The 288358-nt window shown below is 36.9% G+C and overlaps 1 protein-coding gene and 1 pseudogene across 2 annotated transcripts; both read right to left on the reverse strand.

The window, feature by feature from the left end:
• Nucleotides 1-34638: 34638 nt before the first annotated feature.
• SPTLC3 (serine palmitoyltransferase long chain base subunit 3) lies at nucleotides 34639-227317 on the reverse strand. Of its 2 annotated transcripts, XM_027840439.1 has the most exons (12): nucleotides 226931-227317; nucleotides 166995-167180; nucleotides 152976-153130; nucleotides 152103-152251; nucleotides 143411-143535; nucleotides 140836-140929; nucleotides 107176-107281; nucleotides 97912-98131; nucleotides 86798-86924; nucleotides 56427-56562; nucleotides 39060-39189; nucleotides 34639-35473 (listed from the first exon to the last, which is right to left on the reverse strand). In XM_027840439.1, the coding sequence occupies exons 1-12, from the start codon at nucleotides 227045-227047 to the stop codon at nucleotides 35360-35362; spliced, it is 1659 nt and encodes a 552-aa protein (XP_027696240.1). In that variant the 5' UTR covers nucleotides 227048-227317; the 3' UTR covers nucleotides 34639-35359. The 2 variants fall into 2 exon arrangements, with proteins under 2 accessions (XP_027696240.1, XP_027696241.1); XM_027840440.1 differs by lacking the exon at nucleotides 39060-39189 and having other exon boundaries at nucleotides 35390-35473.
• LOC114026717 lies at nucleotides 95704-96446 on the reverse strand (annotated as a pseudogene).
• Nucleotides 227318-288358: the final 61041 nt, after the last annotated feature.

Below are 288358 nucleotides of genomic sequence, written 5' to 3' on the forward strand. Positions count from 1 at the left end.
GTACATCCTCTATTCAGATGCTAGTGATTTTTCTACGGTGTAAGTCTGACCGTGTCACCCCACTATTCAGTAAATTCCAATAGCTGTCTATTATCTCTGGGATCAAATATAAAGTTCTCTGTTTGGCATTTATGTTTTCATTTCTGCCATTCCAATATTGTTATACTTTACTTCCCTACACACATTCTACTTTCCAGCTCCACTGACCTCCCTGCTGGTCCTCTCCTCCGACCTTCTATCTTCTGTCTTCTTGCCTTCATATTGATTGTTCCTCTTCACCCTAACCTCTGTCTCTTAGCTTTCCTGGTCTCCTTAAAGGCCCAAATCAAATCCTAGCTGTGGGAGGCCTTCCTCCTGACAGTGCCTTCCCTCTGAGATTATAGGACTTTCCCCTAGTGCAAACATATTTATATATGTCATTCCCCCCTTAAAATATGAGTTCTACAAGGGTTGGACCAATGGTTTTCACTTTCTTTGTATCCCAAGAACTTAGGACAGTCCCTGGCATATAACAAGTTCTGGGTGAGACCTATACACAAATAATTATAATAAGAATTAGGAATTAAGTACATGGGAGATATTCATAGAAGAAGGAAAGGGAAATAAGAGACTTAGCAACTTCAGTGATAATTTCATCCTTCAAAAGGTAAAAGCACAAACGAGAGGAAAGTCTATTTTGGATGTGATTATCACTAGCAGGGAGAAAATGGTTGCTGGCATAGAAAGGATGAGAACTTTGTGAGGAGCAATATCCATTCCTTTCTAGAGTTTGTCATAGAGAAAGAGAAAATCTAACATGCACCCAAGTTTTGTGTTCACGCCAGATTTCGAAGGATTCAGAGAAAAGATAAGTAGCATACATACCATAGCCTAAAATGTCTTAGGGGTATAGAAATCTATCCTGCCCTACAGGAAAATAGAAAAGGAAGGGGATAAGAGAAGGGGGGTGGGGGAGGAGAGATAGAAGGGAGAGCAGATTAGGGCAAAGCGTATTCAGAATGCAGGCTGCCCTGGGGTTAACAGAGGGACGAGATGGGGAGTAAATTTGGAACTCAAAATTTTGTGGATGTGAATGTTGAAAACTAAAAATAAATAAATTAGTGAATCTTAAAAAAAGAAAAAAAAGAAAAAGAAAAAAATGTCTTAGGGGAAGACAGCTCAGGAGGGATAAGAATTCTCAAGAATGAAATTCTGAAGACACAAAAGGAAATAATGCCAGTGAGAAGGAAAAATAGGATTTGTTTGAGGAGCCTGATGTAGATGCATAAGAAACACACACTAACTTAGATTTTAAAAAAGAAATGTACAGAGGATGGAAGGAAGGACAAGTGAAAGAGGATAAATATAAAGCATGACCGTGCTGAAGAAACAGTATCAAGAATGTTAAAGATAAGAATGATGAGGAAGGTAAGGACAATATAAAGATTTTTTTTTGTATTGGTATAAAAAGGATGATCAAAAAGTGCTAAAGTTGCATAGGATGATGGTAATTTACAGAGAAGAAAGAATTGCTGGGGTCTCTTTTGCTTCTGTTTTCTCTGACAAGGAGAATGAGACATTATGGAATTGATATAAATAGGATGACTAACAGAGAGTTGATACCCAAGATAAGTAAGGAGATAATAGGAGAAAGTGCCTCATTGCTTTTGATGACTTCAAGTCTCCTGGCCCAGATGAACTACATCCTTGAGTCCTGAAAAAAACTTACAGATGTGATTACTGAGCTGCTGTCAGTGATAAAAGATCATGGAAAATGGGAGAGATAGCACAAGATTGGAGAAGGGCAAATGTTATCCTGATTTTCCCAAAAGGGAAGAGTATGGAATCTATAAACGTTTTTTTTCATTTTAAAAGTCTTTACTTCATGTTGTATCATCTTTTAAAAATTTCTAATTTTTTGCATTTTATAATGTGCATAATGTATACATGTATATAACTCCTTCCTTCAACTCAACAAAAAAGAAAAGAGCAAAAAATAAACCCTCTTATATCTTATACTTCTTCCTTCTCACTCATTTCCTGACACACTTCCCTTTGATGGTGGGTTTACTGCTTAGGGCCTCAAAGCTATTTCAGCCTCCTCCCATGTTGGGAAATTTACTGTTTACCCACTTCAGTCTCTGCTTCAGTTAATTTTTGGTAGGACAGGACTATCCTAGATAGATGCCAGGCCTCTAACCTTTAGTGCAGTATAGCTCTTCAGACAGGCACTCTGCCTCAGTTTCCTCTATTCTTTAATTTTCTGTCTGAGTATGGCAGCTCCAGGCAGAGTACAAGCTTGCTTTCTTGTTCCTCTTTCTCTTCCATAAATGGCTGGGCAAAGTTGAGGTCCTCTATTTTTTTTTGCCTTAGTGTGTGAGGGCAGGAACAGAGTATACTGTCAGGGACTGAAATAGCAGCAGAGAAATTGCTGAGTGTTGTTGAGGGTTCTAAAGCACAGGGGGTAGATTGGGTGGTGTACCCTTTTGGGTCATAGAGGCTGGTGGGTGAGAAGGGTGCTGAGTGAAATTTGTGAATGGTAGAGATTAGTGTTCTCCATTGTTAATTCAAAAGTCTATTACCTCTTTAAGCATCTTAGTTCTTGGCCTGTGGAGACAGCTGTAATTGTTCTACCTCTGGCCCATAATTCCTAATTTTTTTTGAAAGAGAGTTAATGGGTATTAGAGAAAATATTTAGTTCTTCATTTTCTTGGTCACATCACCTGGAAGTTGTTAAGAGTTGTCCCAAAAAAGATCTTGGGGTTTTAGTGGACTTCAAGCTCAATATGAATCAGCTGTGTTGTGTGGCAGCCAAAAAAAGCTAATGTAATCTTGGAGACATAGTTTCTAGGAATAGAGAAGGGATAGTCCCACTGTAAACCTCATCAGACCTCATCTGGAATATTCTATTCAGTTGTGGGTGTCACAGTTAAAATAAGAATGGTGATTATCCGTAAAGTGTCCAGATGAGTGCAACCAGGTTGTGAAAGGCCTTTAGTCCCTGTCATATGAGGATAGGTTGAAGGAGCTAGGCAGGTTTAGATGAGAGAAGGTTCAGGTAAAACTTGATAGCTACTTTCAAGCATTTGAAGGATGAGCCTGTAGAATTACACTTAGCTTGGTTCCAAATTGTAGAACCAGGAGTAATGGATATAAGTCTCAAAGATGCAAATTGAGGCTTGATTTCAGAGAAGAATTCCCAATAATTGGAACTCTCTAGAAAACTTTCTAACAATTAGAACTATTCCAAAGTGTAATGAGTTACCTGAAGATGTGTTGGGTCACTGGCCTTGGAGATCTTCAAGCAGACACCAGATGACCACTTATCAGGTATATAGGTAGATAGGAGGGAATCCTTTCACATTTATTTGGCCTGGATGATATCTGAGATCCCTTTCAACTCAGAATCTATAATTCCATGAATCACTATTAGCTGGGGAAGGCTTAGTGCCAAAGCTTCATAGGGAAGATAGGACAGTTATGGATTTAAAGAATAGTTAGGATTTGCAAAGGCAGATGGAGAAGAGGAGAGAACTTCAGGTGAAAACAGCTCCCCTGGTAAAGCTTGATGGAATTTGACAGAGGAGGAGGATGTCAGTAAGTGGAGAATGGATTGAACAATTAACATTTGATGCTACACAGTCATTTTAATGACCAAAATGACTGAAGTCATCATATAATCATGTTCCTAGTATTTTTTTCCTTGTCAACCTGGAAATAATCAGTCTGGTTGCTTTTTCTGTATCAGATTGGTAGATATCATTCATAGCAACTTTATCAAATAGTCCTCCCAATTCTGGTGTGAAATCATGAAAATGTACAAAATATTACAGAATCCAAATCATAGAGACAAGTGACTTGCCCAGGGTCACACAGCTAATAAGTGTCAAGTATTTGGTCTGAGGTTGGATTTGAACTCAGGTCTTCCTGACTTCAGGGTCAGTGCTCTATCCACTGCACCATCTAGCTGCCCCTCTACCACAGAGTTTAAACATGGTTCACTTTTGTTTTTGACAGACTTGACTTCCCTGAAGTTTTTTTTTTAAAGACTTGATAATTTAATAGGGAGAGGGTGAGGGGCTGGATTTGTGATTTCACTTATATAGGGAACTGCCAGATGAGGAAACTCCCTCTACCAGTGCTGGTCTTACTAGATCCAAGACCAAATCTTTCTCCATTATGTAATACTTTAATCAGATTTGTACTCAGCACTAAATTACACAAACAAAAATGGCTTTGAATCCAATTTATAACACCTTTATACAGCTTGGAAAAATAAGTCAGTGACATGTCACCCATAGCCTGTTTTGGGAGACCCCAGAGCTCCTCTTCATAGAAGAGCATCCTCCTTCACATAAATTTTAGGGAACAGAATCTGTAGTGGTGTAATGGAAAGCACACTGCATTTGGATGCAGAGTATCTGGATTCAAATCCTGGTTCTGCTACTTATCACCTATGTGATGTTGCTTAAGTTGTTTCATCTCTTTGGGTCTCACTTTCATCATCTGTAAAACTGAGGAATTTTTACTAGATGATTGTTGTTGTTCAGTCATGTCCAGTTTTGAGATTTTCTTGGCAAAGGTACTGGAGTGGTTTACCATTTCTTTCTTTAGCTCATTTTACAGATGAGGAAACTGAGGCAAACAGGGTTAAGTGACTTGCCCAGGGTCACACAGCTAGTAAATGTTTGAAGCCCAGATTTGAACTCAGGAAGATGAGTCTTCCTGACTTTAGGCCCAAGTGCTCTATCCACTTAGCCACCTATGATTCTATGAAATACTATGAAACTCAAAGCTCCCAGGTCAATGTCCCTCATCAACAATTTATATACAAGTGTTCTAAGGCATTTCTAACTTTCCTAAATACTTGATCTCCTTCCTACCCCACTAGTAAGAAATCTGCAACAAGCACACATCTGCCTCTCTTCTGGAATGGGTTTGACTCAGGCCAGGCCTCTCATAATTTATATTAGCTCTGGAATGGAAGCCTTTAATTCCCTGAACCAATCATGGAAAAATGATTTTTTAAAGGAAAAACTAACTTAACTTGCATGGGGGGCAGAGGTTAGGTAGGATATTGCTCCTACCATGGTCTCCCTTTACTTTCTTTTAGCCCCACAGTGTCCCAAGCACCTAATAGTCTGAGACAATGACCAGGTTGAAATATAATAGGTTAATGGTTTTTGTTTTAAAGATAATAAATGAAATATATGTGTATATGTATATGTATATGTATATATTCACATGCCTATGTTTTTATATATATATATATGTGTGTGTGTATATATATATATGTATATGCATGAAGGGTGTCTAGGTGGTGCAGTAGATTGATCACTGGGCCTGCAATTAGGAAGACTCATCTTTCTGAGTTCAAATCTGGCCTCAGATACTTACTAATTTTGTGACCCTGGGCAAGTCATTCAACCCTGTTGGCCTCTGTTTTCTCATCTGTAAAATGTGCTGGAGAAGGAAATGACAGAACTCTCCAGTATCTTTGCCAAGAAAACCTCAAATGGGGTCATGAAGAGTTAGAAACAACCAAAATGACTGAACAACAACAACAAAAGCATATACTTGTGTATATACATATGTATATATATACAAAATATTCCTAATATACAATATATTTGTCACTGGCAACTTAAGCTTGGAATGAAGTGGAATTTTAATTAATTTTAAAAGTGGTTAAGTGGAAATGTGTCCTGAATGTTATTTTTTGTGGCCCACCAATCCAAGTTTTGATAAATAGACTTTGGTGAAAATTATATCTAATAAGTAAGAAAATTATATCTACTATATATCTAATATATTCATATAAAAATGATAACATTATCTGTCTTCCAGAGAGGATACTAAGGGAGTTATCTGATCACTATGTTCTGTTTATATTTCTCTTAAGAGAGTAACATTTGACTTTTCAGTAAAGTCAGCAATTTAATTACTGTACTGGGGACAAAGATATTCTCTGCACAGAAAATGAAAGTTAGAAAGACATACATTTTATTCATGTAAATGAGACTTTTTGAATCTCTGTTTCAAGAAAAACAAAAACTAACTTCCTTCCTTCCTTCTTTCTTTCCTTCCTCCCCCCTCTCTCTTTCTTTTCTTTCCAATAGAGCCACGTCATAAAAATGGACATGCTTTAGCTAGAGATAGATGATTGGAGTTCAGGAGAGAGATTAGGGTTGGTTGTGCATAGATTGTTGTTGTTGTTGTTGTTGTATGTTGATCCTTCCTTCTCCAAGAGAACCAATGACATCAGAAGAGTGAGGTCCTGACTTGCAAGTGAATTGAATTTAAGTGAGACAGAGCTGTGCAAAGTCATCAGCCTCACTCTCTCCTCCTCATTTGAATCCAATGGCAAGACATAGGTCAGGATGACTGGCGATAGCCTACGCATAGATTATAACACTAGACGATGAAAAAACTTTTTTTGGTCAAGCTTATTAAATAGATGAACATATAATATTTTTGAGCTGATTTCAAGTATGGCTTCAGATTTTCTCTGTTACCCTATTATTTTCAGAAGAATCACAGTTTTATATGTAAAATAATTTTTTTCTAAAGCAATTTATTTTAGTTAAACTCATCTAAAATGTACTAATGATTTCCTATTGGATTTTTTTCAGTGGAACATCTTTCCACAGCATAGAATAGCAGTCATCAGCTGTGCCTAGATCCTACTGCCCTGGCATTGCTTTTTCATTGCTGAGATTGCTTGATGGAAGCATTCCTTGCTCTTATTCAGGAGAAAACCTAGTTTTTCCAGGAAGAAGACAAAATGTGAGCCCAAGAAATGGATTTTGAATGACATTACATTGTTTAACTTTATAAGCTTTGAGATAGACAATTTCTTATAGTTTCTCAAGAAGTTTTTGTTTTTAAAGATGATTTAAATGCAGTTCCTTTAGCTTTATTCAGCTATTTTTCAAAGTGTTCATCTTTCCTCACCTCCCCTATTTGAGGAACTACAAATACCTCCTCTTTTATTTTAGCCTCACTGATTCCTGGAAATTTATGTCAGATAAAGAAAATGTATACCATTTTGATTCATCATCTTAACAAATTTTTTCACTAAACCAACTTTAACATGAAATGGTGGTAAAAAATATTTTCAGGAATAACCAGCATGTGGCTTACCACATTTTTCTTTCCTGGAATCAGGCCTTTTCTTTGAGGCAAGGGTTTTTTAATGCAGTTTTTTCCCCCTGCCTCTGCCGTCCCGTTTGCAAACAAAACAGTAGTGTTTGGTACAGTTAAATTGTAATCCTTATAAAATAATAATTACTTTCAGCTTTCCACAAGATATATCAAGAATGCTTTTTGTGCTTAATTCTTCTAAAGAGAAGTATCATGTTTTGAACACTTTGGTGCCCTCTTTCAGGAGAATCCATCTTTTTAGTCTAAAGCTAAATGTTTAGCTTGATTTTTGCATGTTGAGATTACTAGCAGGGTCCTTTAGGTTATTAAGTAAGGATATGAAAAAGAAAAGTTTACTTCGAATGCAGGATAACAATAATAGCTTGCATTTATGTAGTGCCTCAAGGTTTGTAAAGCACTTTGTATATGTTATCTCTTTTGGAAGAAAGGAAGGAAACAAGCATTTATTACATGCTTACTATGTACACAGTGGTACATAAACACTTAATAAAGGCTTATTTCTTTTCTGGGAATGAGGTAGATACTGATATTATCTAGGAGATAGGTGCTATTATTCCCCCCTGAATTACTGCCTAGTCATGGTGGAGGGGTTTGAATAAAACAAAGCTCATAAGCTATGCTGTACTTGATTACCCAAAATGGACAGGTCATAGTGGAGAGTTCTGAGAAGAGGAGAGGCACTGGAGAAGGAAATGGCAAGCTACTCCAGTATGTTTTCCAAGAAAACCCCATGGACAATGCTAAAACGATAAGAGATGACACTATAAAATGAGTCCCTCAGGTCAGAAAGTATATTACTGTGGAAGAATATAGGATAATTATAGGTAGCGGCAGTACTAATGAAGTGGCTGGATCAAAGCCAAAAGGAGGCTCAGCTTCAGTTGTGTCTGGTGACCAAAGGAAAGTACAATGCTATAAAGATCAATATTGCATAGGGACCTGGAATGTAATATCTATGAACCAAAGTAAGCTGGATGTGGTCAAATAGGAGATGGAAAGATTGAACATTGATATTTTGGGTATCGGTGAACTAAGATGGATGGGAATGAGTGAATTTAATTCAGGTGATTACTTTATATACTATTGTGGGCAAGAATCCCTTAGAAGAAATGGAGGAGACCTCATAGTCAATAACAGGGTGAGAAAAGCAGTATTGGGGTATATCTCAAATATGACTGAATATCTGCTCAAATCCAAGGCAAACCATTCAGTATCATACTAGTACAAGTCTGTGCTCCAATCACTGATGCTGAAGAGGCCAAAATTGATCAGATCTATGAGGAACTACAACATCTTCTAGAAAATAGCATTAAAAAGATTAACATTCACACATTAATCATGGGGAATTGGAATACTAAAGTAGGAAATCAAAAGATAACTGGAATAAAAGGCAAGTTTGGCCTTGGAGTGCAAAATGAAGCAGGGCAGAGACTAACAAAATTTTGTCAAGATAAACATAGTGAACACTCTTTTTCAACGACCCAAAAGAGAATTCTGCACATGGATGTCACCAGATGGTCAATATCAAAATCTGATTGATTATATACTTTGCAGCCAAAGGTGGAGAAGCTCTTTCCAGCACTTCTTAAACTGTGGGTTGTGATTTCATGTAGGGTCACGAAAACTTTGCAACAGTAAAAGTTTCTGAACATGCAATGACCAAAAATTAATTAAAAATCAAACGTATAATGAATCTGAGGTGTTTCTGGAAGCACTTGCCCATATTGCATCAGGCAACTTCACTGCAGCCTTGGTTCTGAACATAAAGCATGTGCACTTTGCACTGTGCATGCCCTCAGGCCACGCAATGCCAACAGTCACTGTTGGAAAGGCAGAAAAGAGGTCAAGAGTGGAAAAAGTTTAAGAAGCCCTGCTCTATACAGTCAGTTAAAACAGAATCTGGAGCTGACTGTGGTTCAGATCATGAGCTTCTTATTGCAAAATTCAGACTTAAATTGAAGAAAGTAGGGAAAACATTCAGATCATATAGGTATGACCTAAATAACATCCCTTATGAACATGAAGTGGAGGTGATGAGTAGATTTAAGGGATTAGAGTGCCTGTAGAACTACGGACAGATGTTCTCAATATTGTTTGGGAAGGAGCAAAAAAAAAAAAATTTCAAAGAAAAAGAAGAGCAAGAAAGCAAAATGGTTGTCTAATGAGACTTTACAAATAGTTGAAGAAAGAAGGAAAGTAAAAGGTAAAGAAGAAAGAGAATGATATACCCAATTGAATGCAGAATTCCAGAGAATAGTAAGGAGCAAAGGTTTTCTTAAGTGAGTAATACAAAGAAATAGAAGAAAACAATAGAATGGGAAAGAGAAGAGATCTCAAGGAAATGTTTCATGCAAAAATGGGTCTGCTAAAAAACAAAAATGGTAGGGTCTTAACGGAAGTAGGGTAGATTAAGAAGAAGTGGCCAGAATACACAAAAGGAACTATAAAGTATAAAGTATAAAGTTCTTAACGTCACTGATAACTACAATGGTATGGTTACCAATCTAGAGCCATACATCCTGGAGAATGAAGTCAAATAGGGCATAGGAAGCTTTGCTGAAGAATAAAGCTAGTGGAAGTCATGGAATTCCAACTGAGCTACTTAAAAATCCTAAAAGATGATGCTGTTAAAGTGCTTCACTCAGTATGCTAGCCAATTTGGAAAACTCAATTGCGGCCACTGGATTGCAAAAGATCTCTTAAGAAGGGCAATGCCAAAGAATGTTCAAATTACTCAACAACTGTTCTCATTTCACACACCAGCAAGGTTACACTTCAGATTCTGTAAACCCATAAGTACCTGAAGAGCAGGTTGGTTTTCCAAGAGGCAGAGACAATAGAGACCAAATTGCCAACATTCACTGGATTATGGAGAAAGTAAGAGAGTCTCCTGAGGAATCTGTACATGGGTCAAGAAGCAACAGTTAGAACTGAACAGGGAACAACAGATGGGTTTAAGATAGGAAAAGGAGTATGACAAGGCTGCATATTGTTACCTTCTAACTTATACAGCTTGTTTTGTTTAACTCTTCCTTCAAGTCTCCTCTAAAATAGCACCTTTTACAGGAAGCCTTTCCCTAGCGTCCTTGAGGTTAGTGCCTCTCCTCAGCTGGTTATCTCCAAGTCATCCTGTATATTTCCTGTTTGTATGTAGCTGTTTGCATGTTGTCTCCCTCATTAGTGAGATCCACTAGGGCAGGGGCTTGTTTTGGACCGTCTTTGGTGTCTGGCACATAAATGCCTGTTGACTTGAATTTTGATTTTGATGACAGGGAAGATCCTCTGACTCAAAAATCAGTCGTCTTTCAAAGGAACCAAAGCTGCAGGGAACACTTCTTCGCTTTTCTATCTATCTGTCTCCTCATGGAAACTGTTACACAACGCGGGGGGAGGTGGGGGGGGAGAGAGAGGGGGAGCTGCATATGCCCAGTCGATGGGAGGGGGAGGGCAAAACCTCACAAGTCTGGACTGCGCATGCCCTGGGTGGGCGATGAGCCTTGGAGCTTGCGCAGTTCGGGGAGAAGGCCTTGATTCTCTGCTTCCCCATACCCCACGCCCTAGGGGTTTTCTGACTAGGTTAGGCCGCTGAAATTCGATGGTGACTCGTTCGGGATCTGGAACTTGGCCCTGCCAAGATCTTCATAGCTAACATAAATTTTTTAAAACTCATTTTGCAGAAGGTACTGGGGGGCTGAGTTGGAGGAGTGTGCATCGATGGCCCCGTTACCACCAGCCTGCCCGGGGCCTGCTGCGTTTTGGCCCGTGGGGACCCGGAGGTGAAACGGCGGCCCCGGCGCTCACTTTGACGCCTGCCTCCTGGGCCGGAGGTAAGGCGGGCTCTAGGTGTTCTCATCGCACTTGATTGATGTCGTTGCTGCCTTTGCATGCCCAGCACCTGGACCTAGATGAGGCTTACTGAGGGCTTGTGGATGGACGGATTTGGGGCTCCCGCCTGCCGGAGCCTCTCTCCCCTGCCCCGAGGGTCCACTTTACCCAAGGAGTGCCCTGTGGTTGTAGCCTTAGTTTTTCCTCACAGGGCCCCCTCCATCATCTAGTCTCATGCCTTCCTAGATTAAAAACTCCTTTCCTCCTCTCCCCACCTATCTCTCCTAGGTGTTAAGAAAACGGATCAACTAATTTGCACCCAGGTGTAAATAAATATGCCTAACATCTCCTAGGAATACTAGGATTTTAAAGAAGTATAGTGGTATCTTTGCATGGACTGGAAGGCACCTCAAAGATAATATAGTATAGCCCCTCCATTTTGCTTGTAGGGTGACAGGATTTGTTTGTTTTTTCTTGGTCAAAATATAGTTTCAAAGCAGCCAGGCATTGCTGCTGAGAGATTTGCATAATAACAACAATGTCCCTGGAGGCAGATGGAGAACGCTGACTTGGCTCAGATTTCTAGGATCATCAGTTTCGAGGTGGAAGAGACCTTAAAAGCCATTGTAGAGTCATAGATAATACATCGTAGACCTGGAGTGGATTTTAGTAGTCTTCAAATACAATCCCCCAATTTTACAGGGGGGGAAGCTGAAACTGTAATCTGGAGAGGTTAAGTGAATTGCTGTGGTCTTCAAGCCAGTAAGTGGCTAAGTCAGAACTTGAACATGAGTCTTTATAACTCCAAATCCACTACACTATTGGTGTCAAACTCCCACTATATGTACAAATTGTGGACTTCATATTGATTTAGAAAACCATACATGTTATATATTTATTTTAAAAAAATTAATACAGTAATACATCAAAATCAAGTGGGAACTGTACTTTAATCTGGTTTGGGCAGCACTGAAGAATATTGTGGGCCACTCTTGGTGTATCTGACACTTTTGAGCTATACCAGATATGGTCTACAAATTCATTTGCTGTAGAGCCAGAGAGACAAGTGGTGCAGTGGGTGGAGTGCTAGGCCTGAAGTCAAGAAGACCCGGATTCATATCCCACTTCAGACACTTACTAGCTCTCTGTGACCTTGAGTAAGTCACTTTAACCTCTCTTTGCCTCAGTTTACCCAGCTGTAAAATGGGGATAATAGTAGCACTATCTCCTAGGATTGTTGTGAAGATCAAATAAGATAATATTTGTAAAGCAGGCATTATATGAATGCAGCTAATAATGTTATTTAGAGCAGCTAACCCCGTATTATCTAATATCTAATTATCTATCTATTAGTTATTTGTAATAGAAGACATGGAACTCTGACCCAGACATAGGGATCAAAAAGGAAGACAAATAGCCTGGGGACACTCTGCCTGATTAAAGAAAGAGTTGGCAGCCTGCCCTTACCAGCCCAAGGTCTAAGCCCAGGACTAATATTAGATTGAAGGCCCAACAAAGGACAGGCATCAGGCCCTTCAGAGTTACAGGCCTAGTAAGTACAGTGTGATCATTCTAAAACAGTAGAAATGTGAGTTGCCTCTCCTCACATATTCTTCATGTGTGTTTCCCACATGCATGATCCTTATATGTGCTCAATCTCACTGATGGGATGTTTGTATGTATAAGTGTGCTAAATATTTATGGGAGGAAATGTTCTATTGTAAATCTTATATGCATTTTTACTAAATGTCTTTGGTTTGAACTAATTGAACTCTCTGGTCGAGTAGAGAAAAAGGATGGATGTTAGACCATAGAATATCCTGAACCTACAGTAGCTATTTTAGAGACCCAGAGTGTGAGAGGGGGATACCATGGGTGCTACATATAAATGAGGAAGCCAAAGCCCAGAGAAATTAAGTGATACAGGTAATAATAGTAATAACAGTAACAACAATAATAATTGCTAGCATTTCAGATTTGCAAAGTGCTTTACGCATATTATTTTATTTGATCCTTACAACAAATGATAGGTAAGAGCTATTATTAGAGTAGGTGGAAGTTAAGTGACGCAGGTATAAGTGGCAAAACTAATTTGAAACCTAGGTCCTCTGACTCCAAATTCATTACTCTTTCCGTTTCATCTTGTTTGTTGCTTCCTTAGTTCCTAATTTGTGAAACTATGGGCATTGGAACAAAGTGAACTGAAATTTCTAGAAATATGGACATTTTTTTTTTAGGTCTTTTTGGTTTTTAAGGAAAATCACTATTTGTAGGCATGTTAAGACCTCTCCTACGTTTTCTACTCAGGAGAATCATGGACAGTGATTTCCAAGATCTTTTTCAGCTCCACATCTATGATACTGCAGTAGATAGAATGCTGGCCTTGGAGTCAGAAAGACCTGAATTCGTATTACTTCCTAGATTTGTGACCATGAACAAATCACTTAACCTCTTTCAGCTTCAGCTTCCTGATCTCTAAAATGTGGAAAATGTTACTTAGTTATAGGGTTGCTCTGAGGATTAAATGTTATTTACTATAAATGCTAGTTATTATTATCCTGTGACCATCCTCTTCTTTCCTTTTCCAAGACAATCCTATCAAGAGAACTTATTAATCTTTATTCTAGAGAAATTTTGAAAAGTGTCCTCTATTATTATATTGAATGTAAGCCTATGTATAAGTTAATATTGTTTGGAAAATTTTGCTGGTGTTAAAAGGATCTTTTAAATCTTCACTTACCCATATGATGTATGTGTACTATTTCTTGTAATACATAATACCCTTGCTTTGTAGAAAGTGTAATTCTTCCTTTTGGAAAGGTATGCATGCCAACAATGTGTTACCCAAACTCATGGCAGAAAAAAAAATTCCCGCTTTAAACCCCTGTTAGAGAGCATTGGAGAGTGCATGGACGGGAGGCAAGCACCACCTGAAGATTCCATGTGATGAACTCATTTTTCAGCCCTTTTTAATACAAATGTAAAGGGGCTTTTTCTCCTTTCAGAGCTACATCTATGGACTGTTGTCATATATAACACTGCCACATCATTCCTTACCAGTGCCCCATGCTTTGTGAATATTGTTACATATGATAATCAAAATATTACCTTGTATTTGTGGAATGTTAGGGTAGTAGAGCCCTAGAGAGTAACATCCACAGATAATCTCTGTTTAATTGCTTAAGTCTTTGAGATCCAGTTAGCATGTATTATTTTCTTTTGATATCAGTGCCCCACTCTGGATATTTTGGGACCTCTTGCCTCAGCCCTGTCACTGCCTGTGTTACTCTCTTCCCTTCCATTGTTTTCTGCCTTTTGCCTCTGGGAACAGTAGTAAGATCAATACTACCTTTGCTTTGGGGAATGATGGAGCAATTGGTTATCCTGTGTCTCCACTCACCATTCCTGTGACTCTGAAGACCAAAACTCTCTTTCCTGGCCACCATTCACCTATATTTATCGTCTCCTCCTCTTTGAGGACATGGACTGTCTCACTTTGGTGTTTATATGTTCACTATTTAGTACAGTGCCTCTCATATAGTAGGTATGTAACAGACACTTTGCATACATTTATACTAATGTCTGGGGAAGATGCAAAGATAAACAATACCTAGTCACTGATCTCAAGGAGAGCACTTAATATTTCTTTGCCGAGTCCATAAAATTTCTTATTTCAAAGAGTAAGAAATTTTAATGAATAAAAGGTGCTATGTTGTATAACTAATTCATGATTAATTAAACAATTTGATTAATATTTAGGGTTGTTACTACATCCCTTCTTGCGAGCAGCTGTTCTTGTTTCTTGAGAAGTGAATCCTCACAAAGAATCTTCTTCTCTTGATTGGGGCCCCTTTTTGGACTCATTCTTTGTTAGAAGCTGCCTACATTTTCTTTTACTTCCCCTGGCCTTCCCTTCTCCCACAGCCATTATAGAGGAAAAAACAGAAAGCTAGAAGTATCTTCCTTTCCTGTTTTCTCCTTATCTCCATCCTTAGTTCTAACTTTATGTCCTCCAATGTGGGTCAGGTTTTCATTGCCTTGTTTCTTTTATGTCAAAATCCCTATTTGCTGCTTACCACTGAAATCATGCCAGCTAAGCTTGTGGTGAAATGTCCAGGTCTGTACATGTGCGTACTCTCATAGATAGATCTTGCTTGAATGAGGTGATAATATCACTGTACTCTGCCATGGTTAGACCACATCTGCAGTATTGTATTCAGTTCTGGACACTACATTTCAGGAAGGACATTGATAAACTGGAGTGTAAGCAGAGAAGGGCAGTCATATGAGCATTGGTAGATGGAACTAGTAATGTTTCATGGGAGAAGAGGAGACTTAGGAGAAACATGAGAGCTATTTTCAGGTATTTCAAGGATTACCTGGTTTAGATTGTTCTGTTTGACTCCAGAGGCAAAAGTAGAAATAATAGGTGGTGGTAGCAAAAAGGCAAAATTAGACTTGAAGGAAAACATTTCCTAATGATTGAAGCTGTCTAAAGGTAGAATAGGGAGTTTGGGGGTTCCCAGTCAAGATCTTTAAAAGAAAGGCTGACTGATGACCACCTTCAGAGATATTGTAGAGGGGATGAGGTTTCAACTAGCTTTGAGATTCTGTGGTTCTTCCATGAGCTTGCACTTCCCTATTCCTATCAAAGATACCACTATCCTTGGAATTACCCAGTTTTGTAATCTCAGTCATCCTGGTCATCTCATTCTTTTTCAGCTCTCATGTTCAATCAGTTGCTGTTGTCTTTTTTTTTTTTTTTTTGGTAGTTGAGGTTAAGTGACTTGCCCAGGGTCACACAGCTGGTAAGTGTCAAGTGTTTGGTATGAGGCCGAATTTGAACTCAGGTCCTCCTGACTTCAGGGCTGGTTCTCTATCCACTGCGCCACCTAGCTGCCCCTCTGCTGTTGTCTTGTTAAATCTACCATAGTAACATCTCTTGCATCCAGTGGTGTACTTGACCTAACTTGTACTGGCTCAAGAGGACTTATCGTTAAGTTTTCAGGAATTCCATTTTTAAACATAGCCAGTGTGCAGTTTAACCAGCTCCTGCACTAGTAATTTTTTTTGTTGCTTTAAAAGAATTAATGTCAACCACAGCAGAGTATAGTTTCAGTACATTGTTGTTAACTCCACATGATTGTGGCTTTAATAATGAGTATTTGAAAGCAAAAAGCATTTTGTTCAGATGGTACAAATATAATCCTGGGAAGAAAGGCTGGAGTAGCAATCAAGTTTTTAAAAAAATTCTAAAATTAGCAGCATTTGACAGTGTTTTAAATTATTGATTGCAATTATTACTTTTAAGTTTTTGAAATAAAAGAAGTTAATCATTTAAAATATTTCTGGATAAAATTTATCATCAATCTAATAAAAATCAAACTGAGGTAGAAACTATACCTAAAGAACTTGATATTGAAATGATTAAAAGTGGTAGAGTACTGGGATCAAAATGAGTAGCATGTAGTTTATGAGCTGCTAGCTGCTATATGGTGTATGTATCCTGTGTTATATATGTATTTTCTTATTCTTCTTTTTCTGATTTGGCAAAGAAATCAGCTAGCATTGATTTCTTGCAAGACTGCTTTAATAATTGAAATTCCTGAAGAATTTTCATTATTTTCAGTTACATTGCAACTAAGATCAACTAACATTCAAAAAGTCTGAAAATTAACCAAATGCACTAGAAGAGCTTTGGAAAATTTAAAGATTGGTATAGGAAAGCGTGAATCTCAAGTTGAAGATTGGTTAAGTCAGATAAGTTTAAATAAATTTCATTTAATAAAAATGATGAGTTTAATACTCTTCCTAGGAATATGTTACTAGAAGACATAATTCAGCACATACTTAACGTTCTTTATGAGACAGAAACAATGATGAAAGCATTTTTAATTATTTTGATTTATGAGAATCAATTACCTGGCATTTTGATGACTAACTTCATGTATAACTGGTGAAAAAAATGGTATCATTTAAATATAATTTTAAAACATGAAATTGATCTGAATGATTTTGGGGATTTTGTAGGTAATAATGTAGAATCAAACAATCTTCCAGTCTGTGCAACTATACAAAAAGCTAAGACAAAAGCACTGTTGCATTCAATAGTGCTGAAACTGCAAGAGGTTTCAGTTTAATGAATATGATTTGTACAAGGGTGAGAAACAGTGTAACAGTAGATCATTTATTAAATTTAATGACAAAAAGTATATTGGGAAAAGAGCAAATCATGGATGTCAGTCATGGATGAATTATGACTACAGGTTGGAATATGAGCATACGAGTTTGGCAAAAATCAATGAAAGCATTCTGTGATAATCAGTTGGCTGTATGGAATTTACAGTAAAGAGTATTGTATATGTTATTATTGGGCAGTTAGGTGGCACATTGGGTAAAAGGCTGGGCCTAGAGTTAGGAAGACTCATCTTCTTGAGTTCAAATCAGGCCTCAGACACTTACTAGCTGTGTGACCCTGGGCATGTCACTTAATTTTGTTTGCTTCTGTTTCCTCAACTGTAAAATGAGCTGGATAAAGAAATGGCAAACCACTTTAGTATCTTTGCCAAGAATGAAGTCACGAAGAATTGGACACAACTGAAAATGACTCAAAAATAACATTATTATTTGTAAACTGTGAATTACACATCCTTTGTATGATTAATATTTATATAAATTCGTTCATACATATACGTATATATGTGCTTGCTCCCCACCGCCCCAGCTAGTTGTTAAACATTTATCAATACAATTATGGCCACTATTGTAGTTTAGGTTCCCATCACCTCTTAACTATTTCAGTTATCTTTTAATTGGTTTCCATGCCTCATATCTCTGGCTCAAGTCCCTCGCTTCTTCAAACTATCCTTCTTACATCATTAAAAATATTTTGCAATAAAATATAATTTTATAATACATTTTACTATATGTTATATATACTATATATAGTTTTATAAATTATATCCTTTAAAAATCTTTATTTTATGAACTTGACAAGTATCAGTAAACATGAAAATTTCCTTATAGCAAGAACAGAAAAATAGGATTCCATATGAACTCCCAAGTTTTCATTATAAATAGCTTGTTTTTTTAAAAAGTATGTAACAAATTCAACACATTAGTTCCAAAGCTTTTCTACTTGTGTTTTCCTTCAATTCTCTTCTATCATTGATATTCTTTTTTTTTTTTTGGCATCACTATCACTAGTCCAATTCTTCTCCTTAACTCTCACAGTCCTCCTTCAACTCCTTACAACAATTAACCACAATTCAACTCTGTATGACAATTAAACACAATGAGGCAAAACATATCCACATATTGGCCGTGTCTGAAAAACATATTTTATTCTTACTATGTGAGACCTGGGTAAGTCACCTCACCCCTCTTTGCTTCAGTTTCCTTATTTGTAAAATGGGGATAATAATAGCACTTACGTTACAAGGTTGTTGTGAGGATCAAATGAGATAATATTCTTAAAAGTGCTTAGCACAGTGCCTGGCACATGGTAGGCACTATATAAATATTAGCTGTTATCATCGTGATCATTATGATGTACCTTTAGTCTTTCATTTTTCTGACGAGGTGGGAAGCTTGCATTATCATCAGTAAATGGAGTTGTGGTTGTTCATTACAGTGATCAGAATTCTTACGTCTTTTGAAAATTGTTTTTCTTATGGTATTGTAATCATATACATTGTTCTCTTGATTCTGTTTACTTCAGTCTTCATAATTTCACATAAGTTTTTATAGGTTTTCCTAAATTCATCCGTTTTATAATTTCTTATGGCACAATAATAGTATATTACATTTATAAACTGTACTTTGGGTTGTACTTCCAAATTGCTTTCCAGCATGTCAAGGCAATTCACTGTTTTCATTAATTTTCAGAATTCATTATCTTTCACCTTAAACCCTCCCCCCTCCTACCTTCCCTTTTACTGTAGAGGGCAAAGCTGTCCTCCCAGTCTGTCAGGCTCATAGCCTGGAATCATCCTGGATTCCTCACTACCTCTCACCTCCATGTCCAGGCTGTTGCCAAGGCCTATTGATTTCACCTTTGCAACATCTATCAAATTTCTCCTGTCTAAAACTGTCACCACTCCAGTGCAGGCTCTCATTACTTCATGCCTTGATTATTGCCATAGTCTGCTGGTGAGTTGGCCTGTTTCCAGTCTTTCCTCACTCCAGTCCATCCTTTAGTCAGCCACTGAAGGGACTTTCCTAAAATGCAGGTCTGATCAAGTCACCCCTCTACTCAGTAAACTCCAGTGGCTTCTTGTTGTTTCTAGGATCAAATACAAAACGCTCTGTTTGGCTTTCAAAGCCCTTCATAATGTAGTCCCCTCTTACCTTTCCAGTCTTCTTATACCCTGCTCCCCAGTAAATACTCGTCAGTCCAGTGACACTGGCATCCTGCCTGTTCCACGAACGTAACACTTCATCTCTGGTATCTGGGTGTTCTCTCTGGCTTTTCCCCATTCCTGGAACACTCTTCTTCGAACTCAGCTCTGACTGCTGACCTTGCTGGCTTCCGTTAAGTCCTAACTGAAATCCTACCTTCTATAGGAAGCCTTCTCCAACTCTTCATAATTCTAGTGCCTTCCCTCTGTTAATTACTATCTATTTAGCCTATATCTAGCTTGTTTGTGCATATCTGTTTGCATGTTGTCTCCCCAGTTAGACTGTAAACTCTTTGAGGGTAGGGATTGTCTTTTTCTTCTTTTAGTATCCTCAGTGTTTAGCATAAAACAAATGTTTATTGATTGATTGAGGAATTGAGTTCCCCCAGTAGCATTTTAGTATCTCTGTCCTCATATAATCTTTCCAACAATTGTCATTTTTCTTTTTTTTGGTCATCTTTGTCAATCAGATACATTCAAAGTGGAAGTGAAGAGTTTTTAAGTTTGCATTTCTGTTATTATGAATAATTTGTAGAACTTTCACATAGTTTTTTTTTATGCTTGCTTTTCTTTTGAGAACTGCCTGTTCACATCTTTGACTATTCATTTATTGGTAAATGCCTCTTGTTCTCATTTATAAGAAATAGTTTGCTGTAAATAAATTTTTTTTTACAAGTTAACTGTTTTTCTTCTAATTTTAACTGCATTGATTTTATTCAAAGCCTTTTCAATTTTATGCAATCAAAATTAACCATTTTATCCCTTGTAATTCTCTCTATCCTGTATTTGATCAAGAACTCTTTCCTTATCCATAATTGTAAAAGGTATACTGCTCCCCTAATTTCTTTGTGACATGATCTTTATATTTAGGTCATATATGCGTTTGGAGCTTATCTGGATACATACACACTCTCACACACACACACACACACACGTACACACACACACGGAAGGAGAGAGGGCGGAAGGGGGAGAGAGAGAGAGAGAGAGAGAGAGAGAGAGAGAGAGAGAACAAGCAGATAGAGGTTAGATGACTTGTCCGGAATTATTGGCTATAATTGGACAAAATAGTTCATAATAATTGCTTTACTTAACTCTTCCTTGATAGTTAATATGCCATTTTCATTTTTGATACTGGTAATTTGGTTTTCTCCTTTCCTTTTTAAAAAATCAAATTAACCAATGGTTTATCTAGTTTATCGGTTTTGTTGCTTACTAATTTTATTAATCTCTCCTTTGATTTTCAGGATTTCCAGTTTGGTGTTTAATTGGGGATTTTAAATTTGTTCTTTTTCTGGTTTTTTTTAAAATTGTATGCCCAATTCATTGATCTATTCTTTCTTTCCTTCTTTTTTTTTGATGTAAGTATTTAGAGGTATAAGTACTACTTTGGCTGCATCCCTTACGTTTGGGTATGTTGTCTCATTTGCTGTCATTCTCTTTAATGAAATTATTGATTATTTCTGTTATTTATTCTTTGAGCCACTTATTCTTTAGGATTAGATTATTTGGTTTTCAATTAATTTTTAATCTTTCTGTGGCCTTTTATTAAATGTAATTTTATTGCATTATAATCTGAAAAGGATGCACTTAGTAGTTCTGCTTTTCTGCATTTGGTTGTGAGGTTTTTATGCCCTAATACATGGTCAATTTTTGTCATGTACCTCAGAGAAAAAGTTACATTACTTTCCATTCCCGTTTAGTTTTATCTAGAGACCTGTCATATCAGTATTTTCTAAAATTCTATTCACGTTCTTAACTTCTTTCTTATTTATTTTGTGGTTCCATTTATCTAGTTTTGACAGGGGAAATAAATTTGAGGTCTCCCACTAAGTATAGGTTTACTGTCTGTTTATTCCCATAACTCATTTAACTTCTCTAAAAATTTAGATGCTATTTCATTTCGTGTATATATGTTTAGTATTGATATTACTTCGCCTATGGTACCCTTTTAGCAAGATATAGTTCCTTTCCTTATCTCTTTTAATTAAATTGATTTTTGCTTTTGCTTTGTCTGAGATTATGATTGCTACCTCTGCTTTGTTCTACTTCAGCTGAAGTATAATAGATTCTGCTTCAGGCTCTTATCTTTACTCTGTTTGTGTCTCTGCTTCAAATGTGTTTCCTGTAAATAGCATATGATTCTGGTATTTAATCCTTTCTGTTATCTGCTTTTGTTTTATGGGTGAGTTCGTCCTGTTTACATTTATAGTTAGGATAACTAACTGTATATTCCTTCCATTCTATTTTTCCTATTTATTCTTCTCTCTCTCATCTTTCACCCTGTTCCTCCTGACAAATGTTTTATTTCTGACCACTGCCCCCTCTAAACACCCTCCCTTCTTCCTGCTTCCCTTGTCTCTTTTTTCATCCCTTTTTATTTCCCTATAGAGTAAGATAGATTTCTATGTCCGAGTATATGTATTACTCTCTCTTTGAGCCAATTCTGATGAGAGTAAAGTTCAAGTGCTGTCCGCCACCTTCCCTCCATCTTTACCTCCACTATAATAGATCTTTCACACCTCTTTTATGTGAAATAATTTACCACCTTCTTTCTCTCCCTTCCCTTCTTTCCCAGTGCAACATTCTTTCTCACCCATTAATTTTTTTGGGGGGGAGATATCATCCCATCATAGTCAACTCACACCTGTACTTTCTATGTATACTTCTTCTAATTGCAATAATAGTGATAAAGTTCTTGAGAGTTACAAATATCATCTTCCCATGTAGGAATATAAATAATTTAATTTATTGAATTTCTTATATTTTCTCTTTCCTGTTTAATTTTTGATGCTTCTCTTGAGTCTTGTATTTGATGATAAAATTTTTGTTAAGCTCTGGTCTTTTAGTTAGAAATGCTTGAAAATCCTCTATTTTGTTAAATGTCTGTTTTTTTCCTTTACACTCAGTTTTGCTGGGTAGGTGATTCTTGGTTGTAATTCTAGCTCCTTTGCTTTCTAGAATATCATGTTCCAAGCCTTCTAGTCTTTTAATGTAGAAGCTGCTAAATCTTGTATAATCATGATTGTGTCTCCATGATATTTGAATTTTTTCTTTCTAGTTGATTGCAGTATTTCCTCCTGGGCCTAGGAGCTCTGGAATTTGGCTATAATATTCCTGGGAGTTTTCATTTTGGGATCCTATCAAGCGGTGATCGGTGGATTCTTTCAATTTCTATTTTATGCTCTGAGTCTAGAATATCAGGGCAGTTTTTCTTGATAATTTCTTGAAATATGATAGTCAGGCTTATTTTTAATCATGGCTTTCAAATAGTCCAATAATTCTTAAAGTATCTTTCCCAGATCTATTTTCCAGGTCAGTTGTTTTTCTAGTAAGAAATTTCACATTTTCTTCAATTTTTAAATTTTTTTAAAATTTTGTTTTGTACTTTCTTCATATGTCATGGAGTTGTTAGCTTCTGCTTACCCAATTCTAATTTTTAAGGAATTATTTTCTTTAGTGAGCTTTGATGGCTCCTTTTCAATTTGGCCAGTTCTACTTTTCAAGTAGTTTTCTTTAGTGAATTTTTGTACCTTCTTTTCCATTTGGCCAATTCTGCTTTTTAAGGAGTTGTTTTCTTCCCTGAATTTTCATATTTTTTTTCCATTTTTTGTGTTTCTTTTATGAAACTGTTGACAGTTTTTCATTATTTTCTTGAATTCTCTTATTTCTTTTCTTCTACTTACTAGATTTTTAAAATCTTTTTTGAGCTCTTTCAGGAGTTCTTTTTGGGCCTGAAACCAGTTCACATTTTTATTTGAGGCTTTACATGTATCTGTTTTAACATTGTCTTGTCTCTGTGCCTTGCTCCTCCCTCTCACCATAGTAATTTTCTATTGTCAGATTCTTTTTGCTTGTTTGGTTTTTTTGCTCATTTTTTTTCTGCCCATTTTGTGACTTTTTCACTTTATGTAAAAGTTGGGCTCTGCTCCTGGAGTGGAGAGGAAACTGTCCCAAATTTCTTGTGTTGGGGAATTGGAGCCTTACTATTGGCTTGCACTGGAGGACGGGCCTTGTTGCCGGCTTGCACTGGGCCTTGGGGCTGTGATGCTGGGCCACCCTGGGGGGTGGGTCCTTTCTACTGGCCCCCCTCAGGGGTGGTACCTCACTGCTAGCCCACCTTAGGGTGTAGGGTCACACTACCGGCCTGCCCTGGGGGTGGGACCTCGTTGTTGGCTTGAGCTGGGGCTTGGGCCTTCCTGCTGGGTTTCCTCAGGGCTTGGACCCTTGCTGCTGACCAGCATTGGGGGTGGGGACTTGCCGCATGTCTGTACAGGTTGCTGACTTGCCTCTGGGCTGGGGTCCTCACTCCTGGTTTGCAGTGGAAGGCCTTGGTAGTGGCTTGCCCAGGGCCCAGTGCTGGTCCCCTGGAGTCTGGCCTACACCTGGCTTGCTCATTAAACCATGCTCCCCTTACTCCGTGAGACACACCTTGCTGGCTGCCCCTCTAAGCTTTCCCTGGGCAGGAAAACTGTTTTACTGCTTCAAAATTGGTTCTGAGGTGTTATTAAAAGATTGTTTGGAGGGAATTTGGGAGAGCTCAGGCAAGTTCCTGCCTCACTGCCATCTTGGCACCGAAAGTGACACTAAAATAATTTGGAGGGCCCCAGCATGGGTGCACTTGAATTTTACTTTTAGATAGTGCAGTACTCATAGTAGTGACTCAGTAAATATTTGTTGAATTGAATCAAACCACAGGAAATCCAGTGACTGGTGCAGTATGTGAGAATGCCAGGGTTTGGACACTTTTTCACTGGGGTTGATTCTATTTTCTTTTTATTTTGTACTATGTAATATTTATTGTAATAGTGCACTGTGATTGATGAGGCAGAGAGCTAACAGTTCAGGGTATGATTAACTGTTCATATCTTTTCTTTTTGTCTTAGATTCTTTTATTATGAGTGCATGTGTATCTGAGTCACAAGTGATCTCAAGAAAGCAGGATGTAGGATGGGGTGGAGAAAACTAAATGTTAAGGTTGATGACAAATGGTTGATGACAACAAGTAAGGGAGGGGTAAAGTACCACACCCTTACCATGGGAGCAATAGCCAGCTCTTAAATGTGGTGTCCCCTTGAAACAGAAAGGAGAAAAAGGGATGAGCCTTGGGAGCATGGGCTTAGGGGAGGGAGAGAGGCAATGTACGTGATTAACAAGCACATGGTCACTGTTACTAGTGTTACAATTTGTCTTGTAATACAAGATGCAATCTAACTCCCTGTGGTGAAGGCCATTAGTATAGATTCCTGGGTGTACCGCTGGTCCATTGATCCTCTTTGTTCATTTCTGTAGCTAGGTACGAGACATTGGCTTGCCATTTCTGAAAGTTCTAACTTGTTAGGTAATGGAGCATGGTAAGAGACTTAGGACTTCGGTGACTTCTAATTCCTCTAGAAGCTCAGATAATAACCCTAGTTAAAGAGAATATTAATTTTTTGATACATAGAATTTGTAATTTGTGAACCCATTCCTTCAAATCCTAAATCTCCTCCTTTCCTCAGCCAATTTCCTAGGAAAAACTGTCTACATGGTTTGCCTCTCCTTCCTGTCCTCTTACTCATTCTTCAACCTTTTGCAGTTCGATTTCTCACTTCTTGACTCAACTGAAATGGCTCTCCTAAAAGTAGCCAATGATCTCTTACTTGCCAGATCTGATGGTCTTTTCTAAATCCTCATTCTTCTTGACCTCTTTGTTGTATTGGCTACATTGGCTACTGTTTACCACTCTTTCCTCAAATATTCTCTCCTCTGTGGGTTTTTATGACATTTCTCTCTTCTGGTTCTCTTTCTACACATTTTACCACTTCTCCTAAGTCTCAGTTGTTGGCTTATCATCCATATCATGCCCTTTAACTATGAGTGTTCCTCAAGATTCTGTTTTGGGCTGTCTTCTCTATCTAACCTCTCTTCTGGTAACATCATCAGCTCCCATGGGTTAAGCTATCATCCCTATGAGGATCTTCTTTTAACTTCATTCCCATAACACCAAATGTCTGTAAGCTTTTTTACACAGTATGTACCTGAAGACATATCAAACTGATTGAGTCCAAAACAAAGTGAATTGTTTTTTTCTTCAAACCCTCTTTTCTTCTAAATTTCCATCATCGTTGAGTGTACCGCTACTCTTCTAATCTCCTGTGTTTGTAAGCTCAGCATTATCTTAGACTTTTCATTCTTACTCCACATATCTAATCAACTGCCACATCTTTCCTTTTCTATTTGTACGTTTTTTGCATTTGACCCTTCTCTCTGCTCACATAAGTTACTGCTTTAGTTTAAGCCCTAATCGCCTCTCAACTAGATATTTGCAAAGAACTCTAAATGGTATGCCTGAATTTTCTGTCTCCACTTCAGTCCATCCTCAAGGTAGCTGCCAGAGTAACTTTCCTGAAGCATTGATCTGAAAATGTCATGCTCCTTCTTGGTAAATTCTACTATCTTTGCTTCTGGAATACTCAATAATAAACTCTTCAGACTATCTTGTAAAGTCTGTGCTACCTGGCTGCAACCTAGTTTTCCAACCTCGTTATACTTTACTGTCCCTCTCTTACTCTGATCCAGTCAAACTCATCTCCTCTATGGTCTTCATACATGTCACTGTGACATTGTACTAGTCATCCCCCATGTTTGGAATATACTCCTTTCTCACCTCTGCCTCATAGAATCTCATTTTTTCTTTAAGATGCAACTCAGAAATTACCTCTTATATGAAACTTCCTGATTTTCTCAATTCCTTGTTCCCTCGCTCCTTAATTACCTTATATTCTACCATTTATATGATTCTGTATGTACTTTATATATGTACTTCTTGTTTCCTTCATTAGAATGTAAGCATCCTGTGAGTAGATATTTATTTAGTTTTTGCATTTGTATCCTCATCCTCTAATATTGTACCTGGCACATAGTTGGTATTTAATAAATGCTTTTTGATTGTTTGATTGACCTCAGCCACACATAGCACAGTCATTCCTATGATCTTTCTTTCTTTTCTTTTTTTTTCTTTTTTCTTTTTTTGGTGAGGCAATTGGGGTTAAGTGACTTGCCCAGGGTCACACAACTAGTAAGTGTCAAGTGTCTGAGGCTGGATTTGAACTTAGGTCCTCCTGACTCCACGGCCAGAGCTTTATCCACTGTGCCACCTAGCTTCTCCTTCCTGTGATCTTTCTGTCACTCACAAATGCTCCATTTCCATGATCATGAATCATGGTAATGTGGTAAAGGAGGATGATGGAGGGTCTCAAGATACCATGTAATCTGATTGATATTTATTGTGCTTCTGGCAGAAGGTAGGTTCTGATAACTGGCTCAGAGTTATACCTGGTGAATTCTAAATACTGGAGAGTTTGAAGAAATTTGGGTGTGTTCTCTGCAGAGTTATTACCTGGGACTTTTTGGAACTGTGGCTTTGTTAGCCCTACCTCTCCTCCAAGAAATGACAGTATAAATGATATCTTTCTAGTGAGTTTAACTCCCTATTATAAGCTCATCCCAATAACCTAGCATTATGTGGGTTGGCCTGTCATGTTAAGTGAGTGTCATTCAATTGTGGCTGATTGTGTGAATCCTTATTTGGGTTAATATGGACCCAGTGCTGGCCTGTGTGTAGTAATGTCTAAAATTTTGTAGCTTTATAGTCAGGGTAGCTAGGTTGCGAATGTGATTAGGGTATCAGGACTTGGAGTTAGGAAAACCTGAATTCAAATGTGGCCTCAGGCACTTAACTGTGTGACCCTGGGCAAGTCACTTAACTTTGTTTACCTCAGCGTTCTTGTATGTAAAATGAGCTGGAGAAGGAAATGACAAATCACTCCAGTATCTTTGCCAAGAAAACCCCAAATGGGGTTACAAAGAGTGGGGCATGACAGGCTGAAACGAGCAACAACAGTAACAAAAGTCAAAGTTGGTTTTTGTGCCTTTTTTTTTTTTTTAGCATATTATCTGCCCTTGCAGGCTGTCTATGGCATTTGAGCCACATGAATTGCTCAAGCAGTTCATGCTAAATTCTAGTTTCCTTTTTTGAAATACAGAGTCAGAGGAAAAGCAGGAATGCAATTGCAGAATCCTTTCTGTTGTTGTAGTGCTTGTCTTTTTTCCACCCTTTTAATTGTCAATAAAGAGTAGCTTTGACCAGCTTGCAAAATACTGAAAGGCATGAGTCCAGCACATAGTAATGTGTATGGGAGAGAACATGAATAGGTCAATAAAATCTCAGTGTTTTCTCTGCTGTAACATTTCACTAAAGAACTGACCTCAGGTTGTTATGCAGTGGAAGTAAAAAGGAGGATTAAAAAAGCAATTCCTGATTGGCCCACTTATTCCATTTCCATTGAAACCCAGGAGGGTACTGAAAGGAGGTGTGACAATTTGAAAGGCAGTAAGGAGATCACAGAAGTGTGAAACTTGCCACCTTTCCTTTCATATCCCTCTGTGGCATATGGACAGGAAACAAGTGCCAAGGGCTCTCAAGAGAGAGGGAAAGTTGCCACTGTGCTGTTAGCTCACACATACCCAGAGTTTGCCTGGCCTGATTGGTAACCCACTAGAACATATGTAATCTGTTTTCTTGCAATTGGCCTAACCAGTATTTGGACACTTAAAGCATTAAATGGCAATGAGTCCATCAACATGGTTTTATGTCAACTGGCACACTTTGTGATCTATTGTAGCATTTAGAATGAGAAAGGATTTTAGAGATTATCTAATCCAATCCAATACTTTAATTTTTATAGATGTGGAAATATTCTCAGAAATAGGCATGTCCAGGTAATGTAAGTTTATTACAAGATGGTATATAATTTCTTGCATGTTGCTTATGGTATTCAGGGAACAGTCATGAAGAACAGTGCTTGAACTGCCTAAGTAAGTTAGTGCTAGAGCTCATATTGAATCCAGGCTCTTTGGCATCTAATTCAGTTACTATTTCCACTATAACATGTTACTCTTTAAAGTTATCTGTATTCAGCAAACATTCCTTAAGCACCTTTGTGTTAGATAGGAAATTAGAGAAAAAGTCTAAGTCTATCTTCTGTTATTTATTCTTAAGTTTAGAAGGTAGGGCATGATGGAACGACTAGTCACCTAGGGCACAACTGTTTTGCTTTTGGCTATTAAAAGCACTTGGGCTACATTTAAAATTTGAAGATGTAAATGAATAGAAAGCAATTTCTCTGAAGTGTGAGTGAAAGATGAAGTCAGTTGTGTGAGTTGTCTGAAATTTCCATATTGAAAATTGATTTTTTTATCATTTACTTGTCATTCCCATTAATCTTTCCACAGTATTGCTTTGTAACTCCCACTAATGAGGATTTTATGAAATTGAAATTGAGTAATATGGTTTGGACTGTAGTAGAAAAGCAAATAGTTGCTACAGGAGCCAAGTTAACTTTTGTTAAGATAGCTAAAATGATCTATATACATGTGCTCACTGTGAGCTTTTTAACAGTATCAGTAGTCAGCATTTATATGGTAAAGTTTGCACAGTGCTTTACATATTTTATCTCATTTGATTCTCACAACAACCCTATAAGGTTGGTACTGTTATCCCCATTTTGCAGATGAGAAAACTGGGACTGAGAGGTTAAATGACTTGTCCAGGTTCACACAGCTAAGTAAGCATCTGAGGCAGTAATTGAACTTAGGTCTTCCTGACTCTTGAGTCTAGCATTCTATTTGCTGTGCTACCTACCTGTTTTTACTTATTGATGTTGATGTCCCTGACTGGTTGCCTATTTCTCCCTTACTCTCTCATCCTAATCCTGCTTCTCTAGACACCTGCAGGTTTTAGCTTCCTAACTTTGATCTCATCTCTTTTAAATGAGATTAAGAAGATTTGAGAACAAGTTGACTGGAGTATGTGGCTAAGCATCTGAGGACAAAATCGAGGTGCTATTACTAGAAATTAGATTATTAGACATCATAGTTACTGAGATGAGAACAAAAGGGCATGTGTTCATGAATTATCTTGATTTAGGGGGAGTTAGGGCATAGTGTTTGGTTTGTTTATATTTGATAGATTCATATTCATTTGTTGTGTCCATTAAATCATGAACTCCCTGAGAGGGTTTTTTTTTCTTTCTTTGTATACCCAGCACTTAGCACAGTGTCTGGCACATTGGCTGCTGTCTGGGTCTGCGTGCGAGAAATGTTTTGGTTTCCCCAAATAGTTTACTTGAATATGCTTGATGCTGACATATCATGACACTGGACATTATGAGGAGGCTAGTAAAATTTAAGCCAGTTGACATTCTTTTTTGTGTTTGAACATTTTAAAATCTACCAACAAGGCTATTAAAAAATAAACAAGATTAATTTCACTTCTAAAAAAGCTATTTTCCACATTAATGGAATTTAATTTTTAACAATAATTTAGTGTTTCTGTGTACTGTGTCTTGCACACTTATTCTACATTAACATTTAATGTCTTAATATAGTGAAACTCCAAAACATGCCACATAAATTTTTCCCTTATGGTCAATTCACAATTTTTATTTTTTTTTGTTTAGTTTATAAATTTCTATTTTCTTCTAAGAAGTCTATCCTGTTAAAGCTTTCTTAGTAGCTGGTTGTTTGAAAAGGTCTTAAAAAGCTTTTTTTGGTGTTCTTTGTTCCAAAAACATTATTTTATGAACAAAGTAAAGTAACAGTATTAAATATATTCAAGTCTGTGACTATAATTTAATGTTACCCATGAGCAGTTGTTAGAAATAACAATTTGAAAGGAGGCAATTTATATATCTTAATTGTATTTGCAGCCCCCAAAATAGATATATTTGAAAAACATGTAGTTTAGGAGCCAAATTTATTTTCCTTACTTTTGAAAAGTTTATGATAATCTGTAGTAGCCCATTTGCAAATCCTCATTTAAAGCCTCACAAGTTCACTTTTTTTGATCTTATGACATCAACCATTTGTTTATCAATTCTTCTTATGCTCTCTAGGTTCTGGTGTCATAGTCAAGATTCTCACTAGCTTGTTCTCTGAAAGAAACCTATCACTAAACAATTGACTTATTTCAAATATTTCCCACAAATTTTCTTTAGTGTGTGTTTTAGATCTGAACAGACATAGTAAGAAGTGAAAAGAAAGAATGAAGCAATGTGATTGACTTGTTTTTTCTTGGTCGACGGTGAATTTTGGGACGTGTTGAAGTAGGGTTTTTAATACTGTGTCTTGAGTCAGGCCTGTTTCAGCCATGGGTCGCTCAGAGTTTTTAAGAACCATTTCCTTCCCTGACAACTCTGCTCTTAGTAGTGAATCCAGTCATTGTAGTCTATATAAACTTAATTAAGAAAACTCCTGAACAAACCTGAGTATGAACAATCACTATTCTTTTTAATCAGTATTTTAGAAGCAAAAATTAGTTTCTGTCCTGGATTAAAAGGAGATACTGGTGTTTTCATGCTTTAGAGCAATGAAAATCTTAGCTCACACCTAATTTGACCTACTGTTGGTCATTTTATTAATTCAGACTTTTAATACCAAGGGATAATTTCCAAGAGAAGCTGACATGCAGATGTCAAAATTAAGCCTTTCATTTAGGTCAGTGGATGTCTTCATTTAAGAATAACAGAATTCTACTCAGCATGCGCATGAGTCCTGCCAAAAGGAATAATGTGGTTTGCAATATTCCTTTATTGTGACCCATTTTTGTCAGACCCCATGATGGTACCAAGTAAGAAAAGCAATTAATAGGGCTTAGTAGAAGGGCTATTAATGAGATTTGCATTTATAGGAAAGAAAATATTATGGGATAGAAAAATCTTCATATATGACAAACTTCTTGAAAACTCTTTCATGGCCTCAGTGGTACTTTTTTAGTAATCAATATCAGTTTCTCCCACATTAAGTGGGATGGGAAGGCATGCTTTCACTTATGATGGGAAAGAATACTACACTGGGAATTTAGAAGCCCTGACTAGACCAGGCTTTGTTGCTAACTCACTGTGTGATATGACATTGGGATAATCACACTTCATTTATAAAATTGTTACTGTCAGTTTTGATTGTTTAGTCATCAAGTTAATTATCGGCATGAAGGAGTGATATCTTTCAATTCTTCTGGTTCTTTCAGGGCAAAAGACCATGTAGCACTTGTCTGAAAAATTTTACCTGTACTTACTCCTTTATTCTTTGCAAAACTAGGCCCTCAAAAATTTTGCTGGGGCAGCTAGGTGGCGCAGTAAGTAGAGCACAGGCCCTGGAGTCAGGAGTACCTGACTTCAGATGTCCTCAGACACAGATGTGTGACTCTGGGCAAGTCACTTAATCCCAATTGCCTTGCCAAAAAAAAAAAAAAAAATTTCTTTCTCTGTTTTGACAAAAAGGATCATTGCTAATAAATCACCATTTAGGTTCAAAATAAAATCATTGTTATAAATCAAGTAAACATGTATAATATAGCCAATATTTTAGACTGATTTTGACTTGAGTTCTATGGAATATTTGATATTTGGTAACTGTAGCAAGACCCGTAGAAGATAATGACTTTGTTTTTAAAATGTTTTTTGAACAAGTGTTAAGAATTTTGTATCACTGGAGTGCTGCTGGTGATAAAAAATTATCAGGATTTAAGTTTTTTTTTTTCCCAAAAGGGTAAAATGAAGGGGAAAGAAAGACAAAATAGTCAGAGTGGATGCACAAGGAAAAAGAAGGAGGACATCTAAGAACCATACAAAGGGAAAAGAAGAAAATGAGTAGACTCTGGTACTGATTGTGAGTCTATGTGGATAAAAAGAGTGAAAGTAATAGCTAACATTTTTATAGGTTTTAAAGTTTGCAAAGCACTGTACTAACACATACGTATTACCTCACCTTATCATCACCACAACCTCATGAAGTAGGTGCTGTTTTCCCTATTTTACAGAAAAGTAAACTGAGGCCAAAAGAGGTTAAGTGAATTAGGGTCATAGCTGATGTGTCTGAGACAGGTTTCAGACTCCAGTTTTCTTAACTTTTCTAATGCTCTACAATGTTACAGTGTGCTATCCTTTATGCCACGTAGCATCCAAAAGACAGCATAATAATTCAGGCAAAATATCTTGCAGTTGAGGATAAGAGGCTTTGCATGTATAGTAGTGGACCAATGTGCTTCATTTAACCCATGTAAGTATTTTCAATTTCAATATGTGAAATGGACCTACATCCCAGGAGTTCCATTATATAAAATTAGTCTATAAGACTAAGCCTTCTCTTAAAAAGGGAAATGAAATAGGTGATAACTGAAATGTTAACCAAAAGTAGACAACGCTGCAAGATATTTGGAAACTGTGACTGTAAGATAAAAGGTTATTTGTTAAGATAAATAGGAATTAATATGTAGTGGGGCATGGTGGCAAACACCTGAAATCCCAGCTACTAGGAAGACTGAGGCTGGCAGATCTTTTGAACTTAGGAGTTCTGAGCTGTAGTGGGCTGAGACAGTTGGGAATTCATACCAAATTTAGCATCAGAGGAAAGATGCAAGAATATAATAGGAAGGCCAGAAGAGATATTGTGGGAATACACTTACCTTGTAGACTCAGCCAAAGAAACACCTATTTTTCTATTATGAGACATTTATTAAGTCCTTGAAAATTTTGGAATTAACAGCAAGGCCCTAGATGCCAAACACTGATTTTTTATTTTTATCAAAACTAAAAATTCAGTTCTATATTCAAATCACCTTTATCATTATATTACTAGTCCTTTAAAAAACATGCTGTCTGTCACATTTCCTTTTGAAGTGTTCAAAGGGTACTCCATTTTACTTAGATGTTTTCTCATTAAGCATATGTAGGACAGAGAGCCTCCTAAAAAGACAAGTCTTTTGTCTTGAGTACGGAAGTATAATAAATTGTCCCCCCAATCCCTTGGACTCTGAGGAAGAGAAAGCACCCTCCCCCACAAGGGGAAAAGTCATCACTTTCCAGCAAAAAATACAGCTTTGGCCCCTTAGTGAAAATAAGTCACTTGGGTGAATATGCACATGACTGTGTCCAAAAGCATTCATTAGGAATTAAAAACCATTGCATAGGTTTGGAGTGCAGGCACAGATCCAGAATTAAAGATGAAAACCTATCTACCCCCCCCACCCCCAATTTCCCTTGTAGAATCAAAGACCCATGCATTTTGGACTCTTTACTAGGAATAATTCTATTGAAATGGATCTGTCCAGTAAACAAAAGAATTTTCATTTTTACATTTATACAGTAAACTTGCTTTCATGCGCAAAAGTTAGTGCTTTCAGTACCTTAACTATCGTCTGAATTAATTATAAAAAACAAAGCCCAAACCAGAAACAACAGCGGTATGGTGATGTTACCAAATTTTCAGCACTGCCTTCTTCCCCACAATAAAACACAACCTTTACATATCCACAAGTACTATATAGTAATCCACTTTTAAACCAATATAATTAAAGATTTTATTTATTTCCCAATAACACAAACTTCCTTTAATAAGTAATGAACATTAATGACTGAATTGTCTAGCCCCTCAGCTCCCACATTTACTAGTCACCTAGCTGTCTGGGTCTCTAATCTCCCTACCTTTTTCTGGGACTTGGGTATCTAGTCCTTCAGTTCCCATCTTTCATTAAATCTGTCATTGTAGACATGGGTTGTGTTACAACCGTAGAATAAAGAACATGAAAATTTGGGTACATCTGTACAACAGAAAGCCAAACATCTCTTAATCTGATTTGTTTATAATGTCATTTGATAGAATGAAATGTTATGTAGCTCATTCCTACAGTTAGGGAAGCTTTACTAAAAGATCACTGTTTGTCCTTTCCAACTCTGCTTGAATGCCAGCTGGATGTTTATCTTACAGCTAAGGTTTTCCCAGCAGATCTCTGCATGTCAGTCAGACACAAATAACATTGGTCATTGACAAGCCTCTCTTCATAATTATTGGGCCACAAGCTCAAATGTTTCAGCTACAGTCAGTTGTGTTTCACATATTAAAAAAAAGCTCACTGAGTTCAAAACTCAGCTTTTATCTCAATCAAGATGCTAGGTGACAAGACTCCTTGATAAACTTAGTTCTGGGTGTCACAGGTTTGGTAAAGTGCATTATAAATTTATTTTAAATATTTTGAGTTGATAAAATTTTTTAAAGAGTAATCTTGTGATAGTGGCCAAAGAACATGAATTGACTCAGCATTTTCTCCAAAGTGAAAAATAAATAATTAGAATGTCTATTCATTCACAGGATTTATATTGTACATGCTGAACAGAAACTTTGAGTGGCACTACCAGTATTTAGGTTACTATAAATTATAGAGTCAGCCATCTTAGGAGAAAAAGTCTTTATTTTTAACCACACTCACGTCCAGACCTAAATTTGGCTCATGCTCTGGAAAGGAAAACTTAGAAAATTGGAATAAACCATGTAGGGTCAATATGAGGAAAAGACTATTTTTCTTCAAAGACTTTCTCCAGTACTTGTTCACCAGCTCTACTTACTCCCTCAAAGCATTAATTTTCTTTCAGCACCTGACTTTTGAGAAATAGAAAATATGGCAAATAGAAATTCATGTCTCTTTTTTTCTGAAACGTTCTAAAATGATGATAGATGCTTTTAGAGTTGGTACAAATAAAAACATCCCACAAGTCTGCAGATGAAATATGCTTTAACTAAATAAAGCACAATAAAACCTGCTAAATTAAAATTTTAAACCTCTTTTCCCCATTTCCCTGAAAGGCACTGATCCAATGAGGCTGCACGGTAGCAAATGAGATCCAGGCTCTTTGCCATCAAAAATACTCTAAGAAGTGTGTTTTTCTTTGGGAAGCCTTAGGAGAGGAGAAACTTAAATCTGGAACTGTATTTCAGCCTCTATAGGAACAAGTTGGAGACAGTAAAACTTCAACAGCAGTGCTTTCCTCAATTGAGTTGGTTACTCAAGAAACGAAAACTGTTCTAAGAAAGAGAAGAAATACATTTATATTCCTTTTGAGGCAAGGAGGGAGGTCTTTTTTGGCAAAGTCTCTGTTCTCTTCCAGCTTGGAAACTTAATCTTCAAGTTCAAAGCTTGTTTCATCCAGTAGTTCAGGACGAGCTGACTTTTTGTGCCGTGAGTATTTCAGTCTCAGAAGATTACCTATTTCATCAATCTCTTTCAAGACCTGCAATGACAATAATTAGAATACGTTCTTTCAGTACACCACATTAGTTACACCTGTAGTATTGTTTTTATGGTAATCCATTTTAAACAAAAAAGAGTAAGATTTTGTAATTATTTTTCTGAACCCTAACCCTTATTAACTTTTAAGTTGTTGATTTAATCCCTTCACATCCTCAAAATCCAACTTATCCTTCAAAACTCATCTCATGTCTTTTTTCATGAATCCTTTCTTTGACACTCCTCCCCTTTTTCTTCACCCACCAACTAGAATTGATTAATTAATTTGTCCTGCTTCTGAATCTGGGTGTTGAGCTGCAGTGGGGAGTGATGGAATTGAAGTCAAACTCACTTGCTCTAATTTACATACTCCATTTTCTTCTCTTTGAAAAAAAATTGGACAGTATTTGCCCTCCTTCAATTGCATAGTGTCTGTCCCATTCTCTACACAAACAAGTAAGGTATCCTGCTTTAATGATGAGGAAGTTTATGATCATAAATAATAAATGATTTTTGGAAATGTTAAAGTTTTTCCACATGAGATATAATTTTCAGTTACTAGCCTCTTAATTGGCTGTCAGTGCATCAGGTTGTCTCTTGGATTTCTCTTTAGGATTCCATAGTTCTGCAAAGACTGTTGTCTTTGTGAAGTGATAACTCCTACTCTGATAAATTATCATTATTACTAGAGACAAATTTATGTGGCATTTGTTTGGCATTTTGTATATTTCAAAATATTTTCATCTGAAAAATCTGTTTTTCTCTGAGACCTGGTTTCCTCATCTGTCAAATAAGGCCTATCTTAGCCACTTCAAAGGACTACCCTTATCATCTAATGAGGTGAAAGTTGGGAAAGTGCTTTGAAAAGTCCAAAGGGTGATACAACTATAGAGGTGACATTAACACTGATCTGTTGTTATTGCCTTCCCTCCTCAAATTATCTTGTGTTTAGGTTCTCTTTACATGTTATATTTTCCCATTAAAGGGTAAGCTTCTTAAGGGTAGATTCTGTATTTTTTTGGGGGGGGAGCAGTATCTCTACTGTTTGGTACAGTTGCTTTGTATGCACAAGATGCTTAATAAGTGCTTGTTGAATTTAAATCTGGAAAGTAGGGATAGCAATATTTGCATTACTACCTATCTCAGGGTTTTTGTGAGAAAAGTGTGTAAGCAGAAAGGGGTCTAAGCTATTTCAGGAAGGATTTAGTCTGGGCTAAATATAGAATTATGAATAATATGAGTTACTAAATATTAGAATGGATCAGGGGAGGCCAGAGCTGGGTGGATTTTGTTCACAGAATCTCCTTCTTGGAGACCTTTATAAATGAAAAGAGTTTTACATGTGGTCTTAGCCAGAGAAAAAGGGATAGACTAGATGCCTCAGATGTCCTTGTTTCTCTTTAAAGTAATCCAAATTATCTGTGTGATAATCACAAGGTTTGACAGCCAGTCAGTCAACACACATTTTTTAAGAACCTTCTATGTGTCAGGCATTGTGCTAATCATTAATCTTATAATACATAAAATGAAGACTTTAATCAGAACTGGCATTTCAGTTAAGGTGTGTGTGTGTATGTGTGTGTGTGTTTGTGTGTGTGTAAGTTACATAGATCTTAAATTCCAATATAATTCAATTCAATAAGAATTTATTAAGTTGCTGCTATATGCAAGGCACTGTACTAGTTATTGGGAATATAAGGACAAATATACATGTACATAGTTAAGTAAATACTAAATACATACAAACTAAATATGATATAATTTCATTTTTTCTATTTGTGTGAGTATATTGAGGAGCACTAACAATTGTGATAATTGAAAAGACCTACTATAGGAGGGGGTATTTGAAGTGACCCTTAAAAAGTACAAGGGATTCAAAGAGGCAGAAGTGAGGACATGACTTGAGAGAGAGAATTTTGTGTACTGGAGAGTAGCAAGGCAGGCCGGTTTGGCTGAAGCATGGAGGGAATGAAGGAGAATAATGTGAAATAAATCTGGAAAGATAGGTTAGAGCTAGATTATGAAGGTATTTAAATGGCATTATCCTTTTCAAGTGGGAGATTGAAATGGTCAGACCTGTGCTTTAGGAATATTAGTTTGGTAATAATGTGGAGGATGGATGAGAAGCAGATGAATTAAGGTGAGCTGTTGTATTGGTCTGGGTAAGAGGGGATGAGGACCTTATTGGGGGGGGGGCGTCTGTGAGTGAAAAGAAGGAATGGATGCAACATAGAATGTGGAGGTAGATTCTACGAATCTTGGTAATTGATTGGATATGGGCCATAAGAGGTTTGAATAGGCTGATTTTGAGATTGTGAAGATGGGTAACTGGAAGGGGGAAAATAATGAAATCTATTTTGCACATGTTGAGGTTGAGATACTTAGGCAACATCCAGATGGAGATGGGGCAGGCAGTTTGGTGATATGGAACTCAGGAAAGGAATAAGGGCCAAATTTATAGATTTTGGAGTTGCACGCATAGAGATGAGAATGGAACCTGTAGGGAGCTGATGAGATCACTGAGAGAGAGAGAGAGAGAGAGACAGAGACAGAGAGACAGAGAGAAAGAGGGTATAGAGAGAAGAGAGCCCAGGACAGAGAACCTGTGCATTGGTTACACGGTGTAAATTCCTGTTTTATTTCTTCATATTGTGTGAGGTACCATATTCTTCTGCTCTGACATAGGAAAGACTGAAATAAATGTCAGAGAAAGAAAGCCTATTTGTAATTACTTTCACATCACTTTGTCCCAGTGGGTTCTTGGTCTATTGGATTTATTATGATACGTTTATTTGTTATTTAACAATTGTAAGACACACCTGTTAGGTCAATGTTATTTGTTAAAAATACAAAGTCATAAACCTCAGAATTTAAAGGTACCTTGAAGACCATCTCTAGCAACTTGTATCTGGCCAAGAATCTGATTTTCAGCATTTCTAAAGTGAAGGCTGGAGGTCATCCAGCCTTTAGTTGAAGATGCCCTAGGGGGTTGATGGCATAGGATGAGGACCTCTTAAGTCATCTCATTGTACTTTTGTATAGAACTAATTTTTAGGAGGTTTTCCTTACATTGAACATAAATCTGCCCTTCTTAAATTTTCTCCCATTACCTGCAGTTCTATTCTTTGGGACCAAGTAGAACAAGTCTGATCTGTTTTTGATGTACTTAAAGATTATCATCATGGTCCTGCCCACTCCCCAAGGTCTTCTCACCTCTGGATTAAACAATTCTAGTTTCTTCAATGGATCCTTAATTCAGTAGTGGAAAAATGTAAATCATCTAGTTTTATATGATGCCAAAATACTGGCTTAACCTAATTGACTGAATTTTTTCATTGAATTGGCTGATCATCACTCCTTCCCGCCCCCCAACCCCACAATTTACTGAATTTCTTATATGGTTAGGCATCTTGTTGTCATAGGCTTAGTTTTTGTTTACTATTTTGATTTGTATTTTTTTCAAGTCACCCAGCGGAGACCTAGGAACCTCCGAATGTTAAACAATTGACTATCTTTGAAAACTAAAGTAACAGAACTTTCTGGCCCACAGGACCACGAAGAATCCAGTAAAAAACTTCTTGAGAACTTACCGTGTCTAGCATTTCCTGAGTATGTGAAGATGACATACAAAACCGAGCCCGAGCTTCTATTATTGGAGTGGCTGGAAAGCCTACTACTACAACACCAATTTTTCTTTGTAATAGGATTCTTGCAAATGCCCTATGCGGGTGAGGAGGGGTTGGAGTGGTGAACAAAACAAAGAGAATTAGCAATAATCCAACACTATCCACAAAAGAAAATGAATGTGAGGAGTTACAATTATTTGTGGCCAATGCTTGAAAACAGAAATTGAGGAAAATTACAATTTCTTTAAAATATTTCTTGAGACTTCATGGATCTGTTTTTCCTAAGTATAGGCCTTCCACCAGTATACATTGTAGCCCTCTTTAAAAGTTAGTAGATGATCTTTGGGAGTTTCTGGGAAAAATTAATTGACCTCTGGCAAGCCTGGTGATTAATATTTTTAGATAAAGCTAAGCTAATACTTGGATAACAGACAAACCTGGACAAAACCCATGGTAGAACTCTGTTTAATGTGGTGGGATCTTTTAGAGTTTGTGCTATGTTAGAATACTCTTCAACAACCCAGGGTTGCCTTCACATCTTGAGTGAGGGGTTTTACCATCTCAGTTAGTGGAGATGATAGTTTTGTAACCTTTCAAATATAACTTGAAACTGTTTAGTCAATATTGAGACCATGCTAAATACAGAGTTTTGTTATAGGGGCTATGAAAGTTGATTAGCCCTTTATAAATGGCAATAAAATCTCCTGACATTGAAAAGATGATTTTACTACCTGTTGAATGTGTTTTGAAAAGTGTGTGCATATATGGTGCTTTAAAATTTGCCAAGCTGCTCTCTAAATACAAAAGATTGATCTTTGGAACATGATGGTCTGTGAAAATCAAAATTGCAGGTGCCCCAAAGTTTGGTGGAGAGATGTGTGGTGGCAGCAGCTTATTTCCAACTATGACTTAATGCACATGAAAGTGGAATAAAGATAAATAAATATATAAATAAATAAAAATAAATATATTTTAATACTTAAAGGGAACCATCATCTCAGACTTTGAGTACAGTGTATAACAGTGAAGCTCTCAACCTACCCCTTCCTTCTTATCCCATGCAGCTCTTTCCCATGTCCTGTACATACTGCAGGCCTTTCTGTAGGTCTTTTAGCATTGTTTGGCTACCCGTGTACTACTTGGGTTGTACCCGTTCTCTTATTTAAAAAAATTTTTTTTATTATTGCCTTTTGTTTTTAAACTGGAGTCATTTCCCTTTAAACTGCCATGTCCCATTGAATTCTTCATTGTAATAAACAAATTTGGTTTTATGCAAAGCCAAATAATATCCAAATTGTATCTGATAGCATAAACTACATTCCACAATCATATTCCTTATCTCTCTACTGAGATGAGGAAGGAATATTTGCTTATCAGAAATTTCTAGGACCAAGATTTTTCATTCATTCATGTCATTCAGTTCAGCTGCTCTAGTGTTAATATATATGTTTGTATATATATGTATACACACTACTGTTGGTTTGGATTTTTTTACTTTGAATCACTTCAAAGAAATAATAACATGTTTCTTTGAATGCTGCATATTTGTAATTTCTTAGGGTATACTAACATTCTGTTCTACTTGTATATCACAGTTTATTTAGTCATTTCCTAGTCATTGGAAACCTGTTTTGTTTCGTATTCTTTTGCTACCACAAAAAAGTACTATTATGATGTTATTAGGACCTTGTTTGTCATGAATTTCCTTGGGGTATATGCTGAGATGTGCTGGTAAATGCTTAACAATCAGCTCTCTGAAAATGCAGGACAGACTTTTAAGGTTAATCTGCATTACTTATATTTTCTCCATTACTTGAAGTCTGTATAAAGAATAACATAATAAATTAAACCTTGATTGACAGTGTTTGAAGATTTGTGAGATATAAATGCTTACCCTGAAATTTTAACAACTGACTCAGAGCTGTTATGAACTAGCTTCAGCATGCCCCTGGTATGCCTGGTAGTGAGATCACAGGGTCAAAGGGTATGAACAGTTGAGTAACTTTGCCCACATAATTCAAAATTGATTTGCAGAGAGATTAGATTGACTCAAAATAGTGTATCAGCATTGATTCCCCCAATAGTGTATCAGAATTTTCATCTTCTCATAACCCTGACAACATTGACTCTTTCTGTTCAGAATTGTTTAAATATACATTTTCTATCATAATTAGGGATTTGGATAATATTTTCATATGTTGATAATTTATATTTCTTTGGAAAATTATTCATATCTTTTCACTACCATTCTGTTGGGGAATGCCTCTTTGTCTTATGGTTTGGAACAATTCCTTATATGTTTATAATATCATACCCTTAGCAGAAAATTTAATACAAAGATTTTTTCCCATCTTGATAAATTCTCTTATGCTAATCTTTAATTTTGGTCATGTAAATGCTTTCATGTTTTATATAATTTAAATTGTCTATTTTTGATTAAGAATTCTCCCAGTAATGATAGTTGTGAAATGTGAAAGGTGCTTCCTTCTATTCTGTACTAAAAAAATGAACTTTTCACATTTAGATTACATATTCACCTGAAACTTGACTTTAGGTGCAGCCTTTTGACTGAGTCCAAGTTTCACAGAACAGATCCTTTTATTGAGGGGAATTTGTTCTATGAAGTTTGGATTTTGTCAAAGGGCAGCACTTGAGGAACTAGAAGGCCACATGTGGCCTCGAGGCTGCAGGTTCTCCACTCCTGGACTAGACTGTTCTTCCTTTAATAGTTTGTGTTAATTGGTTTTAATGAACATTATACTCAAGTTCATTTGCTTCTGAATGTTGCTTATTTAGTCTGTTCTGCTGTTATACATTTTTTTCTTTAACCAATACCAAATAGTTTCAAGGATTGATGTTTTGTAGTATGGATTGAAATATGGTAATGTTATGTTTCCTTCATTCCTTTTTTCTTTCTTTCTCTTGAGGTTCTAGACTATTTGTTTCTCTAAATAAATTTTTTTTTGTTCTAGTTCTATAAAGTAATCGCCTGCCTGTTTGTTGTAGTGCTAATCTGTAAATTAATTTTGGTAGTTATCATTTATGTTTTGCTATAACCTAACCATTAACAATGAACTCCTCTTCATTTACATCTTCCTTTAAGAGTGCTTTCAAGTTTTCTTTATAATAACCTCCAAGTAATATCCCTGTGGGTTAACTCGGTGATGTTTTATGGATTTTGTAATTACTCCTGTTATTTCATTTTTTTTAATTTTTGGGTACTGTATATTAAAGGCTAGTGGGTTGTTTTTTTTTTTTTGGATTTATGTTCTTTTCCGCTACTTTGCTGAAGCTATTAACTTTTTTTTTTTTCAGTGCCCATTCCCTGGGGTTTTCTAAACCAATTAACATGCCAATTTTGTATTCTCTTTCCCTGTGTTTATACCTTTGATTTTGTTCTCTTGCCTTGTTGCCATACTTAAGATTTTTAGAGTGATGTCGAATAATAGCATGAATTAGCGATACTTTTGCTTTTCCTGTGAACTTATTAGAAAAATTTCTAATATTTCATTATTTCAGATAATACTGACTTTTGGTTGAGTTTTATACTCTAGATTACATTAAAAAAAATCCTTTCCATGCCTGTGATTTTGAGTGTTTTTTCTTAAAATATAAATAAGTACTTGTTGTAGCTGGTTCACCTCTTTGGTCATATTATCACCTGGTTGTCTTTTAAAGTATTTTGTGTACCAGATTATTGTAAGTAATACGCTGCAGGCTGTTTACATCCACCCTTTCTATTACTTTTTGGGTCACCTACAGTTTTGATTCTTATGTTACCTTCCAAAAAATGTATGATCAGAAAAGGAAGTGGACTGTTTCATTAAGTTAAACTTCAGTAAATTCTGTTCAGCAAACATTTATTAAGTACTTTCTCTTGCTAGGTACCGTGCTTAGTACTTGGAATGACAAGACAGAAATGAAACAACCTTGCCTTCAAGGTGTGTATCGTCTCTTGGAATTATAACATGTAAATACAGTATGATTGAGGACAGAGAGAGCATTAACAATTGGGGAGATCAGGAGGTGGCATCTGAGCTGTTTCCTGAAGTAAACTAGGGGTTCTAACAGATAAGGTTGAGGTGGCAGTGCATTTTAGGACGGGGGGACAGTTCGTAAGGTAGCTTTGTCAGTCATTCAAAGATCATTTATTCAGTGATTACTGCATCCTAGGTACTATGTGGAACACTGGGGAGAAAAAAAAAGATAAAAAAACCCAGTCTTCATTAATAGTGAAAAATAATAGATGGAGAGCCTTGAATGTTGTATGACATCTCTATAATATTAGAATAGCTAAAGGAAAACCTCTAGTAGAGAGATTTTTTTACAGGGGATATACTGAGGGCATGGAAAATATTGAAGGGTGAGATGTGGTTAGGTTGTGACCTGTATGCAGAAGTAAGAAATGCCTATATTGATGAATTAATGGATCCATTGAATTATAAAAATTACTAATAACTAGAAATAATAACAAAATCAAAGTATTTAATAATGATAGTAACATTTATATAGTGCCTGCTGTGTGCCAAGCATTGTGCTAAGTACTTTACCAGTATCTCATTTGATCCTAATAACAATCCTGGGAAGTATGTGCAGTTATTATCTACACTTTATAGACAAAGAAACTGAAGATTGACAGAAGTCAAGTGACTTGTCCAGGGTCACAGAGCTCATAAGTGTGTGACATTAAATTTGAACTCAAGTCATTCTGATTGTAGGCCCAGTCCTCTATGGGCTCTACCACTCAACAGTCCAAGCATTAATGCCACTTCATTATCCTGTATTGTTTTTGCTTCTCCATATCTCTAATACTCAGCAAATGCTACAATAGGTTGAAGCATGTAGATTATGCAGCTTAAGGTGCTACTCTCACCTCGTGATTCAATTTCATTTCCAGACCAGGGATCTTGTTTCCTTCCCTAAGAGTGGAACAAGCAAAGAATCTATATGTATATGTGTGCATATGTACGTATATGTATACATATATACACACGTATAAATACACACACACACACATATATATATATATATGTTTATATAGCATGGGTGGATTGTGATGTGAGAGAGAGTTCTTGAAGCATGCTTAGGTAATCCCTGCTTGGTTTCAGTCAGAGACACCATGTACAGGGGTTTGTACTTTGTGATGATAAAAATCTTGTAATTAGCAATCTCATGATTCAGGTTACTGAGCTAGAACTGAGTGTACATTTAAAGAGATGGCCCGCTCATTGCTCTCAATCTTCTGTCGTTTGACCTTCCTAAACACTTTGTATGATTCTAATTCCTTCCTTCACATTCTGCATTGTCTGTCATACTTATTTGTATATATGCGCTACCCCTGGTAATAGATTGTAAGCTATTTAACGGTTGGGACTGTGTTTTTAATCATTCTATCCTCAGTATGTAGCATAGTGCTTTACACATAGGAGACTTATAATCTGTAGAATTGAATTGAAATTAACACTGCCTTTGTTTTGGAAACTGTAGTCTAGTAATGCAGACTAAGATTACTTTTACTTTTTTTTGGCAGTCACATCATATTATTGGTTCTCATTGAGCTTGCAGTCAAAACCTTCATGTATCTTTTTCACGTGAGTTGCTTTAAAACCAGGTTTCCTTGTACATAATGCCATTGACTTAATAAAACCAAAGTCCAGGGCTGTATTTTCCCCTATGAAATTTTATCTTGTAAGTTAAGGCCCATTGTTCTAGTCAGCCAATATACTTTTGATTCCTGATTTTATCATCTAATCTTCTCCTCCTTCCTGTTTTGTGCTATTCTCTAATTCGATAAACATTTCTCTTTTTTAGTCTTCATATCCACATCTTACTTGTATCCCAAATGCGTGCATTGTGCATGGTAAATATTTAGTAAATATTTGTTGAATTGAACTTTTTGATTAAAGTATCAGGCTAAAGACAGAGACCTACAGCATAGCAATTAGAGGCCTATCTCCAATTTGACGATCTATTAATCAACACTCTTTGGCTACAAAATGCTTAATCAGCTGTGAATCTATATAATTATACTATCACCCAGTCCCATACTTACTTTATATTTATGACAATTCTCAATTAGCTGAAACATTCTTGATCAAAATATTCAGTTTCCTAGTCATTCTGGTTATATGGGAGATTGTCCTCTAGTGCCAGATTGATAGAGATTTCAGGAGAGGTATGGGTGAGGATTAATTTTATTTTGGATCAACTAACTCATTCTTTTCCTTCAGTATGGATAATCACTTGTATGTATGTCATTTTGTTTGAACCTTTCATTCTTATCAGAGTAAATAAATATGTAAAGGAATGACCAGTGGAGAAAGTATAACTGGCAAAAATGATTTTGAAAGGTTGGTTTGTTATTAAAATAATTGTGTATTAGTGAAGTTCACATATAATACAGCACATCACCCCTTCCCCCAACAAACACAACAAGCATCTTGGCCTTTGGCCAAATCATAATGATAATCTGAAATACCATGTAATTTAACTGTGTAGGGCCAGTTAATTCTTCCATGTATATTTTTTCAACACTAGTCTGTCAAATTACTCATATTGAGTGAATGCTTAAAGTAGAAGGAAATTCAGAGATTAGTTAGGCCAAATTGATATTTCAACAGATAAGGAAACACAGCAGTGACAATTTTAAATAGAGCTGGTAACCCAAGAAATAACTGAGGAGAATCAGGACCTTTAGAATTAGATGCTGGGGGAATTACTTTACAAGTTATGGAATTAGGAAGTAATTGATCGCCACTTTATATTTTGAAAAATTTAATTTAATTAGTTAAGGTTAATTGGTTACAATTCACATAATCTTTCAATTGGAAGGGATTTCTGAGACCATCTAGTCAAACCTGCACCTAATTAAGAATCACTTCTACAGCATACCTGATGACAAGTGATTTTCCAGCCTTTCCTTGAAGCTCTTTAGTTAGAATCAATCCATTATCTTCCACGGTAACCCCACTTTTGACTAACTCTAAATGTTAGAAGGTACTTTTTTCCTTTTCTTCCACCAAGTGTAAATTTACAATTCCTACCCATTTGTTTCTAGAACTGTCCTTTGGGATCAAACAGAATAAGTTTAATCCCTTTTCCATATGATATCCCTTTACATAGTTGAAGGTTGCTGTCATGGTACTGCCCTCTCTTCCAAAGTCTTCTCTTCTTCAGTCTAAACAATCAGTTTTTTTTTTTCAGTTTTCAACATTTACTTCCACAAGATTTTGAGTTCCAAATTTTCACCCCATCTCGTCCCTCCCCCCAGCCCAAGATGGCATGCATTCTGAATACCCCTTCCCCTAGTCTGCCTTCCCTTCTGTCTGTCCCCTCCTTCTCTTATCCCTTTCCCCTCCTATTTTCCTGTAGGGCAGGATAGATTTCTGTACCCCATTTCCTGTATTTCTTATTTCCCAGTTGCATGTGAAAACATTTTTTTAAAACATGTGTTTTTAAAACTTTGGGTTCCAAATTTTCTACCTTCCTCCCTCCCCCCCACCCTCATTGAAAAGGCAAGTATCTCAATATATGTTATACATGTGTAGTTATGCAAAACACTTCCGTAGTAGACATGCTGTGAAAAACTAATTCTATTTCCCTTAATCCTATCCTGCCCCCGTATTTATTCTATTCTTTCTTTTGACCCTGTCCCTCCTCAGAAGTGTTTGCTTCTGATTACCCCCTTTCCCAATCTGCCCTCCTCTCTGTCATCCCCCTACTCTCTTGTCCCTTTCCCCCTCTGTTTTCCTGTAGGGTAAGACAGATATCCATACCCAATTCAGTTTGTATGTTATTTCCTCCTTAAGTCAAATCCTATGAGAATAAGATTCACTCATTCCCTCTCACTTTCCCCTGTTTCCCCTTCACCATAAGAGCCTTTTCTTTTCTGTTTTTTTTTGTGAGACAATTTACCCTGTTCTACCTCTCCCTTTCTCCTTTTCCTAGTCTAATCTTCTCTCACCCCTTAATTTTCTTTTCCAGATATGACCCCTTCATCTTCAACTCATCCTGTGCCCTCTATTTATCTATCTACATATATATGTGTGTGTGTATATATATATATATATAAAAATATATACATACATATATTTTTCCGTCTAGCTATCCTAATACTGACAAAGGTCTTATGAGTTACAAATATCATCTTTCCATGCAGGAATGTAAACAGTTCAACCTTAATAAGTGTCTTATGATTTCTCTTTCCTGTTTAGCTCTTCATGTTCCACTTGAGTCTTGTATTGGAAAGTCAAATTTTTGATTCAGCTCTGGTGTTTTCATCAAGTCCTCTATTTGAAAGTCCTCTATTTCACTGAATTACCATTTTTTCCCCTGAAGAATTATACTCAGTTTTGCTGGGTAGGTGATTCTTGGTTGTAATCCTATCTCCTTTGCCCTCTGGAACATTATATTCCATGCCCTGTGGTCCCTTAATGTAGAAGCTGCTAAATCTTGTGTTATCCTGATTGTGTTTCCACAATACTTGAATGGTTTCTTTCTGGCTGCTTGTAATATTTTCTCCTTGACCTGGAAACTCTGGAATTTGGCTGCAATATTCCTAGGAGTTTTCCTTTAGGGATCTCTTTCAGGAGGAGATGGGTAGATTCTTTCAATTTCTATTTTGCCCTTTGTTTCTAAAATATCAGGACAGTTTTCCTTGATCATTTCTTGAAAGATGATGTCTAGGCTCTTTTTTTGATCATGGCTTTCAGATAGTCCAATAATTTTTAAATTCTCTCTCTTGGATCTATTTTCCAGGTAAGTTGTTTTTCCAATGAGATATTTCACATTGTTTTCTAATTTTTCATTCTTTTGGATTTGTTTTGCAGTGTCTTGATTTCTCATAAAGTCACTAGCTTCCAGTTGCTCTATTCTAATTTTTTAAGGAAGTATTTTCTTCAGTATCTTTTGGACTTCCTTTTCCATTTGGCCAATTTTGCTTTTTACGGAATTCTTCTCTTTATTAGCTTTTTGGACCTCTTTTGCCATTTGGGTTAGGTTAATTTTTAAGGTGTTATTTTCTTCAGTATTTTTTTGGGTCTCCTTTAGCAAGTTGTTGATTTGTTTTTCATGGTTTTCTTGCATCACTCTCGTTTCTCTTCCCAGTTTTTCCTCTGCTTCTCTTACTTGCTTCTCAGAATCCCTTTTGAGCTCTTCCAAGGCCTGGGATTGATTCATATTTTTCTTGGAGGCTTTGGATGTAGGAGCTTTGGCTTTGTTGTCTTCTTCTGGTTGTATGTTTTGATCTTCTTTGTCACCAAAGTAAGATAATACAGTCTGACTCTTTTTGTGCTGCTTACTCATGATCCCGGCCAATTACTTGAGTTTTAAACTCTTTGTTAAGGTAAGAGTCTGCTTCCAATGTGGAGAATGTACTGTCTCAAGCTTCAGGGGTTTGTACAGCTGTTTTCAGAGATATTTCTAGGGACCTGAAAAGTGTCAGCTCTTCCAAGGTGCTATGATAAGGGGTGAGGTGTTTCCTCTCTACCACCACAACAAGTTCCACCACACCAGTGTTCCTCCTCGCCCCAGGACCGCCCCTCAGAACTGTGACCCAGATCCAAGCATGGGCAAAGCAAGAGTCAGCACTGGCAAAGAGATCACTGCAGTCCCCCTCTGATCAGCCACTTGATTCCCCTCAGTCTGTGGGCCAGAAGCTCAGTAGGCAGTCGCGGCCCGCACTCGGGACTTGTGGCTGAGACCTAGCTTCTAACTCTCACCACAGTGACAGAGTTTTCCCACTGACCTTCTAAGTTGTCTTTGGTGTTCCTGGGTTGAGAAGTCTGGAAACCGCAGCAGCTGTCCGCGAGTTAGTCCTCTGAGGCCTGTTCCAGGTGTGCTGCGGCCTGCATGCCCACGCCGAACTGCGCTCCTCTCCCCACCTGGCGTGGTATACCTTTCTGATCAACCATCCAGGTTGTCTTGGGCTGGAAATTTGTTTCCCTCTGTCTTTTTGTGGGTTCTGCTGCTTTAGAATTTGTTTAGAGCCATTTTTTTTTTACAGGTATTTGGATGGGTTAGGGGGATAGCTCAAGCAAGTCACTGCTTTTACGCCATCTTGGCTTTGCCCCCAACAATCACAGTTCTTTCAGTTCATCCTCTTATGGTATGACCATGGGTGTTTTCACCATTCTGTTTCATAGAATCACAGAATTTGAAAGTTGTAAGGGACCTCAGTGGCCATCTAAATTCATTCAACTCATACATGAAAAGAATCCCTATGACAACACTTGATGAGTAGTCATCTAGCTTTTCTTGAACCCCCTCCAAAGAGAGGTTCTTGTCTTTTGGACAATTTCCAACCATTTGATGCACTTTATAAACTGTGGCACCCCAAATAATGTTCCATGTGTATTCTGACATAGATTGTGTCATGAAGTCATTGGCTTCGATCAAGTCCATTTTAATTTTCAAAGACTTTGTTGTTTGGGCAAGGTTTTGTACCTCTTATGTGAAGTTATTAATTCCCTTTCAAATTCTTTCTTCCATAGCTATCATTTCTTTTCCATTTTTTTCCTTGAGAACTGTCATTTCATTTATAAAAAGCATTTTAAACTCTTTTGAAACTCTTGCTTTATCTCTTTTAGGAATTGTAATCTAAGCTTTGTTTTTCTCTGAGGCTTTCTTTATAAATGTTTTAGGATCATTCTCTTCTGTTGTTTGTGTCTTGAACTTTCCTGATACCATAATAGTTCTTTATGGTGATATTCTTTATTTTGTTTGCTCATTCTTCCAGTGTACTCAGCAGCACTTCTGGAGGGAAAGTCTAGGCTGGTCCTCTTGTTGCTTTCTTGGGAGTATTTGAATATTATGTTATTCTAGAATCTTCAGGGGCAGGCATTCTGTAAGCTTTCAGTGCTTCCAAAGTAGTCTGGTCGAAGTGAGAATTTTTTCATCCGCCTGACTTTGTTTTATTGTTTCTTGATGTCTCATGGAGTCATTAGATTCTATTTGCCCAATTCTAATTTTTGATGAGTTTTTTTTTTCCAGTGAGATTTGGTATCTCTTTTTCCATTTGGCCAATTCTGCTTTTTTAAGTTCTTTTTCTTCTGTTTGATATTATACCTCTTTTTCCAAGTTGTTAATTCTCTTTTCCTAATTTTCTTGCATTTCTCTCATTTCTTTTCCTAATTTTCCCCCTACTATTCTTATTTGATTTTTAAAATCTTTTTCTTTAGCTCTTCTAGGAATTCTTATTTGGCTTATGGCTAATTAGAATTTTTTTCTTAGAGACTTTTCTCATAAAACCAGCTTCTAGTTTTATTTATTAGCTCCATGGTTTTCTTACTTTCAATTTTATTACTCTCTCCTTTCATTTTCAGAATTTCCAATTTGTTGTTTCATTGGGGATTAATTAATTCTTTTTCTAGTTTTTTTAGGTGCATGCCCAATTCATTGATCTGCTTTTTCTGTATTTTATTGACGTAAGCAATTAGAGATATAAAATTTCCTCTAATTACTGCTTTGGCTGCATCCCATAAATTTTGGATGTTGTCTTATTGTCATTTTCTTTAATGAAATTATCAGTTATTGCTATGATTTTTTTCTTTGATGCACTTTTTAGGATTAGATTGTTAAATTTAATCTCTTTTTCCATTGACCATTATTGAACGTAATTTTTATTTTATTATGATCTGAAAAGGATATGTTTACTATTTCTGCTTTTCTATGTTTGGTTGTTAGGTTTTTATGTCCTAATACATGGTCAGTTTCTGTATAGGTGCCATGGTCTGCTGAGAAAAAGGTATATTCCTTTCTGTTCCCATTCAGTTTTTTCCAGAGATCTATCATAACTAATCTTTCCAAAATTTTATTCACCTCCTCAACTTCTTTCTTGTTTACTTTTTGGTTAGGTTTATCTAGTTCTGAGAGGGGAAAGTTGGAGTCCCCTACTAGTATAGTTTTATTGTCTGTTTTCTCCTGTAATTCATTCAACTTCTTCAAAAATTTAGATGCTATACCATTTGGAGCATATGTGTTTAGTATTGATAAGACTTCATTGTCACATCATGTCGCCTTTCAGCAAGATACAGTTTCCTTCTTTATCTTTTAATCAGATCAAGTTTTGCTTTTGCTTTGTCTGAAGCATAATAGATTCTGCTCCAGCCCGTTACTTTTACCCTGTGTGTATCTCTCTGCTTCAAATGTGTTTCTTGTAAATAACATATTGTAGGACACTGATTTTTAATCCATTCTACTATGTTTCCGTTTTATGAATGAGTCCATCCCATTCACATTTATAGTTATAACTGTGTATTTTCCTCCATGCCATTTTTTACTTGTTTATTCCCTCCCCTTGTCCCCCACCTTTTCCCTCTTTGCAATTGTTTTACTTCTGATCACCACCCTCCTTAATATATATCCTCCCTTTTGTCTTTCCGCTCCTATTATCCTCATCCCTCTTCACTTCCTTATAGGGTAAGGTAGATTTCTGTATCCAGCTGAGTGTATATGTTATTCCCTTTCTAAGCCAATTTTGATGAAAGTAAAGTTTAAGCTTTGCCTACCATCCCCCCCCCCGATCTTCCCCTCTATTATAATAGCTCTTTCATGACTCTTTTATCTGGGATAATTTACCCCATTCAATCTCCCCCATCCTTCCAGTGTATTTTGTTTCTCACCCTGTATTTATTTATTTTTTGGGGGGGTATCATCCCATCAAAGTCACCTCATATCCACATCTCTATATATATTCCTTCTAACTGCTCTGATAGTAGTAAGGTTGTTAAGAGTTACAAAAATTATCTTGCCATATGGAAATATAAACAGTTTAATCTTTTTTGAATTTCTTACATTTTCTTTTTATTATTTCTTTTTTACCTTTTAATTTTTCCCTTGAGTCTTAAGTTTGGAGGTCAGATTTTTTTATTCAGCTGTGATCTTTCGATTAGAAATGCTTGAAAGTCCTCTATTTTGCTAAATGTCCATTTTTCCCCTGATAAATTATATTCAGTTTTGTTGGGTTGGTGATTCTTGGTTGTAATCCTAATTTCTTTGCTTTCTAAGATCTCTAGTTCTTTAATGTGGAAGCTGCCAAATCCTGTGTAATCCTGACTATAGCTCCACAGTATTTGAATTGTTTCCTTTTGGCTGTTTGTATAATATTTTCTCCTTGATCTGTGAACTCTGGAATTTGTCTGTGTTGTTCCTGGGAGTTTTCATTTTGGGATCTCTTTTAAGTGATGATCAGTGGATTCTCTGAATTTCTGTTTTGCCCTCTGGTTTGAATATATCAGGGCAGTTTTCTTTGATGATTTCTTGAAAGATATTGTCAGTTTTTTTTTTATCATGGCTTTCACATAGTCCAATAATTCTTATGTTTATCTCTCCTGGATCTATTTTCTAGGTCAGTTGTTTTTCCAATGAGAAATTTCACATTTTCTATTTTTTTTAACTTTTTTGATTTTGTTTTATTGTACCTTGATATTTCATAGGGTCATTAGTTTCCACATGTTCAATTCTAATTTTTAAGCAGTTATTTTCTTTTTTTTTTTTAATTAATTTTTTAGTGAGCTTTTGTACTTCCTTTTCCGTTTGGCCAATTGTATTTTTTAGGGAGTTATTTTCCTTGGTAAAATTTTTGTATATCTTTTCCCATGCTTTTGACTCTTTTTTTTCATGATTCTCTTGCATTGCTCTCATTTCTTTTCTGAATTTTTCTTCTACTTCTCTAATTTGCTTTTTAAAAATCCTTTTTAAGCTCTTGTAGGAATTCATTTTGGGCCTAAGACTAAATTACATTTTTTTTTGTGGCTTCACATGTATTTTGACATTATTGTCCTCTTCTTGGTCCTCTCTATCACTGTATTAACTTTCTATAGTCAAGCTTTTTTTTTTTTTGCTAATTTTTTTACTCTCTTTTTTGGTGATTTGGTGTTTTTATGTGAGTTGGGCTCTGGTCCTGCCCTGTCCCAAGTGTTCCGTGCTGGGGCTCTTGGCCTTACTGCTGACTTTAACTGGGCTTTAGAGCTTAGCTGCTTCCTTTCTCTGGAGGGTAGCTTCTCCTGTGGGTGTGGGGTTCAGCTGTTGGTCTGCCCCAGGTGTAGGATCCTGCAGCTAAGTTGCTATGGAAACAAGGTCTATCTGGTGGTAGGCGCCAGATCAGCCCCAGGGGGAGGGCTTCACTACTGGTCAGCAGTGGGGGCAAGGCCTTGCTAGTAGTTTGTGCTGGGGGTAAGGTTGCTGGTGTGGGGCCTTGGTGTGCTACACAGACTGCTCACTTGGGTAGGGGGCTTCTGGTTTGCAGGAGGGCAGGGCCTTACTGGTGGGTTGCCTCAGACTGGGAGCCTTGCTGCAGGCCCCCTGTTGTGAGACTGGCTACTGCTGATTCTTGAACTTTGTTCCAATCCCACTCCAGTCAGACAGACCTTTGCTGCTGGGCTAGTAAGCTGCTTCCATACTCACAGACTAATTCTGAGGAAGTTTTCTAGTTTTTTGGAGGGGAATGTGGAAGGGCTTCAGATGGTTCCTTCCTCACTCCCCTGTCTTGATGCTAGAAGTTTGATGTGTTATTATTTTAAAGTTGTGTGGAGGTGAATATGGGGAGTTCATCTGGAATATTCCCTCTACAACATCATGTTGTCTCTGTCCTTTTAAAACTGATTCCTTTTAAAAATATTCACTAACTGTCCTTTTAATAACACATTCTATAATTTTAGTAGGAAGTGAAATCAAACTCACTGGCATATATATATATATAGACTTGCAGATTCTGTTATTTTCCCTTTTTTAAAAATACTTGAATATCATCTTCCCTTCTTCAATTCAATTTCTTCCATTCTCCAAGATCTTTTTTTTTTTTTTAAGGCAATTGGGGTTAAGTGACTTGCCCAGGGTCACACAGCTAGTAAGTGTCAAGTGTTTGGTCTGAGGGCAGATTTGAACTCAGGTCCTCCTGACTTCAGGGCTGGTGCTCTGTCCACTGCGCCACCTAGCTGTCCCTCCAAGATCTTAAAAAGATAATTGACAATGACTTAACAGTCTCATCTGACAGTTCTTGTTGTAATTCATGTTGGTCTAATGAAGTGTGAAATCAAGGGCAGGCAAAAGTTATCTCATATTTCTTATGAAATATATTTACCTTATGTTTAAATCTTGTATTAACTTTTATTTTCTGCCTTTTTTCCTCTAAAGATCATTGTCATTCAAAACTAATTAGAGAATGTATACAGTATGTGGGAATCTGTCTACCAAGACACATCCAAGAGCTATATGAATACAAATGCAAAGACCTTTTACAGAAATATAAGCCTAAATAATTTAAGAAATAGCAATTGCTTATGAGTAGTGATGTCAGTATAATAAAAATGAAAATATTATATGAATTATCATATTCAGTGCCATAGTAATCAAACCATACCAAGGATTATTTTATAAAGATAGAAAAAATAACAAAATAATCTGGAGGAAAAAAGGTAAAAAATCTCAAGGGAAATTAAAAAAAGGAATGAAGCAGTATCAGATCTTAAACTGTTACAAAGCAGTAATCATCAAAACTAATTGGTCCTATTTAAAAGAGTGGATGATCTGTGGAACAATTTAGGTGTGCAACGTACAGAAGCAAATGAATACAGCATAGTAGTGTTTGATAAAAACAAAACAAAACAAAACCCATTACTGGGGTAAGAACTTGTTATTTGATAAAAATTTCTAGGTTAAGTCTGTTAGAATTTGGGCTTAGAATGTCTCAAATCATTTACCATATACAGACCATAATATCTCAAACCATAAAATAAGCTTCAAATTGATACATGATGTAGATATAAAGAGTAATATCACAAAGTAAATTAGAGAAGAAAAAAGATAATATCTTTCTGATCTGTGGATAGGGGGAGAGTTCATGATGAATCACATAGATAAAATAAACAATTTTGATTGTATAAAATTAGAAAAAAAAAGCTTTTGTATAAACAAAACCAGCCCAGTTAAAATTAGAAGAGAAACAGTGAAATGGGGAAAAATTTTTCATAAAAATCCAAATATATCCAAAATATGTAAAAAAGAACTGTTGCAAATTTATGAGTATTAGATCCTTTCCTAAATAGATAAAGGTCAAATGTTATTTGTTAAGTGTTAAATGATATCAACAGGCAGTTTGAAAGAAATCCAAGCTATCAAAAATCATATAAAAAAACCATTCAAATCACTGATAATTAGAGAAATGAAAATTAAAGCAGCTCTAAACTTTCACCTCACAGTCATCAGATTAACAAAGATGACAAGTGGAAATTGATAAATTTTGGTGGATCATTGGGAAAATAAATACACTATCATGCTGTTGGTGGAGCTGTGAATTGGTTCTGCCATTCTGCAAAGCAGTTTGAAACCATACTGAAAAAATCACTAAACTGTGACTTTTGACCCAAAGATAACAAGAGAAGAGGAAGAGGGACCTATATCTATGACAATATTTATAGTAACTCCTTTTGTAGTAGTCAAACCCTGAACACTAAGGGGGTACCACTGCTGTAGTATAGAGTATATGAATTTAATGGAATATTATTGTGCCATAATAAATTATTACATGGAGAGTTTTAGAGGAAACTGGGAAGACCTGTAAGAACTGATATAGGATGAAGTGAGCAGTGTCATGAGGATAATTTATACAGACAAAAACATTGTAAAGAAAAACAACTTTAAAAAAACCATAGAATTCTAAAAATTCTTTAGAACAGGCCTTTGGGCCAGGCTTGTGATTTGATTTCCTGAACTTCTCTCCTTTTTCTTCTTTTTGTCCAGGTGATCTATAGTATACTTTCATCATGATATTGCTTCTATTTCTATCTGTAGATATTCACCTCAGTGCTCTTTAATCATACTTCATAGAATAGTTCACAAGAATACCTTCTTAACATATGGATGTTTTAAAGTGACTTGCTCAAGGTTACATAGGTTGTTAAGTTGCGAATAGTTGGATATTTGAATTTTGGGCACCATCCTCCAGTATAATGCTACTTCTACTTTTGAAATAACTGCTGTTGAGGGGCAGCTAGGTGGCCCAGTGGATAGAGTACCAACCCCGGAGTCATGAGGACCTGAGTTTAAATTTGGCTTCAGACACTTGACACTTACTAGCTGTGTGACTCTGGGTAAGTCACTTAACCCCATTTCCTAACCCCCCCCCCAAAAAAGAAATAACTGCTACTGAACAGATAATCAAGAAATAATCATTGACTCTTGGTAGTTTGTACATAAAGCAACTTATGAATTTATATTTTTTCATTTGAAGCATATAGTCCTATACTGAATAATATGATTGGAGTCAGAGGCTTAGCATTATTTTACTATATCTCAGCATTTACATGTTACTTTGAAAGATATTTTAATACTTACGCTACTTTACTAGGTAAATAAAGGAGAAGGGGAATAACAGGTGACTCTTGATTGCCATAAATAATGAAACCCATTTCATTCAATCTTTTTCTGAAGTATCTTGTGTTTTGTGCAAGTTGCTGGATTCTCTGTATTCCTGGAAAGAGACAGGCATGCAATCAGTTAATTGAATTACTATGATAAGGTTTGTTGTCAGGAAAAGGAAGCAAAAGTCACATTGGTTGGAACATATCAGGTGTTTATGTTGGCTCAGCCTATTGTTAGGGGCTAGGCAGAATTTGAAATAATAAAACCCTAGGACTAGAGCAAAATTCTGGCTACTTTGGCTCCCATCCTATCATGGTGGTACTGTGGAAGGGAAATATCCTTGCTACTACAGGTACTGCTTCTGTTTCAGCATGGTGAAGATGCAGTAGGAAACAGATGGTTGCTCCCCTCAGCAGATGTAGGAGGTGCTAGAGAAAAAAAAAGGGAGTGTAATGCTATGGGTATGTTGTATATAGTTCATTAGGGTGTGAGACAGTTGCAAGAGAATGGCTTTTTGTTGGGACTAGGGCTAATGTACTGAACATCCCTAGATTAATTATTCTTCACCTCTCTTTCTGATTCTAACCAGGTCCCAAGAGAAGTTCCTCATTCATTAATACTTAAAAGGGTAATATATGGCAGGAAGAGTTTTGGGTCATGTTGAGATTTGTGTGTGTTCTGAAGGGGAATGCTGGTTTTTCTTAGCCAGAAACGTGACATCAGAGTTTAAAGTATGAAGTAGTCAATTGTGCCTTGGTAAGGGCTTTGTTTGGTGTTCCAAGGCATCAGTCTATACCTTATTCTGGGAATGTTAACCAGTGATATCTCCATTGATTACACATGAGAGTAGACATTGGCAATCACAGTAAGTTACAAGTCATCTGCCTAGTCAGGATCTTTCCTTAGAGTAGATGAACTCTACACTTTTAGAGCTGGAAGATATTTTAGAACTTATCTGGTCTCATTTCACAGATGAAGCACAGAAGGAATAAACCCCAAAGCTAGATCTTAATCTATTTTAAATAGATTATTTTTAAAGCATATCAGCTAAGAAATGGAAATTTGGTATCTTCTTTGAGTGTCTGGTGATAGTGTTATTTTCTTAATTATGAAATTAACTTTGTAAAATACTAAATTACTGAATTCAGTGACACAAACATAACACCCTTCAGAATTTCCTGCACTTCTGTGTCTATAGTTGGCAAGGGCAAATGATAACAGTGCTTCTCTTTGCCTCATGGTGAGGTCACTCCAAGAAAATATTTAATAAAAGTACTTGTGAATTAAGTTTTACTTTTCCCAACTTCTGATAAATGATTTGGATTGTTGGAGTTTGGACTTATTTGGGCCTGATCGATTGGGGGGGGCAGGGAACAACTTATTTAGCTTTTTGACTAGGATGAATCATAGTTTGATTAATTAGGTAAATGTATGGAGGAGGAGCTCACAGTCACATTACTACATTGTTGGTGGAGCTATACATTAGTGCAACCATTGTGGAAAGGTATTTGGAATTAAATAAGTGGCTAAGCTATCCATACCCTTTGATCCAGATATTCCACTGCTAGGCAGATATTCCAAAGAGGGCATTGACAATAAGAAAGATTCCATATACACCAAACTATTTGTAGCAGCACTCTTTTTGGTAGTAAAGAACTGGAAAGAAAGTAGGTGTCTATCATTTGAGGAATGGCTACATAAACTGTGGGACAGGAATGTAATGGAACATTATGGTGCTGTAAGAAATGATAAATACGATGAATAAAGAGAAACACAACTGCACTGATACAAAGTAAAGTAAGCAGAGCCAGGAAAACACAAGTGACTATAACATGTAAATGGACAGAACAAGAACTACAAAACAAAAAGAAATGTTACAAAACTATAAAGAATAAGTTTAGTACAAAAGGAGAGAAGATATCTTTTACCTTTTAAACCCTAACCTTTTGTGAAAATGGAGAAGTGTTGAATATTGTATATATTGTTAGATATTTTACAGTGTATTGGCAAATTTTTGCTGAATTTTCTGCTTTCTTTTTTAAAAAAAATATCATTTTTATTTTTAAATAAAGGATGGCTGTCTGAGTGGGAGGAAGGAAGGAAAGAACTCTGGTAGTATAAAAACAAAAAAATAGAAATTTTTTTTTTTTGGTGAGGTAATTGGGGTTAAGTGACTTGCCCAAGGTCACAAAGCTAGTACGTGTCAAGTGTTTGGTCTGAGGCTGGATTTGAACTCAGGTCCTCCTGACTTCAGGGCCGGTGCTCTATCCACTGCGCCACCTAGCTGCCCCTAGAAAAAATTTTTTTTTAATAAAAGGGGGAACTTAACTATGCCCTTAAGTATTTTCTCCAGAGTAGGAGAATGTAAACAGAACCTTTGCAAACAGAATCACATAGTTGACATGTACCTAACTAAATATTAATTCTGAGAGAAGCTGGTTATGGATACCATCCTCTGGAAGATGGACAGGAGCTTATGCTGATGACAGTGATTATTTTTCCCCTCCTACTCTTATACTTGTGAGTATTTGTAAATATTAAATACTATCTAATGCTTCAATTCAGCAGCTAGGTGATACAGGGAAAAGAATACTAGGCCTGGAGTTAGGAAGACCTGAATTCAAATGTGGCCTCACTAACTGTGTGTCCCTGGGTAAATCACTTAACTTCTGTCTTCTTCGATTTCCTTAACTGTAAAATGGGAACAGAACCTGCCTCCCAAGGTGGTTATGAGGATCAAATGTGCTAATATTTGTTAAGCCCTTAACATAGTGCCTGGTACTTGCTTGTTTAATTCCTTTTTATTTTTTTCTCCTGGGCCTAAACATTTCCTACTCTTAATAATGTCTTTCCTTAAATATGTTTAATAAGAATACACACACACACACACACACACACATACATATAGCGCCTATATCAGATTGTGTGCCGTCTTGGGGAGGTTGGTGAGGAGGAAGAGGGAGAAAAAATTTTAAACTCAAAAGCATATGGGAGTGATTGTTGATAAATCAAAATAAATTAATAAAAAAAGAAAGAAAATAATGTCTTTCCTTTTATTTGGCTGTTCTTAAGGTACTAATATTTTGTGTTTATCAGTGGGCGTGAGGTAATAAAGGTCTTCACAAGCTGCACCTTCAGGGTGATGAATGTGGAGTGGTCATTGCTTCGGTGATTAAATGGATCGAATGAGTTGCCTCTCAAGCATGTGATGGAATCACACTGCAGGCCCACTTTCTGGCTACCTAAACTCCAAAGCATGCTCATACCTGGAATTCCCTCCCCAGTTCCAGCTCTTTAGCTTTCAGCTTTCTAACTTTCTCCTTATACTGAGGGATTTTACTCCTTCAAACACCCTAACCCACTAGTTTCTCACTTCACTGATTTCCAGTGCCACTCTATCTCAGATCCAACACAGAGATGGTCACACTCTTTATCTTGTTATTACTCCCAAATGCTCCACTTCTCCATCTGATTTTCCTTTATGTGATCACATTTTTTTGACAATCTACCTTTACCTCTGCCTTGCATTCCCAAAACTTGTTCTTTATTCTCACTGTGACCTCCACCTGTCAGTTCCTTCCCAGGATATGATTCCTACACTAGCTACATTTTCCTCTCTTCCTCATCTTTATCCATTAGTGAATCTGCACTGCAGATTCTAGCTCTGCACTGTCTTCTTCTCGAGTTCCTTTTCCCCTTATCCTATCAAATAAACTGTATTGTCAAGCTTCAGCCCTAGGATCACTCCCACCATCTGTTGCCTTCGCTCTTACTTGAATGCTGAAAAAAGATGGAGAAAATTATAAAACCATGCTGACTAGACCCCCAACAACTCTATGTTATATAACCTCAGCTGCATCCTCACTATGACAAGGCAGTCCTTTTATATCTTCCTAATAGACTTGCTATCCCGCTTACTACATCTGCTTTTCTAAATTATTTTCATTCCTCAGGAAACCTTCCATTGCTCCCTCACTCCTTATCTTCTCAGCTATGATGCTTTCTTCATATTTCACTGAAAAAGTTGAGGCCATTTGCTAAGAGCTTCCTCTTCTCTCTATTTCATATCACTAAGATTCCTTACCCTATTATCTTTCACCCCTGTCTCACAAGAAGAGGTGACCCTACTCTTTGCTAAGGAAGACTTTTCTATATGCATAAGTAATCCTGTCTCATCTTTTCTAGCAGATTATCTCCATTACTCTTTTGCTTATTTGCAGTCTTTCCTTGTCTACAGGCTGCTTTCCTATTGCTTGCAAACATGCTCATGTCACGCTCATTCTCCAAAAGCCCTCACTTGATCCATCTATCCCTGCTACCTATCATCCTGCAGCTTTTCTTTTTCTGGCTAAATTACTTGAGAAGACTGTTTACTTCATGTCTCCACTTCTTATCCTCTCAAATTCTTATCTCTCCATTCTGGTTCTCAGCGTCATCTTTCTTTTAAAAAATTTTGAAAAACATTTTTATTTAAAGTTTTGAGTTCCAAATTCTATCCCTCCCTCCGTGAGATGGTAATAATCAGATATAGATTATCCATGTGCAATTATGTAAAACATTCCATATTAGTCATTTTGTACAAGAAGACTCGAGTAAAAGGAAAAAAATGAAAGAAAGAAAGTGAAAAATAGCATGCTTCAGTGTGTATTCAATCAATATCAGTTCTTTCTCTGGAGGCTGATAGTATGCTTCATCATTAGTCCTTTGGGATTGTCTGGGATCATTGTATTGCTGAGAATAGCTAAGTCATTCACAATTCTTCTTTGAACAATATTGCTGTTACTGTATACAATGTTGTCCTAGTTCTGTTCAGTTTGCTATACATCAGTTCTATATATCTTTCCAGATTTTTCTGAACTCATCCTGCTTATCATTTTTTATAGCACACTAATATACCATTACACTCATATACTACAGCTTGTTTAGCCATTTCCCAGCTGATGGGCATCCCTTTGATTTCTAATTCTTAGCCATCACAAAAAGAGCTGCTATAAATATTTTTGTACAAATATGTTCTTTTCCCATTTTTTGAATATTTTTGGAACATAGACCTAGCAGTGCCAACTTCATCTTTCAACTGAAACTACTTTCACCAAAATTACCAGTGTTCTCTTAATCACCAAATCTAATGGCTTTCTTACTCCTCAGTCTTCTTGACCTCTCTGCAATCCTTGACACTGTTGATCATCCTTTTCTGCTTGATACAGACCTCTCTCTAGGTTTTCATGTTACTGCTGTCTGCTGGTTCTATTCCAAAGTTTTTTTACTGCTCCTCAGTGTCTTTTTTTGGATTTTTGGGTGATGCCAGTTAACTGTGAGTCTCTTTTCTTTTCCCTCTATATTTTTTCACTTGGTGATCTAATCAACTCCAGTGAATTCAACTATTATCTCTATGCCTATTCCTGGAATTTTTTTCCCTTCTTATTTCTGCCTCTTGGTTTCTCTGGTCTCCTGGTTTCCCTGGCTTCTTTCAAGTCCCAGCTAAAATTCTACTTTCTACAAGAAGCCTTTCCCAATACCTCTTAATTATATATTTTCCCTCTGTTGATTAACTCTCATTTCTTCTGTGTATAGTTTGTTTAAACCTATCTGTTTGCATGTTCTTTCCTGTATTATACTATGAGCTCCCTGAGAGCAAGGATAGTCTTTTGTCTTTATTTCCCCAGAATTTAGCACAGTTTCAGGCACATAGTATGTATTTAATAAATGTTTACTGACTGACTGACTGCCTCTGTGCAGATGATCCTCAGATTTATTTGTCTAGTCTTTACTTTCCTGATCTCCAGTCTCTCAACTCCAATTGCTTTTTGGACATTTCTAACTGAATGTCTCATAGATATTTTAAATACAGAATGTCAGAAACTGAACTCATTATTTTTCCACCCAAACCTTTCCCCCTTCCTAGTTTCCCTATTAGTGTGGAGGGTATTACCATCCTCCTAGTCACCCAGGCTTACAACATAGGTGACAATCTCAAATTCTTACTCTGTTACCCACTGCCTCTATATCCAATCACTGCCAAGACCTGTAATTTCAATTTTCATAACATCTCTTGTATATGCCCCTTCTTTTCTCTGTCACTGTCCCCAGATGTAGTTCCTCATCACCTCACACCTAGACTATTGCAGTAGCCTGCTGATCAGTCTCCCTGCCTTGCATCTCTCTGTATTGTAGTCCACTCAGCTGCCAAATTGATCTTTCTAATCCCCAGGTTTGACAATGTCACTTGTCTATTCATAAACTCCAATAGCTCCTTCTTGGTTTTAGAGCCTAATACAACATACTCTGGCCTTTAAAACCCTCCATAACCTGAGCTCTTCCTGTCTTTCCAGTCTTATTCTACCTCATGCTCCCTGACTTGCTCCATACCTTGTATTCTTTGATGCAAAGACATTGGCCTCCTTGTTATTCCTAGCATAATACACTCCATCTCCTGACTGGGAATTTTCACTGACTGTCCCTCATGTCTGAAACTTTCTCACTGCCTCTCTCTACTTTCTGTCTTTCTTCAGGTCCCAGCTAAGATCTCCCTTTTTGCAAGGAGCCTTTCCAGACCCCTCTTAAAGCCTATCTCTTTCTTTCCATTTTATCCTGTACGTGTTTAGTTTGAAGACCAACTCTGGTCTCCAGGAGCTTGTAGTTTAATGAGAGAAACAATATGAAAATAACTAGTTTGTGCATGGTTGTTTTCATGTTGTCTCTCCCATTAGATATAAGTTCCTTGAGAGTTGTCGTTTGCCTTTCCTTGCATGCCCAGCACTTAGGACTACATCTGGCAAATAGTGGGCACTTAATAAATGTTAGTTGACTGACTGACCATATACTAAAAGAGGCTGAGTCTGATTGATCTGTAGAGGAGTTTGAATAGAGATTTCAGGCCTTTGTTTTGTCTTCAAGTGAATTAATGGCTACACTTTCTGAAGAGAGGGCCCTGAATCTGTCTTTAAGTAGATATGAGTCTGAGAATATATGACAATCTAATATCATTTAGACACAGAAATTGACAGTTATAAAAATCAACACTTATTGCCTGTGTAACATCTTTTTTTTGGGTGGAAATGTATGGACATATTCCTTCTCTTATTTATGTTACAAGAATTGGAATGGATCATAAGAGGAGTAAACCAGGTCTTAGAATTGATACAATGTAGTTTTAAGCATTTGAGACAACTAGATCTTTACCCAGGTAAAATTAGTGAATTTGCCCCTTGGACCAGGCCAAATGAAGAAGAATCAATTTAATTCAGAGTTAAGTATTCAAATGGGCCCTTGACTTGCTTGTATGTAGCACTGAGATTTTCAATGAAATATTTCAAACTGACTTTCAAAATCTTAGTCCCATAAACATTCTATTTGCCCTTCATCTAATTTGCACTACTAATAATATACGTATTTGTCAGTGTTAATGCCTACCGTATTACTCCCCCAGGCTTTCTTCATTTTCGCATAATACAAGTCCAGAACATGTTTTCTTAGCAAACATTGAGCATCTCCCTATTAGCCCAGGTAACCTTAAGAATCATGTCCACACAAACACCATATCATTTTACTTTATTTGATTCTCATCAAAATCTGCCTGACTTCTTTTAAAGCGAGGGCTCTTTTTCATAGATGAAACAGTTAAGTGGATCTATACTTGATCCTGTATTGTGTAATATTTTTTATAAATGACTAGAACAAATGCAATATGGCATACATGCTTATTTGATTTGAAGGTACTGCAAAGCTGGGAGTAATGGTTAACATATTCAATGACAGTGTCTAAAAAGATCTTGAGAGACTAGGTTATGGAGATAAATATAGCAACATTCAATTTAATATTATATAAATGCCAGATAGTAAAAATAATAATTTCCTACCTTTGGCTTTAGAAGTCACCTTCATAAGTACAAGGTGGAAAAGTGTGGTTAGATAACAGTTTATTTGAAAAAATTTGGGTGATTCAATGGACTGAAAATTCAGTGTGAGTCACCAGTGTGACCTGACAATCACAAAATGTAATGTGATCTTAGCTTGCATTAAGAGAAACATAACGTACTGAGGAAGGTAATAGTTCTATTGTACCTGCTCTGGTCAGACAACATTTGGAGTTTTGTGTCTAATTCTGGTTTCTACACAGCAATCACTCAAAATGTGTTTATTAACCACCTGCCAAGTGCCAATATATCAGAAATATAAATGCAAAGAATGAAGTAATCCTTATCCTTGAGGAACTTTTCTACTGGGGATACAATCTTCATGTGTGTGTATATATATATATGTATATGTATATGTATATATATGTACATACAGAATAAATACAAAGTAACTGCAAGGTAGTTAAATATGTGGTAGGGTGGGAGGGCAGGAAAAGCTTTGTGTAAAAGATGGCACTTGAGCAGTATATTGAAGGAAGAGATTTGTTCAATGAGGCAGAAATGAAGAGGGTGAATTTTAGGTGAATTTTATGCATTGGAAACCATTGCAAAGCTATGGAGATGGAAGCTGGAGTGCCACGTGTTAGGAACAGGGAAAAGACTAGTTTAGTTGACCTGAGAGTGCTGGAAATGAGTATTGTTTAGTAATGTTCAGAAGATAGATTGGGGCTTGGTAGTGAAGGAAGAATACTGTCAAGCTGGGGAAATCCAGAAAAGAGTGACTAGGATGAGGGACCTCAAGGCCATTGTCACTAGAATATACTGATTGAAAGAACTAGAACTTAGAGAAGATAAGGCTTTATAGAAGTGGATTAACTTGTGTTGCTTAACTTCACTAGACAGAACAAAGTATATTGAGAAGCTGGATGAGATAGACTTAGGCTTGAAGTAATGAAAATTTTCTTTTCCACTGGAGATAAGAGTTCTTCAGTTAAAGTCTTAAGGTAAAGGTTAGTTGACCGTTTGTTGGCTATGCGGATAATATTCCTATATGAGTACAATTTGGCCTCTGATGTCTTTTCTAATTCTGAGATTTTATGACATAATTGATAAGAGTGCTGGACTTGAGAGTCAGGAAGACCGAGTTTAAACCCTACCTGTGATAATCACTTAGCCTCTCTAAACCATAGTGCTTATTGATAAAATGGGCAATAGTGAGTCCTGTAGGATCTTCATCATAGGATTATTGTGTGGTTCAAGCATATGCATATGTATATATGTTATATATCTTTGTAACTTTTGAAGTGCCATATCAGTGCTACCCTCTAGAACTGTACAAAATAAACTTAATATCTTTTCCATTTGAGTAGCCTTTAAGTATTTAAAGACAGTTATCATGGCCCTTGTATGTCCTCTCTTTTTGATGTTAAACATCCCAGTTTCCTTCATCTATTTCTCATGTGACATGGTTAAAAAATTCCCTTACCATCCTTCTCATGCTTCTCTGGGTGTGCTAAAATTGAGTGGTATCTCTTGTAGAATGAGATGTTGAGATTGTAGAATAGATTATAAACCATGCACACTACAGTGAGGCTATTTCCCTTGCTATGAATACATACTCTGCTGGGATACCACCACGTGGTCTTCTGATTCATTGAGGATAGTGCTTTACACTAGTAGATAATTACTATCTTCTTATTTTTGAAGGAATGAAAAAAAATTGTGTTCAGGAGTTTGAACTACCAGCATTATACTATCTAGATAACTGGAAAATGATTTGTTATGGAATCTTAAAAATTCATACACACTTGTAGGTTTAGTTACAGAGTGAGATGGATATATCATTCAAAGACAAAATGAAGGAAATTGGCATTGGCCAAGGAAATAGGAAAAAAAATGTCCAGGAATGCCTATTCTCATAATCAATACACTTATTTCTTCAGTGTCCATCTCCTATGCAGGAGAACATGATTTGAGTGATTTCTGAAGTGTAAGATATGGAATTTAATTACTTTCACCCAGAGAATAAAAATGTTTTGATCCAGAGCCATCTTAATGGTATACTTCTACATTCACAGCATTTTCCTTTTTCAGTGGACTTGCATTTAGCTTGGAGAAAAAAGAAAGTCTAGGTCATTGTGGAAACCAGTTTGTATTTGTCATTGGACTTACTCTTGGCCCACCAGGCAAGACTTTCCTTTGAACCAAAGAGATTGATTCAGATGTAGGACTCCTTAAAATATACATTTCTTTTTTCTACACTCTCTCACTTCCCCATGGGAAGAAAAAAACTTAGGCAAATGAAAAAACAAGCCAGATGTGCAGGGTGGACAGGAGTAAAAAATCTGGAGAGCTGCAGAAACATCTGGATGAATTTTGTTGCGTAGATATAACCTCAGTGGTTCTTGATGAAGAACTCATTTGCAACATGTTGTGAGCCTAGTAACTTGTGCATATTATGAAGGGAAACACATTTAAAAAACAGAAAGACCAAAAAGTGGCAATACTGTTTCTTTCTGCTTTTTTAGTAAAACATTTTATGATAAATGTTCTGTACATACATAGGATGATGAGGGACTAAGGAGATAAGGAGACAGTAGACAATGAAAAGGACAAGAATTGAATGAAGAGGAGTGGGAGAGAAGTATTTTGAATATAATAGTTGAAACTAATGCACTGATATATTTACAACATTAACATTGAAATGTTTAGCATATGGTTAGTCGCCTTCACTATTTATGCTTTTTGTTGATTACCCCTGCACAATGAGAAGATGACTTCATCAAGCTATTCCAAATAATTTCTCAATGTTTCCCCTGAGAGGCTACAATGAATTCATAGGTTGAAAGTATTACAAATGATCTAAATTGCTTTTCTCAGTGGTATTATTTTTGCACTTGTCTATGATGACTCATCTTTCATTGTGTTGCCCTACTACTTAACTAAGTCCTTCTGTCCCTTGCATTAATTAAACTAAATATAACTGTGTCATCAGCTAATTTCACCTTTTTACTTCCTATCATTCAGTAACTGCCCAAACAGATCATAATTACCAACCCCTAACATATTTTTCTTTTAAGAATTGCATGTTTTATTATTGCCCTTTGTTTTGTATTCTTGAATCAGTCAGCCTAGTACAGCAGACAGGGTTTTATAACACTTTGTGGTTATAATGTTTTCTTATGGAGGTTACTATGAATGACTCCTATGAAAGATTTTTCAGGAAGTTGGATAAGTTACAGTTCTTTTCAGTCACTATATTGCTCACTCTTTAAAATTGAAAACATATTTCCAGACTTGGAGGGCCAGGGGAGTCATCTATTCCTATTAAAATTTCCTCATCAATATTGAATGGGGATCACCATACTTATATAGTGCTCTGAGGTCCATGATTGAATAGTACTATCATTATGAGGTCCATGATTAAATGTTGTATCATTAGCACTGATCATTCTTGATGCTTGGGTAAGCAGTTCATAGCATTTAGTCCAAAGAAGGCACTCAGATAAATCCCATTTTAGTGGCATGAGGACTACTTGATGTTGCCATGCCCCACTCCCCACCACTTCTGAGAACTTCCATTTTAGTAGATTCTGTTACCTTTTTTTCATGGTATCACCATTAAGACCACATTGCATAGGAGATGTGGTTCCATGGCTGAATAAACTATAGGCAAAGGAAGGCAAGTGTGTACTTGGCCATACGGCTAGGTTCTTAGGAGAGGGCTAAGTATTTCTGGCTTAAGTAAGATTTAGGTGGTGGTTTAGGCTAGGGAGCAGTTGGGGATGAAAAGGCATTTGTGGAATATATTTCTATCATAGGCTTTCAGAAACTTATCATCATCATTATGCTCACTGCCACCACCATCACCACCATCACTAAGCGTATAATTACCATTTTAAAGAGCACTAGTTTTTGAATAAGGGGATGTGGGTTATAATCCCAACTCAATTATGTAGTACTTGAGCAGATCACTTCACTGAGCAACTGAGAGGAGCCTTAGTTTCCTTATCGGTAAAGTGAGGGTTTTGGATTAGATGATCTCTAAAGTCACTTTCAGCTCAAAATCCTATGATCTTAAGGGTTGAATTATATCTTGTACTCTGGTAGACACTGTAGCCAGAGATTAAATGTCTTGTAATCTGTTTATTCCAAAGGGATCAGTTATTTGAATAAACCTCACCTTCTACCTCTGCCCTGTTACAGAAAGCAGGAAACGTCCTTTGCTAACCAGTCTGTGAAGACACTCTGTATATTGCTATTATATCAGTTCATTTTCCAAACTTTTCCTTCTTAAGAAATCTACTGGGTTAGAAAAAAGGCCACAAGCACTTTAACCATCTCTCCAGTGCTATTAAAACAAAACCAGCTGGTCTAGGAGAAGGAAAACAAAACACAAGGCGTCCTACTACAAAGCTTTTTGGTTGCTAATAAAAACAGTGGTTTGTGGTATTTCCAAAAATGTTTAGTACAAGTCAATCTCTGAAGGTCTAGGAGGAAATACAAACAGTGGAAGCTCCCAGATCTGTCAAAAGTTAAAGAACATTTCCTCTCAATCCAGCATTCAATGATAATGAAAGGCATTTTGGTAAAAAATTAAATGAAAAGAAAGGCTTTGGTGATCATGTAGGCCAATTCTGGTGTTACATTCATTTTTCTGTAGCTTTCAAAAAAATGGTTGTCTATTAAAGGAAACACGGATATACCCAGATGCCTTGAGTTGACTTATTTTGTTGTTTTCTTAAAATATATACAGAACTGTACCACATTGCTTACTCTCTACTTAAATTATGTAGCATAGTACTGAATACAGACTTGGCTGTTTAAAACACATGGTGAGACAGTATTACTTGGAAAATAAGAGTTCTTTCTCTGATACTAGAAGGATATTTCCACAAATTATATCTTCAATTAAAAAAATCCATTACTCTAAAAAAGTAAACGTTCAGAATACAAATCAAATGGGTGCCCAAAATGTCTGGCTGTGAAATACTCAGTAATCTTTCTTCCTCTTCTTTTTCTGCCTATCTCCTGTTTCCATGGGGATTCCTCAGAAAAAGATTCTTCCCCAGATCATCACAAAGCTTTAAGGCAGGAGAAAGAAAGAGGGTTGTGAAGAAAAGTTTGAACATGGAGACAGAAACTTGATGTGTGTTATTTTAAACAGACATCAGACGGAACACTTTGTTTTCTAACACTTTCAGCAGCAAAGGAATCCCCCAAAAGATAGAGTCTGGTGATCTGCCAGAATAATAAGGATTACTTAAGAGGTGACAAACTCACTTAGCAGGATGGGGAAAAAAACAACAACAAAAAACAACAAAATCCCCCAAAATACTTTTAAGAGTGATTTTCTTGGATAGACTTAGAGATTTATCAATTTATTTTTGATGTTAAATATCCAGGGTTAAGAGATAATTTTATGATCAAATTCATACTTTTATAGACCCTAGTCAGAACTCAATGATACCCCTATTAAATGTGTGCTCCATTACTGTGCAAGAATAGGGCTTACGTTGCCAGTAGATGGCTGCCTCATTGAATGAAAGAAAAAAGCATTTATTAAGCACTTACCCTATGCAAAGAACTATGCTCAGCACTAGGGGTATAAATAGAAAAGCAGAAATGGTTCTCGCTTTTGAGCTCATATTGTAATGGGGCACTGAAAACAGAAATGGTGAAGGGTCAGTGCTTATCTCAAGGCCTTGGGTTCAGAATTCTGGGCTGTGTCCATCCAGATCTCAGAAAAAGTAATGGTTGAGGTAGTAGTAGTGGTTTGGCTTGCCTCCCACAAGCTACCTCCTGTTTTTCCTTAAGCATACCTTCAGGTTTTGAGGAATGCTTCTAAATATCTACTCCCTAACCTTTCTCTGCTTTTTAAATTATTCCCACATCCTTCAGGGAGAAAGGGCAGCATGATATAGTGGCTAGAGAGACAAGAAAACTATATTGAAGTGCTGCCTCTGACACATGCTGGCTGTGTGACTCTGATAAGTCACATAACCTCTTAGTCTCCCAAGTCTTTCTAATATAAAATGCAGAGCAGTTGCTGAACTGAGTTGGTAGAGGGAGTTTCCTTATGGGAAGTTCAGTGAACCCGTGAAATTATAGGTTTGAACCAAAAAACAAAAGCCAACTAGAATAAAAAATATCTTGGGGTCCCTGAAATTCTGTTATTAGAGAGCAATTTCATTTTGGTTGATATGTCTGTTACGAAAATACTGATGGAAGATTTAAACCTTAACTTGTTATCAGTTGACCCCTCAAAGGAGGGGAGCAGTTTTTCAGTTTCCTTTTCAAATCTAACTGCCAGCCAAGAGGAAGGTTTTGTGGGGATGGGATATGGAAATATGTGCCTGTGATAGGTTGGAGGTCCAGAGAGTTAATTAAGTAGAAGTTGTTAAATGTTTACTGTATGCCAGACATTTTGCTAAGTGCTGGCACATAAAGAAAGAGAAAAACCAGTTCCTGCCCTCAAAGAGCTTACAGTTTAATGGGGGAGACAACATGCAAACAACTATGTACAAACAAGATATATACAGGATAAATTGTGCGAAGTCTCAGAGGGAAGGCACCAAGGTTAAAGAGAACTAAGAAAGGCTTCTTCTTGCAGAAGATGGAACTTTAACTCTTGAAGGAAGCCAGAGAAGCTATGACGTATGGATAAAGAGGGAGAGACTTATGTCTGTAGGACAGTAAGCTCAGAGTCAGGGGATAGAGTGATGTGTGCAAGGAACAGCCCGTGTCATTGGATCAGAGGCTATGTGGAGGAGAGTAAGTAAGGTATAAGAAGATTGGAAAGGGCTAGATTATGAAGGGTTTTGAAAGCCAAAGAGAGGATTTTATATTTGACCATGGAGGTAATAAGGAGCCGCTGGAATTTATTGAATAGGGAGATGATATAGTCAGCTCTGTATTTTAGGAAGATCAGTTTACAACTCTTTAGAGGATGAATTGTTGTGGCGAGAGACTTGAAGCAGGGAGAACAACTAGAAGTTCTATTGTAATAGTCCATAGAGAGGAGAGAGGGTTGCTGAAGACAAAGTTACAATTTGATGCAGAGCTAATGTTAGATAATCAATGGGTTGTTTTTAGAGAAAAGGAACAGTTGTGATATAAAGGCAAGGGCACAATATTTGGATTTAGTTTGAATTCCAGCTGAACCCCTTAACCACTTGCATGACCTTGGACAAGTTACAGTTATTCCTTCCACATCACAACATTATAGTTTTGATATTTCAAGGATTGGCATAAGAAATTAAATGGGAATTTTGGGGGAGTTTGTAGAAGCAACAGATGACATGTGAAGGCCAAGAGATGACACAGAACCTATGACCAAATACTTAACCCAAATTTTACAATAAGGTACTGTAAATACTCCATAAAAGAAAAAAGAAAAAAATTCAGACTTTTCTTTTTCTTTTCTTCTTTTTGGTATGAAAGGAGGGCCAAAAATTTTTATGTGGATTTTCCAGCTTTCAGGAATGTTATACCCTGCAATATGGAAGGAATAACTGTACCTCTTTGGGTTTCAGTTTCCTTATATAATCGCTAATATTCCTTTTAGCTCAGTATTTGATGCATGATGTTTTCCACTGAAGCATTCTGCTTTATTTTCTTCTGTACTATTTTGAAGGCCAAGTGGATTAAGTAGAGGGAAGAGAAATGGAAGGGCTACATCCTGATTTTACCACTTACCAGTCTTATTTTGGCAAGGAATAAGTCTCTGCCCAGCTTTTACATTCAGGAAATGGGTAGAATTTGAGTTTTGTTGATAGGGACAGACCTCATTAAAATTGTGAAGTAGAGAAACACTAGCTTGATCAAAATATACCTAGTATCTAGAAATCTCTCTATACCATAAACTCTTCTACTTTGCAAATGACATAGAATTCCAGAAAGTTAGCTGGTAGCATTAGTTATAAACTATCTTGTTCCTGAGGTTCTAGGAAATTGTTGATAATACTTCACATTTTTCCCTAGCACTATCCAGAAAGCTGAAACCAGGGGACCAATGGTATTTTAGTCTTTGATGGGTACACCACTCAGATGTATTTACACGCTAGAACTAGGCTTCATTGAATTCAGAGCACATGTTGAATTCTTTAATACACAAATCCACCTGCCTTAATATTCACCAGCTGCGTCTTCTTAGGGCCTGCTGAGATAGCAAGTTACCCAATCAGACTTCTCCAAACCAGGGCCAGATTTTATTTTTACTCAGTGGTGCCAGGGTGTGGAGCACCACTGCACTTTTGTCCTTTACTGCTTAGCTGAAAATGAGCTAATGATGAGGAAAATATTCTTATTGTCTACAAAAACCACTTTGGAATGGTGACTTTCCCTTCAATCTCTAGGAAGTTATGGATGGAATAATTTTCATCTATTCTCTGAACATAGTTAATGTGTAATTCCATGTGTGTTATATTCCAGCTCATGATGCAGGAGAAAGAATGCTTTACTTGAAGATCTGAATTTATAGTTGTGGGACCAAAGTCTCATGCTACTTATTATGATTTTGGGCAAAGTAACTTAACGTTTCTTGACCTCAGTTTCCTAATCTATAAAGTGAGGAAATTAGATGGTTCCCTCTAGTTCTAGAAAAGATTCTGTGAATTATTCCTTTTGGTAACCTATATGCCTAGAGGAAATAAGCTTGATGAAGAAAAAAAAATTCTTTGTCACTCATGCTGTGAAATGGCATATTGTCTTTAGGAAGAGTGGAAGGAGGCAGCAAAGGCTCTCATTTTACTCCATAAAGCCATCTATAAATCCAGTGATATGTTTTTCTTTGAGCTCGTCAAGGCAAAATCAAGTGCAGTTTTTATTGAACTCTTGTAAAACTATATCCTGAGTTGGTATGAAGCAATGGTGATTTTAAGTAGAGGGGCAGAAGAGGGAAAGTAGAAGTGGTTGCTGTCATTTTGAGTGTCGTGTAAAGCCAAGTATCTATGCCCTTGTCACTACAATTTAGCTCATTAGCTAACTGTGTTAGCCTAGTAATCAGAATCAGTGCTGTATGGAAATGGGCATAAGGTAGTGAGGCCATGCCTTCACTGCTGGCCCCCCAATCAAAGCACAGTGCTGTGGAGGACATATTTACTATGCACAACAGGTTATTAATCACAAGACATGTCAGTCTCTCAGCTGAAAGCCAGCAGTTCATATCTCACTCCATGTGTTAAATATTAGGTATTGCTGAAATGCCAATGATCTGAAATCATTTAGGAGAGGGCAATGTATACCCTCCCTTCCTATCTTTCTCTCTTTCTTCCCTCCCCTCCTTCTTCCCTTCCCTCCTTCTTTTTCCTTTACTTAGTTGTCTGCCTCTGTTTGTAGTTGGTGATTGATTGTTTAGGAAACATCAGGCAGGTTCTTCCCTATTTTGCTAGAGGGTTAGAATACATACTGAGGTGTGCAGACAGCGAGTGAAGAGTACAATATATGTTTTATGGGCTAATGGACCCATTCACTAAATGGTTTCAAAGTAACGAACCTAAAAACTAAAACTCACGTTTGTATAGCACTTTATAATTTATAGAATACTTCAATATTTAAAAAAAAATGTAGCAGACCTGCAATTTCATTGGGAAAGAAATTCTGGTGTGGAAACTCCTTTCATTGATGCAGATCAGCACCTGTGCCACAATTTATATAGTCTTAGAGCAGGGGTTTTTAACTTTCTTTTTTTTGGTCATAGACCCCTTTACTCAGTCTGTTGGAGCCTGTGGACCCCTCTTGAGAATCCTATTTTAAAATGCATAAAATAAAATCATATAAAATTATAAAGGAAACCAGTTATATTGAAATACAGCTATCTAAATATTTTTTAAGAAGTTCACAAACCCTCAGTGAAGGTTAAATGCCTTGTCCAGGGACATGTAGCCAGTGTGTATCAATGACCACATTTCCTTTTAAAGCTGCTAAATGAGATTTCTGGTTCTTTCAGACCTACATCTTAGAAAATGTCTCATTCGAGACCTACTATGTCAAGGCAGATATTTGTTTTACAGACAAGGAAACTGAAGGTCAGAGAAGCGAAGGGTTTGTATGATGTCCTGGAATGAAGTGACAGGGGCAGGTAGGAACCCAGCATTCTGTGCCTAAGGCCTTTTCTTGGGGTCTTGGCCTTTCCTGGGGCCCCACTGCTAATCTCTGTGTAGGGAAAATGTAGTCAGCTAAGTTGTTTGTATCCTGACTGCAGTGGAAAGAGTTTCAGATTCTGCTCCTTCCTACCTGGAACAAATCCCTTGACTTCTTTGTGCTTTAGTTTCTCTTCATCAACACCATAAGACAGTTGGACTCAATGACCTCTCAGGTCCCCTCCATCACTAAATCTAAGATTATGGATATAGGTACCACCTGAAAATGGACATACATGTTTTGTGTGTGAATGTCTGTGAACATACATGGTGATCTCCTTTAAAGCAGTGAAGTAGACATATAATGTATAATTAGCACCTAACCTTCTTTTGTCTTTGGTTTTTACTTTTTTTTTCTATGAGTAGGGATAAAAGTTCCCAGGTAGATTATAACTCTTAAAGAGATTAAATGGAGTAATTTAAAAATTATATTTATCATTAACATGAATAGAGATGTTTTCCAAAAGCTCAAATTCAAAATTAATGCTGCATTAGAAGAAAACAGTGTTTCATTGGAGAAATTTGTGATTTTTATCCCATATAAAGAAGAGTGAAAAAAATTCTGTTTTGAGATCTAATCGCTGTTGCCCAGAATACTCTTTTTTGTTTTTCTGGAGCCCTAAATTTTCTTACTTAGTTGCTCCAGTTTTTAAACCTATCAGACCCAAGCATAAAAATATGTTTGCCCTATTTTAACTAATAGAAAAGAGGTTCAAGGTCACACCTGCAAAGTGCTAGTGCCACTTTCTTCAAATCAGTCTTGGACTAGAAGCCATTTCGATATCTCACCTGCTAATTTCTGGAGAAAACTGTATAAACTCATTCATTCAGTAAACATTTATTGAGTGCTTACTATTCATTAGGCCCTGTGGTCAGAGCTGAGAAGACTATTAATATTCCTTGCCCTGAAGAGTTCCTATATCACTGAAATTACAAATTCGGTGTCTATTTTTTATTCCTATATAAAAATGCATTCAAACACATATAAATAACTCTGATTAAAGTGGAATGGAATAAATATGAACAAGATAATTAGTACAAATGGGTATAACTGATTTAAAGTTATAGTTCATATATATTTTAACTTTTGTAATTTTCTTTATCTTAAGCCATTTTGACAGCTGATAAAGAAAAGGTACTAGGTCATAAATTAATCAAGAGATTTGGTGAAGACCCTTCGGAGTTTTCTAAACTCCTCCTAACAAATGATTTTTCTTTTGAAGGGGAGAGTATCTGGACCTGTGTTTTCATCATTGAACTTCTGGTATGGAAACCACTGCTGCCAATGAGAAGGTAAATCAGAAACTGTTGGTAATTTTTAATTTGAGGGAGTTGCCTGGGGCAATGGGAGATTATGTGATTTGCCTTGATGATACAGCTAGTATATGTTAGAAGGAAGGCTTGAATCCAGGGTGTTTAACTCTGACAGCCCTTTAACCATTATGCTATGCTGGCAGTTCAATAGAGAATTAAATTAAGTTAAAAACCCACAGGTAAGTCTAAGGTGTAAAACTCCATCAAGGCTTTTGGGACACTATTTTGATAGCCAAAAATATGTCTTAAAATGAATGATAGCTCAAGCAAACAACCTAGAGATTTAAAAATTAGATGAGCTAGTTGAAGTAATACTAAGGCAGAAACATGTAGTGACCTAAAAATGTAGTTTCTAATTTTACTTCTATAATCCAGGATCCTGGGCTCAGAATTAAATCCTCAGTGTTCATTTGTGACTGATTAGCCTCAGAGCACGTGCTGAGAGCAAATTCAGTTTTGCTTTCTATGTGGGCCTATTTAGGTCCTTGGCTAGGAATTGCACTCTTAATCCTAACTAACCACTTGGTAAATGAGCATAAATGAGTGAGAGAGTATGGATGGCATAAGTCAAAAAACTCCGTATGCATATACATATGGTGCATAATGTAAACCTGTGAATTCTCTGCTACTGAGAAAGCAGTTCAGAGTACATGTCCTGCTAATAGCCGTTGAAGTAAAATCATCTTTTTACTCCAAAGACATCTTCCTTCTGTTTCTTCTAGAATTACACTTAGATTGAGCATCATCTTTTTGTAACATGAAGGTGAGAGGCCATAAGGCAACTGTTAAGAGCAGGAGTGTCAGTCCCTAAGAGACCTTAGAACAGGAGGCAGCAAATCTGCCTTAAGCCAGAATGAATTTATCATCTTATATTCTTAACTTCTCTTTTATCCCTTTTCAGGTTAAGTATTTACTAAGTTAATAGGGAACAGGTGAAAACTAGGCTGCCTGAGTTCTGGCCCAAACAGATTATTTTTGCTTGCTGGTGTTTGTTGCTTGTTTCCAACAGTCTGCCTCCTTGACAGAGATTTGGTAGCATACAGAAAGGTAGTGAAAACAAGGAGTCAGAGATACTGAATTTTAATTTACTTCTACTTTTCACTCCTTGTATGGTGTGAAGGAAATCTCTTCTTTCTAAAGTTTGAATATATCAATCTTTTGGAAACAAACATTGTTGTAGATGTGAATTTCTCAAGGGGAAAGGACTGTCTTTTGCCATTCTTTGTATCCCCAGCACTTAAGTAGGCCCTTAATAAATACTTATTGACTAATTGACATTGCTTGTTGCTAAGTAATGTCTAGAATAAATGTGGGGTTTCTTGATTGAAGACCATAAATGCAGTGTCATCAAATGAAATAAAAATCTAAAATGCCATTTGAGTACTTAAATACTTCACCATTCTTTATTTAGAAATACAGAGTAGTATGAGCTGTTAAGATTAGCTGGTATCCAGATCGTATTGATTAACATTGAGAAAACAGTTTAGATACATTGCATGGCGTCTAGTCTAGACAAATAGACAACTGAAGCAATTAAATTGGCTGTTAATTTAAGTAAATAATTTCTTTTGCTCAATTAACTAGACATTGCCAAGTAAAGGTGTTGTCTTGCGTTACCTGAGTTACTTTATTTAGTTGATTGGATATGGATCTAGCTTGAGATACAGTGATCTTGTGTTGTCAGTCTTTAGTCAAAGAACAATGAAAGTAATTATAAATGTTAGTGACATTTAACACCCTTCAGGTGTATTTTTGTTCCCAGATTGATTATGTAAGAAATGTATTATCAGTTCCTCTTTACTCATTCATTCATGCATGCATGCATTCATTTATCTACCGAGTGCTTTCCTGGATTCTGTTTAAAATTTTTCAGTCAATATTCCTTAATGATACTCACCTATAATTTTTTCTGGTAAAGTACTTTATTTCTAAGTTTTTGAGAACAATTTGCGAAGTATAGGTACTAATTGTTCTTCAGAAGTTTAATAGAATTTTGCTATGAATCCATCAGGACCAGGAGTTTTTTCCTTTGGTATTTCCTTTACAGTTAGATCTGTTTCATTTTCAGATATCAGGTTATTTATGATCTCTATCTGGTCTTCTGATAGTTTGATATTTTCTATTATTAAAAGTATTCTGCTGTTTCTTTTGAGTTTTCAGTTTTGTTAACATGTAAGTGCATAATATGCTCTGATTTAATTTCTTCTGTTTTTGTTGTGATTTCACCTTCCTCATTTGCTATTTATTTGATTTTCCCCCTTTTTAAAAATCAGGTTAGCTAAAAGTTTTATCAACTTTATTAGTCTTTTCAAAGAACCAGCTTTTAGTTTTATTTATCATTTTAATTTTTTGTTTCTAATGCATTTGTTTTGCCTTCAATTTTTAATCACTTCTTTTGTGCTTATTTTATGTTTATTTGTTGTCTTTCTAATTTTCAAAAAATACACATTCAGTTCATTAATCCTTTCTTTTTCAATTTTATTAATGTATGTTTGCAAGGATGTAATTTTCTACCTGAGGACTGCTTTAGGTGCATCTTGGAAATTTTGGTATGTTGTTTCATCATTAGTTTCACATTTTTGTTTCTGTAAATTGTTTTTTAACCCACTTATTAGGATTTCATTGTAATTTCTCCATTTGGGCCTGTGCCTTTTGTTTGTGGTCCCTGAAACAGTTATTATCTTTATTGCAGTATGGGTTATATTATTGAATATATATCTTTTTTCACTTATGGTTAAGTTCAGATTTGTGGGGTAGATCAACTTGGGAAACATCCTGAGCTCCATTATTCAGAACACATTATTCTATTTTCTTGTGGATCTAGAAAGTGTGTTACTCAAATTTCCTTTCCTTTGTAAAACTTTAAGGTCTTTCCTGGTTGCTTGCAGAATTTTTTTTCTCAGAATTAAATTTTTAAATTTAATCACTGTATGTCTTGGAATTTATAGCCATGAGTTTTTTCCTGGATCTATAAATTCTTTCAATTGATTCAATTGATTTTTCATTTTCTATGTTCAGAAATTCTGGGAACGTTTCTTGTGTTATTTCTTGTATTGTGGTGTTCAGATTTTTTGACTTGTATTCTTCTGGGAGAGCTGTAATTCTTAGATTGTCTTTGAGTGTTCTTTCTTTGATATCAACATGTTTTGCTTGAAGAGAGCATGTTTTCTTTTGTTATTGCTTTTTGCTTCTCTTTTAGGTTGACCTTCATTTCTGTGTATTTGCATTTTGAATCAGTTGCTTTAAAACACTCTTTTGTTTCTTTGGTGAGGCATATCATCACAGATCCCAGTTTTTCTATTCTGTCAGTTATTTCTGCTGTCAGGCCATAAATTCTGTTCTCACAATTTTCATTTCTCCTTAAATCCACTCAGTGTGTTAAGGTTCCATGTTCTCCTCAAAATCTACCGGTTCCTCTGTCTCATCAAGTGTTGAATTGTTTTCTTTTGTTTTGCAGTATTTATTCATAAATGCCTGTACTTGTTTACTAGATATGGATGCCCTATTTCCTTCTACTGTTAGGGTTTTTCTAATTGATTTTTCTGCTTATGTTCAAGGTTTTTGAGTTTTCTTCCTCTTGAGATCCTTGGTAATTTCAGTTTTTCCCACTCTTATTTTCTACTTTTGCTCATTTTCTGACTCCCTCTTTTCCCCCGTAGTGGTTTCGTTGGGTGTTGGGTCTCAAAGTGTCTCAGCCTTCTCTCATACCGTACACATTCATTGTTCACTAGCCTAGGTCTCTGTCCCCTGGAGATTTAAGGTGGGGGGTGGTGGTGATATATAGTTGGCCATAGTTGGATGCTGGGTTCTTTCCCTCAGGCTTAGTGGAGTGCTGCATAACACCTCCATATATTCTATCCTGTTCTCTCTGTTCCTCAGTTGTCCGACCCAGCAGTTCAGTGTGTTGCCACTCTGATGTCACCACATCCAGCAGTGATTTCTGCCATTTGGAGTTTGGATCTTCAAGGCTTTAGGAGGAGGGGAGTGTCAAAGTGTGGGGTTGAGCTATATTTCAAACCCAGACTTGTATCCTACTCCTTTCTCTTTGTTTCTCAGCTCCTTAGCTGAAATCTTTGGCAGCACAAAATGCTGACTGCTGCCATGGTGCTGACCAAGACCCCAGCAAACTTCTATAGCCTAGAGCCCAGATATTAAAGGGGGGGGGGAGACTGAGATATGGGGTTAGTTATTATTGTAATCCCATTTGGGATTGACTAGTACAGCTTTGCTACTGGTAGTGTGATGGGAAGAGAGGGTACTGAATGAGCTCATTAGGCAACAGTTAATTTTTTTAAACCTTCTTTACCTCTAGGTGTCTTAGACCAGTGGTGTCAAGTTCTTATAGAAATAGAGGCCACTAAAACTATACCTAAAGATTCCTGTAGGTCACATATTGACTTAGAAAACCAGATATTAACATTATCTATGTTTTATTATATTTTTATTTATTTTGTTAAGTATTTCCCAATTACATTTTAATCTGGTTCTGCATAGGCTATGTATTTGACTCTGCTTTCCCAGGTCTTGGAGACAGGAGAAATAGCTTTATCTTTGATGTATAATTTGTATTTTGGAGACGTTTGAGAAGTCATGATGATAGGAGAAAATATCTAGTCCATCATCTTGTTGATCATGTGACCCCCCACCCACGAAACATTTTTGTCATAGGGGAAGATACAAAGCTTAGATAAGACATTGTCACTTCCCTTGTGGATATTACAATTAATTAGGAAGATAAGAGGCAAGCACAGATAATCGTTTTTCAGGAGATAGGCTCCTTTAACAGTGTTGTTCACACCTCATTTTTGCCTGTTTTTCCTGTGTGATTCTCATTTGTGTTTTTCCTTAAATCCTCTTTGCATTGTTTACCTATAGTGTAGAAGATATATCTTTAGGATTTTTAAAGTTCCATGGATATCAATGTAGCACTTAAGTTGTCTGTCCATCTTTTTACTCCTTGTACTTGCTACCTGTTTAGTAGAAGTTACAGGAAGGTAGATTTAGACTTCCTGGCAAAGTACTTCCTAAGGAGAGCGGTCCAAAAGTGAAATGAGCTGCCTTACAAGATGTCGCATCACAGAAAGTCTTCAAGCAGAGTTTGAATGCTCGCTTAGCAGGTGAACTGTAGATTAGAATCATGCTTAGGGATTTTGCCACTAATATCTTTTCCAACTCTGAAATTCTATGATTCTATGTTAGGATTGTGGAAAATTTAAACTGGATAGTGTTTTATCTGTTTTGTATTATCTTTATGTTTAAAAAATGATTTGAAATTATTTCCTAACAGACGGGAAAATGTTTTTCTCATTCAATTCCAGATGAATACTGAAAAAGTAATTATAGAAAACAAATTCCCTTTGAGTAGAAACAGGGAAAAAAGTTAATGCTCTCCTAGAATGTGTTTGCTGAGGGGAAATATATCAAGGAAGATCTACATATTAATTTTGCACAGATATTGTATTTTATGTAAAGCAGTTTTATTATTAGTGGTAGCTCCATAATTAAACAAAGGTGGGCAGAAAAATCAGTATGACCACACGTCTTTATTGAGCTATGTGATGTTGCCAAGAGGATCAGTGATCAAAAAGGGAAATAGTGAGGTGGATTAAGAGGTGTCACTGATAAATTTAAGGGTATGCTCTCAAATAGGGCCTTTCCTGTCAATCAGCTAAGGCATCATGTGGGTCTTAAGCAATATTGAAAGACAGAATTTAACAGGTCCACCACAGATGGAATAGTTTGCATCCTAAAGTCATTCAGTAAATAAAAATCAGAAAGGATAAGTCTAAGGAGGCCCTCTGTTGGTGAACATTTTAATTATACATCTCTGTGCACAGAGCAGCATCATTTCAGTCTGTCTGAAGAAAAAAAAGAGAGCCTGCTCCACAAAGAGTTCTTTTTGTTTGATGAATGATTGACAGTATTTAACTTCACCTTTCAAATTAAATTCCCCCATCCTTTTCCTCTAAGTCTTCTGGCTAAATTCTCCAAAGCATTTTATACCTCCTCACATTTATAGACTACTTGCTTCATCTGCATAAGTAATTTAATTCAGTGCACAGAATCACAGAATGCCAGAGGAAGGTACAACAGTGGCCACTTAGTCCAACTTGTATTTGAGAAAGAATTCCCTTTACTGCATCCAGTAGTCATCCAGCCTCTGCTTGAAGATTCCCAGTGAAGGGAGATCCAACACCTTACAAGGAATCACATTCTCCTTATGGGTTGATCTAATATTACAAAATTTTTCCTTATGGTAAGCTTAAACTTACCACTTTGAACTATTACCTCTTGTTCTGTCTTCCAGCACCAAGTAGAACAAATCTAATCCCTCTTACATTTGACAGCCCTTCAAGTACTTAGAGATTTTGACATTCCTTTGAGTCTTCTTTTCTCCATTTTCTTCAACCAGTCCTCATATGACATGAACTTTGAGGCCTTTCACCTTGCTAGCTCCTCTGTGAATACTTCCTGACCAGTATCTTCCTAGAATGTGTGCCCCAAACAGAATATAGTACTCTAGAGGTGCCATTTACTGCCTGGGTGACCCTGGACAGGTCCCTTAGCTTCTCAGAACCTGAGTTTCTACATTTATAAAGTGAAGATGTGAATCATCTCTAGGTCCCTTGTACCTTTAATCTAGGTTTAATCTACCTTAATCTACCTTTAATTTAGGATCTTATGGTCTGTCTAGAGCAGGGGACAGTGGGACTGTCACCACATATTATAGATACATGCTGTGTCCATTGTAATACATGGAATGTTGAGGAAAAAAGAGAATATCAACAGTTGAGTAGATTAAAGAAGACTTCGTGAAGGAAATGGCATAAGGAAGCCTGTAAGGAAGATAATAATATGAGAGATGGTGATGAGATGGGAGTGCATTTGAGGCATAGGGTCAGCTTGTGGGAATGAATCAAGTTTGGAGTCATCCAATTCTAGGAACAGCAGGTAGTCCAGATTGATTATAGTATAGAGTTCATGAAAGAGAGTAGTAGCAAACAAGACTGGAAAAAGAGGTAAGAGCCAGAGCATGGAAGACTTAGAAATTAGTATTTGTTGTATAGACAAAGGGGTAGCTACTGAATAGTTTTGAATATAGGAGTGATATAATCAGACTTGTGCTTTAGGAGAATTATTTTGGCAGTTGTATGGAAGGTGGTTTGGGGAGAGGAAAGATCATAAGCAAGAAAACCAATTAAGAGGCTATCAGAATAATTCAGGGAAGAAAGAGGGGATATGAACTAACACTAGGATGGTGGCTACTTGAAGACAAGTGGTCAGTTGTCTGAGATTTTGAATTAGCATTGACAAAATTTGACAACTTACTGGACATGAGAAATGAAGGAGAAGAAAGATTAAAGATTTACTCTGAAGTTGGTGGTAACCTGTGTTGACTGATAGGATAATGAACCCTCAAGAGGGATAGGAGGAGTTTGGACCGACAGTTTTAAGGAGGGTGAGGGGAAGAAAATGAATTCTTTCCAGTGCTTTATCTCAATGCTGTCCTATAGTAAGTACTTCATAAATTACTTGAGTTGTTTGAGGCATGTTCAGTTTGAAACAAATATGCTGTGTTCTGGTGGAGACATCCATCAGGCTATTGATGGTGTACAGTTCAGGAGAGAAATTGGGGTTGGATATATAGATTTGGGAGTTATCTGTATAGAGATAATGATTAAATCCAGAAGTGGTGATTAGAGCTTTAGCAAAGAGTGTATAGAGACAGAAGTGAAGAGAGTCCAACAAAGAGCCCGAAGTATCACCTTTGTTGTAGAGTCAGGAAATGGAAGATGAGGCAGCAGGGGAGACTGACAAGTAGTCAGACAGATAGGAGATGGATAGACAAAGGATTTTTTGTGGAAAGATTATCTAGAAAGATGGGTGGTCAACAGTATCAAAAGCTATGGAAAGGTCAGTGGAGTTGATGGAGGATACATTCCCAAAGACCATCAGATTTAGCAATTAAGAGATAACCTTGGAGGGAAAGTTTCTTAAAAAAGAGAAGGTAATAGAGGTTGACTTTGGGAAGAAAGTTCATCTCTTCTTCAGAGACAGGAGTCAAGGCATAGAGGATAGATGATAGTATAGACAAATTTAAGTTGTAGAGTAGGGCCGATGAGGGGTGTTACGGTGCATGATATATATTTTCTCAGTAAATTAGGAATTGAAGACATCTGATGACAGAGGGGGTGGTGGAAATTTGGAGAGATTTAAGAGAGAAGGCTTAGAACACCTACTGATGGGAATGGGAGAGATGGTCATGTAGAAGATGAGCAATTAGAAAAGTTTTACTTGAATGTACATAATTGAAGCAAAATTACATTTTTTCCTTGTCTTTGCCTTAATTCTCAATGTTGCTTTATGGATTTCATATACAACTTAATTACAGCTTTTTATTTTTAGAGGTAGGTTGCATTTTGAATAAGCTTTAACTTCATACCTCGGCCTTGGTGATAAATGAGGCAGCTGCTGAATGGTTAGTACAGAGGTGGGGAACCTGCAGCCTCGAGGCCACATGTGGCCTTATAGGTCCTCGGGTGCAGCCTTTTGACTGAGTCCAAGTTTTACAGAACAAATCTTTTTATTAAGGAGATTTGTTCTGTGAAGTTTGAATTCAGTCAAAGGGCCTCACTTGAGGACCTAGAGGGCCACATGTGGCATTGAGGCCCCACACCTGGCTTAGTACTTACATGCTTAATCCAGGCTTTCAGTACTTCAGGACCAAGGAGAAGGTATATGGTTTTTGGCCTCATCAGAAAACACAGTAGCAATAGTATAGGACAGAATGGGGGATAGAAAGTAGGGTTATCTGATAGTGAAAGGGACAAGTTCAAACAACAAGTATTTATTAAGTGCCTGTTATATCCTAGGCACTGATGACACAAATACAAAGAATAAAACAATCCCTACTCAAAAAGAGCTTATATTTTAATGGGGCAAAGACATGGGGATGGGAGGTGAGCAATAATAATAGTACTGTTTATGAGTGATAGAGAGAAGGTCAGTTGTCTGAATGGGAAAGTGGGAATGAAGAGGTGGAGTACAGTAAATGTGCAAAAATTGATTGGATCCAGGTTGTGAATTGCTTTAAAAACTAAACAGAGGAGTTAATTTTTTTCCCTAGAGACAACAGGGAGTCCCTGCAGTTTATTGATGAGGGGAGTGATATGGTTAGATCTACATTTAAGGAAAATCATTTTGGGAGCTTGTGTGAAGGGTGAAGTACAGTTTGGAGATACTTGAGGCAGGGAGACCAATTAGGAAGCCATAATAATATTCTAGAGATGGTGAGGACCTGGTCTAAAGTTGTGGTCATACGAGATAGGTCAAATGTGAGAGATGTTGAAGAATTAGAAATGGCAAGATTTGGTAACTGACTGAATAAGGAAGATGAGGAAGAGTAAAGAGTTTATGAATCAAGGAGACATGGAGAATGGTGGTAGCCTTAGACAAAAACAGGGAAGTTTGGAAGAAGCATGGGTTTTGAGAGATAGCTCGTTCTACTTTGGACATTTTGAGTTTGATATGTCTCTGGGAAATCCAATTTGAGTTGGTATGAAGAACTGATTAACTGAATCATGGGGACTATGCTCATATTTGATAGAAAGGCTTGATCTTTGTTCCATTTCTCTGTCATTTCATTTAGTCCTAGCTGGCATGTGAATTTGCTTCTTATGAGATTTCATTGGAGGAAAAAATAATTTTTTGGCTTTTGTCTAATGAACATGTATTTATTAAGTTCTCAGCAGGATGCTTGATCTGAGGGGGTGGGGAGGGAGGTGAGGAAGATACAAAATAGATATGAGACAGGGACCCTGTCCTCAAGGAATTATTGAGTTGCATGCTCTTAGAGGCCACCCAACATTTGTTAGGATGAAAAATCAAGTCTTCTCTCTGGGTTCATTTAACTGTGTAAAGTATTATACACAGGAGATGAAAAAGGGGCTACAGCGCATATGTTCTACATTGTTTGTCTGCAGTCCCTCAGTCTATGCATTAACTCCTCACCAGCCTAGCTTTGGAGTGAAGGGTGGCTGTTTTTGCATAAACACTGTCATTTTAGTGGCACTGCTATTTCATCTTTGAACCATGGCATCAAAGAAACATTGACCTTATTCTTGTTGCTTGCCTGTCTTTGAAGCGGATGACTTTGCATTGCAGATTAAAGTGAAGACATTCATCAAGAAACAGATCTGGCAAATCACTCCCCAAACCCTGGATGAAACAAAGCTTTTCAGGCTTCGAATACAGTTGCACAGCAGAGTGAGCCAAAGATGAAGGCTTTAATGCTAGTCTCCTCAGATCCCTTAAGTAGCAATAGCAGGGCAATAGTGTGGACCTTTTAGTTTGGGGTAACTTTACCGTGTAAGGTAATTACTAAGTTAGTTTTCTAGGCAGAAAAAAGAAAGTAATGGCAGGATTCCCAACCTGTGCTCTTCATTCCTCACTTCAATTTAAATAAAGCAAACATTTGGAAAAATTAGGTCCTCACAATAATGTTCTCTGCACATTTGTTTACTTCAAGTGAAAGTCTTAGTAGAGTAGTAGCTGTAAAAGGCCGAATAAATTGTAAGCTTTACATTTACTATATCATTGCATTTTTCTTCTGTGACTACTGATGACTCTTTTAAAAGGGAGTAGGAACTCTTCCTGTGTACTTTCTTTCTCCCTAGGGCTTAATAAAGTGCAGGCAACATGAAGTTGCATTTTAAGAGAGAAGAGTACCCAACAGGTATGCCATATTTAAAAAACAAGTAATATATAAACTAGCATAAAAACAAAAATAAAACCCACTAAATTGGTATAGTAAATTCAAATGGGATTATTTGCCCTAGATTTGTTAAATTGGTATCTTGTACAGTTCATTTATAACAATCTGATTTACAGAAACTCATTTTATGTGAGATATATCATAACAAAGTACAAATAAAATGCTGGTACATGGTTGAATTTTGTCCAGGCACAAGAAAGACAGAAACAGCCCTGTGAGGCAAAGTAAATATGATCTGTTATACATTTGTTGTCTTACCATTTGTTGTTCCGTCTAGTCCCATGATAGATTTCATAGACCTGATTATTTGCTCTGCTATAGGTGCAGACATAGATGTAGCATAAACAGCACTATGTGAATAAACTCTTAAATAATCCACCAGGTCCTGAAATAAAGTAAAAAAAGAAAACCAAAATATAAATAAAATAAACTTTAGACTTGTGTGTGTGTGTGTGTGTGTGTGTGTGTGTGTGTGTGTTTTGCAAGAAGTGGTAATCTTCCCCATGGCCCACTTTACATCTATTCAAAGGGGAAAGAAGAGTAGACTAGTTTGACAGGAATGTAGACTGCGTAGAGGGAATAATGTAAAACACGCTAGAAAAACAGTAGGTAGTAGTATTAGTTTTTGTGTGTGTGAACACACAACAATTCATTTGTTTTCCCTGACGTCATTAAATACTGTGTTATCAAAACATTGCTATCATTGCTATTCCCAGCACTGTGTGGGTACACGTGCACCTCCCACCCCCATACCCCCACTGATTGAATTGAGGAGACAGTACAGCTTTAATGAAACATCTAGGCCAGTGTTGATGTTGTTGTTGTTGAGTTGTGTCCAACTCTTCATGATCCTGTGGACCAAGCTGTCCATGGAGTTTCCTTGGTAAAGATGCTGCAGTGGTTTGCTATTTCTTTCTTCAGTGGATTAAGGCAAACAGAGATTAAGTGACTTGTCCAGGATCACACAGCTACTAAGTGTCCAAGGCTGGATTTGAACTTCGATCTTCCTGATTCCAGGCCCTTGGCTCTATCCATTGAGTCAGCTAACTGCCTCCTCGTCCAGTAATGGGACACAAAGTTGGAAAAGTAAATAGAGGTCAGATTGTAAAAGGTTTTTAATCCCAGCTTGATTTAGCCATTTGAATTTTATACAGAAGCAGTGGAGAATATTAAAAATTCTTGAGTAGTATTACTTGGGGACACAATTGTTAATAAAATGGTGATCTTCATTAGTAGGAAAAATCATTAGCCTTTGTTTCTTCCTTCTGATACCAAAATAAAACCTATAGGCAAAATTAATTAATTATTACTCCACTCACAACTTGCAATAATTTGACCAAAGGTCAAAGAGTGAGAAAATATTATTCTTTATTCTGTAGTTGGAATCCACATTTATGTGAGGCCCACCTCCTTCTCTATCAAAGTTATTTTGGCATTTTTACCTTTGTTCATGCCTCTTCTTTCCCTTGATACCTGGAGTAACTTGCCTAGCTCAGTCTTAGTGACAAGAGTAGTTTCTTCATAAATACTTGTTGATTGATTTTCTTTTCAGTTTTTCTCTTTCCCATTGGTTGTAATTAATTCATTCAAATATTTATTGATATATTCATGGCAATGTGCTGAGTTCCAAAAGGAATGAAGAAGAAGCCTAAGTTATAGATCCTGCCTTCTAGGATTTTACAATCTAATTGAGAAGAAAAGGCATATCCAGATGAAAGTTATGATATAGATACATTATATTTGCACAATGTTAGAAAAACAATACAAAGCAGAATACAATTAAGAGTCAGAATGAGCAGTAGAGAGAATAAGTGATGTTATGGTCCAAAGAATGGGGAGACTAATATGAATTAGTGATCAGGGATAACCTCATGGTGGTTCTGAGACCTGAGCTGGGTCTTGTAGGATAGGTAACACTTGGGAAGGTAGAGAAGAGAGAGAGGACATTCGAGGACAATAACTCAGGAAAAGGTATAGAGACTAGGGGATGATTTTGACATATACGTGAGTTATGATAAGCATCTGTCAGTGGAAGACTTTGTGTTGGGGAGCAGTGAGAGATGAGAGTGGATAGATAGAGATGGGGCAACATTTTGTGTCAGTTTTTAATACCTGACTGAGAAGTTTGCCTATTTTATAGGCAGTGTGGAACCATTGGAGGCCTGTGAACAAGAGAGTGACATGATGAAATTGGAATCTTTGGGAAGATTAGCTGTCAGTAATATAGGAAAGTTGGTGGGGGGGGGAGGGTTTGGAGGATGATAGTATTTGGAAACCAGAGACAGAGATTTGTTAAGAGACTGTTGCAGTAGATCTGGAGAGGATGAGAGGAATGATAAGATAAAGGCAATGGAAATGGGAAGATGAATTAGACTAGATAAGGGATGCAGAAGAAGGAGCAAAAATGACTCAGACTTCAAGCTTGAATTATTGGGAAAACACTAGTGTCATTATTTGGAAAGGAAACTGGTTTAAGAGCAGAGTGATAAATCTGAGCCTCAGCTCTTGTCCTCTTCTATGATGCCTTCCCAGATTATTAATCCGCATTGATCTCTCTCTTTTTTGAATTTCTGTAACACTTAAGTCTGTAGTATTTAATTTAACTTTTGAGAGGTAGTGAATATGTTTAGTGAGAAAGTGGTTATATAATTTCAGAGTTAATCTATGATGACATTATGTTTAGGGGTTGTGTATGTGGGAAAATGAGACAATCAGTGATTTGGCATTTGACAAGTCAAGTGCAGATCTGAGAAGCCCTGGTCAGATATAGCTGAAGGGGGTAGGATGATAAAATGGGTCACAGTGACATCTCCTTCCCCCAGTTTCCCCCCATGTATAAGAAATATTAGTAGAACAATCCATAAGATCATGTAGCAAATGTGAGTCATGAGTTTCTGAACCCTCCTACTTTTGTTTTGGGAAGACATTGCTCAAGGCCTAGAAGGGAGGGAGAAAGGGATAGGATGGATGATCATGTATTGGGTTTGTATGATAGTGCCATATCTAGTGTGAGTGTAGTGTGAGCATGTAAGTATTTCATCAGTGCTTTTTGACTGCTTGATTAGAATTGAGATCGATGGGCAGTGGTATGGGTGGCAGAGAGCCCTTGATGGTGTTGGGGAAATAAACCAAATTTACTCAATCATGTGTACAGTAAACTCTGTGCTGGAAGCAAGGAATGAAAGTTAAAGTCTTTGAGAAGTTGGAAGAACCTCTTTAGGTTCATAAAAATGTGCCAGCCCTCTTCTTACCTGCTAATTTTCCTAGCCTTTTACATATCTAGAAATTTTATGGAGTCATTGCTTCTCTGATGGCAGTGAGTATACGTTAGAAAGAGTAATACAATTTATATTTAAATCTTATCTTGCCTTCAGGTTTATTTCTTTTTTTCGACTAGCTTAGTTTTTCAGAGATTGTATTTGTGCATTCACATTATTTAGAATGGTTACTCAGAAAGTGGTACTGTGGATTGAGCTCTGGGGAACATCAAGGAAGGATGGAAGTCTTGATTATTGATTTCTCCTTTCTCCTGTCCATTCAGGCATCATGAAAAATTAATTAATAGTTGACTTTGGCCTTTTGCAATTTGGGTCTGTGTTGTGCCTTGCTTCACAGTGGGCTATAGATCTAGTTATGCAGAGGTTATAGTGCATAAATGTAAGCTCAAAATTCTGATTATTTTCCCTAACCTCAGGTCCACAGTTCAAGGACAGGGGTAGCCTTGCTAAAAGAATTCAGACAAGAGGATTGTTTGAATAAACATTTTAGTGCTCATTTCGTGACCCCCATTTACTTCAAAGGGCTGTTAAACATAGCCATATCAAAGAACTTGGGCCAGAGCTGAGCTGAGCAGGGAGTCAGATTTAACCAGGCTTGCTGTGAATGAATGCAAAATCTCCCCAAGCTGAAAGACCCATGCCAAACCTGCTTCACTGAACTTATAACTGAGCAGTATGCTGTAGTTTATGGCAGCCTCTCCTGTTTTTTACACTCTCCCCTCCTGAATTCTAGCCTTGCAGGTTTAAAGCATGATGGCTACCATCATTAAAAAAAAAAATCCTATACTCTGTTTTTCATTTGCAGGCTGAAATGACCAGGAGTTTGTTCAGTGCATGCAAAAACACTCAAGATATTAAACAAAACCCTCTCATGCACCTAAGAAAATCTGGATCCTTCTGGGTTCAGCAGAGTTTACAAAATGTCCTCAGTAACTAGACAAATGGAAAGAAACAAACAATTCCCATCAGTTGATCCCTTTCTTTAAACAAACCACTTATAAGAAAAAGTCATGATAGAAGGAATTCTCTGAATTTTTTCTCAAAAGTCTTGAAAAGAGAGAATTTCAAATTGGAGCTGCTTATAGTCAGAGGATGATCACATATAATCTCAAAATGGGCAAGATACAAAGCTTGGCTTTAGAGAAAGAATTTCATTAACTTTTCAGTAACAGTGAGAAGAGAAGAAAGCAGCTCAACTACTGTTTTTCAATCTATGTGATGCAGAATATGTGGAGGGAAATAAATATTTCATTTTTTGTCGGGAAAAATTTTTGCTTTTGTGTGTGTGTGAACATCACAGGGCTCAAACCATCTTTCACCATTTCTATGTTTGTTTTCAAATATTTGTTTCTCCTTCTTGTATAATTTTCCAGATAAGAGATTTCTGGAGGCTGCTAATGACTGCATCCTTTCTTTAAACAATTACTATCTTGTCTTATAATGTTTAGTGGACAAAAAATAAAAGAATTCTATCACCCACCTGCAGAGAGGAAGGGATACTGAGAGAGCGGAAAGTTTTGAAAATGCTTGATGCTTTGGCATTGTCCAAAAGCTATAGAATAAACCCTAATTTGGTCAGTTTGTTTTTGGGCCCTCCCTCACTGTTGGTCACTAAGCTATTTGTAATTTGATTTTCCTGGTCATCACAGATGTTTTAATCATCTTCCTTATTATGAATCAGTTTGAGATGGATGCCTAACCTACCAAAGATTTATCTTGTTGCTAATATAAAGCTGTAACTTTGGGATCCATAGAGAAACTTTCTCTGTAAATGAAATATTCTATTAGCATGCACAGTTGGCATTAGCTTTTGTGAATCCAGTTACCTCCATTCCATAATGAGATGCCAGAGTGTCATACACACATTCTAATGTTAATACTACCATTTATAGTTATAGTTGAGAGACATAAGGTTTTATTTTGCCACACCTTTGGACCTGACTGATAGATCAGCTGAAAATCAATTGAACATCTATTTGAAGTTTCCTAGACTTAAGAAAATAAATATTTCGAATTACTGCATTTAAAAAAGAAGTGTTTTTAAAAAAAATTCCATTAGCACCAATTTTGAATTTTTAGGGGAGTTTCTCAGTAATGCAAATTTAAAAAATTTCATTTTGTTATACTTTTTAGTCTCTGAAAAATGAGATATTCTATTTTTTGAAGAGTACTGAGTAGAAAGGTAAGAAACAACTTTTAAATCAAGTATTTTTATGACTGCACAATATATCTTTTTAGTAAAAAACAACAAAATCAAACTCAAACTCAAAATAGAAACTCTTTACTCAGTCAACATTCTGAGGAAAATACATGCTGTGGAAATCTGAAGTAAAGAAAACCAAATAAACAAAGCATTAATACTTCTTAAAACTTCAAAATGTGACTTTCCTAAATGGAAACACACATTGGTTCATTCTCATTTGAAGACTGCATTAGAAACTGAGGCTGTAGACTATGAAAAACAGACATGACATCCAGTAAATCATGAATTCTTTATGGAAACTCTAGAGGTCCTTACAGAGACCAATCTAGTAAGAGCTGGTAGGTTTAGAGGTCATGTAGTCAGTTCCTGGATCAACAGCAACAACATTCAATATGTTCAATAAAAAACAATATATAATGTTTTAAGGCTTATAGAGTGCTTTGTCTATAGTATCTTATTTGATGCTCATAATAACTACTTGAGGTAGCTGTTATATGTGACTTGCCTGTAGTCACGTAACTAGTAAGTGTTCAAGAAGGGATTAAGATCCAGGTCTCTTCTGATTCAAAGTCCAGTACCATACCATGCCGTGGGCCCTTTACTCTCCATTAAAAAACAAACAAACGAACGGAAAAGAAAAAAAAACCAACTTTGGTTTTTTGAATTTTGCTTCCTAGAGCCACAGCACAATGTTTTTGTTTGTTTGTTTGTTTGTTTGTTTTGTTTACTAGACCAGATGATTTCTGAGGTCCTCCCTTTTGCCTCTGAAGTTAATTACTGCTTTGGTGGCTTGTCTCATTTTCTATTTCTTTCTGCCATCTAGTGGCAAAATATAAAACTACAGTGCACCATAAAGGAGGAGGAGGAGCAACAGTAGTTAACTCATGATTTAGAGCCAGGAGGGATCTTTGATGCAATCTAGGCATGTCCTCTCTTGTACGTATAGGAAACTGAGGCCCAAAATAGAAGTCACAGAGTAATATAAAGGATATGAAACTCACTATAGATATGTAGTTTTTTCTGGAAGTTGACTATTACATGTACATGTAGTAAGTTTCATTGTACTGTAGGCTATCAGAATCAATGAGATAAAGAACAATGTTATTGGATTCTCTGCATTAATAATGGGAAGATGATTTATGTTGCATCTTATACATAATATATATGCTACTTGTTAAAGACAATAATATATGTAGAAGTACCTTGTGAATTGTAAAGTATATAAATACAAATTGTTATTTGTGAAATAAAGGCTTATAGAAGACCAGTGTATATTTACATGGTGTTATTATTTTGTGGTATCCAATTAATTTAAAAAATTATTAACATATTTTATATATATGTATATATATCAAGCACAGTGTTAGGCTCTGGGAATACAAAGACAAAATAAAAACAATTCTTGGCCTCAGAAAGCTTATATTCTGCTGGGGTAGGGAGGGAGAAGTGAGAAAATTTACACAGGCAAATATAAAATGTTCATTTGTTTTTCTGTGATTGGCTTAGAGGGAGTACTGTGAGGAAAGCTAGAGAAGAGAGGAAGAACTGAAGTGAATAGCACATAGAAGGAAATAGTGAAGTTGATAGGGAGGAATTCATATTTGTGAAGGTCAGAGACCTTCTTAACATACCACTGTATGTTAAGAACGTATACTGGTAAGGAAATATAGGAAGCAAACCACAACATAGTTGAAAACATTTGGATAAAGATCAGAAAAACAGAATCAGTTTGGTGACAAGAGTATACCACAGACCACCTGAATAGAAAGAGGAAGATCAGGGGTTCTGGAAACATCACATTCTTGGCATGGTGGGTAATTTTAGTTATCCAGACACAATTAGATCGATCTATTTGTCAGAAGTGGAGCAGCTAATAACTTGTTGACTTATCTTAATGATAATTTCAGCTTTCAAAAGGTTGAGAAACCTTAATCTGATTCTTATTATCAGTGAAGTACTTGGTGATTGGGGGTGGATATGATAGGAATATTTATTGGACAGTGATCGTACCCTCCTTAGAGCTTACGAGAGAGGAGGTAAGCCAGGCATGGTCAGACTGTACCCTTGATTGGAGAAAACTGATTTTTCAAGGGTTCAGAGATAGTATAGGGAAGATGTCATGGACTGAAATTCTACAAGGGAAATTGTAATAGGAGAGTTCAGAAACCCTCAAGAATGAAATTCTGAAGAAAGAAAGGAAAACAGTTCTGATGAAGAAGAAGAATAAGAATTGTTTGAAGAGACCAATGTGTATGCACAGAGAATTCCCCAGCAAACTTAGATTTCACTTATTTATTTATTTATTCTTGCATTTCAATAGTTTTGTTGAAAGGTTACTGTTTTAGTACCAGAACATTATGGTTACTTTGTTAGGTTACTTCAGCAAACAAGTTTTCATTGATAATTACAAAGGAAATTCTTGAATGAATCAGGTGTTTAGGAATAAGTGAAGAGTGCATCTACAAAACACTTTACAAAATGAAGCATAAGACATATGAGACATACTGTGGTTCTTTGGTTTATCTTTAAAGGGAAGTTTGTTTTTTTTTTAACCTACAACATAATGTTAAAGGGAAATTTGAACTAGTTTTAGCTATTGTGGAAATTAAGCTATATTTTGCACTGATTAACTATATGCTTTCCCAACCCTGTATGTCAGTTTAGATTCATTAACCTACAACTAGCCTCATACCACATAATTACTCAATTAAATTTCTGCTTACTTGAATTTGGATAGACAACTCACTTTAGCCTCTCTAAGTTGAACTATTACAGGAGCATTATGACAGTAGCATATCCCACATGTATTGCTTTAAAATACAAAGCTCTATACTAATGCCCCAGTTTCATGCCAACAGTAATCCTTATTTAAAAGCTCTAGAGTGTTAGCATTAGTGTATATTGCTTTAGAAGGGCATAGCTGAGGTTTCAGATTAGCAGACTGTGACAGTATAATAGAAATTAATTTTTTTCTAAGGGGCTAGATACTGAGATAAAAATCATTCTGTATAAAACTTTGTATGCCATATCACTTGTGACCTAGAATAATTTTGAAGATCACTTAAATTTAACATGTCTGTCTACAACTTTAATTCAATTTTATAATGAAATTTAAGTGAAAAATATGCTAAACAAAAATGAATCCTCAGAATTATTGGTTTATCTAGTTGTATAAGGCTTTAACAAGATTCTTTATACTGCCTCAAAGACTAGTAGCCCTGACTGAAGTGCATCATACTATTTTTCTGAAGTTGATCTGTTTTAATGTGAACTTATATCCCAGTTCAAATAACATCAATTAAAGTCAATCACACCTTGCTATCATTACTACCTATAATAAGTATACCAATCCAGATACTACTAGATTGGGTCAATATTAATTGTCAGTCTACAGTATAGTCTCCCATCCATATTCCACATTAGGGTTTCACATTTAACTTTTAGTTTTTACAAACATACTTAAAGGAGGATCATAATTTAGTCCTGAACATATTTCCAATTGCAGCACACATAATCAGTTTCCAGTTATAGCCTGTTTTCCCCCCTAGTCTGAAAACATCAATGCTAACCTAGTTGCTGTGTTTCAGACTTCACAGCTTAAATGCATTCTAATATTGAAGTCCACAGTTATGATGTGAAATAAGTCTTCAAAATTGTTGAATTTCTTCACCATAAGAATCCTATTAAGACTCAGTTTCAGGGATTGTTGGAAGATTTTATAATAACTATGCTTCAACTGATGTGCAATATGGCCAGACACAATCCATTTCAACTTCTGAACATTTGGTTTGGAACACTTGTTTGATGAGTATTCAGTTAGGCACATTGCTACAAGTTTCTGCCAGAAGGTCAGATCTCTGCAATTTATCTTGGAATGTTTCTGAAGACATTCTACTCCTTCTGTCAATTCTATAAATTTCTGTGCTTGACTTGTCAGTACAATTATAGACAATGCCAATACAGAAGGCTTTGCTTTAGAAAACATAATCCTACAGTAGCATGTCTTAAGCTGAGCTTCCAGTCTTTCAAAACTCAGGTTCTTTCTCTTTTCAGATGGTAAGTTTTCATGAATGAATGAATAATAGAGCTGTAGAAACTGAAAGGCAGTTTTGACTTTCCAACAAAACTTCTCTAATACAGTCTTTTCTATTTTCATCAGTTCAGAATTGGTATTGTCTTATTCAGATCAAATCAGTGACTAATGGGACATTTCTCTCTTCTCTGTTGATTTCACAGCCAGATAGAAGCAACTTAATCCCACATATTCAAGGTGTTTGGGCTGTCCCTTCATTCTGGATAAAAACCTGCCCAATAATTTCATAGCTAGAGAAAAAGCCTCTGTGTCAAAACCAGAGAACCGAGTTAGGCTAAGAAGGTCTTTCACTTCAAAGTCCCTCAGTCTTATAGTCATCCGAAGGCCATTATCATGAGCAGATTCAATTAGTCTCAGGCCTCAGACCTTCTGTTCCAATGGAACATTCAGCTGGTGCAGCAATTTCTGAGCTTCAGTTGTTACCAATGCCTTTATCTTCTTGAGCTCCTCTCAGCAGCTTTCTTGGTAGCATGCCTCCCCCTCATCCCCACCCTGGGACTGCCCTCTCCTTACCCTGAAAAATTAGTCCAAATGTCCCAGATGATGCAGGAACTATATGGGGGAGAGGAGAGGAATTTGGGGGGCGGGGGAAGATCATGGAGGGGGTTTCTGGGGCAGTGGCTCCAGTGAGCTGAGAATGATGCCATTCCTAGAGCACCAGGTGCTGAGAACAAACTTAGATTTTAAAATTACATATCCGGTTGATGGAAGTAAAGGCAAGTAACAGGATAACTATAAGAGCATGACGTGGTTCTCTAAAAAACAGTGTCAGGAATGCTAAAGCTTGGAATGGATTGAGTCTGATTTAATATAAGAAAGTAGATATCAAGGGAAATATGAAGACTGAAGAAGGGAAAGGACTCTTTTCTTGGGGGTAGATGTTATGATAACTCATGAGAATAGAAGGCCAAATGCTCTTCATTTTTTTTTGGCTTTTGTTTTCTCTGCCAATGACCTTGTGATGGAAAATGACAGAAAAAAATGTACAAGGAGAGGTGATACCCACGATAAGTTAATAGCTACTAAAATAGCATCTAGTTGTCCTAGAAGAATTCAGGGCTGGGGTAGAATAATTATATACATGGGTGCTTAAAAAGCTAGTGAATGTGATTGCTGAGTCACTGCCAGTTATATTTACAAAAATTAGAGAATGAGAGATTTTTAAAAAGGGAAGCGAATAGAGTCTGCAAACTATAGAACAATAAATTAATTAATTGTTATCAAGCACTTATGTACCATGCATAGTGCAAAGCTCTGAGTATATAATAACAAACAACCCCTTCCCTTGGACAGCGAGGAGATCAAATCAGTCGATACTTAAAGAAATGAAGTCAGACCATTCATTGGAAGGACAAATACTGTAGTTGAAACTTGAATATTTTGGCCACACAATGAAAAGACAGGACTCATTGGAAAATACCCTGATGTTAGGAAAGATTGAAGGCAAAAGAAGAAAGGGGATGGCAGAAGATGAAATGGATAGATAGTGATACGGAAGCAATGAACATGAGCTTGGAAAGTCTTCAGGAGATAGTGGAGGATAAAAGGTCCTGGCATGCTGTAGTCCATGGAGTCACGAAGAGTTGGACATGACTGAAAGACTGAACAACAACAACATATCTGAATATGAATCTAAGTAGTGGGATGCTTTGTATTATGTGTGGCAGGTTGATTTGTATTATGGCTTACGCCTAGGAAATCTTGCCTTATTAAATTCCCAGTGATGAAATTAGATTTAATGCAAGAGATTGTTTTCAGGATGTACATACTTTACCTAGGTAAAGGTTTTTTGTTTTACCTTTCTTCCAGCTATGTATCCTCCAGCTGCTCCAAAGCTTTTAGTGAACGTTCCCATGAGCACATCAACATCATAAGGATCCATTCCAAAGTAATCCACGACCCCCTGGCCTCTTGGGCCTAAACTTCCAATACTATGAGCTTCATCCAAGTAGAGGTAAGCTTTGTACTTCTTCTTTAAGGCAATGATCTCAGGCAGGCGCACAATGGAACCTTCCATGCTAGATTATGGAGAGAAATGCTAATATTGTAATTTATCCTCTGCAAAACTTTTCTTTCTTTTCCTTTTTGAATATAGATATGACAATTAGCTTCTACCCTCTATTAAAGATAGGTACTTACCATTTGTTTCCTCTCAGATACATTTTTAAAGCATAAATTAAAATTTTTGCAGCTAGGAAAGAGTCTAAGTGTTTTGAAAATGAAGGCTATGCCTCTCTGCCACATTTCCCGAAGAACTAAAATCAATTATCTGTTGATTTGGTATATTGAGTTTTGGTCAAAGGGAAAAAAGGATCTCACTGTGTAGTTTATTAATTTTAATTGTTAAGATGTTAAAAATAACATTCCTTTTAATGATGGAATTGGTTCAGTCATGTAATGATCTACTTACTGATGATAGGTTCATAAATGTTTATTGACCAATTAGACCCTATCAATCCCCTCTTTTGAGTTGATGAAAAGTGAAGGTTACAGTGACAAAGCCATAAAAGAGCTTTATTTGAAGCTATGATGAATTAAACATAATAAAGTAACCATGCTTATAGAGCCAGATTCAGTGTTTTTTTGTGGTAATTGGTTTATTTCATATGTCTAATAGTTTCCTGTAGATGGAAACTTCTTTTTTATCCCTAGTCTTATGTTTCTTTGTATTTTAACTTATAAGCTTCTTCTCCTTTTGGAATTAGGCAGAATATAAATCTTATTAAAATAAAATAACAATGTCAAATTTATGTAGTAGCTAACTTCTTGGAATTTTAAGCTTTTAATAAGTTCTCAGAATACCTTGATTGCAATATCTTTGTGCAGTTTTGATTGCATTAAATGATTATTTCAATTAAAAAAATAGTTAAATAAGCCAGTTAGGTCAAACTGCCAATTTTAATGTTTTCTTTCCTTCTACTGAATTTAACTATGCAAAAGACTAAATTTAATACTTTTATTTTTTTCCACTTTAAACACTTAAGTGACAGGTCAGTTTAGATAGTTAAACAGTAAAATTGGTTGGACATGTATCCCTAGTTTAATAAGTGCTAGGTAAAGAATCAAATTTAAAAAACAGACAAAAAAAATCTTTTCACAGGTGTGTGTGTGTGTGTGTGTGTGTGTGTGTGTGTGTGTGTGCCATGATTTGAGTCAGATTAAGGCTGGTTAAAATTTTATTCCTTTAGCTTCAGTACTTTAATATTTGAAGTTGAGTTACATTTAGAAATATGCTAATAATGTTCTTTACATTTGTTACTTATTAAACATATTTTTCCTTTGAAATGGAAATCCTCTCCCATCCGTTTCAACATTATTGGAATAAATACTGTTTAATAGTTCTACCAGCTAATTTAAAACAATATTCAAGGCCTTGAATTATACTTGAATTAACAATATAGTGAATATATATGTTATGTTCAAAAAATATATATGTGTGTTTATATATTTATGTACTATTAGATAACATATTAGTTAAGTATATAAATTTCTTTTTGAAATATCCTTTTTCTCTGCCCCTTACACGTAATCTGAGTTACTAAATGGCAACAACAGACAAATGCTATTGTTTGCCAACTTAAATGGCTGAAAAATCTTCCTTGTGGGCTCAAATCATATCCTGAGATAAGAAAGGAAATAATAGGTACTACTATTTTAAAGTTAAGTAACTACTGTCCTTTTTGTTTTCTTGTTCTTTTATGTTTTCACTTATTGCAACTGGAATGATATAGGGCTTGACATTTGGAGTTCAGAAAATTTCAAGTACTGTTTTTTTGGGGTGAGAAATCTCAGGCATTTTTGGAGTAAATAACATCTCCTTGATGTAAGACTTAACTATCTTTGGAAGAACTGAATCTTCTAGGATTAGGTGAATGATCATCAAATTATTTCTTGAGTATCAGTGAGTTGAAAGCTATGACTGTAATTTTGCTACCTCAAGTCCCAGATCATTTGGAAAATTCCCCTTTGTTATTGACTTGTATAACTAGTATACGTATTCCATAACTGGAAATAAGCCAAAAACAATCTGGATATTTCAGAGTGGTCATAGAAACAGTATAAAACTCAGTTCATTTCATGTTGACTTATAATTATGTACTTTATTATGAATTTCTTCTTCAGGAAAAAATTCAGGTTGTGTCGATGTAATGTTTATTGCATTTTAATTAAAGAAATCAAATGCCATCACATATGTCCTGTTATATAGGTGGGCTTAGTTTATTATGGTTTGTTTTCTTTAGTAGATAATTGAAATACTGTTAGGACCTCTCTGTGATCCTACTACCCCTGTCTTTGTATGAATCAGGGTCAGGTTTCATTTGTAGTTTCTTGACTTTGATCAATACTGTCTATAGACCTTGTGCTGACCACACCCAGCAGGTAATATAAGAGAAGGCACTGAGAAAGAAAATGGCCTCTGCCCTGGCATTAGGATTTCCTTTTAGTGTCACTTACTTACACATGCTGTTTGTTTTGACTCATATGATCTTGTAGGCTTTTTACCTTGCTTAGTTGAACCTAATTGAGATGTTCAGCTAATTGAGATGAGAGTTGTAAAGCATTTAGCACAATGCCCACTGGATATGTATTCCTTTCCTCCTTTCCCCTGTGTTATTTACCTGACTGCATCAGTCAACTCTCCTAAAATTCACTTCATTCTTAGTTGACCGTCCATGAACTTGACCTTTGTTTGCCTGACCTATGATAATGCCCTGATCTTTCGAGGCCTTTCTCTTCCTCTAGTGTTCAACTCCTTTCTAGTCTAATTTTTAGTGTCTGCCAGATGCTTCTTAGCTAGTTGAGGTCTGGTCATGACTTTACGTATTTTAGCTCATCCTGTTGGGGCTTATAAACTTAGCATTTATTATTATACAGTATGGTTATCAGTTATCTGTAATACTTACCATTAGACTGTAAGCTCCATGAGAGAACAGATTATGTTTTATGTACACTTTGTATCTTCTCCATTGCTTTGTACAGAGTAGGTGCTTAGTAGACATTTAATTGAATTGAGTTATGCACTAGTGCAAAATACATTATTCATTTTGGCATTTAACAATTTAACAAATTAAAAAATATTGTTAACAGCCAATATGTGCCAAGCACTATGCTAAATTTCATAAAAAGAAATGACAGAATCTCTACGGAGTTTTTAATCTACTGAGACGTACCATGATACATCCTCAGATAAGTATGATACGAAGCAGAATGTGATGAGGATAAAAGAGAGCCAGACAAAATGCTGAGGAGATCAGGGAGGACTTTATAGAAGAGGTGTGAGCTGAGGTGGACCTTGAAGGAAGAGGATTTCATAAAGTACAGTTTAGGAGGAAACTCCTAAAGTTTAGGTAAAACCTAAACTTTAGGTAAACTCCTAAAGTGTAGGTCTGGTTCATGACCTTTGGAAATACACAGAGATGGGAGACTGCAGAATGAGATCAAAGAATTGATAATAAAAAGCCTTACATATCAGGCTAACAAATTTATTTTTTATCTAGGAAGCAGGGCGAATGTTTTTGAGTAGGAAATGATAGGGTCAAACCTGTTCATTAGGAAGATTGTTTTTCTAATTATATAAATAATAGACTGGTGTTGGGGAGACGTTGGAGGCAGAGACATCAGTTAGGAGGTTATTACAGAAAACCATGTAATAGGTGATGAAGCACGGAACTAGGGTGATGATAGTATAAGACAATGAAATATAAGGTCACAAAGGGCAGGGATAATTTGGAGCATTTTTATTTTTGCATACTCATTGCTTCGCATAAGCCAAGTCAAGTCAAACATGATATAGCATATATAAGAAAAATGATATCTTGAATTGATTAGGATATATCTGTGAATGGAGACAGTACCAAACATGATATGACTTAACTAGGCTATGATAAGGCTATTGTCTCCATTGTTTTAAACACTATATGTATATTAATGAAGCCTGTGATTGAATTAACTGGTTTTTTTTTATATGAATTACTATTAAGTTAGACCTCTCATCCTGGACTTAGAAGTTAATTTTTAGCTTAAATATAGAATTTTATTTTTATCCCTTTTAAATTTCAATGTAATACAGTGGAAAAGAAAGTGCTGACTCTGTAGTCTTAAGACCTAGGTTCAGGGGGCAGCTAGGTGCTGCAGTGGATAGAGCACCAGCCCTGGATTCAGGAGGACCTGAGTTCAAATGTGGCCTCAGACACATAATACTTACTAGCTGTGTGACCCTGGGCAAATCACTTAATCCCATTGCTAACCTCCCCCCCCCCAAAAAAAGATCTAGGTTCAAATTGTACCTCTACCACTTACTGTATAACCTTGGGCAAGTCACTTAACCTCTCTGGGTCTCATTTTCCTCCTCTGTTAGTGAGAGGTTTGGACTAGATGACTTCCAGCATTTTTTCCAGATTTCAGTCTATGATCCAAGACCTTTTTTGAATCTTGATTTTGTCTTCCATTTTAATAATTCTATCTCGTAGCTTGGTGGCATCCATAAATTCAGTGAATATGCTTGTCATCATGTGTTTATGAGAGGTGGCCTGCTGTTACATAGAGAGCTGGCCTTGAAAACCAGAAAGACATAGTTTTAAGTCCGAACTCTTACACATACTGACTTTGTGATCCTGAGCAAGTCACTTAATCTGTCAAAGCTCTTGGCAATTCTCTAAGACTCTAAGTTCAGAGAAGGCTCTGATCTGCATTGTTAGAAGGCATTTCTTCATCTAGGAGTTCCTGATACTAATGAGATCTCAATCTAGTCCTTATCCCTAACTTACAAAATGATAATCTATTGATTAAAAAATGTTATACAGAGCAGTAACAAGAAATGAATCCTGTGGCATACTGCTAGAAAATTTTTTATGTGATGACATAAATATATTAATTAAGACTATTTATGGTCATCATACAGCTAGGATTTCACTAAAATGGATCCAGCCTACATTTCTTTTATCTTCTTGAAAAGGATATCATGAGTTTATCATGTGTCTTCCAGAAATCCATATAGATATATTTATATTCACATGTATGTATGTATATGTCTAGAATATTTTCTTGATTTGAAAGTCTAATAACCATTCATAAAAAGGAAATGAGGCCAGTTTAGTATTACTCCTAGTTTTTTTAACTACTTAGTGAACCCTTGCTGACTCATAGGGACTACTGCTTCCCTTTTTAGATGCTCACAAACTTCTCAGTTTGTATCACACAGCTCCCTGCTTTCCTTGCCTGTGCACATATTAGTAATTTTTTCATGTTTATTTCCTTTAGAATGTAGCACATAGATAGGAGAAAAGAAGACTTAGGTGTTGGGATACCAGAGTTATTTTCTAGTCCATGAAGAACTTTGGGTAGAAGAGTGATTAGACATTTTCCTGGTTTCCTCTGTGTCTCTCCACAGTTTATTGCATTTACAAAGTTACTGTAGATTCTCTTTTAATCATCTCTTCATAATTGTCACTTTGCTAGTATTTTGAAAGCTGTGACCCTCCAATTTTTTGCCATACTTCTCTTTTGAGTGTTACAGCTGGCTATGTTATGTTTGCATTATGTTAACAGGTATAATACAAGGTGCAGTATGCATTTAGCAAATAAAGGTCCTGTATTCACTTTCCTTTTCTAAGTTAATGCCATTTTCCTCTTATTCATGGCATATTGATCCATCTTTTAAATACAGTAACTACTTAGTGACACTAAAGTAGTTTTATTTAAGTAGGGTCCAAGAATCATCAGTGACTTGACACTTTAGTTCTGAATAGTCCTTAACCTTCCCTTGACTCTTTTTCTGCTGTTGACTACTTTTGTAATGGATCAGTGATTTTGGAAGGAGTAGAAAAGAGAAACAAATCATGATATTGAAACTCTGAAAGTAGCCCAATGACTGTCTGTGTGAATGTCCACAAATTACATACCAACAAAATTTTTGAAAATGAAAATTCCCACATTATTCTTTTTTTTTTAAAGGCAATTGGGGTTAAGTGACTTGCCCAGGGTCACACAGCTAGTAAGTGTCAAGTGTTTGGTTTGAGGCCAGATTTGAACTCAGGTCCTCCTGACTTCAGGGCCAGTGCTCTATCCACTGTGCCACCTAGCTTTCTCCCACATTATTCTTAAGAAAAATCAACTGGAGATTATTTCACTCCATGTTGAGTTATGGCAATGGTCACACAAAATCATAGAATTATACAATGATTGAGTTGGAGGCAAAGATAATTTAGCCTGCCCTTTCATTTTAAAGATGAAGAAACCAAAGTTCAGGGAGGTTATGACCTGTCCATAAAAGGCATTTTGGGGTGAGGATTCTTTTCATGGAAAGTTTCATATGCTGATTTGAAAGAAAAAAATAAAGAAACATCATTCTCAACTGAAAGAGTCCCTGAAAGTCCTATTCCAGAGCTCTTTGAAAAGAGGACATAAGAAAAGTGAATATATAAACCACAGATTAAATTACAAATATTAGAGATGTTTAAACTTGAAATCTGGTGGTTTCTCGATTTCTGCAAGAAATCCATAACTTTTAAGCATGTATTGCTGGATACTGTGGCAGAACAGAGATTGGACTTATGAAATGAACAAAATCCAGCCTTTGCAGTGGTTTCTGTAGGCTGGGTAACTGACAAGAATATTTGACAGTAAAATGCTGGTGGTCCTCTTAATTTAAGCCATGATCAAAGTGCTTAAAACTTAACTTTCCTTTAGTTGTGCCAAGTTGTGTTTATTTGCAGTTTGTTCTGTTTATTCTGCTTAAAAGGAGATGTCCAGCCTGCTCTGGCTCAGCTGATCAGCTTTTAAACTGTTCCAATCCTGAATGACAGGTGTTTAGATAAGAGTTGGTTTGTTCTCTCGCCCTAGTTTTATGGTGCATTGCAGCTGGCACAAATTACACAGGAGGAAGAATGAGGCTTGAAGTTATGACAGCATAAAGTCAATACGACATTATTTTTTTTAAGTAGCAAGTTCAGGGTCAATAAGTAGTTAATTATTCTGGTGTACTCTCACAGTTTTTATGCATAGGACACACTCCTAGTTGTTGCCTTCCTTGTACTCTGATAGGTCTTAAATAAAATCAGTGACTGACAATAAACTGTAAATGCCAAGTTAACAACTTTGTAGTAGTATGTGAAACAACCAGATCTCCTAGATCAGGTATAAGGAGGGTACATATGGGGAGGTTGACAAGGCCTTGACCAGCAGCCAGTACAATAAATGCTGTGGTCAGTTATTTTTTAAAGAGAAGCAAATTTTAAAATTTTAGTTTGTGAAAATGTATTTGTTGACAGGAAACACATTTATTTCCTTTTTTTTTGTTATTATTGTTTTGGCCCAAATTATGTTACTTAAGGGGAAAGTTTAGATTAAAGAGAAAAAAATGCTGCCTCTGCTTTTCCTGCCTTATTTGCAGCAATGTTATTATTTTTCAGATGCAGGTTGACAAGGCCTTGACCAGTAGCCAGTACAATAAATGCTGTGGTCAGTTGTTTTTTTTAAGGAAAAGCAAATTTTAAAATTTCAGTTTGTGAAAATGTATTTGTTGACAGGAAACACATTTATTTCTTTTTTTTTGTTATTACTGTTTTGGCCAAAATTATGTTACTTAAGGGGAAAGTTTAGATTAAAGAGAAAAAATGCTGCCTCTGCTTTTCCTCCCTTATTTGCAGCAATGTTATTATTTTTCAGATACAGGAATCATTCAGTTTTTCTCGCTTTTGTATTATTATCCCATAGGAACCTCCTTTCTAATTACTCAAGATTAGGATTCATTAAAACTTAACTTAGGAAAAATTTTGTTGAGCTAACAGTTCCTCTGCATATGAAGTAAGATAGCAAAGGTAGTACTTTGGGGAATCTTTCTTCTCCCTTAGTAAAATAAATATAAAAATGTTGGCTGGAGAGAATTGAATTTTTGACGTAAAATCTTTCTAAGCCAAACTATGAAGGGGTTAGTAGTCCCTGTGGCACCTTAGATGAATGTGATAGGAATATTCTACATGTTAATGGCCCCTTTAGCTATTGTTAGCTCTTTTGTGGTTTTTTGGAAAAATGGCTTAGATAATTCAAGAGGATACTCTAAGGCACCCCTCAGTATACTCTATGATTAGATATAAAATGTCTTGAGAATTCACATCACAAAACTTTACAGGGGTAAAATATCCCTGTGACTAGAGGTCTTCAATATATGGTAAGCAAAGTTTATAAAAAGAACCAATTTAAGTTAACTCTTTTCCATATGTAGCCTCCACAAAGCAGGTTGAAAAAAATTCCCACAATTTCAAACCATTTCCAGATAGGCAGACATAAGGTAAGGAAATGCTTCCTAACAATTAGAGCTATTCAGAAAGGGAATAGGCTGTCTCTGGTGTTAATGGGCTCCCCCTTGCTAGAGTTCTTAAAGTGAAGGCTGGATGATAAAAGTTTGGAGAAGTATAGGAGGGATTATTGTTCAGATATTAATTGTATTAGATGACCTCTGAGGTCAACAAATTCAGTTTAGATATTAATCACTTACTGTGTTGAATACAGTGCTAGACACTGCAAACAAGTAGTCTCTGTTCACAAAGATCTTATGTAATATCTCTTTCAACTTTGAGGTTCTGTGTGATTCTGTGCTTCCAGTTATCTGACAATGAAGGTTACCCCATAGATAATCAGATCAGTGCTTGTTAACTTATTAGAGCAGTCCCAAACCAGATTTTTTGTATTGCCTTGTGGTTGACTAACTTCTCAGTGTACTTGTGGAGTATGTAGGTTGTTTCCTATCTGTCAAATTTATTTTTTGTTGTTGCTCAGTTGTTTCAGACATGTTTGACTGTTTGTGACCCCATTTGGGGTTTTCTTGGCAAAGATACTGGAGTGGTTTGCCATTTCCTTCTCCAGCTCATTTAACAGATGAGGAACTAAGGCCAACAGGGTTAAGTTACTTGCCCAGGGTCATATAGCTAGTAAATATCTGAGACCAGATTTGAACTCTTGAAGATGAGTCTTGACTTCAGGCCTGGCATTCTATGTGCTGTGACACTTAGCTGCCCCAAATATATTTAGACCACAGATTAAAATACCCTGGTCATTCACATACCTATAGATGCCTTCTACTAGAATGAGGATTTTTTTCCATGCTCTTCGACTTCGAGGCTGGCCATAGATCACAGCTTCTCTTAGTAGCTTCTCTAGACTTTGCATGTCTTTAAATAACAAGCAAAAAAGAAAGTGACTTATGAGAGTGAGATGGATTTTTTTGTTCATTTTAGTTTCTAAGAGTTCTTCAATATTTTAGGTTCAAGCTAAAAAGTATTTTTTCTGAGACTAATGTTAGAATCATATTGAAAAAGACACATTATTCCCCCCTTTAAATAAAGAATAAGCACACAGAACTAACAGTGGTGTTGTGTTATCAAGTTCTTCCTTATAATAATAATGATATAATATAATGATGTAATATAATGATATAATATAATGATGATAATAATATAATGCTCTAAGGTTTACAAAGTATTCTTTTCATATATATTATCTCATTTGATAAGATTTGTATCTACTGGGAATGCTTCTCCTTAGCCAACATCTTCCTATTCCATGGATTAGTGCTGGAAATCCTATAATTAGGGATTTATTCCATTGTCTTTCTAGCTTTCATCTCTCTCCTAAATACCAGTCCAGCCTTACCAATTGCCTACTGGACATCACCACCTGGATTTCCCAGCAGTATCTGAAAATCAACATGTACATTATCTTCTCCATCTAATCCCATATTTAATTATTCCTGTTGAAACCACTGCCTCCTTCCTAGTCATCATCATTTTTTAACCTTAGGGTTATCCTTGACTCTTTTCTCTCTTTTCCCATGTCCCTCCAATTCAGTCAGTTGCCAAGTCTTGTTATTTCTACTCTATAACATCTTCCATATCTTTTCCATTTTCTTTACTTATAAGACCAGGTCTTTATGAACTCTCATCCCATTTATTTATACTGTGTTCTCTCCAAATTGATCTGCTAGATGTATCCCATCTTCCACCTTTGTGTCTTTGCATAGGTTGGCCTTTAGACCTGGAATGCATTTCCTCATCCTTCTGCCTCTTATAAGGCTTTGTTTACGATAATAATAGCTAACATCGTCTATACCATCATCTGCACTTTAATTTCTTACTCTCGTGTCTTATTGCTAATCATGCCTTGTTAAATACCAATTTTAGATTATTCTGTCTGCCTTCTTTGCTATTTTCATGAGCTGCTGAATAGAACTGGAAAAAAATCACAAAAATAAATTTATGTTACATAATAACTACGCTGTCCCTCACAGTAGCAAGGGAGTACTTTTCACCTCCTTAGTTAATTCGCTATCTCATTCAAGAATGTGACTTTTCCAGACATTCTCATCTCTTTTCAGTCTCCTCACAGTACTCCTTCTTTTGTCTGAGTACCTTTTATCATACTTCACCCCAAAAAATTGAGGCCATTTGCTTAAAGTTCTTTCTCCCCTACTCCAGCTACTTACATCACTCAGAGATCTTCCCTTTCTATCTCCTTCCCTCACAAGAAGGGATGACCTTTTGCCTTACCAACATAAACCCTTTAATTTGCAATCTTGATCCCCTCTCCTCCCATTTTCTCAAACTGAATGTCCATTCTGTTAACCCTGCTCTCTTATCTTTGATCTCTCCTTATGGATTGACTCCATTCCTGCTGCCTATGTAATGCCCTTCATCCTAAAAAAAACAAAAACAAAAACACAAAACACAAAAAAACCAAAAAACAAAAAACCCTTCATTTTGTCTGATCAGTTCCATTTTGCTCAACTCCTTAAAAAAGTCATTCACTAGGTGCCTCCATTTCTATTACTTTGTCTCCTTAAACCTTTGTACCTCTCCACTTTCTAGATTTTCATGCTTTCTCCTGGTTCTCCTTCTACATTTTTTGACTACTCTTTCTCACTTGCCTTTCCGGGATCTTAAAATGAGCTGAAGAAGGAAATGGCAAACCACTTCAGTATCTTTGCCAAGAAAACCTCAAACGGAGTAAGGAACAATTGGATATGACTGAAAGGACTAGACAACAATAAAAACAACAAACTCAGGTCCTATTTATTAATTGTGTTTTTCCCCCCAAGGGTATGTCCTGGACCCTCTTCTCTTCTTTCTCTATGCTATCTTGTTTGATGATCTCATCAGCTCCCATGGGTTTAGTTATTATATATGCTACTAATTCTTCACTCTATTATATCCAGCCTTAGTATTTGTCCTGCTCTTTAGGCCAGAATTACCAATTACCTTTTGGATGACTCAAAATGGATATCCCATGGTATCTCAGATGCTACATGTCTTAAAAAGAACACATTTTCCTTTACTTCAAAAACTCTCTTCTTTGTAACTTCTCCATTACTGTCAAGGGTATCACCTTCTCCTAGTAACCCAGGCTTATATGCTAGGTATGTACCATCCTTGACTTTTCATTTGAACTCACTCTAAATAGTCAATCTGTTGCCAAGTTTTATTGTTTTTATCTTTACAACGTCTTTCATATAAGTTCCTTCTCTTCACTCATATAGTTGTGACTGTCACTACCAACTTAGATATTACCTTCTTCTCTATATTCATTTTTTCTCTCTTACCTGTGATTTCAAACGGTATTTTAGACTTGAGCATTTTAAAATATAATTGTGATAACCCGCTTACTTAGCCTCACATACTCAGAGTTAGGTTTCTTAAATTGTCATATGCATTTCTGTAAACAATATTCAAATAAAGATGTCCTCATTGAAAAATTTCATAGGCTAAAACTAAATTCTCTTGAAGTGAGAGATTTTTAGTCATTCTAGACTGGCTTTGTAGCCCAATTAACTGTCACTTCTAGCAAGCACAAGTTGCTTACCTTCTCATTTCCTTCCTATCATAAGATGTGTGCTCTGAGTCTAGAAAATGTACATAGGACTTCAAGGGACTTAATATTTTCTAATAATAGTCATTCACATATCTTTTTACAACACTTCACGGTTTCAAAGTGCTTTTGTGAATACCTTTGTGAGGTAGGTAGTATAAATAGCAGCATCCCTATGTTATGGAGGAGAAAACAGAGCATTGCTCTGAGAGGGAAAGTGATTTATCCAAGACGCACCAAGAGTTGTCAGAGTCGGAATTGGAGCCTGCGTCTTCTGTCTAGTATTTTTTTCACTACTCTGCTTCATCAGTATGATGTAGAAAAATATAATAATAATGATATAGAACTAAAGAAAAATAATAAATACAGCAGATTGAATTTTGTTTCAGCAAATTGAGAAACAGATTTAAATCTAACTTTCTTCTTCAGGAACGCACAATGGACAGTACTTTCCATGGAATCTTTTCTCAGTGACTTGGGAGTACGTGGGAAGTGACTATGAAGTAACTTACTAGCTGCCATGAAAGAGATTGCTGTGAGTCACTGTGGAAGACTTCTCTCAAATTCAACTTAATTTAAAATTGTTTTGCAATATGGATGTTCTTATTTAATGAACATAAAACATTGTACAGTAAAAATTCTGAATAGATGCTTTGATCCTATGCCTTCTGTTCGAAGATTTTTTTTCTGGGCTAAAACTCCATGCAAATACATCTATCTTAGGGCAAAAGACCACCAAGTAAAGGACTTCTGCTACCAATATTTTGTGGCTACATCTTAATAGTGCATATGTCTATATATGGTACACATGCTACTAAAGAAAAGCAGCATCTGCATAAGGAGAAAAGAGTCTTTGCCCCAAACATATTAGCCCCTATGTACAGAGATCATTTCTTTAATATGCTAGTATTAGAATTTTGCATGTTCTTGTACCCTTATTTTAAAAAGAAATAGCAGGGGCAGCGAGGTGGTGCCGTGGATAGAGCACCAGCCCTGGAGTCAGGAGGACCTGAGTTCAAATCCAGCCTCAGACACATAACACTCATTAGCTGTGTGACCCTGGGTAAGTCACTTAACCCCATTGCCTACCTCCCCCAATAAAAAGAAATAGCTTTCTTTTAGGAGAAGATGAATGATAGTGCATAGTAACTTCTAGTCCCTTACTTAGAGGTATCTATTTATGTTCACCCAGTGACTCAAACAATATTTTTTCCCTTCCTTCCCATAAATTGAGGATATCATTATTTTCCTTTCTCTTCATCTTCTTTAGTCTACTGCTTTCTGGGACTAACTATTCCTCTTTGTATATCAGTCCTGAGTGAGTCTAGGATGTGTCTGAAGAGGATATTACATAACCACAATCACAGAGATTGAGCGTTTGATTTGCTGAAGAAAAAGTGGCAGCAACAGCTGCTGACAATTACTCTAAGGATAGCTACCTCTCTCCCACTCTGACTGCCTGTAGCCATAAGACTAGTGTTTAAACTAGCCTTCATACTTAATATCTGATTGTGCTGTGAGGCAGTAGAGATAGGAAATCATATTAGACCTCTGTGTTTCAGAGCAATGCCAGTCTGAGAAGTATGGTTATTTTTGTGGCTTTCTTTGTACATACCTTATCTGTGTCTGTATTTTTCTATGTTGTATTTCCATGGGGAGAGACTTGTGTGGTGGCCCATGGTGTGAACTTCTAAATGACTTGAGGCACTGCAGAAAGCTTCAGGTAATGATGAGGCTGCATCACAAAGTTAGTGATGACTGAATTTGACATTATCTTCTGAGCTCCCCTGTTGTGCATGTACCAGAGGCTAAAGGACTTCAGCAAGGGCTTTGGCAACGGATAGGGTGAAAAGAATAATTAACTTTCTCTTTCCTCATCACTGGTCAGGTCTCGAGCACCTCATTCTCTCTTTTTGCCCAGACTTCCTTCTATCCTTTCCTACCCTAGGCGTTTCATTCTGCTTTTTATCCTAAAACTTCTCCTTCTTCCCTAATTCCTGTGATAAAATGCTCAAGCCAGTTTGAATCTGATTTTCCTCTTGTGTTGTGGTTTGTTCTTTGTTCTCGAAGAGGATCATGACATCAGGGAGATGATGACATGACTTGCAATTGACTTTGATTTGAGTGAGAGAGGGCTGTGCAAAGTCACCAACCTCACTTTCTCCTCTAGAGCCTTCTGGGTCTAGTGGGCAGATATTGATCAAGACGACTGGAGATGGCCCAGATGCCAAGGTCTCCCTTGGCCCTTTTAAGCTAAGGTTTTTCAGGTTCTCACTTTGAGTGAGGCAACACTTATTCTGTAAGTAGGCCTCTTTTACGGAGTGAATCAAGAGAAGTCCCCTTTAATTAAAAAATATCAGATTTTCCTCTTCTTTGTTAAGTACCTCCAAACTTTATTAGCATATTCACATAACTTTCTAGGGTCTGGGTGAAAAAAAAGACAAGAGGAAAGGGAAAATATAAAACACCTTTTAAACTGGTAGGAGACCTAGGGTTATAATGCTTATGATAATAGCTTACATGTATATAAATCTTTGGGATTTCAAAAAAATTTTATATCATTTGATCATCAGAATAATCCTGTGATCATGGCAAATCAGGTATAGGCTCGAGAAATTGCAACTTGCCCAGATATAGTATAAGTCATCACTGCTTGTCACAGTGTCATTGTTGCTTTTCATTATATGCTGTCCTGCACACCATGTTTTAGCAAGGATATTGACAAGGTAGAGTGTACCAAAGGAGGGCATCCAGAATAGTGAAGGGCCTCCAGATAGTTTAGCCTGGATGAGACTTAATAGAGATATAATTTTCTTCAAGTATTTGAAGGGTCTCCATATAGGAGATGGAATAGACTTGTTTTGCTTGGCCCTAAAGGGCAGAACTAGAGATGAGTGGATATAACAAAGAGATAGTCTTGCTATAAGGAAAAACTTCCAAACAAGTTGAGCTATCCAAAAGTGGAGGGTTGCCTCAGAAAGTAATGAATTTTCTCTCACTGGAGATTTTCAAATAGAGTTTAAATAGCTACTTCAAGGAACTCTTTTTGAGGTATGACTTGTATTAGATGAGGAATCTAAACCCCAGAGACATTAAGTAATTTGGTTAAGGTCACATAACCAGTGGTGGAGTCAGGATTTGAGCCTAGGTCTCTTCAAATCCAATTCTGTCTTGGATTACAAGGTTAGTGTGTTTTCATGAAGAATCTAGAACAGACCTGCACAACATTCAGCCCTGGGGCAGCTTTGGCAGACCACAGGTGACACACTGGTGGTATGTTTTTTTTTTTAAAGACTCAGTAGCTTTTGGTTGCAGTCACCAGATTTTTATGTAGGTGTACTTCTGCTTCAAGCAAATTTAGTACATTTAAGTCAAATTTACACATTAGAAAACTTGTTATTCTTCACCTTGCAAAAGGATTGACAATAGTGAAGCAGCAATTGTATATTGGATAGAATATTGGATTTGGAGTCAGAGTACTTCTTAATCTTTCTTGGCCTTTGTTTCCTCAACAATAAAATGTGAGGGTTAGAATTTGGCTTGAGAGGTCTTGTCCAGATCTAAATCTCTGGTTCTGTGATTCGAACACTCCCTTATATAGCAGTCTTCTCTAGGAAATTTAGTATATGTTTAAATTTAAAGAAAACTAATGTCTAATTTTTTTTAGGAAGACATATTATATAAAATGAAATTCTCTAAGTCATGTCTCCTCTCTTCCCCCAATATCATACGTAATTTGGGCATTTTAGAAAATTCTCTTTGGTCAGTTTTTTCTTCCCTTCAGCCATTTTGGTGTTCTACTGCATTTTGATACTGCTGATGGTTTTTTGCCTCTCCTCCTAAATGTCTCTTCTAAGCATGGGCCATGATCATAATAGCTTCCCCCACCCACCCCAGGATGTTAGAACTACTTATGGAGTATTGTGTTCAATTCTAGGTTCCATTTTAAAGAAATATATCAACAAAATAGTAAAGGTCCTGGACATAATGCTTCTTAATGGTCAGTTGAAGGAACCAGAGATATTTAGACTTAAAAAGAAATTGGAAGAAATGTGATAGCTTCAAGTGTTAAACGCTATCATGTGAGAGTGGGATTAAACTTGTTTTGCTTGGCCCTGGAGAGCAGAACTAGGAGAAGTAGTGGGAGTTTAAAAAAAAAAGATTTAGGCAAAGGCAAAAACTTCTTAACAATCTGTTTTCAAGATAGAGTGTTCTGACTTATGAGATAGTGATTTTTCCCTTACTGGAGGTCTTTAAGCAGAGGCTAGTTTACTGAACACTTATCTGGATGTTATAGAGGAAGTTTTGGTTCAGGTATGATTATGCTAGATGGTGTCTGTGATCCCTCAGATTCTGTGATTATGACCTAGGAAATTACCTATTGCTAACTATGTTCCTTCTTAAATATTTCTTACATTCTTTTCTTCCTCTTTATTTCCATCTACTACCACCATCCTATACAGCCTTCCCCATTCACTGTCCTGTAGAAAATAATGGAAAGGTCAGACTAGCATGAAGACAATGCCTAATTGCCCATTGGTACATTAGTCATGTCTATGGTTGTTAGGTCCTGAGGTGACTAGCAAAATTATACTTCTGTAGTAACCTGTTAAAAAAAACCTCAGCACAGGCTACTTGTACAAGAAATAGAAACTCATTTAAATTGAGGTTTTTACCTCTTTAACCAGCTGGAAGCGTTTTAAAAAAGCATACCAGAAATGGGGAAAACCTTTATCTTCATTGTACTCCCTAGGCAGGGCTGATTCTATCCAGTAGATGTCAGTCAGTAATACATATCAGACAAAAAGTACGTGATGGCATAGTTTTCCAAAGAGGGCAAACAAGATAAGCAAGAAATACTTGCTTTTGGAAATGAGTGTGCATGGAGATTTGGAGAAATGGTCAACACATTTTAGTAAGTTAAGAATGCCATTAATTGCTTATATACTCCAGAAAGAGGCAAGTTCAAGTTAAGGAAATACTTCATCATAGAATTAACCCTTCATTCTCTGAAGTCTTTAACCCAGAGAATGTAATCAAAGAAATTGATTGTTTTGTTTGTTTTGGATTGCCTTAGGAAAGGTTCATAGACCACTATAGCAAAGAAGTAACCATGGACTTTGTGCCCTTTTTGAGAGAACATTTTGAGTAGAGCAAATAGATATGAAACAGAATTTCTTGAGAGGTGAAGCCAAGATGGTAGAGCAGAGGCAGCACCCCAGTTAACATTCTCCTCCAAACAACCTTAAAATAATTTATCAGTTTGAATTCTGGAGAAGCATAGCCAACAAAATGTCAGTGTGAGACATTTTTCTAACTGACAACAACTTAGGAGGTTGGAAGGAGAGGTCTGTGACACCAGGGTAAGAGCTTGCCAGGAGCTCATGTGATGGCAGTGCCAGTGGTGGGCCTCTGAGACAACTGTGACAGCAGCACCTGCATCTTTGGGAACTTTCAGAACTGGCAAGGGGATAGGACAGTTGGTCAGAAAGAGAATTCAGAGGACCATGAGTTGGCACTGGGCATAGGACCAAGTGCTGTTTGGCAGCTCCATTGCCTGTTTACAGTTCCAGGGTATAGGAGTTGTTGAATGACAGGGAAGAAGGGGCCTAGTTGTAGTTTCAGTTATAAGGGGAGTGTGTTAGCATTTGTGGCTGCAGGGGAGCAGGGATCCTTCGTGGGTAAAGACCAGAGCCCAGACCAAGAGATCAGTGACCATATCCCTCTCCAGATCACACCTCCTTGGAAGTACTGAATGAAAACTTACAGACTCCCAGAACTAGATCTGAAGACAGCAGCATGGGAAATAACTGAAGCTTGGGACAGTGCCTTCTCATCCATAGGTGAGCAGAGCCCAACTTTAACATAAAGTTCATAGTCAAGAAACAGGCTGGAAAAATGAGCAAACAACAAAAAATTACTATGACCATAAAAAGCTACTAAGATGAGGGGGAAGATCAACACACAAATTCAGAAGAGGACAACAATGTAAAAATGGGTACAAGGAAAGCATCAAAGAAAAAATTCAAATTGGATGTGAGCCCAATAAGAATTCCTGGACAAACTAAAGAACAAGGTAAGAATGGTAGAGGAAAAATAAGGAAAACATGAGTGATGCAAGAAAATTATGAAAAGAAAATGAACAGTTTAGTAAAAGAGGCACAAAAAATACTGAAGAAAATAATACCTTAAGAAACAGATCAGCCAAATGACAAAATAGGCACAAAAATTCACTGAAGATAAGAACCCCATAAAAAACAGAATTGGCCAAATGGAAAAAGAGTTACAAAAGCACACTGAAGAAAATAATTCCATCAACAAAAATCCACTGAAGTAAACAACTCCTTAAAAAGTACAGTTGACCAAATGGAAAAGGAAATAGAAAAGCTAACTGAGGGAAACAACTCCTTAAAAGTTAGAACTGGGCAAGTGGAAGCTAATGACTCTGAGACATCAAGAATTAATCAGACAAATTCAGAAGAATGAAAAATAGAAGAAAATATAAAATACCTCAGTGGAAAAGCAACTGACCTGGAAAATAGATCCAGGAGAGACAATCTCAGAATCATTAGACTATGTGAAAGCCATAATCAAAAGGAGGGCCTGGCCAACATCTTTCAAGAAATTATCAAGGGAAACTGCCTTGATATCCTGGAACCAGAAGGAAAAATAAACATTGAAAGAATCCACCAATCACCTCAAAAAAGAGATCCCAAAATAAAAAGTACAAGGAACATTATAACAAAATTATAGAACTATCAGGTCAAGGAAAAACAACTGCAAGTGGCCAGAAACAATTCAGATTTCAGGGAGCCACAATCAGGATCACACAAGATTTAGCAGCAACACCATTAAAATATTGGAGGTCATGGAACATGATATTCCAGAAGGCAGAGGAGCTAGGATTACAACCAAGAATCACTTATCCAGTGAAATTAATTATAATACTTGAAGGGGAAAAATGGTCATTCAATGAAAAAGAATTTTAAGCTTTCATAAGGAGAAGACCAGAATTGAACAAAAAAATTTGATCTTTAATATCAAGACCAAGGAGAAGCCTAAAAAGGTAGAAAAGGAAAAGAAAACATAAGGGGTTCATTGGAGCTGAACTGTTTACATCCCTATATGGGAAGATGATACTTATGATTCTTAATAATTGTACTGCTAATAGTACAGCTGGAAGGAATATACATAGAGGGTATGGGTATAAGGTGAATTTGAGGGAATGACACTAAAAATAATTAAGGGTTGAGAAGGAGGAGTGCAATGGGTACAGAAGGAAGGGAGAGGTAGAGTGGGATAAATTATTTCGCATGAAGAGGCATGGAAAACCTATCACAGTGGAGGGAAAGATGGGAGGGTAGGTGATGGGCCTCACTTGAATCTTACTCTCACCAGTATTAGCTCAGAGAAGGAATAATATACACAGTCACTTGAATATAGAAATCTATCTTACCTGACAGGAAAGTAGGAGGGGAGGAGATTAAGTAAAGTAGGGGGTAACGTGGAAGGGACTGATAGAAGAAAGGGCAGACCAATGGAGACAGTAGACAGAAGGAACACACTGATGAGGAGGTTAAGGGTGAAAGGAAGGATGAAAGGTGTGAGAGGACACACAGGAGGAAAAATAGGATGGAGGGATATACACAGTTAGTAATTATAACTGTGAATATGAATGGGGTGAACTCTCCTGTAAAATGGAAGCAGATAGCAGAGTGGATCCAAAACCAGAATCCTACATTATGTTGTTTACAAGAAACAGACTTGAAGCAGAGACACACAAAGTAAAGGTAAGGGACTGGAGCCAAATCTATTATGCTTCAGCTGAAGTAAAAAAAGCAGGAGTAACAATCCCCATCTCAGACAAATATAAGCAAAAATAGACCTAATTAAAAGAGATAAGGAGGGAAACCACATCTTGCTAAAAGGTACCATAGGCGATGAAGTAACATCAATATTAAACATATATGCATGCATCCAAATTCTTTTTTAAAATTTATTTTATTTTATTTTTTTTTAGCATCCAAATTCTTAAAGGAGAAGTTTATTGAGTTACAGGTTCATGATCAAACAAGAGGTAGCATTACAAAATGTAAAATAGATAATTTTGATTATATTAAATTAAAAAGCTTTTGCATAAACAAAACCAATGCAGCCATGATTAGAAGGAAAGCAGAAAGTTAGGAAACAATCTTTATAGCAAGTATTTCTGATAAAAGCTTCATTTCTCAAATATGTAGAGAACTGAGTCAAATTTATAAGAATATAAGCCATTCCCCTGTTGACAGATGGTCAAAGGATATGAACAGGCAATTTTCAGACAAAGAAATCAAAGCTACCTGTAGGCATGTGAAAAAGTGCTCTAAATCATTTTTGATTAGAGAAGTGCAAATTAAAACAGTTCAGAGGTACCACCTCATACCTCTCAAATTGGCTAATATGACAAAAAAGGAAAATTATAAATGTTGGAGAGGATGTGAGAAAATTGAGAGACTGATGCATTGTTGATGGAGTTGTGAACTGATCCAGTCATTCTGGAGAGCAATTTGGAATAATGCCCAAAGAGCAACCAAACTGTGCATACCCTTTGATGTAGCAATATCATTACTAGGTCTGTATCCCAAAGGGATTATAAAAAAGGGGAAAGGACTTACATGTGCAAAAATATTTATAGCAGCCCCTTTCATGGTGGCAAAATGTTGAAAATTGAGGAGATGCCCATCAATTGGGGAATGGCTGAACAAGCTATGGTATGTGGATGTAATGGAATACTATTGTGCATTAAGAAATGATGAACAGGCAGATTTCAGAAAAAGCTGGAAAGACAAGCACGAACTGATGCAAAGTGAAATGAGCAGAACCAGGAAAACAATGTACACAGTGTTACCAATATTGTGTGATGATTAACTGTGAATGACTCAGTTCTCCTCAGCAACACAGTGATCCAAGACAAGTACAAAGGACTCATGAAGGAAAATGCTGTCCACCTTCAGATGAAGAACTGATGGATGTTGAATGCAGATCAAAGAATATTTTTTTTCTTACTTTATTATTTTTTGTGGTTATTTTCCTTTTGATCTGTTTTGGCCTTCACAACTGAGACTAATATGGAAATGTTTTACATGATAACACATGTCTAACCCATATCAAATTGCCTATCATTTTAGGAAGAGGGGAGGGGAGGCAGGCATGGAGGGAGAAAGAAACATTTGAAACTCAAAATCTTGTAAAAACGAATGCTAAAAATTGTCTTGACATATAACTGGGAAAAAATAAAATACTATTAAAAATTAAAAAATAAATCAAAATGTGACCACAGCATCAGAACATTAATTTAGAGCAGATATGAGGATCTGTTTTGTCCAATTATATGCCAACAAAACTGACAGAGTGAAAAGGATGAATTTTTACAATAATATAAACTGCCTGAATTAACAGAAGAAGAAATAGAATACTTAAATAACCTCATATTAGAAAAGGAAATTGAACAAACCATCTGTGAGCTCCCTAAGGAAAAATCTCTAGGTCCAGATGGATTTAAAAGTGAAGTGTATTAAACATTTAAAAAATAATTATTTCCAATACTATATAAACTATTTGGAAAAATAAGTAAAGAAGAAGTTCTATCGAGTTCCTTTTATGACACAAATACGATTTTGATACCTGAACCAGGAAGTGCAATAGTTATTCCTCCCACATTCCAAGTTTCCCCATAGCAGTTTTGATATATCGCAGGTCAGCATAAGAAATTAAATGGAATTTTTTGGTAGTTTTGCAAGAGCTAAAGACGGCACATGAAAGACAGCAGATGACACAGAGCCTATGACCAAATACTTAACCCAAATCTTACAATAAGGTATTGTAAACAGTACACAAAAGAAAAAGAAAAAATTCAGACTTCTTCTCTGGTATGAAGGGAGGGGCAAAAAATTTTATGCAGATTTTCCAGATCATGGAACAACACACTCCTAACCCCCTCAATGTGAAAAGGAATAAATCTAGTTGTAGTCCTTGCAAGCCTATAGGATGAATATTCAGTTTACCTTGATTACTTCCTGGAACCTTAGTACTTCTTGAAGGGAGGATTGTAAAACAAATAGCTGCTACATGGGTCACTGTCTTCCTTGGCTAGTGAAGGATAGCAGATCTCTCTAAGCTAGGAGATTTAAAGAAATCCCAACCTGTATTTCATTGGTATGAAGAATTTCTAAGTGTGGAATCTCTCTACTTATTTAGAATGTGAATTTTAGGGAATTGTCTGTGACACTGTGAAATTAAGTTACATATCACACCTAAGTGATATGTGCCAGAGGCAATCCTTCCTGTTTGAGAGGCCATCCCTTTATTCATTAGGCCTTGCTGTTTCTATTGCATTTTCAAGTTTTCAAAGCTCTTTCAAACCATTGTCTCATTTTATTTTTACAACAACCAGTATTATAAACTTTTACATTTTCCAGATCATCAAACCTGAGGCTCAGAGAAGTGAAGGATCAGAGGTGGAAACTGGACCCAGGTTTTTTTTTTTTTTTCCAACTTCAGATCCAGTACTGCATCCACTTTACCATGCTTCTTCTAATCATATTTTCATTAAATTAAGAGATAACAGTTTGATGCAGTGTTTCTTAAACTTTTCCACAGTTGTATAAACCTTAATAGGGCAGCTAGGTGGTACAATGGATAAAGACCTGGGCCTGGAGTCAGGAAGACCGCTGTGTGACTATGGGTGAGTCACTTAATTTTCTTTGTCTCAGTTTCCTCATCTATAAAATGAGCTGGAGAAGGAAATGGTAAACTACTCCAGTATCTTTGTTAAGAAAACCCCAAGTGGGGTCATGAATAGTTAGACGCTTCAGAAAGGACTCAACAACAGCCACATAAACCTTCATTAAACAAAATGTTGACAGAAACTTTGTGGTCCCATCCTTAAAAAGTATTGTTTGAAATACCTTTTAACAAATAGCCAAAGGTTCATTAAAGTAACAGTGACCACAACAAACTTGGTGGTTTCTGTTGTTTGAGAAACGCTGGCTTTGGTTGTTCTTTTGTCAGTCCTCCGGACTCCAGGGGTGGCACTCTATCTACTGCACCACATAGCTGCCCCAAAATACTGGTTGAATGGAAAGCAATTTATCATTAGTGCTGTCAGTTTCCCATTTTTTTCTCTTAACTGAAATGATTGGCACTGCACCTTTCTGCCACACATACCATCTCTTAGTGAGGTCACAGAGCCTTGCCTGGAGGTCAGCTTAAGAGTTTTAGCAAGTATTCAGAAATATTTCTTGATTGATTCAGTGATGATGTTTCTCTCAGAACTGCCCCTATAAAATTTTCCTTTGTGTTTTATTCCTTAGGTTGAGATTTGTTGAGGGCATTATAAGACTATCCGTGACTGTTCTTTTTGGAAAGTATTTGGCCTTCTTGCCCCTTCATGCCCTGGGCATTTTCTTATTGGAGATTCATAGGAATATAATATAATCTGCTCCACATCTATTAATTAGTTCCCTCTTTATTTCAGAAGAATAATAATAGATTGTAATACTTGAAAAGTCTAGATTTCAGATCATAAGTGACACAGGCTTTCCCCTGGGTGTGATAATTGGTCTGTTCTTTAGAAGATGGATTCCTTCAGTTGAGAAGAAGAAACAGTGGGTTGTAGACACAGCAAATGCTTTTTTCCTATAGTAAACTCTTTGATGATTATTTGATCATTGTGCCTAGACTGGCCTGGCCTGGTAGGACTATGTGTTAGTTTAGTTTTGATCCAGGCGTTAGTTCTACAACTCTTTCCAGGGGTCAGAAATAAAGGACTGAGGTGACACCAAGTGAGGTCCTTTCGCCAGGAGCCATCTGCCAGAAGGCAATCCTGGGAATTTGCCAAGGATTTATTCCTGGTAGATTTTTTCCTCATGACCAGCCAACTTTGCATGTATTAGAGGAATCTCTTCTGGCACCCAATTTGCTGGACTTTCTCCAGCTACTGCTGAAATAGAGTACCAAAGTGATGTGTTGTAGACAAAGTATGTTCTAAGGCTGAATTCACCATCCAGCTGTTTCTCTTTGATTAATCAGTGGTGCTTTGTAGGGGAGAGCAAGTGTTAGGAATGATTTTGCAATAATTTATATAATGTCTTATTTAAAGGGATGAGATATTAAGATCTTAGACATTTTGGAATGAATAGTATGTTAGTGACCAAGAGAACTTAACAGGGTTATAGGATGTGTCTCAGCTGTGGGCTCTGAAGAGGAGGTCAGTTTTATGTCTTCAATTCCTATGGTTTCTTTCTCAATTAAGGACAGTTATTGTTTAGATTTGGGAAATTTTCTTCTATTCAAGGGTTGGCTTCATTAGTTGATAGGTGATAGGGTGCAGAGTTCAAGAACAATGAAACAGAGAGGTAAAATAAGCTATCTGTGTGTCTGTAATAGTATATTATTGATAATGATACTTCCTTATATACTTACATACTTATAATACTGGGTTGGAAAACAAGACATATATGAACTTATTATTGAAGGTAAAGATACCTCCTTTGGGGTGCTTTTTTCTGGCTCTTCCCCCTAAGAAAAGAGCCATTCATATTTTTTCTTTTAGTCATTTTATTTTAATCTATGGATTTTATATCACCTTCACTTCTAAATATATTCCTTCTCCCTCCCACCCACCGCCTTTGTTATAATAAAAGGAAAGGAGAAAAATTATTTCAGAAAAACTAGCCAATAAATCATCAATTACTATATTGCTAGAATCCAGTATTCCACACCCATGGGTTCCACTTCTATAAAGAAGGGGAGAGGTGAATTTTCTCAGCTTCAAAGTGGAGTTTGGTTATTATTGCAATTTCAATTTTCTTTCTTTGATTCTTGGCATTTATGTGATTGTAGTCATTGTGTCTATTTCCTTATTCTACTACTTTATTTGGTAGCAGTTCATCAGTCTTCCTGTGCTTCTCTGTAATGTTCTGCTGGCATAGTAATTTCTGTTGCCTTCATGTACCACCATTGGTTTAGCCAGTCCTCAGCTGATTCACTTGAACTTTATTTCCTGTTCTTTTTTTTTTAACTGCAAAAACTCTAAATAATTTTGTGTATTTAGACTACCTTGAGTTAGGTGCTTGGCAGTGAGATTTCTAGATAAAACAGTATGATTATCTTTTTTTTTTTTTTTAAAGCAAGTTCTCAGGTCAGCCAGTTAGCTGTGTGTCTTATCTTTCCACAGCCTCTTTCCTCATTGACTAATTCCATCTTTTTCTATTTTGTTGAACGTGAGATGCCAATCAAAACAGCCCCGAAGTTTCATTTCTTTTATTCTTATTGATTTGCAGCAATCTTTCATGCTTGTTAATAGTTTGAAATTTTTCTTTTGAGAACTGTTTGTTTATATCCTGGGAGCACATACTAATAAGGTAATGATTCTTGATTTTGCATGGGTGTAGGAATTCCTAAATGTCTTGACTGACAGAAGATTATCAGACATATTTGATGCAAAGATTATTTCCCAATTGATAGGTGTCCTTCTTAAACTAGCTACATTGAATTTACTCCTGCAAAGGCTTTTATTTTTATGTAATCAATTTTATTTATTTTGGTTTTTGTGATCTCTGCTATCCCTTTATTGGTTAAGAACTCTCTCCCTTGCCATGGCTGTCAAAGATACTAGATCTCTTTCTCTTTCAATTTAAAAAAAAATTCTTAAATTATTATTTTTTGTCTATTCTGGTCTCACCCATTTTGAGTTTGTTGTAACATGTGATATAAGATGAATAAATGAGTGAATGAGTAATCGTTTATTAAATGCTTTTAGCTGCAGGGGATACAAATACAAATTTCATGAAAAAATCCTTGCCTTTGAGGACCTTACATTTTAATGGGGGTGGAATGTGGAAAAACGGCACATGTAGGGGAGTAGTGGGCAAGAAAGGAATTTTTTTCTGGGGAGTCAGAGGAATAGCAGGGGGAGCCATCAGGTAGTCATTTGTCATGTCCCTTTACAGAAAGGATGATATTCTTGATTTGATTATTGTTTACAGAACAAAGAGTATAAAGTGAAGGGGGGAGAAGGGGAGATACATGTGAGCATCTGCATAGTTGGAATACAGAGGCCAGATGTCTTGGCTGAATCAATGTGAAGCATGGTTTGAGACAGCTAGCCAGGGAGAGGCTTGGTGTCTGGAGGTGTGCTGTAGAGGCTGCTGTTGATAGATGTGTTGGAGCTAGGATGTTAAATTTTTCAGAGTGAGCATTAACATGTCAGAAATGGGAAAAGCTTACAAGTCAGGGTTCTTCACTCTGGGGGACAGCATTCCTAAATTCATGACACTTAAAGCTTTACCTTACAAGGGTTCTTGGTGTCCTAGGCCATGGAAATAGTGGAAAATGCTCTCTCTCCTTTGCATAATCCCAGTTTTGAAGGCCTTAATAAATATCCTATGCATGAGTAGAAAACTTTGTCTTATTCCTAAGGTATCTGTCTAGTTTGAATTCTCTGACATTTGGTAAGCTGTGTTTTCTGATGGAAGAGCATTGCTTTTGAGTTATACTAAGAAAGTCTGTGAACAAGCTGGTATAGAGTAAGGTATATTTTTCCCTCCAGTAGAATGTAAGTTCCTTGAGGGCAGGGCTATTTCATTTTTGTTTTTGTGTATCACTCATCACAGTACCTTGAACACAATGGACATTCAGTAAATACCTGTTAATTTGAATTGAGTTAAATTGAAATGCCCTGGCAGAAGGTTTATTGTCAATTGTTACATTCAGTCATCGCATTCTCCATCATGAATTTGTTCATGTAGAATATAGTTTCTTCACATTGGAGGACAGCATTCCCAAATTCATGACACTTATACCATTTTACCCTATCAGAGTTCTTAATGTCCTATAGACCATGGTAACAGTTGAAATAGCTTTCTCTTTTGCATAATTCCTGTTTTGAAGAAATTTTGAAAGGTTGCAAGGATCTCTTTTCAGTATAAATTTTCACATGTTGAGTGAGAAAAGAATTATATTTACTAAATTTATAAGGATTTACACATTTACTAAATTTATAAGGATTCTTTCCAGTACAGATGTTCTGATATTGAGTAAGTTCAATAACTGACATAACTTGGTGTTATCTTAAATCTTTTTTTTTTTTAAGTGAATCAGTTAGGGTTAAGTGATTTGCCCAGAGTCACACAGCTAGGAAGTATTATGTGTCTGAGGCCAAATTTGAACTCAGGTCCTCCTGACACAAGGGTGGGTGATCTCTCTACTGCGCCGCCTAGCTGCCTCTATCTTAAATCTTTTTTTTTTCCCCCTCAGTCCTTCCATCTCACTGTACTCTGAGACCTGCCTCTCTCCTGATAACAGTTTTCCTGGCCACCCTTTCTAGCCCTCACTGCACTTTCACTTACCTTTCTCCCCTTGCCTCCCAAATCACTGGTTGTAGTGGAGTTGGAATATTGCTTGCACCCTAACTTCTCGGCTCTTCCTCTCTCCCCATCATTCAGTATCCTCTCCCCTTTTGAGGTTCATTCAATCTATATCTTCCAATCAAGATTCTAGTAGCTGTTTATTTGCCAACCTCCAGGATATTCTCCTTTACTTTTTTTAAAAATTTTTTTATTTATTTTGATTTATCAATAATCACTTCCATATGCTTTTGAGTTTAAAATTTTTCTCCCCACCACCCTCCCCAAGATGGCGCATAATCTGATATAGGCTATACATTTACATTCATATTAAACATATTTTCACATTAGTGTTGTTGTAAGTAGAAATTAAAACCACTAAGAGGAACCATCAGAAAGAGGAAACAAAACTCAACAGAAGAGAAAAAAAATAACAATTTGGCTTCCATAGTTCTTTCTTTGGGTGTGGATAGCATTTTCCATCACAAGGCCTCTGGAGATGTCTTAGATCTTTGTATTGGTGGGAACGGTTAAGTTTATCAATATTAGTCATCGTACAACGTGTCTGTTACTGTGTACAACATTCTCTTGGTTCTGCTCACTTCACTCAGCATCAGACCACACAAGTCTTTCCAGGTTTTTCTGAAGTCAGCCTGTTCATCATTTCTTATAGCACAATAGTATTCCATCACATTCATATACCACAACATGCTCAGCCATTCCCCAATTTATGGGCATCCTTTCAATTTTCAATTCTTTGCCACCACAAAAAGAGCTGCTTTGAATATTTTTGTACATGTAGGTCCTTTTCCCATTTGTGTGATCTCTTTGGGATATAGCCCTAGAAGTGCTATTGCTGGGTCAAAGGGTATGCACATTTTTATAGCCCTTTGGGCATAGTTCCAAATTGCTCTCCAAAATGGTTGGATCAGTTCACAACTCCACCAACAATGCATTAGTGTTCCAATTTTCCCACATCTTCTCCAACATTTATCATTTTCCTGTTGTGTCATGTTGGCCATTCTGACAGGTATGATGTGGTACCTCAGAGTTGTTTTGATTTGCATTTCTCTAATCAATGATTTAGAGCATTTTTTCATATGACTATAGATGACTTTGATTTCTTCATCTGAGAACTGTCTGTTCATATGCTTTGACCATTTATCAATTGGGGAATGGCTTGTATTCTTATAAATTTGACTTAATTCTCTATATATTTTAGAAATGAGGCCCTTATCAGAGAGACTGGTTGTAAAAATTCTTTCCCAATTTTCTACCTTCCTTCTAATCTTAGTTGCATTGGCTTTGTGCAAAAACTTTTCAATTTAATGTAATCAAAATTATCTATTTTGCTTTTTGTGATCTCTATCTCTTGTTTGGTCATGAATTCCTCTGTTCTCCAGAGATCTGACAGGTAAACTATTCCTTGCTCTCTCAGTTTGCTTATAGTATCAGCCTTTATATCTAAATCATGTACCCATTTTGACTTTATTTTGGTATATGGTGTGAGATTTTGGTCTATGCCTAGTTTCTGCCATACTCTTTTCCAGTTTTCCCAGCAGTTATTTTCAAAGAGTGGGTTCTTATCCCAGAAGCTGGAGTCTTTGGGTTTATCAAATAATATATTACTATAGTCATTGACTACTATGTGTTGCATACTTAACCTGTTCCACTGATCTATCACTCTGTTTCTTAGCCAGTACCAAGCAGTTGTGATGATTGCTGCTTTATAATACAATTTAAGATCTGGAATGGCTAGGCTACCTTCCCCTGCATTTCTTTTCATTAGCTCTCTTGATATTCTGGACCTTTTGTTCTTCCAAATGAATCTTGTTATTATTTTTTATAACTCTATAAAATAACTTTTTGGTAGTTTGATTGGTATGGGACTGAATAAGTAAATTAGCTTAGGTAGAATTGTCATTTTTATTATATTAGCTCGGCCTACCCATGAGCAACTGATGTTTTCCCAGTTATTTAGATCTGATTTTATTTGCATGAAAAGTGTTTTGTAATTGTGTTCATGGAGTTCCTGGGTTTGTTTCAGGAGGTAGACTCCTAAATATTTTATAATGTTTACAGTGAGTTTAAATGGAATTTCTCTTTCTATCTCCTGCTGTTGGGCTTTGTTGGTAATATATAGAAATGTCGATGATTTATGTGGGTTTATTTTATAGCCTGCAACTTTGCTGAAGTTGTTTATTATTTCAAGTAGTTTTTTACTTGATTCGCTGGGATTCTCTAAGTATAACATCATGTCTTCTGCACAGAATGATAGCTTTGTTTCTTCTTTGCCTATTCTAATGCCTTCAATGTCTTTTTCTTCTCTTATTGCTAAAGGTAACGTTTCCAGTACGATGTTGAATGACTGTGGTGATAATGGACATCCTTGTTTCACTCCCGATCTTATTGGAAATGCTTCCAGCTTGTGCCCCATTACATATTATGCTTGCTGAAGGTTTTAGATAGATGCTATTTATTATTTTAAGGAAGAACCCATTTATACTTATGCTCTCTAGTGTTTTTAATAGGAATGGGTGTTGTATTTTGTCAAAAGCTTTTTCTGTATCTATTGAGATGATCATGTGGTTTCTTTTAGTTTTGGTGTTGATATGATGGATTATGCTGATAGTTTTCCTTATATTGAACCAGCCCTGCATTGCTGGTATCAATCCTACCTGGTCAATATTCTCCTTTACTCAGTGAGTTCAGTGCCTGGCTCATAGTCTTTCCTTCCCAAGTCCTGCCTTCATATACAAAATGATGCTCCTTCAACCACCTTAATTTTCTAGCTGCTAAAATTTCTCCATTTTCTAGGACCAACTCTTCCGCCCCGCCTCAGCTACGCACAGAGTTGGTTTTACCTCTTGACTTTGCTGTCAGTTTTAAGTGTTCGCTCCATGTTCATGAATTCTGAAATTCCCTTATCTGATCAAAATCTTCTCCCACTGCTTTGCAAACTTTAATCCTATCCTTAGTCCTCACCATGACCTCCAATCCCTTCACCCCTCACTTCCTTCCCAAACCATCCTTCCTGCACCGGCTACAATCTCTTCCCTTCCTCATCTTGACCACATGATGAACCTCTTCAGGCAGGTCTACGTTGTCCTATGGGGTCTCTTACTTCCTTATGCTATGGAAGATCTTGCCCTGCCAACTCTGAGTCTTGCATTACTCCTGCCATCCACTTCCTTTGTCTGCAGTCATGTGCTGCTGAATGAAGAAATCATACTGTATGAGTACACTACGGTAATCTCAGTGGGGCTGTCACTGTAATCAGGCAGTCCTTTTACACCTCCCTAACCAATTCATGATCCTTCCACTTACCAGAGCAGCTTTTTCATTCCTTTTTTTTCCTCCTCAAGCCTCCCTCCACTTTCAAGAACTTTCAAGTTCTTGAAGGCACTAAAGATCAATAGCTGGAACTGCAGCTCTTCTTTCAACAAGGTTGAGACTCCAACTAATCAAGAATCAGATAGCTAACACCTTCTGTCAGCTGTTTCAGTTGCTAATCTCTTCCAGAAGCTCAGAAAAAATATGATTTTTTTACCCCTTACTGTTTGCTCCTTCTTTCTGGTTCTTCAATTTCTTCACCTTTCTAGATTCAATCTCTCCTATCTCCTATATCCAGTCTCTTTCAGTGACTTAAATCAGAGCATTCTAGCACTCAGGGACTTATATTAAAGTAACAGTTACCTCCTTCCTCCCTGTTTAATGTTGGTTCTGCTATCTGTATGTGGCTACAAAGAAGAAACAAAGTTCTTCTAATAATGTACTTTGTATTCAAGAACATAAAATTTTTATCTGAAATCAGTGATCTTGAAATTGATCAATAATTCTATCTCCTGAAATTCTTAAATCATTGAATTCCAAAGTATTCAAGCAGCTTTTTGTATTTCCTAGATTGCCATCTAGTAAGTAATAGTGTCTTTTTGTGAACTGAACTTGGAGTTTTAAATGGAATTTTACTTCTCTTACTGGGTTCAAATCCATGCTGAAATATTTACTAGCTTTTTTTTGGGGGGCAATATTTACAAGTGTTCTCACTTTCTATATACAATTCTCAACATTTGTGCATTTAACTCTTGCAACTTCAAGCATTTGCATGATTTTATTAGTAACTTCATTTTTACTTTCGCATAGGCACACATTCATGGCTATGTGCAGCAGAGAAAAAATGAGGTACAGTTTATGCAAGTTTGTGGAGCAACTGGTATCCTACTAGACACTTCACTGGTTTTGTTCACTCTGCCATTGTAAAGAGTCCCCCATGCATTCCTTCCATATTTTCATTGTTTAGGATACAGTACAATGCTTTCACACCACCATCTGACACAGTGGAAGGTAAGATTCAGGTTAAAAAAAGTTTCAGTTTTAATAATTTTATTTGTTGTACAGTATTTGTAGTATTATAGATTTCATGTGTTATAAAAAGTGAATATTGTCTGAAATCAATTTTTTTTATTAAGATGTTAGCACAAAAGGTCACAGTAATTCCCTAGAATTACTAGTGAGAAAAAGTGTTTTGTGTTACCAGTTTTATTTTGTATATGGCATTTTATGGGTTATTTCATGGTTACTATGTTAGGAAAAGTGCATATTTTCAGAATTAACATTTTGTTATGTAGAATTGTATGTAGAAAGGTGTATTTTCAGTAATCTGTAGCAAAAAATTATGGATTTTGGTGGTTACAGGAACCTAATCCCCTGTTTCCCATAGGTTCAATGTATCAACACTTACTTTTTAAAAAATTTTCACACCATTTTCTAGGAATGTTACCCCCACAAAAGTTGAGGATTGATTGTAATGGGAATAACAACACCTATATTACTTACATTTTAGGAATGTTATAGAGAAAGTACTTTATAAGTACTTTTTTTACGCAATTGGGATTAAGTGATTTATCCAGGGTCACATAGTTAGTAAGTGTCAAGTGTTTGGTTTGAGGCCAGATTTGAACTCAGGTCCTCCTGACTTCAGGGCCGGTGCTGTATCCACTGCACCACCTAGCTGCCCCATAAGTACTTTTTAAAATGGAAATTTTTATTGAAAGATTATCACAAATTACTATAAACCCCAGGATTCCCCCTGCCCTTCTCTCTCTCTCTCTCTCTCTCTCTCTCTCTCTATCTGTTTCTGTCTCTCTCCTCTCAATGTGATAGCAAAAAACTAGAAATGAAATGAAGTGGGTATCCATCAACTGAGGAGTAGTTGAGCAAATTGTGACACATAAATTTAATATTATTGTGTTGTAAGAAATGACAAATATGAGGAATTCAGAAAAACATGGAATCATTTGTTTGAACCTTTGTAGGTTCATATCCAACCTTTGTTGTAAAGAGAACTTGGAGAGCAGTATACTCAATGACTATAATAATGTAATTGAAAATACTGGAAAGCAGCTTGACTCCTGGTTAATTGTAATGACTAAACAAGAAAACTTCAGCAATTTGCTGAGTTCTCTCTGTTGATTGGGCATTGAAGCATCTTGGTGATGAGAGGCTGGCTAGTTTTATCTATAGTATTTGGAGATAGCCACCCTTAAGGAACTGTGTAGTTCCCTAGGTTAAAGGGATCTAATATTCAAATTAAGAGGTAACAGTTTCTAAATACTCTTTTACAAGTCCTTCTACATGCCTCTGTTTCAGACTAGAGTAGAAGAGGATTTTCCTAGCTGCCAGGTGATAAAGACTTGTAGACAAGCAGATAATAGAGAAGTGGCTTTGTATGGTATATATGTTCCTGAATGGACCAGTGACTTCAAAGCTCATAGTCTAGAATTGTGAGTTACCCTTAGTACCTGGATTTTCTTCCAGATAATAAGTGCATTGGAATTCATATTGTGTTTTTATATATATATATATAATTACTAACTATGTGGGTACATGTGATGATATCATCATCCATATCAGTTTTCCCTTATATAAAAGTATTACTATTGATATCTGGTTTCTTTCAATGAAAATAAACTGGTGAAGTATCGAGAACTAATATGAAGTTATCTCAACTTAGTTATCAACCCTCAGAGGATTTGAGCTTCATTGTGCAATAATGATTTTTCTTTGGGAAATTAGACTTACTAATGTGAAGGAAAATTTATGTGAAAGAGTCTATCCAGAGTAAATAGGTCTCTATACATCTAAGTGGGAAGTGTGGGTGTTGGTGGTCACTGCACTCACATTGGTGTTACATAAGGAACCACAGTTAAAATCCTAAAGTACTTGGTAAGCTACCACTCTAAAAGAAAGAAGGTATTAGAATTCTGTATTCTAAAAAAGCAAAAAATAAAGGCTTGCAGCCAAGAATAGCTTAGCCTGCAATATTGAGTAAAATCCTACAGAGGAAAAAAAAGATTTTAATAGATGACCTACAGTTCTAATGAAATAAATGATGCTGAGGAGATACTTTGAAATGCAAACACATGGACTTATTATTTTGATTAATCATGCTATGGTGATAGGTGGCATTTAAACTCTTAAGGTTTGTGCAGTGCTTAACCTATATTATCTCATCTAATCCTCAAAATAACTTTATATTGGGCATTGTTATGTTAGCTATTTTATACATGAAGAAACCTCAACTGAGGGTTTAAAGGACTGTTTAAGAGTCACAAAGCTAGTAAATCACTGAAGCAGGATTTGAACCTAGGTCTTCCTCACTTCAAGTCTAATACTTTGCTGTACTACTTGTTTGACTCATGTCAGTGTTGTATATTCTGAACTGCAGGAGACCTGATCAAGAGATACGATAAAAAGTAGATTACGTATGAGTATTTGAAAGAGACAATCCATTGATGAAATACTCATTTTTAACAGGAGAGAAGAAACAAGTATTCCTTCAGAAATCTAATATCTTAAAGGGTCATGGAGGGAGTTAAATAAGACAAAGGGCCTTAGGGTGGTTTTGCTCTGTTTTGATGGTTTTAAGAGAAGAAAGAAAAGGGAGGGAAAAGGGAACATACTATGGAAGAATGAAGAGGAAGCTAAGAGATGTAATAGATAATAGAGATGTAAAAGATAAAGAATATGTGAACATGGAAGGAGTGAGGAATAGTTATCACATGAACTTCACTTTGATCAGAGCTGTACAAAGTAGTGTTACACATATACGAAGACACACACAGGGTTTGGTGTAGTAATACACTGAAGTCATCAGGGAAATGGACAGGGATAGGAAGAGAAGAGGGAGGGAAGGAGCAGTGAAGGCTTAGTTATAAACAAAATAAACTCTAAGAAGGTGAGTGTGAAGGGAGACTTAAAAGGAAAAAGACTAAACATTTGTGATCAGGTGTAGGGCAAGGGAAGAGAACAGTTTACAAAAATAAGAAAAGAAGCAATCCTATCAGATGCCTTCTATACAGGTTGGTATAATAACTAAACCAGGGAGAATCAAAACAGAGAAAGAATATTATAGACCAGTGTCTAATGAATATTGCTAGAACAATGTTAAATAAAAAAATAGTAAGGAAGCTATAATATCATATGGAAAAGATTATAAATTATGAATTGTTTTGCTTATGCCAGGAATGCAGGGTTATTCAGTAAACGGAACATTTAAATATGAATGAATGAATGAAGCATTTGTTAAGTGCTTACTGTTTGCAAAGTACTGTGACAAGTACAAGGGATACAAAGGAGCATCTCAATGGGAAGACAACATATATGGAAGGCTTTTAGTTGCCAGTTAGATGGAAAAGTCCCAAGGTCCTTAGGGTGCAGCAGCAAAGTAAACAGTAATTTCTCTTCTTTATTATCATTTCCACTGATAAAATCATATCTTTTTTTATGTTGAGCCATTTGACAGTGGCAAGAACTTTTATTTCCTAGGGCTGTTGAAAAAATTTTCAGGCTGCATTTCCACAGGATTTGCTTCACAGAATGTCTGAGGTAACTGGGCTTGAAACTTTGTTATTCCCAAGGTTCTTGGGAATAGAAGTCTTGGGTTTGTCCCCATCAGGTTCTGAGGGGAAATGATGGTCAAAATAGTGGTGGTGATGTTTGACTTTCCTGGCACATGTTGCTTTCTGTCTCTCCCTTTGACATAGATGTGCATGTGTATGTATATTTGTATATACATATGTATATACCTACATATCCACATGTATGTATATATAACATATATGGGAATGGTTCATACATGTACATATATACGTGTGTGTATAAAAACCATGCCCCATATATGTGTGTATACATACACACATACATGCATGTGTATATATTTCAAGGGATAAGAACAGGAAGTTCTCAAAGGAAGAAATCACGCTACCAGATGCCAAATAAAAAAAATGTTCCAAATCAATAATAATTAGAAAAATACCTTTTAGATTCTATTTCACACCTATCGGATTGGTAAAGTTGACAGTAGAAAAGAATGTCAATTGTTGGACTGCATGAAGACAAGAATACACTAATAAACCATTGTCAACTGGTCCAGCCATTCTGGAAAGCAGTTTGGAACTGTGCCTTAGAAGGCCCTTGCCCTGCTTACTCTTTGATCTAGAATACCCCAAAGAGATAAGTTAGTTAGAAAAATACCCATAACTACAAAAATATTTATAGCAATTATTTTTGTAGTGGCAAAGAACTAGAAACGAAAGGGATACCTCACTTGTGAAACAGCTAAACAAATTATATTATATGAATGTAATGGGATTCTATCGTGTTGTAAAACGTGGTGGAAGAGTTTTAGAGAAGGCTGGGAAGACTTGTATGAATTGATGAAGAAAAAAGAAGAAAAGAGGGCCATTGAAACATTTGTTAAATATGCTCAGAACTGAACAGGAGGAAGAATGAAAGGAAACAGACAAATAGAATGGTTTTGATGGATGGCAGTTAACATGTTGAATTTATTACATACTGTAAAAAAGAAGAGCAAGGGATTCACAGTGTTTTTCTGTTTCAATTTGAATATGAAAATGCCTATTTTATTTTTATATTTTTTAAATTTAGAATTAAAAAAATTAAAATAACCCATATGTTGTAGGGGTTTATTTATTTATTTATTTATTTATAGAAAACCTGTCCAAATTTGGGAGGTCAAAAAAGTTACTACATTTTCAAAAATGCAGGATTTGTACTGGTTATGTTTCAAAGGAATGCTACCCAATCTAAATATATTTTTTCTTTAATTTTTCTAGTGATACTCAGGGCATTAAAATAAGGTTTTAAATTGCTCTGCTATTCTTTATTTGTGTGTGTGTGTGTGTGTGTGTGTGTGTGTGTGTGTATTTCTGATGGAAGGGAGAGGAATTTCAGTCACTTAAATTGTAGGGGAAATTACTGTATTTAACTTGTAATGAAAGTTCCAAAGCCAAGTACCTTTTTATTTGAATGTTACCCTCCCCGCCAAAAAAACAAAAAAACAAAAAAAACCAAAATCCAGTCCAAACAAAACACCTCTGTGTTTTTACACTGTTCTCAAGAGGAGGAAAAAACCAATCAATTTTCCTCTATTAGGAGGATGAGCTAGATGACCTTATTGAATTATAGAAGTCAGAGATAGATAATATCCATAATGTCTGTACTCCAACCAAAGTTGGTTTCTGGTCAGTTTCATATCTAGTTCTCAGGCACGTCTTATTACACAAAGCTTCAATGTTCAAATTGGAGATCTGCAGTAATTCAGGAGATTACAGTTTATATTTCTGAGGCCTGTTTGGATTCTATAGTTTCAACAAGCCACATGTTAACATCTGCAAGGGATTTTTAATAATAATGCTTATTAAAGCACTTGTGCCAGTGTTACGTTAATCCTCATTACACATGTGAGGAGGATGATTATCTTAGTGTTGTTTCAGTGAACAGAGAAGTTTAAAAGCTTAAATTCTGGTTTCTTCTTATTAATGAGAAGAAAAAGTGAGATGTGGGAACTAAAAAGAAGGAATAGTTACTGTTACTCGAGATTATGTATAGAGTGCTGTTGAATAGTGCTGTTATGAAGTTACAACATAAAACTGAACTGAAATCAGTTCTGTCAGTAATTAGAAAAGCCCTTTGTACTAGTAATGTATTTAAACTTTGCTCAGAGCACAGTGGTAGATGCATGAAATTCATTTCCATAGTATGTTGGAATAAGATATTTTTCCCTTCCATTTATACATTGATTAAGGATTGCATGAGGTGATTTAGCCTATTTGGCTATGGTGAACTCCAGCAATAGATTATACATTTTACAAAATATGTTCCTGCCAATAGTTCAGAGCATTCCCACTTCTTTCATGAGTTTGGACCATCTAGATCACTGACTTAACTAAGTACACTGAAAATTTCAAATGTTTGCTAATAACCTCAGGTTTCTTTAGAGTGCCAAGTACTCTTTGAGGTCCAGATTCACTGTGTGGCTCATTCTCAAATTTTCTCAGAATACCTTATGACGTAAGAGGAAATTCTTAGCCAAAAGAAAGCCCTGAATTAGCTTCTATGAAAAGAAAATGACAAAGAAACCTATGTATTCCCAAGAATAATAATAATAATAATTAGAATTTAAATGCTACTTTAAGGTTTACAAAGTACTTTACAAATATTATATCATTTCGTCCTTACAACACCCTGCAAATTCAGCGCTTTTATATTTTATGAAAGGGAAACTTAGGTAGACAGAAGTTAGGTGACTAGCTAGGATCACACAGCTAGTATGTGTCTAAGGCTGGATTTGAACTTAGGTTTTCCTCTTTTCAGGTCCAGCACTCTATCTACTATTCCAAGTTAACTGCTTCAGGCAGAATGAGATAGCTCAAAGTACAAAATAGCTTCCTCAAGATAAGCATCTGTCTTTTATCATTCTACTAAACCATGGAGTATAGTAACATTCTTTTGTCCTCATTGGAATATTTTACCTCCTTTCCACTTATCATACCCTTCTAGATACATATAAAAGTCAAAAGGACGTTAGAAGTCATCTTGTTATGGCAGCTAGGTGGTGCAGTGTATAGAACACCAGACCTGGAGTCAGGAGGACCTGTGTTCAAATCCAATCTTAGACACTAATACTTACTAGCTGTGTGACTCTGGGCAAGTCACAATTGCCTCTCCCCCCCTCCCCCCCCAAAAAAGTCATCTAGTCTATTTCTTATTTTACAAATGAAGAAACTGAGGCTCAGAGTCATAAAGTGATGTACCTAAGGTCTCCTAAGTAATAAATGGCAGAGCTATGTTTCAGAACCAGGTTCTTGGACTCTAAATTGAATCCTCTTTCACCTTCTTCAACATCTGGCTCAGATATTATATATAGTGTCTTCCATCCAATTGTTTGTGATTACATCAGCTTTCAGTGCTCTCTTTTCTCCTTTCTTCCTGTACCGTATCTCTGAACTTCAGTAATACTTATTGCCTACACCCCTCATTTGCCATTCTGCAAATGCTTTGTTGTATTTCTATGCATATATCCTGTCTCTCTTGAGAGCTTAGACTGTATCTTATTGCATTGTTTTGCCCATATACCAAAAGTTGTAGCCATATAGTAAATACAAGTTGTTGATGATGCAGATGAATAATAATATAAATCCAGAGTTGAATAGGAAGATGCATTTGACTGGTTCAAATTAATGAAATTTTATAAAACATGGAAGGTCACTTTAAGGTTTGAAAAGTACATTATAAATACATTCTCTTAACAGCCCCGGGAGGTGAATGCTATTGTTATCCTCAGTTTATGGATGATAAACCTGAGGCAAGATACAAGTTGTTACTTCCCTAGAATTCTACAGCTAGTAAGAGAGGTCTTTCTGACTCAAGGTATACATCTCTTTCTACTGTGGCTACTTCTTGGTATTTGGGCAGGTGTGGAGCAACCTTTGCATTTACAAAAAAAAAAAAATTGATTTGCTTCATGAACCAAACTGACTTTCTATATTTAGACAACAATCTCTCAGCTAATTCGTAATGATCAAGGATTTATTGATGCATGTACTTTCTATCTTGTTCCAAATGTTGTCTTCTTGCCACCTGACACAATAGTTTTAGGAAAAGGTCTGGCTTTTTTTTTCCTTTGTGTTTTAATCTTTGAATCATCTTCAGACTCCTCTCACGTATCTGTTGCTTTTCATGGCAGTGGAGTTAGAGAAAGGCCAAGAAAGTTAGAGGACATATGTATTACCGATAAAGCCCAACAACAAGAGATAGAAAGAGAAATTTCATTTAAAGTTACAGTAGACAACATAAAATATTTAGGAGTCTACCTACCGAAACAAACCCAGGAACTATATGAACACAATTACAGAACACTTTTCACACAAATAAAGTCAGACCTAAATTATTGGAAAAATATCAGTTGCTCATGGGTAGGCCAAGCTAATATAATAAAAATGGCAATTCTAGCTAAATTAATTTACTTATTCAGTGCCATACCAATCAAACTACCAAAATTATTTTATAGAGTTAGAAAAAATAATAACAAGATTCATCTGGAAGAACAAAAGGTCCAGAATATCAAGGAAACTAATGAAAAGACATGCTAAGGAAGTTAGCCTAGCTACACCAAATCTTAAATTGTAGTATAAAACAGCAATCATCAAAACTACTTGGTACTGGCTAAGAAATAAAGTGGTGGATCAGTGAAGTATGTTAGGTACACAAGACACAGTAGTCAATGACTACAGTAATCTACTGTTTGATAAACCCAAAGACCCCAGCTTCTGGGATAAGAGCTCACTATTTGACAAAAACTATTGGGAAAACTGGAAAAGAATATGGCAGAAACTAGGCATAGACCAGAGTGTTACACCATATACCAAAATAAAATCAAAATGGGTACATGATTTAGATAAAAAGGCTTATATTATAAGCAAACTGGGAGAGCAAGGAATAGTTTACCTGTCAGATTTATGGAGAACAGAAAAAATTATGACCACACAAGAGATAGAGAACATTATGAAATGCAAAATGGATAATTTTGATTGCATTAAATTGAAAAGTTTTTGCACAAACAAAGCCAATGCAACCAAGATTAGGAGGGAAGCAGAAAACTAGGAAAGAATTTTTACAACTGGTGTCTCTGATAAGAGCCTCATTTCTAAAATATATAGAGACCTGAGTCACATTTATAAAAATACAAGTCATTCCCTAATTAATAAATGGTTAAAAGATAAGAACAGGCAGTTTTCAGATGAAGAAATTAAAGCTATCTATAGTCATATGAAAAAATACTCTAAATCACCATTGATTAGAGAAATGCAAATCAAAACAACTCTGAGGTACCACATCATACCTATCAGATTGGCTAACATGACAAAACAGGAGAGTGATAAATGTTAGAGAAGATGTGGGAAAATTGGAACACTAATGCATTGTTGGTGGAGTTGTGAATTGATCCAACCATTTTGGAGAGCAATTTGGAACTATGCCCAAAGAGCTATCAAACTGTATGTACCCTTTGACCCAGCAATAGTACTTCTAGGGCTGTATCCCAAAGAGATTATAATAATGGGAAAAGGACTCACACGTACAAAAATATTTATAACAGCTCTTTCTGTGGTGACCATGAATTGGAAATTGAGGAGATGCCCATCAATTGGGGAATGGCTGAACAAGTTGTGGTATATGGATGTAATGGAATGCTATAAGAATTGATGAGCACGTGAACTTCAGAGAAACCTAGAAACACTTGTATGGACTGATGCTGAGTGAAGTGAGAAGAACCAGGAGAACGTTGGACACAGGAACAGCCACCTTGTGTGTTGACTAACTTTGACAGACTTAGCTCTTCTCAGCAATGCAAGAGTCTAAGACATCTCCAAAAGTCTCACGATGGAAAATGCTATCCACATCCAGAGAAAGAACTATGGAGTTTGAATGCAGATAGAAGCATATTATTTGCTCCTTTTTTTCCCTTCTGTTTTGTTTTGTTTCTTCTTTCTTGTGGTTCCTCCTACTGGTTCTAATTCTTCTTTACAGCATGACTAATGTGAAAATATGTTTAAAAGGAATGTATATGTAGAGCCTGTATCAGATTGCATGCCATCTTAGGGAAGGAGGCAGGGAGGGAGAAGGAGAAAATTTAAAACTCAAAAGCTTATGGAAGTGATTGTTGAAAACTAAAAAAATAAATTTAAAAAAAAAAGAAAGAAATGAGGAGCAAGCAGACTTCAGAAAAACCCGGAAAGACTTGTATGGACTGAAGCTGAGTGATGTGAGCAGAACCTGGAGAACATTGTACACAGTAACAAACATGTTGTGCGATGGCTAACTTTGATAGACTTAGCTCTTCTCAGCAATGCAAGGATCAAAGACATCTCTAAAAGTCTCATGATAGAAACTGCTATCTATGTCCAGAAAAAGAACTATAGAGTTGGAATGCAAGTCGAAGCATACTTTTTGCACTTTTTTTTCTCTTCTGTTTTGTTTTGTTCCTTCTTTCTTGTGGTTCCTTCTATTGGTTCTAAGTCTTCTTTACAACATCACTAATGTGAAAATATGTTCAATAGGAATGTCTATGTAGAACCTATATCAGATTGCATGCCATCTTGGGGAGAGAGGTAGGGACAGAGGGGGAGAAAATTTAAAATTCAAAAGCTAATGAAAGTGAATGTTGAGAACTATAAATAAATTTATAAAATAAAAAAAAAAACGAAAGAGGACTGAAAAGGATGAGGGAAGCAGAAGAAGAGGGGTGAGCAGAAAGGGAAGTTCAGAGTTTATGTTGGTTGGGAGGGTTATTCAGACTGGATACCTGTGCAGAAAATTAAAATTTCATAGAGTCTCCTTTGGAACAAACCTCAGAGCTCATTTGGTTAGCTCTCACTTTACATATGAGAAAGCCAAGACCCAGAGAGATGAAGTGTTATCCTGAAGGCTGATCAGGTATGTTAGTGGCAGTACCAGGATGAAAGGTCAGGGCACTTGACTCCTAGTATAATGCTATTTCTGCTTTACCACATTCCCTGCTTACAGCACTCCGAAGAAGAAATGGGGCTCTGTTTATCTCATTATAAGCATTAGTGTATTCATAGCCTGAATATGCTCATTTGAATACATGTATATTCAGATGCCTGCATACATATACATATATGGTACATAGATACACACATAGATACATATATGTATATATTCATAGGAGAAGTATATGCCAAGTAAGAAAACACTTTTTCTTCATATTGTACCATAAAAATTTAACAAACATCAAAAATTTCCAGTTCCTAGTAAGAATTCAGGAAGACTTATAGCATAGTCTTAAAAGAAATTAGTTATGCTTTCGACACACTGCCGTAAGGTAACTGATGACAACGACCCTGTGCTTGCTTATGTAATACCTCCTGCTCTGGAAGTTTTAGATACTTCAGCCATTTGTTTGAGGTCACCGTGGAACCACCAGCGGTTGTAGTAGCTGAAGTGTCAGTTTCACAGCCAGCTCCTACTCAGTTTTCTCAGTCTATTCTAGGCAGAAACTGAAACATATAAAGCTTCTTGAAACTAAACAGAATTCCCTGTTGAAAGGACGTGTCTGTTGGCCATACTTTAATCTGCAGTATTCCCTTTGTACTCACTGTTGTGTTTGAAGGTCCTTATCGTTGCCTTTGAAAGTCTGGCTCCAAGAATGATAGAGGTGTGATTTAATTCATCACTTAAAATCAGGCAACCCTGTGAAGAAAGGAAAAACAGTTAAATAATCAATAGGATATTATAAGACAGGATCAAAATCACCAAGTTCCATATTTGGGAGGAGCTTCAGAGGCCCATCTAGTCCAACCCATGCTTGAACAAGAACCCTCTATCATTAATCTTTTGCTTGAACACCTTTAGTGAGGCGAAAACATTACTGACAAAGGGCTCCGAATCCATTGACTCATAGACCATTAAAGTTGGAAGAAGCCTTATAGATCCTTCAGGTCAACTTTCTTATTTGGTTGATAAGGTAACCAAGGCATAGAGAGGTTAAGTTACTTGCCCCAGGACACATAGCTAGTGAGTAGCAGAGTTGGTCCTGGAACCTTGGTCTTCTAAATTTAAGTCCAATAAGATCACGTCAGGTCTCAAATTAGTCCATTATTATAAAGACCACCAACTGACTTGAATGTCTTTGTGGATAAGACTCTGAGTACAGATAATCATAAAATGAGATGATTTGTTTAGACTTTCAAGTATACGAATGATGATTGTGACACTCTAGAATTCTTCTGATTTATGTTGTAAAGGCAGTGATCTTAGTAAGCAGCAGCTTTAAGCTGCAGCATGAAGAATTAGACAAATTTAGAGCTATTAAAATTTACATTGCATTATCTGAGAAGGTTGTAGTGTCGCTTTCTCTAGAGATTTTTCATACGAGGCTAGATTCTTTGGAATATTTTAAGGGGCAGACTATGCCTTCAGATAATGGGAAGAGACCTTTCGAGAGAACTTACAAGTCTTATGATTCTGTGATTACTAATAATATGAAAACACTATGTATCTTTAGTGAAAGTTATATATCCTTTTGTTTTGTTTTTGTTGTTGTTTTACACACAAATTTGTAAAAATTAAAAGTAAGAAAACAGTTCACCCTTTGTCTCTGCCAAGAGTATTTGGTATTTGGCAAGAGTATCAGGAGAAGTTCTGTCTTTTCTGAAATATCCTTCATCTGCTCTTTTGAGTGTGCTCATTTACTCATGGTGTATTTTAGAAATTTTTTTTTCTTGTGCTCTACTTAACTGTGTGTTTCTCTGAACCATATGCCAATGAAACTTGATTACCTGAAGTACAATTTTGCAGCATTTCACAAAGTCTTTATCATGGCTCAGGTAAGGAGTGGGTAGTTGCTGAGATGTACATATTTTTTGATGGCAGAAAATTTTGTTTTCTGCGTAATGGTATTTATTTTGTGATGTCCAATTGTTTGTTTTACAGTGAAACCCTAAAGCCTCCAGTGGACAGTAACGCAAGGAGTACAATTTTTTTTTTTTTTTGTAATTGGGGTTAAGTGACTTGCCCAGAGTCACACAGTTAGTAAGTGTCAGAGTGTTTGGTCTGAGGCTGCATTTGAACTCAGGTCCTCCTGACTTCAGGGCCAGTGCTCCATCCACTGAGCCACCTAGCTGCCCCGACGAGGAGTACAATTTAAAAGCCTTTTCTCGGGATCACAAATGCTTTGCCCAGTTCTAATCTCAAATGTATTCTTAACTCTTGCAGAGTATTCTTGGTAGTTTATCAGTGTTAACACACTGATTAACACAGTGTTACCACAGATAAACATCTATGTTTTAAGATAAAGTATCACTTTCAGGTTAAGCTTTAGAATATGGCAAAGCTTTGTCAGTCTATCCCCAGTTAAGAGGGATAGGCCAATTTTCTGGCTACAGTTAATATTTTGTAGATGATTGCTTACAAAATTACTTTTCTTCTTTTTAAGATTAAAATTTATTTTTCCAATTAATAAGCTTTTATTTCAACTCCTTTTTGCTTCACCCATTGAGAAAGAAAAACAAAATAAAACAAAATCTTTGTGATAAATACACAGAGTAAAGCAAAATAAATTCCCACCATGACTATATATATCCAAAAATATATCTCTTGTTATTGGCCCTTTGGAATTATGGTTGGTCATTGCACTGATCACAGTTCTTATATCTTTCAGAGTTGATGTTTTTTTTTAAACAGTGTTTTTGAAATTGTATAAACTGTTCTTCTGGTTCTGGTCACTTCACTTTGCATCTTCCTGGTTTCTTGGAAATCATCTCTTTCATTATTTCTTATGAGTCAGTAATATTCCATTAAACTCATCTGCTGTATTTTATACCATTCCCCAATTCATGGACACCCCCTTAGTTTCCAGTTCTTTGCCACCACTTTTCAAAGTCTTTTGCTTAACTCGTCAATTTACACAGTGTGTTGTAGGTTCAGAGGCATGGAAAGATTGAGCATGGTCTTGTTATTGCTGATTTATTACCCATATAGAGGGCCAACAGTTTTGTACTCTGGTAACCTGGAACCCCAAAGGAGTCACTTTGAAGACCAGTTAACATTTACTAAAGAAGTAAATGGGCTAACTTTTTCCACAGAATGGAAATGACATTAATATAACTAAAAGTGGTAAAAGTTATAATTCTTTAAAATAACAATGCATGGATACCTCAAAATAATTCTTACCTTTCCAACCAGTGCTGGAATATTCATTGAGTTGGTAGCAAAACCCATTCCAAACACCATAGCTGCTTCTACTCCCAGAAACTGGGCTACCAGGTCCTCCAACTCTTCAAGTTTATCAGTGTTACCTGGAGGAAGAAGAATAAAATATATCACATTTTTCATTTGAGAAAATACATAATCTGTTCCTAGAAACCTATATGAATTAAAGGACATTAATATTTCTCCACATCTGAATATCAACTTTGTAGTATGCATTTTGGATTCCAAGAAAATAGTACATTTGCTCTCTAAATCCTTTAATGTAGCTGCTTTTTGCTTTACTTAGAGGCCGCTGAGGATGGTTTATCATTGTCTCCCTTTGTTTTGCTCTATCTTAAATTTTTAACTTGGAGTCCAAAGGAGTGAAATAATCAGATTATAATAGGTACATAGATAAAGAAGATACAAAAAATATATATATTTATATGTATGTAGATAAGTACTAATGGATAAATATTATATATAGGATAGAGTGTCAAAGTAGGTCAAAATACTACTATTAGTATATGTTATTATGTTAATATATTTTTTGCATTGTGATAAATTACATTCAACTTAGGATAGTTCTAGTAGAATACCCCAGGAATCTGTTCTTGATTATTTGCCGTTTAATATATTTTATCAATAATTGGATAAAGGCGGATATGATATGTTTATCTAATATGCAGATAACACAAATCTAGGAAGGACAGCTAAAAGCTATTCACTGAAATAGAGTAAATCTAAGCTTCTTGACAGGACAACTCTGCTTCTTAAAAATAGCTATCAAGTTCCCAAATTCTTTTCTTCTTAAGGCTAAACATAAGATCGCTGCATAGATTAAGTACCTGAAAGAACCTCAAAGATCACTTTCCTCATTTCCTTCATTTTAGTTTCATGTGTCATGAATTCAAGCCATTTCACTGTCCTTATTGCTGTCCTCTGGGTACATTCTAGCTTATCACATCCTTCCTTAAACATTATGCCCCAAAAGACATGATGCCATCTTTGTTTATGAAATTCTCTTAATAGTGATCAGTGAGATTAGAACATGAAACCACTCCCAAAGGTGAAAAAAATCTCAACAATTGAGGTCAGTTGCTTTTGATACCATTGCCTCACTTGGATCATCAAAGAAATTTGTTATCTCAGAAGTTTTTTCCCCAGTGACACAATATAGTGTGGTATATAAATGCAAATATGACAGTGTTATTACAAAACCATCCCTTGCCTCCAGGTTCTTATGGAGGGCAAAAGACTAGGAAGAGAGGAAAATGCTGGAGGATTAATCACATCCTTAAAAAGTAAAAAGAAATCCCTTCATCACTATCAATAAGCTGTCTTCAGAATTGGATGCTGCACTATAGTACTTAGAGGCTGTTTTAAGACATGCAAGGTAGAGAAGTGAAGCAAATCTTCTGAAAGTTTGAGGGATGGGAACTTGACCTGTAATTTCATTGGTGTAGGGAACTCCTATGTGAGGAAACTCCCTCTACCATTTCATGTAGACACCTTTGCAATTTTGTATTGGAGAGCTGTCTAGAGCACTGCAAGATTAAGTAACTTGCTCAGAATCACACAGCCAGTATGTGTCAGATGGAGGACTTGAACCAAGGTCTTCATGGCTTTGAGACCAGCTGTCAATCGACTGTGATATGTTGCCTCTTATTAATTTAAACAAGATATAATTATTTGCTTCAGTTGGTTGTTTCACTTTTTTCATGAGAATTTGCTTCTGTTGTACATTTTACTTTGTATGCATGGCCACAGTCATTGTGACTATCTCTGCCATACTTGGTCTATATCTTTACAACATCAAATATACTGGCATTTTGCTAGTCATTCAAATTGACCAAAATATGCAGCCATGCTGCCCCAAAAATAAAAATCCACATAGCCTAAAACCAGGTGTCTGTATTGATGGTTTAATGAGATTAGGTTATAAATTTCTCTGATTCTGTTAGAGTGTAGTCTCTTTGCTTAAGTGTGATCACACCTGGAAGACCTAATTAACTTTTTTACCCCTAATTCAGATAGGCTGAGGTTATTTAAACATGGTATTAATATCTGCTAGTACATTTTTGTTCATGTACAACAAGATAAGCACTGGCATGCCATGCTGAGAACAGCATTGATAACAAACTTTTAGAGCAACACAATATAGCCTTATGGTATTTTGCGTCTTTATAGTGGATTTGTTTAAAGCCTCAATGTATAATTTACTTTATAATAATTTAGCCTAGAGTCATGAGCAAGTCAAGGGCATTTAATATTTAGAATTGGAGAGGAATAACAACATGAATAACCCATATTTTATGTAGTAATTTACATTTTTCAAAGTACTTTCACCTATGCAGATATTCAAGTGGATTTATAATCTCATAGATTTAGAAATTCTCTACAGTAATGAGGATAAAAACCTATCTATGCCTATTCATTTTGTGTGTGTATATGTGTATATCTGTATATTTGTTTGCATGTTGTTTCTCCCATTATATTGTAAGCTTCTTGAGAACAGGGGCTGTCTTTTGTCTTTTTTTTTTTTTTGGTATTCCTAACACTTAGTATAGTGTCTGGTATATAGTAGGCATTTAATGAATGTTTATTGATTGATTATATGACTCTCATCCTTGTACTCCCCAAAGATCACAACAATGTTAAAGTACTTCCTTATTTTTCTCTCACATTTTGATCATGGACTCTGACTATGCCATATGACTAACCTATTCTTTCTTTCTATTATACAATTCCTTGATGTCATTCCTTACTCCTATTCTTTAGAATTTCTTGTTGGTTATATGTTGCAGCCAGCTCACACCTACTATGCTTATTTCATTTGTCCTCTGAGTGATGCTTGTATTTAGCTCTTTAAAGGAAGTGGTGTTCCAGGTCTCACTGCCATAAAGCATCACCAGTAAAATATTTGTATTGAAAATATGGGCCTTTTGCTTTTATGGAAAGCTTGAGTGTTCATAAAAGTGCTTTGCAGTTTTCCAAAAAGCAATTCAGACCATTCTCTTCAACTTTGGGTCGAGTTCATGGTATTTGTTATCTGTCTGTGATAAACAAAATCTTGGACATGGTCAGGTGTATGTTGAAATCTGTAGCAATAGATACACTTCATTCATTGTGTAGATAGAAAAGCCAAATTCTTTTGAGTAATTACAGATATTTCCAAGTGGCTCTGCTTTGTTTCAGGAATTGATATAATGTCATCCACAAACATGAGCAAGAAGACTTCATCATTAACAGGGAATCCTTCCTTGACCTGGATTCTGCATTTTGTCTCCTCTGTCACAGTGACAGTACTTTTGTTCTGTATACATCTCTCTGTTTTACATCACCTGATAGCTTATTATCAGAAGGTCATTGAACATAGTTATTGTCTAGTTACAACTCTGGAGAATCTTGAATGATAATGATATTTGGATGGGAGACATCTTGTTGTAAAAGAGTTTATAAGATGGTATTTTGTTCTACTAAGTTGAATTTTTTTTTTGTAATCAATAATCAAGCACAAGATCTGATATTCTCAGTATCTTTCAGTCAGTTGTGAGATGGTAAAGATATGGACTCTTGTGGAATATTGTTTGTAAAGGCCTGCTTATTCCTTGCTGATAATGTCATCAAGGAGGCTCTCAATTCATGTATAGATGACTCCTCATAAAGATTTTTTAATAGATAGGAAAGTCGACATATACATCAGTTGTTGGCATTTTTTTAATCATTTTTTTTAATATCAGTAAGGTCTGAGCTTCACTCCTAAGCCTCCACTCCCACCCCCTGCCTTGTGCTTTTGGTATCTTCCACCTTTCTTAGATATCTTATATATTGATCTCACAATGTGATAAGTTATATCACCTAGATATCCTCAACATATATATGATCTAATATGTCTGCTTTTTTTTGTTCTTTTATTCATTTGCTTCCTCTCTAAATATCTTAGGGACTATTGTGTTAGGATCCAAATGTGGTAGTTTCACTATCCTTGATGGAGAAAATGTGTTTTTTTTTTTGTTTTGTTTTTGCAAATCTTTTCCATTTTTTTGTTTTGTAATCCTCTTTTTGTTTTCATCCTTGAATACCATTCACATGAGTTTGCTTGGTTTGTATCTTGCCAGCCTTTCTCTAGACTAGATTTGTCCTCCACTGCTTCTCTCAACTTTGTGAGATGATATTGCTCATAATTGACTATCATCCTTTTTCGTATGGTTTTATAGATTAGTTTATATTTTAACCCAGTATTGCATTTGGAAGCCACTTCTCTCTGGCAAGTAAGTCAAATGTTTGTTGACTAGGGTCTTTTATGGGTTAAATATTCTTAATTGTATATCATATTTTGTTCTTTTGGTTCATCTTTCTTCCTGTTTATTAGTATTTCTGATCTTAGGGCTGTCTGTGCACAGCTTCAGGAATAATTCCCACACCAATTGTGAATCTTTTCCTCCCCATTAAAATGCATTCATTTTCATTCTGTGTGATGTTATTTGGTGCTTTACATGTCCATGTAATATGTGAAATATATAATACATATATATAATCTACAAGTCTTTTGCATCTTATTTTTTCCTCTGGAACTGTATTTTTCCATATAGTTCTTCACATCCTCACTTTTTCAGGGGTGAAATGTGACCAAATATTAGAGCATATTGATTTAGTGTGGCAAGTCTTATAAGGTTCTTCATAGCATCTATCTACCATTTTGTCCTTGGCAACTAATGATGTGTAAACTGAAATTTCTGTCTTTTTGCAAAGGATTATCATTAATACTATAATATATGATGACCAAATGTCCCATGAAATAATATTTCTTGAAGCTTTGGGGAATATGATAAAACCTACTTTGCAAATTCCTTTCTTTGCCTTTCTAAAGATACCTTTGAGACACTCTTCTGTTTAACTTATTTAACTTCTATTTAACTTCTTTCTTTTGATTTTATTTATATTAAGAATGTTAAGGTTGATTATGATTCAGAGACTCTAGCAATATGTCCACTTGTTGCTCTTTGGACAAGGATCTTGTGTTTGCCAATAGTAAATGGATATTTGTTGATGTTCTACAAATCTCCTGATTCTTATCACCCTCTGTCCGTGTTCCTGCCATTCTGCCACCATTGTGGTTGAAGCAGAAGAGGGTTGCACAGGACTGAGAGCCATTAAAAATTTTTCTTTTTTTTCATAGGTTGCCATGGCACAAAAGTTTTACCACCAGGTGACCAGCCTGTTGATAATGTGCCTCTACGTTATTGGCTTGTCTTGCAAAAAAGACTTTGTTCCTTTGAACAAAAGCTTCTTTTGAAGCCTTTGCAGTATATTAGGACTTACCAGAGTATAAGCTCTACTGGAACCCAATCCAATTCAACCCAGTAAATATTTATGAAGCGGCTACTATGTGCCAAGCACTGTGCTAAGTGCTGGGGATGCAATTAATAGAAAAGAAAAACAGTCCTTGCCTGTAAGGAGCTTACAATCTATTGTTGGTGGGAGAAAATACACAAAAGGAGGCAGGAAAAGGGATGGGGAGGCCAGGGGGTACCTGACACAGGAGCATCTTGTTTCCTGGAGTTGAAACTAGGGGGAGCAGCAGATGAAGAGTAGAGTGAGCCAAAAGTCCAATGTCTCTCCTCTAAAGAAAGGCATTTGATACTCTAGCCCTCCAATCGGAGGGAAGAGACCAGGGGAGGGAGTGTCAGCCAAGAAGTGAATTAGCTGCGTGGTGGTAAGATTAGAGGTGATGAGCTTAATCTGGGAGGGGCATCTTGTTCGGTGGAGTTGAAACGAGGCTTGGCAGTAGGTGCAGAGGAAGTGAGAGAGGCTCACCTCCACAACAGGATGAGGCATCAGAGTAGGGCTTTCATGTAGTAGGTAAGATAGGTCTTTACAGAGGAGGAAATTTAGGTGTGGTGAGATTAAGTGACTTGCTCAAGGTCTTACAGCTTTAAGTAGGGACTTGAATCCAGTGTTCTTTCCATTTTGCTTTTTTTTTTTTTTTTAAGCTTCTGGATGTTTCTGGGACACCACTGAATGACTATTCTGTTTGAGATGCAGTCAAAGGAACCAGATGATTTTAAGGAGAGAGTGGTGGTTGCTAGTCTACATTCACAGTCCCTACTAAAGGGAAATTAACAGGATTACAGGTATTACTTCAAAGCAAGTTAGTCAATCAGTAAGTATTTATTAAGTGTCTACTATGTACCAAATACTGCCCTAGGTATGGGGGATATAAATATAGCAAATGACATAATCCCTAATGGCAAGGTTTATATTCTAGAATCGCATTCTCAAAGGAGAAAAAACAAAGACATGTATATTTATGCAGGGTATCCCAAAAGCCTTTTTTTTTTTTAAGTCTCCAAAGCTATTCTAACTTAAAATTGCACTAAGACTTTTGGGACACTCTGTATATGAAATAAATATAAAAATAATGTAAATAAATGCAAAGTAGTTGAATACAAGCTAGTTTCAGAGGAAAGGCTCTTGCTGTTGAGAGGATCAGGGAAGGCTTTGTTTAGGCAGTGGTGTTTTAGTTGTGTATTGAAGGGAAAGAAGTGAGGAAGCATGGGAAGCAGCCAGTACAAAGGCATAGAGACAGGAGATGTAGAGGCCGGTTTGACTGGATCCCGGAATCCTAGAGAGTGATTAATACAAAGAGTCTGGGAAGGTATTTACTTAGTGGTGACAACAAGCAGAGTAGAAAATAACTTTTAAAGAATCATCTACTTTTTAACCTTCAAAATCCAATTTGTTCCATTAGGAATTTAAAATTTTAAGAACCAACTTTTCACACAGGGTTGCCAAATTTTAGTTTAGAGAATATTGAACATACTGTAATAGATTGTGAGGAGGAGAGGTAAATTGAAATGGAATATTGAGATAGTGTGCTGAGTATTACTGGCAGTTTGACTAAATTCATATATGAGATGTATTACATATTCAAACAAATCCTAAACAAATATCAGCAGTAGTAACATGATACAGTTCCCTATTATGATGTATATCTTGGAGCTCTTTATTAATACTATAATTCTAATGATTTTAAATGCATGGCTTATTGCTATGAATTTTGTGGCCATTTGGAGAATTAACTGAATTAGTATAAAATACATTAGATTCTGGGAATGTTTTGGAAAATGACATTAAATCAGTGGGAAAATAAAGGATAGTATGATTTTGCTCTCCTTTTCACTCATTGGTGCCCATTAAAATGCATATTTTATCTGCATCAGTTACCTAATTTAGTATCAGTTGGATATATTGTACACCTTTGATTGTTGTTGTTCGGTTGTTTTTTAGTCATGTCTGACTCTTTGTGTTCTCATTTTGGGGTTTTCTTGGCAAAGATAAGATATCAGAGTGGTTTGCCATTTTCCTCTCCAGCTCATTTTACAAATGAGGAACTGAAGCAAACAGAGTTGAGTGACTTGTCTAGGGTCACATAGTAAGTGTCTGAAGGTGGATTTGAACTCATGAAACTCATGAAAGTTAGTCTTTCTGATTCGAGCCCAGTGGTCTATCCACTGGACCACATAGCTGTTTTTGATTAATACATCTATTGAATTCCTTGTGGTTAATAACTCTTTAACTTCAAGGCTTACATAGAGTTTCATATTTGTTAATTAGGCAGATTCCTTACAGACTGTGCCTGAGTTTATGCCTAAACCTGAAACTTTCTATAGACTGTTCAATACATCACAGAGGCATTGTGTTATGGGGCAAGTGTTGAGCTAGATGTAGGACTAAAATCTGAAGATCCTGAATTCTAATATTAATTCTGTCATTCATTTATCAGGTATCTTGGGGAAGTTACTTAACATATGGATCCTCAGTTTACTTATCAGCAGAATGATGATAATAACACTTCTCCTTGCTATGTTGAGTATTGTTTTGAAGACTGAATGATCTAATATAAAGAGACTAAATGTGGCAATATATAAATTGTTTTGCAGATCTTAAATCAGTCAGTTGACAAATATTTAATAAGTGTCTACCCACAAGGAGTTTACATGTAACAGAAACAATAAGTGCATATGTAGGTATATATGTAATAAATGTAAATACAAATACATTCAAACTAGTTAAATATGAATTACATAGTTTGAGAGGGAAGGCATTAGCAGCTGAGAGAATCAGGAAAGGCTTCATGTAACAGGTAGTTTGGGGGCTCTATTTGAAAGGAAGGAAAAAACCTATGAAATGGAAGTGAGGAAAAAGTGCATCCCAGGCAAGGGAGAGCCAGCGCAAAGTCATGGAGATGGGGTATGGTATTTCACATGTGAAGAACAGAGAAGGCCAGATTGAATTGCAGAGTGTCGTAGGAAGGGGTTAAAGTATAATATATCTATTAGTAATGCTATTCTTGTGATAAATGTGAAATCACAATGAAAACTTTAAAATGTACAAATATATTAACAATAGTAATAATTTTCTTTCAGAAAAGGCTCCTGAATTTTTATTCTTAATAAATGAGGCTCCCTTAATAAAGGGAGGCTATTTTAGTTAAAAGTGAAAATGACAAGTAACATGTAAACAATAATGCTACCTTATATGTGTGCAGTATTTTGCATTGTGAAAGCATGTTTATATATGTTTTGATTCTCACAACTCTGAAGTAGATGAGGGACACTAAGATAACAAGAGGCAATAGAACATTGACTCATATAGTGAGTGTACATACCCATTTCCTGCCTGCTGCTGCACACACCCACTCCATATTTCTTTAGTACATTCCTTACTGTTGTTAAACTTTCATTACTATTTTCTGCAAAGCCGAGATAGTTGTAAGAACCCACATTTATGACATCCTGAATAATTCTTCCAGTAAACCTAAAGTGAATAAATGACAAAGGAGCAAGAAAAGTAATCATTTATTATATTTCATTTCAGAACCAGATAAGTATACCAAACATTCAAATTCTGGCCTGTTCACAACTTCGAATTATTGCAATTATGACTTAACAATATTTTTGAAATGAGTAGTTGTTCTTTTTCTTTCCCTGTCACTAAATTCTTTTTGCCATAATACGGTTACATTCCAGTGGTGGATAAAGTAATTCCATAATTAAAATTTAGCAAGGGGCTCAAGAATTTTTCAAGTAGAAAAAGTACCCTCTGTACAAAAAAGAATGAATATCTAGCTCGTATTTTTTCCTGAACATGCCTGAATGTGCTTGTATAGCTTACAAAATAATCTTTAAAGAGATTGAATTATGGCCATTACTGGAACCTTAGGTGAAAATTAGAGTCCAAGAAGAGAGTCCACATCTTTTTGTAATTTGCTCTTAAAACTCTTTTCCATAAAACCCATATGTGTGGATTTGTTTCTTAGAACCAGTACATATAGGCATAGGCATAAATTCAGTTACAGTATAAATCAAAGTGCTATAGAAAATTTCATCATGGTAAACCATCACATAGACCTCACATGGGAAAGAGAGAAAGCTAACTGACTTGAAGACAGAGCTTTCTTTGTTTAATGTTGTACGTATATGGCAGCAAGAAGGATTTTCTCTCAACCAAAAACCTTTATCATGCTTCCAGACTGACTCACTTAAATGTCCAGTTGTAATCATCTGTCACTCGTTCCATCACATCAAATGTAGGCCCTGGAACACTGCAGATTGGCCGATTCCAGTTATCTCGGATTCTCATGTAAAGGTTCCTTGTATAAAAATTCTCAAAGTCTTGATATAGGGGCACAAAGTCCTATTGTAAGAGAAATAATTAAGTCTTGATATATTTTTCTCTTTTGTTTTAAATTAAGGACATATTGGAGGCTACGTTAATCAACATATTTATGTTGTTCCTACTATATAAAAACAACGGAAAATTCAAAGTAATGTAAAAATAAGTAAGAAAAAAAAAGCTGTATTTTAGAGTGGAGTTTTACTCAGGTGCAGGTTGTACAAGATGGCCTCTCAGGTGCCTTTTAACCCTGAGAGTCTATGAAAGGAGGACTTTGACCTTAAAGAGCTTATAAGTAAGATGAAGAAATAAGACATGAAAACTAATAATACAAGACACTATAAGGGTATATGCCAAATGAAGAGTACACATAGAAGAGGAAGAGATCATTTCTAGTTACGATGATCAGGGAAGTTCTATTTTGTTGTTGTTGATCAGTTTATCGTTAAGTTAAATTATAACACAGTTAGTGTACATTTATTCTGTGTTAGAGTTCAAGGAACACACCAGTAATTCTATGACCTCTAGAGCCTATATAATCCATATTTGTTTTCCATACTGAAAGACACCAGCTTGACTGTTCTCTTCAAAATCTCTTAACAGAATAATACCTATAATAAAATATATATATGTATATACACACACACACACACACACACACACACACACTTTATTCCTAGGTTCAGTCACGGCATATTTATACATAGTGGCATATCCTAAAGATAAAACAAATGCTGCAACAATATGAAATCACAGATATTTATCTAAAGGTACTCACATCTGTGGTTTGGGAGAAGACATAGTGACAGTTCTTCCTGCCCAGGACTGTTTTTCTCAGACTGTGACTGAGAAATGAAGGGAGATTGATCAGAAAAATCTTAATGGAGAAGAAGAATTTTTATTTGGAACTAGCAAAGATGATAGAATGAAAAAGCAGTATAGCCCAACTGTCTCCTCACAAGTCCTTGATCAAAGACAGAAGAAGAGCACCAGATTGAGTGGTGACTGGTAAGACTGAGGAGAAACCATAGGGGGTCCTTTTCTAGCTCGGGTTATCACAGGAGAGAGCCAGGGGCTTCTGGGCACAGGGGAAGAGTTCCAGACAGGAATGCCTTAATAGGGATAGAGGTGGGGTCTGTAGCTATGTCCTGGGGTAGGGTAGACAAAGGAGAGTTGAGACCTGTATGGCTCTGATCCTGGACAGTGGACTCAGAACCTTCCGGTGCTGTCCTGAGTTGGGGTCTGTCGACGCGTGGACCAAGAACACACTCCTGTTGATCGGCAGTAGGGTCTTGGAGCCTGGGCAGCAACCATGGCTGGGGCCTAAAACTGAGTAACTAGGTAAGGGAGCTTGGACCTCACCTCCCTAAAAGACAGTCCTTTTGTTCCTCCCTAATTCCTGGTATCACTCCCCACAGAAGCTGTTCCGTTCTTCTCCCCATCTCACCTGAGGACATTACCTCTTACTTTTCTGAAAAAATTGAGGTCATTCAATATGAAAACTTTTCTTGACATAATCTTCTACTCCTCCTTTCCTGCAGTCTATAACAAAGAGTTGGCCCTTTTTGCCCCGGCCAAGCCCTCTCCATGTGAACTTAATCCCATCCTCTCCTGTCTTTTTCAGCAGATTGCATTTTTAATCATTCTGCCTCTCTTGGATCTTCAACTTGTCTTTGTCAGTTAGTTCCTACCCTTTTGCCTTTATTTTTATATTCAGTTCTTCTCTTTAAAAAAACTTTCATTAGACTCTATCATTCCCTCAAGCTATCATCCCATATCTCTCCTCCCTTTCTCAGCCAGACTCCTTGAAAAAGTTGTCTATGCTTGATTCCTCCACTTCCTCTAATCTCATACTTAAACCCTTTGCTGCATTCTTGTTTCCAATTTCATCACTCAACAAAAATTACTATTTCCAAAGTTGTCAGTGATTTCTTAATTGCCAAATCTGATGTTCTTTTTCACTCTTCATCCTTTTTGATGTTTCTGTTACATTTAACCTGGTTGACCATGGTTACTCTCTCCTCTCTGGATTTTCATGATACTCCTTGTTCTCTTGATTTTCCTTTTTATTCTCCCATTTATCTGATTTCTCCTCTATCTCCTTTGCTGAATTATCATCCATGTAATTTTCTAGATTATTCTAGTCATCTCCTAATTGGTCTTCATTCCTCTATACTGTCACCATCCAGTTCATTACACAGCTGCCAAAGGAATTTTTCTTAAGAACAGAACTGACCATGTGACTCCTTTATTCAGCCAACTCCAGTGGCTGCTTCTCACTTCTAGTATAAAATTTAAAACCCTATTCTACCTGGGCCCAGCTTATATTTCCGGCCTCATTAGGTATTTTTCCTCCTCCTTGCACTCATCCAAATTAGCCTCCTTTTGTATCCTCAAACAGAACACTCAATCTCCTCTTTGTGCCTTTGCACTGGCCATCCCTAAGTGCCTAAAATAAATCCTCTTCTTAGCTCTTTCTCATAAAGTCTCTCCTTCTTTAAGATATAACTCAAGTACCATCTTCTTCATGAATCCTTTCTTGATCTTTCACACTGCTAATCCCTCCATTTCAAATTGTAGTATATTAAACGACTTTATATATATTTACATCTGTTAACTCTATATTTATCCTGAATATATTTAATATGTCCTTGTTCTCCTTCCCACATATTTATGTCCCTAGTAGCTAGCATAAAGCAGTTATTTAATAAGTACTTGTTGATTGAACCTGTAGTTCTATAGCTCTGAACTTATAGAGCCTCTGGGAGTTGTTAGGGATTAGGGCCAGCAACTGCCTAGTAGAACACTCACTGGAGCCAGGCCTACAGCAAAGTCACTCAGATCCTGAACCTATGTTTACAGCCTGCAAAGGTCAGACTGGGAAGGTAGTGATCAGACCATGCCTTAAATCAGACTTAGATCATGGTGCTGAAAGTGGCTATACAGCTTGCTTGCTGGAGATGCCCCTGAGATACTTGAAGAACAAAGAACCCAGTGCCTGGAGATCTTTGAGAACAATGATAGTATAGATAATAAGGCTAATACAGATAAGGACCAAATAAGGCCTCAACATCCTTCCAAAAGGGCTCAGAGACTGGCCTTAACACAGAGTCCCAGTGAATAAGCAAGAAAAATGACACTGATATTAAATAAATATTATGGAACCAGAGATGTCCAAGACAGACCCAGAAGAAAATCATCCCCTAACATCTACAAACAAATCCTCAGATAAAAACATAGTTTGGACACGAGGTGAACTAGCATTTTAAAATAAATGAAGTAAGAGTTAGAATTATGTTACACACAACATAAAATCTTTAGAGGAAAGAATATGAAAAGAAGTTAGAGCTCTAGATTAAATATTTGAAAGGAGAATTAATAGCTTAATACAAGATGAGCAAAACCCGCTGGACCTGGAGTCAGGAGGACCTGAGTTCAAATCCAGCCTCAGATACATAACACTCACTAGCTGTGTGACTCCGGGCAAGTCACTTAACCCCAATTGCCTCACCAAAAAAAAAAAAAAAATTGTTTCCCAGCTTTGGGGCAGCTCGGTGGTGCAGTGAATAGAGCTCTCGCCTTGGAGTCAGGAGACCTGAGTTCAAATCCAGCCTCAGACACTTAACACTTAGTAGCTGTGTGACGCTGGACAAGTCACTTAACCCTGATCACCTCACCAAAAAGCCCCCCCCCCAAAAAAAGATGAGCAAAACCTTATGAAAATAGGACTATTTGAAAATTAGAATGTTTCAAATGCAAGTAAATTACTGCATGAGAAAAAAAGAAAAATATTAAAATTAAAAGACTGAAAAACAACACATCCTCAAAACAACTGATCTAGTAAGCAGGGTGTGCCTGAAAGCCTTAACCAAATCAAGTGTCCTAATAGCATATTTCAAGTAATAATGAAGGAGACTCAAAAAAGTGGTAGAATAGAAGGAAGCCATACATTCTAACTCTCTGAAACAGATACTTTAGATTAGGAATGGTATTCTCATGGAGTAGTGATCAAGAACTCCATGGAGAAACAGTATATTGTTTTTTAGCTTCATGATTGTGGAATCAATCCAGGGTTTTATAACCACAATCGGGGCTAACAGCCCTGGGCCTTTCAGCTTTGTTGCTCTGAACCTAGAGCAGGACTGTGGAGTAAACCCACAGACAAGTAGCCAGGGCTGAGACTGTTCATAATATATATGTTCTGTACTACCTAAAATGCCACCTTCGCCTGTGGATTTTTAATCTTTTCCTAGCTGGACAACAAATCAATTATCTCTATTTAATTTTCTTGTTGCTAGGAACATGAAGGAGATAGTGCTTTCTCATTGCACACAGTTTTTAAAGTCATGGCTAAAGTTTTCAATTACTTTATAAACATATTCATATTCTAATAAAATAAACCTTTTAAGACAAATAAAGAATTCAACACTCCCCTTTCTCAGCTGCCTGTATTCAAAGTTTTGTGAGAGACTTTCTGATTTAAATTTAGCCCTAGTCTTTTAACCATTATTCTTTTCTGGAGCATTTAAACTCTGATAGAAACACAGTTGAGAAAGATGAAGGTAATTTTATTGAAAAAAAAAATTCAGTTGCAGAAATATGGAGTAAAAACCTGAAAATTAGCCCAAACTGAGCCTGAGGTCAAGTTGGTTGAGAAAAGATATTTGGAAAACTTTTTGGTTTTAATTTTAAGAAAGCATTTCATTTATTTGGCATAAAGTAGAAAGAGATACTGTGCAAGACTGTTAGCTGAAGCTTTTGTGTTCCCTACTAATATTATGATCTGAAGGAAGTGGAAAGCCTCAAGGCAGTCTCTCCCCCACTCCGGGAGCAAACAAGGAGAGACATGGACAAGAATGTCAGAGATTGGGCAGGCACAGATGAATTGTGATCTGCATGGTTGAAGTATGTCTCCAAATTGAAGAGATAATCTCCCTTCGAATATTTAGAATGAGCACTTTATAAGGGGTCAGGAGAGGCAGCTTTCACAATTACCTATATGTGTGACCTAGAACAAGTTCAAATAGTAACTCTACTACTTAACAGATGTGTAACCTAGAATAATTCAGTTCATCTCACACTATTTTAGGTACCTTTTCTGTAAAAGGAAATGAACCAGATAATCTTAAAGGTCCCTTTTGGCTCTTAGATCTTCAATTTTCAGGTGTAGTTATGAACTATGCTGACAAACAGTATTGTTGTTCAGTCATTTTTCAGTTGTGTCTGATGCGTTGTGACCCCATTTTGAAATTTTCTTTTCAAAAAAAGTGGAGTGATTTGCTGTTCCTTTCTCCAGCTCATTTTACAGATGAGGAAGCAGAAGCAAATAGGGTTAAATGACTTGACTTGTCCAGGATCACACAGCTAATAGGTGTCTGAGGACGGATTTGAACTCGGAAGATTTGTCTTTCTGACTCCAGGCCTGGCACTCTATCTTAAGCCACCTAGCTACCAATATTACTTGTCTTCATATTAACAAAGAGATGACTCAGTCTTTTTTTTTTTTGGTGAGGCATTTGGAGTTAAGTGACTTTCCCAGAGTCACACTGCTAGTGTGACAGAAAGTGGGTGAGTGGTTTTGGGGACCATTCTTCCTCTCTCATAGTTCCTACTGTACATGAAGATATACAATAAATGGTACTTTACCTTGAAAAAGAACTGGTTTACTCATGGAAATGGGTATGGGAAGGGTTGTAGTTTATGAGTTGTTGTGAAGTGGTGCAATTTTCTACATTCTTACTGTTTCTTGTGGACAGAATTATACATAAACTAACATAAAAATTGCATTATGGTTAAATTGTTCCCTTAATAAGTCATGAAAAAAATTGGATGTTTTTGGAATTGGAAAAAAAATTCGCATTTCCAAATAGAGACTGTACCTCTGATCTAAGGATATGGTATTTAGGGATTCAGAAATAAATCTGCTTCTATTGTACCTCTTAAGGACTCCAGAAAGTAGGCCTTAGTTTAAACTTGGCAGTTGAGCAACTTTTCCCCAAATACTTGTTACACAAAATACCATTACAAATAGCAAATAATGAATAAGCCTATTTATCCAAGCAAAATGGAAAACAAAATTTGTAGAAGTTCTGTGGGTTAGAGTAAATGAGGTTTTTTTTGTTTTGCTTTGTTTGCTGGGAGTGAGATAATATCTCAGCTTAACCCAGTAGAGGAGTCCTCATCTCACCCAAGGGGCAATTTGTTGTTGTTCATTTGTGTTGACTGACTCTTTATGACACCATTTAGGGTTTTCTTGGCAAAGATAGTGGAGTGCTTTGCCATTTCCTTCTCTTCCTCATTCTACAGATGAGGAGACCAAAGTAAACAGGGTTAGGTGATTTATAATAGAATCAGTTTATATAGATATATTATTGTTATGTTAGAATCAGTTTGTCATGATTCACCTTTGATAAACCACACTGACTCTTTGTGATCATTGATTGCTTTTCTATATGTTTACTTAACATTATTTTAACGAAATGTTCCAGAATTTTGCCAAGAATCAAAATCAAGCTTATAAGCCTATAATTTTTAGACTTCCCTTATAGAAAATTAAGGTGACTTGTTTTTTTCCAGTTCTATTCTCAATGATATTTCAGAGGTCATTGATAGTAGTAGCTCAGCAATTAAGCCTACCAGGTAATTCACTACCAGAGTATCTGGTATCTAGAATTAGTCTAGGTAGTTTTAATTCATCAAGGGTAGTTGGTATTCTCTTTTTATTTTCTTACTTATCTTGGATATTAACTTCCTGTTAGTGATATATTCTGCCCTTTCCAGTACGAAGTAATTCTCTTTGGCAGAAAAAAACATAAGCAAAATAAGAATGTAGTCATACAATTGGCTAGTATAAGCAAAGGACAAAATTAACCTGACATGACAATAAAGGATAAAGGATGAATGATAAATTCTAGCAATAAGAAGGAAGCACAGTGAATTAGTACTGTAATATCAACACAAACTTTTTAATTTTTACTAATAGCTTATTTTATATCACCTTCATTTCAAATATATCCCTTTCTTCTCTCTAACTCAGCAAGCTATTCCTTTTATTAATAGTTTTTTTATTTAATGGGAGAAAAATCAGTTTAACAGAACTAACCAACACATCAGTAAAATCTGACGGTATGTGGAATTTTACACACTCAATAGCTGTCCACCTCTGCACATATGAAGGGAGGTGCTTTGCATGATCCCCTGCTTCCTGCTACGAAAGGCCATCATTTTAACATAAGTACCCTCTGATGCTATGTAGTCTGAACCATGAGGCAACAGAATCTAAGAAGAATAAAAATTGCAAATAATTCATAAAGGTATTTATTCATGGTATATAAAACTGTAAATTGAGGGGAACTGGTCATGGGATGAGAATGAAGGATAACAGATCTAGCTTAATTGTTTAATTGGTATTTATGAAATAGAGAACCATAAACAAGTCTCTAAAATGTTAGGTAGAAAGTTCTCTAGAGGGTTTATGGAGAGATGCAGACAAGAATTGCACAGGAGGACAAAAAAAAAGTGTGAACAGAATTCAGTCTGTACCAGTGGAGCAAGTAGAACTTTGAAGAAATCATTGGAAATGATCATACTGTCAATCAATCAACAAACATTTATTAAATGCCTACTTTATGCCAGGCACTGTCCTAAGCTCTGAGGATGCAAGAAGAGGCAAAAGATATTCCTTGCCTTCAAGGAGCTTACAATCTAATGGTGGGGGTGGAGGTGAAAACAATATGCAAACAAGTAAATGCAAAGCAAGCTACAGGATAAATACAAAATAATTAACAGAGAAAATACACTGGAATTAAGAGAGGTTGGGGAAGGCTTCCTGTAGAAGTTGGGATTTTAGTTCAGACTTAAAGGAAGCCAGGAAGGTCTGTAGTTGGAGAGGAGGAGTGAGAGCATTCTAGGCAGGGAGGATAGCCATAGAGAATACTAAGATGGAGTATCTTGTTTGTGCGACAGCTAAGAGGCTGATGTCACTGGAGTGAGAATGGGGGGGGTCAAGGAATTGGAGGTCATAATGCAAATGAAGAGAGGGTTATGTAAGGAAAGGTGGAAAACCAATATATTGTGGTCAGATAAGGGGATTTCAGACTTCTTGAACGTGGAGGTGGTACATTTGTGGGTGATGGCAAGATTCAGGGTATGGCCATCTTTGTGTGCGACTGAGGTGGGGTGGAGGAGTGGCTTATGGGAGGTTAGTAGGGTGAGGAACTAAGTGGTTCAGATGTTTGAGATAGAATCATTATGCATGTTGACGTCCCCTAGTATGAGGGCAGGTGTTGAAGAGGAAAGAGAAATTGTGAACCAGGTATCAAATCATTGAGGAAGGAAGGGAGTGTCTTTTGGGGGGGGGGTCTATAGATAGTAGCTAACAGAATTTTGATTGAGTGGTAAATATGAATAGCATGAACCTCAAAGGAAGAGAGATTGATGAGTGATAGAGGAAGGGGAAAAACCTGGAAGTGGCATTGGGGAGCAAGGAGTATTCCAACTCCCCTGTTTAACCAGTGTGCTGAGACGAATAAGTAAAAGTGTAGCCAGTACCGGAAAGGGTCCTCAGGGAAACTGTGTTATCAGGAGGAAGCTGGGTTTCAGTAAAAGTGTTTACATGGAAGGAGTGGGCGAGGAAAAGATTTAAGATGAAAGGAAGTTTGTTCCCTATGAATAGGCAATTCAGAAGATATTATATGCTTAGTACTTAGCACAGTGCCTTGCACAGAATAGACTTTAATAAATGTTTGTGAATTTGAATTGAATATTAAAATTCAGGATAGCCTATCTCACACAATAGCTTATCTTATAGTTATTCTAAATTAGTAATAATTATTATTGTCTTAAAATAGTATATTGCAGAGTAAAGCAAGAGGAAATTTCTCCTTTTCTCCTTATTCTCCCTACAATAATTATAATGCAAAACAAAGTAAAATAAGAAAATAAGAGAAGTACAAAGTTTTATGTGACATCAGAGGTAGGAAAGATTATTTCTGCAGGTGTGTGGAGGTAGCATTTGGGTGGGACCTTAAAGGATGGGCAAGATTTCAAAAAGTGAAGTCAGGGGTGTTGTGAGGAGTAGAACAGCATTCCGGACATATGGGAACAATGTGAGCAAGGGCACTGAGGATGCATTAAGTGTGTTCAAAGCAATGATAAATCCAATTTGGCTGGTATGTACTAATTTTAGAAGGAAATTATGGGAAATTAAGCTGGAAAGATTAGGAGGTACCAGGTTTGGGATGGATTCTAATTCTAGACAAGGGAGTTTGGACTAATAGAAAGGAGGGAGCTACTTACAGGTTTTGAAAAGTAGCATGTTCAGATTTGCATATAAGGAAGATTAAATTGACTGGGGCATTTAGTGTGGATTGGAGGGAAGACCAAGTGAAAATAGGGAGCTGAGTTAGAAATCTATTGCTATAGTATAGGGAGGAGGTGGTAATGAGGACTGTCCAAGAATAGTGACGGTGGAAATGGGAAGGAAAGATCTTAATGGTGCATAAAGCATGGGCTGGTGCGCTGGCATACCCTGGGAAAGCCTTCCCATTGATCTTTTCCCTCAGGAAAGAAGGTTCCTTGGTGAGATAGAAAGTTTAAAAGAGAGTGAATTTTTTTGTTGGGTTTTTGTTGTTGTTGAGTCATTTTAGTCATAATTTGAACATTTAGGCAAGATTTGAACTCAAAGATGAGTCTTCCTGATTCCAGACCCAGCACTGTATCCACTGTGCCACTGTTTTGTTTTGTTTTGTTTTTAAGGATTATTAAATACTCTTATCGGAGCAGCTAGGCGAGTGCAGTGGATAAAGTGCCAGGCCTGGAGTCAGGAAGACTCATCTTCCTGAGTTCAAATCTGTCCCAAGACACTTACTAGCTGTGTGACCCTGGACAAGTCACTTAACCCCATTTACCTTAGTTTGCTCATCTTTAAAAATGAACTAGAGAAGGAAATGGCAAACCACACCAGTATCTTAGGCAAGAAAACCCCAAATGGAATCATAAAGAGTTGAACACGACTGAAAAATGACTGAAAAACAAAAATACTAGCAGTAATTTTTATGGGAGCAAAGAGTTGGAAATTTAAGTAGGCATTCTTTGTTTGGGGAATGGTTAAGCATTGTAGTATTTGAATGTACCATAGGAAACAACAAATATGAAGAATTCAGAAAATTATTGTTATTGATTCAAATGAGAATTAGAATAATTCCCATAATTATTACATAATATAATTTATATGATTATTCAGATAATACTAATACTATTATTAACTCGGAGAATTAAGACTTATATGAATTGATCTAGAGTGAAGTAAGGAGGACCAGGAAAATTATATGCACAGTGAGTATAATAATATGAATTGAAGAAATCAAATCAACAAATAAACAAAACCAAATGCTGCATAAATATAGTCACAAAGCTTGGCAATAGAATAGAGTTGAGAAAATACTTCCTTTTTTTGCAAAGGTGGGGAGCTATGGCTGTGTAATGTTACAAATACTTTCTGAAGTTGGTTAGTTTTACAAAACTACCTTTTTTTTTAAATCTTTGTTATAAAGGATGGCTTGATAGGGAAAGTGGGGAGGGTTATATTCAGAAATATAATATTATAAAAAGAAAAGGTATCAGTAAAAATTAATTTAAAAATCATTTTGGGAAACTTTGATCATATTTGTAGGCAGAAGGAAAAGAAAGGGAGATATTGAAGATTACTTAGTTAGAGGGGACATGATTGGTCCAGCAAAGTCCTAGAAGGGGAAAAAGATGAGGGGAAGTGGAATAAAGTGCGCAGGTGGAAGAGTTAGCCTTAGAGTTGATACAGATTTTCTTCTGATATAACAAGGAAGGAAAGAGAGAACAAGTAGACACTGAAAAACTTGGTGGATAGTATTTACTTTTTCTTTCTCTTTTTTTAGTCATTTACTCCCTACAAAGTGGGAGGAAGTAAGATCATCTGTTGAATATGGAGGGACTGAGGGTTTGAGAAGAAAGTCATAAAATGTGTAGAAGATTAATGAGTAGAACTTGATGATATTCCATTAAGCTCCATTGGGTTAACAGTACAAATATTTAGTGAAGGGAATCAGATCAATTTTTGAGCCTTACTCCAGCAGTAGTACCATAGCCCATGAGTGCTAGGGAAAAATCTGACTGGATTAGTTTGAAATTACAAGGCCAAAAAAGTAGGGACAAAATGATTGAAAGGAGCAGATACTTAAGGTTCCAGTTTGTAAGTAGTCTTTTCTCCTTGTAGTTTAGGGCCTATAGATTTGGGTTAAAGAGAACAACTCATCCGTTGCTCTAATGCAGAGGTTTTTGTAAATCATCATCACCACTCAGTATTTACTGAGGGAGGACTCATTATTTATAGCTGTCAGAAGGTTTCCTCAAGATATTTTACTAAACATAGCACAGTGAGACTAAAGGAATGCTGGATTTGGAGTCCAGGGCCATTACAAAACTATCAATTTGGAAGGGTGAAGACCCTTAGAGTTTCTGGCCAGAGCAGAAAACAATTGGTCCTTCTAAGCCATCAAAACCTAAACAGTGAGCCTTGGAGGCTTGGGTGGGGGCTATTATTGTCCATTCTGTGAGAGCCAAAGTGATTTAGGTTTAAAGGTGTAGTCAGATATCTCTATTTGAAACACAGTAGTGTTTTTAAAGCCTATTTTTAAGAGCTATATTTCAAAAAATCATAAATGAAAACTCATAGGACAAAACGTTAATTGTCCTAGCTTTTCTATTTCTATTTATTTTATAGGAGGAAATAGACAGTAAAACTATACTAGTGAGGGACCTCAACTTTGCTCTGTCAGAACTAGATAAATCTAACCATAAAATAACAAGAAAGAAGTTGAGATGGATAGCATTTTAGAAAAGTTAGATATGATAGACATATGGAGAAAATGGAATTTTTTCTCAGCTGTACGTGGCACCTACACAAAAACTGATAATACTAAGGCATAAAAACCTCATAACCAAATGTATGAAAGCAGAAATATTAAATGCATCCTTTTCAGACCACAATTCAGTAGAAATTACATTCAGTAAATGGCCATGGAAACATATATTAAAATTAATTGGAAACTAAATTGAACAAGTAAAAAATGAATCCCCAAAGGAAAAAAAAGCATAGACCAAGTGAATGCTACCAAACATTTACAGAAACATTAATTCCATTACCACCTAAAGTGTTTGAAAAAACAGGTAAAGAAAGAGTCCTGCCAAATTCCTCCTGTGACATAAATATAGTCTTAATATTTAAACCAAGGAGAGTCAAATGAGAGGACTGATTTTTCTAGTGAATATTGATGCCAAGTGTTACATTATTGTTAATAGTGGTTACAGACATCCATGCTTTACTAGATTTTATAGATAAAGCCTTTAACTTTAACATAAAATGTTTGATCCCATAGTATCCATAAATGATTTACTTCCTCCCCCCAACCCCCAATCTTCCTGCCTGCATGCTGAATGTTGCTGGATAAAGTCATGAAATCAATATTTTACCTTCTGTAAATTTACGATATATGACCTCAGATAGTTCCTCACTGCTGCCCAGAAATAATTGGCCAAATGGATCCCCTCTGTGTGTGTGTTTCTATAAGAGTTTTCTGTGTACCCTCTTTTCCTAATGACACTATGTGTAGTTGTATGAAAGTGTGCTCTTGGTTCATGGGATGGGAAGATGTTTTGTTACTATTGATCTTATAATACTATTTCAATAAATATCTTTCCTCTGAGCTAATTGGGTCAACTGCCTACCTGACTATTAAAAGTATTGTTAGGGACAGCTAGGTGGTGCAGTGGATAGAGAACGGGTCCTGGAGTCAGGAGGACCTGAGTTCAAATTTGGCCTCAGACTCATAACACTCACTAGCTGTGTGACCCTGGGCAAGTCACTTAACCTCATTGCCTAGTCAGAAAAAAAAAAGTATAGTAACTCATGGAGATTGTGAGCTATGTAGCTTTAAGATTATGGGCCTACAAAGTACCTTGAAATTAGTAGTTGTTATACTGTGGAGATGAAATCTATAAGAGTGGATTTGGTGAGGGAGGGAGAAGCACAGAGGTGTCACTACATACAGATGAGTAAACTGAGTCCCAAAGAGGGGAAGTCCAACATCAATTAGATGTGGTAAGTGTCAGGACCAGAATTGAAATCTGGATCTTCTGACTATAGTTTTATTGGGGTTTAAAAAAAAAACCAAAACCTTAAAAATCATTACTTTATGATTGCTTTGTATTTCTTGTTTTGATTTATCTATGACTGTCATTATAGAGGATTGTTGTCTAGTTTCATTGTAGGATACCTACATAGATGCTATATAATAGCATTTACCCCTTCTTTCCATGTATCTCCTCTTCCCCATCCTCCAAAGAGGCTGAATTGGAACATATATCTATGGCATTATTTATATAAAAGCCTTGGCAATTTGTGTCAGCCCTATGGAGAATTCTAAACGTTAGCCAAACTGAGTCAATTAGTCCTAAACTGAGTATGAAATGAATGTTTCAGGAACCTAAATTAACTAGATCAGAGATTCTTAACCTGGTATCTGTGAATTTTTTTTTTTTTACAGATTTTTTTTTATAATAGTTTCAATATAACTGATTTCCTTTGTAATCCTATGTATTTTATTTTACATATTTAAAACATTATTCTGAGAAAGGATCTATAAATTTCACCAGGCTGCTAAGGAGATTCATGCTACAAAAAAAGTTAAGAACCCCTGACCTAAAAAGTCCACTATTTAATTATACCAGATATCCCTTCTGTCAAAATCATTTTGCGCATATGTACACATATGTACACATACATATATACATACAGAAAAATGATGAACAAGCATAGGAGTTATTGGAGGTTGGGTAAGGTACTCATACATACTTTTTGCTCTTTTCGTTCTACAGCCATGTTGCATTTCTCTATTCCATGGTTTCTCAAAAAGTCTCGGAGGTAGCCAAATAATGTTCCAATTCCATAACCCAAGTAAGTGAAAATAGCAGCGTACATTGGTACTTCTTCAAAAGATTCAACAAATGGCTTATTATAGAAATGTGTCTTTCCATTTTCCTGAAAATGTAAAAGAAAATCTCAGGTTAATGTAGTCTAGCTTGTCAATTGTTTACATCTACATTAGGCAGATGTGCTGGTGATTTTCTTTTTCTTTTTTTTAAAGATACATACATTTTAATAAAATATAAATCATCAATGACCAGAAGAAGCCATACCCTTAGAATCTTAGTAATAAAAATTAAAACAACTTTTGGTACTACATATATGCAGGGAATTGGTAAAGATACTAAAAATGATAAAATTCCAAATTGGTAGATCTATGGATAGACAGATACTCTGTTATCCTTCTGTTGAGACTGAATTGGTGCAGTCTTTTTGCAAAGCAATCTGGAAATACTGAACAAGACTCATAGTATTCTTCATGCCCTTTGACCTAGTTTCTTTTTTTTAAACGTTTATTAGTTTATTTATTTTTAGTTTTCAACATTCACTTCCACAAGATTTTGAGTTCCAAATTTTCTCCCCATCTCACTGCTCCACCCACCCCCAACACAGCGTGCATTCTGAATACCCCTTCCCCAATCTGCCCTCCCTTCTATCACCACCACCCCCCCCCTTCTCTTATCCCCTTCCCCTTCTGTTTTCCTGTGGTAGGATAGATTTCTATACCCCATTGCTGGTATATCTTATTTCCCAGTTGCATGTGAAAACAATTTTTAACATTTGTTTTTAAAACTTTGGGTTCCAAATTTTCTGCCTTCGTCCCTCCCCGGCCACCCTCATTGAGAAGGCAAGCAACTCCATACAGGTTATATATGTGTAGTCATGCAAAACACTTCCATAGTAGTCATGTTGTGAAAAACTAACTATATTTCCCTTCATCCTGTACTGCCCCTCATTTGTTCTGTTCTCTCTTTTGACCCTGTCCCTTCTCAGAAGTGTTTACTTCTGATTACCCTCTCACCCAATCTGCCCTCCCTCCTATCATCCCCACCCCCTACTCTCTTATTCCCTTTCCCCCTATTTCCCTGTAGGGTAAGATAAATTTCCATACCCAATTGTATGTTATTCCCTCCTTTGGCTAAATCTGATGAGAATAAGATTCACTCATTCCTTCTCACCTTCCCCCACTTCCTCTCCACTGTAAAAGCTTTTTCGTTCCTTTTTCATGTGAGATAATTTACCCTATTCTACCTCTCCCTTTCTCCTTCTCCCAGTATAATCCTCTCTCACCCCTTAATTTTATTTTTTAGATATCACCCCTTCATCTTCAACTCACCCTGTGCCTTCTATCTATCTATTCGTATAATTTTTTTTCCCTCCAACTACCCTAATACTGAGAAAGGTCTCATGAGTTACACATATCATCTTTTCATGTAGGAATTGTAAACAATTCAACTTTAATAAATCCCTTATGATTTCTCTTTTTTGTTTACCTTTTCATACTTCTCTTGACTCTTGTATTTGAAAGTCAGATTTTCTATTCAGCTCTAGTCTTTTCCTCAAGAATGATTGAAAGTCCTCTATTTCACTAAATGTCCATTTTTTCCCCTGAAGGATTATACTCAGTTTTGCTGGGTAGGTGATTCTTGGTTGTAATCCTATCTCCTTTGACCTCCAGAATATTATATCCTAAGTTCTCTAGTCCCTTAATGTAGAAGCTACTAAATCTTGTGTTATCCTGATTGTGTTTCCACAATACTTGAATTGTTTCTTTCTGGCTGCTTGCAATATTTTCTCCTTGACCTGGGAACTCTGGAATTTGGCTACAATATTTCTAGGAGTTTTCCTTTGGGGATCAGTTTCAGGAGGTGATTGGTGGATTCTTTCCATTTATATTTTATCCTCCAGTTCTAGAATATCAGGGTAATTTTCCTTGATAATTTCTTGAAAGATGATGTGTAGACTCTTTTTTTGATCATGGCTCTCAAGATAGTCCAATAATTTTTAAATTATCTCTCCTGGATCTCTTTTCCAGGTCAGTTGTTTTTCCAATGAGATGTTTCACATTGTCTTCTGTTTTTTCAATCTTTTGGTTTTGTTTTACAAGGTGTTGATTTCTGTTAAAGTCACTACCTTCCAATTGCTGCATTCTAATTTTTAAGGAAGTATTTTCTTCATTGAGCTTTGGACTTCCTTTTTCATTTGGCCAATTCTGCTTTTTAAGGCATTCTTCTTATTGACTTTTTGGACCTCTTTTGCCATTTGGGTTAGTCTATTTTTTAAGGTGTTATTTTCTTCATTTTTGGGGGGTCTCCTTTAGCAAGCTGTTGACATGTTTTTCATGATTTTCTTGCATCATTCTCATTTCTCTTCCCAGTTTTTCCTTTACTTCTCTTACTTGCTTCTCAAAATCCTTTTTGAGCTCTTCTGTGGCCTGGGACCAATTCATATTTTTCTTGGAGGCTTTGGATATAGGAGCTTTGACTTTGTTGTCTTCTGTATGATTTGATCTTCTTTGTCACCAAAGTAAGATTCTATGGTCTGACTCTTTTTGTGCTGCTTGCTGACTCTTTTTGTGCTGATCCCAGCCAATTACTTGAGTGATAAACTCTTTGTTAAGGTAGGGGTCTGCTTCCAGTTTGGAGAATGTACTGTCCCAAGCTTTGGGGGTTTTGCGCAGCTGTTTTCAGAGATACTTCTAGGGACCTGTAAGTTTTCAGTTCTTCCAAGGCGATATGATCAAGAGCCAAGTGTTTACTCCTTTCCTGGCCTGTGCTGTGGTCTATGAGTGACCACAAGCCCTCTTTTCTGCCTTGGAACTATGAGAAGAATTTTCTCTCCACTGCCGCTATGAGCTCCACTATGCTAGCCCTCTTCCTCACCCCAGGACCACCACCCAGAACTGCGACCCCGATCCAAGCATGGACAAAGCAAGAGAATCCTGTCTCAGCACCAGCAAAAAGATCCCTGCAATCCCCCCCTAATCAGCCACTTGCTTCCCTCTCAGTCTGTTGTCCAAGAGCTCTGGAAGCAGCTGCCACCCCAGAGCTGGGACTGGGGCTGAGACCAAGCTTCTCTGTCACCGACGTCAGTAGACCTTTCCTACTGACCTTCTAAGTTGTCTTTGGCATTTGTAGGTTGAGATATCTGGAAACCGCCTCAGCTCCCCTTGATTCAATCCCCTGAGAACTGCTCCAGGTTCACCAAGGCCCTGTTTTTTACCTGTGTGGCCCAAGCTGAATTGTGCTCTTCTCCCAGTCTGGTGCAGAAGACCTTTCCAATCAATCATTCAGGTTGTCTTGGGCTGAAAATTTGTTTCACTCAGTCTTTTTGTGGGTTCTACTGCTCTAGAATTTTTTTAGAGCCATTTTTTATAGGTATTTGGAAGAGTTTGGGGGAGAGCTCAAGCAAGTCACAGCTCTTACTCTGCCATCTTGGCTCCGCCCCCTGTGCTGGTGATTTTCAATCCAGTTTTCTAAGTCTTCAGGTGGTAAAATATGTTTGCTTCTCAGTAGTTTAGTTTGAGTTAGAAGAATTGTCTGGCAGCTAAACGGGGAAGTGGATAGATTACTAGACCTGGGGTCAAGAAAACCTGAGTTCAGCTTCAGCTTTGGACACTCACAAAGTGAATGACCCTGGGCAAGTCACTTAATCTCTTTTTGTCTCAGTTAACTCAACTCTAAGAAAATGGGGACAATAATAGCACCTACCTCACAAGGTCGTTACGAGGATCAAATGATATAAAATTTGTAAAAGCAATTAGCACGGTATCTAACACATAGTAAGTGCTCTATAAATTCTTATTCCTTTCCTAAATACATGGAATAGTAAAATATAAGAAGATGGTCAATAAGGTATACCTAAAGGTGTCAGCTTCTTGTGAAAAGTAATAGCTTCATACCAGTAACAGCAATCATACTTGAATAAAGTAGATAAAAAATGCTTATTTTTCTAGATAAGCCTTTTGCAAAGTTTTTGATTGTTCATATCTATTGATAAAAATTTTTGAATTGTAAACTCCAATATGTTTATATTTTAAAATTTTATACATTTATTACTATGCTAATAGTTTTTTATATTATTAAATTTACACAATAGAAATTTGAAAAGGATGATTAAGATGAAATATTATCTAGTAATGGTGTACAAAATACCTTTTTGTGCTAGCAGATATTTTTATTTACATGGATAGACATTAGACCTGTGATTTTATGGATATAGAGAATTTCTAGATAAGGAAACTTCTACCTTCTGTGTACTTTATAGTATCAGAGACATGACCAGAACATTGGGAAATTGAGTGACGTGCCTGGGGTCAGAATGAAATATGTGTTAGAGGCAGTATTTGTTCTCAGATTTTTGTGACTCCAAGACAAAGCTATGCCATACTTCCCTTTCATTATTGTTAATAATAGTATTTTTATCCAAGGGTCTTCAAATAGGATTATTTCTGTTGTTAGATCTTCCTAGGGGTCTTCAGTAATCTTGATGTGTGTGTGGGAGACACGTTGTTGTAAAAGAAACTCTCAGGTTATATTTTGTTCTATGGAATAAACATTTTTTCTTATGTAATCAACAAACAGTAAGCACAATAGGATTTTTTATCCTCTACATATTTTAGTTTATTATGAAATGGAAAGATGTGCTCCATTGTTGAGTATCTCTTTTAGAAGTCTGCTTATTCCCTACTAACATCAAGGATGACTCTGATTTGTTTACAGATGACTCTAATGAAGATTTTGTAAAGGTGTGCAGATGGGCATAAAGGTCAGTAGATAACTGATGTTTCCTAAGTCACCTCTGATAATACACATAACAGAGCTCATAAATGAGGGAAGTGTATGTTTGCCAAAAGGAATTTGCTACTGTGATGGAGGTGAACCAGCACACAGTGCAGGTAAAAGAGGGATTTCTTGTCCTCCAAATGCTTCTATTTACACATGATATTGTGCTAACAACAATAATAATAATAACAATAATAATAATATTAATAATCAGCCCCAGTCAAGTCTTTTGGAACATATCTATAATAATTCAAAGGATTTTGGCTTGTTTGTCCACACAGAAAAGACTAAGTGAATGAAGACTGTCTATTGCCAAGATTTCAACATGCATTTGGATGATTACTCTATAGAGCTTGTCCTATAGTATGTTTAACTGCTACAGTACAGATAGGCAACTAGAAAGTCCAAACTTGAACAGGAAGAAGAGAGTGGTTGAATGATATTTGGAAAATTTGGTTTTCTACTAACTACAACCTGCCCGTGAAAGTAAAGGCCCATATTTTCAATGCAGATATCTTACTTATGTTACTGTTATATGGCAATAAGATGTACAACACTACTATCTCCAAAGAACTAAAATTGGAAAGGGCATTCAATCAGTACATGAAGGGTGTGAGCAGATTTCAACCTGTGATCAATGAGTAACTCTAAAGAAGAATAATAAATATTGGTCATCAAAGAATTTTTATATTAAGAAGAGAAGATGAGTTGGTCACATGGCAAGAGTGAGAGATGACAGCTGAACAGCCATAGCACTCCATTGCTATCCTCCTAATGTTTGGAGAAAGTAAGGAAGGCCTCTAATGTTAGGATGGGGTTAAAATACTTCAACCAATTTTAACCTTGAGGCCTTGTCTTCAGGTTTGACTAGGTTGCCCCCAGAGTTAAGTATTGGTCGCTTCATAAGGTCTGGAAGATCTTGGACTTCTCCTCTCCTCATAGATGTCCTAGTGACATCTCCAGATCACCTGGTGGCAGTGTCTGTATTAGGAGCACATCCTTAGAATGTGGCCAGCTACATCTAACCTTCAGGGTTCTAGATGTGAGAGAGGTCAAGGGAAATTCTTCAGTCCCATCACCTTAAGCCCAAAATGATGTGCTTCCTTATTAGATTAGTTGGGGTCAAGGTACAGTATGTTTGACTGTGACTGATCATTCCAGTATAAGCTCAGAAGGCTCTACCACAGGTGGGACACAAATTGTCTGTTTGAACATATGGGATAGAGAGGTCTGTAGATTTTTGGATCACATGTTTCCTTTGTGCTACTGCAATTTTGCTTTGCTCAGAGCACAGAACCTTCTTTGATGTGGGGACACCATGCTGGGTGGTTCTGTGCCAGTGTCTCCTATCTCTCACAATTGATACTAAAGTTCTTCAGAGACACCTTGAGAAGGTCCTTGCACTACTTCTTCTTCTGATCTCCATATGGACACTTGTCTTGTGCAAGTTCTCCATAAAATAAATAATCTTTTAGGTAAAAATATGTTTGGCATTCAAGCTATATGGCCATTGGAGTTGCATTCTCTGTAGTAGAGTTTGAACACTTGGCAGTTCAGCTCAAGAGAGGATCTCAGTGTTGGTTATCTTATTTTGCCAGGTAATCTTCAAAATTTTCCTAAGACAATTGAAAAGGAAGCAGTTCAGTTTGCTGGCATGATGCTGGTAGACTATCCCAGTTTCACAGGCATACAATGAAGACAGCATAGTGGCTCTGTAGACCTTTAGTTTGGGAGGCAGCCTCTTCTCTTCTATACTTTCTTTCAGAGCCCTCCAAATGCCAACCTAGTTCTGGGGATGCATGTATCAACCTCATCAGTTATGTGGACTTCATTGGAAAATACTGCCAAGGTAAGTAAACATATCCCCAGCATTCGGAATTTCTCCATTTGCTGTAATAAGAGGTTCTATGTGTACATGGTATAGAGCTAGCTGGTGGAGAACCTCTTGTGTTCTTGGTGTTGATTGTCAGGCCAAAATTAGCACATATTGCAGAAAATAGATCCATATTCTCTTGCATCTCAGCCTCAGTAAGGATGCCTCACGTGACAAACTTTTGGGAGACAATGGACAAGAGTGCCATAGGACAGGTAAGCATGACTGGGTTGTAATTTGCATCATTGGAGGGAACTTCCCAAATGATTAGATCACATATCCATTTGAGGATTAGTAATGAAATTTTTGTGAGATAATTGTGACTGTATATGCGTCAATATTTTTGAAAATCTTATTTAACTGCCTGACAGAGAGGTGATAAATGTGTGATCAGCAATGTTAAGTACATTTTTGGACATAGCCAGTGTGTGGATTTGTTTTGCTTGACTATGTTTACTTGTCACAAGGGATGTTTTTTTTTAACTTGGGGAGAAGATTTAGTGGGGAGTATGGAGAGAGGGCAAATAGTAATGAAATGCCTTTGTCTTCAACCTTTTTTTCTGTCCCTAGCACTTAGCACAGTACCTAAGACATAGGCATTTCATAAATTCTTCTAAACTTGTTGATAATGTCTGAAAAAGAAGAAAAGAAATAAATGTAAATTAAAAAAAAACACCAGAAAGAGGCATGTGTTGAACTCTTTTTTTTGGTTCAGATAGAGTGAGATTATGACAAATGCTGCCTACCCTCCATTTAAAAATATTCTCATGCAATTCATTTATATGAAATAATAAGTTCCTCCCTTTTCTTCCTGATTTCTTCCCTATTGTATCCCCTTTCTCTTACTCCAAATCATCAAAACAAAACTACACTCAGGCTTTTTATTTCTTTTATTTAATTCCCTTTCTGACTCTAATGAAAATATTAATTTTCTGATCCTTTTTTCTTCTCCCCTATTAAATTTTAACCACTTTATCATTGTTCAGCCTCTTCCAATTGCTCCCCAAAATTTATCTTTTTTGGTTTCTTTTCACTCCTGTTTATATTTCAGAGTTTCTACTCAGTTCTGGCCTTTTTTTTTCAAGACTGCTTGAAAATTCTTTATTCTAATAAGTGTCCATTATTAATTTTTTTATTCTTAACACACACAAAAAAAGAAAAAAGAACATTTCCATATACATAGCAGAGCACAAACTGAAGATTCCATATGAAACAGTGACCATTTCACACTGCATAGTGCCCAGGAGGTGTTTTGATCTCCTGCTGTGGCTTCTTGTGCTGCAAATTGTGTGTGTGTGCATGCGCAGCTGTGCCATGATTCCCTGTGCAGTGACCAAGGGGGTGGTAGGTGTGGAAAATGTGGTTGGGGATGTTGCTTCTGCATATCAGTCAATCATGGGGTGGATGCCTATGTGACAACATTGGAGTCCCTTTAAACTGGGAGAGAATGTGAGAAATAGCTAGTTTTCATTTCCACAAAAATGCAATCTAGGGGCTAGGTGGAAGTTGAACAGAGGAAGCCATAAGGTAGAATTGGTGGGTGAATAGACTAACCAGTGAAAACTGGTTCCTGAGGTTAGGTATGGATGAACACCAAATAAGGGCAAAAGTAAATAAAGGCCAGAGTCCCAAAATTGTGGGGAGTGGGAGATATAAACAGGGGCAGAGACTCATGTGGGGAAATTAGGAGCTTTGGATAGGCTGTAACTTCTATGGTATCCAGTCAATGGGGAACCAGAAGAGAAATTCCAATCACAATAGGGAATAAAAAGGTGAGCATCTGTTGACACGTGCTCTCACGTGTGAGCTTTCACATGTGGGATGCTCAGCCTTCCCAGGCCATTAATAAAGCTTCTTCCTGGTTCGACAATGGCTTCATGTAATTCATGGTAAAGCTAACAGTAGGGGAGTGGTAGGGGGGAGGTGAGAATGATTCTGCTCCCAGTTTCTGTTCTGACAGCCCAGGTTTATGGTTTGGATTCAGTTCCTGATTACTGGAGCTTCAACTGTTTTAAGTCTCCTTAAGTGCTTCATCTGCTTCCTCTGTTTGCAGGAGCTTGTGCTGACTTCCTTGCCAAGGTTGGATTGGGAAAGGCTTATCTTGGTTTTAGACTTATTAACTTTGAAATGACAAAGGGATCATATGTAGAAATGCCCAGCAGACAGTGGGAAATGAAGGATTGAAGCTTGGGAGAGGTTAGAGCTTAATATCATAGAGTCATAAAATTTCAGAGTTTGATGAGATTTCAGTGGTGAGCTTGTTCAGTAACTTATACCTGAAAAAAAAATTCCATCTACAATACACTTTACAACTAGTCATTCAACTTTTGCTTAAAACCTCCATTGGTGAGCAACCCACTGCCTCCCAATTCAACCCATTCCAGTGTTTGTTTGGTAGCTCAATTAGAATTACAGTTACCTATCAATTAGAAAATTTTCTCTTGAATCATAACTAAATATGCCTCTTTTCATCTGTTTCTCATTTTTCCTAGTTCTGACCTCATGAGCCAAACAGAAGCCTAATTCTATATTCATTGATAGCCTTTCAAATATTGAAGATAGCTATCATATAATCTTGACTCATTGTGACTTGTCTTGAATCCACAAGAATTGTTTTTTCTTTATAATCAAGATTTTATTAGTTTTTATTTGCTCATTAGCACATAGACACTATTACATCTAAAAAATGCTAGTATTGAAAAATCTAAAAATTATGTGATTGTAATCCTTTTCTAGACTGTTATTCCAATGACTTTCTTACTTCAAGTTTGGAGGCAAGTCTCCCTAAAAACAGGGTATAATCCAGTATCCTGAATATGGATAACGTAGTAGGTATTTTACAAAGCAATGTTCAACTAATTCTGTATTTAATAAAGCTACACTTACTGTACACATTCTCCAGTCTTTAACAGCACATTAAAAAAGTTACTGGGGGGGCAGCTAGGTGGCACAGTGGATAGAGCACCAGCTCTGGAGTCAGGAGGACTTGAGTTCAAATCCAGCCTCAGACACAAAATACTTCCTAGCTTTATGACTCTGGGCAAGTCACTTAACCCCAATTGCCTCACTTAAAAAAAAAGTTACTGGAAAAAATTGAATCACTGCCACCAAAGACAACAGTGTCATAGATAATAAAATATTTTGAAAGAGAGATGCAACACCAAGGAGCAGTTTTATTTAGGAAACAAATGTACTAAGAAACAAAATGGATAGAGGTTAATTAAAATCAAATCTTTAAAATTCATGGTTACAACTCCAAATTGCTATCTATTCTTCATTTAATATAATATAAAAACTGCCTATGGAATTTTAAGTGTATGTTCAAGACAGTCAGCACCTTCCTAATTCTCTTAATCTGCAGCTACATTTTAAAAATAATACCAACAAACCAGTACATGATTTCACCTCTTTAATTAGGATTCTGAATAAAGTCACTTTAGATGGTTACATCTAGATGAATGTGTTTACAAAAAATTAAATTGATGAGGTGGGATTGCATCCTTCTTAAATTGTGTTTCTAGAGCTACTAAAAAACTTGCATTTACAAAACAGTTGATAAAAATATTCTTCTGAATTATACAAGAAAGGAGGTAACAGGGACAGCTGTAAAAACACTTGGTGTAGGGGCAGCTAGGTGGCACAGCGGATAGAGGAACGGCCCTGGAATCAGGAGGACCTGAGTTCAAATCTGTTCTCAGACCAGACACTTGACACTTACTAGCTGTGTGACCCTGGGCAAGTCACTTAACCCTACTTGCCTTGCAAAAAAAACCCCCAAAAACAAAACAAACAAACAAAAAAACACTTGGTGTGAGATTTTATTAATATTTGGCTTCTCTCTTGCCTGCTGAATCAGAGACTGGGACCCCTTCATTTTTAATTTCTTCATTTTCTACAGGCAAGTCATCTTCATTCTCTCCTTGGTTTATTACTTTTCTTTGTTTTCCTTCTGCTCCTTTTATTTTTTGTTTTGTTTGAACTTTCTGGTTCTCAGATTTATCCTTCCCTGCGGTGTTTCTGGGCTTTGGTTGAACCTTTGCAAGGACCAGTTTAGCTGATAATCTTCCACCTCTTTGTGCAATGGTGGTCAGGGAAGAAGGGCCGCTACAGAGAGCTTATTTTCTAAAGCAGGACTCCTGGGGTATGAGATTGCTCCTTCTTCAGGAGGAATGCTAGATGGAACCAGATACCATAATCAGAATTGTTGGAGGGAAAATACATAAATAGAGAAGAGAAGGAGGTTGAGGCCTGACCTTTGGGTTATACCTGCATTAGGATGGGTGGAGAAGAGGAGCCAGGAAAGGAGTTAGAGAAAAGATAATTTCAATAGATGGGTGTAGGAATATGAACAGTAGTGCAATTACACAATGCCTTCCACTCAATTTATTTTGTTTTTCATTTGATGTATAAAAGTAGAAAAAAACAAAATAAGTTGAATGCAAAGCATTGTAGAACTATCCTATCATATTTGTCTATGCCTCCAAAAAGTCCTAATCTATTGCTTCATTTTGATGTGGAGGATACTGTGGTTATCCCTGTGTGATATAAGCTATAACCAGTTTTACCATGCCAGAAAAGCTTCATGTGTAATGGCAATTCACCAATTAGTGTCTGAGGATGCCTGGGGAATCCTTGAAGTCCAAAACTATTTGCATAATAATATTAAAATGCTATTTGCCTATTAAAACACTTCTCCCTTTTCCAACTTCATATTTATGTGAGGCTATTTTTTTTCATATACTTCAACTAAAACAACTTATAACAGACTGACCACAGAGCAGGTATGGGAATCTAGCTGTCTTCTGTTAATAAGATGTTAAAGAGATTTGCAAAAAAGACAATGTCACTCCTCTGTACATTTTTTTTTGTTTTGGAAAAAATTGTTATTTTTTATAAAAATATTTTTAAGACTTCCAGGTTACATGAGCAACAAGATGGATTAATTGGGTTTAATTTAACAGAGGACCAGACATCATCTCTGATGTCTACAATCTCTCAAACTTTTTCAAAACAGAAATTATGTGCCAAAGGTTAAACAACTCCTACTGCCTTCATGGTCTGGGACAACCGGAATACAAAAGAAGGTTAAACCTTGCCCCCCCCCCCACCCCAAACCCATGAACTGATGCTCACTGTCCCCGAACTCACTAAGTCCCCCTTTTCCCACACTTTTGGCAGTGATGCTGCGCTAGTAGACCCAAGAACAATACAACACTTTCCTGTGTTGTAGAGTCCCCTAGTCCAGTCTATGGAAATTTGCCCTGGCCATGACAGGCAGCCAGGTAGTTGCAGTCCCTCAAGAGTAAAAGCCACCTGGGGGCTACAGCCTTGTAGCAGTAGCAGACCCAGTGCCAGGACAGACAACCCTGAGTGAAAGCTCTACAGAGCTCTGAACTGCCAGTGCTGGGCAACAGAAGAAAGGAACAGAAGGAGCAGTACAGGCCAGTATAGGTCTGTAAAGGGAAGGGTGAGGTCATAGTACAGTACTCTACTAAGCCTGACTGAAAGAGCACAGCATCCAGCTCTGTCCAGTTCTGTCCCCCTAAAAGTCAGGGCAGAGAACTAAGCTGATGACCTGTGAGATGCCCAGCATGGGTGGAAGCTGAAGCACTTTGAGATCTGGCCCCCAAGGAAACCACAATCAAAGAGGAGAGAGTCAGAAAGTGAGTGATAAGGGAAATTAAGGGGAAAAAAAGAACTGAAGTTGCCAAAGATTTCAGAAAGAAGAAAACTTCAGGGGCAGCAAGGTGGCGCAGTGGATAGAGCACCGGCCCTGGATTCAGGAGGACCTGAGTTCAAATGTGGCCTCAGACACATAACACTTACTAGCTGTGTGACCCTAGGCAAGTCACTTAACCCCACTGCCTAACCAAAAAAAAAAAAGAAGAAGAAGAAGAAGAAGAAGAAAACTTCAGGACTTTGAACATAAGCAGATGAATCAATAGTAAAAGCAGTTACAACAGAAAAAAATATGGTTTCCAGATCTAGTAAATACATTCAGACATTTATGAATTAATACTACAGAACAAAGGAAAATGATCTAATACTTGATGAGATAGAGGACCCTGTGGAACTTGAGGAGAACATGTAATCACAACATGCTGCCCCTGAGTGGTATAAAAGAGTAATAAGAATTATGAGAGCAGAATTTATGTCTTCCACAGCAAAAATAATGGAAGAATAGAAAAACTAAAATCTGAAATGGCAAGCCTCAGCAAAAAAAAAAAAGAGAGAGAGAGAGAGAGAGAATAATGGTTTGGGAATGAAGGATGATCTAGAAGAGAAGCAGAAAACCAATAACATTTAAAAGAAAATAGGCTCACTATACAAGCAAAACATAGTTTTCTTAAAGACAGAATACTTAGAGATAACCTAAGGATCACAGGTCTCCAAGAATAATGTGACAGGACAAAGACCTGAAACACTCTGATAAAGAAAACAGTTCCCAAACATAGAATATGAAATGCCAATTAAAAAAATTCACAATGACCCTCCAGGAAAAAAAACAAAACAAAACAAAACAAAACAACCTAAGGTTGTAAACTCCAGGACATATAGTGGTTAAATCTAACAATTCAGTTCAGAAGCAGCAAGTTTTGCAAGTGATCAGGAAAAAGACATTCAAATTCAAAGAAAAGGACATTTGAATAATGCAGTGATGCAGTAATGTTCTGTACCCACTAGAAAATGTAGGAGGGACAGAAATAATGTGGTAAGATGAGCGACTGTGCTCAGGATTCATCCCAGGATGACTTACTATGTAAATCTGAGCTTACCGAGACAGGACAAAAGATGGACATTTAATATTTTTTTTAAATGAAACAGTTTTAGAAAGAAAACCAAAACTGAAGGCTCATATGCACCTTTAACACCCTTCCTTTTTGGGAAAGAGCACAAAGATAAAGAAATTTTTTTAAAAAAATGAATGAATAGGACTGGGTGGAAGGGAAGAGAAGAGGGGAAGTGTAGTCAACTGAGATGAAAGAAGAGGGAGAAGAATGATATAACCAAATATAAAAAGGAAAGAAAAAAGAACTAATAAAAGTCCTCAGGGAAAGGGATAACAAATGAGATGAGGCCATTGGGGTGAGAAGAAAGCCGGTGGCAACAGGTTCACCTTTAAAAAGATTTTGGTAAAGTAACTGAAGAACATATTGTTTTCAGAAGAAGAAGGAAAAATAATCATAACTTGAAAAAAATCTCAATATTAGAGATAGCTAGAGAAAATTTTGAACCTAACTCATAACTTTAAAAGTAAATGATTAAATAATCCAATAACATAAGAAAAAGGTGACATATAAGAAAACTAAACCCTACATTTGTTGCTTACAAGAAACACATTAAAAAACAAAGACAGACACAATATAAAACTAAGGGGATAGAAATTTTTTTAATGTGCATTAAGTGAATCCAAAAAAAGCAGGACTTGAAACCACACTGTTTGACAAAGCAAAAGGAAACATTTAAAAATAATAAGGGATAAACAAAGAAACCATATTATGCTAAAACCATAGACAACAAACCAATATTAGTAGTAAACTTATATGCTTCAAATGCCTTTGCATCCAAATTCATAAAGGAAACATTATTTGATTTATAAGAAGACATAGTAATACAAGAGTGACAGGAGACTTTTAGATAAGTCTAACAGAAAGATAAAAGGAAAATATGGAACTGAACAAATTTCTGGATAAACTATAGTTAAAAGATTCATGGTATCTCCTAAAAGGTACATCAAAAATAGGCATATATCTTAGTACTACATAAAACTTTTACAAAACTTGTCCATGGAATACGGCACAGAGATATTGCAAACGAATGTAAAAAGACAGAAATAATTAAGATGACATTTACAGACTACAACCTAAGAAAAGTAGTAATGAATTTAGAGATCTCAAACAAAAGATACAGACTCAAATGGAAACTAAACAATGAAATCTGAAATAATGAGTTGGTAAATGAATAAATCATAGAAAAATAACTACATAAAAGAAGCCATAAGGATGAAACAACATACTAAAATTTCTTGGATATAGCTAAAGCATTTCTCGGGGGGAAAAAGATGATGATGATGATGATGATAACTAACATTTATATAGTGTTTACTATGTTCCAGTTACTGTGCTAATCACTTTACAATTATTATTTCATTTAAAACTCACAACAGCTCTGGGAGAAAGGTGCTAATATTATCCTCATTTTACAGATGAAGAAACAGGCAAACAGAAGTTGTATGAATTGTCCAGGGTCATAGAGCTAGTGTCTAAAGTTGGATTTGAACTCAGGTCTTCTTGACTTAAGGCCAAACACTCTATCCACTAGTCTATTTAGTTTCCTCATAACCTTAAAAACATAAATTAGCAAAATAGGAAGAGAGAGGATTAATAAACTGAATTATGCATTTTAAAAAATTAGAAAACTCACAGAGAAACCTTTAGCCCCCAAATTAGAAGGGAAATAGATGAAAACAAAAAATTCCCCATAGAAATAATGAATAAAACTCAAAGTTGATTTTTTGAAAAGACTAGCAAAATTGATTAGCTTAATCTGAGTGAAAAGTAGAGAGTAGAAAATCAAAATGATGAAGTAGTAAATGAACAAGGGGAGTCATGTAAAAGCAAAAGAAACAAAAATGAACAATCAGAACGTATTGTGTAGTACACTTACAAAACTGAGAGCACAAAAGAAATGGTGCCTTCACAAATACTATAGAATGTCAGATAGAGATCTTAAACTATCCAGTCTCAGACAAGGAAATAGATGGAGTTGTAAAGGGGGGAAAGACTCTCAGCCCTGAAGGGTTCACAGGAGATTCCTATTAAACTTTTAAAGAACAGTTAGTCTGTGTACTTCATACATTATTCTCAAAAACGGAGAAAGAAAACACTCTACTGGAATCCTTTTATGAGACATAGAGTCCCAATACCTAAACTTGGGAAAGATAAGGGAAGAAAACTATCAGCCAATATTATTTTAATTAACATTGAATCAAAATTTTTAAATAATTCTGTCAAATAGACTACAGCAATTTATCAAAGAACTCAATCATTATTATCAAATGCGATACACCAGATATGCAAGGATGATTCAACATTAGGAAAACAATCACAATAATAATATAAAAAACCAAAACATCCAAACCATGTGATCATCTCAATAGATGCAGAAAAATCCTTTGACAAAATACAGCACTCTTTTATGTAAAAAACTCTACAAAATATAGGCATAGACTTCATAGAGAGACCTTTTTATTATCATTAAAATCATCTATCTAAAACTAAAAGCAAGCATCAAATGCAATGGAGATGCACTAGAACATTTTCCAGTAAATATGGGAGTAAAGCAGAGATGCTCATTTCCCTCCAGTATTATTTGATATACTTCTAGAAATGCTAGGAAAAGCAATAAGGCAAGAGAAATAAAGGTATGAAGATGGGTGAAGAAGAGACAAAGATAACCCCATTTGTTGATAATATGATGGTTTATTGGAAAATCCTTGGGAATCAGCAAAGATACTAATTGAGACAATAGGTTTAGCCAAGTTGCAAACTGCAAAACAAATCTTCCAAAATCAGCAGCATTTCTATGTAACAGTAATGGAACCCCAGAAGCAATAATAGAAATGGAAATCCCATTCCAAATAACTACAAAGTGCATAAAATATCTGAAAATTGACCTCCCAAAACACACAAAAGACTTGTATAGATTCAATTACAAAGGATTCCTTAGAAATAAAAATGAAAATTCCTTAAAGAAATAAAGAACTAAGATGCTGGAGTTATATTCAGTACCAATGGCCATATAATAAAAAGACAATATTACCAAAGTTAGTTTACACTTTTAATGCTAAATCAATCAGATTACCGAGAATACTTCATAGAACTGTATAAAATAATAAAATTCATTTGGAAAAACAAAAGATCTAGAATATCAAGGGAAATGATAAAAGATGGTAGGGATGAAGGGGGGGGGAATACACTCCCATCCCTCATACTGTATTGTAAAATATCAAAACCATCTGGTGATCCCACCTTTTGGTATTGATTAAAGAATAGAGGAATAGATAGTAGAAAAGATTAGACAAGGGAGATTCAGAAACAATAGAACTCAATAAACTACTGTTTGATAAAGTGGAAAACATAAATTACCTAGGGAAAAACTCTATTTGATGAAAACTGCTGAGAAAAACTGTAAAGCAGAATATAATAAAATTAGAAGAGTAACAGACCATATACCCTTTATAGCTTTGAGTAGAAGATGTATTAACTGAATAAGAGATACAAGCAATCATAAAAGATAAAATAGATAACTTTGTTTATTTGAAACGGAAAAGCTTCTGTACAAATAAAATTATCACATCTAGGATAAGGGAAGTGGTTGAGTGGGAAAAATATTTGTATCAAATTTCTTAGATAAGGGTTTGGTATCTAAGATATATAAAAATTAATAAACATACATGACTAATAGCCGTTCCACAATAGGTAAGTGGTCAAAGTATATGAACAGTTCTTAAATAACTGCAAAGTATTCCCAACCATATGAGATACACTCTAAATCACTAATAAGAGAAGTTGGGGCAGCTACGTGGCACAGTGGATAGAGGACCAGCCCTGGAGTCAGGAGGACCTGAGTTCAAATGTGGCCTCAGAGACATAACACGTACTAGCTGTGTGACTCTGGGCAAGTCACTTAACCCCAGTTGCCTTAAAAAAAAAGAAAAAGAAGAAAAAAAATAACGAGAAGTGAAAATAAAAACAACCCTACCTTACGTTCTTTGAATTGGCAAAAATGTTTAAAAAATAGCTGCAGTCAATTTTCAAGGGGATATAGAAAGATAGGAATACTAATAGGTTGTTGGTGGAGTTGTGAAATGGTACAATCATTTTGAAAAGCAAATTAGAATTATGTAAATAAAGTGATTAAAATGTCTAAACCCTTTGAACCAAAGACTACATTACTGAATTTATACTCCAAGGAAGCCATAGATAAAAAAGTTCTGGTGTACAACAAAATATAGTAGCACTTTTTGCAATAGCTAGGAATTGAAAACAAAGTAGATGCCCATAAACTGGGGATTGGGTAAACAAACTTTGGTTCATGGATGTAATGAATTATTACTATGTTGCAAGAAATGACGTGTGTGATTAATGTAGAGAAGGGTGGAAAGATAGATATGAACTCATGCATAGTGAAGTAAGCGGAACTAAGAAAGTAATTTGCACAGTAACTATAACAATGTAAATGGAAAGAACACCAAAAAAATACACCAAAAATGTCAAAAGTAGATTAATGAAATTGTAAAGATCAAACAGGACTCAAATGAAGAGATAGGAGAACACACTCCCAACCTAGCCCTTTATGGAGGTCAGAAGTTCATAGGTGTACGTACTACACATATTGTTGAGCCTTTTCAATGTATCAATTAGTTATGCTGTGGTGTTTTTTCCCCCTCTATAAAAAAAAAATACTTTTTGTTATATAGGATGGTTTTCTGAGAGGTGAAAGGAAAAAGAGACTTGGGATAGCTATGGTGATGTAAGAAACAGAAAATATAAAAAAAATTTTTAAAATATAAATATTCTATATCATAACATGTATTAAGTTTTTATTGTTATTTTTAAATTAAATGAATATTTCAAAATCATAAGTTTTAATGTCTAATTTAATATTATTATGACTAACATGAACAGAAGATCTTTGGGGCTTTTAATATTTTTTTCCTCAATTTTTAAAAGTATGAAGGGGCCTTGACATCAAAATGTTTGAGAAATGCTCTCTTGAGAGTGTGACTCTTTTTGGCCTTGTCTGAAAGTGTAATTATCATTCCCATTTTTATGGAATCACCTGATACATAGTACGTTTTTTCTATTTTCTCATTTTTATTACATGTGTCTTATTTTTTAGACATTTTTTATATATAGCAAATTATTGGATCTTGTTTCCTCATCCATTCTGTCATTTTCTTTTGTTTAATTAATTGACATTTAAGGTTATGATTGTTAGTTCTGCATTTTCTTCCATTTATGAATGATTTTTCTTAAATTGATATAAAGTCACATTTCCTTTAGAACATTTTTATTTTGTTAAAAAATTTCTGTCATAGAACATATTGGGATAGAATCTCGTTTCTAGTCAAGTAGGTCTTTTGCTTATGTTAGGTAACATCCTGGTGGCCTGCATTAATTAATGACATCTCTATATGTGTCTAATTCACAGGAAAAGATCCTTATTCTCTACTATCTAGCTTTTGTTGTTGTTCTTCAATCTTTTTCAGTTGCATCTGACTCTTAGTGACTCTTCCTGACCCCATTTAAGGTTTTCTTGGCAAAGATATTGGAGTGGTCATTTCCTTCTCCACCTTATTTTACAGATGAGGAAACTAAGGCAAACAGGGTTAAGTGACTTGCTCAGGGTCACACAGCTAGTAAATGTCTAAGTCCCCATTTGAATTCAAGTAGGTCTTCCTGACTCCAAGTCAGCTACTCTATCTGCTGTGCCACTTATCTGGCTTACTGTCTTAAATAAGGAAAACAAAATTCTGCAATGAACTCATTTCCCCCAACAGAGCCCTGAATTTCAACTATTTTGCTTAGAATATCCTTAGAATATAGAGGATTGTGACCTATTCAAATTTATTGACTTTCTACAATTTGAATGGCCCCTGTTTTCTGAACCATAAAGATGTTTCTGAATCATAAAGATGCTTTGCCTGGAGGTATCCAGTGAGCATTCATTGCTCATCCCACTTATGTAACAGGTAAACAAATAACTTATTTCTTCTGAAAACAGAACAGACTAGACTGCAAATTATTGCCCACAACCTACCCTGGTATCCTTGTATAGTCATTGTGACAAACTAGACTGAAAATGGCCTTTAGCTTGACAGTACTTATTAACACTACATCTGGAATATTATGTTCAGATCTGGGCACCACATTAGAGGAAGGACATTTACAACTTGGTTGGTGTCCAAAGAAGGACATCCAGGATGTTGAAGGGCCTTAAGATCATTTGAGAATTTACTGGAAAAAAATGAGACTGTTATGAGTTAACTGATAGCTGTCACATAACTAGGGATTAGATTTATTTTACTTAGCTTTGGAGGCGGAACTAGGAACACTGGCTGGAAGTTCTAAAGAGCTAGCTTTCTGCTGATACAAGGAAAATCTATCAGTCAAAGCTATATAAAGTAGAATAGATTTCTTTGGAATATAATGGCGATTTTCAAGGAGAAACTGGAATTTTACATTTTATGAATGTAATAGAAGGGGATTCTCAGTCAGGTGTAATGTGGATTAGATGGCTTCTGATGGCTTAGATGGCTTTTCCACTGAGATTCTGTGATAGTGCGTACTTCTGATTTTATTCAGTAGCGATTTCATGTGAACTGATTCAGGTTGTGCTTCACAGTGTCCTAGTTGCACTGCTTTTTTTTTTTTTTCATCTATCTACCTTGTTTATAATTGTCTACCTTGGAAAAATCAATTCAAATTGTAATTGGCTGACTCTTTCTCTTTGACATTCAATGAAAGAGTAAATGGAACTGGAATTTTGCTCAGTGGTTGTTCTTTAGTCTACCTTGTTTTAGTGGGGAAACATCTTCATAAAACATGTCTGAAAAATGTATAGTTTTGGTAACTTGTATACTTGAATGAGTTCCTAGAGAATTGATAAAAACAGGTTTACTAAACTAATTAAACGAATATAATCCCCACAGATTAATGTCTTAGCCACCCACTAATATGCCTGCTGAATTAATCAGTTTGACATATTTTCCATTAAACTACTTTGCTAATCTTATGAAAGGTAAATTATGTATCAAGAAGAAGAGTTTAACAGATTCTAGTCCACCAAGGATGCAGGCCCATTAGGGATGCAGCCTATCACATATTACTCAACACTGGAAGCTAACCTCCTTGAAAAAGACAGCATTAATAGTAAAGATATCCTCTGAGGTTGGTTTAGTTTCTGGACATTGTAGAAATGACTTTAGTAAACCTTTGTCATCTGTCTTTATACAGACTGTCTTTGTGATTAAAGGGATCAGAGGGCCTACAGTCAGTCAGCCAATAGTCAGGCACTATGGTAAGTGCCAGGAGATACAGATAAAAGCAAAAACAGTTCTTACTCTTAAGGAACTCATATTCTGATGGTGCAGATAACGTGCAAACAACTATGTTTATGCAATACATGTATAGGATTAGTTGGAGATAATCCCCTGAAGAAGACATTAGCAATAAAGAGGGCCAGGAGAAGCTTCTTAAAGAAGGTGGAATTTTAGCTGAGGCTTGAAGGAAGCCAGGGAAGTCAAGAGGTGGAGATGAGGGAAAGCATTCCAGGCTTAGAGGACAGCCAGTGAAGATGTAGAGTGGAGAGATAGAATGTTTTATGTGTAAAGAACAAGGAGGCCAATGTCACTGGATTCCAGAATACATGGAAGGGAGGAAAGTTTACAAAGACTGGAACAGTTTGAAGGGGCCTGGTTATAAGGAGTTTAAAAGCCCCAAAGAGAATTTTATATTTGAACCAAAGTAGTATATTGAATGGGGTTAGGTGGTAGGTTGTATGGTCAGAGAAATAGGACAATTGGCAATAGGAGTGGATAGATAAAGTGAGAGATTTTTGAGGGTAGACATGGGTATATTTGTAGGTATCAGGCAAGCAGCCATTAAAAAGAGAGAGACTAAAGATTAGATGAAAGGAGGAGAATGATAGAGGAGACAAACTACTTGAAAAGATGGTGTGGAAGGAGATCACTTTTGTGAGTGGACTTGTCAAGGAGAAGAGTCACCTCTTTATATGACATGAGTAGGGGCAAGAATAGGGGAAGGCAAATGAGTGATATGAGATAAAGAGAGAGTTCTTGGTGAAAGGTTTCCATTTTCTTTCCCCAGAGAAATATACAACATTCTTAGTTGAGGAGGTAGGGGGAGGGATATTGGAGGAGCCATGTGCAATTTAAGGAGGGATGAAAAAGTTAGGAAAAACCTCTCTTGCAAGTGGGATAGTGAGTTGATTGCATAGATTTAAACTTACTGATTTGTCCTACTGAGGTCACAGCTGAGATTATATAGCATCAATTTGTAGTGGATCTAGGTTTCAAGATTTTTCTCCAGCTTTTTTCAGCAGCAAGTAAAAGATAGTGAAGGAAGTATATGGTGCGAGGAATCCGAGTTTGGAGGTTGGGAGAAGAAGGCAGTAGGATAGGAGGACAGGAAACTTGAGGGTTGGGGATAATGTAGGGAGTACAGGTAGCGCAGGAGTAATAGCCTGAGATAGACTAAGGTGCAGAGGAATTGGAGGTCATGGTGTAGAAGATCAAGGTTAGGAATAATAAGGCAGAGGGAGAGGTGGAAAGGTTATTATCGAATAAAGGAATTTCACAGTTCATGAAAATCAAAATGGAACATTTATAAATGACAGCAGGATCAATGGTATGCTATCTCTGTGTAGCTGAGGAAGGGTGGAGGAATAGTTAATGGGGAATGAATAAACTGAGGAGCTGGGAAATAAGAGTGTTTGAAGGAATGTCAGTATGTATGTTGAAGACCGCTGCTATGAGGGCAGGAGTTGGGAAGGAGAGCTGGAACATGAGATAATCAGGCATTGAACTCATTGGAGGATGGAGGAGAGTGTCCTGAAGGTTGGTAGATTACAGCTACCGGAATCTTTATTGGGTGGTAATTATGTATTGCATGAACTTCAAAGGAGAGGTTACTAAATAATGGTGGTAGGAGAGGCTTGAAATGGCAGTGGGAAGTAAGGAATATTCTGAGTCTTCCCCATCAAGTCTTATGAGTGAAAGCATAACCAGAAACAGAAAGGGTAGTCAGAGATTCTTTGTCATCAGGAGGAAACCAGATCTCAGTAATTTCAAGAAAATGGAAGGTGTTGGAAAAGCAGAGATTTAATATTAAAACAAGATTGTTAACTATTGAGCAGACATTCCAGAGAGCCCAGTGGGAAGGGTGGGTAAAACTTTAGTGGGATGTTGGGGGAGGGGTTGGATTGAAGGGGATAGAAATAAGGGAGCAGAAAATAGGGACAGGGAATGACTTGCCAATCACTTCATTCTGAGTTGGCCTCAGGGTGGAGAGTCATCCTCAGTGGGGTAAGACAGTTGGTGTGGACTATATGTAGAACATCTCCTAAGTGTGCCACCTCCTCAGGATCTTGGCTTGAGATTCTTGACGTGGTGTGGAGCATGAATTCGACTAAGAGTCCCAGAGATCTGATCTCACCTTATTTTTTCTCTGCCACTAGCATCTCAGAACTCTAAGATATCTTACCCTCAGTGAATGAGTGTTCAGCCATCACACAACTCAAGAAAACCATCTTGCTCTCAGTACATATTTATGGTTAAATTAAGCTGAGTTAGTTTGGTTCCCTCAATTTTGAGAATATTGGATTCCTCCATCAATTGATTATTCTCCATCATATGTGTGCAGATTCCCTGTTCCACTCCCTTTATCCTGGTGTGAGCATCTTCTAAGGCAAAAATCCTTTTTCCATTTTTGTTTCTACACTATTTATCTTCTGACATCCCATTTTATTATACCCTCTGGGCTCTTCAGGTTGTTAACTGACTCCCTTTTATCTTAGAGCTGTTCACTTTGTAGCCTTTCTACCTTTTGGAATTCCAGTAATTTGCCACATTTTATCATATCTGTCTTTACAAAATCTCTTGCATACATTGTCTCCTCTTCACTCATACAGACACCACTCTGGCCCTGACCCTTATTACTTCCTGCCTGGATTATTGCAATAAGTAGCTTCCTATTGGTTTCCCTGACTTGTTTCTTCCCCTTTCTCCACATCTTCCACATAGCTGCCAGAGCAATTTTCCTGATTAATTATCTTCCCTGTTAAAATGTAAGCTTCTTGACAACAGGGACTTCTTTTGTTTCTTCTACTTGCTATTCCTGAAACTTGGCATCCAGTTACTTGCTACAATAAAAACGTGCTGCTAATGATTATTTTGGACCCTTTCTTGTTATTTCTCACTTCTTTGAAGCATATATATAGCAGTGGAATTACTTGATCAAAAGATGAGTACATTTTAGTCACTTTCTTCATTTTCCATCAGTGGCTCTGTTTGGTTTCTAGGTACACTAAGCCTCCTCCAGGATAAGCTGATGTCTTGAAATCTCATCAACATGCAGCTTGACTCAACTTGTGATATTCAAACACCTTAGATCACTCAGTTGCCTCTTTCCTCTGGTTGGAGAGTGGAACAATACATTTTTCCCAAAGCCTTACTTTCTTAGAGGACTCAGAACTTTCTAGTTAACTTCATTTTCTATCCGTGGCTCTGTAGTTTTGACTCCAAGAATATTGTGCTGTATACCCCTTGGTTTCCCTCCTACCCATATGCCCATTAATCTTTTTTTTTTTAAATATTGTCTTCCCTCATTAGATTAAATTGTCATCTTGTACAATTTTCTGTGTATTAGATAAAAATCTCAGTGTTGTTTATATTTGGATTTCTCTCATTTTTAGTGATTTGGAGTAGTTTTTCATCTAGTTAATAGTTTCCCATTCTCTTGAAAACATTTACATATATATGTATATTACATACATATACATATATATTATTTAAACTAATTTATGTATTTAATTTCCTTGGAATGGCAGCCAAGGTTTCAGAATCACTGGGATGAGGAGAGTATGATTGGGGTGGGAGTATACTAGCCACTAAAAAACGGGTTCAGGCATATTATCTTCCTGGGGATGGGAAGATGCCTGCTGGTGTGGAGGTGGAATAGGCTTAGGGTATGCCATTGGGGCTGAGACTTTTGATGATATGGCAAATGCAGTCAAGTTCCTATAAACTTGGATAACAGAACTTTATCAAAGATATTTATTCAAAGAATGTTTTTTAAAAGTTTATTTGACAGTTTCCCTCTTCATCCTAGCTGCCGTGATTGTTTCAGTCACTAAGCATTTATTAAGGATTTACTGTGTGCCAGGTACTGGGCTAAGTGCTGAAGATTCAGAGAAAAGACTGCCCTGGAGAATTTTGCAGCTGATGAGGGAGAAGAAGGAAGCCCTCCTGTGGAAGGTGGCACTTGAGCTGAGTCTTGAAGGATGCCTTGGTTTTTAAGAAGTAGAGGTGTGTTTTAATTTAATGAACATGGAATTGTTATTTTAACTTTTATGATCTCTTCTATCTTGCTTGGCTAAGAATTTTCCTCCTAGCCATAATTGAGAGGTACCCACAACTTGTTCTCTTCTATTATTTTTTAATGTTATGATCTATTTTCAGGTCACTTACCTATTTTGAATTTATGTTATATAAATTGCTGATCTTAACCCATTTTCTGCCAAACTGATTTTCGGTTTTTTCAGTAGTTCTTATCAAATAGGAACTTCTTGCCTAAGAAGTTTATATTCATTGGTTCATCAAGCACTGTTTTGTTGATTTCCTTTCTTTCTGATGTTTGCTCATCTAATCTATTCTAATGATTTACTTTAAAAAAAAATAGTACCAAATACTTTTGGTGACTATAGTTTTATAATATATTTTGATGTGTTGAAGTGCTACTTATCCTTCACTTCTTTTATTCATTATTTACTTTGAGATTCTGGACCTTTCATTATTCCAAATAAATTGTGTTATTATTTTGCATATTTACATGAATTACCCTCTTGGTAATTTGATTGTCATAACACTAAATCTGTGCATTCACTTACATAGTAAAATCATTCTTATTATACCAGCATAATCCATCATAAGTAACAAATTTATATTTAAATCATTCTTAATTTCTTTAAAAAGTGTCTTGTAATTGTATTTCTTTGTCTTGATAAATTGATTCCCAGGTATTTTGTGTGTTTTGCAGATATTTTGAAGGGAATTTCCCTTTTTATTGTTTCCTTCTGAAATTTCTTACTGCACTAATGCTAAATGATTTTTGAAGCTTTATTGTATATTCTACTATTTTACTGATATTATTAATGGGTTCAACAAGATGGATTCTCTGGGTTTCTTTAAGTAAACCATTGTATTGTTTGCAAACAGGGATAATTTTATGTCTTTGCCAGTGTTTTCTTTTGTTCTCTTTTGTCATGTTGTTACCACTAGAATTTCCATAATTATGTCAGATGATAGCAAGGGTGGGGAACGATTGAACAAATTGTGGTATTTAAATTAATAGAATATTATTGTGCTAAAAAATGATTAATATGATGGACTAAGATAAACCTGGGAATTTTTTTATGAATTGATTTGAATTGAAATGAGCAAGACCAAGAGAACAATTTATACTGTTACCACAATGATGTTAAAAAAAACAAGACTGAAAGAATTTAGAGCTCTGATCAAAGCAGTAAACAATCAGGACTTAAGGATGATGGAACATTTTTCCTGCCTCTTGGCAGAGAAGGAATAGACTAGATGAATAGAAACAAATATACATTTATTGATATTACTAATGTGTCTATCTTACTTGTTTATTCCTATTGATTACAATAGAGGGTTTTTAATACAGTGACAGGGAAAGTTGGTAAGTAATGAGAATGGTACAAAATAAGAAGAAAAAAGCATCAGTGAAACATGTAAAAATATGCAGAGGATTATTGAAGGAAGTTTAGAAGGGGAACTAGACAAGAAGAACAATTTTGTCACTATAATGTTAAATTTAATATATACTTATAATTGTATGTAATCTGTATCTGACAGTTTCATCTACAAACCTCTTCTATTATTTGTTCACTGACATGTTCTTGTTTGTTGATGTTTGTTAAGTACATAATAAAGAAAATTTTTAAAAAGAGCAGGTTTGAAAGACTTCATCATTGATTTACTCCTATAGTATATTTACTGGGAAAACTTCTAGTATTTTCCCATTTCAAATAGTGCTTGGTTTTGGACAGTCTGTATTTATTAAGTGCATACTATATGCTAAGTTCTGGGGATACACAAAGAAGCAAAAGACTGCCCTTGCCCTCAAGGAACTCATAATCTTATGGGGTAGAAAACAAGCAAACAAATATGTAAAAGCAAGCTATATACAGGATAAATAAGAAATAATTAACAAAGGGGAGACACTAGAATTAAGAGGGATTGGGAAAGGCTTCCTGAGGAAGATGAGATTTTAGTTTGGACTAGAAGGAAGCCAGGAAAGCCAAAGGGGAAATGAAAAAAGAACATTCTAGATGTGTGAGAGAGAGAGACAGAAAAAAATGCCTGGAACTGAGAGATGGAGCAGTTTGGTGGAATAGTGAAGAGGTCAATGTCATCGGATTGAAGAGTAAGTTTAAAGAAGATTGGAAAGGTTGGGGGGTGGTGAGGTAGGTGATGAAGGGTTTTGAATGCCAGACAGAGGATTTAGTAGTTGATCCTGGAGGTAAAAGGGAGTCAGCAGACTTTATTGAGTGGGGTGATGACATGGTCAGACTTGTGCTTTAGGAAAATTACTTTGGTGGCTGAATAGAAAATAGATTGGAGTAGGGAGAGACTTGAGGCAGGCAGATCCACCAGCAGGCTATTGCAGCAGTGTGTAGCGATAAGGACCTCTACTAGGGTGTTGTTAGTATCAGAGAAGAGAAGGGAACATATTTCAAGATATTGTAGAGGTGAGGCATTGACAGGATTGGATATGAAAGGTGAAAGATATGAAGAGTATAGTATGACTGCAGGTAGAGGAATTTGCAAGGAGTGGAACCACCTCTGTGTGATATAGCGGTGAAGGAGGAGATAGTGTCAGAAGGCACCCCAGTAAGATGAGATGAGGAAGGAGATTATGATAAATAGTCTCAATTTTTTTCTGTAAAATATGGAGCAAGGTTTTCAGCTGAGTAGGCGGGGGAAAGGAGAGCCATGGAACGTTTGAGGAGGGGTGAAAGATTTGGAAAAGTAGCTGTGGAAAAAGGGATAGTGAATTGATGAGAAAGGTATAGTAAGATTGCCTAGCAGCAGTGAGGGCCCAGTTGAGGTTGTGCAAGATAAATTTGTAGTAGATGCAGTAAAAATGGTTGTGATTTTCTCCTTCATTCAGAAGAACATTTGTAGGAGTTAAGGTGGCAAATTATGGGAATGATAAAATTGAAGCTTGGCAGGCCTCAATTGGTGTTATGATAAAGGGTTTAAGAGAAGAGGATAGCGTAAAGCTGAACTGGTTCACCAAGGGGTCAAGATTGGAAAAAGAAAGAGTGGCTGGTACAGAGGTGAAGGCCTAGGAGAGAACCAAGGGGTTAAGGGATTGAAGGTCAGGATGTGGATGAAGAATAAGTGTTAGAATTTTGGAATTCTTGAACATGGAGATGGTACATTTGTGGGTTATAGCAAGACCAACAGTATGATCATCTTTGTGTGTGGCTGAAGTGGGGTTGGGAACTAGGCCATGAGACACGAGTAGGTTGGGAAACTGAGTGAAATTGGAACTTAAGTTATGGTATTTGAGTGAGAGTCAGTATATATTTTAGGCCCTTAGAATGAGGGCAGGAGTTAGAGGAGTAGAAAAAAATTGTGAGCCAGGTATTGAATTCATTGAGGAAGGAAGCATAGTAATCTGGATTTTCATTGGGTGGTAGATATGGATTGTGTGAACCTGAAAGGAGGAGAGGTTATTGAGTGACGGAGATGGGGGTAGATCCTGGAAGTGGAGAACAGTGGGTATTCCAACTCCCTTGCCTTGACCACTAAGCCAAAGGGAATGAGTAAAGGTGCAGCCAATACTAGAAAGGGTGTGTCATTAGAGGAAAGCCAAGTTTCAGTAATATTTAGAAGATGGAAAAAGTAGAAGAAAAGATTTAGAATGAAGAGGTAAGAGAGAAGGAAAGAAGCATTTATATAGTGTCTACTATGTGCCAAACATTGTGCTAAGCACTTTGCAAATATCTTATTTAATCCACAAAACAACCTTGCAAGGTGGGTGTTGTTGTTATCCCCATTTTATAGTTGAGGAATGTGAGGCAAAAAGAGGTTAAGTGACTTATCCAGGGTCACACAGCTAGTAAGTATCTGGGGCCAGATTTGAATATGGATCTTCCCAGCTCTAGGTCCAACACTCTATTCACTGAACCACCTAACTGTGGTTAGGTGCACCATCAGCTACCTATGTGCCACTTAAGTGCCTATGAAGGGAAGTTTGTTGCCTATGGAACAGGCATTCTTGAGGGCACAGTGGAAAGGGTGGGTAGTGTTTGATTGGGACTTTGGGGGGTGAAATTGACAGGGATTGAAATAAGGAATAGGGTGATGGGCAGTGGAGAATGGAGTTTGGATTGTGACCTACAGGGGTTTAGAATCATTGGGATGTGTAGGGTTTGACCAATTGTGAGTATGTTCATCATTAAGTATAAGGCATCATTTTTCTTCCCAGAAGAATTTGGAGATCAGGCAGGAGACAAGTGTAGTAGAAGATGGAAAGTATAGGGTCATATGGGAGGTTCTGTTTTACTTCTCTTCTTCCCTCTGGCTGGAGATTAAGCAGAATATGGAAATTCCTCTCCTTACTGGTTTTGCTTTTCCTCCTCTTTCAGAAGACAGGTACAACAGGAGATAAAAGTCCAGGTAATTTTTTCTGTTCTCTGTTTTTATTTAACCTTGTTTATTTTTATTTTGGTAATTTAATTTACTCTCTTAAAAATCATGTTAACTAAAGGTTTATTATTTTAGGCTTTTCAAATATTTTCGGGGTTAAATGACTTGCCCAGGGTTACACAGCTAGTAAATGTCTGAGGCCAGATTTGAACTCAGGGAAATGAGTCTTTCTGACTCTAGACTTAGCACTCTATCCACTACATCTAGATAGGGCAGAAGCTCACTTTTCAGAGCTTGGATCCCTGAGGGGGTGGATTTCAAGGTTCCAGTGAAAGGAAGATGAGGATGATGGCTGGAGTACAGTCAGCATTAGTACAGAGATGTTACTCATTATGACAACATCGTAGTTAAGTCTACATTTGGATGTGTATCTTTTGCTTATTTTCTATATTACAGTTGCTATTTTTTTCATTATTTCATGGGGCATTTTTACCTTTGTTTAGCAATTTTAACCATTAATGAGCAGGCCTCCACATTTTTGCAGGTTGCCTGAAATCCTTTGGCGGGCCCCAGGTTGTGCAGGCTTCTTATAGAGTCAATTTAGTTATTCTGGTACACAGTTTATTTCTGTAAGGTTTTTGGATTGCATAAGTTTGTGAAAAATTACCCCCAACACTATGCCAATCACATGTAAATATCTTTCCTATAAGATGAAGCAGAGAGATCCAGGCAATTGAATTTGTTTTTACATGTTGCCCTTTACCTGGACCTTTGTAGCTGGAGATGTAGGAATGGAAGACAAGTGTCCAGAGACACCAGGTGAATAAACCAAATAACCCTATCGTGTGGTACTGTGGTGTGGTCTGTGCCAAAGCATTGCATCATTTCAGAAGACAAGCAACCCGTGAGTGACTCAGTGACGGGCTAGGCTTTTAGATAGCAACAGGTTTAGTGAAGTGTGTAGCTCAGAGAACCCTCTGGCCAAGGATCACTAGTGTAAAAATGAATTCAGAGCACTAATTTAGTCCTTCTTTACATGAAACCATTCTAAGTTCTTTCTTCCTCTATATCTGGAGACAGATGAAACTGTCTTCAGCTTGGGTACAATACAAAACGTGAGAACCATTTAGCTAGGCTGAAGGAGACAAAAACTATCTTTCAATTGGGAAAGAGAGAAACTTGCAGGATCCAGCTAATGATTCCTTTCTTTCTGCATTTATTAAGAGTTGATCAGCAGGTTGGCATATGTCGAGACTCACAAGTTCACCCCCTCCCTTCCACCCAGTAAATCCTCTCTTTTTTTTTTAATGAGACACAAACTGCTTCCTGGATGTGCTTCCTGGTTTATCATTAAAACTTCCTCATTCAGGGCAGCTAGGTGATGCAGTGGATAGAGCACCGGCCCTGGAGTTGAGGACCTGAGTTCAAATCTGGCCTAAGATACTTGACACTTACTAGCTGTGTGACCCTGGGCAAGTCACTTAACCCCAACTGCCTAAAAATTAAAAAAAATAAAAGTAAATGTTTAAAAAAAAAACAAAACAACTTCCTCACTCTTGCCAGACTTGGTTTTTTGTTTATTTCTGATTCTTAGGAGACACAAGGAGTCCCTGTGTAGGAAGTAAATTTATAGCAGAATATATACAGAAGCTTTCATTAAAATTTATTAAAAAATTAGTTTTTTCACATTAACAATATAAACCTCTTTCTATGCTAGAAAATAAGTCTATTTAGGGGGTCAGAATAGTCCATTAAGAACAAGAGCAGCTTAGGGACTGGGCCTGTGATTTCTTTGCTATAGAGAACTCCCAGAAGAGGAAATTCCTTCTTTCAATGTAGATTGGCATCTTCTTTGCAACTAAAATATTCTTAAAAATTTGTTTGGGGTACAAGAAAGTTGCCCAGGGTTACAAAGCCATTATATGTTGTTTTTAATTGCTTCACAAAAATTCAGCACTCTTTGTAGCCAGATCTGCAATTACATCTATATGTCATCCTGGATGTCTTCCTGGGTTAGATCTCAACTAAGACCTTTAAAAAAAAAACAAACTTTATTGATTCTTTTTTTTTTATACCACCTGCATTTCCCAGTGGATCTCTTTCCCTAAGTAATGTTATTTCTATGTATTATTCTCGAATAAATCTTTTTTAATAGATTCACTTAGTTTTTGAAGCTCACAATAGCAGAACACTTAGTCATAGAGCAGGTCTTTGCACGCTTGATCTAACTGGGTGATTAACATTGACCTAGAAGATTTGACTGATTAGTTGGATTAAATTTATTTATTGGTTATACTGTAAGCTGCCAATCCAGTTATATGACTTAGACCAAAGAAGATGTTCCCTTTGTTTTATATCGTAGAATTTATCACTCTGTCTATAGGGCCATGATCATACTTAGTCTCAAGACTTATTTTGTCACTACCTGACAAGTCCCACCCATGTGTACAGTGTACCTGCTGTGGCAATTTTCCAGTTGCGACTTCATTAGTAAGATTCAAAAGTATATATAAAAAAGTGCTAACAGAAAACTAAACTTGACCAATATATCATCTGCAGGTAAGCATTTACAAAAATATTTTAAAGATACATTTGTTCCTGTCTAGGAATAGGTATGAGTAGAATGGAAAAGTAATAAAAACAAATTGAAACCATCTTTTACCTTATTCCACTTCTAGAACTGTCAAGGTCACACAGTATTAGGTCACACAGTATCAGGTCACATAAGTATCAGACTTGAGATTCACACTCAGGTCCTCTGATTCCCAGTCCAGTACTCTTTCTGTAAAAGTATTTCTTCTACAACATACCCTACAAACTGGCCATCTAGACCAGAAAGAGGGGGAATTCCTCTGCACTCTGAGGCAAGCCATTGCACTTATAGATGCCCTCCATTTGTTAGGATCCTAAATTTGCCCCTTTGCAACTTCTATCCATTGCTCCAAGCTTGACCTACAGGCAAACCTGGATGTCAAATCAACAAGCATTCATTAAGAACCCAGACACAATGCTGGGGTTAGGAATATAAAGACAAAAATGAAACAGTCACTCCCTCTTCCTTCTTCCCCCCCCACCCCCAGCCCTGAAACTTAATTTTATCAGGAGATAATATGTACATGTATAACACACAAACACCATGTTCATATGTAATAAAGGTAAATTAATTAAATTAAAAGGTAAACATTTTGGGAGGAAAGCAATTAGAAGCTAATGGTATAAGAAAATGCTTCATCTAAAAACTTGCATTTGAATAAAATTTTGAAGGAAACAAAGCATTATAAGAGGTGAAGTAGGAGTGCATTTCAGACACTGGGATCAGTCACTGAAAAGTCATGGAGATGAGAATTGGCAGATCACATGTGAAGAACAAGGTCAGCTTGGCTAAACCACAGACTGTTGGAAGAGAAGAAATGCATGGTAAAGTTGGAAATGTAGAGTGGGGCCAAGTTATGAAGGGCTTTAAAAGCCAAACAGAGTGGCTTATATTTGAGCCTAGAGGCAGCAGGAGACTACTGGAGTTTATTGAATAGAGTGATGGAAAATCACTTTGTGTAAGATGGATTTGAGAGAGGTGAAATAAGTCAATATTAGGAAGCTATTGCAGTAGTCTAAATTATAGACTTCTGAGTAAGATGGTTCCCTGAATGGAAGACACGCGGCCTAGTTCTTACATACCTACTCTAGTAAATTATCCTGAAGTTTGTGCCAGACTGAATAAGATCAAGAAATGCAATGAGAAAACACATTAAGTGACTTCTTCCGCCCCAGAACTACAAATTGATGTAAGTTAGAAGTCCAGGGGCCAATGTTGCCAGCAAAGCCAGGGCCAATGCAGAGTAATCTTTCAGTGCTACCATGAGTATAGCTGTGTTCACATGTAGCATGAGAGCAGCTCCACCCCTAATAAATCCTCAGAGTGGTCAGAAAGTCCCATGATGTGGATCTTGGGAGCCTGGGGGAGCAATAGCAGGTAGCAACTGGACCAGTGCCACAGTGTTCAAATTGGACACCTGAGGCCCCAAGGTTCCTTATACTCTGTCTTGATACTTCATCAAGGGCCCAGAGAATAGCATTCTGAAACTCTAACTGATCTAAGGATGTATAACTCTGGAAAGTGGAAGTCAGCACAGGAACTAGGGGACTAAGGGTAGGGTCAAGCATGACTAATCACCTCACCCAAAAACTAGTAGGGAGTGAATCTTGGCTCTGGTCCAAAGCTCCAATTCAGGAAAAAAACCTAGAGATATGAGTAAATCATTTGAAAAGTAGAAGAAAGTGTAAGATGTAATATGAAAAATAACTGACTTGGAAAACGGATCAAAGAGAGGTGATTCAAGGTCATGGAACTCCTTGGAACCCTGATTAAAATAAAGCTAGGCTCTATAAGAAATCATAAATGAAAACTGTAGATTTATTTGAACTAGAGGGCAAAGTAAAGAATCCACCAATCATCTCCTGAAACGAAGCCCCAAAGGAAAAGTCATAGCCAAAATCCAGTTTCCTCATCAGAGAAATAGAATGGTACAAGTATCCAGGAAGGAGTTAAAAACCAAGGAGCTACAGTTACGATCATCCAACACCTGGCAGTTTCTAATATAAACAAGAGGAGATCTTGGAGTATAATATTCCAGAAGCAAAAAAAGATAACCCTACAGCCAATAATAAAACTCTGCAAAGCTTAGTATAATCCTGCAGGGGAAAAATAAATCTTTAATGGAATAGAGTATTTTCACATTTCTGTTGAAAAGATAAAAATTGAGTAGGAATTTGGAAATACAAACACAGGAGTATGTTCTCAGGTATCTCACAGTTTAAGATATAGTGCTAACAATATAATGATAGGAGGAGATGAAACAAATGTGCCTTCAGAAACTGTAATGTCTTTAAAAGGCATTGAGAGCTCATTAAGCACAACAGGTCCTGGGGGTGGAATGGTTCTGTTCTGAGGGTTTGAAGAGAGGGAAGAGAAGGGAGGGTAAAAGGAATATCCTATTGGAGAAAGGAAGGAGAAGGTCATGGAACTAGCTATTTCTCACACTTGGGGTAAATGAGAAGAAGAGTATACAAATATGGAGAAAGGAGTGGGGAAAATGGGCTTCCGATAAATCTGACTCTCATACTTGAAGATAGCTATAATGTATTCCCTCTTTCATCTCTTATCTGGGCTAAACCCTTCCAGTTTCTTCAACCAGTCTTCTTATGGCATGATGGTCCTTTATCATCCTGACTGTCCCCTTCAGGATGTTCTTAGTTATGTGTCCTTCCTAAGCTATGGTACTAAAAACTGAACAGAATAGTCAAGATATGGCCTGATCAGATCAGAGTATAGCAGGACCATTACCTTCTCATTGCTGGAAGCTATGCTTCTTATAATGTAGCCTCAAATCTCATTAGGTTTCTTAGTTTCTGTATTGAATTGTTGATTTATATTGAGCTTGAGGTCTTACGAACCTCCCAGATGTTTCCATAAAGCACATATGTTAAATAGCATAAAAGTGTTAAATTAGACATGCATTTTGCCAATGTGGCAAATTTGGAGTGTTGGTTAAATTACCAAAGGACCTAGGTTATATCTTTTTAAATTTCCCATACATTTCCCATAAATTTCTGCTGAAGGTATGCCAGATACAGAGTGGTAACTCATTTGTATGATGATGGTCAAAAGAGGCCAAACGTAAGCTATATTGTTTGAAACAGCCATCTTAATTCCTTGGTATAGAATTACCTTAACCCTGAACTTGTTGAATCCTCACATTATTTTCCATCATTCACATATTTTTGTTTTGTTTTGTTTTTGGTGAGGCAGGTGGGGTTAAGTGACTTGCCCGGGGTCACACAGTTTGTAAGGGTCAGAGTGTCAAGAGGTCCGATTTGAACTCAGGTCCTCCTGACTCCAAGGCTGGAGCTCTACTCACTGCGTGACCTAGCTGCCTCCATCATTCACATATTTTTAGTGGATAAGGGTATTTATACTTATTTTGTTTATAGCAGCTAAGTGTTCTGATGCCTCATCCATACAGCATGTATATTATTATTTCTGAAAATTCTGTTATATCCCAGGAGGGACAGAAATAGAAATTTAACATTTCCACAAGGAGCAAAAGTGATAGATTGTTAATCTGTTTATATTAGAATCTCTTAACCTGGGGTCTGCAGACTCCACCCCAAGGGGCAAACGGATAGATTTCAGAGGGTCTGTGAATTTATTTTAAAAATATTTTGATAACTAAATTTCAATATAGTTGCTTTACTTTTTAATCATATGTAATTCATCTTATACATTTAAAAATCATTCTGAGAAGGACCTATTTCATCAAAACGATTGAGATCTCTTGTCTTAGATGTTCCATTTATTCATGTCATTAAGCATGTAATAGGAAAACGATCTATAACTTGCCTTTGTACCTTGAGCACCTTCTGACCGAAGGACATTTTACTGCAGTGGTATAAGAAAAAGAGAAATAATTCCAGCATATTGGATAGCTCTTCTATAAAGTCTTTATGGGAAACATGGGTAAGAATCACACAAGAAGACATGGGGGGGCGGGGGGTGTGTGTGTGTGTATGTAATTTCTTTGGTGGAGTGAGCACCCATCCTAATGAAATCTTTCATAGTGTTATAGAATAATTCATAGAATAATTGTAACAGATTATATGGAATGGAATCTGTAAAGTCAAATACTAATGACAGTCATCCACTGTAATACATTCTCTTCTATACTTAGATGTTCAGTAACTGATAACCATAAAATCTTGTTATACATGAGAAGACATAGAAGGAATGTTGGACTCGGAATTATAAAACTCATTTTCTTGCTCCTACTAAGAAACTAATGAGTTGAGTGATCATGGGTAAGCCTTTGAATCTATCTGGGTGGGTCTCACTTTACCAATATGTAAAATAGCAGAGGGTTGGGGGAGAGATGGTGTTGTAATGAATGATTTCTAAATTCTCTTCTAGCTTTAGTTTCCAGGACAAGTAAAGTGGTAATCCCATCGTACCTCATCTTAATTAGATCACATATCGAGTATTGTTTTCAGTTCTGAATACCACATTTAGGAAAGATCTTATTAAGAAGAGGACACCAGTTTGTCAAAGGGCTTGAGGACATGCCAGATGAGGATCACTTGAACCAATTGAGAGATGTTTAGTCTGAAGAAAAGAGTTAGGTAGAGGTTGGGAATAATAGCTCTCTTTAAGTATTTAAGGGGCTGTGAATCATAAGAAGATCTAGGTGATTCTGTTGGTTCCACAGGGCAGAACTACTAACAGAGCAGAAGCTGAAAAGCAGTAGATTTAGGTTTGTTATAAGGGGGGAAAACCCTGCTTTTAGATCTATACCAATGTGGAATATGCTTCCTCTGAAAGTAGTGAATTCTGTCTCACAGGAGGTCATCAGACCAAGACTAGATGATCATTTGTCAAATAAACTAAAGAAGGGCAGCTAGGTGGCGCAATGGATAGAGCTCCGGCCTTGGAGTCAGGAGGATCTGAGTTCAAATATGACCTCAGACACATAACACTTACTAGCTGTGTGACCCTGGGTGAGTCACTCGACTGCTTTGCCTAACAAAAACAAACACACCAAAAAAAAAACAAAACAATAAAAACAAAGAAAATGAAGAAAATATCTTGTTCCCTACGAGGTTTCTAAGATACTCTCCAATTCTAAAATTCTGTAATTCTAACTTTATCAAGTACAAGGACTTGAGTTTATTTTTTCATCCCTGTTGGTGCTTTAGACTACAAATAGTTCATTTCCATTTGACCTGATCTTACAAATTGGCCATTTCCTTTACCCTTAGGGTGAAATCTGATTTTATGCCATCTTTTCCCAGTCAAAATTATTTTTTCTACATTTACTACTGAATAAAAATTTAAGAAAAAACCTGCTTCAATGAGACCCTTATGTCCTTCCTTACCCTCACTCTTCTTGCCTCCCCCGCCCCAGCACCAAATATTCTCATTTAGGTTCTTTAATACAGGAGCCACAATGTAGATTGTTCAAACATACAGAATCTTACTATCATCAGCTGACTGTTTAGAAAGCCTGTAAATATGTGCTATTCAGTTTTCCTAGCCCAGGTATTTTTCTACCTCTTATTAAATAGAGACAGAAGGGTAATGAAGGGTGTAGAGTCTCTTCCAAATTGTAGTTACAATGTCCTTAACTCAAATTTAGCCAAATTCCTTGATTGACTTCTCCCCAGGGAGAAATTTTTAATGGAATTTAACGAAATTTTTAATCAATCAATTAACTATTTTTAAATACCTACTATGTGCCAGGCACTGTGTTAGCTGCTGGTAATATAAGTACAAAGAATGAAACAATATTGGAGTTTACATTCTGATGTGGGAAACAACAATTACACACATATATATAGAAAGTGAATACAAATATAGATAAACAACAAAGTTTAGGAGGGAGGGCACTAGCAGTTGTGAGAATCCGGAAAGATTTCATGCAAAGGGTTGTACCTGAGCTGAATCTTTTTAAAGTAAGAGAGAGACTTACTCCATGAGGCAGAGATAAGGAGGGAGTGTATTCTAGGCCTGGGGGATGACCAGTGCAAAGACACAAAGGTGGAAGATGGTGTGTTCCAAGTGAGGAAGAAGGAAAAAAAAAGGGCCAGTTTGCCTGGGAACAATATCTAATGAAGCTGGAGAAGTAGTTTGGGACCAGGTTGTTCAGGGTTTTAAAAACTAAACATAGGAGCTTATATTTGATTCAAGAGGCCATAGGAAGCCGCTGGAGTCGACTGAGCAGGGGAGTCACACGTTCAACTCTGCACTTAAGGAAAATTACCGTTGCAGCCGTCGAGGATAGGTAAGAGTGGTGAGAGCCTTGAAACAGGAAGACCCATTAGGAGACGACTGGAATAGTCTTGGTGAGTTGATGGCCTGAACTAATGTGGTAGCTGTGTGAATGGAGAAGAGGGATCAGATGCAAGAGATGCTGTGAAGGTAGAAATGGCAAGATTTGGCAACTGATTGGATACGTGGGATGAGGGAGAATGAGGACTCCAGGAAAATGCTAAGTTTATAGGGATGCTGGAAGGATGGTACTGCCTTTGATAGAAACAGGGGAGTTTGGAAGATGTGAGAGTTTTGAGGGAAAAATAATTAGTTCAGTATTGAACATACTGAGTTTGCACTATTTCTGGGACATCCAATTTGAAGTGTCTGGTAGGCAGTCGGTGATGGAGGAATAAAGGCTCAGGGGAGAGGCTGGACCTGAAAATATTTCTGTGACTTACATGCATAGGCTGGACCTGAAAATATTTCTGTGACTTATATGCATAGGAATGGAAGTTAAAACTCATAGGAGTTGAAGACATTACTGAGAGAGAGTATAGAAGAAGTGAAGAGTCTAGTAAGGAACCTTGGGAAACTTCTATAGTAAGGAGATGCGAGATGGGTGATAAGGCAGATGTGGAGACCGTGAATAAGCAGGCAGGCAGGAAGGAGGAAAACAAGGAGAGAAGAGGATTATAAACACCCAGAGAAGAGAGTATCCAAGAAAATAGGGTGCAGCAGAGCAAATGCAGCAGAGAGGTCCAGAAGGATGAAGACTTGAAAAGGCCATCATTTTTGGCAATTAAGAGAGCCTCAGCAACTTTGGAAAGAAGAATTTCAGTTGGAGATAAAGATAGAAGCCAGATGGTAAAGGGTTGAGAAGCAAGTGAGAGGAGAGTAAGTACCACAGCACATTTAGATAAGTTCTCCCCTTCCCCCAGGAGCTTGGTTGATAAAAGGAGGAGAGATATAGGATGATAACTACAAGGGTGGTAACTCAGTTTAGTGAAGTTTTTTTTTTTAAAGGATAGAGGATATTTGGCAATGTATGAAAACAGGAGGGAAGAAACCAATAGCTAGGGAGAGGTTGCAGACTCAAGAGAGAGAGGATGACTGAGGATGAAATCCGTCAGAGAAGAAAGGAGGAGATGGTATCAAGTACACATGTAGAGGGGTTGACTTTGGCAATAAGGGCTACCTCTTTGTCAGAGCCTGGAAAAGAGAGTGAGATGATGTCAAAGGGGTTTGATATGAATTTATCTTTTGATAATTTCAGTGTTATTCTTGTGTGTGGCCAAGTGGATATCTTGACCAACTTTGTGACATGGCAATATTATTCAGGGGAGGGTGATAGGAATATCCACTTAATTCTCCTAGCTCTGGTACATATGAGTAGATTAAGTCGATTGTCTGTGGAGAACAGTTTAAGCTATGATTGTAATTATTTGGACTAGAGTTCCATACTCTAGATTTCATGTTGGGCAACTAGGTGGAGCAGTGGATAGAGCACTGGGCCTGGAGTCAGGAAAACCTGAGTTCAAATATGACCTCAGACACTCACTTAGCTGTGTGATCCTGTACAAGTCACTTAACCTCTGTCAGCCTCAGTTTCATCACTTGTAAAATGAGGATAATAATTAGCATCTACCTCCCAGGGTGGTTGTGAGGATCAAATTAGATTATAATTGTAAAGCACTTAGCATATTGCCTGGAACATAGTAAGTGCTATATAGATGTTAGCTATTATGTTCATTAATCAAAAATTCCACGTAGTCTATTTATGTTCATAAATTTTTTTGCAGCTTTGCAAACTCTGTATAAAATTTGTTATTCATAGCAGATTTATTCCTAAGATATACAGCTGTAGGATATTTGGTAAAATCTCACTATAGACCAAATGAGATGAAGGCCAGTCTATATTCATAATAGTCCCTAACTATAACATTTTAAAAGAAAGAATGCCTTAACAATTTTAGGAACAGATAGCAATAACAACCAACTAGTAGCAAAATAATTTCCAAGAAAAAGTCCTGTGTGTTGTGCTTTATTGAATAGGTAAAACTTATTCACAATTAACTACACCTATTTAGAGAAAAGAAAGCAGTGTGCTTAAAACAGTTCATATTTTTAAATAAATATCTCACCATTCTTAATGCTGCCACTAATTTTACCTCAAACATACTACTATTCATATTACTAATTTGCTTTGTATACTTTTTTTTGTAGATTATGGTAGAGGTAAATAGCTAATTTATTAGTGTGGATTTAGAGTCAGAGGACCTGAGTCATCTGCAAAATCTACCTGCCCCAATCTCTCTGCTGACCAGTCTTCCATTACTAACAGCCTTTCGGACATCCCTAACTGCGTGTCCAGTAGGCATCTTAAAATCAATATATCCAAAATAGAACTTATTATCTTACCCCGAATCCTCCCCTCCTTCTACCTTCTCTTTTACTATAGAGGGCAACATCATCCTACCAGTCTCTTAGCTCGCAATTGAGGAGTCATCTTGGATCCCTCACTGTCTCTCATTCCCCATATTCATACTGTTGCCAAGTCTTGTGGATTTCATCTTTGCAACATCTTCCAAATATGCCCCTTCTCAGCTCTGACACTGCCACCACCCTGGTGCAGGCCCTTATCACCTCATTCCTTGATTACTGCAAGAGCTGTCTGATGGGTCAGCCGGCCTCAACTCTCCAAACCATTCCCCATTCAGCCACTAAAGGGATTTTCTTAAAATATTTGCTAATCATGCCACACTCCGATACTCAATAAACTTCAGTAGCTTCCTAATACCCCCAGTAGAAAATACGAAATGCTCTGTTTAGCATTCAAAGCCCTTCTTAACTTAGCCCCCATCCTACCTTTCCAGTCCTTCTACAGGAAACTTTCCCTAACCCCTCTAAATTCCAGTGCTTTCCCTCTTTTAATTATTTCCCTTTTATCCTGCAAAGAGCTTGCTTTGTATTTATTTGCTTGTGTGTTGTCCCCCCCATTAGATTTTAAGGTCCTTGAGGACAGGGACTGTCTTCTTCCTCTTTTTTGCATCCCTAGCGCTTACCATAGTGCCTGGTGTGTTGTTATTGTTGATGATGATGAGTTGTTTCCATTGTGTCTGTCTATGACCTCATTTGGGGTTTTCTTGGAAGAATTACTGGAGTAGTTTGCCATTTCTTTCTCCAGTTCATTTTACAGATAAGGAACTGAAGCAAACAGGGTCATACAGCTAGTAAGTGTCTAAGGCTGGATTTGAACTTGGGTCTTTCTGACTCCAGGGCCAGTGCTCTATCCACTACACTACCTAGCTGCCCTACCTGGAATATAGTAGACTCTTCATAAATGTTTACTGAATGAATTGAATGATCTTAAATTGGTGATCCTATGAGCTATTGAATTAATGATATTTGACTTAGAGTAATGGAATTAATTCGATTTCAGTCACTCATCTTTTTTTTTTTTTTTTTTTGGGTGAGGCAATCGGGGTTAAGTGACTTCCCCAGGGTCACACAGCTAGTAAGTGTCAAGTGTCTGAGGTTGTATTTGAACTCAGGTCCTCCTGACTCCAAGGCCAGAGCTCTATTCACTGTTCTGCCTAGCTGCCCCTCACTCATCTTTTTTTAAAAGCATTTTGTCTCTGTTCAAATTAATCAATACACATTTGTTTAGTGCTTACTATGTGCCAAGTATTTTGCTAAGTACTGGGGATACCAAAAAAATTAAAAACAAACAAAATAGTTCTTGCCCACAATAACTTCACATTTTAATGAAGGAGATAATATGCAAAGAATTGTACATAGAAGATAAATGGTAGGTAGTCCCAGAGAGAAGTTACTAGCAGGGATAGGAAAAGGTGGAATGGTGAGTGGTAATAGGGAAAGGCCTCTGTAAAGGTTAGGAAAAGTTAGCCTTTTAAAGAATATAAAAATGGTTGTAGGCTATAAAATAAATTCACATAAATCATTCGCATTTCTATATATTACCAACAAAGCCCAACAGCAAGAGATAGAAAGAGAAATTCCATTTAAAGTTACTGTAGACAATAGAAAATATTTAGTAGTCTATCTCTCAAAACAAATCCAGGAACTATATGAACACAATTACAAAACACTTTTCACACAAATAAAGTCAGATCTAAATGATTGGAAAAACATCAATTGCTCATGAGTAGGCTGAGCTAATGTAATAAAAATGACAATTCTACCTAAGTTAATTTACGTATTCAGTGCCATACCAAACTACCAAAAAATTAGTTTATAGAGTTAGAAAAAATAGTAACAAAATTCATTTGGAAGAACATAAGGTCCAGAATATCAAGGGAACTAATGAAAAGAAATGTAGGGCAAGGTGACCTAACCATTCCAGATCTTAAATTGTATTATAAAGCAGCAATCATCAAGACTGCTTGGTACTGGCTAATAGAGTGGTGGATCAGTGGAATAGGTTAAGTATGCAAGACACAGTAGTCAATGACTATAGTAATCTATTATTTGACAAACCCAAAGACCCCGGCTTCTGGGATAAGAACTCACTCTGACAAAAAGTGCTGGGAAAACTGGAAAAGAGAATGGCAGAAACTAGGCATAGATCAAAATCTCACACCATATACCAAAATAAAGTCAAAATGGGTTCATGATTGAGATATAAAGACTGATACTGTAAGCAAACTGGGAGAGCAAGGAATAGTTTACCTATCAGATTTATGGAGAATAGAAGAATTTATGACCAAACAGGAGATAGAGAACATTATGAGAAGCAAAATAGATAACTTTGATTACATTAAATTGAAAAGTTTTTGCACAAACAAAGCCAATACAACCAAGATTAGAAGGAAGGTAGAAGGGGCAACTAGGTGGCACAGTGGATAGAGCACTGGCCCTGAAGTCAGGAGGACCTGAGTTCAAATCCAGCCTCAGACCAAACACTTGACACTTACTAGCTGTGTGACCCTGGGCAAGTCACTTAACCCCAGTTGCCAAAAAATAATTAATTAATTAATTAATTAAAAAAAGAAGGAAGGTAGAAAATTGGGAAATAATTTTTACAACCGGTCTCTCTGATAAGGGCCTCATTTCAAAAATATATAGAGAATTAAGTCAAATTTATAAGAATACAAGTCATTCCCCAATTGATAAATAGTCAAAGGATAGGAACAGGCAGTTCTCAGATGAAGAAATTAAAGCCATCTATAGTCATGTGAAAAAATGCTCTAAATCACTATTGATTAGAGAAATGCAAAACAAAACAACTCTGAGGTAACACATCACACCTATCAGATTGGCCAACATGATAAAGCAGGAAAATGATAAATGTTGGAGAAGATGTGGGAAAATTGGAACACTAATGAATTGTTGGTGGAGTTGTGAAATGATTCCAACCATTTTGGAGAGTAATTTGGAACTATGCCCAAAGGGCTATGAAAATGTCCATACCCTTTGATCCAGTAATAGCACTTCTAGGGCTATATCCTAGAGAGATCATACAAATGGGAAAAGACCTACATGTACAAAAATATTTATAGTAGCTCTTTTTGTGGTGGCAAAGAATTGGAAATTGAGAGGATGCCCATCAATTGGGGAATGGCTGAACAAGTTGTGGTATGTGAATGTAATGGAATACTATCGTGCTATAAGAAGTGATTAACAGGCTGACTTTAGAAAAACCTGAAAAGACCTGTATGGGCTGATGCTACATGAAATGAGCAGAACCAGGAGAACAATGTACACAGCAACAGCCACATTGTGCAATGACTAATATTGATAGACTTAACCCTTCTCAGCAATACAAGGATCTAAGACATCTCCAAAGGCCTCATGATGGAAAATGTTATCCACATCCAAAGAAAGAACTATGGAGTTTGAATGTAGATCAAAGCATACTATTTGCTATTTTTTCCTTCTGTTGTGTTTTGTTTCCTCTTTCTGCTGGTTCCTCCTATTGGTTCTAATTCTTACCTACAACATCAGTAATGTGAAAATATGTTTAACAGGAATATATATGTATAGCCTATATCAGATTGCATGCCGTCTTGGGGAGGGAGGTAGGAAGGGAGAAGAAGAAAAATTTAAAACTCAAAAGCTTATGGAAATAATTGTTGATAATTCAAAATAAATTAATTAAAAATTTTTAAAAAGAATATAAAATAGAGCATGAATTTAGATTTAGTCAGAAAGCCTAGGTCATCTGCAAAATCTACCTTTTATGCCCCAACCTCTCTTCTGACCAGTCTCCCATTACCAACTGCCTTTCAGATGTTCCTAACTGGGTGTCCAGTAGACGTCTTAAAATCAATATGTCCAAAGCAGAACTTATTATCTTTCTCCCGAATCCTCCCTCTGTGAACAAGAAAAAAAAATCGAGGATTTAAGTGGGTGTTGAAGAGAAATTGAAATCAAAGGATCATAAAACTACCACTCATTCAGCATTGTTAAGCACCTCCTACGTGTCCAGCACTGTGCTAGCATGGGGAAACAAAGAGAAAATTAAAACAGTCCCTTCCCTTAAAGAGCTTATGATCTACCTGGGATGAAACATGTATCTACAATATATGCATAGGAAATACAAGGTAATGGGCATTTTGTACTAATCTAACTAATTCTTTCTTATTCATACACAATAAACTGTAAGAGTAAATAAACACTTGCAAGAAGGAGAATGATAGACACTGGATAACCCGTGTAATTCCAAGGCAAAAAAAAAATATGCATAATAAAAGTGACAATATAGGAATTCAGTAGCGCCTCATTCAGACAAATCTCAAGTCTGTGACTCAAGCTGGTATCTGGATTTTTCAAATTCTGAGCTTACAGTTTAGGGCTTGTTCATCTATCCTACATATACCTTAAGTGGTACTGTAGAAGTTAGAGTAGGGCTGTTCTTTCTGTCAGTATAGTGTAGCTATAGTGATTAGTGTTGGAAAACTGGAAAGCTCATTCATTCATTCATTTAACAAACGTTTTAACAAGTGCAGTAAGATTCAGGAAGATTACAGAGATTAATAAAACAGGGTCTTTACTCTCGAGGAATTTATAATTGAGTAGAGATAAGACATTTGGGGTAGGGGGTGAGGGGAAAGGAAATAAGCATTTCTTAAATGCTCATTATATGCCAGGCGTTGTGATCCTTCCAATACCCCTGCTTTTACTATTTCTATTTGAGAGTTGAGGAAACTGAGGTAGAGGTTAAATGACTTGCCTAGGGTCACACAGCTGGGAAGTGTTCGAGGTCCGATTTGAACTCAGGTCCTCCTGACTCCAAGCTCAGTGCTTTATCCTAGCTGCCTTTCTTTGGTAGTTGGCAGCAGAGTAGCTAGCTAAAAGTTTTGTTGTGCTGGACTCGGAGGACCTGGGTCTTCCATAAAATGAGAGGAATAGATTTAATTGCTTTTGAGGTTCCTATAGCACATGGATAAATGCAATAAACAAAATATGGTTAGGACCTAAGAAGAATACAAAGTGCTGTCGGGTCAAATGAAGGAGAAATTACTTCCAGAAGGGAGGAAGATAATTTCTAGCTGTTCCTGTCTAATTCAGTGGCAAATCTAAACGGCTTAAGTCTAAATATTAAAAATAACTTCAGATCTCATCCCTGATATGCTGTATTTGTATACAGACACCATAACTTAAACTTCCTAGAATTAAGGAGTGAGAATCTGTAGCTGCTAATTGTCATTGTGAAAGCTAAAGTAAACATTTAAGCCTCCCCATCATACTCGCGCACGCGCGCGCACACACACACACACGAGCACACACACAATCTATCTTATTAGATGCATAAATTTTGCTAATGATATTGTTGACTTTTTACAATTTAAAAGCACACTGTCTAGGGGAGCTTTGAAGTTTAGCTATCCTGATCAGAATGACTATTGAGACTAAATCTAAAATTTATTTTGTGCCATGCAGAAGCAAACCTAAGCAAATGTATTTCCTTACCTCACAGAAATTCAAACTGGAATAGGTTCATTACTTAAAAAAAAAAAGCTAAAAACTAATATTCAGAAAAAAATATAGTAGAGAACCAGAGACTGAGGGAAACTATGTTCCTCATGAGAAAAGGAGTATAGTAAGTTGAGGATGAGAGTACATGTCATATATTCTAATCTTTCATTCAGAACTGTTATTCTCCATACAGCATGATTTGTGCTTACAGACTGAATTGTCAGAAATATTTATTATTGTAGATACTGACATATGATTAAATTAGCCTAAATTAGATTAAATTTAGATTAAAATAACAGTGGTTTAACTATCCCCACATAGTAGGTTAAAGAACTTAACATCTGGATGTACAATTTCATAAGGGAATTAATTCACCATAGACAGGATAAGCAAAAGTGTACTTTTATAGTCATAATTATCACTCACCTTTGCATAGCTTTAAGAGGTTTGCAAAGTGTTTTTTCCTCCACCACCTTTAGGTGAAGACTAATACCTCATCTTCTACCTACCTACACTAGGGAAGGCTTGCTTTTACCTTGTAAAAGTAAAGAAATTTGAGATAATTGCTGCAGGTATTGTTACCACCCTTCCCATTTTACAGATGAGTAAACTGAGTCTTTGTACATTATAAAGATTTTCCTATGACCATCTCTATGCAGATGACTTCTGAATCTCTCTCCTAAGCCCCAGTCTCTCTCTTGAGCTCCATTTCTACATTAGCTGCAGCCAGTTGGACATTCTAACCTAGATTTCCTGTTTGTATCTCAAATTCAACATAACCAAAATAAAACTCATCCCTTCTTATTTCCCTACCTCCCCCAAGCCACCCCACTTCTGAACTTTTCTGTTACCATCGAGGGTACCGCCAGCCTTTTAATTACCCAGGTTTGCAGCCTTGGTGCCATCTTCAGCTGCTCATTGTCACTTCACAAAGTCATTCAGTTGCCTAATCCTGTTGTTTTTGTTTCCATAAGGTGTCTCACTCACATTTTGACCTTTCAGTTTCAGTTCTCATGACCTTTTGCCTAGACTGTTGTGGTAGTAGTCCCCCACATGGAGTTTCCTCCATTTTCTCTTTCCCCACTCCAAGTCATCATCCACACTGCCACCAAAGTAAATTTTCTTAAGTAAATATCTGAACATGTCATGCTGCCACTAAAACTCTAGTGACTCTGTTACTCCTGGAATTAATATAAACTCCTCTATTTGGCACTTAAAGCTCTTCAAACACTAGTTGAAACCAAGATGGTAGAGTATAGGCAGCAATCTAGCTAACATTCTCCTTTGAACAACTAAAATAACTCCTCAAATCAAATTTTGGAGTGGCAGAGTCAACAAAAGGTCAAAGTGAAACATTCTTCCAGCCCGAGATAAATTAGGAGGTTGGCAGGAGAGGTCTATAATGCCAGGGTGTGGGCTTGCCTGGAGTGCAGCAGTAGCAACCTCACCAGCCCCAGGCTTCGGAGGTGGCTGTAGCTTTAAGAACTCTTAGCCCAGTGACTGTAAGGGGGTCAGACACCTGATGAGAAAGAGATGAAAGGGGACGTTTTGCTGGAACTGGGTGTAGCTGGTACTTACTGGCAACACTTGATGCCTGTAAGCAATTCTGGGTCACAGGTCCAGGGCAGAGAGGAACACCTGTTGTTAGTCACAAGAGAGCTGGGGCCCTGATTGCAATTCTGGGGCAAAGAGGAGCACTGGTGTTTGTGGCTCCAGGAAAACGGGAGGACCTGGTCACAGTTCCAGGGCCATGAGGAGAGTTAGTGCTTGGAGCTGCTGGGGAACAAGGAGCCTTCCCAGGTAAAGACCAGAATGCACACCAAGAGAGCAGCGACCACACCGCTCCATGGATCATACTTTGGAAACACAAAAAACTTGCAGATTCTCAGAACTAGCTCTGAAAAGAGAAATATGGAAAAAGCCTGAAGCTTGGGACAGTGTTTCCTACCCTCAGGTAAGCAGAGCCCAACTTTAACATAAAGTTCAAAGTCAAGAAATAGGCTGGGAAAATGGGCAAACCACCACCACGACAAAGAGCTTGACCATAAAAAGATACTATGGTAGCAAAAAAGACCAACACATAAACTCAGAAGACAGCAATGTGAAAACAGCTATAAACAAAGCCTCAAAGAAAAATGTTAATTGGACCCAAGACCAACAAGAATTCCTGGAAGAGTTAAAGAAAGTGATGGATGACAGAGGAAAAATTCAGAAAAGAAATGAGAATAATATAATAAAATTATTAAAAGACATTAACTTGGTAAGAGAGGCACAAAAATACAGAAGAAAGTAACACCTTAAAAAACAGAATTGGCCTATAATGGCAAAAGAGATACAAAAACTCACTGAAGAAAATAATTTATTAAAAATTGTTATTGGGCAAGTGGAAGCTAATGAATCCACCAGACATCAAAAATAATGGAACAAAGTTAAAAGAATGAAAAAAAATATTGGGAATATAACTAACCTGGAAAATAGATTGAAGAGAGATGATTTAAGAATTATTAGAGTACCTGAAAGCCATGATCAAAAAAACAGCCTAGACAGGCAGCTAGGTGGCGCATTGGATAGAGCACTGGCCTTGGAGTCAGGAAGACCTGAATTCAAATGTGACCTCAGACACATAACACTCACTAGCTGTGTGACTCTGGGCAAGTCATTTAACCCCAATTGCCTCACACACACACAAAAAGAGAGCCTAGACATCATATTTCAAGAAATTATAAAGGAAAACTGCCCCAATATCTTAGATCCAGAGGGTAAAATAGAAATTGAAAGAATTCACTGATCATCCCCTGAAAGAGATCCTAAAATGAAAACTCCCAGGAATATTATAGCCAAATTCCAGAGCTCTCAGATTAAGGAGAAAATATTGCAAACAGCCAGAAAGAAACAATTTAAATATCATGGAGCCACAGTCAGGATAACACAAGATTTAGCAGCTTCCATGTTAAAGGAGTGGATGGCTTAGAATATAATATTCTAAAAAGTAAAGGAGATAGGATTACAGCCAAGAATCATCTACCCAGCATCAGTATAATCCTTCAGGGGAAAAATGGATACTTAACGAAAAAGAGGACTTTCAAGCATTTCTGATGAAAAGACCTGAGCTAAATAGAAAATTTGACATCAAACCGAAGACTTAAGGAAAGTATAAAACATGAAAGAGAAATCATAAGGGACTCAAAGTTAAGTTGTTTACATTCCTTTATGGGAAGATGATATATGTAACTTTTTTTTTTTTAAAAAGGCTGCTCAAAGTTTATTAGTTTCTGACGAGTACAAAGTAACAAGTTACTGAGGCTGCTGGAAAGCACATAGGTGACTTAGTAAAAAAAAAACAGTAACAGTGTGGTTTCTTTTGTTTTCCTTTAAAACACACACACACACACACACACACACACACACACACACAACACAACTATTTCTACACTTAAGCAGCCAGTCTATTCTAAGGGAATAGATGGGAGAGGGGAAGAGAGGGGAAGGGAAGGGAAGGGAGGGGGAAATGGGCTCTGATGCCTGGCACACTTAAGAAGCAGGATGAGCAGCAAGAAGGGTGTTGTTGCTCCTGCAGAAGGCCCAGTGCTGGTCTTGCCGGGCTCGCTGACACGCCGCTTCCTCATGGCCTCCTGAGCCAGGTCACAGGTGATCGTGCCATGAGCAACCTGGAAAGTTCCTGAGTGCTCTGGGGATTCCAATACAGTTGTCATGAATGGATGACTCGACTTCCTGAAGAAGAAACTTGCCCACCAGTGGCCTGGGTCTGATTTGGGACAACCAGGATGGTGGGGGATCACTTTCCCAGAATACTCAGCACTTCCACAGGAGCTGTTGCTGGAAATGGAACCCAAATGCCTTCGGTAGTAGTCATGGGTTGCTATGAGTGAACTGCTGGACGGGATTGCTGCCATATTGCTTGTTCTTGTTGTGATGATGTAAACCTTAGTGGTGGCTCCCAGGCAGCCCCTGTCAGGCAGTGGGCTGCAGCAGATGATCACGGGTGACCTGGCTCGGGGGGAAAGGGGGCGCTAGGCCACAGAGCCCATTTGTAAAGGAGATCACGGGAGGATACTCCATGGCAACGAAAATGCGAGAGTTCTTTGGGTTTCATATATGTAACTCTTAAGAACTTTATCTTTATTAGAGCATTTAGAGGGAGTCTACATAGACGAAAAACACAAGTATGACTTCATTATTTTGGGATGACCTCCAAAAAAAAACAGATGAAAGAGTGAGGAAGAGGGATGCAGTGGGAAAATGGTTAAGGGAGAGGTAGAATAGAGAAAATTTTATCACATAAAAGACATGTAAGGAAAAGTTTTATAGTGGAGAGGAAAATAGGGGAGGTGTCACACAATGCTTGAACCTCACATTGGAATTAGTTCAAAGAGGAAAGAATACTCTCTCTCTCTCTCTCTCTCTCTCTCTCTCTCTCTCTCTCCCTCTCTCGCTCTCAATTTGGTTTAGAAATCTGTCTTATCCAGTAGGGAAGTAGGAAGGGAAGGGGATAAGATATATGGGAGGGGGTTTAGATGATAAAAGGGAGGGCATGGATTAAGGGAGGCAGTAGTAAGAAGCAAAACAGACTTTTGAGAAGGGACAGGACAAAAAGAGAAAGAGAACGATAAAACAGAAGAAAATGGAGGGAAATACACAGTAACCATAACTGTGAATGTAAATGGGATAAACTTACCCATAAGATAGAATTGGGTAGCAGAATGGGTTAGAAACCAGAATCCAACAATTTATTGTTTACAAGAGACATATTTGAAAGAGAAAGACACACCCAGAATTAAAATAAAGGGTAGAATCTGTTATGCTTCAGCTGATGTGAAAAAGGCAGGGATAGAAATCATGATCTTAGAAAAAGCAAAAGCAAAAAGACTTAATTAAAAGAGATAATCAGAGAAAATATAATTTGCTAGACAGTACCATAGAAGTTGCAGTAATATTAAAAAATTTCACAGCAAGTTTCTCAAAGGCCTCATTTCTCACATATATAAGAACTGAGTCAGATTTATAAAAATAATAGCCATTACGCAATTGATAAATGGTCAAGGGAAATGAACAGGCAGTTTTCAAAAGAAGAAATCAAAACTGTCTATAGTCATATGAAAAAATGCTCTAAATCACTATTGACAAGAGAAAAGCAAATTAAAAGAATTTTGAGGTATCACTTCACATACTAGAAATCACAAATGCTAGGAGGGATGAGGGAAAATAGGTACAATATTTTCTGTTGGTAGTGTTGTGAACTGGTCCAACCATTCTGGAAAACAACTTGGAACTAGGCCCAAAGGGCTATCAAACTTTTAACCCGGCAATATGAGGTTTGTACCCCAATGAGATCAAAGGAAAAAAGATAAGGAACCTATAGTACAAAAATATTTATAGCAGCTCTTTTTGTAGTGGCAAAGAATTGGAAATTGAGGGGATGTTCACTGATTGGGGAATGGCTGAACAGGTTATGGTTTATAATTTTGATGCAGTCCTGTTCTGCTATAAGAAATAAGACTGGGGCTGTTTTCAGAAAAAAAAACACGGAAGACTTATATGAACTGATACAAAGTGAAGTGAGAAGAAATGGGAGATCATTGTGCACAGTAGCAACCATGTTGTAATGATGATTGGTTGTGAAAGACTTGGCTATTCTGATCAACACAATGATCCAAGATAATTCCAAATGACTTATGATGGAAAAATGCTGTACACCTCCAGAGAGAACGGATGAACTCTTGAGTGCAAATTGAAGTATAATTAATTCTCATTCTCTCTTTCTCTGTCTCTCTCTCTTTTCCCTGTAATATGGCTAATATGATCATATGTCTTAATATGTCTTACATGATTTCACATGTATAATTGATATCATTTTGCTTGCCTTCTCAGTGGGTAGGGAAGAGGTTGGAGGAAGGGAGAGAATTTGGAACTCAATTTAAAAAGAAAAGAATGTTTAGGGAAAAAAAAAAGCTCTTCACACCCTGGCTCCAACCTACCTTGACTATCTTCTTATACATTGATTTCCTCTAAGCACTCTATAGTTTAGTCATACTGGCCTACTTGTTGCTTTTTCAGGACATTCTGTCTTCGTCTTTTTGTTTCTGAACTGGTTGTCCCCCATGCCAGGAATGCTCCTTCTCTTCCCCTCTCCTTCTCTGTTTTGTTTTGTCTTTTCAAAACTTTTATTCAGATGTCATCTTCTACATGAAGTTTTTTCGGATCCATCCAGGTGCTAGTTTCCTCTTTCTCCAAACTACTTTGTATTCATTTTATATGTTAGTGGAATAAAAGTTGGACTTGAAAGTAAGTTAATATCTGTTTTTGAATCCTGTCTCCAACAGTTAGTTACTCTGTAAGCTCTTTGATGGCAAGGACTGCTTTTTGTGTTCTTTGAATTCCCAGTGCTTAGCAAATCAAGGAACACAGTAATCATTTAGTAAATTCTTGTTGATCGAAGACTAGCTGTCTAACCTAGGGCAGGTGTTGTTAACCTCTCTGATCCTTAGTTTCCTCATCTGAAATGATAATGTCTGCACTATTACCTCACACGGTTTTTGATTCAATATGATAAAATGTTAGGTGCTCTATAAATGCCATCATGACATAAATGAGTACCCCAAAATAAGATAAAATCCTTTCCATGTACATTTTGTTGTATTAAGATGTAAATGTTTTACATGATTGCATGTGTATAACCTAAATCTGATTACTTACCATCGCAGGGAGGGGGGGATGGGAGGGAAAAGGGAAAGAGGGATAGAATTTGGAACTCAAAACTTTAGAAAAAATGTTAAAATTGTTTTAACATGTAATTGGGGGAAAACACACACACATACATATATAAATGTATTTTGTGGCTTTGGATAGACCACATTACCTTTTTGAGTCTTAGTGACTTCATCTATAAATAAAGAAAGCCCTTACATGATCTCTAAAGTTCGTGTCAATTCTATGATGCTCAATGGATGCACATTCCCTTAATATTTAGTGGCCTCTATCTGCTTCCACTTGCCTTCTGAAGCTTATGTATTTCCTATTAGATTGTTAACTCCTAGACTGCAAGGTTGTGACCTTTTAATTTAATGACAACATAAATACACAAATCAAGATTGCCAATAGATCACTGAGATCTAAAGCTTGGAACGTAACAATTTGAGAGATACCTAGGACCTTGAATATCATAGATCTGAACCACTCACCCCCTCTGGAATGACTTTGTACATTTATGTATTTCAAAGAGATATTTCAAGAAAATAACAATGCTTTTTTTCCTGAATAATTTGATTAAGAAGCTAATTTTCAAAGGTGCCATGATGCTTCTTCATTTTTGACTTACTACAGAGAAGTTTTTACCCTATGAGGGAAGAGGAGTGAGATGAAGAAAGTTCATGGTAAGAGCCTCTCCATCATTAGCTTATGTGAAACTGAAATACCTCCAGTTATCATACTTAGAGCTGGAAGGTACCATAGAGGTCATCTAGTCCACCTATACCTGAGCAGAAATCTTGGCTAAAAAACCCTACAGTAATAATCCTGCCCCTATTTGAAGACCTTGGAAAATAGCCCATTACTTCCTCACAGTAATGTGAGGAAGTTTTCCCTTATACAAAAACCTGCTTCTCTATAACTTCTACCCATTATTAGTAGATCTTCATTCTCTAGGGCAAAGTAAAACAAATCTATTCCAAATGGCATCCTTTGTTATGCTTTTAGAGATATGTCCCCCAAGTTTCCATTTCTCTGGGCTAAATATCTCTAGTTCCTACCACTGACTTTCTTTGATATGGTTTCAAGATTCCTTACCATCTTAGGTCCCCATTCTCAGGAACTCCAGCTTTTCTCATCCTTTGCCAAACTTGGATATGTATCTTCTGCTTTTGTTACCTGACACATAATCTCATTCGCTTTGGCACTTAATTCTATAAGCCAAGATATTACTGTTTCATCTATGATGAGACATGAGTCACTTACCATAGAGCTTTGGCTCAAATTCTCTAACCTACAATGTCTACTATTTATGAAACTTTCCTTAAGATAGGAAGACTTTTGCAAAACAAAATAAAAATGTAAAATTCTCAAGTTTGAAACCTTTTGGTGGGGTTCCCCCCGCCAGTGTTCTTTTCCATTATTTCAAACCATCAAGAAATAGCTTGTCGACACTTGGCTGATCTCTTTTCAGGAGGGACTAGAAGAACCCTTGATGAATAGCATATTTCCAGGAACAAGTGAGTAGCCTTTGAAAGTGTGCACTTAGGAAGGTAGAGTAACATGGTAGTTGGATTGTAAAGGGTGAATAAGTCCACTAGTACTGCACTGAAGGTATTGTGTATATAAAAGTCATATACATATACAGTAGTACCCTGCCAGGCACAGTCCTTGGAGTCCTTGTACTCCAATATTTTCAACAAATTTCAGAGTTGGAAGAAACTTTATGGGTCCTTTACTCACATTATAATTTTCCTGGCAAAAATTCCCTCTTCTGATAAAGGGTCATTTCGGGCTGTGCTCAAAAGACCTACAGTACAGGGAAACTTACTATCTCTTAAGATAGTTTATTCTAATTTTGGACAGTTTTAATTTTTTAGGAAATTTCCTTGTGCAATCTAATAGGAAAAAATAGTCATCAGAAGAATACTATGGACAAAGGGCATTATTCATTTAGAGAATGTGAAACTACCTAGAGCATAGATTTGAAACGAACTTTAGAAGTCATGTGGTACAAATCCCTCTCTTAGAGACATGAAAACTGAGGCTGAAAGAGGTAAAGTGACCATTTCAAAGTTATGTAGCATTTTCTAAAAGGAGCAAAATACACTGAGAGAGGGATAGGGCTTAGTTTTAGCATTACTTTATATCATAGCAGCTAGGTGGCAAAGTAGATAAAGTTTTGGACCTGGAGTCAGGAAGACCAGAGTTCAATGCCAACCTCAGAGAACTGCTGGCTATGTGACCTTGGGCAAGTCACTTAACCTGTCTACCTCAGTTTCCCAATTTGTCAAATGGGGCTAGTAATAGCCTCTACCTCACAGGGTTGTTGTAAGGATAAAATGAGATATTTGTAATATGCTTTGTGAACCTTAAAGCACTGCTTAAATGCTGCCAATTACACCTTTCATCTGGTGGCTGAATGGCGGCCTGGACCTTAGAAGGTCCCATTTCTAGACCTGGATTTGATACTAACTGGCTTGTGGTCTAGGGGAAATCACCTTACTTTCAATTCTTTCCTCACCCTCACCACTCCTTTTCCATTATTCTCACCACCCCACCCCAATATTCAATTATATGCTATCTTGTCAATTTTACCAGCTCTCCTCCAGTGGTGGTTGGTTGATTGTTGTCCTTCCTTCTCAGAAAGGACCAAAATGAGTCTGAATGTGCTAATGAGACCAAAATAAGCTCAGAAGGCCCTACCGTAGATTGGGCACAAATAGTCCATATCCACTGTTCATTTGTATTATTACAATAAACTGCTAATTAGAGTCTCAACTTTTAGTCTTTCCACTCTTCAATCCCTTATCCATGCAGTTCACAAAATTGTCTTTCTAAAACATGATTAAAAAACCAATTTCCCCTAGAATAAAATACAAACTACTCAAACTGCCATTTACAATGCCTCACAGTCTGGCTCCATCCTACTTTTCCAGATATATTTGACCAGTCAGATTGGCCTCCTTAGGATCATAGAATCATGAACTTAAATACTGAAAGGAATTGTAGGGGCCGTCTAATTCAACCCTTTCATTTTACAGATGAGGAAATGGAGGCCCATTGAGATTAAGTGACTTGCCTGTGGTCACAGTTAGTGAATGGAAGAGCCAGGATTTGGAACAAGGGCCTCTTTCCTAGCTCTTACTCCTATAACAAGCTACCTTCTCTTTTGCTTTCCCCCCAAATCAGAATTCTATTTCCACCTCTATGCCTTTGGACAGGCTATTCTCCATGTCTGAAATGTACTCTATCCTCACCTCTGCCTCTATTCACTAAACTCTAGTGGATCATCTTTAACTCTAGGATTAAGTATAAGTTCCTCTATTTGGCTTTTAAAATTGTTCACAACTTGGCCTCAATCTGTCTCTCCAATTTTATAATACATTACTCTTCTTCCTGTACTTGACTGTCCTGTCAAACCATCCTTGTTGTTCCTCATACACCTTATTCCATCTCTCACATCTGTGCTTTTACACTGGCTGTTTCTCATACCTAGGAATGCTCCTCTTCCTGACCTCCCCCTCTTAGAATCCTTGTTTCTTTAGAAATTCTACTCATGAGCTACCTTCTGGTACCTACTTTTCTGATTTCCCCAATCCATCCAGGTGCCAAATGCTGTCTCCCATATAAAATTTATATGTATACACATGAACACAGACACACAGAGACGCATATATATTTATACTTATTTATGTACATGTCTGTCCCTTCAGGGCAGGGACAGTTTCATTTTTGAGCTTGTATTTCAGCACCTTCCCAGTGCAAGCACATTGATTGATTGAGTAGAATCTCTACCTTCAAGGCTGAGTTTATAGGCTCCCTCCTAAAGGAATCCTTGCTCATCTCTTTAGCTGTCAGCCCTCTTTATCCTCTCAGATAATCATGTATATCTGTTTAGATATTTCATTCTCAATCCACACCCCAAATAGTATATAAGCTCTTTAAACACAAGGACTATTTTTTTTTGTTTTATCTTATCTTTGTTTCTTAAGCACCTAGCACAGTGCCTTGCACATAATAGGTGCTTAATAAATGTTTGTTGGACTGAGCAATCCGAAGAGAAGGGAAGTTACATTAGACAAAACAAATTCTTTCTTATTTCTTGACTTAAAATCAGTTTCCTGTGAGAGAAAAGAGCATATATAAGAAAATGCTTCTTAGTGAACATAGTGGACTAGAAAAGCATATGTATTTCACCTTTCAATTTAATAAAGCTGTGTTGTGTCTTCTATGTTTAATTTGAGAGCCAATTGTGGCATAATTGATAGAGAATTAACCTTGGAGTTAGGAAAACCTAAGTTCAGGTCTAACGTCAGACACATACCAGGTGACTCTGGTGGTGGTTAACTTTTCAGTGCCCAAGCCATTGTTTAAGATTGTAAATCATGCGCAGTAAGACGAACTGCCTTGATAGAGGAAGTTCATCACTGCAATCTTCCTATAACAAAGAGATCTCAAATCCAGTAATCAGTCCAAAACACACACACACACACACACACACACACACACACACACACACACACAGAGAACTAGGGGAAACATGGTCCCTGACCTACCAAAGGGGTTAGGGCTAGAAGAGAAAGTAGTACCATTCAGCTTAGTCAATAGGAGAAAGAAAGGATTGTGTTTATGGTAATTCACAATTAGTTTCTATACATAATACTTATTAAATCTCTGGATTACAACACTAGGCTTATCTGTTTCTTCTATTGCAGGAGTCAAAGGAGGAATACAAGTTCTAATAATGATGACTTGCATCTACATAGAATTCTTTGTACATAAGCTCTACAGAACCCTAAAAGTGTAATTTGGTCTCTTTCATTGAACGAGCTTATATCATTCAGATGATCAGTGATGAAAACCAGAACCCTAATTATCTATGGGTGGAGTAGAAATATATTGCTAGAGTCCCTAGGCAACTAGGTGACAGCCAAATGGAGAGGGAACCAAAATGGAAAGGGACATTTTCAAACTTACATGGTTATAAAAAGTTTTACCATTTGTGAAGGTGGATGTTGTATTTCTCTTCTTGAAGGCAGGGATTGATTGTTTCATTTTTGTCCTTTTATCTCTAGTGCATACACAAAGTAGGCACTTAATAAATGCTCATTGGATTAGATTGAATCTTGAACCTGGATTTGGTGATAATGATGATGCCCCTGCCTTATCTTGACAAGCTTGACTCTACCCAGAAAACATTTTCAACCTTGGACTATTCTGACAGAGTTTAGTTCCATGCTTGTTAGAACACTCCAATGAAGTGAAATTGTGTCACAAGTTGCTGAGTAATTGGTAATTGCAGCCCTAAAAGTTTATGCTTCTGTTATTGAAGCCCCAACTCCAGAAAGGATCCTTCCATTCTTTTGGCAGTTCCTTAATTAACCCCTCTAGAAGCCTAGTCTTTGAGCCTTAGCCAAACCCTTTCCATGTATGAGACATGTCAGTCTTCTTGCTTCTTCCCCTAGAAGTGTTGCAGAACCAACTCTCATGATGACATCAACAGATGCTTCCCAAATCAGCACTATCAAAGTCAGACTACACCAGAGAGCAAGCAGGTTATTCCTCTGAGGACACTTAATCAGTTCATTCTAGGTACCTGTTGACTGACCTGCAGATTCTTCTCATGGGTCTCAATGAATGCTTGGTGGTTGACTGGTCATGGGGATTGGCCCTGCCTGCCTCAAATAGGGACTCCAAAACAAACCATGCTATGGTTCTCCCTTCGCCACATGCTGCACACATGAGAAGCTGTCTCAGCTGTGCCACCCAGTGCAGAGAAAGGCCTACTAACTTCCCTGGTAAACCATGGCAATGAGTCTTAAGCAGCAGTGTCAACCTTACTACACATTTTGTCAGGCATGAATAAGGTACCTCCCTCAGTTTCAAAGGATTCAATTTCTCCCCACACACCAGAGAGAGGGCTATTCCTCCACCCTCTACTGATTTGCCTATTTGAATAGGATCTAGGAAGCTAAGCCACCTGTTCCTAGGCCCTACAGCAAAATAACTTTCCCCCCTATGTGAGTCCTTGTTCTTACCAGTGAACGACTTTGTATTTCATGGAATTCCCCGAGGAGGTGCTCCCACACCTCATGAAGGCAGGAAAATAGCTTTGTCTGCTGTAGCTGAAGGAACTCCTTCCTCCTGAAGGAGGCCAGTGTGGAGGTGAGGAGAAGTGAGTTCAGTCCCACCACTGTTATTTACTTACTTGTTAGACCTTGGAGAATTTATTCATTCCTTTATATGTAACATGAGCAGGTTGGATTAAATAATCCTTAGGTCCCTTTGGGCCCTAAATTTCACAATTCACAACTATGCTTTTAAGTAAAAGTATGTCTGTTGGATGTACATCTGCTCCTAAATAGGGGGATGGAATCGCTGTGACTCTCTGGATATTAAGATTTCCAGAATGCATTTCTCCTGGAACTGGACCCTTGAAGGAAATAATTTCTAAGTACTTTCTATAAATATTTGACATAGTTACAATGTTGCCTTCAGTAAGCTAATAACTACTTTCAAGGGTCCCACCCTGGGTAACTGAGGTATCAAAGCCTTTTTTTTTTTTTTCAGCAGATATGAAGAGCTTACCAGAAGGCACACAGAAGAATAGGTTTTAAAAGTACTGCTGAGACACCTACTGGCCCAGTGTCCAGAAACTCTATTTCCTGGAAGTCCTGAGCAAGGAATGTTTAAGGTTGTCAGTACCTCAATGGAAACTGCACTTGGTTTAAAGTTAAGTTGTAAGCCCCAACAATGCTGTCACTAATCAACCCACATAGTTCAATACACTGCTAGTCTACCTGAGCAAAATGCCATTCATACCACATAATCTCAGTACAAAGGACTTTGCTTTCACTCCATTTTTGCTGTGTTTCCCTCTCCAAATGTATGTCATGCACAGGCCTAGGGACTGAAGATGATTTGGGCCAAGGAAGGTCCTCACTCATGCCTCAGACACACTCCCCAAATTTCAAGAGAGAAAATGAAAGGTCACATGACTCTCCCTGTTCCCTTCATAAAAATGTTATCGGAGGAAAAAAGAATTCTCTTCTTCTTAGAGAAAATTCTATCCAATCTCCTACCCAATTTCACTTGAGAAAATTTCAAAGCAAGTGGCAGCTAGAGCCAAAAGAATGAAAACAATATAAGAATATATACTTAAGACATTGTAGAGAAAGGACAATCTTAAGGTGTTTAATGGTCACTTTGAATTGATCCAAATGGGCTTAGCAGAGGTCATTTAAGTAAAGCAAAGAGAAGAAAATCGGTTCTTACCTGTGTTTCTCTAATGATCCCATTTCTTTTATGGTTTCCACTTTGGCAGCCATTGCTCTGTTTCTGGTGATTGTGAAGTTTTCCATTACAGACAGTACCACCTCCTGGATTAGCCATTTGTTTAAATGAATGACCCCGTGAAGTTTCTTCTTCCAGTTTCTCTGGGATCTTGGCTTTTGAAGTTAGTGAATGATGGGATAAAGTTTTGGGTTGAGCCCTAAAAGGAATCCTACTGGTCTATCAGGCTTTTCCAGAAGAGGAGTGACTGCCTATCTTTTTGCCAGATCTTTGAAACTGAAAACAAACTGTTACCTTTACACACCTCCAACCTCAATAAGTCAGAATGCAGACTCCATAGCAACTAACCTGTTTCTAAAACTACTGCTCATTCTGGTTCCTAGCGTGGACAGGCAGCCAGCTCAGTCTACCGTAGCTTGTAGGCTAAATGAAAGTGGGCGGGCAGGGAGGTGGAGAGTCATTTAAAGACACAAAGCCTCTGAATTAGTCTGTTCAAAATTGTTGGCTCCCTCTCCTGGCCTTCCCCTCCCCACCTAATGTTTGCATTCACAGTATTACAGATTTAGAGTTGAAAAATACTTTAGAGGTGGGAAAATCAAGATTTGAACTATGGTTCTTGAATTCCAAATCTAACTTTCTTCCCAGTTTTCTCTTCTTTACCTCTAGTATAGGAGTTCTGTGGTCACTAACTCAAACAAAACCTTCACATTAACATTTCTAGAATTGGTCAATTACACTAACAGAAAAAACATTTCTTCCTTTTCTAATATTGCATCTCTAATGGTTAAGGCTTGCATATCATTATAGCAATGGAACGATTTGTCTTTTATAAGGAAAAGACCTTAGAGATCACCTAAGTTCAACGCCCTCATTTTATAGATAAGTTAACTGAGGCTTGGTGGGGTGGAGCAACTTACCCAAGGTCACACAGTATAAAAACAAACTAGACTAGAACCCAGGTCAATGATTTACATTTTGCTATTAATTTAAACAGTTTTGAACCCACCAAACATTAAAGTCCACAGAGATAAGGAATTAAGAATAAAAAAATCGCTTTGAGTTAATGTTCTTAGATAATTTGAGAAGCAAGTAATATAGTTTTAGCAATAGTTGTTGGGTCACATTTATCATGTGATTGAAGGTGAGTCATTTAGTCCTCTTTACCTCAGTTTCTCTGTCTGCAAAATAAGGGAACTGATTCTTAGCAAGTTTGCCTGGATCCCAGCCAACTTTATTTGCTCAGTGGAGTCCTAGTGGAGCAGAATGAGGTTAAGGTAAGTGGTCAGTTTTAGATTGGAAGATTGAACTAGATTAGCACAAGGGATCAGTTGGAATGAGGAGTTTGGTGTAGAGAGGAAGAAAGGAAAGCAAAGATAAATGAAAAGAATGATCATGCCTAGATTATGCTGAGGAATCAATCCATATTTAACTGACTATTTGCATCTGTAATAAAGGTGGAAGATACCAGGGGACCAACATATGAGGACCAACATATGAAAACATTTGTATTTTGTGAAGAATGTGGTCTGGCAAAATTTTCAGAATGCAGGTGATTCCAGGGGAATGGATGTCTTCACCAGTAGGTTGAAGTGACAATGGTATCAGGAAGAAAGATAAAAACAAGAGGTATTTTTCAAAACAATCAGGGAAATATGACTTCTGGCTTACAATAATACCTAAGTAAGGAATTTCCAGTGTTTGTTTCTGATGACCTCACAAAAATGGAAACGTATTCCCAAGTCCTGAACCTAACTAGTACCCTTAGGGTAGTAATTTTCCCTGTCTCTAATTGGGAATCTGAGTGTTGTGGTAGATCAGACACCTGCTGGATGTTTTTTTTCCTATGCCACTGGAGCATAAATCTTGTCAGGTGTCAACTAGAAAGGCTCCAAGGACAATTCTTGTGATTAACTATACTTATCTCTTGTCCAAGGACTGATCTAATCAAGTACCGAGGCTCATCAGTCACCAGCAATGGGCTATAAGATGAGGATTTTTTTTTTGGGGGGGGGGGGGGGGGGGGAAATCACAAGAATCTATATTGCCATATCTGCATTTTATATGATAGAGATTAATAGGCACTGGTGAAAACTACTTTAGTAATTGCTGTGAAATTTCAACAAAATGATTATAGGGAGTGAAGTGTTGAACTCACCATGTGAAGCTGGAAATAAACATCCTTCTATTACGAATCCCTAAAGCCACTACACTTGAGGGTTTATTGTTATTTATGCCTTAATTGTAAAATGAGGGGAAACTAACCAGTCCCCCCAACTCCTTGGGCAAAGCTCTCTTTCCTTTAAAACAGCTTTAAAGTTGGGCTTTAAAAAATGTATTAATGGGGGCAGCTAGGTGGCACAGTGGATAGAGCACTGGCCCTGAAGTCTGGAGGACCTGAGTTCACATTTGACCTCAGACTAAACACTAAACACTTACTAGCTGTGTGACCCTGGGCAAGTCACTTAACCCCAATTGCCTAAAAAAAATGTATTAATGATCTAGAAATGGATTAAAGTACAAAGGGCATAGGAGGTAAAATTGACAGGCCTTGACAACAGATTTGATGTGGAGAATGAGAGAGTAATGGGAATTCTGTTTTGGAAAGGTTGAGTTTAAGGTGCTACTGGTGCATCTATGTGGAGATGGCCAGTAGGCAGCTGGTGATTTAAAAATGAAGTTCAGGAGAGAAGTAGAGAAGAATGTGTAAATTTAGATATCATGTTCATAGAGACAATAATTGAACCCATGAGAGATGATAAGCTCATTAAGGGAGAAAGCAGGGAGGGAGAAAAGAAGGGGGGGGGGGAAGGGGTAAAGGGGGGTGGGGAGGTGGTGGAAACTTTTAGGGATATCTCCTCTTAAGGGATAAGAAATGAATGGTGAAATAGCAAAGGATCTTGGGGAGTAGTCAGATAGGTAGAGAGTAAAGAGAAAGTAGTTTCACAGAAGAAAAGGGTATCCAGATGGAGGAGGTGTTTGACAGTGTCAAAAAGTACAGAAAAAGTCTAGGACAATATGGTCTGAAAAAAGGCTATTAGGTTTAGCAATCATGTGAGGCTTGGGGAAGCCTTCCAGCTCAGTTGATGTAATGACTGAAAGCTGAGATTGGTAATGACAAGGTGTAAATGAGGCAACTGCTGGTTCAGTGGATAGAGTGTTAGACCTGCAGTCAGGAAGACCTGAGTTCAAATCCAGCCTCAGGCACTTAATAATTGTGTGACGCTAGGCAAAATCACTTAACCTCAGTCTACTTCAGTTTCCTTAACTGTAAAATTTAGATAATAATAGCATAGCACAGTTGTGAGGATCAAATGAGTTCATATTTGTAAAGATGGAGTAGGGGATTTCTTTCCCTCTTGTTTACCTTCCTAGCAGACATAATGGCCTACAACTTAAACATATGGTGGTTAAGATGGGGCTACCCAATAAGTCAGTCAAAAAATATTCGTTATGCTCTTACTATATGCCAGGCCTTGCATTAAGGTCTGAAGATTGAAAGAAAGGCAAAAGACAAGGAGCTCACAGTCTAATAGAGGAGACCACATGCAAACAATTATATGTGGAAAGCAGGATTTTACCTGGGACTTGAAGGATGCCAGGAGGCAGAGATGAAGAAAGAGAGCATTACAGGCTTGGGGGTCAGCTGGTGAAGACGTCTAAATTCAGAAGATGAAATGTCTTGTTCAAGGACCAGCAAGGAGGCCAATTTCACTTGATCAGAGTATCTGGGAAGATATAAGGTATAAGAAAGTGTGGGAGAGAAGGTTAAAAGGGGATTAAATGACAAACAAGAGGATTTTATGTTTGATCCTAGAGGTGATAAGGAACCGATGGAATTTATTGAATAGACAGGTGACATGGTTAGGCCTGGGCTTTAGGAAGATCACTTTGACAGCTCAATGGAGGATGGATTGGAGTAGAGAGAGACCTGTTGTAGGCAGACCAACTAGCAGGCTATTTCGGTAGTCCAGGGATGAAGTGATCAGGGCCTATGATAGGATGGTACAAGTGTCAGAAGAGAGAAGGGGGCACAGGAGAGATGTGAGAAAGCTGAAATCAATAGGAAGTAATAACAGAATGGTTAAAGGGGTTAAGAAGTGATCAGTGAGAGATTAGGAATTAAGAATAATCATTAGATTGTAAGCCTAGGTGACTAAGAGGATAGTGGTACCCTCCACAATAAGAGGGAAGTTAGAAAAAGAAGAACGTTTGTGGGGTTAAGTTTTAGACATGTTGAGTTGAAGATGCCTATGGGACAAATAGGTCTAGATGCCCAATAGCAATTGGAAATGCAAGACTAGAGGTCAGCTAGATAAGTAGATGTGAGAATCATCAACACAGAGATGATAATTGAATCCATGGGAGCTGATGAGATAGTGAATTAGTATAGAGGGAGAAAGGGTCCCAAGACAGAACCTTATGGGACACTCATGCGTACCAGGCATGTTCTGACTGAAGATCTAGCAAAGAAGAGAAGCAAAAGTCCAATAGATAGGAGGAGAACCAGGAGAGCAGTGTCACAGAAACCTAGTGAGAAGAGAATATTAAGAACATGAAGGTGATTAACAGTGTCAAAGGCTGTATACAACTTAAGAATACAGCTTGAGAAAGGGCCATTAGATCTGACAATTAAGAGGTTGTAACTTTGGAGAAAATGAGTGGACTGGAAGCCAGACTATGGTTAAAAAGGGTTAAGGGTTAAGGTTAAGGGTTAAATAGGGTTAAGAAGAGATGAGAGGAAAGGAAGTAGAGGCACACATTGTAGATGGCTTTCTCAAGGAGTTTGTCCCTAAACTGAGGGAGAGATATGTAAATATAACAAGCAGGGATGGATGGTTCAAGTGAGGATGTTTCTGAGAATGGGAGAGACCTGGACATATTTGTAGGCAGTGAAGAAGTAGCCACTAGGCAGGGAGAGATTGAAGATAAGTGAGACAGTGGGGAATGATAGGTGTGCTGACAAAGATGGCATGGAGTGGGATCACCTGTGCATGTAATCTGCCTTGGTAAAGAGAAATGCTACCTCATCATGTGAGACGAGGGTAAAGACACAGGTAATTGCAAAAGGCATTGGAGTAATGTGAGATGGGGAAGAGGAGAAAAGAGGGAGCTCTTGATTTTGCAGCATGAGGGCCCATTTCAGATTATGTTACATAAATTTGTGGTGGACCGAGTAAGCATGGTTTTGTGATTTTTCTCCAGTTTCATTTGGAGGCACGAGTAGGATTTAAGGCAGCAGATGGTGGGAGTAATCTGAGGCTGAGACTTGACAGGATGAGCTAGGCGAGCCTGAGGCAGACACTGCGAGCTTCAAGTCATTGGCTGCCTCTTGCTTTATGTTTCTTTTCCTGAACATAGGTGACCAAATAGCCATCCTGAGGGATGGATATTGCTATCCTTAATGATTACCTTGTGAGTTCTACAGGTTGGTGTTACAAGTTGGTGTTGGCTGCCCATCAGGAAGTACTTCTTTCAGTTGTACCTTATCAGAAAAAAAAAAAAAATTCTCCCTGCTGGGAAATGCTGCTGGTGAAAAGACTAAGAAAACCCAAGGCCGTACACTAGCTGGGCAGCAGATCTGGATCTTGAGAATAGCCTGAGTTGAAAATAAATATTCTGCAGCCTTACAAAACTATTTTTACTTCTTGGGAGACCATAAGAGGTGAAGGAGTTATTGTTTATTCTTTAATTATTGGTTAATGCATGTTTATGAGTCTATTGTGGTTGAAGTATTTCTTTTGTGGAAGAGGAAATCCATATCCTGATATCCACATTGAGTAGCTTTTCTAGATGAGACCTTATTCATCCATTTCAGACAATGAGCCATACTCAGTCTTAATTTAAGAGATTTTGTTTGGGATTTGGATGGGTGCCTAACGCTCCAAGGAGTACAGGTAAAGCCTGATCCCCTCTGTTTGGGATTGAGCTTTCCCAGGTCGGAGCCAGGTCCGCTTGAGTCCAGAGCCTGAGCCTATTTTCTCAGAAGCCTATTCACCCCAACACATTACGAAAGGTAAAAAGCTGAAGATCCTAAAGTTTTGGGACAGCCTTGCAGAGAAGTTAAAATCTAGCAGCCCACAAGCCTTTTTAGTGGCCTTTGATTTTTTTCTAAAAAAAAAGGCAAGATGGTGTACAGGGTAGTGGGTTGGCCTTGGCATCATGAAGATAGATTCAAGTCTTGCCTCATACGCCTTTGTAGTCATGGGCAAGTTGCTTAACCTCTCAGTGCGTTCAAGACACTAAGACTCTATTGATGTTCTTGGAATAAAGGCGCTTTCTTAGTATTTAAAATATAATCATATAAATAGATCAAGTATGTTTTATTTCCTTGGTGTGCATATGTGCAGGAGTACTTAGCCTGGGGGTGGGGTGGAGTCTGTGAACTTCACCAGGATATCAAAGGGGTCCATGACACACACACACACACACACACACACACACAGAGTTAAGGGAAAGGGGAGAAAATAAGCATTTATATAGCACCAACAATGTGCCAACTTCTGTGCTAAGCACTAGAGATACAAGAAAAGGTAAAAGACAGTCACTGCCTTCAAGGAGCTTACAATCTAATGAAAGAGACAATATGTAGTCACATACACACACACAGACAGGATAAATAGGAAATAAGTAAAAGAAGGAAGGCACTGGACTTAAGAGGGGTCCTGGATACTATTATTATCTTTTTTTTTTAATAGTTGAGGAAACTAAGGCAAACAGAGGTTAAGTGATTTACCCAGACTCACACAACTAATAAATGTCTGAGACTATATTTGAACTCAGTTCTTCTTGACTTCAGGCCTGCCCATCTATCTACTATGATTTTTTTTGGGTGGGGGCTAGGCAATGAGGTTAAGTGACTTGCCCAAGGTCACACAGCTAGTAAGTGTCAAGTATCTGAGTCCGGTTTTGAATTCAGGTCCTCCTGACTCCAGGTGCGCTATCCATTGTGCCACCTAGCTGCCACCTAGCTCTCCCTCTTCCCCCCATCTATTTACTATGCCACCAGCTGTCTCTAAAGGTTAAGAACCACTACTCTATAGGCGTCTGGTGCTGAGCTCCTCAAAATTTAATTAAACTGGTCCTCAGACAACAAGTACATGGTTGGTCACAGGGCCCATATTCAAAAACTTCCTGACTTGGGAAAATCTTCCAGAACCTGCACGTCCTTGGCATGGTCGTAGAGACTCTGGGGACGCTTCCAAGCCGTGATGAGGCATTGGAGGAGGACTTTAACTTGCTAAGTCATTATTATGTTTTTAGTAGCATTAGTGCTAATAGAAACACTACCTCATTTCCCATTCATTCTTCCATTTCCACTTCTCTTTATAAAGTGGGGATAGTACACATGTATGTGTGTATATACATATATATATGCATGTATATATACATATACATATATAGTTGTAAATATTTATTAACATGTTAGAAAAAGATCATTGAAAACTATGCAATTATTTTCTACAAGCATATGGTTGGAGTAGGGGCAGCTAGGTGGTACAATAGATAGAATACAGGGCCTAAAGTCAGGAAGATTCATCTTCATGAGTTCAAATCTGGCCTTAAACACTTACTAGCTTTGTGACCCTGAGTAAGTCACCTGTTTGTCTCAGTTCCTCATTGAGAAAATGAAGTGGGGGAGGAAATTGCAAACCATTCGAGTCTCTTTGCCAAGAAAACCTCAAATGGGGTCACAAAGAGTCAGACATGACTAAAATGACTGAACAACAATAACAAAATGGTTGGAGTAGGAAACATTTGTTGCTTTAGGTTGGATTGTATACAAATGCTTCCCCAAAACAGGATGGGAAATTGGGGTAAATAGTGGATTGGATCACTGCAGAGTGTACAGTTGTCTGGTTATTGAGCAGCGTGATATCATGGAAAGCGTATTGGTGTTAGAATCAGAAGTCTTAGGTTCAAATCTCAACTTATATTTAATAGCTGTGTTATCCTGGACAAGTCACTTAAACTAGCTAAGCCCTTTTTCCTTACCTGTCTCATATCATTACCTGTCTATTGGACATTTCAAACTGGGTGTCTAAAACTGAACTTGTTATCCTCCCCCTTCCCTTCCCCTGGGACCTTCTCTCTTCCTATTTTTTATTACTATCAAGGGCACCACTATACTCCCGGTCACTCAGGCTCCCATTCTTGGTGTCATCCTTGACCCCTCACTCTCTTCCATCACCCCATATTCAATCTTTTGCCATGTGAATTCTACCTTTTTAACTTCTCTTGTACTGACACTTCCTCCTCTCTTCTGACATTGCCACCACCCTGATGATGCAGGCTCTCATCTCCTCACACCTGGAGTATTGTGATAGCCTTCTGTTTGGTCTGTGTGCCTCAAGTCTCTCCCCATTCCAGTCTATCTTCCATTCATCTGTCAAAATGATCTTATCACTTTATCAAATTGCTAAGATCTGATCATGTCATTAAATTATTCAAAGAACTCTAGTGGCTCCATGTTAAATATAAGTCCTCTGTTTGGTATTCAAAGTCCTTTAATAACTAACTTGACTCTCCTTTCCAGTGTTCTTACATCTTGCCTCCATAGATTTTATGCTCCAGTGACACTGATCTCCTCATTTCTTGAACAAGACACACCGTCTGGTGACTGAATTTTCACTGGCTATCCCCTAGGCCTGGAATTCTCTCCCTCCTCATTTCCCTTGTCTGACTTCCCTGACTTCCTACAAGTCCCAGCTAAAAATGAACCTTCTACAGGATCTCTTTCTTGGTTTCCCTTAATGCTGGTACTTTTCCTTTATTGGCTATTTCCTGTGTATTTTACTGTAACTTTGGCTTTTGTCCATGAGACAGTTTTATAAAATGTGAGCCTCATTCATAATGATTGCACATTTAAAAGACTGGTTGTGAAATGGTTCATTCTTATGTCCCCATTTAGAAAACACAACACCACTCTCAAACAATGCCCTGAAGGTTGAGTTCCCATCCCTACGCTAGGAAACATCTCTCTATTCTGCATGACTCCCATTGTACTCCCATGCTGTAAACAAAGGGACAGCTGGCAAAATAAGGACAAATTTAGCCACAGGTATTTATGAGAAATATTATTAAATTTGGCAGATACTCTTTAACAGAATAAACTGAAAAAAAACAAACAAACCAACCAACCACAAGTGGAAGGCTAGAGTGGGGTAGGGCCTGATAGATAGCTTGTTTCTCTCAGCTCATCTGCTATTGGAGTAAGCACTTGTGATTAAGTCCCACGGCCCACCTTGTCCATTTAGAAGTGATCTCTTATGGTCTAAAGAAAAGGCAATGCAGATGGGGCAGCCTCTGACTGCTGGCCATTTTCATTGCTGCCAAAGGCCCGTTGCCATCTCTCCCTTCTCTTCTCCTCTTTGAGAATTCCACGCTCCTGTGCATGAAAACCTGTTTCCTTATCTGAGGGATGATCTTGAATGAGTTTCCTCTCTTCCTAACTTGGGAAGAACTACATATCTCAGGGTTGTATTTTTTTTTTGACAGCTAATATTTTTCTAGAGTTACATTGTTTATATCTTGTATGTATGTAGTGTTCATATTGTCTCTCCCATTAGTTCCTTTAGAGCAAGGGCTATTATTTTTTTGCCTTTCTTTGTTTCCACAGGACTTAGTACAGTGGCTGGCACTTAAGAAAGGCCTTTTAGCTAACTGTATAGTGATGCTAATACTAGCACTACTCAAGAAGAGCATTTGAAAATAGACCACCAGCAAGATATTTTCACTGTATATGTCCACCTCTGTTGCAAAGGATGAGTATGTGTAGAAATTCTATGAAGATCTCAGTACAGTCTTCCAAATTAAATCAGTATATACTTTAATACTTGATTACTTCAGTGCAAAAGTCTGCTGAAGAAAGAATGGTAAAAGATATGTTGGGAATTATGATCCAGAATTAAGAAACAAAAAAGGTCAGAGATGACATAGAAGTTTCATCTGCATATGTCATAAATACTTTCAGAAGAAAGGTACAAAGTGTTAGGCATAGCAAGCGCCAAACCATCGCAAAAAGTGAAATTGTCAGCATCCTAATGATCAGGAAATGACTGGTTATTGAAGTGAAAGTCATTTCCAAAATCATGTCTTTATAAAGTCAGATTATTTGTTTGTTAGTGCAGGGATAAAAATCAATGCCAAATTAGAAGAAAGAATAAAAATGAGAAAATATAGCATGTAATTGAAAGAGCTTCAACTTGACCTTTTTAAAGAAGTGAATGTCTGAGAATACAAGAGGCAAGAATACAATAAGACAAGAAATTCAAAATAGAAAGAAACCAAATATGGAAAATGGCTATTCACTAAAAACTATTACTATCTCCTAAGGAAGTTTAACTGAAGTAATTAAGTCACCACTTTGAGGGGATCAAAGGAACCTAGAAATTCTCATCCAATAATTCTTGATCTTCCTGCCAAGTAGAAAAATATAACAACCAGGAGACAAACCAGCTTTGAATATAAACATTCTGTTAAAATCTTATGGAAGAGAATAGTGAAAGATTATGGTAAGTATCACCTCATAAAAATTCCGGTTTTCTCTTTAAGATTTTACTAATTCTTCTTTACTCTTCTTTGTTGGGTTAGCTGCTTGCAATCTAGATTTTTCAATAAATCTTTCTATTTTGAATTTCTTTTCTTATAACCTTCTTCTTGTATTCTCAGTAATTTACCCCTGAATTTTCTATTCAATTTTTGGTTTCTCTGCCTTTTACTGCTGCCCAGATCCCCAAGGCTAAGCTGCTGAATATATTTAGTGCCCTTGCTTTGGTAATGTTGGAGTCAGCTAGGCCTGGGTCCCTCCCCATGGTAAACTTTAGGGGTAAAGTGGAGTTGCTCATCTCCTTTTTCTGCAATACCTGTGTTTCTCATCTTCTTGCCTCTGGCTCTGAGTACAGGTATTATGTCACACTTACTTCTGCATCCCCTCCAATCACTTTTCCTTTCCTTCATGGTTAGGAAGACTCATTGTCTGCTGCCTCTTACAAGGATCAGACTGGTTCAGCCACAAGTCACTTCTATCAGATATACCTCAATCACAAGTCTTGTATATTGTCTAGAACTCATTGAACCCAACACATGGATTGGGTTCAGTATGGGGATGGTGAGTAGGAGTCTTAATATTTAAGTTCTCAGATGCTATCACATCACGTATTTACCCTGTGTAGGGTTCTGTCTTCTTATACCTTTAGCTGTAATTATTCAATTTATTGCATAATTCCTTTTTTGAGGTTTGTATATTATTGTTGGTTGGGAAAATACCTATTTACCATCTTACTAATTACATGATCCTATTGGGTTGACAATGGAGCAAAGTCTGGATATCATTTCTTCCTCACTTTTGTTATGGAAGTCAGTCAATATTCAGTGCCAATCACTCAGTTAAGTGCTGGGGATATAAAGACAGAGAAAAGACCATCCCTGTTTTCAAAGAGCTCATAGTCTAATGGGGGAAATAACATGTTATACAAACAAGTTATATACAAAATTAATTGGAAATAATCAACAGAAAGAAGCTATTAGCAATAAGGGAGATTGGGAAAGACTTCCTGTAGAAGATAGGATTGTAGTTGAGACCCAAAGGAAGCCAGGAGACACAGATAACTTTTTCTGGTTATCCTTTTCGCTAATGATGCTCTTCTTTTACTTTTTTTTTTAAACTTCTACTCTTCCTTAGTAATACATTTATAATTTGTGTTAGCCTAATAAGCTTACAATATACTTCTCAATTGCCTTTTCAGTGATCCTCACCTTTAATTCTTTGGATTCAGTGATATTCCATGACTTACAGCTACACAGTTCGAAAATATGTAACTCACAATTTCTGGCAGCTGGGTGGCACAATGGATGAAGTATTGGGCTTGGAGTCAAGAAGACTTGAATTCAATTCTGGCCTCAGATACTTATTAGTTGTGTGACTTGTGTGGGCAAGTCACTTAATCTTCATTTGCCTCAGTTTCCTCATCAGTAAAATAGAGATAATGACAATACCTCCCTCCTAGGGTTGTGAGGATCAAATGAGATAATATTTGTAAAAAGTACTTAGCACAGTGCCTGGTACATAGTAAGCACTATATAAATGTTAGCTATTATTATTAGCTATAGTTTTATATATGCTTTGCATTTACTTATATGTGTATATGCTGTACCTTCCCAGTAGACTCTAAATTCCTAAAGGAGAGGGAACTCTTCCCTATTTGTCTTAGCTAGGTAGCTTGCCAGGTACTTAGCATAGTGCCTGGAACGTAGATGGTACTTAACAAACATTTGATGAATTGAATTTTGTTTAGTTCCTGTAGGTGCCTTACTGGAACAAGTTTTTGTTTTGTTTATTTGCTTTTGTCTTTGGCATATTGTATAGGTAGAACATTATATATATATATATATATATATATATATATATATATATATATATATTTGGTTTGACCAAAAAGTATAGTTCTAATCACATAATTATGGTCCTAAGCATGTTTAGACATCTGTTGTACATACAGTTCAAGATACCTTGAGGGGCCTCAATAAATCTGGGCTGTGGCAATAATTTTTAGCAATAGCTGCCACTGAGAAACACATTATTATCTAATATAGTTGATGTGATAAAACAGTATATATCTACAAGGAACCCTGAAACCAATCCAGAGAGAGATATCTTTTCACACATTTCAAAAATGTGTCAAAAAAACCACAATAAAGCTAATCTTGCCAATGAATCAAAGGCATCAAGCTGTCTTTCAGTTGTGAATTTACTATTGATGGGACTTTAGGTTTAGTCGAATTATTTTAGAAATGAAGAACTTGAGACTGATTGAGGTCAAGTGACAAGGTCAATAGTTTTGACAAGGGCCAAGGCTAGAGCCCAGCTCCCTAAGGTCCCAGGCTAGTCATCTTTATACTTTATCAGTATGTTTAGCCTCTTACTTCATTTACCTACATAATCACTTTCCCCTTTATTTACTAATATGGCCGGGTTTGATATTTCTTAAATAAATGTAAATTATCTTTGTGCGGCTGTCAACAAAGTATTTTAATATATTAGTGTTTCCTTGAAGTCATTAATATGGCTAGTCCTTCCAGTGGTCAGATCTCAAGCTATCCAGACCTTCTTATTGTAATTGTTTGTCTTGTAATTCTTGTAATTAATTCTTGTAATTATAATTCTTGTCATCATTCTCCCATAAATCTTTCACAGAGGTTCTATCCCATGTGCTGCAGGCCTTCTCAGACATTACATTTCATTGGCGCTGATGCAGATTTTGGGCTATTCTACCAGGTATCCTTTGCTCTGAACTATTCTACCCTCTTTTCTGGACATACATATTCTGGATGATACCTTTTATGTCCTTTTTGTAGCCTGTTCATACCCACAATGTGTTTCTCCATCGACCTTTGAGTCTCCTGAAACTGCAATTATTCTTCAGAGATTGTAGCATCCTATGATTTGAAGCCATAGAGCCATACTAGAAATATGCTTAAATGTCTTTGATCTGATTCGTTTGGACATTCCCTTTTCTAATAATACATATCACAATCCATTAATACTTGTTCATCCAATGACTCTAGTCCAAGTTGTCCCACAAGTTCATAGGGGAGGTTATAAGTTATTGCCTGTCACATGCACATGTACCTCTCCATTGCCCTCCATGAGATACTCATTTTCAGTTCTTCAGGCACTGAAAGGTTCCATGTGATTTAACTGTGTAACCACCCCAGTGAATTATTGTGTTGACTCATTTTGTTGAACTGATTTTTTTTTCTTTTTGTAAAAATCATTCTTAGAAGGTAAGGCTCAGGGCAGGGACTATCTTGTTCATATTTGTATCCCTGGTGCTTAGCACAGTTTCTGGCACATAATAGGCACTTACTAGGTGTTTATTGACTCCTAAGGTTAGTTTCATGCTTTAGGGAATTCTCAAATAGAATATGTACCTTTTTCAATTCGATTCAATAAACATGTATTATTCTTTAAAAAAAGAATTGTAGTAATTATAGATAGCAGGGAGAACTGATGCAGTGGATAGAGTGCTGGGCCTGAAGTCAGGAAGTCAGGAAGACTTGTTTTCCTGAGTTCAAATTTGTCCTCAGACACTTAGTAGTTCTGTAACTCTGTGCAAGTCACTTAACTCTGTTTGCTTCAGTTCCTTATCTGTAAAATGACCTAGAGAAGGAAATAGCAAACCTCTCCATTATCTTTGCCAAGAAAACTCCAACTGGAGTCATGAAGAGTCAGACTTCACTGAAACAATTGAACAACAATAGATAAAATTAGGAATGATGTACACCGAAAAAAAAATGGCATCAATAAAACACCAAAACAAAAAAAAAAAGGTCTAGGCAGTTTCCCAAATTCAATTGTGTGTATATATATATATATATGTGTGTGTGTGTGTATACATATATATTTTTTAAAATTAAAAGAAATATTAAAAACCTCATCTAAAAATGTAATAAAAATAAAAAAATAAACTTCATGATAGCCTGGCAGTAGTATTCAGGAACCCCATTCCTGCATCTATTGCTATGGAAACAATCCTACAACTATTGATTGAAAGCCAAGCATTCTTTTGAATGTGATAAAAAATAAGAAACTAACCTCTTAAAGTACTTTGAGATTCTTTAAGAATATAGAAGTTTAGGAAGTAGGGGTAATTATACTAAGCTCACTGGGTTGTTGTGAAGAAAGTTCTTTGTAAACCTCAGAAGACCACATAAGTGTTAGTGATTATTATGCCTCCACTAAAATCTTAGGTTGATGCATTTTCATGGTCTGCAGATAGCCTTGGTTTCTTCAAGGCCATATCAGAGGAGTGCAAATCCTGACAGATCTTGTGAAGCTGGAAATTCAGTCCAAGCCAATTAAATTCAACATATGTGTATTAAGGTACTACTATGTGCAAAGCAATGGAAAAGCTTAGTATATGGGCTTTTGGATAGTCTTTATGTCTTTCACCCAAGGACCAAAGTAACTACATTTAGAGAGGCTCATCATTAGGTTGGCTGTGGTGTGATGATTTTTTTTTTTTAACCATAGCAACTCTAGAAGACTATTGACTAAGTCTTAGTGGTATTGCAGTTTGCATAGGTAGTAGAAATAGCTATTGCTACAAAAACACAAATCCTCAAAATATTTAATTATTGTTTTTATTGTCACCATCAGGACTGATGGGGATCCCATGAGTTTTGCAGATTGGGAAACTAAGTTCCAAAGAAGCTTAAGTAGAGTGCCCAAGTTACCACCGTAATTAGTGTCACTACTGGAACTAGATTCATTTTCAGGTTCCAAATTCCATGTTCTTTGTATGAGCACTTTTCCCACTCCCCAAATATGTAAATAAGTGCACACAATCCCAAAGCATATTAGGATTGTGTGATTTTAAACTTTAACAGGTTCAAAAAACCTGCTTTGCCAAGCAACTCAATTCAGTTAATTCAATAAATATTGACTTAGTTTCTGCTATTTGGAGGCACTATGCTAAGTGCAGGATACAAAAAACAAAAACAGAAAAGAATCCTTGCATTCAAGGACTTCATGTTCTACAGTAGGATATAATGTATAAACATGTCAGTAAATTCAAGATAATTTGAATAGGGGAAGAATACTAACAACCAGGCAGAGAAGGTTTCAACAAAGTGGGGTTCTGAGGGAAGCTAATAATAATCTAGGTAGAGTTGAGGAAGGAGGACATTTGATGCATGTAAAGGACAACTTATACAAAGACACAGGGGTGAAAGATGTAATGCCAAGTTTTAAGAACTATGCCAATTTTACTAAAACATCAGATATTTGAACGTTAGTAATGTTAAATAAATCTGGAGAGGTAGACTGGATCTAGATTATGAAGGGCTCCAAATACCATTTAAAAAATGATTGTTTTCATTAGCTAATGCAATCATGAGTGTGGAAAAACATGTCTAGTCAATAATGTACCTTCAGAAACATTATAAACAAATGTTTATAATAAATGTTGAAGAAAATACAAATGTCATACATAGAATTATGCTGTGTTGTAATGGATTTGCATAAATTTGAATAATTTTCACATTACTTTACAAAAAATACAAAAAGGTATACAGAATTACAAAAACTTTTTAAACCATAAATTAAATAAATGAGTTACCTCCTCTGAAAATTCTTTCCAGGTTCCAACTAAACTAAGAGAACAACACATTTTTAAAAATTATAATTCTACATAGTTGTCAGTTAACAAGCCTTTATTAAGTGCTTACTATATACCAGGCATTGTACTAAGCACCAGGAATACAAAAACAAGCAAAAAGAAAAACAGTTCCTGCCTTCCATAAGCTTACATTATAATAGGAAAGATAACATATAAAAGGAAGCTGAAAAGGGAGGTGGGATGGGGAGAGAAGGCACTAGATGAGGGGACACAATGGGGAAGTTGAGGGGAGTATAGCTTGGTCAGAAATGAAGAGAATACTGCCCTGAGTGCCCTGCTTAAATGGAGGATCTAGGAGAAGCCCTCTATCTTCCAGTCAGATGAGTTGTTCAGGAAATGAAAGCTAAAATAGAAATATACTGAAGATTAATTATTACTAATTATTATTAATTTAATGGGGAAAACAATTCCTTTGTGCAACAAAAATTGGCTATTGTAAAAGGGGGACTGTTTTTATTCTCTTTATACATTTTCCCCTTATAAACCAAATTGCCTTTCCTGAAAATACATTTTTGTTTGTTTTTATTAATATTTATATAGCACTGTGTACCAGGTATTGTGTTAAGTGTTTTTCAATTATTACTTCGTGAGAACCTCACAACAATATGGAGAGGTAGGTGTTATTATTACCCTCATTTTACAGATGAGGAAACTGAGGCAAATAGTTAAGTGACTTGCTCGGGATCACACAGCTAGTACGTATCTGAGTTGGATTTGAACTCAAGTCTTCTTGACTACAAGTCTAGCACTCTATGCACTGTGTCAGCTTCCAAATCCATGCACTCATTGCATCTAAAAGAAACCAAGCCAGTTCAATTCATAAATTACTTTCTATTTAAAATAATTAGATTAGTATATTCCTTAGTATTTTATGGAGTTTAAATGCCAAGTTGAGTTTCTGTTTTATCCCAGAAGTAATAGAGAGCCACAGAAGATGACTTGAGTAGGAGTGACATGGTTGGATGAGACTTTTGGAAGACTATTTTGTCAGTCGTGTGGAGAATGGAATGGGTAGGGGAGGAGGTAGAAGCTGGGAGGCTAATTAGGAGGATGTTGAAATAGTCTACTAGAGAAGAGGTAATGAGGGGACTGAACTAGAGTAATGGTGGCCATGTGAATGGTGACAATGAAATTGTTTTGAGTGATATCAAGGAAGTAGAATTGAGAAGACTTGGTAATTGGTTGGATTTGGAGTGTCAGGAGGAAGGAAGCGTCAAGGGTAACTTTGAAGTTGTAAACCTGCCTGAATAGTAGGATGGTGGTACCTTCAAAAGAACTAGAGAAGTGTGGAGGAGGGGTCAAGATAAATGAGTTCCATTTTGGACATGTGGAGTTTTAGATGACTAACAGGATATCAAGATGGAGATGCACAACAGGCAGTTGGTGAAGAAAGACTAGAGCACATGTAGAACTTAGCCAGGATATCTATCTAGATTTGAGAGTCATTTGCATAGAGATAGTAATACCTGCCATAGCTAAGGTGATCACTAATCAATCAATGAGAATTTATTAAGTACTATACTAAGTGCTGGGGTACAAAGATAAAAGTGAAATAGTCTCTGTCCCTGAGAAATATATTTTATTGAGGATAGGGACATGATGGAGAGTGCCAGCTTCTTCTCAGAGTCTTTTCCTTTAGCAACCAGAAGTGGAGTTGGCACTTCATCTTCTCTCTTGAAGCTAGAAACCAGAAGTGCTGCAATCAACTGCAGAGTCCAGAGACTCAAAGAGAATTTGAGCTCTCCCTCTCTTGCCTATCTCTACCTTTCTCCTCTACATGGGCGTGGGGTATTAATTTCCACCAATGAAGAGAGAATTCCATAGTGGTGGGCTTTGGGTCTTGTTACATATTATATATGTACATGTACGTATACATGTATGTATATATCTATCTATCTATATCTCTTGTATTTGATTTGTATATGTAAATAGATACATAAAAGAAAAACATATTGTATGTATTCTATATACATATAAGATAATCCTCAAATGGGAGGCATTAGCAGTTGTGGAGAACCAGGAAAGACTTCATGTACAAGGTAGTACTTGAATTGAGTTTTGAAGGAAACCAATGAATCTTGAAGGCAGAGGTATACCAAAAGAGTGTTCCAGGCATGAGAGAAAGCCAGTGTAGAAAAGGGACCAGATTGTAATAAACATTAAAAATGAAACTAAAGATTGTATTTGATTATACAAATTCATAGGGAACAACTGTAGTTTTTAAAATTTGATTTTATCCCAAACCTAACAAACACCAAATAAAATGAGCATTTCTGTAAAATTTCAGAACAGAAAAAGTGTTGTACATGAAATTGCAGATATCTATTATGTATAGCATGCTTTTCATTTTAAGTATATAATAAATTCATGCTGTATCTTGAAAAACTGTCCTTAAAAAAAAAAAAACGGTCATCTGTGCTTCTTGCTGGCCTTCTGTTTTCTTCCTTCATTTAAAATGTGTATATGTATACTTGTATGTATATGTACAGTCATCTGTTCTAAGGTAGTGATTCTCCTTTCCATTCTTCTAACCTACACATTACATTTTCTGTCTCTTGATCTATTTTTCCTAGTTACTCACGTAGTCCTTGTGACCAGAATATGTTTTTCTCTGAGGCTCCACTTAGACTTCTTGTGGAGGTGATAATTTAAAAAAATAAATTTAATTAAAAAAAATTCCTTGAACTGAGAAAAGTCCAAGGTGTAAAACCAGAAGAAGAGATCACCTCTATGCTCTATCTTCCTCTTCTTCCAATCTTTCTGTTGAAATGAGAAAGAGAAAGAAAATGCTAAAAAGAAATATGTATAGTCAAGTGAAGCAAATTCCTGTGCTCACTCTGTGTGTGCATGTGTGTCTATACTCTGAGTCCATCACCTTTCTGTCGAGATATGAGTACCATGTTTCATCAACAGTTATCTGAGGGGCAGGTAGGTGGCACAGTAGATAGAGCACCGGCCCTGGATTCAGGAGGACCTGAGTTCAAATCCGGCCTCAGACACATAACACTTACTAGCTGTGTGACCTGCTTAATCCCATTGCCTAGCCAAAAAAAAGGAAAAAAAAAATTATCTGAAATTGTGCTTGGTGATTGCATTGATTAGTTATTAATCCATCAAAGATGTTTGTCTTTATAAAGTTGTCATTGTATAAGTTGTTTTGGTCTGGTTCTGCTCACTTCACTCTGTAACATTTCATACAAGTCTTTCTGGGTTTCTTTGAAACTGTCCTCCTAATCATTTCTTACAGCACAATAGTATTCAATTATATTCATATACCATAATTTGTTCAGCCATTACCAATTGATGGATATCCCCTTTATTTTTAGTTCTTTGTCCCCAAAAAAGCTGCTATAAACATTTTTGCATATGTGGGTCCTTTTCCTCTTTGATCTTTTTGAAGTATAGTGCTAGTAAGAGTATCTTTGGATTAAAGGGTACACACAGTTTAATAATGTTTGGGGCATAGTTCCAAATTGCTTTCCAGAATGGCTAGACCAATTTATAGCTCCACCAACAGTGAATTAATGTGCCTTTCTTTTTCTGCTTCTAAAATTTTTCATTTTCCTTTTTTTTGGTCAAATTTGGAACCTCAAAGTAGCGTTAATTTGTATTTCTCTATTAGTGATTTGGAGCATTTTTCTTATGATTATTGATGAGTTGATTTCTTCATTTGAAAACTCTCTTTCCATATCATTTGACTATTTATCACTCCTATTCTTATAAGTTTGAATCAGTTTTTCATATAACTTGGAAATGAGGCTTTTATAAGAGAAATCTGCTGCAAAGAGTTTCCCCCCAGATATACGCATTGGTTATGTTGTGCAAAATCTTTTTACATTTTATATAATCAAAATTGATCTTTTTTTTCTGATTCTATTTGTCCTTTGATCATGATCAATATTTTGATCCATAGATCTGAAGGTAATTTCTAACTTGCTTATCTAGTTTGTTTGCATCACCCTTTATGTGTAAGTCTTGTAGTTCCTTGGAACTTATCATGGCATATGTGAGATATTGGAGTATACCTAATTTCTGCCAGGATTTTTTACGATTGTCCCAGCAGATTTTGTCAAATAAAAGGTTCTTATTCTAGTAGTTGGGATCACTAGGCAACTGTGTTCATGTTCTTTTAGGGATCATTTTTATTTACCAACATTTTAGTTCAAGATTTATAATTGAAAACTATACAATCATTTTCTATAAGCATGTGTATGAGTCCATTTTTATGCATTTTTAGAGGTTTACTGTTATGTTTATGATAAGTTTGAGGGGGATTGTGGCTCCCCTAGATATTAACATGGTGCCATGTTCCCACTCTCCTGCCATTTGAATTATTGAATAGAGAGTTGACATGATCAGACTGTAATTTTGGTAACTATGGGAAGGATGGATTGGAATCAGGCAGAGACATGCAGTATGGAGACCAATTAGGAGGCTATTGCAATGATAGACCAATGAGAGATGATAAGGGTCTGAACTAGGGTGGTAGCTATGTGTGTGGAAGGAAAGGGGCAAGATATACTTTGGAGGCAGAAACAATAGTTTTTGACAACTAATTGGATGTATAAGGTGAGAGTGAAGAGTAAGGATAACACTGAGATTGTGATCCTAGGTTATTGGAACGATGATGGTACTCTTGATAGTGATAGAGAAGTTTAAGAAAGGGTGGGTTTGGGGAAAAATATAATAGGTTATGTCCTCTCCCCTCCTGTCCTCTCCCCTCCCCTCCCCTTCCCACCTGTTCCCTCCCCTCTCCTCCCCTCCCCTCTTCTCCCCTCCCCTCTCCTACTCTCCTCTTCTTCTTTCCTTCCCCCTTCCTCTCTCCCTTTTCCCCTTTCTTCCTAATTTAAATAACCCTTGTTGTTAATTAAAAGCAAATCCACTTGATCTGCTGGAGTACAAAATATATGACTCAAAATATATAACTCAGCTATATCATTTCTGTTTGCTAAGCCCTTAAACTACTCTAAAATCATATTTAAATAATATAAAATAGGGTGGAGCAGAAACTTTGGTTGACATCCTAATGCTGTCTCTGCCATTCCTGATACTCAACATATCAGCTGCCAGTACAGATTTGCTTTATCAGTAGGGCGAGGACCTCAGCAGCATATTCTCAACCACACATTATAAAGTGTGGGGGTATAATGTTGGCACCAAATACTCAGGAAGAAACACTCACAGACCTAAAAAAGAATAGAGAGATCATTTCTAGGCTGAATAAAAAGAAATTCTCTTTTTGGTCAATAAACCTCAGTCCTGGTTTGGCTTCCTTCATTGTACTGATAAGTCTCTTAGTGAAGGATTTCTCAATACTGGTTGGGTAGTCAAAATGCAGCGCATTAGGATATTGAAGAATCTTAGATATAACAAAGATGTGTCTTTCCCAACATGTAGAAATTTGTTTGAATTTTTTTGGAAGGTTCAAGTTTCTCTTTTATTGTTCAGTTACAAATTTGATTTATAAGTATGTTTATTCTTCAAAAAGGTAAGCATCTGTTTTATACAGGACAACTGATTGATTTTCAGTTAATCAGTAAGCATTTATTAATCACCTACAATTTGCCAGGCATGGTGTGCAACACTAAGAATTAAAAAAAAACATCTCTGCTCCTAATCAATCAGTCAACAAGTATTTAATTACAACTAATTGTATTAGTTGCCAGGAATATAAGTACAAAGAGTGAAATAATCCCTACTCCAAAGGAGTTTGTATTCTAATAAAGGAGACAACAAGTACATATAAAATATATACATCATAAACAGAAGATTAATGAATATGTATCTACATATAGGTATATAAGTATATATATGTGTATATATACATACATATATATATACACATATGTGTATATATTGTGCATATGTACATATACAAAGTGGCTGCTAGGTGGCACAGTGGATAAAGTGCCAGGTCTGTAATTAAGAAGACTCATCTTAAATTTAAATCTGGCCTCAGACACTTACTAGCAGTGGGACCCTGGGCAAGTCATTTAACCCTATTTGCTTCAGTTTCCTTATCTGTAAAATGATCTGGAGAAGGAAACGGCAAACCATTCCAGTATCTTTGCCAAGAAAACACCAAAATAAGGTCACAGGGAGTTGGACATGATTGATTACAATTGAATAACAAAATACAAGTAGTTAAATACAAGGTATTGGCTTAGATACTTAAAATCTAGCCACTGCTCAGATTCTTAAAATCTGGCCAATAGCTCACTAATGTTCAGATTCCTTAAGAGACTGCCCAATATGACAGATGTTCTAATAAACCTTGTCTTTGGCTGAAAAAAAAGGCCCAATTATTCTTTAAAAGTGATTTAGGGCTTAGATTCTTAAAATCTAGCCACTACTCAGATTCTTATAATCTAGCCAATAACTGACTAATGTTCAGACTTCTTAAGAGTCTGCCCAATATGCCTCTCATTGTTGCTATACCGAATCTCCCAATTTTGTTACCCTTAACCTAACCTAGCCCTCCTTGGTCTTACTTCCCTATGGCCCCCAGCCATTTCCCACCCTTAATCCTAGCTAGGCTCCATTATCCTTTGGCTAAGTGGTTCAGGTCCCAGGAGTTCTGTTCACCTCAGTTTACTGGCCACTCCCATTCAGATCTTCGTTAGACCCCTCCTCCAGGCACCCCAAACTACTGGCCCACTCTTAGATCCCTCTCACAGTCTTTCTGTATATAAGATCCATCTTGTCTCCATAAAGATGCTTAGGTTCTTAAAATCAAGCCACTGCTCAGATTCTTATAATCTGGCCAATAGCTTATCAGACTCCTTAAGAGTCTGCCCAATATGACGAATGTTCTAGACCTTGTCTTTGGCTGAAAAAAAAATAAATACAAGTTATTTTGGGAGGGTGGACACTGGGAGTTGGGAGGATTAGGAAAGACTTTGAACAGAAGATAGTACTAACATTCTGTTGGGGGAAATAACATATATGGCAGTATATGTAAAAAATATAGAAAGGATAGAGATAGGACCAGTGATTTTATTGATATAAGGAATTCTCTGTATGAGGAAATTTCCTTTGCTAATGTAGGTCAGTATCTTTTCTACAACTTTGCAGTCTTAGAAATGTGCCCGGAGTAGGGGGCAGCTAGGTGATGTAGTGGATAGCACACTGGTCCTGGAGTCAGGAGGACCTGAGTTCAAATCCAGGCTCAGACTGGATATTTGACACTAGTTGTGTGACCCTGGGCAAGTCACTTAACCCCAATTGCCTCATCCAAAAAAATGTGCCCAGAGGAGGCAGAAAAACTAGGGAAAAATGAAATACTAAATTAAAAATAATCCTCTACTCAGTTAAAAAAAAAGAATACTCTTTTTAAATAATACTTCTTTATTGTATATTAAATAGGAATAGCAAGTTGTACATAGTGAATTTGCGGTTTCATGTGCAATCATCTTTTTTACTGTACTATGTTATGGAAATTCTTATTTTATTCCATAAGCAAAAAAAAATTAAATTATTAAATAAAAAAAAGAATTCTGCCCAGAGAGAGGCAGAGAGCCAGGATGGTGGAATAAAGACAGGGAATCGCCTGAGATCTCACAAATTCTCTTCCACATGACTTTAAAATAATGCCTCAAAATGAATTCTGGAGTGGCACAACTAACAAAAGGACAGGGTAAAACAATTTTCCAGCCCAAGGCAACTTAGAAGGTCATCAGAAAAGGTCTGTCTCACCAGGGTGAGAGTGGAGCATAGTCCAGTGCAGGCCATGCCCCAACAGTCCAGGAGAAGGCCTTGGGGGTGACTGGATTGGCAGTGGCTTCTGGAGCTTCAACACAGTAAGAGGATTGGATAGGTGGTCAGAAGATTATAGGGGACCCTTTGCTAGCACTGGCTGCAAGACTGAGTTTCATTGCCTGTATGCAATATGTTTCCCATATTGCCCATGTTTCCAGATTGCAGTCCCAGGGCAAAGAAGAGTAGTAGCAGGAGCTGGGAACCTAGTCATAGTTTCAGGGCAGAAAAAAAGAGCTTGGCATCACTCATAGACCAAAGCACAAGTCAGCAGAGGAGTAAATGCATGCCTCCTTAGATCATGCCACCCTGGAAGAACTGAAACCATGCAAACCCTCAGAACCAGCTTTGAAAACAGTAGCAGAAAAAACATGAAACTTGGGACAGTGCCCCCTCCACTCTAGGAGCAGAGGTCAACTTTAGCATCAAGTTAAAAATCAAGAAATAGGCTGGAAAAAAATAAGCAAACAACAACAGTAACAACTAAAAGAACCTCACCATAGAAAGTTACTATGGTGACAGGGAAGAGCAAACAACAAACTTAGAAGAAGACAACAATGTCAAAATAGCTACATCCAAATCTTCAAAGGAAAATGTGAATTGGTCTCAGGACAAAAAAAAAAAGAGTTCTTGGAAGAGTTCAAACAGGTGTTTAAAACTCAAATGAGAGAGGTAGAGGAAAACTTGGGAAGAGAAATGAGAGTAAAACAAGAAAATCATGAGAAAAGTTCAATAGCTTGGCAAATGAGGCACCAAAAATACTGAAGAAAATAACACCTTAAAAAACAGAATAGGAGAAATGGCAAAAAAAAAAAAGGTACAAAAATCCACTGAAGAGAAGAGCTCCTTAAAAGCAGGATTGCTCAAATGGAAAAAAGATGTACAAAAATTCATTGAAGAAAAGAACTCTTTAAAAAGTAGAATAGGTCAAATGTAAAAGGAGGTACAAAAGCTCACTGAAGAAAATAATTCCTATTGTGCTATAAGAAATGATGAACAGGCTGATTTCAGAAAAACATGGAAAGACTTGTATGGTCTGATGCTGAGTGAAGTGAGCAGAACCAAGAGAACATTGTACACAATAATAGCCACGTTGTGCAATGACTATTATTGGTAGACTTAACCCTTCCCAGCAATACAAGAATCTATGACATCTCCAAAGGCCTCTTGATGGAAAATGCTATCCACATCCAAAGAAAGAACTATGTAATTTGAATGCAGATTGAAGCATACTATTTGCTGGGTTTTTTTTCTCTTCTGTCGAGTTTTGTTTCCTTTTTCTGGTGGTTCCTCCTGTTGGTTCTAATTCTTACTTACAACATCACTAATGGGAAAATATGTTTAATAGGAATGTATATGTATAGCCTATATCAGATTATATGTCGACTTGGGGAGGGTGGTGGGGAGGAAGAGGGAGAAAAATTTTAAATCCAAAAGCATATGGAAGTGATTGCTGCTAAATCAAAATAAATTAATAAAAAAAGAAAATAATTCCTTAAAAATTAGAATTGGATAAGTGGAAGCTAATGATTCCTTGAGACATCAAGAAACAAAACAATCAGAAGAATAAAAAAAAGAACAGAAAAAATGTTGAATTTCTCATTGGAAAAACAACTGACCTGAAAAATAGATTAAGGAGAGATAATTTAAGAATTATTTGACTGCCTGAAAGGCATGATAAAAGAAAAGAGCCTAGACATCATATTTCAAGAAATTATCAAGGAAAACTGCCTGATATCCTAATACTGGAGGGAAATGGAAAGCATCCACCAATCACCCCCTGAAAGAGATCCCAAAATGAAAACTTCTAGGAATATTATAGCCAAATTCCAGAGCTCCCAGGTCAAGGAGAAAATATTGCAAGCAGCCAAAAAGAAATAATTCAAATATGGAGCCAGATTTAGGTCTACATAGGATTTAGCAGTTTCTACATGAAAAGATTTGAAGTCTTGGAATATGATATTCTGGAGGGCAAAGGAGCTAGGATTACAACCAAGAATCACCTACACAGTGAAGCTGAATATAATCCTTCGGCGGGGGTGGGGGGGAAATGGATATTTAATGAGATAGAGGACTTTCAAGCATTCCTGATGAAAAGACTAGAGCTGAATAGAAAATCTGACTTTCATATGTAAGACTGAAATGAAGCATAAAAAGGTAAACAGGAATAAAATCATAAGGGATTCAGTAATATTAAACTGTTTACATTCCTACATGGGGAAATGACACTTGTAACTCCAAAGAACTTTATCATTATTGGGACAGTTAGGTGTATAGACAGAGGCCAGGAGTGTGAATTGAATATGACGGGATGATACCTAAAAATAAAATTAAGAAATGAGAAAGAGGGATGCACTGGGAGAAAGAGGAAAGGAGGGATAGAATGTGGTGAATTATCTCACACAAAAGCACTTTTACAGTGGAGAAGATGGAGGTGTGGCGATGGCAGGAGGCAACACTTAAATCTTACTTTTATTGGAGTTGCATCGAAGAGGGAATAACATACACACTCAATTGGATATAGAAATCTGTCTTCCTCTACAGGCAAGCAGGAGGGAGATAAAAGAAGGGGGCAGAGACTGGTAGAAAGGAGGGCTCATTTTGAGGAGATGGTGGTCAGAAGCAAAATACTTTGGAGGATGGACAGAATGAAAGAGAGAGAAAGAGAAACTGGAAAAATAGAATGGAAGGAAATGCACAGTAATAATAACTGTGAATGTGAATGGGATGAATTCACTCATAAATTTGAAGCAGATAGTAGGGTGGATTAAAAACCAGAATCTTATAATATGTTGTTTAAAATTTTTTTACAGCAAGTTTCTCTGATAAAGGCCTCATTTCTCAAATATATAGAGAACTGAGTCAAGTTTGTAAGAATACAAGTCATTCCCTGATTGATAAATGGTGAAAGGATACGAACAAGAAGTTTCAGAAGAAATCAGTTACCTAATAGTTATGTGAAAAAAATGTTCTAAATTACTATTGATTAGAGAAATGCAAATTAAAACAATCTGAGGTATCACCTCATACCTGTCAAATATTGGCTAATATGACAGGAAAGGAAAATGACAAATATTGGAGGGGATGTGGGAAAATTGGGACACTAATGCATTGTTGGTAGAGTTATGAACTGATCCAACCATTCTGGAGAGCAATTTGAAACTATGCCCAAAACCCTTTGACCCAGAAATACCATTAATAGGTCTGTATCCCAGAGAGATTGAAAAAAAAAAGGGAAAAGGACCTTTATGCACAAAAATATTTATAGCAGTTTTTTGTGGTGCTAAAGAATTGGAAATTGTGGGGATGTCCATCAATGGGAGAATGGGTGAACAAGTCATGGTATATGATTTTGATGTTATACTATTGTGGTGTAAAAAGTGATGAGCAACTAAATCACTATTAATTAGAGAAATGCAAATCAAAACGACTGAGGTACTACATTACACTTACCAGATTGAATAACGTGACAAAATAGGAAAATGATAAATGCTGGAGAAGATGTAGGAGAATTAGAACACTATTACATTGTTGGTGGAATTGTGAACTTATCCAACCATTCTGGAGAGCAATTTGGAAATATACCCGAAGGGCTATAAAAATGTGCATATCCTTTGACCCAGCAATACACTTCTAGGTCTATATCCCAAAGAGATCATACTAATGGGAAAAGGACCCACATGTACAAAATTATTTATAGCAGCTCTTTTTGTGGTGGCAAAAAGAATTGGAAATTGAGAGGATGCCCATCAGTTGGGGCATGGCTGAACAAGTTGTGCTATGTGAATGTAATGGAATACTATTTTGCTTTAAGAAATGATGAGCAGGCAGACTTCAGAAAAACCTGGAAAGACTTACATGAACTGATGCTAAGTGAAGTGAGCAGAATCAGGAGAACATTGTACACAGTAACAGACACATTGTGTGATGACTAACTTTGATAGGCTTATCTCTTCCTAGCAATGCAAAGATATAAGAAAACTCAAAGACTCATAATGGAAAATGCTATCCACATTCAGAGAAAGAACTATGGAGATCGAATGCAGATCGAAGCATATTATTTGTTCTCTTTCTCTCTTTTTTTTCTTTTTCTCATGGTTTCTCACAATGGTTCTAATTCTTCTTTGCAACATGACTAATGTGAAAATAGGTTTAATATGAATGTATATGTAGAGCCTATATCATATCGCATGCTGTCTTGGAGTGGGGGAAGAGGAAGGATGGGGAGAAAATTTGGAACTCAAAATCCTATGGAAGTGAATGTTGAAAACTAAAAATAAATAAATTAATTAAAAAAAAAAGAAATGACGAGCAGGATGTTTTCAGAAACCCCCTCCCTTGTCTTACTTTTTGCTTTTTTTTTAACTTTATTTTTCTTGGGGGGTTTTTTTTTTTTTGGTCTATGTTTTCTTTCACAACATGAATGAAATAGAACTCTTCATTGTATGACTGCACATGTATAACCTATAATCAAATTGCTTGCCTTCTCAATGAAGGGTGAGAGGAGTGAGGGAGAGAATTTAGAATTCAAAAATTAAAAAAAATGTTAAAAATTATTTTATATGCGATTAGAAAAAAATAAAATATTTAAATTAAAAAAAAAAGGATTGTGCCCAGAGTAATGAAAGTTTAAATAACTTTCCCAAGGTCATTATGAGCAATGTATGACAAAGGTGATCCCAGAACCTAGACCTTCTTTGTTCTGACACTATCTATCTTTCCATAATGCCATATTATCAAAATATATTTCTTGAGTATATGTGTGTGGGTGTCTACTATAGATATGGCTGACCCATGTGTGGCATTGGTTAGATATGTGATCTGGGATCTGGCCCATCCAATCTCCAAGGAAAATAGTGATTTCTGCCTTTGTGAAGAGTAAGGGGAGCATCATCCCTGCCTGTATTTTTAGTAATCTAACAAGGAAGGGTCAAATAGACTAGGGCTATGGTGACTATGCAACTACCTATCAGATATCTGATGGTTAGGGGTACTATCTAACAAGGAAGGGTCAAATAGACTAGGGCTGTGGTGACTATGCAACTACCTATCAGATATCTGATGGTTAGGGGTACTATAGGTTTTGAACAAAATGATCACTCTCAAAGGGACTGTAACATTTTTATTTTATTATTGCTAGTTTGGCTCCCTCCCACCAACTTTTATGAAACAAAAGATCATCACAAATAGCTAGTAAACGTCTTTATTAATGTAAGCAGTAAACAAAGCAGAGAAATTAAACTGATTAGGGTAGGCAATAGAATATAGGAGAGTAAGTGAGCTCTTCAGCTTGTACCAAGTTTTAAAAAAATCCAGGCAGCAACACCCTTATCTCAACTAAAGAGAAGATCTGGGTGGGGCGGGGGATGGATGGGAGTTTGCAGGGGGTGGATTCCACTCTGCAGTCTCTAAGGCTGCTAGCAATGGAAGTGTGGGACTTGATGGGGATTTGATTCTCTACAAGTTTGTAGCTCCAGGCTGTTATTTCTCCCCAGTTGTACAAAGGCCACATACCACTTAATAAGTCTCTCTCCCTCAGGAAAACTATCCCAGGCTTGGTTAAAAGTGGGATTACAAATATAAATACAAAGGGTTTTTTTTTTTGTTTGTTTGTGTTTTGGTTTTTTAAAGTGAAATACCAGGTTGAGGAAGAGTAGTAAGAGAAGGAATCATGTGAAAGTGGGCACTAGACCTGAGATTTCAAGGAAACAAGCAAGTCCAGGCACCGAGGACATCTAATATAAAGGCATATGGAGCAGAGGTGGAGTGTTGTATATGAGGAACAGCAAGAAGGCCAGTTTGACAGGAATGAAGATTGCCTGAAGAGGAAAAATGTGTAACCGGACTGGAAAGGTAGGTTGGGGCTTGGTTGTGAATGGCTTTAAACACCAGAGGAGTTTGTTTATGTAAGAGCACATTTATAAAATATGAACAGAACACTACTTTTGTCCTTGAGGAACTTATAATCCCAAAGGAGAGTTAAATGAACTGATCAAAAATTATATACAGGCAGCATATATCATATGACCAGTTTATGTTCCAAAAGTTTATTTGTCAGTCAGCTATTTGGGAAAATGTTTTACTCGAGAAACAATGTTATTACTCTAACTTAACTTATGCAGTACTTAGAGGCTTATGAGCTCTTTCAGTGAAACAACTCTCTAAGGTAGGTAGTACAAGAATTATTACCCACACTTTATTCATAGTTGGGCTGTGCCAATATAATAAAAATGATGATATCACCTAAATGAAATTGTAGACTTAGTGCTATATATAATGAAGGGATACTTTATAGAACTAGACAAAATAATAAAAATTCATTTGAAAGAATAAAATGCCTAGATTCTTAAGTACAAATGAAAAATATGAATGAAAAGGGTTTAGCATTACCAGATCTCACATTATGTGATAAAATTGTAGTCATCAAAACTTTTTGGTGCTGGATAAAAAACTGAAGAGTATATCAGCAGAACAGACAAAGTAAACAAAAAGAGAAATAAATGAAAATAGCCTGGTATCTGATGAACTCAGAACATAAATTACTGGAAAAACTACCCATTTGACAAGAAATTGGGAAAATTGAGAAAGGCATCTTGGAAAAAAAGTCAACAAGCTGTTATTAAGCCCTTACTATGTTCTTAGCACTATTCTAAGCATTGGGGATGCAAAGAAGGGCAAAAATAGCCCCTGCCTTCAAGGAGCTCATATTCTAATTGGGGAGGCAACATGCAAATACATATGTACATACAAGATGTATATGCATATAAATACATATATGTTTTACACATACCTATTTCAGACTGAAAATAATCTCAGAAGAAGATACTAACATTAAGGAAGACTGGGAAAGGCTTCTTGCCTTCAGCTAGGTGACACAGTGGATAGAGAGTTGAGCCTGGAAGATCTGATTTCAAACCCTACCTCACACACAGTACTTAGTAGTTGTGAGATCTGGGCAAGTCATTTAACCACTGTTGCCTCAGTTCCCTTGTCTTTAAAATGAGGATACAACACTCACCATTATAAAGATCAAATGAGATAATGTCTGTAAAGTTCTTAACAGTACCTCACACATAGTAGTTTCTTAATAAATGCTTATTTCTTTCCTTCTTCCTTCTTGTGGAGGATGAGATATTGGCTGAGAATTGAAGGAAGCCATGGAAAATAGGAGGTGGAAATGAGGAGGGAGAGCATTTCGGGAGCAGAGGTCAACCAGTGAAAATGCCTCTTCAGGAGGCAGAGTGTCTTGTTTGAGGCACAACAAGAAGGCTACTAGTAATATTGGGTCATAGAGTATTTGGAAGAGAATACAATATAAGAAGAATATAAAGATAGGAAAGGTCTAGGTTATGAGGGGTATTAAAAGTCAAACAGAATATTTTATATTTGATCCTGAAGGAAATAGGGAGCCACTGGTGTTTATTGAATAGGGGAGTGACATTGTCAGACCTGTGTTTTAGGGTGATCACTTTGGAAGCTGATTGGATGACGGACTGGATTGGGAAGAGACTTATGTCAGGGAGACCAAACAAAGGGCTTTTGTAGCCAGTGTTGAGGGCCTGCACCAAGGTGATAGCAGTGTCAGAGGACAGAAGCAGGCATATACAGGAGAGGTATTGTGAAGGTAGAATCAACAGGACTTGGCAGAAGATTAGAAATGGGGGTGAGTCAGAGGGAGGAAAATAACGTTTTAACAACATCTTATGCCTATATGCTCATTAAGTTTAAAATGGATGCTCGACTACTAAAGAAAATACCATAATAAATTAGAAGAGAATGAGATCAGGTAACTCTCACAATTATTGTTAGGGGAAGAATTCTTAACCAAAAAAAAAAAAAAAAAGACAGAGGAGCTCATAAATACTACATAAAATTTTTCACTACATAAATACAATCAGTAAAGATAGAGCTAGAAGGGAAACAGTGGAGTGGGAAAATACATCAAATTTTGCAGATGAGGAAACTTGAGGCTGGGAGAGGTATGAAATGGTTTGCCCAGGATTGCACAGTAAATGTGAGTCAGGACTTGAACTCATATCTTCTAATCCCAAGAGAAGTTGTTCAGTCATTTTTCAGTTGGGTCTGACTCTTCATGACCCCATTTGGGGTTTTCTTGGCAAAGATTATGGAGTGCTTTGCCATTTCCTCCTCTAGCTCATTTTACAGATGAGGAAATTGAAGTAAACTGGATTAAGTAACTTCCCCAGGATCACACAGCTAGTAAATGTCTGAGGCCTGATTTGAACTCAGGAAGATGAGTCTTCCTGATTTCAGGCCCTGTGCTCTATCCACTTCACCACCTAGCTGTCCCTCCAAAGACCAGTATACTTACGTTACAAATGGTGGTTATGCTTCTAGATCAGCCCCCAAAGCCTACTTAGCAGTGTTCAAATGTTTGGTGGGTTGTCATATGAAAGAGGGATTAGACTGTTTTTGCTTAGTTCTTGACGGCAGAACTAGGAGCACTTTATGGACATTGCAAAGAGGAAGTTTCTGTTCAATATAAGGAAAAACTTCTTAACCAGCCTATCCAAGGTGGAATGAGCAGTCTCAATTGGTAGTAGGCTCTGTCTAACTAGAACCCTTTAAGCAAAGGCCGGATTGCCACTTGTCAGGAATACTGTAAATAAGATTCTTGTTTAGATACAGATTGGATTAGATGGCATCTGAGATCCCTTTGAACTCTGAGATTTTATTATTAACTCACAAGATTCTTGATACAGAGCATTAGTAGTACTATTTCAAGTATATTTAGCTACAAGTTATAATATTGTTACATTGGAAAAATTCTTTTCAAGTACAATCTACAACTTTTAGGAATAAATAAACCACTGATAATATCAGGGACAGAGTAGATAGTGTCCTAGACTCCTAGATACCTGTTACTATCATATCCAACTTTCTAGAAGAAGGTACCTCACCACACATTTGTATACAAAAAGGTCCCTCTAAATTCATCACTCTCTGAATATTCTAGATTTGGGAGTTAGACCATTGAGTCATCAAGAAATATTCTGCATTCTCCAAATGAAGGAGGCAGTGTATCTGAGTGTAAACATCACTGATTTTGGCATCAGAAGATCTGGATTTGGAATCAGGCTCTGCCACTTACCTCTGTGGCAAGTTACCCCATCTCTATCAGCCTTCGTTTTCTTATCTGCAAAATAAGTATAATAAAACTTATAACAGATACCTCGTGCGGTTGTGCTACAGCAATGTAAATTGTTTTTATTATCAGGGGTCAGAAACCATTCAAAGGAGAATCTAGAAAAGGAGACCATACCTTTGGACCTCAGTGTCACTGTTAACCAACGTTTAGAAAGGAACATCGGAGAATTTCCTAAAGCTCAGTGTGGATCTAGGCAAAGGAGATCGAATTTGTCCTGATAGCTTGTTTCTGGAAGCCAGAATGGACCAAGATAAGCTTGAGAGATTTTCATGACCATCCTAAAGTGTTTAGCTTTCCCTTGATGAAGTTGGCTAACTTTGTGGGGAAGAATTTGTAGAATTTTTTTTTTTTACGTGTTTGGTTTTTAAGGGAGGACAGTCTTCATTTGCAATTCAATATTGCTTTGGGTAGGAGTGCCCAAAGGATCTCACTTGCAGAGTAGATGAGAAGGAAGGGAGGGGAAAAAAGTGTGTCAGAAGGAGACTGGTTTGACTTTGGAATGAAATTATTTTTCGATGTATGACTATATAATGAAAGGCAGTGCTGGAAAAAACAAACAAGTGTTTTTGAGGTAGGAAGAATGTTCCCTATCTTTTAGTTCATGCGACACAAATTCATTGCTTGCTTTTTTCCTTTCCAGAGGAATATTTTATTGACTACCTAATAGTTCAGTTCAACCCTGTCTTTCACATATAATTAAGATTTCTTTTTGAAAAATACTAAAAATGAAAAAAAAAACACCGAAATTTTAAGTATTTAGCAGCTATCCCCAATTTTCCTTCCTTGGTGCAAGCTGAGATTGTATTTTACTAAGCCAATTTCTCCCCCAAACATAGTCATATATTGCCTGAGAACTTTGAGATTATATCTGAGTATACTATAATCACTCATTAATCATCAGTTATCATTTTCCTCATCATCACCATCACCTTCACCTCACCATCATCTTGGCTCTGTGAATGACAACCTTTGGCTCATTTTGCTTATCTGTAACATATGGAGGGTTGGATGAGATGATCGGTAAGGCTTAAAATTAGAGTTGGTCTTCTAGCTCTCAAATTCTACAAATCTATAATTCTCTATTTTACACTGTACTTATTAAGATACTGAATGCCTATACCACTATGTTAAAGGGTATCTAAAGCAAGTTGGACCCAATTTCTGGTCTTTAAAACCTGACCATTGGCATTGTTTCCTCCCCAACTTCTTTAGCCATAATAGAGGGAAGTAACCCTTGTGGAGAAGGAGCCTGCCATCCTTGCCATCACCAATACCAACCACTGACCAATTGCCACTGATGGTCAGGTAAGCCCAAGAGTACTGGGAGTAACAGTGCCACCAGCTGTACTTCCAGCCTGATTATAGCTATCACAAAGGGCAGCAACCCTTATGGAGCTCTACCCTGGCATATACCTCTGCAGCTTCTGTAGCTTCCCAACTATAGTCATAGCTGTTGCAGACAAGAAAAAGAGTTTTTTTTTTTCACTAAAGTCCTTGATACTATCAAATGGTTCAACGTCAGAAATGGATATGGTTCTATTAATGGAAATGATATTGAAGAAGATACATTACCATTTGTTTTGTACTTGCACCCTAAGGACCATGGAACCTTTCTGTCTGACCTACAGCTGAAGTTTCCTGTATGTGTTGTCTTCCATTGTAAAATGAATTCCTTCAGGGACTGCCTTACTTTTTTCTATTTGTATCCTCAGTACTTTGCACATGGTAAGTGCTTAATAAGTGCTTTTTCATTTAAGAAGTTTATTAATTTAAGCCAAAGACATTGGCATATGACAGCCACTGGTGAAAATCCACTTAGGACAAGGATGAAAATTTTGATGAGAATATCTCATATTTCCAGCAGAACACTTAGGAAACATGATGAAAGGATAGTAAAATCATAGAGGCAGGAAATCTGGAAGTGATTTTAGTTAATTTAATTAATTCCCTTCCCTAACTGTCTAGTGACCCTCTGTAAAACAGCAGAATCACCCCAAGTTCCTCATTCAGGCCTTCCAGTTGGTAGTGTCTTGGAGCAGATGTTCACAAACTTCCAAAGAATAAATGTTCAACAGGGTTTCCCTAATGCAGATTCCAAGTGTTGCTAGTTAAAGAGAACATCAACATGTGGAACCAGCATGTAGAATATATTTTAAAAAACATGAATTCTCATGAAAACTAAGCCCAAAGGGAAGAAAAAAGAAAATTGGGGCACAATGATTTTTCTTTGATATTATTTAATTTCCACAATGTCTATTGCTAAAATTCCATTAGAACCATTTGCTTATTTTTATTGTGGCAATTGGGGTTAAGTGACTTGCCCAGGGTCACACAGCTAGGAAGTGTCAAGTGTTTGGTCTGAGGTTGGATTTGAACTCAGGTCCTTCTGACTCCAAGGCTGGAGCTTTACCCACTGTGCCACCCAGCTGCCCCCGTTTGCTTCTTTTTAAACATTTGGCATTTAAACTACTGCTAGTCCATGACCCTGAGAAATCTTTGAACTTGAGCTTGAAATATAATTATGGAATTATATATACATTATTCAGTCAATTGGCCAATTAGTCCATGGTATTGAACTAGGTACAAAGGAAATACTCAAAACTTGTCCTCAAACCGTCATTGTCTAATGTGGGAGAGAGTATACCAATACAAGTACTTCCAAAGGTCATTAATACAAGCAAATTAATCTAATCTAAACCTGATTTATCAATATTTACATGCTTAATGGATATGGGGTAATGGAGCAGGGTTAACAAAGAGAACACTTCATAGATACATGAATTTTGAGTGGTGTTTTGAAGGAGGAGGAGTAGTGGAGGAACATGGGTTCGGAGTTGGATGCATTGACTGTGGTGGGAATAACAAACAGAATGATTTTGAAGAAGCAGAGAGAGTCCATAATGGAGATCCATGAGAAATGAGAAGAGGAAAACTGTAGGTGGGGTAGGGATTGGATTGTGGAAGAGAAGATAATGGAGGTTATGAAAGACCAGGGTAGTTAGTTGTCAAACATATCATTTACTGTGGCCATTGTGCAAATATCAGAAATAACAAAAGGAAAGCCCTTTCCCTACTGAATCTTTGGGCCCATGCTCTCAGCTCAGCAAGTATAATGGTAGTGGTCTTTGCCCTTTTTTCTACAGACAGAAGCAGCACTCTGAAATGCTAAAATGGAGAGTATGGACATAGTCCATGATAAGGAAAGAACAATGGCACCAATCAGTATTAATGTCTTAAAACATTACTTTATTGATTAACCACTCAGCTGGGCTCCCTTTCTGACAGAATTGTCCTGTGTTTAGATGGTAGCATTTCAGAGCCCCCACAGAATGGAAGCAATCTATTCAAATGATCCTGTAGGACCTTCAGGAGTGGGGAATCTTTGGCCTGGAGGCCACATATGGCCCTCTAAGTTCTCAAGTGTGGCCTTTTGACTGAGTCCAAGTTTTACAGAACAAATTCTGGATTTGTTCTTCTGTGAAGTTTGGATTCAGTCAAGAGCCACACCCAGGGACTTAGAAGGCCACATCTAGGTGGCCTCGAGGCTGCAGGCTCCCCTCCCCTGAAACCCATCTTCTACTTGTTTTCACTACTCAGTACTCTAAAACTCAACTAAACTCTAAAACTCAGCTAAAGCTGAAAAGTTCCATAGAGATCATCTAGTCCAAATACTTTATTTTACACATGAAGAAAATGAAGCTGAGAGAGGACTGGCCCAAGGTCAAAGAGCTTGCTGGGGATGGGGTCAGCATTTGAATCTGGTTTTCCTGACTCCCGCCTCAGTTCAGTGCTTATAGTTTCCTGATGGGGGAAAGATTTAGTGTTTTGTGGTTTTTTTGTTTTTGTTTTTTTTCATGTCAGTGTTAATGATGTGATGTGCCCACTCTGAGCCAGAACCTTGTTCTTTGGCTCCCTGAATGTCCTCAGAGAAGTATCTTGGGACAAAGAACAGTATCTTCATCAGAGAAGAGCCCAGCTTCTTGGAAAAGGCTTGCTGGGGTTGTGTACAAGGCTTCAGCATGAATGCAATCACCTGTCTGAGTCAGATCTGCCATGTAAAAATGTCTATTAAAGTTCAGATAAGATTTATCTTAATGAAACCTCTTGGGTAAGGCCTAGTACTCTTACCTACTTTGTGTTAATTGTTCTGCTTATGCAAGCCTTTTGTTGTAATTCTTCCAGGTGTTCTCCACACATTTGGAAATGCTTCTTTGAGAGAGGAACAGGAGCTTAGTATTTTCGGGAGGAAGCCTAGTTGTCTTTTTGACCTAATTTTTTTTTTATGTGTATGTATATGGCATTTTAATTCATGTAGCCAGACTGCAGCTACTTGTGTATATGTTAAACTTAATTATATTCCAGAATAATGTATTAGCACCATCTACAGGGACAAGAAGATTTTAGTTGAGCTCAAGACATGAAATTACTGACTGAGCTTGGTGAGTTGGTGAGTGCCCTCATATGGAATAAGCTAGATTTTCAAGCATCTTTGCTCTGCATCTCTGGAGGCCAGAGATCCCAGAGATTTCACTGATGGTGAAAATGGAGGTGAGAGGACTAGTTTAGGTCAGACAAGGCTAATTGTTCCAAAACAAAACAAAACAAAACCAAAAACCCATGTAAGTGAAGTTGATGCCTAGTAGGAGGCAGCATAACAAAATGGAGAGAACATTGAATTTAGAGTCAGAGGGCTTGGGTTTGAATCCTGGATCTGCTGCTTAATAGCTATACTATGTCCCTCAGTAGATAATTTAACCTCCCTGGGCTTCAGTTTCCTCGCTTCTCAAATGAGATAGTAGAATTAGATTGATTTCTAAGGTCGCATCCAACTTTGATCCTATGATACAGTTCTCTGAAAGATTTAGAACTACCCTGGATAGAAACATAAGGATCTTAGACTACAACATCGCCCCAGGTTCTATAGATTTTATTTTATGACTTTAAAAATATAATTCTGAGAAGTCTGTAGGTTTTGCCAGATTTCTAAAGGGTCCATGACACACAAAAAGTTAAGAACCCCTGTGTTAGTAGTAGGCTTGATACTATCTCCTTATTAGTTCATATTTTTTGTTGGGACAAAACGAGGCACTCAAAAGTCATTGAACAGTTAATCAAAGAAGGTTTACTTAATCCTAACATAACATGACAAGGAAATGCAGTAAAGATTCAATAGCACTTAGCTTTACTAGACATAACTACCTCTTCCCATCTCCATATGGAATGAGCAGAGTGGGATATGGGCTCTTTGGTTATCTTCTGACAACCAAGTTAGATAAGCCCCAGATCCTTGTGGGTGGGACTTTTAATGCCTTGGGGATCAGGGAACTCCATCAAAGGACACAAAGATCAGTCATGTTCCAGGGACAATTTTGTTGACTTTTAGAGGAAACTAGTCTCTGTTGTGAAGGGAGGAGGGGAGAACACTTGTAGCTATTGATCTTATCTCAACCTGACTTAGAGGTTGTCTAGTCCAAACATCTTATTTTATGTATAAATAATCTGAGGCCTAAAGTGTTAGTAACTGCACCTCTATGAGCTCTTCTGTTGTTGTTCAGTTGTTTTTCAGTTGTGTCTGACTCTTCCTGACCCCATTTGGGGTCTTGGCAAAGATACTGAAGTTCTTTGCCATTTCTTTCTCCAGCCTATTTTACAGATGGAGAAACTGAGACAAACAGGGTTAAGTGACCTGCCCAGTTTTTTCTAATAAGTGTCAGAGGCCAGTTTTGAACTCAGGAAGATGGAGTCCTGACCCCTGGCCTGGCATTTTATCCACTGTGCCACCTAGTTGCCCATGAGTTCTTCTAGTTACTCATGTTCTGCTCCTGTGATGCCCAGTCTGGTTCTTTTTCTGCCAACCATAGTCACTAGCCTTTTTCCTTGCCAGTTTTGTTTTCTTAATCCTGTAATAGCTTTTGATTCCTCAACATGTCATATTCGTACTCCTAATAATGGTTACATAACATTTGAGCAGCCAACAGTTTGTGGGTGATAGCATTTGATGCTTATTACTACCCAGTTCATGAACTTTTTTTTAGCCAAGTAAACATTGTCATTCCATGTCATTCCGTGACTATTCATCATCTAATCTCCTGCAAAAGCTATTCTATCCACTGAGAACAATTTGCGTCTTCTATCAGTTGGACTCCTCATTGGCATTTGTTTGTATCCTTCACACTTTTGCCAGTTTATTTTCCTTATGGTGACAGGACTCTTCTGTTCACAACCTTTCAGTGGCTTCCTACTGTCTGCTGAATGAAGTTGAGATTCCTTTGCCTGCTCACTTACAAAATGCTGTCACCCTACTTTTTTAGACTTACTTCAAAATCCTTCCATGGTCTCTTTACTCCAGGCAAATTAAATCAGTCACTGGTATCCATAGAGACTTTATTCTGTATATTTGCTCATGCCATTCTCTGAACCTCTCCCCATCAAACTATTAAATTTCTACCCATTTTTAAAAACCCAACTCAAATGCTGTTTTCTTCTAGGAAGCCTTTCTTGATCCTTACAGTTCATAATTGCCTAGAAACATGGCAAGACTGATACAGTGGAGTAATGAAGAGGTTGCATGGAACATAAGCACCAGAAAATTTGTGAGAGAAACCATCATTTCTTATATACCGGATACTCCCCTTATAGTGTGCCTTTTTAACAATGCATTAACATTTGGAGCATTTCTGCAAATAATTCTCCTGCCTTCTGGCTGGCCCCTTGAATGTGGTTACCATATGAATTCTTCCTTAACCCTCTTTCCAGGAGAATTCTTGACTTTGGCCCTTTTAATAACACTAATTGATGATAGGCATATCCTCCACTCCTAATATGGAAAAGAATGATTACCTTTCCTCAACATCTTAGTATGGTACTTTGCTTGAATCTCTTTTATGTATTTTCCATATATTAGTTCATTTTACAGTTATTTGTAGTTAGTCAATAAGCATTTATTAAGCACCTACTATGTGCCAGGCACTGTGCTAAGTATGGGTGACACAAAGAAAGGGAAAAGACAGTCTGTTTTCTCAAGAAGCTCACATTCTAATGGAGTTAACAACATGAAAATAACTGAACAAACAAGATATATATATATATATATATATATATATATATATATGTGATAAATTGGAGATAATTAATAGAGGCAAAGTATTAGCATTAAGGGATATCAGAAGGAAGCCAGGAGGTGAGGATCAGGAGGGAGAGTATTCTAGGCATTGGGAAAAAGTCAGTGAAAATGCCTGGAGTTGGGAGATTGAGTGTCTTGTGGGAGTAACAATAAGGAGGTCACTAGATTGCAGAGTACTTGGGAGGAGTAAGATGTAAGAACACTTGTGAAGGACTTGAATGCCAAATAAAGGATCTTGCGTTTGATCCTGGAGGTGAGAGAGAGCCACTGGAGTTTATTACATTGGCAGGTGATATGTTCAAACCTGGATCTTAGTAAAATCAGATGAGTAGCTGAGTGCAGAATGGACTGGAGTGGGGGAGGGACTTGAGGAAAGGACACCAACCAGTCGGCTATTATGATAGTTCAGCCATGAGGTAATGAGGGCCTCTACCAGAGTGGTCCCAGTGTCAAGGGAGTATACAAGAGATATTATGAAGGTAAAATTGACAGGCCTTCCTAACAGATTGAATATGAGGGAGGAGGGGTGAGGCGGCATGAGAGAAGGAGTGAAGGGTGGAGGACAACACCTGGATCATAAGTCTGGGTAATTGGGAGGGATAGTGGTGACTTTGTCAGTAATAAGGAAGTTAGGAAGAGGGATAGCTTTTTGGGGAAAGTGAATGAGTTCATTTTTTGATATGTTTTTAAGTTTCGTGAGGATAGGGACTGGCCTGTTTAAACTTTGTCTCCTCAAGTGCTTATGCAGTGCTATGCTTGTTGATATCCTGCTTAATCTCTATTTCTTTCATTCAATCATATCTGATAAAGATCTTTTTTAAAACAAACATCTTTTCCTCTCTAAGGAACCATCCTGTCCTCTTCTGTCCTCATAGAATCCTAGATTTTAGCCTGGAAGGCACCTGAGAAGGTCATAGAACCAAACTCCCTCATTTATAGAAAGGAAGCTAAGGATCAGAGAGATGAAGTGTTTGATTTGCTTAAGGCCAAAATGGGGAGAAAATGAGAGGAGGAATTCAAAATCTAGTACTCTTTCCATTGCCCATCTATTCCCCAGAAGCAGTAAATATGTTCTCAGCCTACTTTTGAAACACTGATTCTTTTTTTTTTTTTTTTTGCTTTTTTTTGGAGAGGCAGTTGGGGTTAAATGACTTGCCCAGGGTCACACAGCTACTAAGTGTCATGTGTCTGAGGTCAGATTTGAACTCAGGTCCTCCTGACTCCAAGGCTAGAGCTCTATCCATTGTGTCACCTAGCTGCCCCTGTGAAACACTGATTCTTCTGGAAATTAAACTAATAACAGGTAGAAAGGGACTGTACATTCAAATGAATAATAGCCAGCATTCATATTAGGCTTCACATTAAAAGAATGTTCTCAAACATCATCTCATTTGGTCCTCATAGAAAACTTGCCAGTTGGGGATGGAAGGGGATATATCATGTTTCTAGTTATTAGGCTGAAGAATATGAGCCTCATATTGGTTAAGGCCACAGATAATATTTAAAAAGCAAAGCCAGGGAACCGAAAATTATATCTTTTGATTCCAAATCCCAGGCTTTTCCCAATATACCACTCTGATTTTTTTCTTTAGATCCTTTAGGACCAGAGGTGTCAAACATAGGGCCCAGCCCATGACACTCCTGAGGGTGGCCCAAATCAGATTAAAGTGTAATTCAGAAATATTTAATGAGATAAAAAAATATATAATGAAACATAGATAATATTACATTTTAACACTAAGTCAGTATGTGACCTTCAGGGATCCTTATGTACAGATATCTATTTGATTTTGACAATACTGCTTTAGGACTGTTTAATGATTTTCAGTGTATCTGCTATCCATTTGCCTTCATGTGGACTTTGATTTCTTCTAGGTCATCTGTATTTAGGCACATAATATTTTTTGATGAAAAAATAACAAACTTTCAAATACTCATATTCCTTCTACTTATTGAGCCTTCTTCAGTTAAGATAGGCACATGGGAGATGATAATCCCACTGTACATTGCTCCAGGATACATCTGCAGGGCTTCTTAAATTTTTTTCACTCATGACCTCTTTTGACCTGAGAAATTTTTACATGACCCCGGGTATGCAGGTATATAAAAGAGGTATACAAATCAAATATTTACTGATAATAAATCATAAAGAAATGTATCTTAAAACAATTCTTTGGTATATATATAATTTTCCCATTTATTAAAGATGAAAGCAAATTTGCATATTAATTAGATGGATGTGCTTGTTTATTTTTACATAAATAATTAAATCTTGGTGGAATATTTGATACTGCAGGATATAGAGCATCTTCAATGTTTTTCAGAGTTGGTTGACATTTCGATTTTATAATCGTCAATGCTGAGAACGCCACTTTGCATATATACGTAGTACAAAATGGCAGAAGTATGTTTAGGGCCATTTCAGAAATTGTTGGAAATTCTGTCCTAATCCAAGTCAAAATTCATTTGATAATTTTATATGTACAGTAAAAACACAGCAATTCATAATGTTTAATAGTTTTGAATCTAAGCTGAGATGTTTCTGGCAGCATTTGTTGGTATAGTGTGACATGATGGCATGCGCAGTACAAAGTGTGCATGTTGTGTGTTCAGAACCAAGGCTGCAGTGAAGCTGGGCAATGAAGCACAGGCAAGCACTGCCAGAAACACCGCAGATTCATTACAATGTTTAATTTTGAATTAATTTTTGGTCATTGTGTGTTCAAAAACTTTTGCTGTTGCCAAATTTTTCTCAACCCCCACATTCAGTTACATGACCCCATATGGGGTTGCAACCCATAGTTTAAGAAGTGATGATCTAGAGGATTGTGTCCAGTTCTGCCCACCTCATTTTAGAAAGGACTTAAACAATCTGGATAGTGTCCAGAGGTGAGCAGGATGGTGAAGGGCCTCAGAATCATGCTGTAAGAAAATTGGTTGAAGGAATAGGGGACAATTAACTTAGAGAAGCGAAAGTTCAGCTGCCTTCAAATATTTTAAGGGGTTTCTTGTGGAACTGAGATTAGGCTTATTCTGTGGGACTCAGAGGGTAGAACTAGGAGCAGTGGCTAGGGGAATGATGGGGGTTACAGATTTAAGGCTGACATAAAGAAAAACTTCCTAAAAATGAGTTTTCCTAAAATGGAAAGAGCTGTATCCAGAGGTAGTATCTTCTCCTTTCCTGGAAATTTTGAAACAAATCTTACAATCACTCATTTGACAATATTGTAAAAGGGATTCTTCAGATATGGATTGGACTGGATGACTTCGGTTGTCCCTTCCAACTCCAATATTTTGTAATTATGTCTAGTAGCTAGTATTGCTGACTGCCAACTGGTGGATGAAATAATTAGGAAGTAATTATAACATGATAGTGTCTCTCACAATCCTTGTCCTCATGGTGACATGACATTGTCATGGGATCATTGATGATAGAAGGACATCATCTTGGTCCAACTTGGACCAAGTTGATGTCCATGCTTGGACATCATTTGGTCCAACCTCCTCTTTTTCTAGATGAGGAAATAGAATCTTAGAGAGGTGACTTGCCCTGGTAGTGATTAGAGGAGGTGAGATCGTCAAAAAACAGTTCCTCTGAGTCTAGTTCTGTATTGCCATTCTCCCTGCTCTATAAGTCTTTTCTTTGTTCCTTCAGCAGTGGCACTGAAGAAATGAAATATCTGCACATACTTGTCACCTAAAGTTTTGCTTTTTCTGAGCTGGCTGGGAGGGGGGGGGCAGAGCCAAGCAGTGACTGTCTTGGGCTGTCTCCCAAAGCCCTCCAAATACCTAAAAAAATGGCTCTAAACAAATTGGAAAGCAGCAGAACCCACAAAAAGACAGAGCGAAAAAATTTCCAGCCCAAGACAGCCTGGATGGTTGATTGGAAAGTATATCACGTCAGGCGGGGAGGAGCACAGTTCGGCATGGGTGTGCAGGCCACAGTGACCCTGGACGTCAGAGGACTGAATCACGGGCAGCTGTGTTGGTTTCCTGACTTCTCAACCCCTGAACGCCAAAGACAACTTAGAAGGTCAGTGGGAAAAGTCTGTGACTGCGGTGAGAGAGGAGCTAGGTCTCAGCCGCAAGTCTCAAGCGCCCGGGCCACAGCTTTTTCCTGACCTTCAGGTCCACAGACTGAGGGGGAATCGAGTGGCTGATCAGAGGGGGATTGCAGGGATCTCTTTGCCAGTGCTGAGGCAGGAATCTCTTGCTTTACTGGTGCTTGGATCTGGGTCACAGTTCTGAGGGGTGGTCCTGGGGTGAGATAGAGCGCTAGTGTGGTGGAGCTTGTTGTGGTAGTGGAGAGGAAACACCTCACTCCTTATCATAGCACCTTGGAAGAGCTGACACTTTTCAGGTCCCTAGAAGTACTTCTGAAAACAGCTGTACAAACCCCTGAAGCTTGGGACAGTACACTCTTCACATTGGAAGCAGACTCTTACCTTAACAAAGAGTTTAAAACTCAAGTAGTTGGCTGGGATCATGAGTAAGCAGTGCAAAAAGAGTCAGACTATATTGTCTTACTTTGGTGACAAAGAAGATCAAAACATACAACCAGAAGAAGACAACAAAACCAAAGCTCCTACATCCAAAGCCTCCAAGAAAAATATGAATCAGTCCCAGGCCTTGGAAGAGCTCAAAAGGGATTTTGAGAAGCAAGTAAGAGAAGTAGAGGAAAAACTGAGAGTGATGCAAGGAAATCATGAAAAACAAGTCAACAGCTTGCTAAAGGAGACCCAAAAAAATACTGAAGAGAATAACATCTTAAAAAATAGCCGAACCCAAATGGCAGAAGAGGTCCAAAAAGCCAATGAGGAGAAGAATGCCCTAAAAAGCAAAATTGGCCAAATGGAAAAGGAAATCCAAAAGATTACTGAAGAAAATACTTCCTTAAAAATTAGAATAGAGCAATTGGAAGCTAGTGACTTTATGAGAAATCAAGACACTGTAAAACAAATCTAAAAGAATGAAAAATTTAGAAAACTGTGAAATGGCTCATTGGAAAAACAACTGACCTGGAAAATAGATCCAGGAGAGAGAATTTAAAAATTATTGGACTATCTGGGAGCCATGATCAAAAAAAGAGCCTAGACATCATCTTTCAAGAAATTATCCAGGAAAACTGTCCTGATATTTTAGAACCAGAGGGCAAAATAGAAATTGAAAGAATCCACCGATCTCCTCCTGAAAGAGATTCCCAAAGGAAAACTAGGAATATTTTAGCCAAATTCCAGAGTTCCCAGGTCAAGGAGCAAATATTACAAGCAGCCAGAAAGAAACAATTCAAGTATTGTGGAATCACAATCAGGATAACACAAGATTTAGCTGCTTCTACATTAAGGGACTGCAGGGCATGGATATAATATTCCAGAGAGCAAAGGACATAGGATTACAACCAAGAATCACCTACCCAGCAAAACTGAGTATAATCCTGCAGGGGAAAAAATGGTCATTCAGTGAAATAGAGGACTTTCAAGTATTCTTGATGAAAAGACCTGAGTTGAATAGAAAATTTGATTTTCAAATATAAGGCTCAAGTGGAACATGAAGAGGTAAACAGGAAAGAGAAAATCATAAGAGACTTATTAAGGTTGAACTGTTTACATTCCTGCATGGAAAGATGATATTTGTAACTCATGAGACCTTTGTCAGTATTAGGGTAGTTGGAGGGGAAAAATTATATGTATGTACATATAGATATAGATAGATAGAGGGCACAGGGTGAGTTGAAAATGAAGGGGTCATATCTGGAGAATTAAATTAAGGGGTGAGAGAGGAATGTACTAGGAGAAGGAGAAAGGGAGAGGTAGAATGGGGTAAATTGTCCCACAAAAACAAAAAAACAAAAAACAAAAGGCTCTTACAGTGGAGGGGAAATGGGGGAAGGTGAGAGGGAATGAGTGAATCTTATTCTCATAAGATTTGACTTAAGGAGGGAATAACATACACACTCAATTGGGTGTGGAAATCTGTCTTACCTTACAGGAAAATAGGGGAGGAAGGGGACAAGTGAGTAGGGGGATGATAGAGAGGAGGGCAGATTGGGAAAGGGAGCAATCAGAAGCAAATACTTCTGAGGAGGGACAAGGTCAAAAGAAAGAATAGAATAAATGGATGGGCGGGATAGGATTAAGGGAAATAGAGTTAGTTTTTCACAGCATGTCTACTACGGAAGTGTTTTGCATAACTGCACATATATAACCTATATTGAGTTGCTTGCCTTATCAATGAGGGTGGGTGGGGAGGGAGGAAGGGAGAAAATTTGGAATCCAAAGTTTTAAAAACACATGTTTAAAAAAAAAGTTTTCACATGCAACTGGGAAATAAGAAATACAGGAAATGGGGTACAGAAATCCATCCTGCCCTATAGGAAAATTGAAGGGGAAGGGGATAAGAGAAGGGGGCGAGAGATAGAAGGGAAGACAGACTAGAAGAAGGGGTATTTAGAATGCATGTCATCTTGGGGTGGGGGGAGGGGTGAGATGGGGTGAAGATTTGGAACTCAAAATCTTGTGGAAGTAAATGTTGAAAACAAAAAAATAAATAAAAATTACCATAAAAAATAAAAAAAAATAAATTAAAAAAAAGATCCAAGCTGGCTGGCAGTACCTCCTTGAACTCCATCCTATTTTCTTGAAGATTAGAAAGAACTGACAGGACCTGAGGGGTGTGTAGGGTCGTAAGGATCTTGTTCTCTAACATACCACTTTTCTGGGATTCTAATTCTTCAATGATAAAATTAAAGGGTCAGACTGTGTGATTTCTAGAGTTCCTTCCAGGCTCTAAATCTTGTCATCCTGTGAGTTTCTGGGGAAGAAAGATGCCAGAGTCTGCATTTTAATTCCTTGGGCTCAAGACATCCCCCAAAAGGAAAGCAACTAAGGAGATTCTTCTTTTTGCTATGCAGACGTATCTCACCCAAAATCATGGCTGTCATTTTGCAGCTGATGGGAAGTTTCTTATTGACTTTCTCTTCACTAGAATCACAGCATTGTTGTTCTTGGCAAAAGGGATATTTATTGCTAGGTGTTAACCTTAGTCATTGTCTATGACTCAAACAACATTCACAAAAACTGCTCTGCAATAGTTTTGGGTGTTGTTGTAAGATGTTGTCTCAGAAATTCTATAAGAAGTCAGAATCTAGTGCTTTTTAATTACTTCTCATTCAGTTTGTTCCAATAATTATATTCCATTCACTCAGTATTTATGAACTGGCTGCCTACTGTGTGCTCAGCACTCTGCTTTCCTGTTCCAGTGATTAAAATTATGTTTTTTTTCCAGGAGGCGGCATGGTACAGTAGTATGTGTGTATATTTGTAGTCCTAAGACCTAGGTTCAAGTTCTGGCACTGCTACTTATTATGTGTGTGACCTTAGACAAGTCATTTAACATTTCTGGGTCTTAGTTACTCATCTGTGAAATGAGGAAATTGGATTAGCTAGCCTCTAAGTTCCTTCTAACTTTAAATTTATGATCTTATGACACCATGATTTTGTTTCTTTTCACCTTATTAGTATTTTAGGGACTTCCCAGATACTTGTCAACCAATATAAACTGTTACAATCAATGCAGTCACTCAAGTGAATTTTTTGTCTAAAGAAAAGGCTAATGAAAGTAGCCAGTTTCTCTGGAAGAGCTTGTTTTCCTTTTGCCCAACTGGCCTTTCTATCTTATGATAAGATCCTATGATCTTTGTGGATGATCAGTGTTTTTTTTTAATTACAAATAAGTATTTTTACCATTTAATTTTGATAGAATTTCAATATAAGCTAATTTAATAATTAGCCTTTTCCTTGTCTCTGCTTTTACAAATGAGACAACTGAGGCACAAAGAAGTTATAGAGCTTTACAGGAAGAATAGGGACTAGAAATAATTTCTCCTGAGTCTAGGAAGGAGAAGGCTAGTTCATTCCAATCCAATAATGATTGTTACTCAAAGTGGAGCAGATAGGAAAAAGTCTGAGCTCTTATCTGCATTTCTTAGCCAAGGAAATTAAGACAGAGAACTTAAGTGACTTGCTCAATGTAATGTAACTCCAATATTAAGTGCCAGAGCCTGAGTTGTAATGCAAGTCTAGGTCTTTCTAAGAGTAGACCACTTTCTACCACATCTATTGCTTCTCTGCTGTGAATGTGTTCACTAATGGATTATATTTTGTATGGAATGCTGTAATAAATAGAGGGTTGGCCGTGGAGTCAGGGAAAAGTCGGCACAAGTCTCTTATGTAACATACTAGATCTGTAATCCTAGGCAGGTCACTTAAGTAGCTCTAGGACCTTAAGTTTTATAGTAGATGCATTGGAGCAGAAAGTGAATGGATAGAGTTTCTCACACTGATAATATCATGGGTCTGGACCAAAAATAATACATACATACCTTGTGCCAGCATTTGTCCTTGGCAATAGGATATGAACCTTATTTCTAGTTCTGGAAATGAATCTGTTCATAGTATCTCTTTTCAGCTAAAACATTCACGTGGAAATTAAACATATAGATATGTAGCATTTGTATAGCCAGATTTTCTAGGCGGTTGGTAAAATGTTTGAACCAAATAGTAAGAATGATCACAAAGTATGTGTCTTTACATGTAGAGTTAAATGGAAAATTAGAGAAATTAACCTGGTCTAACCAGATTGAGGGTAAGTGATAGGTCTCAAACCTGTTGTTGAGTCAGGGGGATGTCTACCCCAAGTATGTGAAGATTTTCTCTGGTGGAATGGGTGGATAAAAACACTTTGTTCCTTCTGTGAAGGTGGCTGAAGCATGTGCTGTGACGTGCTTGTAGCTTGATCAAGCATTGCGATACCAAGGTCATCCACTGCATCCTGGGCTATTGCCAGTTGTTTTGATTTTTGTTCTGCCACTGGACTTGAATGATTCGGGAAGAGGGAGTGAGGCTGACAACTTTGTGCAGGTTTGCCTCACTTAAATCCAATTCTCATGCAAGGCAGGACACCACTGTCATTGGTCCTCTTTGAAAATGAAAGATGAGCACTACCGCTGACTAACAAACAAAATAATTCATGGACCCCAGGTTAAAAATCCCTATGGTTTTAGGGCTAGAAGGAACTTTAATGTCAGTGATTCCAGCCTCCTCATTTTATAGAAAAGGAATATGAAAGCCAGGCAAGTTAAATAATTTCTCCAAGGCTACGCAGGTGGTCCTTATACTCCAAATGCAGTGGTTTTTTTCACTGTACTGCATCTTATTGGTGCTTTCAGGAAGGACAGAGTTGGCAGAGGGTGGGGGACGGGGGGAATAGGGAACTCATTCACTGAATTTTTTCTCTAAAATTTTGATGTCAGAGGGCTAGAATGTTGGACCAAGATTGATCAAATCCCCTTGAAGCTATGGGGGAAACCAAAACAATGTAAGACATGAGAGAAAATATTTCAATGGCCGAGCTTATGCTGACCTCTTGTGGCCATGCCAATAATAAACTCTTCATTGAGAAATGCGCACAGAGTGCTCAATTGAGATGGGAACGGTGACAGAAAACAGAAAATATGGACTTAACCATTAAAAAATTCATATTAATCCATTTAACCATAGTTTTGAAGTGTTTAAAACTAAACAAATTGAGTTGTAGCATGGCATGGAAGATATAATCCTGAACTGAAAGTCAGAACAACCTGGGTTTAAATCCTGTGTCAGACACTTCACTAGCTACATGATCACAGTAAAGTCATTGACCCTCTCTGAGTCTCAGTTTCTTCATTAGTAAAATGGACATAATAGGATCTACCTTACAATGTTGTTATGAGGATCAGATAAATGATGTATGGGAAGTAGTCTGCAAAACTTGGAGCACTATATAAATATAAATTACTGTTATTATTAGGCACTGTGGCATTGTGGATTGAGAGCTGGCCTTGGAGTTAGGAAGAACTGGGTTAAATTCCTAGCTCTGTTGCATACCAGCTATGTGAACTGGAGGGGTGACCTTGAAATTGGGCACCTTACTTTACCTCTCAGTACCTTAGGCAACTTTCTAAGAATATAAATTGTAGAGAATACGCCCATCTGCATTGGCATATGAAATTTCTCATCAGGAGCTCCCTTCACCAATGAAATCACAGATCCATTTAAACAAACAAACAAACAAACAAAACAAAACCATATTGCTTCTGTCCCTCAGCTCTATGGGAATGTTTCTGAGGTAGGAGGACCACAATGGCCTTTGGTGGAATGGGGCACTGTTTTGGGCTATTTGGCTCCTACCCTGATGCTTTCAAATATGTCCAGGCTCCCCTTTTCTGTAATCACCACACAACCCTTGCCCCTAAGAAACCTTCACTTGACCTTTTGTCCCCTTGAGCTATTTCTTTTCACTACTGAACTTCTAGAGAAAATCATTTATCAATTGCCTTTACTTTCTCCCACGCGCTGTACAACCATTTTTAGTCTGGCTTCTTGCTCTGTAACTTGATCCCTCTTTGAAGGCCATAAACTAGGGGTGGGGAATCTGTGTTCTGTGAAGTTTGGATTCAGTCAAAGGGCTGCACTTGAGAACCTAGAGGGCCACATGTGGCCTTGAGGCCTCAGGTTCCCCACCCCTGATGTAAACAAATTGAATCATTTAATTGCTAAATCCAGTGGCCTTTTCTCAGTCAACTTGCTTGAACTCTTCCCAACTTTTGATGCTTTTGATAATTATTTTTTCCTGGATACTGTCTCCCACCTTAGCTTTCATGCACTCTTCTCTCCTGGTGCTCCTTCAATTTGTCTGAAAGCTCCTTGTTATCTTTTATTTTTGCCGAATATTCTTTGTGCTGCATCTTTAGGTGTTCTCCAAGGCCTCTCTGTATATTTTCTATCTTGGTGATTTTATCAGTTCATGTGGATTTAATTATCACTTCTATGTAGATGATTTCCAAATTTATATACCCATGCCACATGCCTCTCCTGGACTCCTTTCCCACATTACTCGCTGCCTGATGTATCTCCAGATAGAAATATCCATCTCAAATATAACCATCTCTGAATACATCTCAAACTCAAAGTGTTCAAAGCAAGACTTATTATTTTGTCCCCAAATTTACTCTTTTTTCAAAAATTACTTTTTTATATTGAGGACATTATCATCCTTCTAATCACTCAGATTTGTAGCCTGGGAATCATCTTCAACTCTTCTCTCACTTAGCCCATATATAATCATCTTCCAAGTCTGGCTAATTCTTTCTCCACAGTATCTCTCATACCTCTTTCCTTTTCTTTATTCACACTACTAAAACCTTAATTCAGACTCTCATAATTTCTTGCCTAAAATGTTTAATAACTTCCTCACTGTACTCTTTCTGCTCTTTCCTTTCTCTGTTCCATCTTCCACATAGCTTCCAAAATAATTTTCCTAAATCATAGGTGTGAACAGATCACTTCCCTTCTCAAGTGACTCCAGTGGCTTTCTATTGCCTCTAGGATGAAATACTAATTCTTCTCAGTAGGTCAATCAACAAGAATTTGTTAAGTGTTTACTAGGAAAAAGAAAAAGTGCTAAGTGCTTAGGATGGAAAGAAAGACAAAAACATAGTCCCTGTTCTTAAGGAACTCACATTCTAATAGGGGAGACAACATGCAAAAATTGTACATCCAAGATATAAACAAATATAAGTGGAAGGTAATATCAGAGGGAAGGCACCAGTGCTGGGGGATAGGAGGGACATGGGGAGGACCAGCTGGTTGAGCCGTCTTGGAGAAAGCCAGGTTTGACTTAAGGTATTCCTGACTCCAGGGCAGGGCTTGGAAACAGATTTATTCTGTGAGGCAGGAGTGAGGAGTCAAGAATGACTTTGATTTTGTAAGGCTGGGTGGCTGGGAGAATTGTGATAGGAAAGTTTGGAAGAAGGGATATTTTGGGGGAGAAGATAATGAGTTCTGTTTTGGATATCCTCAATTCAGCATTTAAAGGTCTTTGTAATCTGGTTATAGTCAATCCTTTCAGACTTATTTCACATTTCTCTATGTTCCAGGCAAACTGGGTTATTTACTTGTCCCAGAACTCTGCATTCCATCTGGGATATCCATCCTTGCCTTTTACACAAGGTGCCCTTGCCTGGAATGCACTCTTCTCATTTCAACTTCAGATTCCTCTTCCTTAAGGATTAGCTCAGGTGCTACCTCTCATAGGAATCCAGGCCTGATCCTCTTTTGTTTATAGTGCTCTCACCTGCCCCAAATTTTGTGGTATTTGTTATCCCTTTATATGGTATATGCTCCAGTAGAATGGAAGCTCTTTAAAAGTAGGGACTATTTTTCCACTTCTGTCTTTCTATCCCTGGGACTTTGTATTCATAGTTCCAGATGTACTTATAGATTATGGAAGTGAAATTGACATTGAAGAAAGCAAAGATGAGAAAAGATGTTCAATCGATTAAAAAAAAACAAGCTTTCATTAAGCAGTTACTATGTATCATGCAATCTGCTACATACTGGGAATGCATATATAGTAAGCGAAATAATCTCTACTCTCAAGGAGCTTACATTTTAATGGGAAAGACAACAAAGACATATATGTGTATTGATTTAATAGCTCCCTGGAAGGGTTAGGCTACCTCCCAAGATCCTTGGAAGAAATTCAACTCCCAGGGTCTTTGGTCTTTGTGGCTAGCCAAAGCCTTGCAAGAAGGATATTACAAGAGAGAATAAATACAAAGAGGCACAAAGTAATTAGCTGCAAGGTAAGTTGGGAGGGAGCACACAAGGAGTTGGTGGGATCAGAAAAGGCTTCATGGAGAAGTTAAGCATCACTTTCAAGCCATCACCTAGATGGCCAGTGCAAAGGCATTGTGATAGAAGATGTGAGATGGAGTGCTGTCTATGAGGAACAGAGATAAGGCCAGTTTGGCAGGATTGCAAAATATAAGAGGGGAAATTACATACAATGAGGCTAGTAAGGTAGCTTAGGTACAGGTTATGAAGGGTTTTAAAAACTATATACACAAATTTATATTTTATCTAGAGCTGAATTGATGTGATGTGGCCAGATCTGGGCTTAAGGGAAATCATTTTACCAAAAGTGTGAAAGATAGACTGGGGTGGGTAAAGACTTGAAGAAGGGAGACCAATGAGTAGGGTGTTGTAATCATTTCAGTAAGAGGTGATGAGGGCCTGAACTGTGGCGTTAGCTGTTTGAGTATAGGGGAGAGGCTGGATTCAAAAGATGTTGTGGAGGTAGAAACAGCAAAATTAGGTAACTTTTTGGATGTATGGGATGGTACCTTTGGCAGAAACAGGGAAGTTTGGAAGAGGGGTGAGGTTTTAGGGAAAGATTATGAATTTTGTGCTGGATGTGTTAAGTTTGAGATGTCTCCAGGACATCTAGTATGAAATGTCCAATAGGAAATTGATAATACTGAATTAAAGTTCATAGGAGGAGCTGGACATATTGGTCTGTGAGTCATCACCATGAAGATACTAATGAAAGTGATGGGAACTGAGAGAGAGTGTAGAGAGAGAAGAAAAAGGGTCCTAGGACAATGGGGAACAACCACAGTTATGGAGTGTGATCTGGATATTGAAACAGAAAAGGAGATATAGAAGGAGTGGTTAGATAGACAGGAGAACCAAAAGAGAATAGTGTCACAAAAACCCAGAGAGAAGAGACTAACAATGAGTGTCAGTTGTTGCAGATAGTCCAAGAAGAATGAGAATTGAGAAAAGATGGTCATGTTTGGCAAATTATAGATCATTGGTAGGATATTTGAAGGAGGCAATTTTAGTTTGATGATGAGGTTGGAAGCCAGGTAACAAAGTGTTGAGAAGTGAGCCACAGAAGACCTCAAGGCAGGGGGACTTTTAAGCTCTTTTTAGGAGTTTGGTTGAGAAAGGAGGAGAGATATAGGACAATGGCTTGAGGAAATGGGAGGGTCTAGGTTTTCTTTTCTTTTCTTTTCTTTTCTTTTCTTTTCTTTTTTTTTTTTAAGCCTGCAAGGAGACTCAGGCATGCTTGAAACCAGCAGAGGGTTGAAGATTAGCGAGAGGGGATGATTGAAGTTGCATTCTGTTGGAGCAGACAGGAAGGGATTGGGATCAAAGGCAAGAGGGATTGGCCTTAGCCAGCACTTCATTATCTGAGACTGGGGAAAAGAAAGAGAGATAAAGTAGGGAATTATGTTCAAGGGTTTTGATGTATAGAGAGAAAGGATGAGGAGGAGTTCATGTTGAATGCCTCAGCAAAGTCGGAAGAAATATCTTTTGCTGAGACAGGAGGAGGAAGAGGTGTGAGAGACTGAAGGAATAAAGAGTATTGTTAGAAACTACTTTGCTCAACTATATGCCAATAAAACTGACAATTAAATAAATGAATATTTACAAAACATAAAGCACCCAAATTAACAGAACAAGAAATAGAGAATTTAAGCTGCCCAATTTCAGAGGAAGAAATTGCACAAGCAATAAATGAACTTCCAAAGGAGAAAAAACTCCAGAACCAGATGGATTCACAAATGAATTCTACCAAATATTCAAATAACAATTCTAATATCACATAAATTGTTTGCAAAAATATCAAAAGAAGATATCTTACTAAATTCCTTTTATGACAGATATAGTCTTGATACACAAACCAGGGAGAGTCTAAAGGGAAAAAGAAAACTATAAAAAATACCCCTAATAATCATAAATGTAAAATATTACCAAAGAGGCTAACATAACAAAATCATAAAAATTATAAACTACAAGCAGGCTGGATTTATACCAGGAATGGTATACTTATGTCTGCCTGCATTCCAAAGCCTTGGAGCTATCTTGACGTTATTCACCGCTTAATAATATCTGCTTTTCTCCCTCTGCTTTAATGTAGATAATAATACATTTTAGAAACTTAACATTTTTTTATTCTGAACTTAAAGAAATAAAGCAAGTATTTCCATAACAAAGTAGAATAGAAAAACAGAGATCCATTATTGAAACTTTAGATCCATTACGTACAACTTGCTATTCCTTTCAAATATACAACAAAGTTATGTAATTTTCTTCTGCCTCCCCCATAGCTATCATTAGACACAAATATATATGTATGTATATATGTATATGTACACATACACATACACACATGATATATAACACATATGTACACACATATAAACATATGTATGTGTGAATGTGTGTATATGCATATATGTATACACATACTTATACATATACATACGTGTGTGTGTGTCTCATTCCTTTCTCTAGATATGAACAGCACCTTACTTCATGGGATCTTTGCAGTTAATTTAGGTTTTGTAATAGAATGACTTGGTTGCTCAAAGTTGTTCTTAAAACAATACTGTTATAACTGTATACAATGTTCTCTTGGTTCTGCCCATTTCACTCTTCATTATTTTATGCAGCTTTCTCCATGCTTTTCTAAAATCATAGAGCTAATCATTTCTTATAGTGCAGTAATATTGCATCATGAACATATACCACAATGTGCTTAACCATTCCCTAGTTAACGGGCATGCCTGCTATGTCCAGTTCTTTGCCACCACAAAGAGAGCTGCTATAAATATTTTAGAACAGATAGATTCTTTTCCTTTTTCCCTAATCATCTTGGGAAACAGACCTATTAATGGTATTACTCAGTCAAAGGATAGGCAGTTTAATACCTCTTTAGGCATAATTCCAAATCATTCTCCAAAATGGTTAGTTAGATTGGCTCACAGATATACCAATAATGAATTAAGGTGCCAATTTTTCCACATCCCCATCATTTGTCACTTTCCCCTTTTGTCATTTTAGTCAATCTGATAGGTATAAAACGATATCTCAAGGTTGTTTTAATTTGCATTTCTCTAATCAATAATGATTTAAAGCATTTTTTCTTATGATTATAAATTGTTTTGATTTCTTTATTGGAAAACTGCCTGTTCATATCCTTTGACCATTTATCAATTGGGGAATGACTCACAATCTTACCGATTTTACAAAATTATATATTTGACATATGTGACCTTTATCTGAGGAACTGTCCATAAATTTTCCCACACAGTTTTCTACATTCCTTCTGATCTTGGCTACATTTGTTTTATTTGTACAAAACCTTTTAAATTTAATATAATCAAAATTATCCAATTTAAATCTCACAATGCTCTCTATCTCTTGTTTGTTCAGAAATTGTTCACCTATCCATAAGTCTGATAAGTAATATGTTCCATGTTCTTGCAATATCTCCTTTTATATCTAAGTCATATATCCATTTTGACCTTATCTTGGTAAATGGTGTAAGATATTGGTTTATGCCCAATTTCTGCCAGACTGCTTTCCAGCTTTCCTGATATATATGTATGTGTATATGTATATGTATGTGTATATGTATATGTATATGTATATGCATTTTTTTTTACCAAATAATGAATTTTTATCCACCAAACTTGTCTGTAAATTGTTTATCTATTCTGTTCCACTGACCTACCTTTCTATTTCTTAGCTAGTACTAGATAGCTTTGATAATTACTGCCTTATATATACTTTAAGATCTGGTACTGCTGAGCCTTCTTCCCTTACATTCCCCCCCCCCCCCATTAGTTCCTTTGATATTCTTGACCTTTTGCCTTCCGAATGAATTTGGTTGTTATTTTTTCAAGCTCAGTAAAATATATTTTTTTGTAATTTAATTGGGATGGCATTGAATGTATATTTTAATTTTGGTAAAATTGTCATTTTTATTATGTTTACCTTGCCTACCCATGAACAATGAATATTTCTCCACTTTTTAAAATCTGATTTTATTTGTATACGAAGTTTATTATAATTTTGTTCATATAGTTTCTGGGTTTGTTTTGGTAGGTATATTCACAGGTTTGGTATGACCCCTTTGCCCATTATTCCAAAATTTATTTAGTATTGGAAATAGTTTGTTTTCAGATGTTTGATAGAATTTACTTATAAATTCATCTAGTGCTTTTTTCTTAGGAAAGTCATTTATGGTCTGTTCAATTTATTTTTCTAAAATAGGTCTATTTAGTTATTCTATTTCCTCTTATGATAATATAGGCAGTTTGTATTTTTGTAAATATTCTTTCATTTCACTTAAGTTGTTAAATTAATTGGCATATAATTAGGCAAAATAACTTCTTATAATTGCTTTGATCTCATCTTCTTTAGTAGTATGTTCATTCTTTTCATTTTTGATACTAGTAAATTGATTTTTTTCTCTCTTTTTAAAAAAATCATATTAACCAATGGTTTATATATTTTATTATTTTTTTCATAAAACTCTAATTCTTATATTTTCTCTTCTTGATCTGTTCTCCAGATCAGTTGCTTTTCTAATGAGATATTTTACATTCTCTTCTATTTTTTCATTCTTTTGATTTTGTTAATAATTTCTTGGTGTCTTATTGTCACTGATGTCATTCCTTTCCCCTCGCCCAATTCTAGTTTTCAGTGAGTTGTTTTCATCCTTAAGATTCAGGCTCTCTTTTTCCAGTTGTTTGACTTTCTTTTCATAATTTTCTTGATTTTCTTGGATGGTTCTTATTTTTTTCTAATTTTTCCTCAGTGTCTCTTATTTGCTTTCTAAAATCCTTTTTGAGTTCTTCCCAGAGCTCTTGGGCATGTGACCATTTGACATTGCTCTTTGGGGTAGGAGTGGCTTTTTTTTACTTCAGTATCCTCTGAATATGAACTCAGATCTTCTCTATCCCCATAGAAGCTGTCTGTGGTTGGGTTCTTTCTCCTTTGCTTACTCATTTTTATTTTTATTTATAATCAGCTCTCATGCTGGAAGTGCTCTTGCTCACTGCAGACCCTCCATTGGCTGTCCTCTTCAGTTCTCCCTTCTGGCCTGGAACCAAACCCGGGAACTCAGTTCTCCTGTAAATGCAGGATCCCCTCCTGCTGCCACTGCACTCATTGGCTTGTGCTATCTCCTGCTTGATTCCAGCCACAGCTTGGGACCACATCTTGGCAGGCAGTGGGCCTAGTGTCCCTTGATAGCAGAGGGTTCTTCAATCTTCCTTTATTCCGATGTCTGACCCCTACACTGTCTGTGAGGTGAGAATTCTTGTGGTTGAGGCTGGGGCTACCTCCCAACTCAGCCGCCCCAGAGCCTGTTTGTTGTTTCAGAGATGGCCTGACTCCAGACTCGTCCCTGGAGTCTCTCTTCAGGTGTTCTCCAGTTGTCCCGGAAGGACCACCTCCCTACCCCAACTCTTGATTATTTCTGCCACTCTACGTTCACCCTGTGGTGCTGTTTTGACTTGTTTGTGGAAGAAATCTGAAGAGTGTGGCATTTTCTGATCTACTCCACCAACTTCCCAGAGTGCCTCCTATCCCCACCGTTTTAGAAACTTAAAGTATGTGAATCTTTATGTTATCTTAAGGAAAAGTGTCAAGTAATCCTCTTTATTTGAGAGAAATTTGAGTGTGCAAAAGAATGAGAAAAATACTGGCTAGGTCGCCCCGCTGTTCCACTCTCTTCCTCACTGTTTCTTCTTATTTTGCCTCAGCCTCTTCTTATTTATTCCCTTTATTCTTCCTTTTCTCTTCAAAGAGAACAAGGGCCAAAGATAACAAGGACCACAGGATCCTAAGTTTGTAGCTCTAGGGCTAGAAGGAGATCTTTGAGGCTCTCTAGTCTAAACCCTTCATTTTGCGGATGAGGAAACTGAGGCCCAGAGCCCAGAGTAACTTGCACGTGGCCACATGGGAAGTAAGTGACAAAGGCAGCTTTGAACTCTTCTGATCAGTGAATTGGGAAAGGGGGTAATCAGAAGCAAACACTTCTGAGGAGGGACAGGGTCAAAAGAAAGAATAGAATAAATGGGGGGGCAGGATAGGATTAAGGGAAATAGAGTTAGTTTTTCACAGCATGTCTACTATGGAAGTGTTTTGCACAACTGCACATGTATAACCTATGTTGAGTTGCTTTCCTTATCAATGAGGGTGAGTGGGGAGGGAGGAAGGGAGAAAATTTGGAATCCAAAGTTTTAAAAACACATGTTTAAAAAAATGTTTTCACATGCAACTGGGAAATAAGAAATACTGGAAATGGGGTACAGAAATCTATCCTGCCCTACAGGAAAATAGAAGGGGAAGGGGATAAGAGAAGGAGGGGGAGAGATAGAAGGGAGGACAGACTGGGGGAAGGGGTATTCAGAATGCATGCCATCTTGGGGTGGGGGGAGGGGCGAGATGGGCTGAAAATTTGGAACTCAAAATCTTGTGGAAGTGAATGTTGAAAACTAAAAAAAAAATAAAGAAAAAAAAAGAACTGAAACACCTTTCTCAAAATGGATGGGTCTAAGCAAAATAATATATTTTAAACTTGTTCATTGAATGACGAGGAGAAGCAGATTGGCAATTTCTAGGATCATGTTTACTTGAATTCTAGAATTTTTACCATTTAAAATGTTCTTCTCCAAAGATAAGGAAATGATAGCTTGTAGAGAGGGTATTTGACCATGCTTTTTTGTGGGAAAAGGATTGTTACACATTAGCAAAGAAATAGTAGCCACAGACAGAGTCTATTCAATGTGGCTAACAGGAAGGACTGAAATTCTTAGTCTTTTTAATTAACCAGACATAGGAGTTTTTAATCTGGGGTCAATGACCTTGATTTAAAAAATATTCTGATGACTGTATTTCAATGTAATTTCTTTCTTTTTTTATTTCTATGTATTTTACTTTAGGCATTTAAAAACATTATTCTGAGGCTTCACCAGACTATTAGAGGGGCCCATGACATAAAAAGAGATTGAAAACTTCTGAATTAGAAACTGTCTTGAGTGTGCTAATGGGAATGATGTTTCTTAGTCTTTGAGACCTGTCCATTGTAGTAAACTGGATAGTTTGAATTTTATTTGAGTGTGATTTGGCACAGTAGACCGTGTGCACAGTGGATAGACAACTGACCTTGGTATTTTGAAGGCTTGAGTTCAAGTTCCACTTTTGACACATTTTGGCTATGTGACCCAGAGCAAGTCCCTTAATCTCCTAGGCAACTTTCTTTTCTTTTCCTCTTAAATTTTATTTGATTTTCAATTAACAAGCATTTTTCTCCATTCACCAACCCAATCCATTAAAAAAAAAAAAACAAAAAAAACCCAAACCTCTTATAAGCGATGCACATTCCAAGCAAAACAAAGAACTCTATTGGCCATGTCAAGAAACAAAAAACAAAAAACAAAAACCGTCTCATTCTGCATCTTGAGTTCATCACCTTATTATCATAAGATGCATAGCATGTTTTCTCATCAGTCCTCTTGAACTTTGTTTAGTCATTGTATTTGTAAGAATCCTTAAACCATTCAAAGTTGTCTTTATAGTGTTGCTGTTATTGTGTAAATTGTTCTCCTGGTTCTGATCACTTCAGTCTGCCTCAGCTCATACAAGTCTTCTCAGGTTTCTCTGAAACTGTCCCTTTCCTCATTTCTTACAACACAATGTTATCCCATCCATCATTTACCCTAATTTGCTTAGCTATTCTCTAATTAATGGGTACCCCTTTAGTTTCTAGTTCTTTGATTCAACAAAAAAAAACCTGCTATAAATCTGTGTGTTTTTGTGTGTGTGCATATCCACACACTTATAGTTCCGTTTTCTCTTTCTTTGATCTCTTCAGGATATGGACCTAATTGTAATAGCACTGGGTCAACAGTATGCAGAGTTTAGTGACTTTTTGAGAGTAGTTCTAAATTTCTTTCCAGAATGGCTTAACCCATTTATAGCTTTATCAACAGTGCATTGTTATGTCAGGCAACTTTCTAAGACAATTAGTTGCAAAGCCTGGGTTGATTTACATGAGTAAATCCTATGCATATTCCCTGACGGAATATTTCCTATATCAGTAAAATTCTGGTCTTGTTAACAGAAAAACAACAAAATAAACCCCAAACCCTAAAATAATATTAAAGGGGCAGCTGGCAGGTACAGTCGATAGAGTACCACACCTGGAGTCAAGAAGACTCATATCTCTGAGTTCAAATCTGGCCTCAGACACTTACTAGCTGTGTGACCCTATGCAAGTCACATAATCTTGTTTACCTTGGTTTCCTCATCTGTAAAATGAGCTAGAGAAGGTAATGGCAAACTATTCCCAATATCTTTGCCCAGAAAACCCCAAATGGAGTCACAAAGAGTTGTATGTGAATGGAATGACTGAGTAATAACAACAAAACAACATTAATTTAGCTACTAGAATGACCTTAGAGATCACCTAGTGCAATTCCTTCATTTTATAGTAAAGGAAAT

This window comes from Vombatus ursinus, unplaced genomic scaffold (assembly GCF_900497805.2).
Source record: "Vombatus ursinus unplaced genomic scaffold, bare-nosed wombat genome assembly UNPS02014841.1, whole genome shotgun sequence".
Taxonomy (NCBI): domain Eukaryota; kingdom Metazoa; phylum Chordata; class Mammalia; order Diprotodontia; family Vombatidae; genus Vombatus; species Vombatus ursinus.

What these genes read in the sequence shown, in the direction of transcription:
- SPTLC3 (XM_027840439.1), bottom strand. Translation starts at nt 227,047, where the DNA reads ATGGCTAATCCAGGAGGTGGTACTGTCTGTAATGGAAAACTTCACAAT. An exon ending in CTAGTAGAAGGCATCTATAG is followed by an intron (nt 98,132 to 107,175) that starts GTATGTGAATGA and finishes TCCATAATCTAG; the next exon opens with CATGGAAGGTTCCATTGTGC. An exon ending in ACTAGACGGAACAACAAATG is followed by an intron (nt 56,563 to 86,797) that starts GTAAGACAACAA and finishes GTCTCTTTCCAG; the next exon opens with GAATACAGAGAATCCAGCAA.